Raw genomic sequence first — 288,358 nt, 5'->3', positions numbered from 1 at the left:
TGGGGTTAAACCATGGCACCCATTCATATTAGTGAGATACTTAGATATTGATGGTGGAGACATGAAGTATCCCTCTGGCCAGCAGGTATGGACACTTGCAAGAGTAACCTGAGAAAGTAATAATTTGTCTCAAATACACCCTATTACTGCCCCTAACCTGCCAATATCCAATCTGTTTCAGTGCATCCACTAACAACAGTGAGATCTTCTCCTGCAGCTCCTTCTGCAGCTCCTCGTGCCCTCTCCACTCCATGGATCACCCTTTGGCAGATTCTTTCCAAGGTGTCTGGCATCTCACCTCTGGCTTTCTCACCTACACAGTGTGAGGGAAGAAATCAAATACAAGATAAAAACACACCCTGTGAGGCAGCCTGGCTTAAGCATGCTGTCACCAGGTCCTGTCTATTTATTCTCTGTCAGCTCCTTCTGCTCGCTCCATCTTTCCTCCCATATTTCAAATCTGTGTCTAATTCAAGTATTACATCCATTTATTTTCTTAATGCTCTTATTCCCCTGAACCATGTTTTTATGCTGGGTAGCTGTTGCTGCAAGCACCGTGCTGAAATGAGGCACTTATTGGCTGCAGCTCCAGGGATTTTAACCGGATATCTGCCTTTGTTTAAATTAAGTAAATCAGGATGTTTCCCAAACACCATAAGGACAGAAGTTTAGACTTCTACTGAATCAGCTTTTTTGACCTAAAGCCAGCAATCCTTCAGTCAAGGGCATTTCCCAAAAGAGTCCAAGGAGCTGGAAACCCCCTTCCATCAGGTCTGAGGGGCTCTGTGACTCACTCTGTGGGGGACACCAGCCCCAACCCTTTGGAGGGGATGCCTACCCCTGTAAAGTGCCTACCTGTAGCCACTCAAAAATGTGTGAGATAAGTCTCACTCTCCAAATGCACTTTTGGATACAAGGCTGTGGTTTGTGTACTTGGAGCCAGACTGACTCATGCTCCCCAATGAAAACAAACCTGCAGCCAGTGATGGGGTACAGCTTTAGACACTTATACAGACAGGGCTGCAACAGAGCTGATACCTTCAGTTTTTATCAGGTGAGGAGTTTCCAAAGTGCTCAGAGTTGGACAAAACAGTGAACTCAAAGTAAACCAGAGATTTCAGCACTGTTTCTTACACTGATTAACTTTCTGGAAGCCTAGAAGTTAAGTATACAAATTCCACAAGCAACAAATGGCACATGGGTATTTCTTCCAAGCAGATCCACAGCTTCTGAAGAATGGAGAGTCCCAAAAGCCAAGCCTTTAAGGCATCTGTGCATCCTCAGACTTGCATTTTTATTTCCTTCTGAAAAACCAAACCATGGTGGCCTAGATGCAGCACAGAGGGATCCAAATGAACAGGAAAGTATCAGTGTACCAAAGAAAACTGACTGCTGCAAATATTGACTGCTGGGAGAAGCGGGAGGGTGAGTAATTCCTATCAGAAATTGGTTCAATTATTGGAAATGCTGACAAAAGCAAAATGCACAATAAACTGTGGCTGATCCCAGCCAAAGGCTCAAACAGTTTTTCTGTCCTTCAGCCACAGGGCACTGACAACACAGCCCAGAAACTGCTGATGAAATTAATCATTAATTCTCTTAATTAAACAACTGAGAAAAAGCTTTGTAATCAAATATCTACCTTCCTTTTGTCAAGAACAGCTAACACTTTTGCAACACAGGGTTTGGAGAACAATCTCTCAAGGTCAGTTTTAGATTGAACTGATTCCCATTTGAGGCTCTGAGGTGCTTGGCTGGGTTGTGTCCCTGTGAGCTCCACCCATAAACCATTACTGGGGCTTTTCTCCTCCAGCCTCTTTTCCTAAGGTCAGCTGATCTATTTAAGGAAAGAGACACTTCTCTCTAGGAATGATGTTAGTAAAATATGACCAGCAGCCCTGACTGTGGCATGTCTACAGAGGTCATTGGCTTTGAAGGACTTGTTAAATACATTTTATTTGTCTCAAGTAATGCCATTCTGGTGATTCACCCTGTTTCTGTGTGCCAGCAAAACGAAGGAGCACTACTAATGTTTATACCAAGGTGCAGAGTGCATCATTTAATGCCTTCACACAGGCAACTGACATCACACTAGGTTATTTTTCTTCACTTCTCCTCCTTGGCATTGCCCAGGACTTCATCAGGAGAAAAACCACACATAGATGTAACACAGATCTCATGTGGCTCAGCAGCAGTGCCCTACATCACTCAGATTTTACTAGCAGCACAGCTTTTAGATGAGAGCTGTACTCACATATAAACAGAGCTCAAAATGTTGTCCAGATCAGCAAAAAAGGAAGTTAAATAATTTGCTATTTAAAAAAAAGCAACCTTAATGAGAAGCCAGGTAATGCCTAACTCAATGTGATGTTAGAAAGCAAAGGAATCCAAGTGAGGCAATTTACATATCTTGGCAGCAATGTGCAGCTCAGTAGGAATGTCTGGAAGGAAATCACATCCACAGTCAGCACAGCAGTGTTAACCAAGATTTGAGCCTCAAAAATCTACAGCTTAAATTGCCATCACTCAGGCTCCAGTTCATACGTTATTCCCATGTTAACAAATGGGTAGAAAACCAGAAAAAATCCTCTGAAGGTCCAGAGAGGCAGCCAAAGGACTTTGGATGCAATCTCCTTGGGAAGAATGATGTATCTGACTAAAGGAGTTTATTTCAGACTGTGCAGAAGTTGATCAAAGGCTCTGCTGTAGAAGAGATAACTGCAGACGTACCTTGAAGCAACTTCAAACTTATAATTAGCAGCAGTCTAAGCCAGAAGCATAAAGCCAAAAGCTACCCAGACACCTCTTCTTTGGTGGGTTTTGTCACTACTTTTGAACCTGGCTGCTGCTGAATTTACACAGTTTGGGTTAATCTGCTCAATGCTCCAGCCACCACAGTGATGGCAGAAAGGACTCAGAGTCCATCAGAGCTGAGACTCCAGCACAGCCCAGTAAAGGAGAAGCACACAGCAGACACATGCCAAACATGAGAGCAGAACATCTGCAGAGGTTGTTTTGTCACCTGGAAGGCACCTGGAAGGAAACACAGATGGGGATGGCTGCAACACACTCCTCAAAGGAAGAGACATTCAAAGAGCAGCTCAAGCCAGACAGGACTGACTGAGAAACTGCCTCAAGTACCCGATGGTGAGGGAAGCATCCAAATTCAGTTTCTTCAGCCTTGTAAGTGGGTAGCAGAAGCTGAAGACAAAAGGAAATAATTAATTTTAAAGCTTGTTTCCACTACTGTCCTTCAGTGCCCTCAGAGCTAAAGCAAAGTGACTGAAGCACAGCTGGGTAAACACAAACCAGCCCAAAACCCAGCCTGCTTCTCACTGGTAACTAGCTGGAGAGTTTAGAACCTGCTGGCCCCCCAAGGACATGTCTGCACGGAGGCAGTCCTGCTCCCAGCTGCTGGAGCCTCCCTGGTGCTGCTCACATCCCCTGAGGCACAGCCAGCTGCCCAGCTGGAGCAAAGGTCCCCCAGCACTGCTCTGCAGGATGGCCCTTGAGCAAACCAGGGGCTTTTCTTTCACCTCTTTAATCTTATCAGCTGCCTCAGCCTGGTCCAACAGGCCATCCAAGGGGCAAGATTGCCTCGGGGGGGACATGCAAGGCTGCCAAGCATGCAGATGGTTGTTATCTGCTGTGACACAGGCTGAGCAGGGCTCCAGCATCTCCTGGGGAAGAGGAGAGTCCCAAGAGCACAGTGCTCCCATCCTTCAGCCCTTTGAATCCAGCCTCAGCAGAGGCTGCCTTTGATCAGATCATCACCAAACCCTCCCCAGGTTCAATTCCACCAGGGATCCTCAGCTGTGTGAGCCAGCCAGGTTTCCCAGGGTGGATGGAGTGATGTAACCCCTGCCCCAGGGTCCATCCAGCCCTCTGACATCCAGATGGAGCACCAGTGATAAATGCAGCTGGTTTCAGATGCCTTTGTCTGCCTGTTGGAAGAATGCAGATTGTGAAATGGGAATTTGCAATGCTAACAAAATCCCGAGGAAGGGCCTCAGAGAAAAGTAACTGCAAACAAATAAATCCTCTCCTGTTGGAAGATTCACAGCATCCCATGGAGGTCAGAGCAGGGAGTCAGAACTTCCTGAGGCAGATCTGTGGGCAGAGGACTCCTGATACTCACAGGGACTTGCTGGCAATACCCTCAAGAGTCACACACCCATGGTGGAGTTGCACCATAGAGGCTTTGCCTGCCCTGTTTTCTCCTCACATTTGCATTTACTCTGGACACAATCCTTGCATTTCTGCTAAACTCTGGTGTTCCCTTGGCATGCTGCACTGCCAAGGGGAAGCACAGCATTGTTCAGTGGAACAGATCCCTGTGAAGAATATGTAAGCAGAGACCCTCACCCCATCCACCCACCCACTCAGCTTCTCCCCTTTTCTTGCACCTTCTCTCATTCCTGAGAAGCTCAGCTCCTCCATCTGCAAAGTCTTTCATCTGGAATTAAAAGTAGAGTTGTTGTTGGCAATTTCTAGACTCACTGTGAACATGGAGAGGTGAGATGTGAAAACTGACTTTGCACCAATTCTGGCCCAAATTCCCTGGAGCTCACCTCCTGCACTTTCTGCCCCAGTGAAAAGGCCACACTTAGAGCTTTGAGGAAGAGAAGGGTTACCTTTCATTGCCTTTGCACAGCACTGCAGTCCTCAGGCCTTCCCTTTAAGGTTTAACATCCTTGGGAAGTAAAAATTTCAATAAAGACCAAGGAGGGAAGCACAGAAAAGTGCAAGTACCACCAGGTGTACCAGAGCAAAAGTGACACATCTGACTTGAGCAGGGCATGATCTCTCCTGCTGCTTCTGGATCTGCAGAACTCAGCAGGAATCCTCCCCAGCTCTTTCCCCAGATCCCCAGAACAGTCCTCAAGACACCCCTGAGCTCCTCACTGCCATGGGACAGGCAGTGCCCTCTAGCACTTTTTCCCCACAAAAACTTCTAACTTGAATTTGCCAGTGGTGACCTGGGGTGTCAGAGCACAGCCAGGTCCCAAAACACAGAAGCTTTGTATAAATAAAGATTAGTCTGCAGGTGTGAAAATGGCACAATATTTTTATTCCCTTTCATGTGGGTCATTGCAAACACACAAGTGAGGCTGAAGCATTTCAGTTGAAGGCAGAGAAAAAGACTGAGTGCATCAGAATGAAAGAAGCCAGTATAAAGACAAAGGAAAAATAACATTTTTCAGTCTTTCTCTCTCCAGTACCTTTGACAAGGAAGAAGCCACAGTCCAAATCTTTCTCTTTTTTTTCCCCCCCAAACAAGCATCGCAGTGTTTTGGCAAAATTAATTTCATCCTGAAAATTTCACTGACACCAGCTAAATTCAAGATATCTAGTTTTCCAACATCATCCACCAAAAAAAAAAAAAAATAAAAAAAATAAAAAAAGACCCAAACACTTTTTATGCTAAAAGTGCTGCAAGAGACTGTTTGATTTGGAGAATTTTCCTTGCTCACTCTCAGGCCTGAGCATATTGTTGGCATTTCAGCATCCATTTCTAAAGGCTAAACACCCACAGCTCCCTCAGCTGCTCCTCATAAATTTGTGCTGCAGACCCTTCCCCAGTCCCATTGTCCTTCTCTGGACCCCTCTGGAGTCCAGGTGTGCCCCCACCAGTGCCCAGCACATGGGACAATCACTGCCCTGGTCCTGCTGGACACACTGCTGTTGATACAAGGATGCCACTGGCCTTCCTGGCCAGCTGGGAACAAGCATCCTCAGGAGAAACTCCTTTTCCCTAAGGTATATCCTGGGTTTCCACTTGCAGGTAGGTTTTTCTTTGGCTTTCAGCTGGGAGATTAACTCTGACAATCCACAATACCTTGTTTTAAATTGTTTTTATTACCAGTTTGATACATTACACTAATATTTATTTTCAAATCTTTCCATGAAATACCTTACTGATACAATTATGGATATTAACTTAATGTATATTAACTTAATGTTTGGTCTTCTTGGGACCAATATTCACCTGGTTTCTTAAATCTGTCCAAGCCTGCTTACAAAAGGAATATTTTTTTAAAGCTGAAGTGAGGTAGAAGCAAATACAGTATAATTCACACATAGTAACAGACCAAGAGAAATTCAAGTTAGCATATGAGTCCATTTCCTGCCACCAAACTCCCAAATGCTCTTTTAATTTCTCTGAACACAATATTCCTCCTACAAAACCATCCATAGCCAGCTGTTTATCAGACTTCAGACCTTCCAGTAATGCTTACAATTTCCTGAAAAGTCAACATTTATTTTTCAAGTGGCTGAGTCAGGCCTCAAGTAATTTATTGGCTGAAATAAAAACATGAAGTGAGGCATTTTGAAAGCTAATGTATAACTCTGGATGATATCCATTGTGCCATAATGTGTTTGAGATACCAGCAGTGATGACCACAGTTGTAATCTTTTGCTGTGTTTATGTTTCATACACTCCTGCATAGTTGAAATAGGGGCTTTAATTTTGAATCATCTCACTGCAAAAAAAGTGTGAAATGAAAGCAGCAAACTTCAGTCATCTAGCATGTCTCTCCATCATCCTTATCTTTCTTATCTTTAAGGAAAACTATAATTGGATAATCTTTACTTAATGTAAACTTCTAAAAGCTGGAAGCCATTTCAAGATTACACAGATTAACTGTGGCTACCTGTGAGAACATGCTTCAACATTTTGATGAATTCAGGGTGGATAAAATCAAGCATCTCCAGTATTTACAAAACTATTTTGGCAAAGAAGTGACTGTGATTTTTTCACATAGCCTTCAAGAAAAAATGATAACTTTTTTCTAGTGTCCTTGTCTTTCTTATTACTCCATGAGCCAGTCATATGGCTGGAAGCAAATAATGGTTTTAATTTTCTTTGCAGACAGAGTTCTCTCTGGCTCCCGGGTAAACTTTAGCACTGTCAGCTACAGAAAGGAATATATTTTCAAAGTTCAGATAATTTGATTTTGGTATCCTTTTTACATGTGCAGATATCCCTTGTTATGAGCTGCACAGCTGTCTGCACAGAAATCAGCCTGACAGTGATTATCCCCTTTCCACTCTGTAGTAAGATACAAACTATTACAAATATTTTTATATTTCTATGGTTTGAGGCATCAACAGCCACAGAGAAAATATGCCCTTTTAAACCAAATTCCTGCTTGTGTCCTCAATTGAAAGAGCAGCAAATATATTCCTGGCAATACACAAAGCTTTTGTCCTACCATGGCAAATGATTAATACTATGCCTAAAATTTGGAGAAGGACACAAATTTGCTGTCACAATCAAATGGCTTGTGTGAGACAGAGTGGATGCTGCAGCCACCTCCTCGTTGTTGCTTCCAAAGTGCCCAGCTTTGTGCATTTTTCACACAGAAATAAGGATTTCTCTCCAGCATTAGGCTACAGGGATTCCCAGGATCTGTGCTGTTTCTCCCATGAGCCCACCATGAGCAACTAAGAAACAATTTCTGGGTTAAGTACATTAAGCCTTTTGGCAATTATTGCTATTATTCTGATTAGTTTAGAGTCTTTTTTTCCCCTCATTGCCACAAGTTCAGAAACTGGTGATTAAGAGGAGTAACTTGATTTTGTCCATTAATAATAGTTCCCAGTTACAGCTGTTGTTCCACTCCACATAGGGACATCACTAAATAACTGAAAAATATCTGAATAATATTTGCCTTCAGCCTTGGAGAAAATGTCTGTTCCACCTAACCATAAAGCCCAAAGATCCCAGACACTATAGAGACTGAAGCTGACAGTTCACATAGATATATGGCAAAACCCATCCTATTTGGGTACAGAAGAATAAGTAGATAGCATTTTTCAATCTGTTTCACTGCAGTTGGTAAGTCTTTGGGGTGCACTGATTTCTGAATGGTCTACAAAATTAAGCCTATTGTCAGTAGGCTTCAGTTTAACTGTATGAGGGGCTGAAGCTCTGCTGTCAAAAAAAAAAAAGGTAAATGTCTGCAAATGAAAAAGATTGAAAACCACTGACTGAAAACCACTGGCTACTCTGGATATTTGTTTTTTTTTTTTAAAGGAAGACTGAAGTTATGCTGTAAAAATGTTTTCAGAAGGATCTATTTACCTTTCCCTATTACTGAAAACATATTTGAGTGAGGTTTGCAATGAAATTGTGATCTTTGGATTTAATGATGGTGCACAAATGAGAAATGGTGCTCTGTGAAATGAAGGCCACATATCCTGACCTCCAGCAAGGCTCTAGTTTGGAGAAGTGAAGCCTTAAGGGACAATGGGATTCCTGCCTTGGACCCACCTGTGGCACTTCCAGCCAGAAGAAATTTCAAAAAAGTTCAAAAAGTCAGGTTTTGGAGGCACATTGTTCTTATAGACCATAGCTCAGATCCATCACTTTCCTAATTCAGGTGTTTGCTAACTTCACCTGAAATCATGTGAGTTTTTCAGCCTCCATGGGCAACAGAGTGTCACAGAGAGAGGAGATGCTCAGAGAGGGTGGGGAGTTTCTAGTCACACAGTTAATGGCAAATCTGGGGGTAAGCCTTGGGTCTTCTCCATAAATAAAAACCTTTGACCTGCCAGTGAATCTTTTACAAGGTGCTCAGGATCAGCAGTACCTGGCACCCAGGGTTTCCAAATGTTTATTAATGATTCATCTGATCCATTGACCTAAAGCAAAATTAGCTGTGAAAAGCATGGCAGGGCTGCTACACTTGTTCCCCAGTTATTTTCTGGTCACATTTTGAAAGAGTCAGGGCTTCCTTTCAGAACAGATAGAGCCAATGTGTTAAAAGTATACACAAAATAACTGGGACAAAGTGCAATAGAGGACAGAGCCATCACCATGTTTTGGAAAAATGTATAGTGAGTAATTCTTTTCATATAAAAGGATAGTAAGGAAGAGAATTTCTATCACAGGAAAAGCTCCCAGCATTGAGTTCACTTCTCTTCTAAGAAGCCTACAGGATATTTGTCCAGCATAGGAACAAAGTGCTCTCATTTATTAAAACCATTAATTTTCCCATCTCCCTCAGTAGCACCAAGGCACCACCTGCCCCTGCCACAGCAGCATCCCAGCTCCTCTGGAAAGGCTGTTTGAACATTGCAAACTGCACTGCAACTCAATCAATTCCCTCCCTAGGAAAGAGGCTGCTAGAGCATCACAGTGTTCCTGGAATGTTTGGAAATACTTGTCAAAACACGACTCTGGTTTCATTGTTAGCTCTATTAACATTCAAACATTTCCCTTGTTGATTAAAAGCACTGGCTCAGTGAAATGTCTTAAAGACAATGCCTACCTGCCTCCTCTCCAATTTCCTATGCAACTGCTGCTTTCCACACCACAAATGTTTTTCCCTTAATGGTGAATGAAATTATTTATGCCACAATTACTACTCAGAGGCCTTTTGAGGCTGATGGAGGCCAAACCTCCCTGACCACAGGTTGCATTCTTCATCGTGTTTGATCTGGACACGCAGCACGCTGCATGAGGAGGATCACATTCCTGCAGGAGCACAAGATCCCTGAGGTAGTTATCACTTCATTGTGACAGAGTTGGACATGGTCCCACAAGACAAGCTGCAGACCAGGAATTGATATTTGGGAAGGCAAAATGCCTTCCTGGGCTTTGGAATGACTGAGTATATCACAGGGATAATAACACTTAACTATCCCCTACAGGATTATCTCTCTTTGTAAAGACCCTCAACTGCTTTTCCTCTGCAGAGCTGCTGGACATGCATTTTGAATCTGGAATACATATGTCTGTTGCTTCTTATTTCAAAGGCCAGTAAAAGCTGTAGAGTTACCAAATTCTGTAATATGTCCTGTATGTTTAATATGCTGATACATGTCTGATCCATCTATCCTATCCTGCAGCAGAATACACCCAGAGCAGAGCTTACACTGTGTCCTTTGGAAAAATAAAACTACCAGGGGAATTGTAAGAAGACAGCCACACAAATCATTTTCTAGATGTGGCAGGGCTGGTGTAAGACACAACACTGTGTCAGCACTGGCTTGAGGGAGTGTGCAGTCTGTATTAAAGCAGAATTGAGCATGACTGTATTGTCCCATATTTGAGATTTTCCCAGGTAAGTCAATCTTCCACTGAAAAAGAGCTTCCCTGATAGTCATTGGAATAATGACTAATACTGACCACAATTCTGCTGTCCCTAACAGATGGATGACCTGAACATGTATTTTAGGATGTGGCTGCTTGCTCTGAAAGCTCCCATGCCACTCACTACTCATCCCTTTCCCTACCTTGGAGTGGGGCAGAACAGGGGAAAGCCCCTGGAGAAAGGAGAGACACCACAAAACACAGCAGGGCCAGGACCAGGGGAAGAGTCCAATGTGAGTGAGCCCTAAAGGCTGCAGAAAAGGGAAGTTTCTGTAACCCCTGCTGCAGGTGAGCAGCCAGGGTGGATGGGCAGCAGCAGCTGGTGCCCTTTGTGGTCCTGGCCACATCCAGGAGAGAGGACAAGGGCAGTGTTGGACTCCCAGCAGCCCATCTTGTGATCTCTCCTTGCAGGCATCAGTCTGCACAGGCTGCTAAGGGATCAAACAGTCTGTGGCTTCATTTCAAATGCCTCTCAAAGTGAGGTGCCCTGCTACAGCCCCAAGAGCAGCCCTGCTGCACACACATTTGCCTGAAATATCCCATGTGGCCACGGCATGAAGAGGTCTGGCAGGCAGCAGTGAGCTCTGTCTTGTCCTCTCCAGGCTTCAGCACGTTCCCTTGCTTTACTCCAAGGACAGGCAACACCCAGCCCCTGCAGCTGGCCAGTGACACCTCTGAGAGCCACTTGTGACCCTGTGCAGTGCCCTGGCTGCACACACACAGCTGCTGTGCTGAGTCAGCATTATTTCAAGGTCTGATTTTAAATCCTTGCTTCTCACACCCTCCACAGGCTTGCTCCAGATTTTTGTTTATTTATTGTTGTTTTGGTGGTTTTTTTTTTTTTCATCTCCCAGCTTTCTCCAATTGCCTGCTTTGCTTTCCAGGCTGACAAATTATTTTACCTCTGCCAGCACCTCCCCATATGGAGCTCTTGCAGAAGAGATCCAATGTGCCTCTACAGTTCACTTGTTCCTCCTTATTTCACTTCAAATAAAACAACCCACTCACTCCTTGCAGAGCCCTCTATTCCTTGTCTGTTCCATGCTGTTCAGTGGGAAACAAATCCAACAGGATAAGATTGTGCTGCAACCAGCTCACAGAGGATGCAGGCAGAGAGATCCTTCTCAAGCTGCTTGACTGCTCACAGTGTTTACCCTGACAATCATTTGGATCCTTAATCTTAGCAACCATGACTTTTGAGCTTGAAATTCAATAAACCAGCCTGGAATTGCAGTTCTAAGGGCTGGCTAGCTAATAAAAAGCGGTTTAGCCATTCCAATGCACCTTATTGATATAAATGGTAGTGACATGAGCTCTGGAAAATGTACCCCAGTGCTGACATCCACTGATGCTGTTTAACCCTTGAATGCTAAGGGTGAGCAGCTTGGGCTTCTACTCATGCACAGTGATACTGATCTCTGAACCAGTATTTCCATTCAGTTTCATGTGAGCTTGTAGCATTTTACTGGGCTGAAGGAACAGCCTGTTAGAGCATGGTGAGGCCACAACACTCAGTCTGGCTCACAAGTCAGCTAACAAGACCCAGTTTTGATAAGAAATATTTGGCAATATTTATTGTGTGTACCTAACCTGTTATGATTCAGCAGCTCATGTGACTGAGTCTCTGATCAAACTTGCCAGCATAATTTGAATTAAAGTTTCACCTACTTCAATGCTCTGGTCCAACTCAGTATTGTTTCAGGAACTGAATTGGATGTACAAGGGCACCAGTCCCCAGTGTATTTTTACAAGGTCCTTGTGGAGCCCAGCACTGGTGCCTGAGCCTTCTGCCTGCCATGCTACACCTGACAGCTCAGATGTGCAGGGGAGAGCTCTGCACAGGGCACGAGGGGGATTGCAGGGGAAGGGAAGTGATGGCACACCTTCTGACAGCAATGTCACCAAGGGTGACATTGGCATGAATAAAGCCTCTTTCTCTTCATGCCTCTCCAGAGCCTCAGTCCCAAGGGCTTTGGGACAAGCATCTGACAGCCTGTCCAGTCCCCATCTCCTGGACAGAGGCAGAAGGGACTGCTTGATGTGATGCATTCACACCTGGAGCCAATTTTGCTCCAGTTTTTTTGACAGCAGCCTTCATTAAACTTAATTTGAGACTATCAACAGGTTGCACTTTCATACAGAGGGATTAGCAGCCTCCCTCTAAGGAAGGGCTTTGGGGAGGCACAAAGGGAAGGAGGGGGTTTAGCCATGTAAATGCCCCCAGGGCCTGCAAGGCTCCTCAAAACCTGTCCCAGTGGCTGAGCCCCCAGTGGGGTCTGGCAGATGGAGGTGTGGGACAGTGACAGGCTTGGAGCCACTCACACAGAAAAGGGAAACCACTCACCATCCCCGAGCTGCTGCAAGGGGATTGATTTTCATCACAGACAGCTTTGGATATTAAGGGCATAAACAAATATAAAGTTTTGGAATGGGAATTCTTATAAAGGGTAAAAGGGGAACAAACATGTTGGCAGAGAGAGTATCTTTGCAAGGAAGGGGGTGCATGCTCCTAGCCTGAGGGGGAAAACAATTTGGGGCTAATATATGGCTCATGGCATAGCAGTGCTGAAATAAATGCAACTGTGTTGTGCAGGCTTTACTAGCCTGTGTACATGGATTTTTTTTTTTTTTTTTTTTTTTTTTTAATAGTAAGAAAGTGGCTGAGACACAGTCCAGAGCTGCAGATTTTGCTGCACAGCACTGCATCCTGGGCTCTCTTATGGTGGCCACCACAGTGACAAAGCAGCATCAAAAAATCTGTACTTAATCGGGTCTGTGCTCCCCAACTCCACATGAGTGTTCTGCATGGTTAATATATGGGAAACCTAAAAATATCCTGCTGTAGGGAAAACTGCAAACCTTGAAGTCCTTCTTACAGGACTATCTCAATACCCATTTGATTTCCTGTTGTAAAGGGCTTCCAAATGTTATAAGCTCTTGTTTTTTTTTCCAAATGAAAACCAGTTCAAAACCATTAAAGGGCTGAGCTAACTTGATCCACGGTGCAGACCTTTTCGTCTCCCAGCAACCTTAAAACTCTCTGGGTTCAGGTCTGCTGTTTCCATTCTGTTACCCCAGGAGAGTGTTTGTCCTCACCTGACAGAAAGGAACAATCGCTGTGGCACTTTTAAAACTCAGCCTCAGTGTGAAAAACTACTCTGAATTCTCATGAACGTTCTTACTTTATCTGCTGACTTAGGAAAGCTCCTGGTTCTCCTCTGCGGCTCTTCTTTTGGAAAACTGGGGTAGTAATAGTAACAATACTAAAACTTAGTTGCAATAGGAATAATAATGTTACAACAACAGCCTTACCCTTGTTACTTTACTTGAGAGCAGAATTTGGCTCTGCTTTTGCCATTTTGTCTTCAAAATAATGACGCCAACAATTCCTTGCGCAGTGTTATAATTATGCTGCTGTTGTTTTAATTTTTAGTGATTTTTCTGGCACCTCCAGCACAGCAGTTACGAGAGCAAACATCGTGCAGCTTGACATGCTGCCAAGCCTTCTCTGTGACGGCGAAACAAGCACATTTTATTTATACGTCTGCTTTTCCCTCCATTGTTTTCATTTCAAACCGACGGTGTCACCAGCGAGAGTCTCCGCTGACATGTAGGATTTCCTCGCCGCAGCCCCGTCTCAATGCGTCCCCACACAATGCCCCAGTATTGAGATGTCACAGTCTCTGTGCCTGATAAAGGTGTCAAGACAGATCCCGGTTGCAGCGACAGCAGGGCGAGCTCCGAGCCCTGCACGGCGGCCAGGAGCGATCCCCGCTGTTCGCCCTCGCTGCACGCCAATCTCCGCACTGCCCGGCTTTCCTCTGACCCAAAAATCCTCCCCTGCACTCTCATGCAGGTCGGGTTTTTTGGCCCCTTCTGCAGAGCGTTTTCAGCTCTGATAATATTTGTGTCTATTTTCAGCGAATGAGCTGCTGTGTCAAGTGGGATTAAAGCAGAGCTGTGACTTCTCTGTATGAGGCAGCTCAGCTCGCTGTCAGCAGTAAGTGATGCGTGTCACTTCAGCAGCTCGGCGTGCCGGGGGTCTTGAGATGACCACAATAACCCGAACCACAACTGTGACAGTGACTAGATCATTGTACTGGTAACTGCATTTGTGACTAGATCCATTTAGTGAGACTTTATTAAAGCACCTAGCCCAGCTAGCAGAGGAGAACACGCAGAGCGCAGTGGAGTCTATGACTATTCCCATCGCTGTACCACAGCGATTATGCGTGCGGGGGAGTGAAGTCAGGGCGCTGGAAGCGGGTGGCTTCACTTCGGGGTGCAGAGTGACAGCCATGCAGGGGAAATGCGTGCGTGGGCCATTTGCTGCTCAAGCGCCAGGCTGAGCCGAAGTGCTGCACGCACAGAGCTGTCCCCAACCCACGGATCCCCCTTCCCGCCGCCTGTTTCCAGAAAACTGTCCCAGGGCCAGGAGAAAGGGACACGCGGGTGCCACTCGGGATCCACGCTGGGAGCGCTGCGCCAACTCCAGTTTCAGGTCTGCGGGAAGCGGGTGCCGGCGGGCACAGAACCGCGTGGGGCTGGGAGCGGAGCGGGGCAGAGCAGAGTGGAGCGGGGCGCGGAGCGGGGCAGAGCGGCGCGGAGTGGGGAGGTGCGCGGAGCGGGTCAGGCTCGGAGCGGGACAGAGCGGGGCAGGGCAGGAGCGGAGCGCAGTGCGGAGCGGAGCGCGGTGCGGAGAGGGGCAGAGAGAGGCGGGCGCGAAGTGGAGCGGGGCAGACGCGGAGTGGGGCAGAGCAGAACTGGGCGCGGAGCGGTGCAGTGCAGGAGCGGAGCGGGGCAGAGCGGGACGGGCACGGAGTGGAGCGGGGCAGAGCAGAGCGGAGCGGGGCGCGGAGCGGGTCAGGCTCGGAGCGGGACAGAGCGGGGCAGCGCAGTGCAGGAGCGGTGCAGTGCAGGAGCGGAGCAGTGCAGGAGCGGAGCAGTGCCGGAGCGGAGCGGGGCGGGGCGGGCAGGCGCGGCCCCCCGCGGCGGCGGTGGCGGCGGGGCGGGGCGGGGCGGGGCGGGCGGTCCGGCCCGGCGGGCGGGGACATCGCGGCCGCCCCGCTCCGCGCCCGCTGCGCGCTGAGCAGACGCAGGAGCGCCGCGGCGGCGGGCGGGCGGCAGCGGCGGCTCCTGCGGGCGCTCGCTCGCTCCCTCCTCGCTCCGTCCCTCGATGCGCGGTGCGCGGCCGGCCGCGGGGCTTGCGCAGGTAGGCGCCCCGCCGCCGCTCGGCGCACGGCTTCGCGCGGGCCCTCGCACTTTTTTTATTGCTCTCACCACTTTTTTCCGCCTTTTTTTTTTTTCACTATTATTTTTCCTGTTTCCTCCTCCGCGCGGGCCGGGGCGGGGGCATTTCTCGCCCTCCTGCCCGCGCTGAGCGCCTCTCTCCTGTCCCGGCAGCGCGGCGGAGCGCAGCGGTGAGCGGCGGCAGCATGCGGCGGCCGGGGGATGTCTGAGGCGGGCGGTGCGGCGGCGGCCGCGCTGCCCCGGCGCCGCTCCGGAGGCATGCGGGCGGCCTGGGGCTCCGTCTGGTGCCTGTGCCTGGCGGCGGCCGTCGGCGGGATGCCGGCGGCGAGGCGGCAGGGCGGCGGCAAGGCGGCGGCGAGGAGCGGCGGGCAGCCGGCAGGTAAGGGCTGCGCGGCCGCGCACACACGTGCTCTGCGGGCACGGCTCCGGGTCGGCGCTGGAGCCGCCGTCCCTGGGCGAGCGGAGTGCGGAGGATGGATGGATGGATGGAGACCGCGGGAGTTACGAATGCGAAGCCGGGGCGGTTCCGCCTCGCCGTGGCTCGGGGTAGTGCCGGAGGCGCTCAGGAGGGACAGAGTGCTTTAAAGAGGATCCCTGTCTGCCAGGAGCCCTCTCCCAGCGAGGCGGTGCGTGGGGCAGTGGGTAACAGCTGGAGGATGCTTGCGTGCGTGTGTAGCGGCGCATCTTCGGCACACATCGGAAATGCTCTGACTGCGTGTGTTCGGGTGGGAAAAGTGAGAAAAGGTCGTTTATATCCGCATGCTGGGAGTAAAAGTGGAGTTGCCTCAGCTCCGGGTAGGCACAAGCTGGGTTGCAGCTGAATAAGCGGCTGTCTAAGGGAAGTGCGTTTCGGGGGAGCCGGTGCCGATCTCCCCTGGAGAGGCAGCACTGCAGTTGCAAGTGAAAAAAAAGTTAACACGTCGGACAAAAGCTGGGTTTTTCTTTTTTTTTTCCTTCTTCTTTCCAAGTAATATACGGCGGGTTTGAAACATCGTGTCTCTCTGATCCGCCTCAGCTGCTACCTGAGTCCCTGTTTATTTTTCAAAGCTCTTTAATGGAAGGGAGCCCCCTCGCAGCCCCCCGTCCTCCGGTTTGCATGTACCCGGCAGAAAGTTTCCATTGTTCAGGAAAGGGTTTGAAGCCTGTTTGCCAAAAAAGTGACAGGGGAATAAATGGACTTCGTGGAGGCTGGGGGGTGAGGGGCATTACTTTCATACCCCTTTTGGTTAAAGCTATAAATCACACCGGGGGTTGGGTTTGTTTTCAAGAAAGTCCTAATAAAACACCAGATTCTTAGTGTAACTCGTTTGGCTCATTTTTCACAGCCAAAAGAATTGATTTATGGGGCAGCATCGCAGGGAGTTGGTCAGAGCAGATGAGATCGGTGTGCGGAGGGCAGCGGGCAGCCTGTGCTGGCCGCAGGGTGCGAGTGACAGACGCGGAGTGTCCCCAGTTCTCTCTGGATTGGCCTGAACCGCATATTGGTGCTGTCACTTAGGCACAGCCGATCCCATGAGGGCGAGGAGCAATCTCGGTGGTCCCTGCGCTTTCACCCTCACCTTCAGTCCATAGCGGGGGTTGATAATGTGTTAAAGTGGTGCTAAACCCCTCCCGTGCTCCAAGATGCTTTTGCAGGTTAAAGCTTTGGGACGCTGTTGCAATTGTAGCGAGTGGCATACTTGAGGTCACACGGAGGGAAACATCCCTCTGGTGATGACTGCGAAGTGAGTGATGGGTTGGGATTTCCAGGGGCTCCCGTGGAAATCCTCGGGACAGGCTCTTACCTTTGTGTCAGCTTTCCCCAGAGCAGAGGTGGCACTGTCATGTCCCTGGAAGTGGGACTCCTCCCCGAACCAGGAGGGCTCCCTTCAACCCCAACACCTAGCAAAGTCTTCTAGAGTTGCCCCATCACTGGGAGGTGTCGAAAGCTCCGATAGACATGGATTATGAGGGGATAGAGAGCTTTTCAGTCCCACCGTGTCCCACGTGCGTGGGGAAGCTGCAGCCACCCCAGCTCCGTGCCAAAGCCACCGAGGGGACACCCGCTGCCTGTCCGACCTGGGGGGGAAAAGGTTGTGCAAAAGAAACTGTAAAGAATATAAACCTTCAGAGCCGAGTAAAAACACATTTTGCTTTTTCAGTCTTTTTGAATTGAATGGGAAAAAGCAAATTCTTTCTCCTAGTCAAATGGGCCATGGGGTATTGGCTCATTACTGAGGGTTGTTGTTCGCTGGGCTTTGCATTTACAGTCTAAGGCCTTATTTTCCATAAAGGGGCTTGGAAGGATTTTTCCCCAGTGATCTAATTCTCCACACGGGGCTGTGAAGTCTATAACAGCTACTGCTTTGTGCCTATACTCAGCTACATAAAACACACATTGAAGGGAGGCATTCTCGAGGTATGTGTATGTTTGCTAATATGAATACTGGCTATTAGTGGAGGTGGAGGGGGTGCAGGTTTTAACATCTCCGCAGGGAGGTGTTCGGCTGTTGGCAGGAAGGAGGCAGATGGCGGGGCTGTTGCTGAATAGAAGCTAAACTAAAAACACCAGGGGCCTCATCTGGGCTGAGTTTCTCTTCTCTCCCGTTCTCGGGACTGCTGCAGGAAGAACAATGTCAAATTTCCCCCTCCCTCTTTTTTTTTTTTTTTTTTTCTTTTTTTATGAATGAAAGTAAGAGAGGCGAGGCAGGATTGAATGTGTATGTCATTCAGGGGCTATGACAGAGATGATTAGGGAGGTCAGTGAACTCCTTTGCAGCCTTGAGCATGCGGTCACTCTATTCAGCAGCCACAGAATAGACATCAATATAAAAAAGCCCGTCCAATTTGCATTAGTATTCAGATAAAGATATTACTTCGTACGATTTGTGAATGTCAAGTAATGCTGGCTGTTTTCTTAGAGAGCAGCCCAACTGAAACGGCAGCATTTAACTTTTAAGAAATTCTGATAACCATCCTGTCTCCTGGAGCTGGCTTGTGTATGTGTGTCTGCACACGGTGTATGTGAAAAAGGCAATTTCTGGGCTCTTTGGGGCTTGTGTTGCACTAGTTAGCTGCTGAGGCTGTCTGAGTGCATTGAAAGAGTTGTATAGAGAGCTGCTAATGTTTGATCAGGTTTGTGCAGGAAGGGGAGGGGAGAGCTCTCCCAGTCTGTCAGGAGCAAGAACCGAAGTCTCCTTGTGCAAGGAGTGGAATTGTCACCCAGGGTTAATACTACACAGGCAGTGTTTTTGCCAGAAGAACAGAACAAGGACCATTTTGGGATTTTGCTTCAGTTTAATGGGAGGGCATGTAGCAATTGCTGTGACTTCTTTGTGTAGAAGGAAGTGGTGATGTCCTGGCTGCATTTTTCAGCAGCTGATGGCAACTGGGCTCTTGCAGCATGAGCTCAGCAAGGGCTCCAAGGTGTAGGGTACACTGATCTGTGGCACTGCTTTGTGTATCTGAGCGTTTCAAAGTTCATCCTGAAGTTATAGGGGTATTGAAGAGAGTGCCAAATGGCACTGGCTGTTCCTGGAGCTGGCCTTGGTGTTTCTATGTTCAAACTCTCTGCAAAGAGTTTCTCATATGTTGATGGTGCTGCTTGCTTCATGCCCTACACCAGAAATGTTTTAGATTCAGTGGGCAGTTGTGAGGGATAGTTTTGAGATTAAAAGTTGATCCATTTGTTCTTATGAACAGCAGCAGCTAAAAAGCTAATTAAGTCTTTAATATTGAGACGAACATATTTTATGATATGTAATAAAATAAGAGGACACAAGTAAATGATGATGAAACATTGTTGCTTTAAAAAAAATAAATCTATTTCTTACCTAGTGAAACAGAAAGTCTGTTCCAGTGCAGGGATGGCCTCAGTGCATTCAATAGTAGCTGTATAACATGATGTCTTCTACACATACTGACAAGGGTCACTCCAATTAAATCTGAGGATTTTTTTCTTTTAATTAAGACTTTATTAGCAACCACTGAGTAGGAAACGTGATGAAAGTAGATCTGAAAATTGTGTAGCAAAGTGTTGATCTGCTAATTAAATCAGGCAATTAAAGTAAGCCACTCTGACTGGTATGTTAACTTTTACAACTTCTTCAAAAAAATCTTAAATGCTGTTTGGGAAGGTGAACCTGTCCCAAAGCCTGATGGAACAAGGGTTTTGAAATTAGGTGAACACTAAAGAAGTCTTGATTTATGGCATTCCCACTCTATCCAGACCATTTCCATACAGTGGGACCCAGTCTGCTGGTTGCACAAAGCTGAAATTTTTCAAAAAGCTGGAACAGGGTCCCCCTCACTTTTGTAAAGCTGAGAAACAAATTTTTTCCTTTTAAAATATGGTTAATAACAGTGAACTTTGATATCCACCTAAATGCTTAGAAAGCTGTTCTTTCTGAATATGTTCCATGTACATCTGCTATTCACTTAGGGATTCTAAAGGGTAGGGAATCAGCCTGCTTTCTGAGCAATTAATAAAATTTTCAGTTTATAAAAGCATTGTATCAAAGTGTTTCTGGCAGTGATCTCTTGTTGGCATGCAGAGCTGTGACTGAAGGCATTTGCTGCACCTTAATTTTAGCCAAGGTTAGGGTATGGCCTGCTGGTGGCTTTTTCTGACTGGTCACTGAAGTGTGTAGGATTCAGTGCAGGAGCCTGAGCATGAGCCATTAGGTTTCTTGGAGAAGTGTCTGTGTTGTCATCATGGTTTAGCTTTTAGCAATTTTTATTATCTGTAAGGTAGACCCATCAGGCTTATAACAAATTCAGATGATACTGAAATATAGTAATTATAATAATATAATATATATGACTTTCTGTTTATACTGAAAACAGAGTCAAAATTCCCTCCTTGGTTTTCCCATCTCAGCTGAACCTGATACACAGATAAAAAATGAATCTGGCTATTTTTCTTATGTTTCCCTGTTGGAGTAGATTTCTGTCTTGTCCCTCAAGGGCTACATGCTCGTAACTTTTCATGTGTCCTAGGAGTTTGTCTGACTCTGCATACCTGTTTCTTCCTTTCTTCCTGACTCTTAAAAAACACTCTAACCTTGAAATTGCCTGCTGACTCCAAGCCATTCAATAGAGTGGTTTAATGTAGCTGTTTCAGTGTTTGCCATTTCATCTCTTTTAACAGCGATTAGTGATAAACTTGATTCTACATGCACCAGACTGTATGCCAGAGAGGATGGTGCCTGGTAAAAGTTTGCCTTACACTGGGTTTTTTTTCACTGGGACTCTGGTTTAGCACAGCCACTGGTGATATGTGGCAGCAGGTAGCCCAGACTGCAGGAGGAGTAAATCTGAAAGCACCTTTTTGCAAGTGCTGGGTTAAAACCATGTCTGAAGGTGCATACAAAGCCAAAAGCACATTAAAGTAGCTTGTTACAGCCTGATTTTTTTTTTTTTTTTTTTTTTTTTGGCCTCCTACATTGCTTATCAGTTTAGCAGTTTCCCCTCTTATGGCTGTTTATCTGGTGGTCTTGTCAAGAAAACCTTTTTTCTCTGAAGTAAAGCTGACTCCCCCAGTGCCCCCTTTCTCATACACTCAGAGCTCAGGTTGCCAAGTGTCACAGATGTGATTTAAAGCTCTGTATGTGTGAAGAAGGGCTTTCATTCCTGCAGTGAATGCTGTATTCCTGGTGTGCTTACCCCTAAAGTATCTGCTCCTTGGCTTGAATGACCAGGAAGTTTCTTCAGTATCAAAAGCAAACAAGAACTGAGAGATATGGGCTGAGTAAAACCTTTAGTAAACTTACTAGTTAAAATGTGAAAGGTAATCAGATGTAAACCTGCCCTATTATTCTGATAGGCTATCAGAGCTTTTGCATTCAGGTGTGTAGGAACTAGCCAGGAGGTAGTTAAATCAATTTTATTTTTTTTTGTGCAGTGACACTCAGGTTACTCATTGTAGCAAAGCTGTTTTTGAAGAATAGCACCACAGTCAAGTAAGAAAACGTTTCTCCAGTACTGCTTCAGTTTCAGATGTATTAATCTAAGAAAGGGGTGGTATTTATTGCAGAGGTGGAGGTAGGTTGGCTGGCCTTGCTTTCTCAAATCCAGAGAGCAAGGCAAGATAACGAGTTGGTAAAATAAAAGGGTTATATTAAAACTTGGACGTAGATCTCCTTATCACTCAGAGCTGTATGCAAAACAATTGCCGTGTGCTTACACGTTTAGCATCTGTGAGATTCTGGGGCTGTGCCATTTCTGCAGGTTGTGAGGGGTTAAAAGAGTTAATAACTCAAGTGAGAAGGGTTCCAAGTTTTCGGGTGAGGACAGGATGGCTCTCTGCTCCAGGCACTGCTGCACAGGCTGCTGAGCCGAGGGCTCTTCCCTGGGAGCATCACAGCCCCAGGACCCACTGCTGTTTGCTCCAGGGCAGCCAGGGCTGTACTCTGACCCACTGAACTACCTGCAAATGTCATGCTGACTCTTGGCAGTGTGTTGCTTTGGATTTTTTTCCCCTCATTTCCCTCTCACCCAAGGAGCCAAGCCATCAGTTAAGTTCCTTGAGTATGAGGCTTTTAGGGAAAGGCAGTAACAGGCAATGACAGTGCACCATGGTGTGCCAGAAACCTCCAGAGATGGCTTCCCAGTTTTTTTCGTAACTGATGAAAGTGTTTGTGAGTTTGTCTGCATGTAAAACTTTTGCCCTGGAAAGTGAAGTGTTTTATAGTTGTGCCTTGATTTCACTGAGCTACCTTGTGCTGTTCACAAGGAATCTCACTAAATTATTTCAGCTGACTTAGTTAAATCAGTAAAGCTTTGGAGACCAATCCTGGGTTATAAGGATTTGACTAGTATCAGAAATAATGGATTTTAAGCATTTTAGAGTTGACCTGGCTGGAGTTGGGTGTAGGGGGGACAGCAAAGTAGCTGGGTATTGCCTAGGGGCCAAACCTTGTGGAGATGGGGTGCGTGGGTGGGCTCTCCCTGATGCCAGGAGGGAGGAGTGCTGTAAAGTAACAGGCAAGAAGGGGTGGACTTCCCTGTCAGAGAGCTCCAGGGAGGGTGCTGGGGGTGAGAGCATCTCCAGTGCTCCTCTCACAGGAGGCAGGCAGCCCCTGGCTCTGTAAAAACAGGATGCAGGCATGGTGCTTGTAGCAGGACCGTGTCCCAGGAGCTGTCTGAGCCCTGTGCTGCTGCTGGTGCCTCTGCAGAGGGGATTTACGGGGGTCTCACTGTGGTGGGTGCCAGAGGAGGTCGTGTGAAGCCCTGGAGCTGTTTCTGCTCCCGGGGTGCTGCAGGGTGACTGGCATCACCCTGCCCTGACAGCTCATCCCCTCCTGCTCTCTCCCCCTGGGGAAGGTGAAATACTCATCTCTGAAGGCTTTTCTTTGGAGTAAAAAGGAGCTACGGGAGATGTCTCTGGATCCAAATGATGGGGCCAGCCTTTCTCAACCTTCCGCTTTCCCTGTCAGAAAACTGAAAAGATCCCAAGAATTAGATTTTTAATTTTATTTTGATGCTTGACAGAGCTTGTAAAGATCCTTCATAGCACATTTGGCTCCCAGTTCGGAGGGTCATTGCTTTCTTTAGGGATTTTGCCATTCTCTGCTTCTTGTAGTCCTGTAAAAATAATAATGAGGTCTTGATCTTGTGCCTATTGAATCCTAGGCAAGAAAAGCCCCCATTGATTTCCAAGAGAGCAGGCTGAAGCCCTTCACAGATCGTGGTGGGAGCAGCTATTTAGCATAAGCAGGGATTGTTTGGGAAGTTTTCTAATGACCCAAACATTTTAACAAGCAGAGGAAACTCCGGCGAGTAAAAGGGCTCCCAGTTTGGGGGTGGAGATCCCTGGAACTGGCTTTCAGTGACCTCCCATTGCTCTCTAACCAGCTGCAGCACAGACAGACCTTCACTTCCCATCTTGCTCTCTGTAACTCCAGCTTCACTGGGAGCCTGTGGCAGCATCACAGCCCAAACACAAGCACCAGAGCTTCCCTGTGCCTCTGTTCTGGTCCTCTGTGGAGCTGAGCTCCATGCTGGCCACTGTCCCTCCTGCCCCATCCTCACTGCCATTTTATCAGTGCCACCAGCATCAGCCCCAGCACCGTGAGCTGTGAGCAGCACAATGCACTGGGAAAGTGTTAATGATAATGATCATTAATTATAATCATTATTATCATCATCATCCCTCCAGGGTGAGCCTGAGCCCTGGGACCCTGCACCACACAGGAGCCTGTGGAGAAGCTTTCCTGGCATTTCCCGGGCAGGCAGAGCACAAGAAAAAGTTTTCCCATAGGATTATTCTTTTTTTTTTTTTTTAATAAACCTGCTTTCATGGGTGAGCCTCAAGTACAAGCAATTGCCTCCCAGCAAAATACTTCAGCAGCTTGTGTAGAGAATGTAGGGCCTGAACAAACTGGTGATTTCATTTTTGTTAAACATTTTTTAAACTTCTCTCTCTATAGATTCCCCCAGGAATGCATTCTGTTTCTAGCCAGTAGCAGAATCTGTGTAAGATGAGCCAAGATGTGCCTTGGGAGATGGGAGTATCACAGCTAAAAGTGAAGAGGAGAAACCAATTGCAGTGAGAAGGTTAAGGAGTTCTGAGTGTGCCCTGACAATTAGCATGTTCAAGTGAAGATAAATCCTCAATGAGCCTTTCTTTAATTAAAAGAATGATTGGAATTAGGCATAGTACCATCTCTTCTGATCAGTATCATGAGTGTCTGTACGAATAAAGCATTTCTGAGCAGGGAGAAAAACACCAGATTTTAATCTCCCTTTGGTAGCCAATATGTCTGCCTTTTGCAAGGGCATATTTCTCCCTGTCGTGGAGTACCCAGGCTTGTTGACAGTAAACAACTGTCACTTGGCAGTTTATAAAAGAAGAATGTTTAAGAAAACATGTCCAGTTTAAATAGTTATGTTAATAGGCTGGGGATTCATGCAGAAGTGAGGGGATCTGGTAAATGGAGGTACATAAATTAGCTGGGATTTAGAACTATAGGATCATGGTTTGGATTGGACAGGACCTTAAATATCACCTTGTTCCAGTATTCACTGTGCAAAAAAAGAGCAGAATGTAGTGGGGGGAGAAAAATTAAAAATACTTTTGATTTTTACAGTCAGTGTGTTATGCATGAATTCATAGCTTTCTGTGAAAGCATAGATTTTTTTTTTTTTTTCCCAAAGAAAATTCCAAAAGCTTTTTTCTTCCAGCACGTGGTGGGTTGGGTCCAGCTGCAGGGCTGGGAGCCCAGTGCTCCCACTGAGTGGCCCAAATGCTGCAGTGTGTGGACCTTGCAGCTGCCCTGCTGCATCCTCAGCCTTTGCCTCACAGGGGTGATAGAAGAGGAGGCTGCAAGAAAACTTTGCCTCCTGATTTCTAAATTGATTAATTACAGAAAGGAAGGGGTGGGGTGAGGAGTGGGGGGAAAGTAAGGAACAGCAGATGGTGTCCTCTCTGCATCCCTGCCCAGAGTTGCTACAAATCCATCACCCAACCTTCCTTCTTTTGAGTTAAACTCTGGTGGATGTAGTGAGAGGTGAGCAAAGCGTTTGTTCCAGCTCAGCCCAAAGTCATCAGTGTCAAAATAAAATCAGTGGGGGCCTGGTGTCAGGCACTTGAAATCTGTAATCAAGCATAAAAAAATGTTTCAGGCTTTCCAGGCTCCTGGTTCATCCAGCTTGGGGTGAACAGGGGATACCAGCATTAGCCTTGAAGATAGTGGGTAAAACCACTCTCCTGCACTCCTGGGATATAATATAAATACAGTAAGTACTGTGGAGTTTAAATACAGAGTACTGTGGTACAGATATTTTCCTTCATCCTGGAGTATCTCAGAGAGGGGCATCTTGATAGCAGCTCTTGTTCCAGTTAGGGCAGAGAGCTGGAGGAGCAAATGGGAACCCCCAGAGTTTTGACAAAAGGGTCACATTCAAGTTTTCTTCTGCCCAGGTTCAGTTAGTATTGCCATTATTTGAACTAGGAGGCAAAGGAAACCCAAACATGAAATGCTGGGCTCAGTTTTTATCATTATATCTTCCACCTGGCAGAGAGAAGTGGCTGTTTTCTTTCTCCTTTGGCTTGCCTGCTGCACTGACCATCTTTGACATCACAGCAGCATCCATCTGATTCTTAGAGGCTCATTTGCACAGGGAAGAATTTATAAGTGTGAAAGGAAAGGGGAAGGGAAAGGAAAGGCTGAGAAAATCAGAGTCAGAAGGATGGGGAATGTATCCCAAAGTGCCTGTGGAAGGTCCCTGGTTCATGCAAGTAGGACCAGTCACGTCCTCTTGCAGGAAGGTGGAAAAAGCCCTCTGCAGAGGGTCTGCATTTCCTTACAGCAGGAGGAAAATATCCTTAAAATATCTTTGCATAGAGGTATCTGCCCTGCTTCTGGAATTTCTGGATGCTAACGTAGTGCGGGTTGTAGATGATTATTTGGGAGCACTAAAACTGCTTGAAGGCAGTGGGAACCAAGACATGCATGACTTCCTTGAACTCTCTCTTAATTTGTAAAGTGGACTCCAAACCCTGCTGTAATAGATAGGGTTACAGGAGACCATTAAAAGGTCCCTCCTGGTGAACCTGATGCCCTGGTGCTGCTGCTGGAAGTGATAAACCTCTGCATTCAGGTTGGATGGTATGTGGTGCCCTGTGTGTATGCTGTATGCATGGAAGGCAGTGAGTCTTGCTAATTTAGGGGTTGTTTTCCAAGTCTGTTTTCTATAAGCCTGGAGACTCAGTACAAATAAAGAACTGACTAAGTTTCCTGAGAGAAGCGCAGGACAAACGCTGAGCGTGGGATTTGAATGCAGAAGGGTGAAAACACAAATGTATACTGAAACAGCAAGTCAAACAAGCTGAAAAAATATTGTAAGGTTGATTTAACAGAGCAGTGAACTCAAAGCTGTCTAATCCCTTTAGCACCCCTCTTTAAAGAGGAGAAATAAAAGAATTTTTGACATTACTTTGCCATCTCTCACAACTCTTGCTAATAATGCTGAAGGATAAGACTTGAGTTTAGCACAAGGACAAAGTGTTGCAGCTTTGGGGGTGTTTTCTAAATAACAAAATCTTAATTTGTCATTTGCAACATTAAAGTGGATCAGACTCCCTGAAAGGAGATTACTGTTAAATTTTTCCAACTGGGGTACCTGGCACCTAAATCTCGCTTGAGACTCTGAAATAACAAGCTTGGTTTTGAAAGATGCTGAGCCAGGTCAGGCCCTGCATTTAAATCACTTAAGCACCCTCAAAATCTGGCTATTCATTTTGATGCATAGATATGGATTTCTGGATCTAATCACTGACCTTTGCATTTCAAATGTTTGACCTTTGTTTTCTTTACTAACTATGCAGACAGAGCAGCCCCCAAATTATTATTATTTTTCCCTTTTACATAGCTGAAAACGACCAGCAGAGAAGACTTGAAGTTCTGCATCTTATTACTGAGAAACAGGGATCTTTGAAAAATAGCATTTTGTGTTATTCAAGGGAAACTTACAAAAAGGGGAATATTTTCTTATTTTCATTCACGTGAACATGATCCTTCATGTATCTAAAACCCACAATCAGTTGGGAAGAAACCCACCCAAACTACCCTAAACCTTTGCCCTCTCTTAATCCCTGTACAAGAGGGTGTTTTTTTTTTTTAAGATGTGCTTTTCTCCCCCCTGAAATAAAGGCAATTGATAGGCTCATAAACAAATACCAAACATTAAGTCCTAATCTCCATATAGAGGAGCCTGACCCTTTTTATGGAGAGAGAGGCTAGAGGGAGGAAACGGGGCCAGGAGTTTCAGGTTTAATGCTTATTAAAGTTTTAGTGGGTGGGAAAATGCAATCAATAAATTTTGTTTAATGCCTCAAAACTGGTGTTGGTTTTCACCAGCTACACCGGAGAGTAGTTTTCATTTTGAAACTAGGACACTCGTAGTTGGAATGACAATTAATGTGGAGTGAATATGGTCCCAGTTGGAAGCCGATTTTTTGAATAGCAAGAGAACTCCCCCCAGCTCCCTGCCTTGGCTCCAAAGTGGGGGAGCTTCCGTTTTTAATTAGCAAACCCAGCAAAATTTAGCTCATTGTGTCTTTCTGATCCTTTGGCCCAGTGGATGGCTTGGATTTCTCCATCTTGCTGTCTTGAGGCTGTTCTTTTTATTTTTTTTTCCTTCAGTTTTGATGCTGGAAGGAAAGGGGGGGCTTCAGGATACTTAGGATTAAAGTCATTGTTTGGGGGTATTTGCAGCCAGCTGCCTGCATTAAATGAAGATTAGAGGAGTGCACATTAAAAGTGCAAGGGAAATGCAGAGGACCTGGGATTTGGGAGCTGCATAGCTGTGAACCCAAGGGGAAAGTTTGGGGCTTTATGGCAGATTTTTTCTGATGCCATGTGATCTTAAAGCCCACTTCAGAAAGCATCACAAACAGCTTCCAGGGCAAAACTGGCTTGGGAATTGCAAAGGGAACAGGAGCATTTGCATCCCTTAACAAGTTCCTCTGAGGTAAACCTAAACTTTTGAGCCTGGAGAACTTATGTATTTCTTAAAAGTTCATCTGCAAGAGCACTTGAGAGGTGGTGAAATTTTGATAGAAGTGACCATGTAGCTGAAAGCCCTCCCTGGAGGTGAAAACTCCAGCAGTAATGAATTTTTGAAAGATTTTAAGAAGGAAGGTATTAAAAAAAAACAAAACCAAAAAACAAAAAAAAAAAAAAAACAAAAAAAAAACAAAAACAAAAAAACAGAAGAATCATTCAGTAACATAATAAGATAAAAATATTTCCAAAGATACAGCTGCTGTTTTTTCCCTGTGCTTTGTGGAGCAGTGGTTTGTGCAAGCTGTGTCCTTGTGACAAACTCTAATTGCTTGGGGAGTGTCATCTACAGACCCCTCCTCCTGGTCCAGAGAAGCAGGAGGGATGCTGTGATGCACTGATGCTGAAGAGCTCAGGTTTAGCAGCCAAGTGCTGCTCTGGTGGAGTCTGGGGCAAGCTTTGCCCATCCATTGGGACACTGAAATCTCCTTCTGTGCCTCAGTTTACATAGCTGCTGCCACTGGCTTTGAAAAGGCTCGTGGTAGTTGCTTGCTGCAATGATGAGAGTTTTTTGGACTTCCTCAGGCATGTAGAGCAGAAATGTAAAACATCAGCTGCTTTGTGGTGGGATCTGTCTGTCAGCATCAAGCTGGGATGCCCCTGCTGTGCTGAGCAAAAGCTGAGGCCAAGTTGGCCACTGCTCTTCAGAGGCAGAGACACCAAAAGGATGAGAGCACAGTCTCTGGTGCTCCCCAAGGATCAGCCCAGTGGTGTCCCATCCCTCTGAGCACAGTGGGGTGGGCTGGCCACGTTTGGCCACCGTGCTTGGGTGAGGTGGTCAGTGTGCCCTGTGGGCCAGCAGCTGCCAGGGTGTGCTGGTCATCCTGCCAGGCTGGGCTGGTGTCACCCAGGCTGTGAGAGCTGCTGCAGCTGATTGCTGAAAGCACAGGGATGTGGGAGAGCTGGGGCTCTCATGGCCAGGGCAGCTCAGCCTGCCCCTGCTGCCCCCCACACTGCTCCTGCTTTGGGGACCATTGATGGAGACACTTCACATCAGTTCTTTAACTAAGGTAAAAAATGCTCAATGCAGAGCTGGGATAACTAGATGTTACAAGTGGTGTTCACTTCCCTGTTCTGAATGGGGAGCCAAGTGTTTGGTTGTACAGTCTGGCTAGATTTTAAAGGAAGCTCCCCATCACTGCTTGTTCCTTTAAAGCAGCAATCTCCAGCTGAAGACTGTCCCTGGGACTAGTTCTGGGCTCTCAGCAGCAACCTTGTGCCTCTTGGAGGGGTTTGCATTCCCATCTTTTTAGGGATTTGCTCTCTGGTGGGGTTTGTTTTGTCCTCCTCAGGACTTCCAAGTGTCAGAGGGAAATCCTCCTGGCCAAAGTGTTTTTGTAACTGTTTTAGCTTCGTGACAATTTATTTCTTTAAACTCTCTGTGCCTGAGTTGGGTGATCTAAGAAAACAGTCCATTAAAAGGAGGCTACTGTAGAGTCCTGATGAATCCTGTTTTCTACTTGGCCGATGGAACAGAAAGCTAATTGCCAGTAGTAAATCCATTCAAAGGAGAGCTGGAGGGAGGGAGAAAAGCTAATATTCCTCCTTGAATGCCATTTAATCTCTGAAACCTTTCATGCAGATGTAAATTAGGATTTGCACAACAGAGTCAACAGTTGCTCTGTAGATAAGGCAGATTTGCAACATCTGCTTTTTCCATTTTGGAAGCTCTTCCAAAGTCACTGTTGGGGATAGCCAAGCTAAACAGCAGAGATTTTTTTATTCCTTTCCATAATCTCTTGTTTATAAAGAAAGCTGCATATGACAGAACTAAACCTGGTTATTGTTCTGCTAATTCTCTAGGAAAAAGATTTGCTTTTCTCCTAAAACAGATCTAAGAAAACCCCCACGGGGTGGTAACACAGTGCAGTTACTTGTTAATGTCTTTGAAAGAAATGTCTGCTAAGAATTGCATAGGCCACTGCAGTGCAAATACAGTATAAACAGTCTACTTTGCATTATTATAATTATAATAATAATAATAATTATTATTATTATTAGGATTATTAAAGCTGTCTTAAGCTTTTCCAGGAGAACTGCCTCCTCCCAGGCAAACACTTGCAATATAGGAAAGCTAAAGCAGTACCTTTGAGTGACCTGGGGGAAGGTATCCTTGCTCAAGGCAGGGGTGTTGGGATAAAATATTTAAGATCCCTTCCAATACAAACCATTCTGTGGTTCTATGATACTGTGAAATAATGGAGGCAAACCTTTTTCAGATATGATTATCTAAAGATGTATTTTTATACCAGAGTTTAAAGATATAGATATTTTACTTTTGCAATATTTTATTTCTGGGTGTGAGCCCCAGCAAAACACCACTTTGGGAGGTGATACTGCTTCAGCAAAGCACCCTGTGCTGCTGTGATTGCCAGAGTAAGCCCCTTCTCCCCAGGATAGCTGCAGCCTGACACTGGGAAGTGTGGTGCAAGAGGGGTCTTGACCTCAGAAGGGGAGGGGAGGTGGGGAAGAGAGAAAACAGAATGTTTTATATAATCCTTTTTACTTTATAAATAAAATATAATAGAAAATATACACACAAAGTACTTTATATAAGTGTCACACATATATTTGATATATTTGCTGTGCCAGGTTTGGAGGTTTTCAATATTCCCCCAGGTCTGCCTCTCTGGGAGGAGACAGAAGGAATAGGGATGTGGGTTCTGTGCATGGCATGGTTCCTGTGAGGAGGTGACACTGAGGCCACTTGGCACTTTTCCTGGCTACTTTTTAGATTTAGACGGGTCTTAAAGGAACAATATTTGGCAAGAAAAGTGTTTTATTTCCCTTCTGAGAAGTTTGCTCTTCCCAGTGCAGAGGTCCTAAGGTGGGTGGGGAAGTGACTCCATCCCAAGAACAGCCACACATTCTTATTGTGAAAAACACCTGACTGTTATTCACTGGGTGAATAATACTCTGTTAACACAGGTAGAACACTCATTTAAAATAAACCAGATAGTGTACATGCTCTTTGCCACTGTGTTCATCCCCTAATGCTGGAAGTTTTCACACACCTCCAGCAATTATTCACCAGCTTGCTGGCTGGATCCATGATCCCCCTGGGAATGGGATAACAAACTCAACAGGAGAAAGCTCTGGCATGGCTGTTGCCCTGTGATCCTGTAATGTATCCTGTCACGGTGGATTTGGTGCAATAAAATCCATAGAACAAGAAACTATTTCAAATTAACCTGAGCAGAGAAGTGCTTGGAGCACTGCTGTCCCTGTGCTTGTTAACATGCCAAATGCAGCTTGTCCAGCTTGAAATGGGAAAAATATGATCCCCTTTGATTGAGCCTTAGTCCTTCCAGCACTGGGCTGTGAAGCAGTCCTGGAAAGCCTGTAGGGAATTGCCAGGGTTCAGGTGGGTGGTGGTACTGAAAGGCATGGTGGATGTTCCCTGCTGCAGGATGCCCACTGAAGGAAAAGGATGATGATGGTGGGGGATGCACATATCCCACCAGAGCAGTTCCTCAGGAGACTCCTGAATGCTTTGGTGTTTGAAAAAGTTTTTCTGGGGGAAAAATCAAAGGTGAAGAGAGAGACTTTTTCTGGAGCCAGAACCCAGCACCCTGTGAGGTGACATGGGACCCTGGGGCTCCCTCCCTGCCAGTCTTTGCTGCCCAGGAGCAGTCCCCAGCAGCATGGAAATAGTCCCTGACACCCAGGAGGGAATCAGGAAGGCTCTAGGTTGGCCTGGAGTTTTGAGGGGCCATAAGCTGCCTGGGAATAGCCCACCACCCTCCATCTCCTTAGCAGGGACACCCTACACCCTCCACCTCTTCCTCATCCTTTTGTGCCTGTATAATAAATAGTTTGAGAACTGTATGCATTAAGACCAAAATAAAACATTTCCAGGCTCAGCCAGAAACAAGTATTGATGTCTGAGAGGAGCAGACAGCTGATGGAAATACCGACACACTTAAGTGCTTGGAGCTGTGAACCACACAGAAAGTGAATTATTGCTGGGATGAGCCAAGCAGCTACAGAGATGAAGTGTCTTATCCTTATAAGTGAATACATACAAAAGCATTTCAGCATTGCTGGGCCAACTGCTCCTCATTGTGGAAGGTGTTTCCTTTTTGCTTCTCTGAACAGCTTAAAAATGGTCTCTCTGTAGTGTGCTTGCTACAGCAGTGATGATGCTGCAAGTGCTGATCTCCATCAGATGCATCTCTGTTCTCAAGTCATTACTGCTTTGGCTAAACAAATTCACCACTTCCCCAGGCAGGTGTTCAGCCATCCCCAGGACAGCCAGGCTCCCTCAGTGACTGAGAAAGACAAATGCCACCACTCCAAACAATCCCCCTTCCTCCTTCTTGCCCCAGTTTTATTGCTGAGCATGCTGTCCTAGGTCTGGAGTATCCCTTGGGTCAGCTGGGCTCAGCTGTCCTGGCTGTGTCCCCTCCCATGGCCTCAGAGGGAGCAGATTCATCTCTCCTTCATCTCTCAGTGTCTCAGGTTGAAAAGGTGCTGGAAACACCAGGCACTGGAGCTGGGAGGAGGTGCTGGACTCTGGCCACCCTGTGGGAGATATGAGCTTTGGTTCCCTGCTTTTGCTCATGGAAATGAGGCTGTCTCTGCTTTCAGATTTATATTTGTGCTTGAAAGCTAAATAAGGAATGAGAGTAAAAATTGGTTCTCCAAGGTCACAGTTGGCAAAGTGCTTAAAAGCATTTGAGTGCCCATTTTAATACTTCGTGGAGATCTCCAGTTTGGGCCTGTTTATTTTTTAAGCCAAAAGTATATAAACAAAAGTTTGAAAAACAGTTAAGAGAAGTGAGATTAAGACCATTAGTAACATTCTTCTTTTAATTCACCACTACATCTTTCCTGAGATTATGCCCAATCAGTAGGAATAAAGTCACTAGAACCAAACTTTGCATCACAGTGCCTGCTGGAGACCCCCTGGGGGGATTGAGGGTGGAGATGCCAAAATGAAGTTGTCAGAAACAAGAGATGCTTCTTCATTCCACAGAAGCTTGAGACCCCAGTCCATCTGCTGAGTCTTACTTTCCTCTTCATTCCAGCATTCCCTGTATACATTTTATAAAAATTCTTTGTTGCTTTGTCATTAGCCCAGGTTCATTATGGTTTTCAAAAAAAGAGTTGTTTCCTGTTAAATGGCTAACCAGTACAGTTTGGCCTGTGCTTAGTCTGGGCTTGTTCCTGTTCAGTAGGTTTATAATACAAAAGCCAAAATATACAAGTCTGGATCATTTGGCAAACAGCTTTGGTAAAACTGATTTGTGTGGAGGGGTTGTACAGTTGTGTGGGGTTTGTTTTCCTGCAGATTAAATTAGCAAGGGATTCCATCAGAGTTAGACCAGAACTCAGTCTTACAAGTGCAAAGCTGTCCACAGGGCTTTTTAATTTGAAGCCAAAGTTGGTTCCAATAAAAAAGTCCTCATAGTCTAGAAGAAGGAAGAAAAAACTTGAACAGTTAAACCAGAATACTTCTTGACCATATTTTCACCAGAGATAAATCCCAGTTGGGAAGAGACTGTGGGTGAACACTCAAATGCAGCAATGGGGGCTGGTCTGATAGCAAGGACATTCTGCATGGAGTTCGCTCTTCTTCTTTGACTTACTAAAAGTATATGCTTTCCAGGAAAAAGTCTATTAAAAGGGAAAAAAACCCAACACCTTCAACCTTTGACTGCATGAACATCACAACATTCTGGCCAAACCATATTTGAGTTGGAATTGCTGCCATGATATGAGGAAAGGTTTTTTGTAATCCCAATGAGTGTGGGCTTTGCCTCCTGCAGGACAATGACACACCACCTTTTCAGGTCTCCTGAATCCTTTCTTTCTACCTTGCAAGGCTATTGACTGCAACATTTTTATATTTTAAATCTTTATGTTTATATAAGAATAAAAACATTTTTCTCCTATAGCTTGCTCCAGCTCTTTCACCTCAAGGCAGAAGAGCAGCCTGAGGCCAGTGCTACATCCTCAGGCATTTGGAGCTGCTGTACCTGCATTGGTTTCACAGTGAAGTCATAATCTATGAATATCTTTGATTCTGCACTTCTGTTGCACACAGAATAACTTCAGCAGGAGCCTAGTGATGGTTTCATTTATTTTAGCTATTCCAGCCTGTGTCTTCTGTCCAGCCTTCCACCTGTTTTCTTCAGCCCACAGATGTTGCCTTTTGGTCACTCAGAGTCACATAAGAAATTTGGTTTATCCCTGGTTGTGTTTCTTGTGTCCTGTCCTTGCTGGATCTCGTAGGGTTTGTGCACAGACTCAGGAATAAACAAAAGGAGGTCCAGAGGCTGAGCTTGCCAGCACACACTTATTTCTGCCAGATCACCCCTCACCTCAGCACTGGGTGTTGCTATGACCCTTCTAGAGGTCTGTGCTGTTTCTAGTGATGCACCTGGTGGGGTGGATGTGTTTTGGTTGCTACAGGGTCAAAGCCACCCTGGTAGAGCAGCTGCAGACCTGGCTGTGGCAGGCAAGGGGAAGGTCTGGGCACATGGAAGCATCAGTGGAGCAAATACAAGATATGTTTCTTTTTTAAACACCCTTTCTTACAAGATATGTTTCTTTTTTAAATGCCCTTTCTGTCTCTGACACCTGCTCTTATTTATTCATCTCCATTTCTTTCTCCCTTTGCAGAGTACTTGAGGAGCGAGACCGCCTTTCTGGAAGAGTTGGTGTTTGGAAATGGAGATACCATTGAACTTTCCTGTAACACCCAGGGCTCTTCTGTCTCTGTTTTCTGGTTTAAAGATGGTATTGGAATTGCACCTACCAACAGAACTCATATTGGACAAAAACTGTTGAAGATAATCAATGTGTCATATGATGACTCGGGGCTGTACAGTTGCAAGCCAAGGCATTCCAACGAGGTCCTGGGAAACTTTACAGTCAGAGTTACAGGTATGTACAGAAATACAGCTGTTTCACTGATTTTCTATTTTTTTTCTTCTTTTTTTAAAATTTTGCCCTTCCATATGTTCAACACAACTGGGCTGGTGGTTTTGTTTGTCCTTGGAGGATCTGTGATTAGACTGGCAGAACAAACCAATAGAAGAATGATTGTTGTTAATACTGAGAGAGACTTAGAAAGGGTGCTGGTCAGATTAAACCTCAAATCCCCCTTAACACTCAAATAGATGCAGTGCTACATGTGCCTTTGAACTCATTTGAACTGTGGCTCACGAGGCTTAAATGTTTTCCATGTTATGTGAGAAATCAGTGGCAAAATTGCACATAAAAGCTGGAAATTCCTGAAAACTGTTTCTCTGCTGTAGCTGGTAAATCTCTGCCCTCCATCACAGTTCTCACAAATTGCTGGCTTGTTTTGGAGGTAGCTTATCTGTAAACTGTGTATATCCAAAATATGTGCTTCATCAAAGTTACTTACTGGGATTCATACATTGCAAACAAGTGCTGTGTTAGCAAAGCACATGCTGTCATTTGCTTGGCCATATTTTTTGTGATGAGTGCAATAGAACAGTACAACTATAAGCTGTCCAAGCCTGGATCACTAAACACAGAGTGCCAAAAAAATCTGTAGTTTCCAGATAGCTAACCACCAACACAAAGGTCATTTTCATTATTTCAGGCTGATGCATTGGTAGATGGATACTCATCACTGTGAGCAGATAAAAAACCTCCTGATCACAGGTTAAAAACTTGAATTTTCAGGTGAATTAGCCTTTTGTGGATATCAGTGTTCGAAAACTTTCATTTTCCCTTGTACTGTTGGAGCTTTTTCAAAAATCCTTGAATAGCAGGTTCTTTCTCCAGAAGCTGAGTTCCCTCAAAAGTTAGTCTCTGTCTGAAAATCAGAGATGTTTGTGACTGTGAATCACATCCCCTCCATAAAGAGCTTTCTCATGCAGTAGGATTTTGTGTGAGAGAAAACCATCGTGAGAATAAAAGCTCATTTCACCAAGCCTTTAGCCACATCTGCTTTTTATTGAGCATTACTGGAGATTGCTATGAATGCTTCAAGATCATATCAATTAAATGGTTAAAGAAGTATTTGGCCCTTGAAAGGCTTTCCTGAGCTAGGTATGATTATGGGGCTATCCAGTGAGCTGCAGGTTGTTAGAAATGTTACTCTCTCTTTTTTCCTAAGTGACATGAAAATGCTTTTGAGTTCAAGGGGCAGCAGGGAGGCAAGAGAGGGCAGCTGGTTACATGTTCAAATGAAACAGCTGCCAGCCCCAAAAGTTTGTAAAGTGAGAAATTGTTTTTAATAGTGGAAGGACTGATAATCCTCTGCTTTTAAAAAGTTTAAGCCTCTGTATTTTTCCTCTTCACTAATAATAGCTAATAACAGCTTAAGAACTAGTGAGTAACCTGAACCTGCTTTCTGACAACATTATGAGTCTTTGATTCTATTAGCCCACTGTCATTACCACCAAAGTGCTGGTAATGTAGGAACCTACTTTTTAGCTGTCAGCAGCACTTGTGTTAAACTTTGAAGCCCTGCTTTATGTGGCAATAATGGCACCTCTCATATACTCAGGTATTTCTTCATAATTAGTATTGATTGCTCAGCCTGGCACTGCAGAGATGAGACTGTGATCAGAGATTTGTGGTTTGTGTCCCCTATTCTTAAAGGTAATGCCAGCAATTAGCTCAGGTATCTGGTCAGGTGTTCATGGGGGTATCTGATGTTTGGGGCTGGAGTCATTCTCTGTGTTAAACAGGTTTAAAACTGTCCTAACAAACTGGAATTGCTCTGATGTGTGTTCTTGAGTGCAAAACTAGACTAGGTGTGTTTGGAATAGCTGATCCACATGCAAGTTCCATTTTGAGAGATGCTTCCAGATCCTCAGGGCATATCAGGATTTTCCTACACAGAGCCATGAGATTTGAGCCTGCAACAAGCTGTCCTGCTCTGACTCTGACTGTGCACAGGGGGATGGATGGAACTGGCATTCAAGGGCCAAGAACCAGGCTGATTAATAGCAGGATTTGATCTCTTTAAAATCCCTCCCTTGACAGACAAGGGGCTTGAGTGTTTTGCTGGTTTACAAAAAGAAACATCCTGTCCCCTTAAAACCTGAGCTCTTGGAAAGGATCACGTAGAGGCTGTGTGCCCAAACTGATATCCAGCCCTGTTGGCAGAAGCTCCATTTCTGTAACCATTTCATGCACAAGCAGCCTTTGGATTTAGTGCTGAGCAGCATCCCTGTGATGAGCATGGACTGTGCAGGCTGGTACCAGCAAACAGAGCTTTCAAAATACCCAAGGCCACAAAACAGGTGACTGAACAAAATTAAGTCCCTTTACATTCATAATTAAAGCCCTTTTGAGCAGTGAGAGTACTCAACAACTTCTGCAGAAGATTGCTGTTTAAGTAAATAATGAACAAATAGCTTATAATTTTTAGTTACCCTTTGAAAAAGGTGATGTTTTAGTAATGTGAATAGATCAGTTGCTATGAATACAGGGTATTTGGTTTTAAAATCTAAGCTGCACATCTCATCTTTAAAAATGAGCAAAGTCAAAGATTTCCCTCAACCTTGTGAAAATGTTTTTGAATAAGTTTAAAAACTGATTCTACTCCTCTGGTCATGATGGATTCATTGGAAAGCAAAAGTAAACTATAATCATGTGTTAATATATGGGTAACCAAATCTGAGAGCAGAGCTGAAAAGGTGCTGATTCCTCTGTCGATGCTGGTGGGGATTTGGCTCAGTTTCTGCCTTTGCCAGGACTTGAGCAAACCTGCTGGATCAGCCAAAACACCTAAACATCCACTTCACTTTCAGCAAGCCCCGTGGCATTTCCCTAGTTCTGCTGCCAGCAGGACCTGAGCTGTGGATCTGCAGTTAGATTCATGTTCAAAGTTGTCCTTGAGGCTGTGCCAAGGAGAGGCAGAGCAGATGAGCCCCTGCAGTCTAAGGCAGGGAGATGTTTCATGTGCTGCTTCTCTGGATGGTGAAAATGCCTGGAAGGCCCTTCCAGATTTTGCAGGGAAGACCTATTTGTTGTCACCTTTCCTTCTTTTCTTTTTTCTATTTTTACCTCCACTGTGGTGGTCAGAAAACAGTGTAAAACTCAAGTGTAATGAAGGATGTTCTGCCTGGCTTGATCTTAAGCAACACTTTACATTTCTGGCCACATGTTGAACATTCATGTTTTCTAGTGTATAAGTTCTTTTACCACTGTCTCAGAACATAAAAGCTGCTGGGTTGATAGCATTTTGCCTTTATTTAAAAGAAAAATCCTGGAGATTATGTAACCAGTAACTAGAGTTAAAAATTAGAATTAAAAAGAGTTAACTGTAATCAATGATGCTAAATCTTCTAGACTCTGAACTGTACTAAACTAAACTGTGTAAACTAAATCAAACCCTAAGCTGCTCTTTGATAATGGCATTTACATTTACAGTAGTCTCTTGATGGGGAAAGAGGGACTTGAGCGGGACTTTAGACTTCATTGTGGACAGCTTGGAGAAGGTGAAATGTTAGACCACATTAAAAGAAACAGTTCAGGATGTTTTGGAGAGATACAGATGGAAAATTCCCACCTGTTTACCTGTATTGAGGTACAGCCTTGAGGTGCCTCTGTGGGAGGAGTATAACTAAAGGGAACTGGTTCATGGAATAGCCATCAAAACCATGGAGAGAGGCTTGATTGCAAGAAGTTCAAAAGTTTTGTTCTTAGTGTTTGAACAAGGAGTTAATGAAGGCAGACATGACTGGAGGATATTGAGTTAAAAGAAAACTGCAGGGAAAGTGAATTAGAAATGCTGACCTGTAGTTTTGAGACATGGCAAAATAAAGCCTTCAGAATGACTGCTACAGGCAAGGAAAAAAAAAAGCAGTCAGAGAGTTTGTTCTGCAAAAAGAAATTTTCCAGTTTAGAATTTTTTTGTATTTATGAGGAAGAGAGCATTTCACACAGGGAGAAGTATTTGACATTGGACCACATTTCAGAGCACTGGCAGACTCGTGACACCTGGCCCAGCAGCATCAGGGGCTGTGGAGCTGGGAGGGAGGGTGAGCCATCACTTGGATGTCCTCCCTTGCTGGAGCCTCATCCAGCAGGCTGTCCCTACATCCCATCCTCTTTCTGCTTCACTTCTCTCCTGTCTCTTTCCAGATTCCCCTTCGTCAGGTGATGATGAGGATGACGATGATGAGTCAGAAGATACAGGTAATTTGTTTTTCTGGGGTACAGAGGACTGTTCTTTAAAGAAGCTTTGGCTCCAAACAGTGCAGCTCATCTGGGTGTTCATGTAATTGCACAGCAGCTCTCTCTTTGTGTCGAAATCAGTGATCTTAGGATGGAACCATAAGGAAATTTACCTAAAAATTTAGAAACAGCTGCCAGAGAGGTATTGCTGCTGTGGAATCCTACAGCAGTGCTGTATTTTGAAGACTTAATGCTGAGAATCTGAATAGATGAGTAGTTTTCAAATTCCCCTTGCATCCAGACAAGCCCACTTTCTCTCTCTGTACATTTATATATATATATAATTTGTTCTACTACAGTGATGTTACACCAGTTTTCTACCCTTTCAAACCTTGACTCTTTTAACTGTTCTGAATCTGGTCCTTGCCAGCATCTTGACAGGATCAGAGTATGTTTGTACTCAAAGGGCCACATTTACTGATGCCATAAGTGGGAGCTTATCTTTGGCTTTACTGGCTTTTTCTTTCATTCCTGTGAGGAAGAGTCCCAGGACAGTGCTTGGTGCTTTCACAGTGAATCCCTTTCAATCCAAGGCTGCTTTCTTTAAGTGCAATAGCATTAATCAGGATCATTACAGGCTTCAGAGGTGTTAGTGTTGTGTTTTATCCTGCTCTTTATCCTTCTGCAGAGTGAGTTGCCCATGTGTATGTGTTTTTAATAAATAAATGTCTTGCATTTGAACTCCCAGTCTGCTGTGTACATTGGCAGAAGTTCAACATGACTGGGAAATCTCTCCTGCCCATAGCATTGGACATGCAGGACTCTTTCAAACAGGTCTGCTGCTGCAGTAAGTTAACACTGCTGTGTGTGCAGTGTGTGGACAGTAATGGTGAGTTACACTGCCAGGAGACCCAGCAGCAGCAGTTAGTGGTTTTCTGATAGCTTCTAATTAGGGGACAGATCCTGGCAGGTGACAGGCACCTTTGCAGAGGTGCTCAGGGCTCCTGGTTCCTGCTGAAGAATGGTGCAGACATAAGGAAGGTCTGGTTTGGTCAGGATTTTTTCCCACTGCAGTGTGGCTTCTGATGTGCACAACTGATCATTCTGTGCATTTTTTATGTGGTTTATAAAGAACTCAATCTCTTAGCAACAGGTATCACAAAACATCAGCTGGCTTATGGTACAGAAAGAAGTTTTTCTTCACTGAAAAGGAAAACACACATTTTGCCACATGTATTTATAGCCTGTTTTCTGGGTCTTCTTGACTTTAAGACTGTCTCTGTTTTTAGACCTGAAGGTAATGGCTGGCTTTGCTTAAAGGTCTCATTATAAAAAGTTGGATTCTCTTCTGGTTTAAAAATGGTTGATTAACTTAACGTGTCAGTGTGGTGAAACTTCACAGCATTTCGTGACATGGGTGTATTTTATGTTGCTTTCTTTGATGTCAGATCCTCCCCTTAACCCTCAGAGGTCTCCTGAGTTTGGGGAGCTGTGTTGTTAGCCCTGGTACAACCACTGTCAGGACATCCCACCAGGAGCTGGTGAATGACCAGGCAGACATGGTTTAAGCAGTGCCGTGTTCTGTGGGCAGCCCAAAGACCCAGGTCCTCTATCTCCTGTGCCAAAAATGTGGGGGTGTACTACTAATGAGCCCCTGCTCTGGCATCAGCTGTGGTCTGTAGTTGGAGGAGGAAAGGCAATAAATGCTTTCATGCAAAAGAAAAATGCCACAGACTCAGGATGGTTAGAGTTGGAAGAGACCTTTAAGGTATCTAGTCAGTATAACTGATAGTGTTTCATATTTAGGGGGTGGCAATCCATCCTGGACTGGCTCACTGAGTGTTGCCTCACTGCATATCACTGAGTAAAACCTTTTGTCCTGGCCCCTTGTGATAAATTACTTTTCTGGCTTGATTGTGGAATTCAACAGAATTTCTCATCCTCATATAGTGGAGACTTTGGAATGCTGATTCCAATAGCATCATGAGTTTGAAGCCAATCTTGTTAATTTTAAGGGTTGGAAATACCAAATTCCATGTGGAGTGCCCTGCTCTGCTCACTCTGCTTCCTCTCTGAAGGGCAGTACAGGAACAGGGCATCCCTCAGGGATGGGCAGCAGAAAAGCAGGAGGAGGAACTCCAGCAGCTTCAGATCAGCTCATTTCTGCAGCCTTGTCACAAACTGTGATCTGCCTTTGCAGAAAGAGCCTTTCTGATAGCCCTGTTCTCTACAGCTGTTTCTCCTGGCCCCCAAACAAAACCAAAACTCCCTTTTCACACACTGTGCTTCTGCCCCAGTGCTCCCTACCCTGTTGTATCTGTTTGTTTGGAGCCCCCACTGTGCAGCCCCAGCACCTTCAAAGAGCCCCCATAATCTCCAATTAAATCTGGCTCTGTCCTCGGAGGCGTCAGCTGGGGAAATTACACAATTAGGGTTGATTCTGTCTGCCACAGAATTTGGTGGCAGCTCCTAATTGCTAAATGAGTGCTTGGCTGTATTAATTATTCCAAGTATTGCTCTCAGGTTTTTTTTAATTGGTCATTCCAGTTGGATGGGTGGCCGGTGTCTTTGAGGAACAAAACGGACCGTCAGGCTTAGTGTTTGATGATGGGAAAGGGCTGGTGGTAATGTTGGGTTTTTTTCACACCTGCACATGCAAAACCATTGCTGGTAATTAATTTAGAGAGAACTAGTCTAGAAAGTTTTCCTGTCTTTCATCCTTCCTCTTTTCCCGCTCCCAAAACTCTCTGGAGCTTTGCAAGCTTTGCTTGAAAAGAAGAGTTAGCAACATTTTCAGCCCCTTAAAAAGTGGTAATGAAAGGACTGGGAGGGCAGAGCAAAGCAAAAGCAGGGATGTTTTGTTCACTGCTCCTGCAAGTGAGAACAAAGGCACTGTTTTCAATGTGTAGACGCTTTCTTCCAGTTCCAGTTTGACTTGAGAGCAATGCCCTGTTTGAGTCTTGGCACAATAATCCAGGGGTGCCCAGCCCTGGCAAGCCCTGGGTCTCACAGAAGAGCACCCAAACAAGGGAAAGCACTCAGGGAAGAAGTCTAATTGCAGCAGGCAGGAGCAAATCCTGCCTTTGCTCCATATGGAGAATATCCCCAGCTGGAACCTTTCCTGGGCTCCATCTTGCTCCTCTCTGATGTCTGATAGCAAAATCTCACTTGGCTTCAGTGACAGCATTTGCAGCCAGTGGGTTGATGGATCTCCTATGAGATTCAAACTCATCTTTTGAGTGAAAAAATGTGATAAAGCATCATCCTGCAGCACATGCAGATGTTGTGTAAAAGGGAAGAGCCCCAAAAAGCAAAAGGAGGAACCTAGTCCTGCCCAGGTGATATAATTAGACTTCAGTGCCTAGATGATTGTCACCAACAGCATAAAATGGGATTTATTGTGGGCAGATATGATAATCAAACAACAAACTGTGGGTAATTTGGCTGCTCTCCATGGCAAAAGAGGACTTTTCCACCCATGCCTGGACTTTGCCATACCTCTCCCTGTAGCCCTGTTAACGTCTTGTACTTCCTCAGAAAATCAAGATGCGTTGCCAAAAGGAAGCATTTGGCCAGAAAATGGCCCAGGCTTCAGAAACCAAGGACCAGATATCTCCCAGCATGGTTTTGGAGCCCTTTCCTCTCCAGCCTTCCCAACACCACCCCAAGTGTTCTCTGCATTCCATCCCCTGCTGCTGCCTGGGGATCTGCCCAGTCTTTGCTTGGTTTCTTCCCTTCCTTCTTGCTATCACAGCATCATCCTTTTACCATCAAGACCTGTTCTTCCTTTAGCAGTTGCACCCACTCTTCTGGAGTTTTTTTGAATATTCCCCATTTTTGTGCAGCTCTAGCATTTGGAATGGTAGCTGGCTGCATGATGTCCATTTTAGCTCACTTTATTATGTAGTATTTCAGGCCACCTGGATGTGCCGTGTGTTCACAGCAAAGTTTGTGGCTGGGATTTTCCCAGGACCATGGGAATTGCAGGGATTCCTCCTTTTGCTGTTGTTTGTGCCAGCCATGCTCCTGCTGGATCTGGTGCCATCCTGGCAGGAAAAGGGCCTTGAGCAGTTTTGTGATTTGGGAAACGAGGTGTGCGCGGGATGGGTGAGCACAGATCCCTGATACGTGGGGCTGACTCTGATAGGCATCACACTGTTGTGCAAGGCAGGCTGAGGGCAGATGGAAACCCTCAGTGCTGGGTTTCCCTCCCTGGGATGGCCTTACTGAGGCACCTACATCCAGCCATCCCACTGCAGAGGTGGGGAAGCTGATGGGACATGAGGTGTGCCCAGCAGGGCTGTCTGTAGCACAGGGAGAGGGATTCTGGATGGAGCTCCTGACATCCAGTTCCACATGGACTTTGCAAGGAGGGGGAAACATCAGGAGGTGCTAAAAATCAGTGGGTGCATGGATTGCCTTGGCTGGGCTGTGTGAGCTCTCCTGCAATATCCTTGGAGCTGCATGCAGCAGGGAGCCTGCATGGGGGACACTGGGGACTTACACCAAGGGGTGAGTCACTGCCTTACCTGGAGTTGCAGTGGGATGGGTATCATGCAGCCAAATGCATCAGGGTTAAGGAGTGCTGGAGAAAGGGACCAGCTGCCATGCATCTATCTCAAAGGGATATGTAACAAGAGGGAAAACAGTACCCCCTTGTCATTAAGGGGAGGGGGATCACAGGGGCTTCAGAGTAGCACTGGGATGGGGCTGTGATGCTGGGTGGTGTTTCTGAGCACTGTCACCACTGCAGGAGAGGCCAGCAGCAAGGCTTTCCCAGCAGCTTTGGTGGCCACTGTGCTCTCCAAGGCAGTTCTTGGAGGGCCAGTGCCTTTGGTTTGTCTTGGCCAGAAGCACACATACCACTGCAACTGGTGCTCCATGCCTGTGAGTTTTTCCTACCCAACTGGAGGGGATGCCATTTACACCCCTTGCCCTCCTTCCTTGCTGTTTTCCAGCTCAGACACTGCCTGCTCCATCTGCCTTTGGCTTTGGTTGGAGCACAGATCTGGGGAGCTGGATGTGGCCCTGGTGTGGCAGGGGAAACACAGCATGTACAGCTCTGCAGTGTTTCCTTAAGCAGAAATGAAAGCTTGGGAGGCTTTTTTGAAAAACTTTTTCTTTCTTCCCTGTATAATGAGTTTGCCGCTGCTGCTGCCTTAATTTGGAGTTAATATGTAATGTTTGTAACCCAGCCAAGGAACGTAGCTGTACTTGAGGCAGATTATAAAAAGTATCTCATGCTAACACTGGTGTTTTAAAATGTATCCCTGTTCAAAGGTAACATGAATCTTTAAAACTAAAATCACTGGTACTTACAGAACATAAACATGATAAACCAGTTTGGCACTGGGGCAGTTTTTTTTTTCCTTGCCTTAAGGAGGCTACACTACATTTGTACTCACTGAGGAGGAACATTTTCCAGTGCACTCAGCTCATACTTTTTCTCTGCTCCCTTGCTGGCCCATCAACATTCTTTTACAGTTCTAACATCTTTCTGCTGTTTATGCTTCTTGGCTACTAATGTCCCAAAGGTACATCTGTATCTTTTTACACACTGAGGCCAGATTCTCATCCTGATCTGGGAAAACTCCACTTGTTGATTTAAAAGCAGCCACTTTAGATTTATACTGGCATTACCAAGACAAGAACCTGGTCATGAACCTTTCATCACAGAACTGAAATGCTAACACCCTCTGTGTGTCTATGGGAGTCATTTAGCTGGGAAGCATTTCTGTGTCATTTATCTTAGCTGCAGCAGGTAGCAATTTAACTGTCAATCTGCACATGCCAAAGACTCCTCAAATGCATCTGCTCACCAGCTGATATTCTCTGTGGCAGAAAGGGGCCTGCTCAGCTTGGTTTTTCCTTTCCCAGGTGTCCCCTTCTGGACCCGGCCAGATAAGATGGAGAAGAAGCTGCTGGCAGTTCCCGCCGCCAACACCGTTCGCTTCCGATGCCCGGCGGGGGGGAACCCCACTCCCTCCATCTACTGGCTGAAAAATGGCAAGGAGTTCAAAGGGGAGCACAGGATTGGGGGCATTAAGGTAAGGCCTTGGTTTGGATCTCAGTTTTTCATTATTTCTACCAACTAGAAAATTGTATTGCACAGTGATTAACAAGGAGAGTTTTAAGAGCACTGTCCTGACTGTGTAGAATGAAGGTGGTTCTTGCACTCTTATGAATTGCTTGGCACCAAAGTGTTAAAAAGAACTGCTGTCCTTTGAGATCAAAGGCTAATTCTCTAAGTTTGTCTATAGTGGTCATTCATGGAGTAGGTAAAAACAGGGCTGGGTTTATGCTTGCATTGTGAACAGGGATGAAAAAGGAGGAGCAGAAACTTTTATCGTAATTTCTGGAGATGAGCCCAGTGCATTGAGATGTGTTGGACCAAGCCATAGCTACTCCCAGCTCTCAAAGAAAACCTATTCAGTGTCCTTTGAAGGTATAGGGAAGACCTCACCAAAGAGCTGGATCCTCATGCTGGTAGTCATTAACATTCTTGTGGTATAAATCACTGACCCTTGGTCAAGTGTTGGATTCCCTTGTAGCCAGAGTAATAGCATCTGCTCCTTGGCTGCTTTCTTCTCCCTGCTTCCTTTCTACCATGAGGTGTTCTGGAAAATGCTCTGGCTCATGTTTACAGATAGAGCTCAGGGACACAAAACTCCACTGCAGTAAAATTATTTAATTAGCCACAAGTCCCTGTGCTACTTTATGTGATGAATTATGGCAGGATTTTAAAAGGAAAATCAGCTTTTCTCAGATTTTGCTGCTGTTGTTATTACTTTGTCCCCTTGAGGTCACAGTCAGATGCTTTTTTTCTGGTTATATTTGGGACAATAAAAGTGGTGCAGCTGATTATAACAAAATCATCATAGCAGGAAGGACTCCTGAACAGCAGCTTTTCCCTGTGCTCTGCCAGCCCTGGCATATCCCTGGACTCTGCTGCTGAGGAGAGAAGGTGCCTTGCAGGAAGCTGTGTGCTAATGCCTGCCACATCCATAGTGTTTTGAAAAGGGACCGGGCATGCAAAGCATACCATGCTCCAGAAACCAGAGAAGGATTCAAAAAAAGTCCTCCCTCCCCACGGTTTTGGACTGTTTCTTTCCTGTTAGCTCAGACCTGTTCCTGAAAGAGCCTTTTGTGATGGCTTCAGTGAAGCTTTTAAAGCTCCTTCCTCAGTTCTGTCCCTGCTCCAGCCTGGATGAGGCTGAGAACACGCTCAGGTTTGGATCTTCTGAAAAGGATGGAGGGTAAAGAAGTGGGGAGGAAACTCCTGTGGGTACACTGCTCTTCAGCAGATGACATTCACAAAGCACAAGCATCTTTTACTAATTGCAGGCTGTGAGGATCATCCTGAAGTGTTTTCAGGCTTGCGTGCTCCATTCCAACAGCTTCTTACTAAACTGTGTCACATCAGCTGCACTAAATTATGCCTGCAGAAAAAAAATTCCAAGGCTGAAAGCAATTCTCCTACCCACTTTCCAGTAGTTTTAATCTACTTTGAGTTTAAATTGACACGTTTCATCCTCTGAAACATGGCAGTGAGTCTTTGGCATCGCTGTGCTTTGTTTCTCTGGGGGAACCTTCCAGCAGCAAGGCAATGCTTAAAAGAGCTATTGAAGGCAATGTCAGGGCAATTACAGGAAGATTGGTTTAAGCTCTCTATCTGTCTAGGTGTAGTTCTTTGTCCCATTCTTGATATAAAGACATCTTTATCTGTAATTTTCCTTTCTTTATTTGCTTGCTTTTGGTCACGAGCCACAGTTAGATACAAGTGATCTAGTGTAAATCTCATCCAATATAAATACACTGATAGATATTGGCTGAGATTTGAACCAGAAAAGGAGATTGAAAGCCTGCTTGGTATCTCATGTATTTAAGATTTAAATTCCCTGTTACAACTTAACTTCATAACAGGATTAGGCAGCTTGAAAAGAATGGGCAAGATCCAGATCTGGCAGAGTTTGGTTGGCTTGCTTCATCTCGAGATCTGGTCTTAACCCAGAAATCCTTGAGCCGGGAATGTTCTCATTTGTTCTCAGTGTGTGAAAGATGTTTAAATGTTGATTGTGAGAAGGCTGTTGTCAGCAGATGAAAGCTGACCACTCTTCCACATCTGCACCTTGCACATGGCATTTAGACTCATGAGACTGTCCAATATAAAGCCTGCAAGAGAGAAGGGAGAGTGTTGAAAACATGATGGGCAGGCTAGCCTTGTTTTGTTACAGTTCATCCTTAACTGGTAAAGAAAAGAAATTCATATGACTTATCATATGAAATTTCCCAAAGGGCATTAATGGTTAAATCCGTGCTGGAATCTCTAATATTGTAAGCCTGTGTGTGTTAAATGACCCTAGAAGGGAAGATTGAGGGGGAGGGGAGATGGAGGATTATCCCTTCCCCAGACCATTGCACTGACTTGCATACCAGTCTGGCAAACACAAGCTTCCAAGTGTGTCTGCAAATGTTTGTTTCACAAGGAGCCAAGAATGACAACACCAAATAAACCAGAGGGATTTCCAGTATCTCACCCACTTGATTAATGCCTGCACTAAGTCACTTAATGTTTTGAGTGTTTTATCGAGTGCAGTGTCTATCCCAACACGAGAATTATTATCTTTTGCCAAAGGTTTTCAAAATTAAAATGTCTTCCTAAGTTTCCAAACAAGTTGTGCCCCATGAGTCTGTGCCTCTAGGTTCTTCTCTATTCAGAGTCCAAAGTTCCCATCACAAACCTGATGAAGAGAAGTTCTTTGAAAGTGTCATAAAAGGATTTTTGAAAGTGCATCCTTAGTAAAACACCTAATTTGGGCCTGGTTTTAGAACATAGGTCAGACCAGCACTAGCAAGGGGGATGTTGCTTTACAAAATGTGGGATGTTGGTTCTGCTCCTTCATTGAGCTCTTCCATTTGTGCTGCCCTGGGTGGGCAGAGGTGCAGTCAGAGCTGCCACAGCTGAGATGTCTGTACAAAGTGTTTGGTCACAGCCTCCTGTTACCCATACTCTGAAATGAAAAGAAATGCTATATTCAGCATTCCCTGAAAAATTAGGTGCTCAGCAGTGCTGTTTTCAGGGCTGCAGAGGTCTACAAATTGTTAAAATTACATTTGCTTGCTTATCTTGCAACTAAGCTGTCTAGTCCTATGGTTTTAAACCTGCTCTTTGCAAAGTTCTGGCTTTGATTGCAACTTGGCCCTTTTACAGAAAGCATGTGGATGCAATTTATGTGTAGCAAAAGAGGTTAAATGACTTCATATTTGAGTTCACCTGCTGTAGCAAGAAATCTCCAGGAGCAATTACACCCTTGTTTTTTCCATCAGCCCTTGACATTCCATAGTGCAGCATTATTGTAAATCTCCTGCTTCTGTGTCCTTGGGGTCACCTTCAAAATGTTTAATAAAGTTAAATGTTCTGCTTTGGGCGGTAGAAGGCATCAAATTAATATCCAGAGATTTGGAGATCTTGCATATGTTATGCACCCTGAAGTCATCTTTGTTACTGTTGGTTGCTTTCTGTATTAATTCAAGATTTGCTTTCCATATCCATTATTTCCTTTATAATCATTAGAAACAATCATTCTAGCTGAGATCACAGGGCAGCAGGTCAGGGTTGTGCTTTCCCTTCTGCTACTGAACCAGCATCAGCTCTGGACATGAGCCACATCCAGAAAACCAACTAGTATAAAACTCTGTGCCAAAATAGAAGAGCTGGCCAGGCATCCTTGGGACCAGATTTGAGGCTGGATATGTTTGCTCCTGTTTTTTAGAAGGAATTTAGGAGACTCTATTGGAGAAATCTGTTTCTGTGCAGACAGATGCCATAACCTGTTGCCTCCATAGGGCACACACACATAAAATATGGATCAGAATATTAAAATATATAATATACATAAAATATAGATCCTCTGTGATGCCTACTGAAGTAGTTATTCTAATGACAGGTGCCAAATTTAGTTGTCAGCTGGCTTTGTAATTGTGATTATTGTGGAAACATAGCAGTTCCCATTGAAATCTCAGTGTGTTTCATCATTTTTGCAGTGGTCTTAAAGCCTTTCCTCATTATTTAATGATCCTTGTAAACAGATCCTTGTGACGTTCAGGCTTCCTCTGGGGGTCCAAGTGTGTGGAAGCTCAGTGATTTGAAGGGTCTGGTGATGATGGTGCTTGACCATGAGTGTGATGGTTTGATTTCTTCTCCCAGCTGCGGCACCAGCAGTGGAGCCTGGTGATGGAGAGCGTTGTGCCGTCGGATCGGGGCAATTACACCTGTGTCGTGGAGAACAAATATGGCAACATCAGGCACACCTACCAGCTTGATGTGTTAGGTGAGCTTTCACTGTTTTCACTCACAGCTGACCTGTGGTGCTGTTGGATAGCTGCATGGTGGGGTATGGGAAGCAGGAGTTGGGTTTCTTTCCCAAAGTGTTGGATCGTGTTTCTTCTAAAACCAACGATTTGGGCTCATATCTGTGATCAGTAAATTACTCAGTGGGTCTGCAGAGGGCTCAGAGGAGGAATGGCAGTGCTGAAATGCCTCCTCCCTTCCCAAGTGGTTCTTCCCTGTCTGGCTTGAGAAGCCCTGGGTACAGCAGTGATCAGCACACCTGTGGGGGACAAACCTGGTTTGTACCCTTTCCCCTGAAAAGCCAGAAGATGAATGTTTCAGAGAATACTTGCTGGAGAAAAATAAGTAAATTAGGGTTTCTCCTCTTTTCTGTTTTTCAGAAAGGTCACCCCACCGACCAATCCTGCAGGCTGGGCTCCCTGCCAACCAGACTGTGGTGGTAGGGAGCAATGTGGAGTTCCACTGCAAGGTGTACAGCGATGCCCAGCCTCACATCCAGTGGCTGAAACACGTGGAAGTCAATGGCAGCAAATATGGACCCGATGGGACCCCATATGTGACAGTGCTGAAGGTTGGTACATGCTCCTTGTCACCCTCAGGCAGTCCTTCTGTAAGCCTGCCCAGTGCACTGCTCTGCTGTTTGGAGGGGATACAGCAAAAATGTCCTGAAATCAATGTTCCAAACTCTTCTGTCTGCCAGAGATAACACTACTACTGTCGTGGCACAGATAAGCAAAGTTGTAAGAGCTGAGGCAATTGTGAGAAATGCAGCATAATGAAAGAGCTGTCAGATTGCATTTGACCTAAAATTGTAAAAATGCCTTTTTTTTACAGCTTCAATGGAGGTATTTTCAGGGTTTATTAAAATAAAAGTCTCCCAACTAAAACACATTCTTCCTTTTCCAAGTAAGCACATTGTAGCGTGCACATACCAAATAATGCTGAGCTACCAGCACCTGAGAGCCAACATACTCTTGTTCCAGCCACTAAATTTGTGCACATTGCTATTACCAATGCTCAGAGAAGCCTTTTTTTTAAATTGAGCAAAAAGTAGATAGTAAGACTTTACTTTGCTAAAATGCTTTCTGAAAAAGCAACTTTCAGATTATGGCTATAACAGCGCCAGAGGATTTGGTTCCCCTCAACCAATGTAAATATAAAAGTAGGGAATAGGCAGTGAGGAGCACACTGAACTTCTAAAATACTTCAAAAATTAGTTAAAGGCATCATGTGGTGGTGTTTATTAAAATATATAGGGCCAAATGGAGTTTTTGTGGCTCTGCAGTTGGTGCTGAAAGCAGATTTTGTCTCTGCAGCCTCAAGCTGAGGCTGTCCTGTGTGCGGACATTCCCTGTGCACATCCTGCTGCACACATCCTCCTTCTCTTCGTATGAAGTTTTAAAAAAAAACAAGCCCCAGTTATCAGACGGTATCTACAGAACTATAATGCAGCCAGATACATTCTAATAAAAGCCAGAGACCCTGGAAATAATTACACAGATTGAAATAACAGATTGGTTGGAAGAAATGGTTGGAGACGGTTTTTTGGGACTGGCAGCGTGTGCTTCTCGCGAGTTTAGAGAACTTTTTATTTCTCGCCACCTCTCCCAATGTGTTTGAGTTATGCATATTTGAATTTCCCCCTGGTTTCACAGCCCAGCACCACGCTCTGAATAGCTGGTTGTGTCACATGCCATCTCATGGAGCCCCTGAGCTCCGTGTGTGGTCCCCATGGGATAAAGTGCTACCTTCTGGGGGTTTGCAGGGCGGCTGCGAACAGTGCCTTGTGTCACAGCACAAGCCCCCATTTTGCTGTGGCAGAGAACATATAAATAGTCTGTATAAATAGTGTGCTAAGATGAAGCTGGGGTGGGTAGGTAATTAGAATTGCCAAATACCTTCTCTTGTGGACGGCAAAGGCTCTGCATTCCTCGAAGGGGAGCACAGGCCGGCGTTTGAAAGCACGAGTTTTGTTTGGTTTTATGGTTTTTTGCTGAATAGGAGCAGCACACGTCTATTTACTACTTCTGGTTAATCAGGAATGCTTTGAATTGTGTTAATGCCGGCATCAGCGCTGGGGCACGGAGCATTTCCATTTTGGGATGCATCTTTTGTGCTGGGCCTCCACAGAGCTGTGTCAGGCCCAGCTTGGCAGGGATTTTTTTTTTCTATTCCTTTTTAAATGTGGTGTGCTTGGTTTTTTGTGAGTAAAGATCTGATAAAATGATCTTGCTGTCATCTCAGGGTTGGCCTGTTGGCTCTGTGGATTTGTTTCCCTCGTGCCAGGCAGTGCTGCTGCCCTGCCCCAGCATCCTGGCAGGAGCAGGGTGCTGCTCACAGCCCCCTGCCCCATGCTGTGCTGCATGCAGGGAGATAAGGCTGGTTTTTTTATCAGCCTGCCCTTCCCTTCTGCTTTCAGGAGATTTTGTGGGGTGTAGGAGTTGCTATGGGGAATATCCCCATCTCCATCACAGCAAGGGAGACTGAGAGGTGCCCAGCATGTGAAATTCCCCCCCACATCTAAAAGGGAAAGGGGGTGTCAAACCCCACCCAAGTCCAGATGGATAAGTTGAATGCTGTACTTTCAAACCATTTTTTAAACAGCTTGACAAAACCAAGCCATCACCTGCATCAATTCCTGAAAGCCTGGGCTAATTTGTGATCAAAGAAAACTCCTTTTTCTTTGCAGAAGAGCACTAAATGCATTCCAGTTACAGAGGGGGGCTGGCAACACTGTGCCCAAGCTTTGTCAAAGGCTAAATTGTACATTCTGCATTGAAACATGCCGGGTTTAATTATAAACAAGGCAGCAGCAGCAGGCAGGCACGTTTCCCCACTAGTCAGGGCAACCAGACTCGCACATAAGCCTGAGAGATGAGCTCAGGTCAGAACTGGTGTTGTCCAGACATGGACAGTGGGGCTCCTCTCTGGAGGAGCTGGTTCAGTTCCTAATAACCTATCAGAGCTGGCTGCCCCAGTGGTTTTAATGAGCTGCAAGTCATACTGGCAGGATCAGGCTTGGAAATGGAAGGCATCAAGACTGGGCTGGAGAGTGTAAGACACAAACAGAAGAAAATTGCTTTATTTTCATTTCCAGAACTGAAGCTTCTTCTGAGGCCACTTAAAACAGTTATGCATTTTCAGCCAAAATAAAAACAACTGTTTAGTGTTTAGGGAAAAAGCTGATGTGCTGTTGTGGCAGCATGGAAGAAGAGAAGTAAACCCATTGCTTAAAAGTCTGAAGTTTGTTTGATTTATATACACCACTTTATTTAGTAAAGAAGAGGCTCCTATAAGCAGTGGAAAAAATTACAGCTAATTTCTGAAAGGCAAAGTCAGCAGCGAGTTTCAGACCGCCACTGCTTATATTTTGTTTCCAAATTCTATTTTGGAATCTGATAATTGAAACAGTATTTGCTGAGCCGGGTTGCAAACACAAATCTCTGCTGAAGCCCTTTCTCTGGTGCTCCTGTCTGGGGAGTTATTAAGGAACCATAGAGCCTTTGACTGCTGTCAGATGGAGAAGGGGCAAACTGGTGTGTTCTAAAAAACGAAATTGCATGTGTGAAGGGAAGGGAGCTCACCTGCACGTGGTTTGGGGGCCGAAGGCAGCTTCTCTTCAGCAGGCAGTGCTGGGGTCGGTGTGCCAGCCCAGGGTGAGCTGGGGTGTCCCCAGAGCCCTGCACAGTCAGTCCTAGCTGATGTAGGTGCCATGCAGCTGTTGTTTGGTTTACTGAAGTTCAGGTTTCTGTCTATTCCTGCAGTCTTGGATCAGTAAAAACGCTGAAGCCGATGCTAACCTAAATCTGTTCAATGTGACAGAACAAGATGAAGGAGAATATCTGTGTAGAGCCAACAATTTCGTAGGCATAGCCGAAAAGCCATTTTGGCTCCACATTCGCAAACCAAAACCAGGTAAACCACAGACTCTGTCCCAAGGCCCTGGCAACTGCAAGAATGAGCTATAACATTTTTAAGAATCTAGTGATTAAAATTACTATTCATTTTGTATTATACCCTGTCAACTGACGCTGAATGGCTTTATCTTATTTTCTTGCTAATTTTTTTTTTAACAAGTAATGCCTATACAGCAATTGCCATGGAAAAATTCCCACAATAAAATGACTGTCACATTTTGCTATCAACTCTTCATACTTTTATTCCTTTCCTTTCCTTTCCTTACAATTGAGTGCTGATAACAGAATTGCATGTTAATGACCTGTGATGTTCCAAGCTCTGGAAAAACAAACTGTTTTGAGTTTTTCGCCTACAAAACTGAATTAATCAGTTCTGTCCCTTGGAGAAGTAATGGAGAAATAAATATCAACATTGGCTCATGCAAGGAAACATTAACCAGAGAGGAGAACCAATCTCGTGGGCTCTGGGGTTTGACTCCAGCCTGGAGGATTTTTCTGCTCTGTCATTCGGTGCCACTGCAGGAAAGTTCCTTACAGGCAGCCTCTGATTGTCAGCCAGATTTCTGCTGCAATGTTGGGGTCTGATAATCATATATGGCTTTGAGATGCCCACTGAAGAAATTCTCAAAAATTCTAGAATTCTGTATTTTTCAATGAACTCATAAACCATAATGTTTGTATATTCCTCTGATCAGCACTTGAATCTTTCCCCACTACATCTCCCCACCCTTCTCTTCTCTTTCTGTCTTTCTTCATTTCCCATCTCTTTCCCCACCCCTGTACTCACCTCACTAACCCAAAGTCAGTCATATTGTGGGGGCAATTTTTCATTTGGATGCTTTTGCTTGCATGCTTCTTTAGTGGGACAGAGTAAGAACCTGGTGAAGGGAACCTTTTTTTTTTTTTGCTTTTGACTACAGGTTGCAGAGGGGAATGAATAAATAAATGTGGAAGATGGGCCATTGGAAAATAAAAAAAAAACAAACACCTTAATCTGCTTTTGAAATTTGCCTGTGGTGTCCTCACACTTGCTGGGAATGTGGCTTATTCTCTGTTTTCCCTCTTTCTGTGTGTGTTTTTTTCCCTGTAGACGGCAGGTGTTAACACAACGGATAAGGAACTAGAGATTCTGTACTTGCGAAATGTTACTTTTGAGGATGCTGGGGAGTATACTTGTCTCGCAGGGAATTCTATTGGGTTCTCACATCACTCTGCTTGGCTGACGGTGCTACCAGGTATTTCCTCCTGTGCTGGCCTCTCCTTCCCTCTCCAGGGTGCCTCCATGTTTTGCTTTAGAAATGCCAAGTTCCCAGAGACCTCCCCTTGCTTGGAGCCAGGTGTGTTTTCCAGGGATTTTCTCTGGGATTTGCTGCAGACCCCTGTTGCATACTTGCAGCTGACTCTTTTTGCACTGCATCTCAGAATTTAAATGATTGCAGAAATGATACAGTAAAATACACAGAATCTTTTTTTTTTGTCTAATACTGGGAGGTATTCACAGCCTCTTTGTTAGGACTGTTAAGTGCCAGGAGCTTTGTCTTCTTACACTGACAGTGGGAGAGGAAAACCTCCCCATCAGATGATCCAGGGCACCTAAATTGGACATGAACTGTGGATCATCTTGTGAAGGATCCTTTCTGTCTGACCTCATATCTTACCCTAAAATTAGATGCATAAGTGTCTGGTGTGAGTACACCCTTTCCTGCCTGTGGCATTATTTCCACTTCATGGATGAGCAGGCCAAGATAGTGATCTCAAACAGAAGGTCAAGGAGAGTCATCTGTAGGCAGAGCACAGGAGCCCTGGCTCCCAGGGGCATTGCATGCTGCCTGCTCCAGCTGGGATCGATGAAAGCTGCAGTGGGCTTGAAACCCGAGGCCAGAGTGACCTCAATTTTGTGGCCCTTTCATGTGCAAAGCTCTTATTGACAATGAAGCCAGCACAGAATGTGCCACAGAGAGATCTGTTCTGCAAAAGGGGGAAGGAGGCTGTGCTGCCCCTTCACCTGCTGAATCTGCCTCTGGCTGCAGGGCAGGCTTGAGCATGGTCCAGACAAGTACCAGCAATATTCAGATTGGATCTCATGTGTGCTGTGCCTTGCAGACAGTGCAAAAGCAAACCTCAAGTATGTTCAATACACCCTTGCTGAAAAGGCACCCAAAATCCTAAAGAGCCCACTTTGATTCACCCAGTCATAGACCACATTTGGTCCATCTCACAGTACATCCATCTCAGGATGTGTTTAGGCACTGGAAACTTTGGCATTTCTAATCTTGACTTCATCTGTGCAGGTGATTTGGATGTAATCACTTTTACTGAGGCTTAAGAAGGTCTCCACACCCAACCCTGCTGCCAGTGGGATCTGCTGATCTTTCCTGTTTATTTGCCACTCTGTAATAGCTGATCTGATCCTGTTTCTGTTTCTGACATCCCCTGGATGAGAAAACATTTCCTTTGGCTAGAAGACTAATGTCTCTATTATTTTCAGAATATCACAATATTGTCTCATCTGACTCATATGCTGCTTTTACAGTTTATGAATTTACACCTCTTATTTAAGCAAAAAATAAGCAGGAGTAAAGTGACCAAAAATCAAAAAGTAGCACTTTATTTTGAAGTCAGATGCAGTGAAGGACAGCCATCTGTGCAGCAGCAGGCTCCCATGAGAGGGGACAGCCCATCTTGGGAACCTCAGCTTGAAATGCTCTGTCCATGCTACAGCAGGAGAGACAGGGAGCAGAGGGCAAGGCAGCGTGAGCCAAGGCAGCAGAGCTGCAGCACCTGGTCCAGGAGATCTGGTCCTACTGTCTTGTGGCCACTGGCAGGACCAGGCCCCTCACAGCTGGCACACAGGCTGGAGCAGCCCCTAATGTCACCAACAGCCCTTTCTCCATGTCCTCCTGGGCACTGCCACCAAATACTTGGAACAGAGCCTGCTGCTGCCAGGGAAAGGCTCCTGCTGCTTGCTGAAGGGACTGCTCAGCAATGGACACCATCCATTACTGAGCTAACCACACCAGCATGACTTCATCATAAAGCTTCCCACTGCTGACTGTCCCTCTGATGCCAGCACACCTTTGGGGTCCCACCATGGTCAACATGCCTGTTCTGAAAGGAGCAAGGGGGAGAACACAGCTGACCTTTGCTGCTCTCTAAGATGTCTTGCAAGCTGATGGACTGATGGCTTGTGCCATCACCCTCCTGGCTGTCCCACCTCTCTGGGCCAGACCTTCCAGCCTCTTCCCAGCACAGCTAAGTTTTCATTAAATAATTAAGCAGATTTTTCTCATCAGACTTTTTCTCTGTGTACTGCCTTACTGCTGGGTGCTGTTCAATCCCTTTGTTTCCTCAGGGCAGGCACTGGTCTGGTGGAAATGTTGGCTGGAGAATCTGAATCAGCAAAGTGCAGCAAACCCCAGTCCTGCATATCCAGGGCATCCAGCCACGTTGTGTGGGTGTGTGGAGAGAGCAAGATCTGGGTCAGAGGGACAGCACAGACGTGTGAAGATGCCTGCAGCCTAGAGCAGTGGTTTTCAATCTGTGGGCTGGGGGCTCTTAAAAACCCAAAGTAAAATTACCCCCAAAAGGGCAAACTGACCTGATGTTTTAGCTACAGCTGCAGGTGGAAAACCACTGGCCTGGGAGAGTCCCCTCACTGAAGTCAGTGACATTGATGTAGCTGAACAAGCCCTGCCCAAATTCTCTGTGCTGTATGTGTGTAGCTGTGTGTGGGCAGCTGCCCACCCTGTCCTGACTGCCCTCTCTTGTCACCCTGCAGCTGAAGAGCTCATGGAGATTGATGATTCGGGCTCAGTGTACACTGGCATTCTCAGTTATGGCACTGGCTTTTTCCTCCTTCTCCTGGTGCTGGTCTTGGTGATTGTCTGGAGGATGAAAATGCCAAACAAAAAAGCCATGAACACCCCCACTGTTCAGAAAGTCTCCAAATTCCCACTCAAGAGACAGGTAACAGAAAGTAGATACAAGATTCCTATTCCCCCCTATGGTATCCCTCTTTTTTTTTTGTCCCCCTCCTTCTCTTTGAAACTCTCTCTAGGTGAGAAGCCCCGCCAGAAAAAACATTGCCCAAGAGAGACATAATTTGGCTGCAGCCTAGAAGTGTAACCCCCTATTATTTGTTTCTATGCCCTTGGAGCTTTGGCTGAGGTGGCAGCTGAGCTGACTCCGGCTCATGAGCAGCCCCCACTGCTGTTGGCCTTGCTCAAGAGGTTTTGGCAGTGCAGCTGTGGGTGCCACAGAAAGCACATCTGGCAGGGGAAGTCCAGTCCAGCTCCCTGGAGGAGCAGGGATTTGGGGAGAAGGAGCACTGGTGTGCTAATTTCTGCTTTCACAGATGTCACTGGTGAGCCCAAAGCTGTTTTTGTAGAGGTGACAGAAGATCCTCTGTGAAGTCAGAGATCTTCTGCTGCATGAAATTGCAGAGGGGCAGGAGCAAAAGACACCATGTGAAACCTCCCAGTGAGGGGTACAGATTTCAAGCTTTGGCTGCAAGCTCACAATGGGCATCAACAGTGCCAGGATGGGATCAGTCACTTCATAACCTGTATGGGCTGTGGAGATGCAACAGAGCAACTGAATGGGTTATACTGAATGGAGATAGAACAACTGAATGGGTTATACTTCCTGATGCTGTCCCTCCTTTCCACCTGTTAACACAACCACGAGTGCCTAAACCAGTGGGTTTCTGCAAGGGTGGGGACATTTCCCGGGTAGAAATTCCCAGAAATCTGTTTGTGGGCACAGAGCTCCATCCTCCCCGGTGATGCCTCTGGGGCACTGCCTGCCCTGGAGGTACAGGTGGCAATAACACTTCCTTTGCTGTACCCAAGCAGGTGTCGCTGGAGTCCAACTCGTCCATGAACTCCAACACGCCGCTGGTGCGCATCACGCGCCTCTCCTCCAGCGACGGGCCCGTGCTGGCCAACGTCTCCGAGCTGGAGCTGCCTCCCGACCCCAAGTGGGAATTGACACGTTCTCGGTCAGTCAGAGCCACGGGCTGCCATCCCTGTGCCTGCTGGAGTGTCCCCACACCAGCACCCCTAACAAACCTGTTTGTTCCTCCCTCTCCCTCCAGCCTGACCCTGGGGAAGCCGCTGGGCGAGGGGTGTTTCGGCCAAGTGGTGATGGCAGAAGCAATTGGGATTGATAAGGACAAGCCAAACAAGGCCATCACGGTTGCTGTCAAGATGTTAAAAGGTATGGAGTCCACAGAAGACAGAACAGCATTTTGTGCTGGGATTTCATCTCTTTGCCTCTCTTTTAAGTCTTTTATACCAAGTAGATACAGCAGAAGAAAGCTACAGGAGAGGCACAGCCTCTCCTCCCCTTTACCCACATAGCCTGGGGGAGAGGGCTGTCCTTGGAGAGCAGGCAAAAGTGCAAATCCCATCAGGAAGAGGGGCTGGGAATTAACCCAGTTCTCTGCCAAGGGGTAATAGCATCCCTGGCAAGAAGGGGAATCCCCCTCACTTCTAGCCAGCTCCATGAATCAGCCACTCCTTACTCCTCCTCCTCTAACCAGTGCTGCCTGTTCTACCAAAAGCCTGTGCAGCAATCTCAGTGGAGTCTGCAAAATTTCAGCTGATAAACTCCTTATTGAGGAACTTTTTCATTGAAGAAACTTGTTCCCAGACACCTGAGAGGTTAAAGGGAGAGCAGAAATAGGGGATTCAGTGGGTGCCTCTGGATAAGTCTCCATTTCCCATCCTGCCCCCCAGACATACTAACCACAGAGAGCTGAGGAGTTCACCTGGAGCAAGTGAGGAGCCTGGGCTTGAGGTTACATGGGAGATGTTCTAAAAAAAAAAAGTAATATTTCTTGCCAGAAACAGGTTTGTTTAATTTGCATTTCCTGCAGTCCTTTTTGAAGCTGGTTTTGGAAATAGGAACATTTCCATCTTTCCAAACAAAAAGTTCCTTTGGGGAGGCTTTCCCTAATTTTCTACTTTTGTAGATAGGTTTTTGTTGTTTTGCAGAGAAATTGCAACTTTTCATCTAAAAAATACATTCCCTGACCTTCCACCATCATTACTCTTGGCCCCTAGAGATGAGGGACAGAAACTATAAGAAAAACAGGTACTAGGTACCAAAATCTGAATTTTTTTTTCTGTAATACTTGTGAGGTTGAAACAGAAGATGAAAGGCATTATTGATTTCCATATGAACATTTACCTCCACTTATTTGTTCTTTTGCCTTATTTTTGTTGCCATGCTGGTAGGTTTTGTTTTTATTTTCATTCTTCTTCCCAAAGTAGAATAAAACCAAATACAGCCATATTCTAAGTATTGTTTCCCTGTCAAAGCCCCACATGGCTGCACAGCAGTTGTATCTATACCCCTAAACACTTCTTTTCTTCCTGACATTTTTTTGCTTTCCTCCTCTGCTTTCTCCAGATGATGCCACAGACAAAGACCTCTCTGACCTGGTGTCTGAGATGGAAATGATGAAGATGATTGGGAAGCACAAAAACATCATTAACCTCCTCGGAGCCTGCACGCAGGACGGTGTGTGGCAGAGCAGCCCGGTGCTGACAGGGTCATGGGAGGCTCAGATGTGGCTGTCCCTTTGTGATTACTGACTGGCTGCCCAGAATGGCCCAGATGGGGTTTGGGTGGGCAGCTCTGCTCTGCTGGGTGCTGACGTGCTCTACCTTGCAGGACCGCTCTATGTGCTGGTGGAATACGCGTCGAAGGGGAACTTGCGGGAATACCTCAGGGCACGTCGCCCCCCTGGCATGGACTATTCCTTTGACACCTGCAAGCTGCCCGAGGAGCAGCTGACCTTCAAGGACCTGGTTTCCTGTGCCTACCAGGTGGCACGGGGCATGGAGTACTTGGCATCTCAGAAAGTGAGTTGAGAACCCTCCTTTGGCAGAACCTCGGTCAGAGCCATGTGCTCAAAGGCAGGGAATGCTCTGTGTGTGGGCAAAACATTGCAGGCTTCTCCCTTCAGAGGCCAGATTTTGCTGGATGAAGTATCTTGGGGTTTTGAAGCTGGAGGACTCCATCCATATGCAAAGTCCCTGTGTGCTGGCTGCATTCCTGAGCCATGCAGCTGCACAGCTGTCACCTGCAGAACCATTAGCACCCACAAAATCCCTATAAAAGCACAAGCAACCCAGACCATTCTGTGAGTCTATGTATTCTGGATCTATTTAGGATACCTTAATTTGAAGATCTTTTTCCCCTCAAACATCCTGCACTCCTCTTCCTGGGGGAAGCAGCACAGAAAAGCAGCTGCACCTCCCAGTAAAGAGCCCACAGAGGAGGGCAGTTTGTTTTCTCATGTGTGCATCCTGCCTGGAGAGAAAAGCGTGGCTGTGTGGGCTCCAAGGCCACTGATTAGGTGTTGCTAAGAGGTGGTTCCTCTGAGCAGGCACAGTGGGGTGGTGACACACACACAGAGCCAGGAGCTGAGCAGTGCCCACAGCTTTACAAGCCTGGAGTGCATGAAGCAGCAGCTCATAAACCACACGGTGCCTAACGAGCCCTCCTGTATTGGCTTGCTCACCTTTCACAGTGCATTCACCGAGACCTGGCAGCCAGGAACGTGCTGGTCACCGAAGATAACGTGATGAAAATTGCTGATTTTGGCCTTGCTAGAGACGTTCACAACATTGACTATTACAAGAAAACCACCAATGTAAGTATGGAGCTGCCAAGCACACACAGTTCTCCTCCTGGCAGGGAACGTGGCATCCCTGCAGCAAGCTGTGCTTGTCCTGCATCTCCCTTTCTAGAGGGAAAAATCTGACAGGGTCTTCACCTGGTGAGGGGCTGTAGATAGGCTGGTCCCAGGAGTCTATCCACCATCTGTTTTTTCCTGACAGATCCTGATCCTGCTAGCAGCTGGTTGTGAGGTCTCAGCACTTCAGACTAAGAGAAACTACAGTTTCTCTCAAACAAGCATGGAGTCCTTTCCAGTCTGCTCCACTGCTGTTCACAAAGGCCCCAAGGAGCCAACTTCTGTCTCACCAGAGCCCTCCACAGAGAAATGTCACTTCTTGTGTACCTGGATCTACCTGTCTTTCATGCATTTCTCTCTTTTTCACATCTGAGCTCCTTGACTCCACTGCCAGGAGTGAGAAGATGGTCCCAGACAAGGGCTGAGGCCTGGAGTTGTTTATGTTGTCTGTAGAGATGAATTTACAAATGAGGGGCTGAGAGAGGCCCTCTGTCTTGGTTCAGAGCCTGCAGCAGATGTTGAGCCCTGAGGAAAAACCCTAACTAGGGCAGAGTGAGGAGATAGCAGTGGAAGACTGAGGGCAGAACCTGCAGGTCTTGGGATTGCAAGGGGTTTAAATGTCCAAGCAGTCCTTTGAAGCCCACCGCATCCAAACTGATCCACTTCAATATCATATCAGAAATATTTCTTAATTGCCAGGATTTCTTAATCATAAATTAAAAAAATTCTTTGGTATTTTAATCACAGATCAGATGGATTTTTCCCTATTTGAGCTGTGTGGGACAACTGAGAGCATAATCCCATTTGTATATATCCTGCCTGTATCCCATCTCTAGTTGTCTCCCTCAGTGAGGCAGTGGGTGAGAAGAGGACAAAGTTCCCCCATTTCCAAATTATGGCTCAAACACAAAACAGCACTTTCTTTTTCCCTCCAGGGGCCAAACAAAGCCCCAGAGAATTATGATTAATCTAGTTTTTCTCATCTTGTATTTCTCACATGACAGTCTGTGTTTATGATGCTGATGTAGAATGGGATCAGACCTCCTTTAGCCTCCAGCAGGATCAGGATTTGTTTCTTAGAGGACCTGGCCCTTGCCTTCAGTCTTTGGAAGTTTCTCTTCAAGCTGAGCCTAAACTGGTTTGGACTTGGTCAACTGTACTTTCCCCCAAAGAAATGGAAAGTGTTGTCCCATGCTCTGCCACAGAGTTCCCATGCAAAGATTTAGATGCACTGATACATTAAACCTGCCTTGGCAGTGAAATACAGTCCTCCACAGAGAGCATTTACTGCAAAGATTGTCAGTGAAGATCCAGGGATCAAATGCTCTAATCTGTTTATATGTGGCCACTGCTGCTTTGCCCAGTGACCGGGAAGGCAGATGTGGTTGTTAATGAAAATGTTTCAAACTGGATTAGAAAAGAAGATTCAGATGGTGCCGTGGTGGCTGGGGGAATATGCTGATGGGATGTTCCCATTGTCTTCCTAATTACAGGGTCGGCTGCCTGTGAAATGGATGGCTCCAGAAGCCTTGTTTGACCGGGTCTATACTCACCAGAGCGATGTGTAAGCAAACCCACACTTGTAAAAAAAATAATACAGCAGGGAAATCAACACCTATAGTATATTACAGACTAAGCATGACCAGGGCTCGTTCCCTGCTGAAGTGCCTGGGGATGCAAAAGTCCAGGAATTGATTCCAAGCTGCATCTTCACACACGTGGTTTTATTTTGCTGTTATCTGGTTGCTTTCATCTGAGGATCTCTAGGGAGCTGCTGAAAAATTACTGGGAAGCAGGCAGGTATTTCTTGTGCACTTTATAGATGAGGTGATTCATCCAGCAGTTGAATAATATTGTGCTAAAAAAACCTCACAAAAAAAAAAATTACCCTTGGTGTCCTCCATGCTTTGCCCCAGACAGTTACACTTCAGTCAAGGATGTGGAATGAGCCTGAAATATTCTGTCTGCTGTTAGAATTGTTCAAAGAATATTCAGCAAATACAGTCTCAGATTAATTTTGCCATTTCATTTATTTACTTTATTTTTCCTAATCCTGTCTCATCTGTTTCAGTGCCTCTGCACAGTAAGCAAGCAGCAGAGCACTCCTTACATGTAAATCAGTAACACATCTGAATTTTGCGAGGGCTAAAGCAGCTCCACATGTACACTAGCTTTTTATTGTAATATTTGATCAATAATGGCATTTTTATAGCCAGCCTGCCTTCTCCCCAGAGCTCACCACTTGCAATTGGACAAATGAATCTTTTCTATTTCTGTATTTTTCAGTTATTTTGGGTTTTATTAATCTCAAATCATAGTTTCCATGCTTAGGTAATGCTGCAGAGGGCATGACAGATAAATCAAAGCTAGAGAAGGGGAGAGTGAGTGTGCATGAAAGCAAAACAGAGACAGATAATCCCTGTTTTTAGAAAGAAAATGAAGAAGGCAAGAGATATTTTTGAAAAAAAGGACTTTTAACCAGAGCACAGCTGCAGGACTGAAGTGTGTAACATTAGTGCTCTGCTGATTTTTGTTGGGCTATTTTTCTCCCGGCTTGGCCAGTGAAATGAGTGTTGTAACAAGCAAGTTTTGGTATCAGCTTGCACAATTAGTGGCCTGTGGTTCCAAGCCTGCAATTCAGTGAAGCCGTGCATGAATAATTTGATTTGTTCCATTCAGTGGAGCTGGTGGAAGACCTAACAAAGAGCTGGCGGTGATAGATGGGCTGTCACCTATCTGATTAAATGCTCATTTCAATTTCAGACTTGGTGCCTGGGATTTCTTTGCTATTGAGTTGGATCAGCAGAGATCTCCAAGTAACTAGTAAAAATGGCCTAGGCAATTAGTCATGCTATTGATGACTTTGTTAGCTATGCATGGCTGCACAGAAATAAAGCCAAGCAAGGGGGATGGGATATGGGGGGGCTTGGAAAAAAAAAAAAACCTCATTGAATTTTAAAGATCTTTCTTTGGTTTCCAGCTGGTCTTTTGGAGTGCTACTATGGGAGATCTTCACTTTGGGAGGGTCTCCATACCCAGGAATTCCCGTTGAGGAGCTCTTCAAGCTCTTGAAGGAAGGCCATCGGATGGACAAACCTGCAAACTGCACCCATGATCTGTGAGTGTGTGGTGGGGACTGACCTTGCTCCACTCCCCATTGCTTCTGAGGCCAAATACACCCCCTGGACCTTCGGGACATCCCAACAGGGAATTGGGAATCCCCACTGGGAAATTGCACGGCCATCTCCAGGTAGACTTTCCTCAGCCCCTGGCTGCTGAGTGACACACAGCACATCCCCTCGCTGGGCAGGTGGCACTTGGGGGTGTAGCTCTGGTGTGTCACCTTCAGGACAGGTCCTCCTGCCCTGAGGACATGGTCATGCCTCAGATATCAGTAATAAGGACCTTGGCTCCACAAAACCCTCCTCTTTCCCCCAGCTGGCCGTGGCTGAAGTTGTGTTGGCTACAGCTGTCCCTTCAGGTGATTTGGAGATGGGTGGGCAGGTGTCACTTGGCCTGAGCACATGTGACTGTGTCCCCACGTGCAGGTACATGATCAGTGACTGTCCCCATGTGCAGGTACATGATCAGTGACTGTCCCATGTCCCTGTGTGCAGGTACATGATCAGTGACTGTCCCCTGTACAGGTACATGATCAGTGACTGTCCCATGTGCAGGTACATGATCGCTGACTGTCCCCACGTGCAGGTACATGATCAGTGACTGTCCCATGTGCAGGTACATGATCACTGACTGTCCCTGTGTGCAGGTACATGATCAGTGACTGTCCCCTGTACAGGTACATGATCGCTGACTGTCCCCACGTGCAGGTACATGATCAGTGACTGTCCCATGTGCAGGTACATGATCACTGACTGTCCCTGTGTGCAGGTACATGATCAGTGACTGTCCCCATGTGCAGGTACATGATCACTGACTGTCCCCTGTCCCCAGGTACATGATCGGTGACTCTCCCTGTGTGCAGGTACATGATCACTCACTGTCCCCTGTCCCCATGTGCAGGTACATGATCAGTGACTGTCCCCATCTGCAGGTACATGATCAGTGACTGTCCCCATGTGCAGGTACATGATCACTGACTGTCCCCTGTCCCCATGTGCAGGTACATGATCAGTGACTGTCCCCATCTGCAGGTACATGATCAGTGACTGTCCCCATGTGCAGGTACATGATCACTGACTGTCCCCTGCCCCCAGGTACATGATCGGTGACTCTCCCTGTGTGCAGGTACATGATCACTCACTGTCCCCTGTCCCCATGTGCAGGTACATGATCAGTGACTGTCCCATGTGCAGGTACATGATCACTGACTGTCCCCTGTCCCCAGGTACATGATCAGTGACTCTCCCTGTGTGCAGGTACATGATCACTCACTGTCCCCTGTCCCCATGTGCAGGTACATGATCAGTGACTGTCCCCACGTGCAGGTACATGATTAGTGACTGTCCCCTGTCCAGGTACATGATCAGTGACTCTCCCTGTGTGCAGGTACATGATCACTGACTGTCCCCTGTCCCCATGTGCAGGTACATGATCAGTGACTGTCCCCATGTGCAGGTACATGATCACTCACTGTCCCCTGTCCCCAGGTACACGATCATGCGGGATTGCTGGCACGCCGTCCCCTCGCAGCGCCCCACCTTCAAGCAGCTGGTGGAAGACCTGGACAGGGTCCTGACCATGACATCCACGGATGTGAGTGAGGTGGGATGGGCTGGGAGGGGTCACTGTCCCAGCACGGGGACAGCGGCGCTGATGGCTCTGTCGCCCCGGCAGGAGTACCTGGACCTGTCGGTGCCCTTCGAGCAGTACTCGCCGGCCGGCCAGGACACGCACAGCACCTGCTCCTCAGGGGATGACTCGGTCTTTGCACATGACCTGCTGCCCGACGAGCCCTGCCTGCCCAAGCACCCGCCCTGCAACGGCGTCATCCGGACGTGAGGAGCCGGGCGTGCACGGACGGACGGACGGACAGACGGGCGGTATGCCCGTGGAGGCGCGAGCGTGGGCGCCGAGCGCGAAACCCCAGTGAAGGATCTTCCAGTGGAACTCTCTGATGGTGCCTGGAGATTTGTGTTGTTGACAAGCTGTTCAGGGTAAAAACAAACAAAAAAAAAATTAACTTTTTTTTTAATATAATTATTTTTTTTTAAGTTTTTTTTTTTCCCTATTGCTGTATGAAAAGTCAAGAAGCACTGTTTGGCCTGAAGGAACTAATCTCTTGCCAAGATGATCTATCCTAGATGATTTTTTGTTTGGTTGTTTTTTTTTTTCTTTTTTTGTTTACTTTTCATTTTGTTAGGGATTTTTCTTTACCACGCAGAATGTTGAACTGGGGGGCTCTGACTTCCCAGACTCCGCTAGTGTTCCCAGTGCCAGAGAAACCGTTCTGTGCCTGCAATACGAAGAAAAGAGAAAAAGAAATCTTCCTTTAAAAAGAAAAAAAAAAAAGAAACACATGCAAAAAAAAAAAAAAGGTGTAAAGAATGTGGAAATTCTTCGCTTATGCAATCTGTACATGAACCTTTTTGGTGGAGCTGAAAAGCCACGTTGCCTGCAGGGATTCATATATTTATAAAAATATCTATATTTTTGTTGTCGTCGTTTTTATAGCTTCATGATCGTACTACCCAGCTACATAGAAGGAATCCTTTTTGGAAGAAGAGAAAAACAGAGCTAAGTAAAACACATATTGTCATGGAGAAATGAAAGTAAAAATAGTGAAAGGAGATGGTCAAGTCATCTGAAGTGTCAGCGCCTTGGCCCTTGCACGGGGCTGGGGGCTGTGCCAAGGCAGCAGCAGAGCCCAGGCATGGGCAGAGACCCTGTGGGGTCCCTGGGAGCAGAGCATCACCCACCTGAGAGCAGAGGGTGCCCTGAGCCCTGGCTCCTGGGTGCCCACACGGCATCTCAAGTCACATCCTGACCTTTGAGAGCAGCCAGCTGGAGGGATAAAAGGAATAAATCTCATTTTTGGGGTTTTGCCTGTTCTTGCTTGCCAAGGGTGAGTGGGGGAGCAGCTCCTCCATGCACCCCTCAATGCCAGAGGTTTGGCTCCATCCACGTGCAGTGACTCGGAGAAAGAAGTTACGGGTACCTGTAGGCAAGAGCCTTTAACTTATATCAAAAAGGTTTATTCCAGAGAATCTGTGTATATATCTATAAATATATCGTGTATATATATAAATAAATATATTAAAAGAAAAGAATGTATAATACTAATGCAACATAAAGCAGTACTGAGAGAGAGAGTCTCAAAATACGAGCATTGCAATCTAGGATATACTGATCTGGGCAAAAAAAAAAAAAAAATGTTTTTGATTGTTTGTTTTATATCTTCACAGTTTTGTTTTAAAAATTGTACCTTAACATGTATATTTGTAAAGTTATTTATAGACATTAACATATCTGTTCATTGGTTTAAATAGCATAGCATTACTGTAAACTTTAAATTTCACCAAACTTAAGGGTGTTTTTTTTAACTTATTAAAAATGGAGAAAAAATATATTAATCAAGTTTTTCCTTTGTGTTTATGGGAAATATTGAAAGAATGTATAGATGTACAGTCCTTTAACAAATTACATTTAATGTTATAAATATATATATGTATTCATTAAAAAATATTAGTTTATCCTGGATTGCAGTGAGCAAAGGTAAGTTTATTTTTCAATACATCACCAGTGGTTAAAACCAAACAAATAGCAGCAGAGAGATGATTTTTACACATTTCAGAAAAACAGGGCCAAGAATTCTTCCATCAGTTTAACCACTGTGCATTAAGGGGGTGTGGGTGTTTATTTTTCTATTTTCAAATGAAGGTATTCTTTGTGGTCGATTTAATAACAAGTATGCAGCAAAGTGAAATGTTGACTTTGGATGGTGCAGGGTAGGTTTTTTTCTCTCCCCTTTGCCAGTACTGTTGTATTTTGGGCTTCAGAAATGCCATGTGAGCAAAATAGTGACACTGTTTGCAGGAGAGCTGCTACAGCTGCATATTTCTTTTGCATCTAACACATTGGACAGTGCCAGTGATGCCTGATTTTTGGTGTTTAGAATGCTGTGCTGTTTTGTTCCTCAATGCCAGATAGCTGTGGAAAAGCACAGGAGTGAACTAAAGCAAGTTAGCATAGATCAGGCTGACAGTGGGGGAGGTTTGGGCTGAGGATTTTTGTGGGTGGGGTTCTTTTTTTTTTGTCCAGAAGACATCTTTATGTACCAGAAAGTACTTCATTATGTACTACAGAAAGAGGCAAAGCAAACTGCATCCTGAATTCCTTCTTTTCATTTTTCTCTGGTGCATATTGCATATCAATGTTGCAGAAAACAGGATGACAGCATCTCATTTAAAGATTTTTTTTTCTTCTTAGAGCCACAGAATCCTTATCCTAAAATAAATAATTTATAGTTTGAGGTTACTTCAATGGAAGTTTGAGAAGGTAGATTTCTATAGATTTTTGTTTTGTTGGGATTAAAAAAAAAAAGAATTTTTTGGTATTTTCTTACAAATGTCTGCTAATTGTGTACATTCCAAGTACTCGAAGCAAAGTTTTCCTGTACTGAAAAAAGAAAATGTACAAAACTGTGCATGGTTTTAAATGTTACTAGATATTATAAATATATATATAATTTATTGAGTTTTTACAAGATGTATCTGTTGTAGACTTGTTGACTTTAACATTTCTTATTCAATGCTTATATAGTTTTATAGCCTGGACTATTATCTTTAAAAGCTTAAAAAAAATTAAAAGTTCCAATTTTGTTACATTTTATACTGTTGATGTTACAATCCACAGGTTTGCATAGTGTGATTTTTGCAATGAGCAACTCTGTTCAGTTTATTTTAATACTGTACTTCTGTGCCTGACAGCTGCAGCTGTCCAAGGTGTGAGATGAACACTAAATAAAACTATTCTGCTTTTGTTAACATGGGAAACTTACTTCTACCAAAAGAAAAAAAAAATAATCAACTTGATACATTTTGGGGTTTATTCCCAGTTGTGAGGGTCCTTTGCGAAACCAAGTGTTCCAGGCAGTGGGATTTGTAGTGCCAGGAAGGTTTCATTTTTATAGTGCTGCTTTGAGAGTCCTGGCCAGCTCAGGTTTTGTATTCATAATAAATTTTTAGCAACTTTGGTAGAAGGGCAGTATTCTATATTTGTTAGTGGGTATATTTATAGCCACACACACCATTGTGTGCCCAGAGATGTCAGCCCTGGCTTTGACTTTGAGGACTGAGCAAGAGAACTCAGTAAAACCTGGTTTAAAACGATGCAGGGATGTTGCAGCTTGGGGAAAATCTGTGCCAACCCTTCCAGCATTTTGATATAATACTGGTTCCTACAAGAGATCCTTTTGAACTGTATCCCAGACACCTGGATTTGGCATGCAGGTTTGCCAGCCTGCCTGCAGTAGCAAACCTTGGTGTTTAAGTAGCTGGGCATGGAATGGCATGCATCCAGTGTCTGTGGCACTGGGACTGGCACCAGCAATGTTCCATCCTAGATTTAAAAAAAAAATAAAATAAAATTACCTGGGTTTCAGGTAATTTCCTTGCCATTGTAAGAAAAGACACCATTCTTTTAGCACCACAGTGTTGTGAGAGGAGTCTTGCTACCTAAAATGAGTTGCTTCCATGCTTTAAGGACACACTTGGTGGCCAGCCCTGAGCCCTGCCCTGCAGCAGCAGCATGGACAGAGGACAAGCCCTGGCCATGCAGGGCTGCAGGCAGAGCTTGGCTAAATGGCCTTTGCTGGCTCAGGAACTTGCTTCATCAGGGCAGGCCAGTGGGGATGGTGTGCTCCATGTGCCACCACCAGGACTGGAAAAGCAGGAGAGAACCTGATCCTTCTGCAGTGAGCTGTGGTGTATAGCACACCCATTCATGAAAGCTTTCCCAATAGAAATCCACTGGCAAACAGCTCAGAAGTGGAAGTGACAAAGAGGAAAAGTGTGTCCTGGTGCAGTACTGACCTGCACATGGTGCTGCCTTGGTGTTTGCTTTCCCTCTTGGGTTTCATGATGTCACTCTTCCTCTGCTGGCCTTCACCCTCAGCCGTGTTTGCTTGTGGCCTGGGAGGAGAGGGTAGTATTTTACTTTAATTGCCCTACAATGCATCCAGTTCTAAGCCTGGGATGAATGTTTGGCTGCAGCATGTGATGTGCATTGAGCAACATACAAAACAACCTCAAGGAAAATCTGCAGATTTACTTGGTTGGGCTGTGTGACTGAGTGAGCACACCACTGCAGCTCATCTCCCCTTCAGTGGCTGCAGCCTTCCACCCAAACCCAAAATGCCCTTTACACATGAAAGAGTTATTTTTCAAAGCATAACAGACATCTTCTTTCCTCTGTGGGTGACTACACAAATAGAGCCTCTCACTGGCCGCCGTGACCTGTTCCATAGCAACATTCAAATAAATTCCTAAAATTGTGATTTATTTCCATTGGTCATGGCTGCATGGTGAGACAGGGAGGATTTGGCAAAAGGAAGAAAAGTCTGAAGCCCTTCAAGTGTCAGTAGGAGAAGGCAGCTAGAATCATAACAGGAGTTTCCTGGTGGTTTGGTGCCATTTCAAACTCTCACAGGAGGTGTTTCCTGCTGGTGACTCTTCTGAGCAAGTTCATCCCTTCCAGGGGCTATGTAACTTCAGAAAAGGGAATATGGAGGCATGTGTTATGGGTGTTATATGCTTATATGAAAAAGGAGAATAGAGGGTGAATGATGGCTCTGCTCAACACAGCAGAGCTACCAACAGGAGAGAATGGCCAGAGAAGATGCCAGGAGCTGAGAGCTTTCTTGGGCTTTGTGGCCCAGGAGCATGGGCTCACCAGAGACAGGAAAAGGATTTATCATTCTTGTTTATACCCTCTTTTTCCTTCACTTTCTCAGGCATGCTAGCTTTCATTTAGCTTCTCTGTTTCATAACCATCATGTTTTTCGCAAACAGCATCTCAGGTGTCGGTAACATGTCAAGCTGAAAAACCTTTGCGCCCTGCCCCAACAAGATTATTATCTAAAACCAAGACAGAAATCATTGTTGTAGTGTGAAGTGTTGCAATCAGAGCCTCGTGGGGACATTCTGCCCCCACACACCTCTAGGTGACCACTTTTGATGGTGCCCATTGAAGACCAGCCCTGTCCCAGAACTTTTGTTTTATCTTGGCTGGTGGTGTTTGGCATGGGGATGGGAAAGCATGCAAGCAAAAGGAAGATATCAAATGTGCAAGTGGGATTGGCACAGGAATGATTCTGCTAAAGGCCAAAGTCTGCATCACACTCACCATCCATGGTTTGCTCCAGGTTCCTCAGCAGTGCAGGAAAAACTGGCATTTCCATCAAGGAGGAAGGAATCCAGCTGGGAGAAGAGAGCAGAAATAAGAGACCAAGTCAAGTGCATCTTCCAACCCAGTGCTACATTCATACAGGCATTGGGCACAAAATTTAAGCAGTAAAAGCAAGAGGAAATGTGGATCAGGAGATTATCAGGTACCTCCCCATTTCTAGGACACCAGGGTGCACTCCCTACACACCTGGTCAGAAAATCAGGCAGTACAAAGTGATACTGGGCAGAACAAGATGGATAATCATGGATAATCAGCACATATCCTCTCTAGTGATAACACCCCCTGCCTAGCCCTTGTTGTTGGCATTTTAAGTGCCATGCACCCTCACCTCTGGGGTGCCTGGCCACCCTCTGTGCTCACTGAGATGGGTGGGAGGTGTTACCACTGCCTTACACGCCAGGTGGGCACTGGGTCAGGCTTCAGCCAGCCCTGAGCCAAAGGCAACATGGATGTTGGTGTGATGAGAGACTTACAGATGTTACAAACTGTATTAAGAGCAGGTTACAAGCAGGAGTGTTGAAACTTTTGACTCATACCAGAAAAACGTCGTAATAGGAGATGAGCCGAACCTGATGTATGGACAGCAGAAAATCAAGGCTGAGAAAGGCAATATAAAACATAGCACATCCCCTGAGGGCTCTGCCAGACTGGTAGAACTGGAGAAAAAACCCAAATGAATTCTTACAAGTTCTCAGTGAAGCTGCCTCAAGGAGCTACATGCTTTGATGAATAACTTAATGTTCACACCATGCACAGACACAGAGCTCCTTGAAGGAGGGCTGTCATACACTCCTGGCATGTTCCTGCTCAGCCAAAACAGCTGCCTGGACAACCAGGATCCAGCCAGCAGCTTGCCACTTTCCCAGGAGCCAGCATGTTACTCTGTGTGGTAGCTCAGAGTCTGCCAAAACTGCCCAAACCCAACACAAGAGAAATCATTCCTTGTTATCTTTTCCCCCAACAGAGAAAATAGCTTAGTAAAGAAATTAGTCTTTCTGCTCACCTTCCATCAGACACTTGCTCAGTCTGCTCAGCAAGGCAGAAAACACATTTATTGGTTTCAGCCAATTTTTCCACTTTCACACCAGTAATATAGAGGAGGCAGAAAAAGCCAATTTTCTCCCAAACAACAAATGAGTTTGGCTTTGCAGAAGTTTTCAAGCAGACCCTGATATTAAACCTGCTTAGTAGTGCTGACAGGGAGTCTCTTGACATTGCAGGAGACAGAGATTTGTTTCATCCCTCTGTGCCTCCCAGCAGCGTTTGTCTGTCCCACATCCATGTCTGTCCCATGGGAATGGCAGGCCCAGGGGTGATGGTGCCTGAGGCCATTCTGGAGGAACAAACTAAAAGAGCTTTGACAGGTGCACACTGCACATTACAGGGCTTCAGAACAACCTTACCTTCCTGTCCTGGAGTGGCACACACACCTCTTCCATAGGAGAAGAACATGTGCTTAAATACTGACATTACATGGATGATGCCCATGTATTTTCAGTCACATATTTCATTCTTGCCTTCATGTACCTCCATGAGGGCTGAGCAGCAGGACAGGATCAGCTCTTGGATGTGTGTAATTGATTCAGTTTGGCCAGTAGATTCAGAGGATATCCAGTGCCAGTCCTAGGGTTTTGCCTTATATCATCTTCCAGGGGTGTCTTCTCCCATTTGATGGCAGTTTCTTGCTTCACTCTCCACCACACCATTCCTGGCCCAGCCAAAGGAATCCCAGCAGGGTGATAACTACAGGACCATGGACCTTAAACCCTTAGGTTTAAGGAAACTGCTGAGCAGGCAGTGATGAGCATGTCAGCATAAATGGAAATGTTCAGTGGTAAAGGCAACATGGAAACAAGAAAGAGCAGAAATGGGCACAGGGATGGCAAAAGCTGAGTCATCTTCATTAAAGGAGGGAAAGTTCCAAGCTGTTAGATGGTTTCCTGAGAAAGATGCAATATTTTTCCAGTTAGTTATGAGTTCACTGGAAATGTGCTGCTGTCAGAAAGGGCCACTCATTTACATTTGAGAATTTCAAAGTTGTGGTAGTCTAAAGTCATCTCAGAGCTCTTATTACATATGTAATGCAAATATCTGGTGATATTCTTTCTTGGACAGAAACCATGCAGCCAATTCTAAGCTACACAAGAGATGAAGGAGGTAAATTTTAGGCCTCCTTGATCTGGCATTGTAAAATGCTTTTGTGGAAATGCTCTCGTCAGCATCTGCATTCCTATGGAATGCTTCTGTTGGAGGTTTATGGCTTACACATGCAAAACCTCTACAATTACCTCCCAAAGGCATTTATGGTCAAACTCTGGGAGAACACCTGGACCCTCTTGATGAGACTGTGTAGAATCTCCCTTTTCAAAAAAACCAGAGCAAGAACACTCAGAACAATCCTTATTGTCTCAGCCTGGGGTGTACAAACACCAAAGTAACAAAAAAAGAAAAATCATCTACCAAAAAGCTCTTCACAAGCTACCCAAGGAAATATTAATATGACAAAAAACACATGAAAATTAGGTAATGCTCCTGGATAGCACAGTGGCTATTAGACACAGGAAAAAAAGAAAAAAAAAAAGAAAAAAAAAAAAAGAAAAAAAAAAAAAAAAAAAAAAAAAAAAAACCCCAAAAAAACCCAAGGCAGATAAATGCAACACATTTTTGAGTCTGATGCTGAACCAACACTGAGATCCAAAAAGAGCTGCTGGCTCCAGGCTGTGAGGGAGGAAGGCAAAGGAGCTCCCATCTCCTCTTGTACAGGCTGAGCAAAGGGGTTATGATGGATGAGTGGAGCTGGACCTCCTGCAGCCCATAACAGCAGAAAATTGGTGTTTCTGCTCAGATCCATGTCTGGGCAGAAGACAGGAGGGTATACCTGGAGCTCTGCCAGGTGGGCATCACTCTTCTCTGCAATGTTTTTTCCCTGCTGCTAACAAATACATTGCAATTAACATATAGTGACATCTATATGTTTGCTAGGTACAATTTCAGCCTGGGAACAGTTCTGTTGTTAGGTAAAAATTCTGGGAAAATGGATGTTTTTAGTATTGCTTACCAGTTTTATTGATGTTTACCACTAAGACTAATTCTGCCTTAAGCTGGAAAAAGTCTCAGATGGGCTGAAACTTTCTGGATGCACTTCTTTCCACCTCTACTTGTTTCCCCTAATTGTTGATTACTTGTGATGAGATTTTTCATCAAAAGTGTCTCAGACCATAAGAGATACATGCACACATGTTTTTATCCCAAATTATTATTTATTTGTGATGATCACTTTTTTTTTTTTTTGTTTTAAAAAGGAGTTAAGGAGCCAGTGAGAGCTTTCAGCTACCAGGTTCATTTCATGCAAAACCCCACTATCAGTTTTCACTCTTTGAGAATGATTTTAATGACATTTTCAGGAACTGAGTTTGCAAAAGCAAGGCTGTTACTGGGTATTCAGAAAACAGAAAGGTAAGTGCTCTACAACATTGCAGATTGCTGTTGGCATGACTTTTCCAAGTCTTGTACTCAAAAGCAGAATTCAAGAAATTTTTACAAGGCAGAGAAAGGGCATGAAATTACTGGCAAAAGGTTACAGAATCCAAAATAATTTTGGTTGCCTGATCAACAGCTAATTAATTTTTCTGAATGCATCACAATCCTCATGTCAGGGGTACAAACTCGTATTTGCCTTGCCAGATCAGTCTCATGGATTTTATGAACAGAGAAGAATGTACAAACTGTATGAGCCCAGGGAGAATGGGCAGCTCTCCAAAAGGGAGACACATACTCATTATTACAGCCAACCTCAAGGAACCCTGTAAAACACCATCATTTCAGGTGTTAGGCAAAATTATTCCAGCAAAGCCAATAGAGGTTTGCTTGTGTGGGAGGGACTGGAGAAGCAAGGTCTCTGTGCATGTGTGAGCACGCAGAACAGGGCAGAAAAATTGTTGTTTATGCAACATTAAAGTTGAGAAATGAAGCAGTCAAGCAATGCAGCGTTAGGGGTGAATGCTCAGGTGCAATGTTGCCTCCTGGTATTTAAATGTTGGTCATCACAGAATCACTGAGAATGGAAAAGAGCTTTAAGATCCTTGGGGCCACCAGTTAGCCCAGTATCACTGTGCCCACCACTACACCATGTTCCCAAGTGCCTTTTAAACACCTCCAGGGAGGTTTTGCACCTCACTGTGACTCCATGCAATAACCAAGACCTGTGAAATACGCTATAGCTGGGGTTGTTCAGTGACAAGTCAACTTGAGATTATCCTGCAAAGGGAAAAAATTTTAAAAAGGCAGCACTTTAATTTGGGACCTCATTCTTCACTCAGGAATTGGCTGTTCTGTGGTTCTGATTCGGGATGCTCCTCACTGGCTGGCTCATATCAAGGCAGAAGCCCCTTTCTAAAAGCACAGGACCACCTGAAAATGTTCCTGCAATTACTCCTATGCAAAATCCACATAATCCCTCAGGATTCAGCTACACAAGACAGACAGGGCAAGCACAGTCCCATGGCTTTTAACACAGTTTTCTTATCCCCCTTAGAAATGAGAATCTGTGGCTACCAAGGGACAAGCTTCCACATCTCTTTGCCCTTCAAAGTTTCCAGCTTATTTTGCATATAATTCCAAATGATCAAATCTAATTCAGATCTGATCTGTGTTTATTTTTCTTTCCACGGTATCTGTGATATGTTTGGCTCAGAAAAGGGATTTAACTATCATTTCAAGCAACTGCTAATTACAGTGACTGAAACCTGACACTTCATTCCAGCCTCAAAGGTGTGAATGGTTCACATTAAATATCAGATGAGGTGCAAAATCTCAATTTAGTCCAGCTCAACATTTGCCAGATTTCTGTGCAGAATGCAGGCATGAGCAAGGCACAAACAAGCCAGAGGAAACCAGATCTCACCAAGCTCTCAGTAACACCCCAGGAGCACAGCTCACACCATTCATCTCAGCTGCCTTGAAGTTCAGGCACCAATGCTGCAGATTTTGGATGGGGCATCTAATGTGCAGAGAGTGAGAATTTCAGCAGAAAATAAATTATTATCAGAGAAACATTCAGGTTAATCATTAAGTTCTCTATTTTCTATCTTACAGGTGCTGGAAAAAAAATACTTTGGTAGATCTAATAGGGTATTTAGTAGGGCAGTGCAAGCTCAAGGAATGGGTTGAGCTGGTGATGCATCTCCCAGGAACACAGACGTAGGCAGGGTGAAAAGGGGGGCACTGGAGGGGCTTTTCCTTTCTCTGAGAAATCTTTTAGGATGGTGCCAAAGATGTCAGACTTGAAAGATGAGTTTCTACAGCTAATTACCATAGTTTACAGACACTGAAGGTAAGGCACATATTTTCAGAAGGGCTGAGAGATTCAATATGCTCCAAATTAAAGCAATAGCTTTGTTAACTATCTGATCACACTGCAGCAGCACCCCTAAAAACTGGGGCATGGGGACCACACTGGAATGGAGTGGAGGGTTAGATAGATCAGATTCTGGGCTTCTGGACCTTGCTTGGGTGAGGTGAAAAAGATATTTCATAATTTTTGACCACTCAAAAACATAAAGTAATTACAAGCCAAAAAGATGGCATTCCACTATTTCCAAATAACATGGATTTAGATTGCCCATCTTCAATTGCTCAGGTTTGAAACTTCTTACAGGCATTCTTCTGCCTGACATTAAACTCACATTAGTTAGTTTGCTTCAGAAAGCCAAACACTGTCGATTGAGGGTGCCTGTGAGCCAGACAGATTATCCCAGTAAATCCATACCCAACCATCCCAATAATCTCCCTCAGCAGGAAATGCCCCGATGCAGAATTTCAAGGGTTCAGTCACATCCCAGCAGTCATTTTTCCTGCAGTCCTGCTGCATCTGTGGCTCTTACACTGGAGCACATCTAACACATCCAGCTGCCCTGGAGCCAGGGCTTTACCTCTGCTCATTCACCATAAAACCCTCTTGTTCTGTGGGAACATCTGCTCATTTGTGCTCCACCCAAACACCCCACACATTCTTCAGAAATTCTTCTTTCTACAAGCCTGCTTGCTTTTTGCCAGCAGCAATGTACACGCTTGACATGCTAAGAAAAAGTATTTAACAGGAGGGAAAACATGTTCCACATAAATTATTCTCACTGCAGGATGAAGAGGAGCAAACTAATGATGTTGTACTTTGGGAAAGAGTTTGCAAAAGGAAAGGAGCTTAATTCAGTTAAAGTGAAATATCTGCCATCCCCTCCCCATAATATGCTTCAAAGAGCATTTATTGTAATTAACCCAGGCCAGTGCTGGACTGAATGACCATGTGGATATACAGCATCCTGGAACTGCATTTCCCCATGTGAATCCATGCTCAGGGAGAGCCCAGGGGATGGATTTCCAGCTGGGCTTCCACCTTGGCTTTTGTGAAATGGGCTGCTGGCCAGCTAGGACAGCTCTCCCTACTTCTCTGGTGGTGATCCCTCCCTAAATTCACCAAAGACTGGATTTCCATGGAAGATGAGGAGTCCTGCTTCAATGGGCATAGCAGAAGACACCACTGTGCCAAAGAAATGCAGGGTATGGGGTTTATAGCAATTTTCTATCTTAACAGACCCACACATTCACTATTCCAGCCCAAAGAAGCAGGACTTTTAATTCTGATTACTTTTCAGTCTAAGTCACCAGTTGGAGACCTTTTTTTTTGAATTATCATTGTTTAATTTGGAGAGTACTTCCCAAGAGATGTTGACAATTTTTCTTCACCTAAGCACCATGTAGTGCCACAGTCCTAGTACCTAAGGTCTCAAAGAAAGGAAGCAAAGGTGACAGTTAACAACTCTGCTCTTCACTCACATTTAAGATAATGTAAAAGTATTAAGACAATCTTCAGACATGAAAATATCTGTAAGTTTTGCAAAACTAGGTAATGGTTCAGTTCTGAATGCACTTCCCCCTCTTTCCTTCTCTCTGGCAATTATGTTGCTTTAAGTAGAACAGTTTTTTAGATTTGTGGTGATGATGGCCACTAAAACCTCAGTGGTGCCATTTCAGTCACTTCTGTGCTTCACACTCAATCTTCAGCCATATGAAAGCAACTAATATTTTAATACTCAATGTCTTTTTTTGCTTAAACTTCTCTTAAATTACCTTGTGCTCTTGCATAGGAACAGGCTGCCCAGTGAAGCAGTGCAAACACCATTCCTGGGGGTATTTAAATACCTGGAGGTACTTAAAAGATGTGCAGACATGGCCCTTAGGGACATGGTTTAGTGGTGGCCTAGGCAGGGCTGCATAAGGGTTGGACTTGATGATTTAAATGTCTTTTTCAACACAAATGATTCTATGATTTGGTGGTTGTTCTTCAGAGCTTCATTTTGAGATTGGAGATTCTGTGTGTTCTCATCAGGCTGCAAACAGTCTCTGAGCAGACATGGGCAAAAAGCCTTTCTTGGAGTTCTTGGGTTTTTGTCTCACTATTTTATTTGAGCACTACTTTGTTTAAGCACATGGCACCCAACCCCAGACCTCTAAATGGCTGCTGTGGCACAGGTGAGATCAAAACTCAGGCTGGAGACAGCACCAAAGAAAGGAAATGAACACAAGCTCTCCAGGATTCAGCTCTGACCTCCACACCCCTCTACTTAAATCTCTGCAAACCCTTTTGCTTATTCCTCTGCAGAGCTACCCACCTGGTCCCAGAGTAAAGCTAAAGGGGTCATTTCTTCTCAGCTGGTTACTCACGAGTTGGCTCTGGTGGGATGCTCAGTGTCAGGGAGGTTTGGCAGACAGAGTTTCTGTAATATCTACTCAAGCTGCAGCCCTGTGCTTCTTCCCTTCACTCCTGCATTAAATCCAGCTTGATTTAATCTCTCATAATTGTGCAGTATGTTTTTATTTAAATTTGCCTCCAGTCTCCTACCAATTAGTGCATCCAGGCATAAGTGATGGCAGTACCTCAGATCTTGCTGGGCTGCCTCCTTCAGCTCCTGAAATGCCCCAGATCACTGCCTGAAGCTGAGTGAATGTATTCCTCCCTCAGACTCCAGACTGTCCCATGCAAAGTCCTTTGTGGTCCCAAGGACTGCCCTGGACAGCTCAGTGTGCAGGGAAGCCCTGCAATCACCCTCAGAGACACACATCTTGTCAGGCACACTCCCCTGTGACTCTTAGAAGTGATGTGTGACTTTGGCTTGCAGGAGAAAGTTAAGAGTGAACAACTTACTGAGCAGTTTGAATCCAGTTCAAGTTCCACCTCTGTCATGCTTAATAAAATTCTTGATATCTCTGTAAGATTGAATGGGATCTCTCTGGCCTCCCTAGTGCCAGAGTGGTAATCACAGAGTCCCAGAACAGTTTGGGTTGGACGTTCCAAACCCTCTGCCATGGCCAGGGATGCCTCTCATGAGATTGGGTTGCCCACAGCCACATCCTACCTGACTGTGAACACTTCCAGGGATGGGGCAGCACAACTTCTCCATCCTGGGGAATGCTAATATTTCAGCCATGAGCTGGGTTGACCAAGTGATAACTGCTCCCATACTCCAGATAAAGTAGTGGCTCTTGAGCATGTCTTGGCCTCAGAGTCTGGTGAAACAATTTTCAAAATCCACTTTCCTGGCTCAGGATAGAAGATTTACTAAATTCCTTAGAAGTGTATGCATTGCACAGGGTCAGGCCAGCAAAAACCAGCAATGAAAGGGCAAGAGCACACTTCTCAGCTCCTTACTTTGTGCCTACAGTGACTTTCACCTGCCCTGATGTTGGAAAAGAAATTGAGGGAGCACTAAGTTTTTCTGCAAGTTTCCCCACCTTCCCCACCAGCTGTGCTGTTGAGGTAAATGGGCCAATTCTCCCCTCTCCAACAAACATCTCTGTAAAAGCAGCTGGTAGTTACAACCACAATGAGCACAGACACCAGCTAGAGATGAATCATTTATGTACTCTTTAACTTGTCTGGAACTACAGATGATGTCTATGGTGGAAAAGTTCATCTTAGCAAATATATTCGTTAGCATGATTAGATCAGCACCACCACAATATTCAGTTTTACTTTGCCTTTGGCAGCAGCAAGGACAGCTGGGCAAAGCAGTGTTTAACGTGGTGCTAGCAAAGGCATGTCAGATAATATCCTTTCCAACACAAAGCAGTCTCCCACAACAGACAAGCCATAGCAAAGGAACCAGTTTTGGTGGCCACTGAGTAAATGAAAATCTTTCTGGGGTTATAAATGTGTGGGCTGGGTCAACATCAGTAGGAGCCTCTCAAAGCAAGGACAGTTCTGTCAATGGCACCAGTACTAACAGGAGTTCTGCATAGTCCCAGGACAATTCCAGAGAATTGGCCATTGCTGGGAGCTCCAGACTGTCTTGGGAATTCCTGGAGGCTGTTTTCCAGGTAAATTAGCAATGCACACTCCCTACAAAGGGCTTATTGGACAGCAGAGCAGGCTGTGCCTGTGTGTGCCACAGCCATGCTCATAGACACAACTCTCCTCCCTGTGCACATCCCCACACCTGGGGGTAACTGTATGCACCCCAGCCCGCACCAAACTGCTTCCCCAAAGCTGATGCTGTAAAGCTTTCAGCTGCAAATGCTGTCTCCTGTTACTCACAAAGCACACACTCCCTCTCCAGTATTTACAGGAACTCTACCTGTGCAAGCAGGTGAGAGATGAGGTGCAAATGATGCAGTTGAATATGCTGCACACTCAGGAATAGTTGCTTGGTCAGAAGGAGCTAACAAACCTTGCTGTGCCTGTAAGATATTTCCCCAAGCTGCTCCTTATTCCCTTTCACACACCCAGTGAAAAGCACCAGGTAGGTCTAAATTACACACCCCCACTGTGTAACCCACCTGGGAAATGGAAAAGCTACAAGAAGGGAAAGGGAAAGGGAAAGGGAAAGGGAAAGGGAAAGGGAAAGGGAAAGGGAAAGGGAAAGGGAAAGGGAAAGGGAAAGGGAAAGGGAAAGGAATTATTCTTCGGCCACAGCAGGAGTCAGCAGAGGTCAGTCAGCACAGCAGCATCAGAGCAGCACTGGAGGTCCACTGTGAGCATCAAATCCATTTGGCTTCACTTGGTGAGCTACAGACTCAGTCAAGGCCAACTCAGTCAATACACAATCACCATCAAAGGTGTGTGAGGCTTCCCTCATCCTCTGAACTCCACCTACACCAGTTCACCTGTCACACATCAGGATAAAGGCACTACTGGCTCTTTATCCATCTGCAATCCAGTCCATGTGCTGGCAGAGAGAATTGTCTGTCTCTGCCCCACCAGAGGATTCCCCACCCCGTGGAAGCTCTTCCCCCAGCAGTTTAGCCAGTTTTTCTGGTTTGCTTTGCATTGACATGATGGTATGGAGTAGCTGGTGTGGCTCCTCTGGCTCACTGACTCTTACTCAGCTGCCTAGGAAAACTCTACAATGGAAGAAAATATGGAAATCAAAAGATCAGATTCAGAAAGATTTGCCCTGGCTCGAGAAAAGCCAGAGAGATGGTGCTGCAAAGAACTTGGGCTAACAGCCTGAAAATCCATGTGGCAGAAGTTACCTTCTCCTCACAGGAGAAATTTCTAAACACCATTTCAACTTTTGTTTTATCTGCCAGCCCAGGTGCTTTCATGGATTTCCTAAGCAGGAGATCTGTACACTGCAAAGATATACCTGGGTCAATGCTTTCCCTTGCCTTAATTCCAGAGGTGGTAATTGAAACACAGGCAAGACTTAATGAAGGACCAGACTGAAAGGGCCTGCAGCAGAGTGGAGATGGCAGCCCAGCTGAGCACCTGAAATCCATTTGTCCTCCAGAGCTGAGTGCCTGAGCACAATGCTAAATACCTACACACGGCATCCAGTCTGTGGACCCAAATAAGAAGGAGTTATCTCCATTCTTTCTGCTTGTAAACATAATCAAACCCTGCATTCCTTGCCATTAGAAGAGAGGAGCTGGTGAGTTACTGCATGAATACAGCCCCTGCAGCAACCATCTCCCTTTGCTCTCTGAGATTAACTCTTGTTCACACCTGCAAATCTTTTCCCCCCTGACAGGTATCAAATGTTACCAAGAGGTCTTCAGAGCTCTCAAGAGACCAGAGTTCCCAGCCTGCAATGCCAGAAGACAAAACCAATTTAACTCATGATCTTTGGAACCCTGGGGGTTCACAAAGCCCCTTATCCCATCTCCTAGCCACACACAGGCTATTCCATGATCCTGTTCAATGCACTTGACCAGCAGAAGACTAACCTACCTGTCAAAGAGCCTGCTGGGCTAGCAGTGAACAGCTCAGAGAGAGGGCTGGCAAACCCCAGAGCTCAGGAAGGGCCAGGAGACCACATAGCCTAGGGCAGAGGTGGGAGGAAAGAGAAGGGTAAGCTGGGGATTTGTCCTACATGAGCTCTTGGGTTCTCCTTGGGATCCTGGGCTGTGCTGGGAGAGGCTCTCCTCTCCCTCCAGCTGCTCTCCATACTCATGGACAGGCCAGGTTTATCAAACTGTGCCACTATTGTCATGCCAGGGGCAGGGATTTTCCCTCTCTAGCTGGGAACAGAATGAGAGGCAAGAAGCCACAGCTTCAGGAGGAGCTTGCAGCCTGATTCTGATATGCAAAGTGTCCCCAAGAGACATCAGAAAGTGTCCCCCAGCAACAGAAACAGCACTCCCACAAGAGAAAAGTCTTTCCAGGCTTAAGTTTAAAAATGATTTCTATCTGCATTGCAATGAATTTGGCACTGGCAGGGGTTGAAACTCAGGAGTTAATGTAGTGCAGGTTTATGGTGAATGAATGCTTCTGGAGCCATAATTCACATTAATTGACAGGAGCTGTCTGCACAGCTATGAAATATGCACGTCCTAGCTGCAAGACAGGAATCCCTGTGAGCATCACAAAACAAACAGTGCATTTTGCTTCCAAGCACCGTGACTGCTGCTCTTTCTCACATCAAACAAAAACTTGTAGTTACATCCAGATCTGAAATGATGTGTGAATAGTCCAAGATGCAATTGCAACAAACCAAGGGAGCACAGGAACCATGAGAGGAATGTACGTGAGGAACAGCAGAGCATTCCCTTCCACGCCTCACTTTGATCACAAAACACACAGAGCAACCAGTGAGCTCAGGGCAATGAAAATCATCAGGCAATTATCATTTGTGTCACCCATTTTCATCACTTCATTTTAAAACAGGGGCCTATGGGGACAAACTGGCTTAGCTCCATTGACTTGAGCACAACCATCGCCCTAAAGATTAATCTGTTTGAAAAATGCATCTGTTCTGTGAATAGATCTGCTTTTAATGGCTAAAGTGGACTTACAGCCTTACATACATATTTAGGAGAAGAAGTTCAGTTTCTTAATGAGAGAATTAGTCAGGGAATATACCCAAGGATCTTTACTGGGATTGCTGAGCCATGGATAATTTTTTAGAAATAGAGCTTTGGGATGTGAGGTTTCAAATGTTGTATACAGAGGATTCAAGCAGTGAGGGAAACACTCTGAAAAGCTTCAGTTTCTCAAAATGTGTCACCACATCAAAGCACAGCCATCCTCTGAAGACATTTAGGTTTGGGGGAGATTTTCTGGAAGCTGGAGGAATCTTTATCTTAGAGGAATGTAATGTTATGGTGTAGATTTCTTTTAATGAACTTCTTGACGCAAACCCAGTAATGTTTAAAAAATCCATTTTAGGACACCACTCTAAAACAGTTCTATCCTGCTCCTATGCAAAATGAAAACTCTCTTTGAAGCTATGAAAGCTGAAACAAACAGTTATCTGCTTACATCAGTAGCTGTAGGGGACAATGTTAGGAAACCAATGAACCCAGCCAATGCCAGTCAATTCTCACTGCAGTTGTAATTAGAGAGGATTTTTTCCCTCATTCCTTTCCCTGTTTATACTATTGAACACTAATATCTTCAAGGAAACATATTGAGAGGCAAATGCCTTTTTTCTAGATTATACACAGGGAATGTTTTTTATCCCACCACTGAACACATGGATACAAAGCATGGCCTTAAGGAAGGAGTGCTCACCAGGTTTCCTGTCCTCTGGCAGTGATATCTAGTGACATCTAACCCCACCTGGGCCCACCCATCTATCCATCACCTTCCCTGAGACTGTGAAACCCACATTCCTGGAAGGGTTCAAGGTCAGACTGGATGGGGCATGGGGCACTGGTCCAGTGAAAGTGTCCCTGCCTGTGCAGTGGGTTAGAACAGACAAGCTTTAAGTTCCTTCCAGCCCAAGCCATTCCAAGATTCTGTGGCTCTATGACTTGACTGTGTTCCCTTCCCAGCACAGGCTTCTATCTTCAGCAGAGCTCCCCAAACAAGGTTCTGTGGAGCTCCAGGATGGCTTGGGGAGATTGGGCTGGGGCATGGCATGGAAGGAGACAAGGTAAGAGTTGGTGCTGCTAAATCTGAGAGGCTGCACAAGGTTCTACCAGATTTTTCCCTGAAATAAATATTAACATAGCCCTGACTAAATTTTTGAACCCAGGGTCCAGGATCATATTTTATATTCCTTATGCAAGGAGCAGTGGAGGCCTTGTTATTCATTTCCTAAACCAGTGGCAGGACTCTGCCAATCTCCTCCACACTGGGCTGTTCCTTATTCCCAAGAAGGGACATAAAACATGCTCACCTGAGGTGCTGCCAGTGAGCTCAGTTCAGGGGGATTCAGCCCAGACAGGACATCATTACTGAGCCTTAACTCATCCCTTTTGTCAGCAGAGTCATTCTGCTGGTTGGCTCCTGTGTGAGCAGTGAAGAAAACAGTGAACAGTGAATCTTCCCCAAAAGGCTGATAGTCCTGAGCCCAGCCCTGCAATCATCACTCCCACAGCTCTTCCTTTACTTACACAAGCACTTCCACGTGTGGATGGGGTTGGAGGATTTTTGGGATGAGACCTCAGGTAATCCTGACCTGACCTGACTCACAAAGCAGGAGGAAGGAGCTCAGTCCAATTGGCTTGGGAGGCAGAGCACCTTGCCAGAGATACCTGATGCCAGTTCCTTTGAAAATAAAGAAATAATCATATTTCTGATTAAGTTTAGATACTCTTAGATGGGCAAGGAGAAATGAGTCAAAGCTGAAGACACCATCCTAAAGGAGTAGAAGAGGAAGATAGATGTCAGGACAAATTGTTTTCATGTGGAAGCTCAGCTGAAAGAGGTGTTAAATTGCAGGAGGTCAGTGCTTGCAGCTAAGGGCTTCCCCAGCCCGGATGCTAAGTGAAAGGAAACAGGGTTTTTTTCTCTTTTTGAACCTGATCCTGCACTATTCAAAGCAGCCAGGCTCTGTTGTGATTCCCAGGTGGGGAGGGAGCACAGCCCCAGCACACTGCCTAGTCTGATGGCAGCAAAAAGAGCATTTCTGAAATGTGGCAGCTAAAATATTTGAACAAGCAGGTTTTCAAATCCCAGTGTGGACAGAAGGAACTGCTTTTTAGCAGGTGTTAGCAGGAAAAGATAAAGCTGCTCAGTGGAAAATATGTCATCTTTCATTTGGAAATATGTCAGTAGAAGTGTGTTAGCACCTTTGTGCCAAGTCTGGACAAGCCCTGGAGGAGGAGAATGGCTGAACTAACAAGGAGAGGGAGGTGGAACATCTCAAGTGCTGCAGTACTCTGGGTAGGAGAGAGAAAACAACTATCCTCTAATGGGGGCATTTTTAAAACCAAGGGATTTAGGAATTCACAGCTGCCAACATTTTTACACTTTCCCCAAGGGAAGTCTGAGGATCCTGTTTGAGGCAGGGCACATGGAGATCTTTCTGCATCAGGATTCCTGAGGCTGATGCTACTGTGGATCCCACTGGGTTCTGCAGCAGTGGAAACATATTCCACTACAGGAAATAGTACAGGAGCCAGACCCAGAAACAGAAAGCAAAGGGGTCACCCCTCAAGAGTCCAAACTGGTATCTGCAGATCCTGCTGCTGTAGCTCCTTTGGCATCCAAGCTGGCATTTTGGATCCTACACAATCACAGCAAAACCCAGCCCAGGCATCTTCATGGCCCCCATCAGTATCCCAGCAGAACTTCCAGCACAGGGTTAGCTGGGCTGGATTTTCTCTGTGCATAGCCCCACTCACTTGGAACTTGCCCAAGCAGCTGCTGATACAGCCCCGAAGAGACACAATAAAAAGGCAGGGGAAATGTACAAATCCTACTTAATATGGAACAAGGGATCAGTTAATCTGATCCCTGAGGAACTCAAATATATTTACTTTCATGACAGTGTTCCAAGAAAACAGCTCTGCTATCTTGGGTCCACAGTGCCTCTGTGCAGACTTGCCCAAATACCCAAGCCAGCTCTCAACCTGCTGTTTGCAACCAGATTTTGTATATTTTGAGCTATCTCTCTCTGTGGCACAAAAAGATGGGTATAAACCCAAGGCACAGAGACATCTAACAGCAGCAAAGACAATGTGAGTTGGGATGCTCTGATTTCTGTTCTGTTTCCCATGGTTCCACTCCCATCACAACAAATCCAGTGCAACATCAAACAGAGGATAATTAAACAATCTTGAAGCCTGAATGGAGTTACAAAGTCAATGCCCCAGTATCCAGCACAGATTTCTAGAGCTATATCCCAACCCACAAAAACAGGAAGAAATACTTCACTCAAATACAGACTGAGCAGACTATGAGAATATTAGTCCTGATGGTCCTCTGATTATTAGCACAGCACTAATTACTGTCATGGCAGCTTCCAGCTCAGCTTCTCCCTCTAGGTCTACATTTTATCTCACAGTTTCCCTAGCCAAAGCATTGCAATCTTCCCTGCTTTTCTGCACTTCCAGGTTTCCTAACCCTCCTCTCCATCCCCAATGCCAGGAGTATCCGGATCCTGCTGTGCCAGCCCCACACTGGGGCAGCTGTAATTGTGTTGCCACAACATTGGATCAACAACAGGGTGACTCTGAAGGTACAACTTGTTTTTAATTTCCTACTTGATGAAAAAAACATTTGCTGAAATCAATTACATTTTCATCGTATTTAAGAGGGTGATCAAAGTTCTGTTACTGTGCATGCCCAGAGCTGCCTCCTCCTTGGATAAAACAGGAAAAAACAATTTCCTGCACAAATCCACTTGGAATACACAAGTTCATTGAACAGGGAATTCTAACAGCATGAAATGTCAGGGCCAATTGAATGTGGTGTGCTACCATGATGCACAGCAGCCACTGGCACCTTCACCAAAAACACATCCCAAGGGAAGCTCTCAACACCATGGCAGTCACGGCACCATGCCAAGAAATAAAAAACTGGGATTCAGCTGCTTCCTCAGGGTGAGGGAACTCAAAGACACTGCTTCCATGATCCACTACCCTGAGGAAAAGCCTAAAGGAGAAACTCCAGCACAGGAGTCAAGACCTCTTTGCAGCCAAGAAGTTCCAAGTGACCATTAGAAAAGAGAGCATGAAAAGAAGAGCTGCCTGCAGCCTCCTGACCACAGCACTCAGCCCTGGAGAAAGGGGAAATCAAAATAGTTTTTAAAATCAGCCCTTTAGGGAACATACCCTCAATTCTTTACTATGGTGGTTTTAATGGAATGACCCAGACAGACACCAAAATCTCCTGAGATATTTTGGAAAGGCAATGAATGGAACAGTTTTCAAAGAATAGGCAGTGAGTATACTGGGTGCTTAACCCTTTTCAGCAGGTCTGATTTCCATTGTTTTTAGGAGTAAAACGTAGTTTTCAGAAGCAAATGAAGCCACTTCCAATGAAACCCCTTTTTCCTGGGACTGTGGAGAGAGTTCAAAGAGCTGCAATGGCAGCAGTGTCACTGTAGGGGCACAGCAGGGTGAACATGGGAACCAGCAGAGCACGGCCAGGCTGGACATGCTGGCTTTCCTCTGCCCACAGCTGGCATCCCATCTCTGGGACCCCCTGAGAGTCTGGACAGGCCATTGGTGACACTGAGAAGGAGAGGAGAAAAAACTCTGCGCTTACCCCTGAGCCAAATGGCTTTTTCTCCACATAGGAAAGGTTCTCAGGAGTTTTGGAGGAATGGTATAGGAGGATCATGCCATCAGCTTGAGCCCAGATTGAAGAACTCAGCAGTGCAAGCTCAGCCATGGATCCAGGGCAGCATGCAGAACCCTACTGAACAGGGAGATCTGAGTCTGAGCCAGGTACAAACCTATCAATGCATTCATGATGACCAAAGTCCCACCCCACCTCCCTCCCAAGCACCACGAGGCACTCTGACCTCCTGCATTGGTTCATTGAGTCCAGGCGGCCTCAGACACACTGAATATACTCTCAGCAGAAGAGAGGCCCTGTTTCCAAGCTTTTAGCTTAAATGCACCATACAAAGGGTGAGCTTCACACCACAATCCATGGTGGGAGGTTAAGTTACTCAGCCCAAACACCAGCTTCACACAGGAGGTCACACTGGTCCTCCAGAAGTCCAGTGACTCAAGCAGACAACAGGAACTCCTTCCCCTGGGACAAGCAGTTCTTCTGAGCCATGCAGGGGCAGATTTAAATACGTGGAGAGGGCAAGACAAAGCCAGTGTGTCATGTCTGTGGCTCTGTGGCAAAGCAGCTTGTCCACCACTTTGGGACATGAGAAGGGGCAAACTCTGTTACCACAGCAAGCTACCTCAGGTGCAGGATGAGCCTCATAGGGCATAACTGAGCAAGCTGTACCTGCCAGAGTAAAACTGAACAAGCCCTTCAGATACTGTGGCCTTTGTGTGGCTCAGTCCTTTCCAGTGCCTACGTGGTGGAAAGAAAGCAGGCAGATTGAGATTCTCATTTCTGACAAGGCAAAGGAAACTTACAGGGGCTGAATGAGAAAAATGATGCAGCATGAGCTGTTTAAAGGATCATCTTTATCCTTTGCTGTGCAGGGGGGCTGCAGCTCCTCTGAGGGATTATAATTCCATAATTCTGTTACAGTACAGGGGACCACTGTTCCTGACTGGTGAATATAAGCACTCATGCAATAAAATGAGAGTCATAACAACCAGTATGGCCATTTTAAGGAAACAGAATGAAATATAACTCATTTAGTCTGAATATCAGCTGCTGTTTCCACAGTTTCCTTAATAATGGAATAATTTGTCAGAGGAAATTAAAGAAGTCACATTTCAGAAGGTTTTATGGACACTGGATGAAAGAAGACAAAATATATATTAAATAAATTGTCATATTAATAGAAGGGAATGGGGGGCTTATTTCTTCTTGCATCCCCACTTTCTGTGCATGCTCAGCCTTTTACCCATGTTAACATTAAAACTGCATACCTCTCTGAAAGATACAATTCAGTGAAACACAAAGTATTGAGCTTAATACAAAAGTAAAGGGATGAAGTTCTGTGCCCTCTGTATTTTATAGGGGATGAGACTGGATGATCTCATGGGCCCTCCTGGTCCTACTGGCTATAACTCCATCAGTGAATGACCTTTTAGAAAGGATTTTTATTTTTAGATCCTCTGCAATTCATTTTGCATCTTTCTTAGGAGATATGAGATTTAGGGAGACCAAGCTGAATTAAAGATCCATATAACAATAAATAAACAAACATGCAGTGTTTTTGCTGACAAATTGAGGGTATCATGGATCAGCAGTCTTATTATAGTCTCAGAGAGAAAAGATCAAAAGACAGATCAATGCATCAGCTTTTAGTTGGTTTTAGATGGCATGCTAAGGGATTAAGAACTCAAAGGATTTCCCTTCAAACACAGAGAGTTTCCAGAACATGTAACAGTTTTAGGTCAAATTATAATAATTAACTTGAGATAGTGTGTTGACTGAGAGGAACTTTGCCAGAAACAATTTTGCACATCACTAAATACTGACGTTTGAATTCAGAAGGGAAACTTGCTTTAGCTCTCCCACAAGTTTATACAGGTTCAACCATTAAAAGAGAGATTGGTCTTTGCAAAAAACAAGAGCTGAAAGTTGTAACGTTTCCCAAGTCTGATGGGGAGTCATCCCAAGAGGATGATGTATAATGTAGCAGAAAGAATGTTTAAAAATACATGGGATCATGCTGCTATATGGATATCCATGGCCTCTTAAAAGTCTGATAATTAATTAGCAGCAGGATAGCTAATCAGCACTTCTGTGTCCTTTACAAGATCTTCAGGAAACTGGGAAACATAAATGCCAGGGCTTATTTTTAGTAGGCAACTCATCTTTGATAATGAATAGCTGGACATCTGGCAGGAAAAGAAAATACTATCTCAGCCCAAAGTTGAAATTCTACATTCTTATTAAAGACTTGATGTATCTCAGCCAGGTGGAATGGCCTGGCCACAGGAGTCCCTGGGTGATACCAGACAACCTGCATTAGATAGAGAAATAGGTTGGATGAAGAGGAGAACAATTTTAAGGTCAAATGCTGGTGTTTTTTTAAAGAGAAAATATCCTTTTCCTGTTGCTACATACCCTAACGAGCAAGCTCAGATATCTGCATTGGCCAGACCTGACTTGATTCAATTTTATTTCAACCCACATTCCTCAAACATCCAGCTGTCAATACCTCCTATCACCCCTGCAGGCTGCTTCACCCTTTAGAGGAGATGAGGCAGCTGAAGAAAGTAATTTAATTAAAAAAAAGAAAAGCACAATAAAACACACAAGAAACCAAAAAGCAGGCATCCAGCTCCAGCTTGAAGAATCAGACAGTCCAACAATCGCTGGGTCAATTCGCATTAGGGCGAACAAAGAGTGGGACGGCAGCAAGAGGATGAGCAAATGGCTGGGTGGCTGCTGCCTGTCCCTCGCTCTCTGACTGTCCCCAGCTCCCTGTCAGGGGGTGCTGCAGCATTTGACCCCCGTTTCCAGGCTGGGGACACGCGGCCCTGCCATGGGTGACCGCCCTCCCCTCAGCCCTTCGGCGATTTACGGCCTCCTCTCCATCACCCCCCGAAGAAACTGGCTCACAGATGTTGGCATTGTGGCTCATTCAGTGTCACCGTGGGGTTCTCCTGCATTGTGTCCCCGCACAAAGGGGTGCCATTCAGGGCTGTGGGGGCAGTCAGGGCTGGGCTGGGCCGGGCTCTTTGTTGGGGCTCCTCAGCCCAGGGTATCGCCTGCCCTTGCACTCCCCTGCGCTGGAGGCAAGGCCCGCGGAGGAGCTGGCAGGAAGGAAGGATTTTCTGCCTTTTGTGGGCTCTTTCTGTGCTATTTTTGTTCTCCAGGACAGCTTTTGTTGCCCAAGGTAATGATCCTTGGCCCTTATTCATATCTCTGCTTTTGTCCGGGGGCCTTTGTAGGGGATGCGCTGGGGGTGAAACCCTCCAGACAGCACCAGGGCCAGCCCCTGCTCTGTATAGAGCTATAAATAACTAGCTGGGAGCTATCTGCTACAAAATCATCCTTGTCACAGCATTGGCAGCAGGTTGTGCAAAAGGTTTCACCAAGGACCAGCTCAGGAAAGCACCCCCAAAACACAGCCCAGTGACCCCAGAGGTGACCCCGGGGTGATGAGCAGCATCCCAGAGGCTGGTCAGGACAAGGCTGTAGCTCAGCCCTGGGCTCCTTTGAGTGCAGGCACACTCCCATCTGTAGGGAGTGAAAAAGGAATGATATAAACCAAAGCAAAATGCTCCCCCCGAATTTCCATCAATCCCCCCAGGATGATGTTCTCACCCCCTCTGAGTGCTCCTCCCCTGGTGCCTGCAAAGGGATGAGATGGCAAAAAACATGCACACAGTGGTCTTTAGGCACATTCACGTGTAAATATATAAAATAAATATAAAAAGTGAAAACAGCTTCAGTCTTTAAAAGAAGAGGAGCTCCAAGGCCACATCTTCCCCCTGTCAGTGCCAGCACCAGTTTCAGGGGACAGCCTGCTCCTCACTGGAGCTGCCCAGGGCCAGTGCTGCTCTGGATCCCTGCACAGTTCTCAGAGCTCCCCCGGGCTCCAGACCTGTGAACAGTGACACAAGTTCTCACATGCACACTGTTAAGCATATTTGTTTTTATTTTTTCAAGTTCAAGGCCTCGGAGTGTAAGCTCCGGAGGGTAGGGAGGCTCTGCTCTTCAGACATCTAAGCCACCACACCCACCTGTGAGGAGGAGGGATTTTTTTTTTTTTTTTTTTTTTTTTTTTTTTGATTTTTTTTTTTTTTAATCTCCCATCCATCAGCTCAACAGCAAAAATGGTGCCAAATGAAGTCTTTCCACTCATGCAATTTTTGTGGGCTAGAATTCACCACGTGTTTAACCACGACTCCTTGGCCAGTCCCTGCAGCACCCAGGTTCCCAGGTGGTCCCCCCATCCCAGCACCAGCCAAGCCTGCAACTGTTTAGTTTCTAAGCTCAGGGCAGTCAGGCCAGAGTGGATACAGGCCAAATATAATATAGACACACAGAGGCCCATATTATATAAAATACATACACACACACACATATATTTTATGTATATGCATATACATATGTATATAAAAATATATAAACTCACACACAATGTGTGTGTTTAAAATAGAAACCCCCAACCAGAAAATAAAATATTTTATTGCAAAGTGAATATATATATTTTTTTAATGCTTAGAAAAATGTGTTAAAATATAACTAAAACATTAATGAATCTCTGTTCAAATGAAATACAGGGTTTCTTACTGACTGCACAAAAAATTTTTACTGTTTATTTATATCACTTCTAATAAGAAAATATCATTTGGAGTGAAATATTATATTTGCTACAGAATGGGCCTAAGTCTTCATGGCCCACCAAGCTGTTGTCAGCAGCAAACCCATGGCACAGAGGGTCTGGAAAACTCAAAACTGAACTGGAGCACACGAAGTTCACCCTCTTTCTGTCCTCATGAAACTGTGGAGCCAGGCAGTTTCCTCTGAGCCTGGTCTGGGGAAAAGCTCTCCTCCAGACCAGCCCCTTTTTTCAAGTTTTCCCTTTAAGCAGGTGCCATCCCCTAAGGAGAGCTACCTGGTGTGCCCACAGGGAAGGTGACCTGCTGGAGTAAAGTCCTTCTCTGGGGGTCCCAAGCTGCTGCCCATGATGCTTTTATTGGAAAGGAGACCCCTGTTTGAAGAGCAGAGCCTGGTGTGGGGTGGGAGCCCAGCCAGGAAAGGATTCTTGACACAGGGAGGCTTTGAGATCTCAGACCTTCAAACAAAAGCCACAGGTTGTGTGGGCAGGTTTCCTGAATCACTGCACCCTGTTATTAGGGCTTTCAGCTGGGAAGGGGAGAGACCTGCACTGTTCCACTGGCAGTTTAATTATTTTATACAAATGGGAACATCTTTAAAAGTTTCAGAGTCTGGGAGAGGCTTTGAGAACTTTGTTTGGACATTTCTTTGGGAAAAGCAAGTTCAAGTCCCATCAAGCAGAGGAAAATCATTCATGGGAGTCTCCCAGATCCCACATGGATACTTTATAGGCCTGGGCATGGGGAGGAGTGAGGAAAGCACAGCATTACTGCTTTCTCCAGCTCTTCAATGGACAGAAATTATTAACTCATCTCGTGCATCAGACCAAGTCCAATCTTTGAGCCTCCAGCCGTAACAGACTCCTCTAGTGCTCACAGAAATAACTTCCAAAGGCAATGGCAGGAGCTTGTCTGCAGCAGTGAGTGTGATATGGGCTCAGTTAAACTTCCCCTGGGGTCAGTCACCAGAGATGGGCTTCTCCAGAACACAAGTACAACCACTGAAGGGGCAGATTTCCCTCCAGAGGGGTCTGTCTCTTCTTACTGAAGGAAGAGGAACCCCTGGCCACCAGAATACAAGGAACTGAGTGCAAGGAACATTCTCTGGTGCTGACAAAAGCAAGATTAATCAAACGGTTTTGGTTGGAAGTCAGCAATCTGGGCACCAAATCTCAGTGTTTCCTCTGGCCTTCATCTCATGAAATTCTTTAATATGACCCTGTACAAATCCCAGTGCAGTGTGTGGATGTTTGGTTTTCCTGCACAAAGATTATTCACACACTGACCCATAACTGGTCAGAGGAGAGCATTAACATATGTAAAGGATTGAGCCAAGCCCTTGGAAGCTTATAGGAAAGAAAACAAACTAATGTGCTGACATAGCACTTTAATAAGGAGTAATCAAGAAAAAGAGCAATGTTGACATGGCTTGAACAATACATGAATTATGTGAAATGCCTGGAAAATGGGAGGAATCCCTTTTCCTCAGAGTTCAGAAGATGGTGCCCTGGTCTAGCTGGGAAGGGCAGCACAGCAGAATCTCTCCAAGTCTGATGAGTAATTGGTTTTCACCACTTTAACAAAGAAAGCTTTCAGCATGTAGGTACAAGGATGGCACAACCTGAGGAGATAAAAAAGAGAAAGCCAGCATGAGCAGCCAAAACAGGCCAGTCTGAGTCAGTTTGTTATGGCAGATGTACCTGAGATCAACCAAAGGGGATTTGGAGATTTCTTAGGTAATCTCATGCAGCAAACCTAGATAATGGCTGTGCTCTGGTTTTGTGCAAGCAGAAATTAATAATCACAGCTGCATTGGGAGGAAAAATACATTAAAAATCATTTTGCTTTGTTCAGCTTAGTCTAGAACAACAATGTGAGGTTTCCTCAGGGGAGAAGTTTTTTTAGCAAATTTACTGAGCACAGCTCACATCGGTTGGGTTTCCCTACATCCCCAAGAGATCCAGGATCAGTAAATCAGGCTTTTGACCAGCAGTTCTTGCCAGGGACCAAGCTGAGACCAAGGGTGCAAGGAGAGCAAAGGCATCTCAGCCCTCAGTGACTGGGTGACAGTCCCTCCATCAGCAACCAGAGCAAACCCACTGAGTGCTGGAAAGAATCTCACTCCAGTGGTCTTTGGATCCCATCCCAAAGGGAAAAGCAATTTCCATCACAGAAATATGCCTGCCACCGAGCTTTTTATTGCTCCTTTTTTAAATGTGCTGCAAAGGCTCACATAATAAAGTTACAGAAATCATCCAGTATCAACAGGTTTCAGCTGGAGTGATTAACCAAAGCACAGGAACTTGGAGAGCAAGTGTATTAATGTCTCCTGGCCACTAAATCTTTCTTGCCAAGAAATAAAAGAGCCAAAAAAAGATAAATAATTAGGAAGTTAGAACAATGACTTCAAATCCCAGAAGGGGTTCACTAAATGTTTGCAGAAGATAGACTGCAATGAAGGGATGATTAGAAATATGTCAGCTGCAGGACTTTGATAGCAGCAAATCTGTCTTGGCAAGGGGAGGAATAGAGGAACAGCAACAGCAGTCAAACAGGCAGTGGGCAAAATCCACAGTCTCAGGGATTTTGCAGTCCTGCAAACATCTACTATATGGGTCTAAATGTAAGATGGCATTGGACATATGCTTGAAATTTTGCATAATGAGAAACCAATTGGAAAGAGTTGGGCACATCGTGGAGCCATGGTGCTGCCTTTCAGCCAGCTGGGACCATCCATCCAGTGATGAAGCAGAGACTCTCCTTGGGAGCAGCACTGCTCACAGCTGCTGCTGGAGCAAATGCTGGGCACCAGGGACCAGGGCAGCTTGTGCCAGTGCAGCCCTGGGAAATGAAAGCAGATTCTGGACCTTGCTGGGCTCTTCCATATTGAAGGGCAGGGGACAAGCAGAACACCTGGAGTGCTTTGATCGGTGACACCTGTGTCTAAACAGTAAAGTCAATTTTTACAATCATTTTCACACATTTGGGCCAGTGCAATATATCCAGGGCTGTGATGCTCCCCAGTCCCTTCTCTTGCCTGGCTGCAGCCCACTGGTCTATTACTGTATGTTACTGTATAGAGCTTTGCAGACCATTGCAAACAAAGCACAGGAAAAGCTTTCAGAAGTGGCTGGAGGATGCAGGGCCACTTTACCTATCCAGAAAGTCAAGGCCAGCAGCAGTCTTGTCACCTGTGTTCCTCTGCCTCTTGCATCTCCCCACCCCAGCTGTGCCAGGCACCACGTACAGAAGCTCAAGGCATCTATCAGAAGCACAGCCAAGCAAACACACACACAAACATCCCTGTGCCAAGAGGCTGATAATGCTTTTTTCTCTCTCTTCCATGGCTTCCAGATCCAATTGGCTCTGTTTCTATGAGACTTTATTTTACTGATTTTCAACCCTGCCTGAAGCCTGTTAAACTATTTCCATACATGCCAGGGCTCAAGTGCTGGTCACAGCAGTAAAGTGTGGGCTCTCAAGGGAGAAAGAAGATGGTGAGGAGTTGTATTAAATTCTAACTGGGTGCTTCAAGGAGTCCTCTGGGCATGGATCCACGCCTATTGCACCCCAGCCTGACCAACCCTGCTGGTGTGCCCCACCAGGACCCCAGACCAAGCAGCCCCAGGCTCCCCAGTTAAACTGGCCAGACAGGGCATTTTGCTCTGTTGTAGCCCCTTCAGCCACACACAGCTCATAGCTGGTGCTGGGAATTTCTGCCAGGGACTTCAAAGAGGGCAGGATCCAACTCATCGTTTGAAGCCCAGCCCATTCCCTGTCCTTAGGCAAGCAGAGGAGCCATGAGAACAGCTCAGAAACCTCAGCTGCTTCAAAGCACATCTGCCTACCTTGGGAATGGAGAAGTGCCCTACAAACACATCTGCCCCCTGCACCTGCAGAGCAGTGGAGACCCTGGGAGCTCGTGCTGCCTGAGATGAGCTGAGTGCCTGTGCCCTGTTTGACAGCTGCACATCCTGAGCTGTCTGAGTCCCTCTTATTCCACATCCCATCCCAGCCCTTCCCACTGCATACTGCCACAAAAGCTGTGCCAGTCAGGCTTTGCCTGAATAAAGGCATAATCCTGTCCAGGATGAGTGGCCTGATAGCTCAGCTTCCCTGAAAGCAGTGGTGGAAAAACAGCACAGAAATATTTCAGTGTGGCAATCTCCTTTCAATTAATAGTTTATTGCAGCAATTTGGCCTGGTTTGCTGCTTGCAGGTCGTCAGTATGAAGTCACTCTCCCCCAAAGGGGCTCGTAATTCAATGTTTTCCCTCCATGCAGTGTTCCTTCCCACATCCTGTCCCACCCAAGCGTGAGGTCAAGCAGCGTCCTCATTTCCCTGGGAAGTCCATGGGAGCATTTTACAAGTGAAGTGATATGATGCCTAAAAATCCAAATAAAACAGGACAAGGGGCTGTCTCCCATGCCTGAGCACGCAGGAGAGGCTGGACAAGTGAATGTTCTCCTCGTCCCAAGACGAGGAGTTTTGGGGACACCTCTGTGCTCGTGTGTGCCCCAGATGGTGCCAGGACAGCACTCAGCAAGAGTGACAAAATCTGTGCCCACACTGAAGCTGTGAAATGGTCACAGACCAGGGCAAAGACCCTGTACTAGCTGTTCATGTCCACCAGTGGCCATGGAGCAGTGGGACCTGCTCATGCTGACCTCATGCTGCCAGGTCAGTCCGTGACCTGTTAGAGTTTAGAAAAGCAAAGACACCACATTTTCTGTATGGAAAAGGCCCAAAGGGAAGTTCTGAAGGAAACTTGAGACACTTCATGACTCCTTGGAGGAGCTGGTCCAGGATGCCACTGCATGAGGCAGCAGGGAGCCTTGGGGAAATCTCCCTTTTGTCTCTGGGACTTTGTTCCCCATCTGCCCAATGGGAAAAACCAGCACAGTCCCTTCTCACAGGGGTTGTTGGAGCTGCACATCAAAGAACATGAGGTGTCCAGGCACTGTGGGGATGGGAACCACATGAGCACCCAACCTGAGGTGGAAACACACAATAAGGAATTTTCAAGCAGAAATAATCCCAGTCATTTTTGTCATCTCCAACTTCAAAGATACAAGCTCCAATATTTTGTCTGCTTGGGAAGTGGAAAAACATTCTTCTTGTCCAATACAGACCCATGCCAACAGCAGGCAAAATTTTGGCCTGTTGAATTAATTAACATAGTTTTTTAATTAAGACTCCAAATTTCACCCAGTCTGGTTTAGGGCATGTCTACACAGATGGGAGCAGACACACACAGGCTCCTCTGTCTGCCTTCCAAACCAGCTTGACTGAGCTGGCTTCAGCATCACACTGAGCTTGCATGAGCTCTGGCTATTTGAGGGGAGTAAAACAGGCTCCTAACAGGTTGGGTGGAATATCTAAGCCCAGCACTGCATGAACATGGCTTCATGATGAAGCTGGCTTGTGCCCATTTGTCTTGCAGAGCAAGAGAGTTCACATCTGTCTGCATCCATCCATACAGGCATGTCCTTGTATGCCTCTTTTCAAGCTTACTAAATGTCTTTTTATTTGGCCACCCACTGGTGGAAGTATTTCCATGACAGCTTTTAGGAATTGCAGTTTTCTATTTTACTGTTTCCTTGTACTGTACAAAGCCAAATTATTGTGGTGTTCACAATAATCAGCAAAAAATCAGGAATAGAAACATATATTATTATAACAGCATTAAATAGCAACAAATAAATTACATTTTATAAATGTTTTTGTTGCTGATAATCACAGGTGTTATTTACAACACAGATTTTATTTCATATGGGGGTGTATGCAGTGATCTATTATTTTGTCAAATTCTTCTAAAAATAGCACATTAATCAGTACACACTTCAATAAAATACTCAACCAGGGTCAAACCTACAAGACATGGAAGTATCCATGGAATGGATGCAGTCACAGGAAAACAAACCATTCCCATTTAATCTGTTTTAATGTTCAGCCAAGTTCTGGATAAACACACACATGAAACACAGCTGAAACAATCTCAGCATTTACTATGATGGTTTTCAGGCCATGGATTTGTTCAGAATCAACCCAGTCACCAGGAAGGAATCCTCTGGACATGGAATAAGAGGAAATACACAAAATGTACAGAGGAAAAACTTTTTCAGAGGAACACAATTCAAAATTTACAGAGACATAATTTTCAATGAATGAAGTAATTTACTCAGAGAAGGAGGAAACTTGCAATAATTCATTTGAAGTGGCTTTCTTTGCAAAAACACTGTCCAAGATTAGGCTTATCAGAGGCATTCTTGTAGCTTGTGTGTGCAATTGAAGCAGTCTGTGGAGTATAAGCTGGCAGTTATTCTGACAGAAAACATGCAAGAAAATTAAATAGATTTAACCATTTGCTGCCCACTGCTGGAGTAATGCCAGTGCTCCTTGTGACTCTCAACCAAAGTTTTTGCTAATGACATTGGTATTTTGATAATATTGCCAAGAAAAGGCAAAATTATTGCTACTAATATCACTGTCACCAAAGAGAGAAACCATAAGGAGAAGCTGCTGAAAAAAAAAAAAAACAAAAAAAACAAAAAAACACACAAAAAAAAAAAACCCCTAGAACCAAAAAACATGCATAGTAGCACCATGGCTTTCTTCTCAACAGTAACATTTGCAGTCCTTTATTCAAGGCAGCCTCATAAATCCAAGCACACTGTCATTCCCAGAGTACAGCAGCTTTCAGAGCTGTTTTGTGAGCAGGAGATTGGGTAGATTTGCCAGTAAAACTGGAATATTTTGCTGCTGGTGTCAGTGCCAGGGAGCAACAACCTGCACAGCCATCAGGAGAGACATCACCATCAACCTTCAGCCCTTTCAGCAACACAAAAAGGAATTGCAGTAGTGGATCAAAGCAACATCCAGCCTGTCACTACTGTTGAAACAAAACAGATGTTTCATAGAATGATAAACAACAAGCCCACCAAAACTCTCCTGTGTTATGTTCCTCTCAGAGCCTATTTCTCTGCTGTGTGCTGTATTATTCAGCCTACCAAGACCCTCCAAAATCAGCAAGAACCCTGCAGAGCTGACCCTGTTGGAGATGTCCCTCCACCCTCATACACTGTGTGGACAGGAGGTAGGAAAGGTTAATTGCTTGAGCAGCTGTGCAGGGCAGGAGGTGTTTCTGCCCCACCAAACCCTGACACAGCCCCCAGGCTCAGAAACACAGGGAAAATGAGATTTGCTCTTCTCTCATGATTGCTATGGTTCACTTCTTGGAGCTTAATCCAAGCTCTTCAGAGCTCACAAAGAAATAAATGAACAAGGCTGGACACTGCAGCTGCCAAAACAAAAGTTTATTCCACAGTCATGAGAATTAAAATTACTCATGGGCTCAGCCAAAATCTTCTCTAAGCAGACACATTTTCTGATCATCTGTAGAGGAAAAAACCCCAGTTATAGAGAGGACTGTAACTAAACAGTTATTCAGGTTTGGCTGAAAGGATTTGGCCTGCAGAGAGAATTGATTCTTGTTTGGAGTTGATGTGCCTTACAAGACTGAGGGTTTGAAGGGCTGGGGGGGAAGGTGAGCAAGAGGACTTGAGACAATTAAACCAACAAGATGATCAGGGAAACTGCTCTACACATGACCAAAGCTTAAAGTAAAGCCATGCCTCCTACTGGGATATCTGGATATCCAGTAGGTTTGATGAATTTCAGCTTTTGGCCTGGGACACAGAATAGTGGGTGCAAGGGAATGAAGAGACAGTTCCTTAAACCAGCTTTTCCTCTGAGGAACCAACCCCACGGGTGTCTTCTGGGAACACTAGGTATCAGTGGAATCTGTATTTTCATTAGCTTAAGTGTACCTTCAGTCATGTCCTATATCTATATTTCAGCTGGATATCCCATGCAGGCTGAAGCCCACACAAGCCCAAGGTCAGTTAAGTCTGTCTTAACTGCACAGACTCCAGCTCACAATCAGGTTCAAGACAAGTTTTGGGGAGCAAAGATTCCAGAGTGTAATCACTCTCAGCAGAGGCAGCATGTCCAGTGTGCTGTCCAATCCACACCTTTTATTCCTCCATCAAGGTAAATCAGTCTCAAGGGCCTCAACAGCACCTGCCACTGTGTTGACTAGAAAATATAAATTAATCTGTTACAGAGCAGTAGGACACATGTTTGCAGACATTCAGGTCTTGTAGCTGTCATGTAGAGGTGCAAACCCAGATGAAGAAATAATCTGGGCTTTGCTCATAATTTGTTCCCTGCAGCAAAGGATGGTCTGGCCTGTCCTGCCTGCTCAAGGGACACAGGATATCTATCTATATATCTATGTGTCTATATGTCTATATATCTATATATTTATATATCTATGGGATATCTGCAGGGCTGCCAGGTGCTTCCTGCCACATCATCTTTGTTCCTGTAGCCCAAGCAGTGGGGGCTGATCCAGGCACACTCTCAACTCCTTTGCCACATAAAGGGCCATGAAAAGAGAACTGCAGACAATGTTGTTTCCACAGCACTCCCACAAGCTTTTGCAAGGACTTGCTGTAAATGACTGTTAGTTTGGATTTGTTCATCAAAAGACCTTTGTGAGATGCTCATTTTTTGCACATCAATAAAGAGTGGCAAGAGGTGGATTATTTTGATGCTGTATTTCTTTTTGAGTTTGAAGTTTGTCCCCCATGAGCATGTTAAGTATGATGGGAGCTGCAGGTTCTGCAGGTTTTCCTACCTTATAGGTAGGTGAGTAGGTATTTGTTGTCAATTATCAACAACCCAACCCACAACTGCCTTTTCTTGCTGCCTCTCAGAAAACCACATCTGTGCCTTGTCTCCCTACAGTGCCTTGCAGTGATATCTCTGATATACTGCAGTAATCACACTACAGAAACAATTCTGTCCTTCCTGGTTCCACAATGTGGTTCCACATCCACTGTCAAGCTCTACACAAATCTTCCTCCAGGATAAATTCCACTAGAAAATACCTGTTGGCAATTTTCTGTCAAGGTAGAAACCTTTTCCATGGCTTTGTCAGGAAAGTCTTGTCCTTCCATCCATGCACTCCATCCATTTGCAACAACCCTGCCCTATCCCATCCAGGCAGTCCTCTCCAGATCAGCAAAGATATATAATACTCACAACTGGAACACCCGGGGGTTTTTTTCATATCCACAGTTGCCAAAATAAACTCTCCATGAGATAGAGTAAAAAAAATGACTAGCAGAGTGAGTTATGCTCTGATTGCTGCATTCCTCTCAGCTTTCCCTGGGGCTTGCTTGCTGCACAGCCCTTCGAGGAAAGGCTCTGAGTGCTGAGTTTGTTTGTGTACCCTTTTCAGGATTTAACTCTAGCAACACCTGAAGGCAGCTCATGAATGAATGGGTGGATTAACAAATACAAAATGTGAGCAAACACAGTGTGCTCAGCACAGCTCCTGATTTGCTTTATCCCAACTTGTTGGGCCATGCTGAGGGGCAGGGGGATGTAGTTGTGACCCACCAGGCTCATGCTGCATGAAAGCTTTAACCTTCCTCTGGGGTTTGAATTGCCCACTGAATTTTTCCTTACTTCTCTTTGCCTGCACTGAAAGGAAAACCAAAAGCTCTCTCATGAGCATGATGTCCCCTTTTCTTCATCTTCCTGCCAGGGTGATCCCCTCAGCCCCTCTCCAAGGTGTGGCCAGCACCCTGAGTTTTGGGCTATATGAGGCCATGCTACTCATCCCACTCACATCTTCTGCCTTTAATCTCCACCTCATTCTCCTCCCTCACCTCTATTTGTTTTCCCAACTGATGAAACACATGGAGCAAAGCTTTTCCTCACCTACAACTCTTTCCTGGTTAAAGCAGTCACTGAAAACACTTTACATGACCTGCATTAACCAGAGCTTCTCACGTCATCATATTCAGCCTTTTCATTCCTGTGGCTTTAGTCACTTTTTCAATAGTTGCTTCACCTCTTTACCTGTATAGAGACCTGGCTGACTGGTTCCTTCATTCCCCAACCATCTTACTGGGGTTTTTTATGCTGTAATGCAGTCTGGGCCACGCTTTGCCTCTCTGGGGTGATATGGTGAAGGACCCACACTGTTCTCACTGCTGTTGGCATCTCACTCTCAGCTCCCCTGGGAACCTCCAGCCATACAGGGGCTTTTTGGACAATAAATTGTATTTTAGTGGCTTGAAAGGCCATCTGTGGAGAGATGTCCTAGGTGTTTCTCTCTTCCACAGGCCTAATGTCTTGTGCTGGACCAATCTTATGACCCTATATTCAATATATTCTATGGACACCTCCTACTAAACTCATCATTCAAAGCCTAAGGACTGAGGACATACAACCATCACTGTCCCTTCAGGAGGTTCAATTCAGGGCAAATTTATAAGGGCAATGCTCTAGCATCAAGCAAATATTAAAACCTACTTTGTGCTGGGCAAGAATAGACTGTTACCACATGGATGTGACAGCCACTCCCTTGTCATGGCAAGGTGACCTCCTCAGCACTCTAATGCACCTAAATATGACACCATTCTTCCACAAACAACTCAAGGAGCCAACTGGAAAAGACTCTGCCTCCTGCTGCCCTTCTGCTTTGCTGCCACAGCTCCATGCTGTGCCCAGGCTGCAGGCACAAGGTGCAGCTGGGGTGAGTGCTGAAATAGAACCTGGAAACTGGGACTCTCTGGGACAGATCCCTTGGGAATGCTCATGTCAGGCACTTCTCAGAACTTCTGTCTACAGGAAGTGACTTTTGGTGTGTTTCACAACACAAACTTGCATCTCTCCATCAGCTGACCACATCCTCTACCTCCCATTTTTGCTTCCTACTTTTTATTTGCCCCAAAAAAACTTCCATGGCTGGTAGGGGAAAGGTGGGGCAGCTGTGAAAAGCAAATCTCCCATGGCACACTGAGAGGGCACAGAGCTGTTAGCACTGCCAGGAGATCCTAGACTGAGCACACTCCCTGCCCAGAGTCTGCAGTTTATTAACTAAAAACTGTGTTCTGCAGAAATCATTGGTCCTGCAGCTGGGATAGGGTGCTGGGTCCAGCCCAGGCAAGGGCCCTGCTGCCCCACACAGCCCAAGAGGACACTTGCTGAAGCAGAGAAGTGGATTGCCTGATCCAAGAATAAAATTGCAGCTCACCTGCTCCCAGGGCTGGTTTGGAGGGACAAATCCTCCTTTCCCCTGAATTTGCCTTGAGCAGAGGGTTGCCTGCTTTAATGGGGAAAATGTTTTTTATGGTTCATGAAAACAGTTCATGCCCTTTAAAGTATTAAGGTAGTTGTAACCTCAAAGGATGACATATTAGTTTTCCATTAAACACCTTTATGGGTTATTTTTAGGAATGGACAGTACAACCTAAATAAAAACTTTAGCTGCACGAACATCAACTTTCAGAGTGGAAAGAGGACAAGTTTCTCAGCACACCACAAGCCAGAAAAGCACTCTCAAATTAAATGGAAAGACACTGGATTTTGCAAGCCCTTGGGAATATCCTGAGTATCCAGTCACCACAGGGTAAATATGAATTGGAACCAAGATAAGTTTTACCTAATCTATAAAGATCAATCAAATGAACTCCTGAAATAATTCTGAGCTTTGAACATGAGATAATGAGAACCAAAGCAAGCCTTTTATTCCTCAAAGCTCATTTCCTTCAGCCAACAGATCTTCTAAGCCCAGGAGCAAAGTTGCACCTGTAGCATCAGTGGATTTGTTAATAGCAGTTGGGTTAAGAATCCATTTCTTGAGAAAACAGCAAAAAAATTTGAGCTAATAAAAAATTTCTGCTTATGAAAAAAAGTACCTTCAGCAAAAGAAGCTCTGAAGATCAAAATAGTGGTTTAGGAGCATGATCTGTGCTGAAACAACTCTTTGAGTTGTCTGAGAATTGTAAGACTTGCAAAGCTGAATTAATTGAGGTATGTGACAGCACAGAGAGGCAAATCACTGTCACTCCAATGGCACAGGGGGGTTACCTGAGGTGTTGAAACTGTCAGAGGACAGAATACAGTTTATAACCCTGCACTTTTAGCCATTAAATATTAAATATTAGCCATTAAATAGAGCAGTCACATTACTACCCTGGCTCTCTCTGGTATGATAATTAGACTGTGATATTTGCTGGTGGGCCTGACTTCAAGAGAGAAAACACATCCCAAGTTTCCAGTTGTAGCTATTTGCAATCTGGGATCCAAGCAGGTGCCCCTTAGCAAAGCATCTTCCTACAAACAGAGCAAGAATGTTCCCACCAAGTCTGTTTAACCAGTGTGCAGGGACTGTAGAAAAGGAAAATTAGAAACTTAACCAAGGCAAACAAAATGAATGGCAGATAGAAAATAAAAACAAATATGAAGGTCTAATTTTACGTATCACTGGAAAATTCCACCAGCTCAAATGTCAAGATCTGTATATAAACTCAGTGTAAGCAACAAGGGGCTGATTTTCAAGCCTGCTCTCACTGTTTTTACCATCTCCATTTAGCATCTTTTATTAGGTTTAAAGCAATGCCACTGGGAATACAATAAACCCATGAAATTAATTCTGACTGGATTTGATATACTAGAAAATATACCTGGTGCAAATATAAATCTGTTTTATTACAGCAGAATGACATTAATTTTATTTTAATGCCCACACATACCAGTGCCATGCTGAGCCTCAGAGCAGGAGGTGAATTAATACCAGTTCTGATGTACCCAGGGACACAGGCTATTCTTTAACTTTTTATACCATGTGAACCAAATTCACAAGTCACAGAAATAGTTGGTTTGGAAGGGGCCTTTAAAGATCATCTCCAACCCCAGCAATCAAACTCAGTTCTGTGTCTTTTCTTCCTTACTGACATACTTACAAAGAAAACTTTTGTGTTGTACTGACAGAAATGAGCTTTACCAGTGCTGCCAGACCTCTTTGGGGCACCACAGACCAGTTCCTGTCTGATTTGCACCCAAAGGAGAACGAGTACAGCACAGGGAAATTGGGTGAGAATTCCCTGGCATTCGTCTTTCTAATATAAATTACAACAACTTAAAAAATCCTGAGCAATTCATGCAATGTTGAAATCAGAGTTTTGGCTCATGGGACTTGCTAGCTTTGCAGACCTGAAAACAAAATAATAAGATAAAACCTTCCAAAACTCACAAAGCCAAAAAGAACAGCAATAGCTCATGAAATCAGGCACATCTGGCCCACACTTCAGTGTGTAAAACCAGCTGTGTCTGCTCTATCAACATTCATTGAAGGAATCATAGCAAGCAATAATGGGAGAAAAGTTTCCTATCTCTCACTAGATGCAGAGATTATTTAATAATGTTAACTTAAACAAGTTTACACACATTTGTGTGCTTTTTTCCCCAGTTTGAAAACAAGCCCAGAAAATTTCATCCCAAAAGCTGAAAATTGTAACAAATTGCTAACCAAGTTAGAATGAAAACCATTATACAACTTTATCTTTGTTGTGTTAATTTACAGCTACTATTCCCTTAGGCCTAACAGAATGCCAGACTTTAGTCTCTTATCAGTCTTTCCTCAGGTTCCTGTGGTCCCTTATATTTAGATATCATGCAAAAGTGGCAATGTGAATTTTGGCTTAATTTTGAAATTCTGTGTCTTCAACTCCTCTTCCTGTAACAAGGTTTAGAAGAGCAAGAGCCACCAGTCTGGCATTGCATAAAAGTTGTCTTTCCCTGAATTCATGAGCCTTGGATGGATGTGTGGCACACCAAGGCATGGATGTGAGGAGCTGCATCCAGAGAGGAAAACTGCACCAGGCAGAAGCATACAGCATGTTATGGATCAACTATATACTTTATATTAACATTTTAACACATAATCTTGTGATACAAATGAGGGGAAAAGGGAGCTGGTTAAATATACCCAAGGTGCCATATTCATGGAGAAAAGCAAATTCTGGTTGAGCACAACCCTGCTGCTGCATTCCCAAAGGCTTACCCACATCACCCTTCCCTAAGAGAATTTTCCCATGCACATCTTCTGGCCTCCTCTCTCCTTGTCCAGCCACTGTCCCTCCCTTCACTGGCAGCAGCAGGAGCATTTGCACCTCCAGGATGAAGGGGATTTGCTCCAGGTGTAACAGGGATGCACAGCCCCCAGCCCTTTGCCCATCACCTGATACCAGCAGAGGCAAAAATGCTCTGGGTTCACCCTCTTGAAGGCATTTCTCCCCCAGAAGCTCCCACCAGGTGTTTCTAATCTTTTTCTTTCCTCACTGTGCACTTTACGTGCACACATTTGTATTCATGAAAAAGAATCAAAGTGTCTGTGCTGAGCAAGGCACGAGGCAGAGGGTGGGAGTGGGGAGAGAAGGGCAGGTGTGGAGCAGACCACAGTGCCTCACCATCCAAGGGGGCAGAGGGTGAGTGGGGACCTGAACATCTGTTATTCAGCACTGTGGCTTCCTCCTGAATCTGCAGTTTACTTGGTGCTGTGTGGGAATTCCCACAGGACACATTTTGGAAGGGTTAGTGAACAAGTGTGAGCAGCTGTACATGCTCACGTTGAAAGATTATCCTTTCCTGTCCAGGACTTTATCCATATTTAGATTTAACTCTATCTCATCATCAACTCTCAGCTATACAGGCATCCCTCTCTGGCTTTAAAATAACCACTAACTTTTACATGAACACTGAATGGATTTTTTGCATGCAATTTAACTCATTTTCTCCCTTTTTTCCTACCTGTTGAACACAAGAGAGTTACCCCCTCTGTGCAGCTTCTCAGCAGGTGCCTGGCCCCATCTGTTTGCAAACCCAGACACAAAATCCAGCTCACATGCACCCAGCATTGCTCCAGCCAACACCTCATGCACTCTCTGTGCTGAGTGCTCCTCCCAGCTGCTCCTCCTTCCCTTAAGCTGAAGCTTTGCCTTTTCCTGCCCTTCACAAGGAGCTCTTAGTGCAAACTGGCTCATCAACCAATTTCTCTTGCCCAATTAGCAGCCAGCTACTGCTCATCCAAAGCACCTCTCTCACAGCCAACAAAGACCTTTAAATGAAGTTTCTCCACCCAGCATTCAATGCCCAATGCCAGATGAAAAGCTGGGTTGTTTAATTTACCTTAATTTCAGTTACCTACCCGGGACCACCAAATGACCTTCAGCTGTCATTATCATTATTGTGGAAATGCCACAATAATGGCAGCATTTGGAGCTCCACACATCTTAAAAGCAAGGAATGAAGACTTATAATTGACCTAATTTTTTTCACACTGCTGTAATCACACATGTATCTATGTGTGTCTGGGACTGAACAACAAAATATCAAAATATCAATAAAATATATTTTGAATAGTGTAGGCTGTTTCAGTTGGAAGGGACCTACAACAGCCATCTAGTTCAAGTGCCTGAACAATTCAGAGCTGATATCTGATTGGGTGCTTCCTTTTTTTCCTTTAAAGCCACTTGAACAAAAATTACAGCACTGTACTCTCTGCTACACTCTCAGCTTGCAAATACTTCACAGCCAAGCCTAAGAACATTGCAATTCTCATTACCATTGAGCCTTTGCTGTGTCCACAGTGGACTGAATTTCATACAATCATAGAATAGTTTGGGTTGGAAGGGACCTTAAAGATCATTTAATTCCAACCCCCAGACATGGGCAGGGACACCTTCCACAAGATGCCCAAGGCTCTATCCAACCTGTCCTTGAACACTTTCAGGGATGAGACAGCCACAGCTTCTCCAGGCAACCCATTCCAGTGCCTCACCAGTAATTTCTTACCAAAATCTAATCTAAACCTGCCCTCTGTCAGTTTAAAGTAATTTCTTCTTGTTCTATCATGCCATGGCCTTGTCAAAAGTCCCTCTCCAGCTCTCCTGGAGACCTTTTAGGTACTGGGAGGGGCTGTAACATCTCCCCAGAGCTTCTCCAGGCTGAACACCCCCAGCTCTCTCAGCCTGTCTCCATAGCAGAGGTGCTCCAGCCCTTGGAGATCTTTGTGACCTCTTCTAGAACTTGCTCCAACAGCTCTGTGTCCTTCTTCTGTTGGGGGATACAGAGCTGGATCCCCCCTGAGATCCAGGTGGGAGCTCAGCTGAGTGGAGCAGAGGGGAAGAGTCGAATGGGGCTGTACATTGTATTTGTGGACTTAAAACCAGCATTTTATAGGAACTGTGGGAGGTGAGAGCCTGGCAGAGGACAAACCCAGACACAGTGTTCCACATTTAATCCAATAGTGGTGTTGGGGGGCACAAAAAGAGATGTTTCACCCCAAATACATCATGGCCCCCAGGAATCCCAGACCTCTGGGGCTCCAGCAGGGCACAGGTTCATGTGCAGCAGGGTGCTGGAACCATCCTGCCCTGAAGCCCAGGATGTAACAGAGATAAAGATCACACAATCACAGTAATCCTGGGAATTCACCCCAGTTTACTCACATGGAGTGACTGGGCTGCACCTGCTGCAATTCCCCATTACACTGGAGGATTTGCTGCACACCAGGGCTTGGGCTCTCAATGAAGGAGTGACCCCAAGGCCAGCCTGGGGACAGCATGATCTGCTGGTCTTTAATTTGTCCAAGGAAGGAGAGTGGATCTGCCCTGCTGAGAAATAATCACATGAATATTCTCAAATTTTAAACCAAATCCTAAACAGGGTCATCCTGTCTCACTCACACACATCTACCATTCCATATAATTCTTACAATTTTTTCTTCTGCAAAATATACATTCAGGCAAAAACGTTATAGAAAGAGGATTTTTTAAAAAGTCAAAGCTGTGTCATTTCCTAGATTGCATTCTTTTTTCTCCCTCCTATTTCAGAGAAAGCCACTTTCTTATCCCTGCTGCTGCCAACTTCCTACTTACAAGAGAATGAATCCAAAATAAACTCATTAATTCCAATGAAGATACATTGGAATTGTTTCAATATAACTCCAAGTATAAATTTTCCCTGATACTCCTTAACCACTCCTTAACAGGATTCCTGTTATGTGCTCAGATTTCAGTTTCAGCCTGTGTCCAGCACTCTTAGTAGTCCAATTAATGTCAAGAAAGCTCAGTTATACCAAATTTAAAGAAGAAACAAAGGCATTGTAACACCTTTTCTCATTTATAGTTGGTATTTACCTGAAAGAAAGTGTAAGGATTTTCTTTCCTTCCATTTTTTAATTTAAAAAGAGATATTAATGAATTCATTAAAAAACCCAAACCAAACCAAAAAAACAAACTGAAAAATAAAAACAAACAAGCAAACAAAAAGAAATCCTAAACCACCAAACCAAAACAAACCAAGAAATGAGATTCTCTATAAGAGCCTTAGATTTTAGCTTTATTTCCTGGCCCATGGCAGGGTGATGTGGGGAGATGCAGGCAACTGGACCAGGCTCATGTGAGGATAGTGGAAGAAATTTTTAAGATATGTGTTCTACATTTTTGTATCCTCACTTTAAAAACATAGCTATAAAATGGAAACATTTCCTTAATAGTCATATTCCCAATAAAAGGATGTTAATTACTGGCTTTAATTTGTTGGTTTTAACCTTTATAATGAAAAAATATTTTTTAAAAATCCAAGGTAATCATCCACATGACCACTCAATCTCATATATTCCATTTATATCATTCTGAAATTTCCTGTAAGGATACTCAGACATGTTGTTCATTCCCATGTTGGCAGAGCCCTCGTTTTGCTCTCTTGTGTAAAAGATTAGGTACTGAAATTTGTCCTACTTTTTATTTATGAGCACAATGCACTGCAAAGCACACAGGATACCAGCAGCAACTGCATTTCAGCCACATGTGTTCCCTGTGGAAATTGGGATTGCTGGGAGGACGTGTACCAACACACAAAGAGGATTTTTTCTCCCTAATTACCCGCCCGCATGCGGGAAGGCAGGGCGTGTATATCAGTAAATCTCTGAAGTTTGGAGGAGAGGTAATACCCAGGATTAAAACTGTTACAGACACGTTATTTCTTGCCATACAAGGTGGAAATATCAAAGTTCACACCCTGTTTTTTTGGAAGATCAAACCAAGTGGATGGCAGACCTGCCTGGTTAAAAAGAGCTGGTTTGGGATTCATGATCACTCACACGCTCACTAAGCTGGAGAGCTGGAACTGCTTTTTTTCCACCAATTATTAATTCTTCCAAATTATGTCTGTGATCTAAAAAAACCAGCAATTGCAAGGACACTGCACCATGGTGTGGATGAGGAAAGTGGAAACATCCCTCTGAGCAAGTCACCACAGTGAGGATGAGGAAGATGGAAACATCCCTCTGAATGAGTGGTGGGTGTTCTGGGACATGTCCTCACAGCTGATGCTCCACTGCCAGCCCTGCTCCTCCCAAAGCCCACTCAAAGCCTGGGGACATCTGAGCATCCATCACACACGGCATTTCTGCATTACACTGTGCAACCTTTCCCCAGTCTCACAGAGTTTTATTTCCTCTTCTTCCCCCAGCTCAGGACAGAAGAGCAGGGAGCAAGAGCATGTGATCAATGGCCTCTTGCCTCAAAATCTCTAAGCTGATGTCATTGAGGCCTTGGTGCATAAAAAGATCTTTCCCAAAAGACTGTGGAGCCTGACTGACCAGTACAGTGTGTCCCCAGAGCCACTGTTAGTCCTCTTGCTCTGCATTCATTGTGGTGGCAACAGCTCAATGCTCAGCTTTGCCTGCTTCATCTGTCACCTATATCCATTCTCCACACTTTCCCTGAGAGCTTGAGGGGAAGGGGAGCTTTAGTCCATAACAAATGGCTGTGCAGAGAAATCCACATCCGTGGAAGTGCTGGGTGTGGTGGTGCAAACTCTCTGGAGCTCTCCTGAAGCACAGTCTCACCTCGTCGTGACATGTCTCTCAAATATCTAAGAGCTTAGTTTGAGTGGGATGTCCAAATGTGAACACTAGTGCTGATCCCTGTTTGGAACCATATTCCTGTCCCAGCCTGCTCTCACAGTCTTGCCAGCTTTGCAGGAACACTGTGTCATGAACCAGAATTCTAAGGAAGGTCCCCAGTGGTGTTTGGGGTGAGCCTATGGGATGGAGTTGCTCTGATGTGTCAAATCCTCCCAGGAAATGAAGACACAGCTTTATTATTTCTTTTAGGGTATCTGTAGGGCTCTCTTGTCATCCTCTTTCCCTTCCCAACCCACTGAACCTTCACTGGCAGGAGAGGTGTTGCTGCCACATCCCTTTTTTCTTCTGGTGCTTCTGCATCTCCTGCATAGAACTGGATGTCTTTAAGGTGTTGGATAAACTGCTGTGTCTAGGGTGGGAAAGAGGGATGGCAGAGCTCAGGGCAGGGATGGGAACAGGAGTCACAGGGAGGCTTCTTGGCTCTTTCAGATGTCACCAACAAACAGAGCAGCAGAACAAGGCACTTGCCTTGCTGGATCTGCACCTTTTGTGGGTGAGTCTGAGTCAGGGCAAGGGTGAATAAAACCAGTGCTGGTCATGGCTTGATCTGCATGCCCTGCCTCATCCTGCCTGGCTCCCACTCCTTCTGCCAGGCAAGAACCCTGCCCTACCTCCTCCTCAGAGACAGGCTTGCCTGGTGTGCCCTGCCCCTTCCCCACGCCTGAGAGTGAAAAGGAAGGGGCTCTTGGGTCTTTGGGCTCTCTTCTTCCTGGGGGCAGTGGAGACTCATCACTGCTCCTGCTTCTGGCTTGGCTTTGCCATGTTCAGCCATCTGTGGCTGGTAAATACCAACACACTCCACTCTGCTTGCTTGTTGGTGGACTGGAAAAGGTTGTGGATTCTTGACAGTCCACAGCTTCCCTATTTCCTTGGAAGTCCTGTTCTGGATGTCAGCCCAGTGAGCCTCCTGGAAGGAGAGAGCACAGGAAGCATGGGGACGTGCCCTGGCAAAGGTGATGCTTCAGCCCCAGAGACCCTGCTTGGAGACCCTAACTTCCACACTCCAGTCTGGCCTGCCATGCTTCCTTCTCCAGCCCCATGGAGAGGGATGAAATTTGGAATCTCCTCCAATTCCAGAGGATGTTACTGGACTCTGCTGTGACCCCGTGGCTGAAGGATGAGCCATCAGCCAGTCTTGACAGAGCCAGGCTTGGAGATCTTCCCCTGCCCACCCCACAATTCCTTACCTATGTCACTTTGAGCCTGGTCAAAATGGAGTTAGAGCTGCACCAGCTCATTTTTTGTACTGAAGCATCTCAGCTTCCTTCTCTGCTTTGTACTGCTCCAGGAACACCTTGTCTTGCCCAGTCAGTTGCTTGTGCCCTGTTGTGACTGCAGAAGGTCCTTCTGTGTCCTCACCAGCTTGTGCCATGAAGTGACTCCTGAGATGTCCCCAAACTGCAGCACAGGGCTCCTGGTGTTAGTGACTCTCTGCCCTCCCCTCACCAGCTGCAGGGCTCGTGTCATTGAGCTGCCAGCCCTTACCACTTTTGCCTATCAAACCCTTGCAAGCAACCAGCAAGGTGAAAAGGCTTTGAAGAGCCATGGAACATGACTGAGCTGTGGTCATGGAGGCCACTGGAATGGCATGTCCCATGCCACCTCTGGCTTTGCAAGCTTCCCTAAACCATCAGCCTGTAAGTTTGCTGGTCCCATCTGTCTCACAGGTATTAGATTCATACTCTTCCCCCTGAGCTAAAGAAACCTTCAAAGGACACTTTCCAATTTAAGAAAAAAAATTAAAAGCAAGCAAGCAGCATCCCACAGGGCACTCAGAGAACCTCAGCCTTTCTATTTGATTACCTTCCTAACAATTTTGTCTGCTCTGGATAAATAAAAGCTCTCCTGACAAGTGGAAAGGTGCCTAGATGGACAGAGCAGGTTGTTCCAAGGACCAGCTGGTCCCACAAGTCCTGGTTCCCTCTCCCAGTCCCTCCAGCCTGTCACTGAGAAACTTCCCCAGCTGGGACACAGTCTGCCCTGCCAGGGGCTGCAGGACAAGCTGCTCACTCACAGGTGGAGTGACATCAGGAAAACTGCCAGGCAAGGCACAGAGCAGTGAACAACAAGCAAACAAAGTGCAGAATGCCCAGCACTGCAGGGGCAGTGTCAGAGCCAGCTAATATCCTACATCTGCTGTGTCCCAGTAACCCCAGCTCCTCCTCTGCTCTCCTCTGCCCACACCTTGCACTCCATGGGGCTGGGATTTGGAAATCTGAGAGGCAGGAGTTTTGTCTTGGTTTGCTCTGGTGTGCAATCACAATATCTCCTGGGAATATTTGGCCCCAAACAATGACCAGTTGCCCTTGCCCTGACCCTGGCAGGCAGCAGGACAGCACATCACCTGGAGCAGTTCTCACCATCACAGCCTCTTCCTGTAGCCACAATCTCAGCACTGGCAGAGATAACAGATGGAAATCAAGCTTACACATTCCAGACACGAGGTCAGCCAGCCTGTGGCACCACACCATGGAGAAACAGGCATGGGGACTGGCTGAGTGGCCACAACTCTGCTTTGCCCACGAGCCCATCCTCGTGCTGTGACCTCCAAGGAGCCCCAGTCTGAAATGGGACAATCCACTCTTCAGTTTGAGCTCTGCTAAAGAACACATTGAGCCAGATTCAGCTGTCTCTGCTGTTTCTCCTCCACACATTTTTTGGGAGGCACATGGACACTCCCAGGGCAGAGAGGAGGTAGACACTGTTGACCCTGCTCGGAGCTGGAAGAAAGAATAAAAAACTCCAGAGATCCCTTCCAGCAGGTCCCATAAATTATCCTGCATTCTGATTATTCCCCATTAGTCCTCATCCCATCCTGCCACTGTTGTCAGGAAAAGCCCACCCAGGGGAGGACAGGGGCACTTGGCAGCCCTTTCCCCACAGTCTGGGCACAAAGCAGAGCTTTCATCTCAACCCCTGGTGCTTCTAGAGTCTCATGAATTTTTATCAAACACTAATAGTTTAATTCCTTCTCACATATGTAGAAACCTTGCCATGAGTCTGAGCTTTTTTGGGGGGGTTGTTTTGTTTCTTTTTAGCTTTACAATAATTTTAATTTTACAAGTTAATAAATCAACTCTTCTTCCTTGCTCTGCACCACACCTCCTGTCTGGGTGTGGCTCTAAGCAAATGAGACCCTTGAATGAAAATTAACTTTTTTCTTTTTTCTTTTTTTTCTTCAAGAATTGCTCATGTCTCCTCAGCCTCAAATATTTCATGCAGGTTGTGCCATGTATTTCACAAGCTAAGCCAAGCAAAACACCGCCTTCCATATACACTGCAAAAAATGTTTTTCAGGCTCAAAGCATTTCTGTCTTTGGCAGAATCTTTTCTCAAAGCATACCAAAGAAAAAGTATGGAAATGAAATACAAAGAGTGGTTAAAATAATATTTTGGGTAGAGATGAGCCCAAACCAAGCTCCAGATTAGAAAGCCAGATACCCCCTAGATACCATGCCTAAAATGAGGAGGTTTGTTGTGATACTTGGAGAACAACTGGAAAGCCTTGCAGGTCTCCCACCGAGTTTAATTTCCTAATTGAACTTATAAAGGACTTAACCCCTACCAGTCCTGACAGCTGACTCAGATCCTTTTGTATTTATATCATAGATTGTATTTACCCAGGCTCTGTGTGGAGCAGATGGAGGTGGGGAGGGCAGAAGGGGTCTGGCATGGCAGAGAGGATCCACAAGGCAAAGGGGCTCTGCTGAAGCCAGGCAGGGCACCCAAAGCTTCCCTGGATCCCAGTGTGGTTGTTCCTGCTGTTTGCATCCAGCCCAGCACTGACGTGGGCACAAACTCTGCTGTAATTTGGGGTTTCAGACCCAGCACTTAGGACTGAATCCAAAACTCCAGTGGAAGAAATTTGGGAAAGAGGCTTTTAAGAGTTTAATTTGAAACAGAAAACCCATGAAACTATTTTTGCCCTGGTCTTTAATTGAACTTTTTTTTTTTAATCCCCTAGTATGCCTGGGCTCTTCAGGCATCCAGCAGCAATGTCTCAGTATTAAATAGGAACTTTGTGCTGTAGGAGTGATGAATGACTGACAAACTCGGCTCCCTGTGAACCTGCTGCTCTGGAGAGGTGAACAAACAGCTTGTTACAGCTCCATGTGTGCACTCAGCACCAGCCATAAGAAAAGCTGACTTTAAGGAAAGCCTATCTTAGCAGCAGACTTCAAGAGGATAATTGCACCTACTAATTTATAAATATTCACAGAATCTGATAATGCAAGTCTTAGAGGCGTCTTTATTTTCTGTGTCCCAATAGAGAGTCCATGTATGTGACTGTAAATAGGACAGTTTTATAAAGTGTATTTTACTCTCTAGTTTAATATTTTTATAGATCTTAAAATAACCTTGAAAATATTTGTCCTAGTACTTGACAGGATTTGGGCTTGTTTTTCTATCAATTTAGTGGTTGTAACACAGGTCTTAAAATAGAGGGGGAGGGAGAGTGTTGTTTAGCTGCAGAAGCTGAGAGTGTCCCCAGCACTCATTGCACAGAGCTCCTGCCACCATGAGCCAAAACCATCCCAGATGAGGAAGGACATGCCCTGGGCTCTGGCCACTGCTCTGTTCCATCCTGCACTGTGCCAGGGCTGCTCCTGCCTGCTACCCACAGCACAGGAACGTGCCCAGCCAAACCCTCCCTCATCCTCAATGGAGCAGCCACACCTCTGCTCCTCCACCCTGAAACAGGGACAGGACTTGGCTGAAATGCTGAATATTCAGTGAAGCACCTGCTGCTAGGCAAAAGGAAACCTCTTGGGCAGGGAGGAGGCCAAGCCACCCAGGGGAGTGTGGGGTCCTTTCTGACCCCCAGTGCTCTAAGGCACCAACTCAGGAGCTCTGTAGGCTCCTGCTTCATTGGGTTATCTTCTAAATAAGCAAAGCAGCTAATAGTTAAAAACGTTATTTACTACAAAGCACATCTTATTACAAAGCACACCAGTCTCAAAAGGCAATAGCAAAAGCAATGGCAAAAGCAGCAGCAACAATCAAATGGCTAGAAGCCAGAATGGCTAAAAGCAACAATAGCTAAAAGCAACAACTCTCCCAATACATACTGTTATATAGGATTTTTCCAACAAGCTAAGATGCAAACTCAGACCACCACTCTTTAACCTATTAGAATTCTAGTTTCTTAGCACACCAGATTATGTATAACACTATGCATACACTCTATCGTGTTCTATCTAAGAAATGTAAGGAATATTCTTACTATAACTCTATTATATCTAAGTCCTGTCTACAGCTGTGGTCCTGGAGCCTCTACTGAAGATATCAGTGTGTTTCAACCTCCACTAGAACACTCACTGCAACTGTGGCATTTGAAACCTTTTACTCACTAAAAGCATTAGAACTCATCTCCCTGCTCCCCTCACCACATTCTTGCTGCCACTGATGCACAGGGACAAATTCCTGTTCCTCTCAGACCTTCCCAAGCGCTTTGGGAACTGCATCCAGGATCAAAAGCAAACTCTGGGAGGTAGTTCTGTAGCAGAGAATGTTCCTGGACTCCATCAGCAGCATCTTCAGACTCAGTCACCTTTCAAAAAGACAAACTCCATGAACACTGCTCTCATATACATACATGCAAACACAAAAACTGTTATTAGCTTAATAGGGTGAGTATCAAAATGCAACAATAAATTATCTGACATCTTTATTGCTTAGAATGACAGATTCAAACAAAGCTAACCCTTTAATTATGTTTATATAATGTAATTTGGCAGAAGTCATAAAGCACCCTTTTGGCAATGCCAGATTAAATATTTTACGTTTGCTTGGGCAGCACATTACAAGGCTGGAAGCAGTATTTTTGCCTGGTGATGTGGAGCAGTGACTGCAGTAGTATGGATAAGAACAAGGGCATAGAGGTTCTGCCCTGAAGGAATTGTCCTGAGATCAGGGGACCCCAACCCCATATCTCACTTTGTAGAGCTCCCCTTTCCTCCCTTGCTTTCAGGAGAATGGAGCCACTGCTGTTTGCCAAGTCCAAAACAAAAGGCCTTGCTGATGCCAAGGGCACCAGTGGTGCCTCTGTAATTGCTGGTGGGGTTTCCTGGGCTGCTCACCTTCCTGCCCATGGCAGCTTCTCTCAGTCCTCCTTCTGTGCACAGCAGGACAGTTAGTGGCACTTCATGCCACTAACATTTTGGCTAGTGGTCCTTGAGAAAGTTCCTACCTGGGATTCCAGAGAGAGGATGAAGCTCCATGTGCTGTTGTGCAACAAGGCAGGGGACAGAGAGAAGTCACAAAGTCCAGATTCCCAGAGCCCATTTTCCCATCACTCCTAAGTATCCTCCCAAGAAAAATGAGTTCCCACACTAGGCTTGGTGTCTGGGTTTCTCTGTAGGAAATTCCCCAAAGATCCCACATTTCCAGCTCCATGGCTCTGTTCTTCACTGTTGAACTAGAAATGCTGGTTGCCTGTTTCAAAAGGATGCAAATAAAACGGCCCTGACTCCCAGAACAAGTCCCTGAAGCTGCCCCTCCACTGCAGCACAGCAGGAACACAGATGGAGATGAAGTCAGGACAAAGCCCCTCGAGATCCAGGGCAGCACTTTGCTGGCAGCAGACTGGTTGCCCTTCCCAAGGGATTCTCCATGAGTCACCAGCACTGTGCTGGGAATCTCAGTTTGCTCTCAGCCCTCTGAAATCCACATGCCTCCTCTGACCATGACCACCCACTCCAACATATCTGAATTCTGCCCTGCCAAGGACCACCCCAAACTCGTGGGTCCTCCAGAGAGGTTTCCCTGATTTGGATCTGCTGCTACAGTGGCAGCACAAAATTGAAATTCATAAGCAAATAAAGCACAGTAGAATCCAGTGCAGGGAGAAGGTGGTTGTATTTTTCTGTAGCCAGTGGGATGGAAAGCTGCACTCACAGTCTGCTGGAGCAGCCAACATAAACTTACTGTAGCCCTATTACTTTCCTTCAGTTCAGACTATCTCACACACATACTTTACCCAGCACATCCTTTCTACAATGTGAAGCAGGTATCAGTTTCAATTGCTCACTATGAACATCAATTTGGGTGCTGCAAGAGGAACCTAAACCTCTCTTCACTGTTATAATTGAGTGATGTTTGTGAAGATATCACTAATGAAAGGACAGACAACAGGAACTTGAACTTTTGAACTTCTTCAGTAACATGTGGAGCCAAATTATATAGACTTAGATTCAAAATCAATTAAAAAACTAAAAAAAAAACTAAAAAAAAAACAACTACCTAAAAATAATTCAAGTGGTCCACCAAACAATACATAATATATAATTCAGAGCAGAACTTTGACTAATGTAAAGAGGCAAGACCTTTGGAGTACTAAGCAGAGCAGTTTACAATTTCTGGAGCATGTCCTGTTTGCATCAAAGTATTTTAATTACAGAATGAATAAATCTATCCAGACAAAATTTCTTTGGGTTCTTCAAAGACAGCTTGACTGTTTTGCCAAAGCACTTTCTCTTTTTTTGCCTTCATATAAATTACGGTGTGCAAAAAAATAAGTCAATTAAGAGAGAATAGGCATTATGAAATTCTTCCCTTTGCATAAGCACACAGGCTTGCACATCTCATTGAAATTCTGTCGAGTTGCATTGCCCACACAACTTGCAATCTTAGCAAAAGCCACACAAAAGGCTTCCCTCCCCATTGTTTACAGGAGCATTTTGGGAACAGGGCATATACTCTATGCAGGAAAGGAAACAGAGACAGGAGTGAAATGCAGTTTGTTGAGCTAATAAAACAGCAAGCCCTCCATTTGTTTCCTTAGTCCTATAGAGCCAGTCCTGTTTCAGACTTGCACACTCCACTGTTCACAGAGCTGGTGACAAACACTTTCACTGCTGGCTGTTAAAGCTGGTGGGCTGGTCATGGTTTAACTGTGAGGATGTTTCCCAGCCATTATTGATGACTTAATTCATGATTTAAGAGGTTGATATATTACAACAAAAAGATAGAAAGCCCTAAACAGACTTGCTGTACCTAACTAGCTAAACTCCTCTAGAGTTCACAGCAACCCCAGAAAAATATGAAATTCATGTAAATTCAGGGGATTCTGAAGTTTGCAAGGCGTTTGGCCAAAAGCAACCTAAATATTTTCATATTCCTTTACATAAAGTTACTAGTACTGCCTAATTACATGAGCAATAAGAGACAACAAAGTCTCCTTCTCACACATTCAGAACACTCTTTCATGCAGCAAGGAACAGTTTATATAAAATAATTAAGACGGACATCAATGAAAGCAAGAAGGGGCATGAGCCTGGAAAATCTGCCAAACCATTGGGGCTTCTGGCAGAACACCCTGAAAGTCTGAGATCTACTTGTTCAAATGTGGGCAGCAAACTTGTGCAGGGAGACAGCCCATGCAGGTCAGCAGTCACCCAGAGCACAGGATAGCAGCTGCCTCCTGCTGCCCCACAGCTGAACTTCCCACTTCAGCCCCAAGGCAGCAATGGCAGAGAAACTGAGCACAGATGAGACAAATTCTGTGACAAATAGCTTGGGGAGAAGGTATCAGAGATTCCCATGCTCATGTGCCAGGAACTGGGGTTGCTCCAGCTCCATCCTGCCATTTCATTTACAGACTATTTCTGAAGACTTCCCTGTCTTTCTGAAGACAGATGGGAAGAAAAGCTCAGGTGTGCAGGAGTTCATTGTTTCCCCCTCCCCTAAAGATTCAGGTGAAGTGAGTGAGGAAAAATCTAACTTCACTTGGTCAGTGACCTCAGACCATCACGGCTGCAGCTGTTTAACACTGCTCCATCTATTTCCAATGCCAATTCTCTGAAACCCATGGAAGGCAAAGGATACCTTCTGCTCAGCAGAAAGGGCTGAGTGTCAGCTCCAAACTGCTTTTTTTGCCTCTTGGAAATCCTAGTTTTGTTCTTCACTGTTTTCAGTTTACTCCCTCACTTTTCTCCTGTTGAGAAGGAAAGAGGAAAGTGATAGAGTTCAATCTAGATCTTCAGCTGATTTCAATAGGACAGTGATAATTTACAAGAGGGGATAATGCCACCAACAGGTGAACTCAAGATTTCCTGATTTACACCAAGGTGAAATTCACCATCAGCAGGTGGCCTCCTCAATAACCAGGTGACTTCAGTGTGCTTTATTTCTGAACCTCACATTTACACCAGAGTGACAGGAGAAGGTGTCCTCTTGTGTGAAACCTCATCTTTATGTGATTGTGTACCTGGGGATGGGTTGAAGTTTCCTGAAGGTTTTCAGGAGAAGAACTAAGAAAATAAGTTCTCCTTTGCACAAGAAGAAAGATCCTTTCCACAGCAGGAAGGTTTTCAACACAGCCCCACATAGGAGGAGGATGTGCTGAACTCTGCAGCTGAGCTGGTGGAGGTCACAGGAGGAAACTGTGCCACTTTTCTGGGCTATGCAGTCCCTTCCCAATGCACTCACACACCACCCTGGTCTCCAATAGAGCTCAGCAGAGAGATCTCCCATGCAGCAGCACTCAGAGCTCAGTGTCTGAACAAACTTATCTTTTCTTTGTTCAGTCCTCAACTCATCCAAACCTTCCCTCCCCTTCTTTTTCTGCACTGACCCTGTGTGCCAGCTGGTGTGGCTGAGGGCAGCCTCAGGTGGCTGCTCACCCCCTGGCCGAGGCAGAGCTTTGCTCCTTGCCTGCAGCCATGCCCAGCCCCAGCAGCTCTCTGACCATCAGCAAATTTGCAAAGCAGATGAATTGTAGGACCTCTCCAGGGAAAGCACTTCTGGCACACCCACACACTCTTTACGCAGCTGGAATTAAAACCAGGTTTTATTTCCCTCTCTGGGTCAAGCAGAGTAAATCATCATTCCCTGGTAAGCACAGAGAGAGGCTGGGCCAGCACTGCCCAGCAATGAGCCCCAGTGACAGGGATAAGTACCACAGCAGTGAAAGATCTCCTTTCACCCACAGTGTGTTTTAGCCTGGCCCTTCTTCCCCCACCCCTGCATGTTTTCTGCTCACAACAATTAATTGCTTCATTGCTGGAGGGACTGTTTAATCCTGCAAGCATAAATTCTCACCTACAGCGATGGGATCAGTGAGGCTTGTGGGATTAAGTCCTTGGGTCCACCAAAAATTTTCACAGGAGTGTAATTATAATCAGACATGCAGCTACATGAGTGTTTCAAGAGAAGCACATGTGCAATTGCTTGTGATTTGTTGCAGTTTTTAAAATCAGAAAAATTGTTCAGGATCAAGTTGACTTGCCTGGGCAGACATGCACAGAATAAAACTGTTTAGAGAAAACACTTTTTAGGGATTTTCCTGTTGGTTCTTTTCCTAGGGCCCCTTCAGACCCCAACTCCTTTCTGCCTTTCCTCCACCAGGTTTTGCTTTATTGCTTTCCTGACCTGAGCCCCTCCTGCCACCTTCTGCAGTAGTCCCCAACTTGAAGTTTCAGCCAAAGACACTAAAATGTTTATCTGCACATCTTGCTGTTTTTCCTTGCAGCTCAAAGGGCAAATAAGCACAAACATGAAGTTAAAGCTGTGTTAATGGCACGTGTGTTCAACTGAGACAACCCATCAAGCCTAAAATTGGGAAGCAAAGATCTCCATGCTCTCTCTGAGATGACCTGCCTGGGACAGTAGCTCAAGGAACAGCTCCTTGTTCCTCTCCTTAGGGCAAATACCTCCCACACTTTGTTCAGATACCTTCTGAACCCTCTGCAGCTCTGAGGTACCCCAGCCTGAGGCAGCTAACTGCACACTACAGCCCAAACAAAAGGCAGTCATGGCAGGAGGGATTGCACAGGAGGAATTCCCACCAACGAGCTAGAGCTTTTCCTACCAAGACCATTGAAGAAACCACTCATGAAAGATGTGTTCCTCAAAGCAGGCCCTTTTGCAGAACCTCTTCAGCCACTCACTGTCCCTTGTTGCCCTCTGCATCCCCAGCTCCTGACCCCCTACCCAGCTCTGCCACCAAAAACCTTCACAGTGAACTTCCCACATCACTGTCACCACTCCTGCACGTGCAAGAACCTGGCAGTGCCAGCCCACACTGTGCCTGGCCAGGTCCCTAATGCTCAAGCAACCTCCCAAATGCTTCTGATCCACTTTTGCAGCTGCTTTAGAGCACTTCCCTGTAACTGCCCTGACACCCCTGGGCTTTGGAGCGTTCTCCTGGTGAGCCCAGTGGTAATTACTGGATGGATGAGACATTTCAGCTGGGTACTCCCCCACTGTCCCTGCTGCTGAGAGCTGCAGCTCTGGTGACCTCTTCCTGAGACCTCTGGCTATTGCTCTGGGCTTTTCTTCAGCTTCACAGCAGGAATCAGATCCTTGGGGTCACCCTTTCCCCCTAACCCTGGCATTGGAGCATCAGTTGTAAGCCATGGGCTATGCAATCTGTGTTCTGGTTCCCTTGATGAGGCCTCAAAACTAATCAGCTGCACCAAGTTATGCCAAAATCTCACTAACTGATGAGCTACTGCAGGTGGTGGCTGCCAGGTAAGACAGTCCTGAAAGGAGGGTGTAGTGAGATGGGGGTTGGTCTCTTCCCCAGGTAACAAGTGACAGGATGAGAGAAAATGGCCTCAGGTTGTGCCAGGGGAGATTTAGATCAGCTATTAGGAAAAATTTCTTCATGGAAAGACTTGCCAAACATTGGAACAGGCAGTCCAGGGAGTGTGGAATCACTGTCCCTGGAAGTGTTCAAAAAGCCCTTGATGTGGTCCCTGGGATCCTGCACAGCCAGCTGCTGGTGGACTGAAGCTGTAATGGGTGCAAGAGAAACCTCCCTCCATCACAGGTCTTGCCCCCTGATGATGGCACCAGCCTGCTCCATGGGCTATGGGTAAAATCTTTAAATCAGACTAGCAGCCAACTAAATTTGATTTAGTAGCAAGCAATTTGCTTAATGAAACTGTGCAAAGCAGGAAATATTCACTCCTCTTACTAGAAACACAATACTAATTAAAACAAGGGTAATGAAAGAGGAAAACATATATTTAATGTTTCTCCATCAGGCTGAAAATCACTTTTATTGTTTAGATGCTTTTAGAAATATTTGTTCCCTTCAGTCCACACTGGGTTTTGAATGAAAATGGATGAGATGGTCAGTATTTAAACCTCTACATAGAAGGCTCATTCCAAAAAACATATAAATATCACCTCTACAGTTATGCACTGCATAAAAATTTTGCTTTCTTAAAAATGGAATTATTTATTTCTGTACTGAGTGGCAGCTGCTTGCACAGTTGATTCTGATGAGAATTTATGCCTGGTCCAGGCAGAGGAAAGGAGCCTGGAATTAACCTCTTGCTCTCTGCTACTGGTAATTGCCTTTGCCACAGAGTAGAGACACCAGGAGCAGAGAATCCAGGCAGGGCCCTGCCATCAGCAGCAATGAAATGAATCAAGATGTGACAGCATGAAGGGACAAATAAATCACCAGGGGAGAGGTGATGTGGGGAAGGACAAGAGCTATAAACAATACAAGCAGGAGTTCATGGCCACTGCCAGCTGTGCAGGAGCTGCTCTGGTTGGCATCATTTGAACATCTGGAGCTGGGCTGGGCTTGAGGTACAACCTGTGCTTTCAGGACAGGAAAAATGAGACACAGAGAAATAAGTTTGAGTTCTCAAGACTGGGTTGCAGGTTTCTCCAGCAGGGAGGACACCAGCACAAAGCTGGGATATTTCAGCAGGAAGGGCAGCTGAGTAGTTAGGGGAATCTCTTTTTTGCTGGAAAAAGTGAAGATGCACAAATGGGCTTGCTCAGCTCCTCTGCCCTTATCCCACCAAGGCAATAACTGGCTTGTTTTTACAACACCAAGATGTTCATTTCTGGTTTGGTTTCTTGTCAAGCACTTGAAGACCAGGACACAGTTACATGTGGTGAATAACAAATACCAATGATCATTGCAAGGATAGAAGCCACATAAAAAGAGGGAAGAAGTAAAGAAGTAACATGACAATGACTGAGTGAAGAAAAACCATTAAACACCTGGAGGACAACAGGGTCAGGATCCATTAAGAGGCCAACATAATGTAAAATATATATATAAAAAAAAAATAAAAATAACACACAAAAAAAAGAAAACACACACACACACACACAAAAAAAGCAAAACAAAAACAAACCCAAAAAAAACCACCACCAAACATAGAGCATTTTGTGCTAGATTATCACTTTGGCTTGTGTTGCACACAACTATTGCTTTTAAAATCCCAAACAGGATCCAGTGATTTTGTCAGTATTAGGTCTCAGGAAGATTTTGTTAATGAGGAATGGGAGGAGAAGGTGTTTTAAATTATTATTAATTTTTTCTTGTAACTACTTCAAAGAACCCATCTCTGAGGAACAGAAGTCCCCCTGGAAGCTGGCATGAGCTAAGAACTTTGGAGCCAAATTCACAAGATGCTTCAGAAAACTTTCCATGAGGAACACACACACTTCCACAGTGGAGAATACACCAACCATTAATTATGGATAAAAGAGCATGCAGAGGTAAAGAAATCCACCCCACTGACCTGCTGCCCTGCTCCAGGAAAATATTTCTTACACTCCCTCCAGCTTGCATTTTGATTTTGTGGAATCAAAATCCTTCCAGACTCCAGCTTTCTGTGCACTTCCCCCTGGTTCTTTTGGACAGAATTACAAAATGATGGGGTTAATAGAGTGCAGAGCAGCTGCAATTTATTTGGATTTCACTGAAGGACTCGATACTGTCTCCTGAAATCTTATGTTCCAAATTAATTCAAGTTGGCTGGGGCAGGAAAACACTGTCATGCTGACCAAAAGCTGCCTGAGACAACTGTAAACACGGGGCAGTGACAGGCAGAGATGCTCTCACTGCAGCACCAAGGGGCTGAGAGCTGCCTGCTGCACCTCAGCCTCATCAGACACCCAGCAAAAGAAAAGGGACTCCAAGGAGGGCTGACAGAAAGCCCCAGATGCAGTTAAAACAAAAGGGGGCTGCATCCAATTGAGCAGAGGTCAAGGGAGTTAGGAAACAATGGAAAAACAAGCCAACTTTTCCATGGGAAGGGAAGGGGGGGAGGGCTGCATACCTGTGCTGGGATAGAAGAGTTCATGGGTGTAACAGAGGGGAAAATCCAGCAGGCAGCAGTGTTAATATCATTGCAGCCAGCCAGCTGCCTGACTTCCACAGTCACAGTCATCTGAGGGTGGAATAATTACTGTGAAATAATTGCTCTGGAACACACTCCCTCAGTAGGGTTCAGAGGAGCAGCAGCCTCAGAGCAGCTCTCACAAAACTGAATATTCTGGGCAGTTTTGCTTGGTAGATAAGACCCAAAATTCAAATACTTTTGATCCATAGGCAGAAAATCCATGTGAGAACAAGGAAAAGGAGTTTTGTAGCTGATGCAATCAGTAGTCTGCTCTTCTTGCTGGTACCAAAATCTACTGACCCGTTCCACTGCTCCTGAAATTTAGGGAATTTTGCTGCTTTGATAGGAGAGGATTAGATTATTAGATTAGATTGTTATTATTATTAGATTGTTAGATTATGGCCAGTTGCATGGTTTTCAAGGCAAAAAAAGGCTTTTAATATGTTCTTTTATGTTTTTTATGTGTTCTTCACACATAGTTTCCAAATTCTGCAGCAGAAAATAAAACTACAAGAACTTCCCAGGCATGTCCTGCCCACTGTTTTCCAGGCCATGCACAACAATCTCAGCTTTGGACTTCGTGGTATTTCAGTTTTACAGTATCCCATGTGAAGTACTTCATCCTCCTCTTCCCTGTCTTTTAGGAGCAAACCACTGCTGCTCTGGAGGAGCTGGTGACTTTTTCTGGTTTGAAATGTTCACACAATGCAGTGACAGGCACTTCCCAAAGCACCCAGGTGGCTGAGGAAGTCCATTGTTCAAATGGCTTTAAAAATGGTTTGGTCTATCAATTGGTGTTCTTCCAATAAGCTGTTGGTGTTTGCATCCAAAGCTCACAAAAACAAATTCTCAGCTCCATCACCTCCCTGGACTGAGCTGTGTGTCCTGGGAGGAGTTTGGGACTCCTGGTACAGGAGACTTCTCCCATCACTACTTCAAAGACTGAGCTCCTGATTGAATTCACTGCAGGAGTAATTCCAGTTTCTCCTTCCATGCCCAGAAGCCTCCTCCCCATTCCCTTGGGTACCAAGGTGAGGAATTTGGATGAGGCAGAGTTGGGATGCAGGGCAGGGTGGATCACCCCTCACACAGCAGAACAGGGGTTTTCACAGCTGAGCTCCCTGTGCTGTGTGATGCCCTGTCTCATCACTGGTGCTCAGCACTCAGCCCTCACCACAGACATCTCCAAGGTGGGAAAAAGCAACCTTGAAAAGGGCCTGATTTCAAGTTTAATGCCAACTCCATAACCAGCCAGCCACTGGGGATCTGAGACTCAGCCTTCATCTCTCCCTGACTAATATGAAACAGATGTCTTCTGTTAATGAGCATTTGCTAATTAGTAACCACTTCATTTTCCTTCCATCAGTTTTCTCTAGTTCAGACACAGAGAGGGCAGGCTGTGTAAATAAGGCAGTTCCCATAGAAATGTGCTGCATGTGGAGCAGTTCAAAGGCACTGAGGTGGGAAGTGAGCAGGACAGTGCCTCTCAGAAGATGGGACACTTGGCAGGGATGTGGGGCATGTCATTTGCCCCTTTGCATGTCTTTTGACTCACCAAGCTGCTTTAGCCTCTGTGTTTGGAACTCAAATTCTTGCTCATGCCTGTTCACATCATAAATACCAAAAAAGGGGCATGTCTCCAATTTCAGTATGTAGCAGAAACTGATATTTTCTACCACCAGTGAGATTGTAATAGGGCAAAGCTTTACAGCAGTGAGTTTACAGCCTTGTGATTCTGGGTATAGATGGTAAAACTCAGGCTCCAGAGACGAAAAATTATTCACAGAAACCATCCCTTTTTCCCTGTGAGGGTTGCAGTACATCTGGGACATCCCTCAGAATGAAGGCTGCAGCCCCTGCTCTGTTCTGGCACAGGATTCTCATCCCTTTACTCCCAGGATGCTCAAGTGGGAGTGGGGAGCACCCAGCAGCTGGGACACAGCACCCAGGACCCCTGAACTTGGCATCTCTGAATTCTAGTCCAGAATGTTCAATCAAGAGTGATTATTTTCCTCTGGGCTCTGCATTAAAAATTACAATGATGCATATTCATTATTTACAGGAAAGGGATGACATTTAAATTCTGTCTGGGTCCCAGCCATCACATTGCATCTTTCTACTCGTTTCCCAATAGAAACAGATTTCTGTTCTGGCTGCCTGACTCTCCATTCCCCTTTCCCCTTCATACTAAGGGGTCTTAAAAGCTTAGAAAGCTATAGCCATGCTAATTTTGTAATACACTGGAACTCTCCTTTTGCATCATCCTAAGGGGGACTCACTCTAATGTAGTTCTTGGAAATAACTTCTCCCCTCATAAAACTTACCCCAAGTTGTAAACCTTCCAATGAACTCCTTACATTAAGGCATTTGAAACTTTTCTTTTAGTAATCATCAAAATAAACAACTCCAGTTTTACAGAGCTTTTCATCCCCAAGGATCCCAAAGCAGGAATGGTGCATGTCCTCCAATCCTGCAGCATGAAATGGAACCAGAGTCCAGTAGCTGGTTACTAGGAAAAAAAGCTATTAATTGAGTTGTAATAAGCAACAGCTAACAGTACTGACTACCCCAAGATAGGAGAGAGAAAATGGACACAAGTTACAATGTGGGAAGTTATAATTAAATTTAATTTTTTTTAAGTCTCTGTAAAGACAGTTAAATGAGTTGTCCAGAGGGTTTGTGGCATCTTTATTCTGGAACTGAGTCCTTGAATTCAGCTGGATGAAGCCTTGAGCAACCTGGTCTTGCTGGAACCTGCTTTGTGCAGGGCACTGCATGGAGAGGTCCCCTGGCCTTATCCCAAATTCTCTGCAGTGTAGTCTGGCACAATAACTTAAAGCATGAGTGGTGTTGGTTTAATTTAACACATCAACTGCTGAGTTGCAGCAGCTGTCACAGCTGTGAGCTACAGCCCCAGCAACCTCCAGCCAGCACCAGAACCTGCAACTGCAAGTTGTGCTGGTGAGAGTCTGTGGAAGCCCCACTGCTCTGGGAATTTCACTGAAAATTGAGCTGATTGCTCTTGTCTCAACCCAGCAGTTGTTGAGGAGAATGGAGCACCGGGCCCCATGCAGCAAACATTTCCAAATGTGGGTGTTCCCTGCCTCCAGTGCCATATTTCCCAGATTAAAGCCATTTAGTGCTGTCAACTCTTCCTGGCAGCAGCTTGTGATCCTCTTTAACCTGGACCCACCCCAGGTCACTGGGTCTGGGGGTGAGGAGCAATGCCCAAACCTGGCTCCCACACCCTGTACTTGGACCCCATGGACACCCAGTGTAGCCACCTCCCTTGTCTCCCATCCAGCTTTCCCAGGAAGTTGACCCCAAAGCTTTTTTGGGGCAGACAGACAGAGTCACATTATCCCACTTGGATTAGAGTCTCCCACAGCTTCCAGATGTTTCTCCATCACACTGCAGCCTCACCAGCTGCTGCCTCCTCCAGGAATTTGTGTACTGCACCATACCTTCCTGCTCACACCTTGCTGATGGCACACTTGTGGTTAACTCCTGGCAAGTGGCATTTCCTCCCCAGGGAGATGTGCACCCATGCAAGGAATGACAGACCTCAGGTGGAAGACAGAAAGGCAGGGAGACTCCACCTCTGCCTGGGGGGGCTCCTTCAATAGTGAACTTCCAGCTAACCATGTTTTCAATTCATTCTCCACTTTTATTTTCTGTCCTACTTGACACCCAGTAAGTTACAGCATGATGTAAAGACTTGGTAGCTCGACAGCAGCTATAGGAAAAATCATTGCATGAACTGAATCTTCCAGGGCTGGGAGCCAGGGAGTGTGGGACTCAATATGGAAGAGATCACTGTATTTTTGTTGATATCATTATGGTTTATATTCTGTTTCATTACACTCTGAAAATACTTTTTAACCCACTGCTCTCACTGCGATCTGCAGTCACCCAATTGCTTTGTGATTCTCATCACAAAGAAATCCTCACTAGGATCCACACTTGTGTTGGACAGTTCAAGGGTTTAGTAATTTTTTTTATAACCTTTAGTTATCACTAAGAAGCAAACAACCCAACAGTTCCTATAGCTGTGAGCCCTTTTTAGCAAACTGCAGCTCTGAACTATTTAGGCAGCATTTAAATCTCTTCTGTAGGGCAGGTAAACCTGAAGCCAACAGTGTAAATATCTATAGATCCAACAAAAACCTGGAACCCATTGATTTTGGACAAAGGTCTGGCAAGTTCCAGCTCTCCCACACAGCATTTTCTAAACTGAAGTTACCAGCCCTGTTAAACAAACAGAAAAATCTCTGCAGTATACAGTCTAGATGTATAGTACACATCTAGAAAACAAGTAGGACAGAAAACAAAAGTGGAGAATGAATTGAAGAGCAACTCTTTTTTTAAAGTTTCACTCCATGTAGTATAAATAGGGAACAGGTCATGTTTAATTTGTCATATCAGTATGTACAAAAATCACATAAAGTTTTAAACTTAAAGTATTTCATAATGATAGGAATGTCATTGCTGTTATCATCATAGCAACTGAACACACACTACTGCTTTACAGAAGTGGGAGGAGGGAAAAGAAATTTCCCACCAGAAAGTAATGAAAAGAAAGTTAATACAGGACTTCCAAAAAACAGTTTTTGGACTTCAGCCAGAAAGCTTTTTGCTTGGACCTGGTTAAGTCTTCCTAAGGGAAGCATTATTTTTTTGATGCAGAGGCTCAAGTCTCTATTTTTAGAGCACATCATAGTCGATGAGTTTAGCACTTTCACATTTGAACCAACAGTTTATTAATATTTTTTCAGACCTTCTGTAACACCACATGGCAGTTTATTCACTTAATAATAATTTCGTAAATTGTCATGCCTGTCATTAAATGGGGTTCACCCCAAATAACCTGTTGGATTTGGCAAGTGAGACTCAGTTGTTTCACATTGTGCATTAACTGTGTGACCTCCTTGTTTCCTTTCAACCCTTGCTCAGTGGAGTGTTCAGCACTGTGATCAGAGCAGTCCTTGTGTGGGAGGGGAGGGAGAGTTGTGTGCAGAGGAGCTTGACAGGCTGGAGAAGTGGCTAATGGGAACATCAGGAGGTGCCACAGAGGTGAATGCAAAGCCCATCAGATGGGAGGAATAACCCCATGCACACATGATGGTTGTTGAGCAGCTGGGCAGAATCTCTGCAGAAAGGGGCTGGTGGAGGTGGCTGTGAGCTGGCAGGGAGCTCTGGCAGCAAGGAGGGACAGCAGCTGCCCCAGGAGGGACACTGCCCACTAGGGGATGGTCCTTGGTGTGGTAAGGCACACCTGCAGTGCTGAGCCCAGTCCTGGGCTCCTCAGCACCAGCCAGATGTGAACACACCCAGCAGAGACACCAGGATGGCTGGAGCACAGAGCCTGGAGAGAGGCTGAGCTGGATGGGCTGCCAGCCTGGAGAGGGGAGGGATCCAGGGGAACAGCCTGGAGAGGGAAGGGAAGGCTTCAGGGGCATCCTGCTGCAATCTGCAAGAGAAGTTGTGGAAAAGATGGAGCCAAACTCTTCCTTGGGTTGCACAGAAATAGGACAAGAAGCAGCAGACCTATGGTACAACATAGGACACACCCACCAAATTTAGGACAAAAGGTCCATCTGAAGGTGGTCAGACACAGTGTCCAGGAATCTGTGTAATTGTCATCCCTAGAGACAGGCAAACATGACTGGAAAAGGCAATAGAAACCTGATCTAAAGTTGGTCCTGCTCTGAGCAGTAAGTTAGATGACCCCAGGGATCCCTCCCATCCTGAATTATTCTGATTCTCTGATTCACACCCCTTCACCAAGCTATGGTTTTTAATAGCATACCCAACTCACTTGAAGCATCACATCCAAGCCCCTCAGTCACATCTAGGTAACCTCTAACCTGACCTATCATTTGTTCCTGAAAGCACCTAGTAGCAAAGAAATGAGTGTGAACTTTCAGTTTTTGTTAACTAAGTGTTTATAGTATTCCACTTGTTAAGAAAAGAGCTGAATCTGCCTTTGCACAGCAACAGGAAGGTGCTGGGCTCTGTGGGGAGATGCAAACCCAGATTTACACTTTCATCCAACACAAATGGGATGGATATCTTCCTGGGGGTTTAGATGTCACCTCTCAATGTGGAGTCACATCAACTGCTCTGCAGTCAGGGCAGACAAAACCCCACCAGGTACAGCTGAACTCCTTGCTCTACTTCTGAAGAGTTAATAAGCAAATGCCACGCACCACCAGCACAGAGGGCAGGACACAGGTCACTGATGACAGAGTCAGGCAACTTTTGGAAGAGCTGAGCAGCTCTGGAGTTACCCACAGTAATGCAGCCCATAGCAGCCCCACAAAGAAAACATTGTCAGGGGCTTTTCCACCAGCCAGCTGAAACCAATTGAATAGAAACCAGCGCTGGACAAATTCACCAGAGACAGTTTGGCTTTTTGTTATTTGATTTTCCAAGGGTGGGCAGTTATTTTTTCTATTTTTAAAGACTTTTTCCCCTCTGCTAGAAAACCTCCACAAACCACAGAGTGATAGCAATAGTAATAAACAAGCACAAGAGCTCACCAAAGGTTTGTGGTGAATTTCCTTTCACTGTCAATTTTTAAACTGAGATTGGAGAATTTATAACTGACGCTGTGTTTTAAAGAGGGATTAATTCTGGGAAGTCCAGTGTCTGATTATATCAGGTCATTTGACCAGATAGCAAAGATTTCTTCTGGTTCACAAGAGAAGGTTATCTTGTTGACAGAGAGATGAAACATGGGAAGAGGGAGTGTGGGGGCACCAAGCACTGAGGCAGAAACAGCCACACATGCCCTTGAGAAAACAGAATCCTCAGGGGGAGGAATGAAAGATTTGAGAAACAAGACCCAGCCATGTGCATTTACAGCCCAGAAATCCTATAATGTGCTGGGCTGCATCAAAAGCAGCGTGGCCAGCAGAGCAAGGGAGGTGGCTCTGCCCCTCTGCTCCACTCTCATGAGCCCCCACCTGCAGAGCTGTGCCCAGCTCCAGGGTCCCCAGCACAGGAAAGACACAGAGCTGTTGGAGTGGGTCCACAGCAGGCCACAGAGATGCTCCAAGGGCTGGAGCACCTCTCCTGTGGAGACAGACAGGAGAGCTGGGGGTGTTCAGCCTAGAAAAGAGAAGGCTCCAGGGAGATCTTGGAGCACCCTCCAGTACCCAAATGATGGTTATAAAAAAGACTGGGACAGACTTTTCAGCAGGGCCTGCAGTGATGAGAGAAGGTGTAATCATTCTCGATTAAAAGAGTAGATTTCAATTAGGCATAAAGTTGGTTTTTAGCACTTAGTGCTATGGTCTTGTTGAGAAGGTGATGACTGGTTAAAGGTTGGACTTGATCCTGTAAGGCTTTTCCTACATAAATAGGATAGCAGGAGTGTGGTGAGGCACTGGAACAGGTTATCCAGGATGCCCCATCCCTGGAAAGCATTCCAGGCCAGGCTGGATGGCTCAGCCTGTCCGTGGTAGGGGGATTGGAATGAGGAGGAATCTTCCAACCAAACCATCCTGAGAGGGTGTGAAGCAGAGCCCATGAGTGTCAGACAAGCTCCTGGGGATGAAGGCAATGAGGGAGGGAAGAGGGTGGGATGTGCCGGGGGGATCAGATGGATTCAGGGCAGGGATCAGGGCGGGAGCCAGGTGGGACCAGATGGGATCGGGTCAGGGATCCAGATGGGATGTGGGCAGGATCCAGGTTGGATCAAATGGGATCCAGGACAGATCTGTGTGGGATCAGATGGGATCAGGGAACGGATCTGAGCAGGATGTGGGTGGGACGAGGGCAGGATCTGAGTGGGATCAGACAGAATCAGGGCCGGGACCCGGGCTGGATCCTGGTGGGATGCGGGCAGGGATCTGGGTGGATCAGATGGGGTCAGGGCAGGGATCAGGGCAGGGATCTGGGTTAAATCAGGGCAGAGATGTGGGCAGGGATCCCGGTTGGGTCCTGGCAGGATGCAGGCAGAAATCAGAGCAGGGATCGCGGCTGGATCCCGGTTGGATGTGGGCAGGGATCCCGGTCGGATACCAGTCGGATCTCTGTTGGATCCTGGTCGGATCCCGGTTAAATTCTGGCTGGATCCCGGTGAGATCCCCTCTGGATCCAAGTCAGATCCCTGTCGGATCCCGGCTGGATCCCGATTGGATCTCTGTTGTATCCCTGTCGGATCCCGGTTGGATCCCGGCTGGATCCCAGCTCAATCCCGGTTGGATCTCTGTTGGATCCCGGCTGGATCTCTGTTCTATCCCTGTCGGATCCCGGCTGGATCCTGGTTGGATCCCGGTCGGATCCTGGCTGGATCCCGGCTGGATCCCGGTTGGATCTCTGTTGTATCCCTGTCGGATCCCTGCTGGATCCTGGTTAGATCCCTGTCGAATCCCGGCTGGATCCCGGTTGGATCCCTGTCGGATCCCGGCTGGATCCCGGTTGGATCTCTGTTGTATCCCTGTCGGATCCCGGCTGGATCCTGGTTAGATTCCGGTCGGATCCCGGCTGGATCCCGGTTGGATCCCTGTCGGATCCCGGCTGGATCCCGGTTGGATCTCTGTTGTATCCCTGTCGGATCCCGGTTGGATCCCTGTCGAATCCCGGCTGGATCCTGGTTGGATCCCGGCTGGGTCCCAGTTGTATCCCTGTCGAATCCCGGCTGGATCCCGGCTGGATCCTGGTTGGATCCCGGCTTGGTCCCGGTTGTATCCCTGTCGAATCCCGGCTGGATCCCGGCTGGATCCCGGCGGAACGCTCGGGCTCTCCCCGCGGTTGGCGGGCTCCCCCCAGCGGCCGCGGCGCTCCCGGCGCTCCCGGTGCGCGGCCGGATCCCGGCGGGATGCTGCTCCCGGGGCTGGGACACGCGAATTTACTCTGCCCCTGCTCTCCTGAAAAACCCAGCGGTCGTGTCTGCTTCACCCGCCACCGTGGCATCCCGTATTCAAAGCCGAAAGGAGGTTTCAAACCTTTCCCTCGCTTTCTCAAGCGTCCAGGTTCCAGCAAATACTTCAGGAAGAGTATCACACCTGGTGGTACATATATAAATACATCTATGATTTTCTATTTCTCTAAATCCTATATTTCTATATATTTCTCTAAAATGCTACTAATCAGCTCCCCCTGCCTATTTCCATTCACTGTAACACATCCTTCTTGAGCTTGGCTTGGCGAGCTATTTTAAAAATCAGATTTCTCTCGAGCACAAAGCTACAAATTATGTACCAAAAGGCACACAAAAGATACAAATAAGGGGTTTTCTCTTAGTGCCTTCTCCCCTGTCATTTATTTGAAAAGGGCTTTTGGGTTGACACCAGTCAATTCTTGAAAATTCTTGAAAACCCAAAACCTAGATAGCCAAAAGGGTCTCATTTCCAGAATACAAAGGATTTTCTGGGAAAAATATCCCAAGTGGCTTAGGTAAAATTCAAATTAAATCACACTGAGTCACTTAGGGATGGCAGTGACAGAATTTGGTGGTTGCAGAAGGTAGGTCTAAAAACAAGCATGTACATGGCTTCCTCTCAGTGCAACTCTTGATTTTGAAGACTCATCCTAGGAACATATTTTCCACTGAAATGCTGTGGCTTACAGAGCTCCTGATGATAAGAGCACACAGGATTCGAAGGGAAGGATAAAAGCATCCTGCTTTTAGGAGCAGAGAGTGCAGAGGGCTCACAGAGGAGCTGGAGATGGCTGAGGAAGGTGAGAGCAGAGCCTGATGAAGGCTGCTGATAACTGGAGTTTGCACAGACCAAGCACAGAACACCATCCAGTGAGGAGGTGCTCTTGGAAACATTAATATTTCAACTCCACTTCCACAAAAGCAAGGTTCTGAGGAACTGGCATGCAAAATATATTTTCTTATATCTTTCCTAATTGGTCCTGTATAGTAAGTAAAGGATAGAGAAAAGGGAAAGGTTGGGGATGGGAGGGATGGAGAATAAACACCTGCTGATTTTTTCACTACTTTGGAGCTACATCTGTGGAAGAAAACACTTCTACAAGTCTAGAGCAGGCTGCTAAGATCCCCAGGTTTTCTGCACAACAGGTTGTTACTTCCCATCTTAATTTAGTAAGACTATTAAGATTTCTGTCTCTGTCTTTTTTTTGTTTTTGTTTTTGTTTTGTTTTTTTTTTTTGTTTTGTTTTGGTTTTTTTTTTGTTTTTTGTTTTTTGTTTTTTTTTTTTTTTGGTTGTTCATCACCCTTCTGCTCCTTGCTGCAGCTCTCCTTACAACCGGAAATCTTGCTTAATCAAGCACCTGAAAATCTAGTTAGAAAACACTATGAAAAAGCTTGGATGGTTTTTGGGCTGGAGCTAAGACAAAAGGAGGGACAGAGAATCCAGCGTGCATGGGAGACCTGACATTTCAAATTGCTGGCTGCAGCATTCCCTGAGACATAAATCAGGCCATTCATGAAGGGGTTGCTCTGCCAATATACATAGAGAGGAATGCTAGAAGGAAAGCAGCAAATCTGCATTAGATCCATCTATAGCACAGCAGAAATCCTTTACACCAGTTAGATGAGAGAAACTGATGTTTGCAAACCACAGAAGGTTTGGCAAGGGTAAAATTCTACATGCTAATGAGCCCCCAAAGAATTTTGACCTGTGAAGGATATTTAACTACTGAGAAAGATTTATATCCAATAATACACAAAAGTGGAAGTGAACACAGGGTATGGGGAACTAGAAACATGCTGCAAACATCCTCCTGCTCACATCAGTATTGAGAAATAATTCAAGAAAATACCAAATATACAAGCAGTAAGAAAAGTGAGAATCCTTAGCCAGAGAAATTCCTTGGTATGATCTGTCTCTGTCTGCACTTGGTATTTAAAAGCCTTATTGCTACAAACTGCTGTACTAAGTCCTTGCACAGACTCTTCTGTGGAGATCTTGTGGTCTGCCCAATCACTATCAGGGAGGTTTTTTGTTACAGTGGCACAAGAGCCCAGCAATGTATTATTGATAGACTGGGCATTAACTGAACACAGATTTCTCAAGCCTCAGGTCGATGGAACAACCACAGGGCCATCAATCTCTCACCACCACTAAGCAGATGTGTTCACCCTCTAAATGACATTTTACCAAAATGGTTTCCAATAAAACTTCCATATTAATCCTTTTCAGACTGAGGTCTCATGAAGTCAGAGGTTTTCCCAGCCAGTTTTCTGCCTGCCTGCAACACCAGCCTGATGCAAAAGAAGGTTCCATCCAGTGAAGTCACAGCAATGATCTGCTATTAGAGCAGGCAGTTGCCATTCCCTCTCTGCAGACAATGCACAAACCCACGTCTGTAATTGCATTGGGTCTGGCTGAGCTGGAGTTCATTGTGTTCATTGTTTTTTGCCCTGGGAGCTGGAAAGGTGTTGATAACATACCCGTGTTTTGGCTGCTGCTGAGCAGGGCAGGCATCAGTGCTGTCTCAACATTCCCCCATCAACGGGCTGTGAGTGGGAAAGATCTGGGAGGGGACACAACCTGATACCAAAGGTGTATCCTAGGCCATATGATGTCAGCTCAGATATAAAGCCAAGGAAAGGAGGAGGGAGGAAGGACATTTGTTATTTACAATGTTTGCCTTCCAGAGTAACCTCCACACCTGCTGAAGCCCTGCTTCCCAGAAGTGGCTGAATATCATTTGATGATGGGGAGAATAAATCTTACTTTTCTCCTCTTTGCTTGTGCATGCACAAACTTTTGCTGCTGCCTTAGCAAACTGCCTTATCTCAATCTACAAGCTGCCTCCATTTTTCCCTTAGATTTTAAGTTACACACAATTGTTGTAAACAGGTGATAAAGATTAAAGAGTGTAACAACCAATATATCTCAGCAAAGGGAACAGTGGATCCAGAAGTCAGTCCCTTTCTTGATAATTTGATCAGTATAATCATTTGCCAATGCCCACATTTAATTCACAAACTCAAACCCCAATTCCTCTGCTAGTCAGTTTGACCACTGCTGAATACCACTCCTATTCACCCTATTTAAAGGGTCATTAAAGGAAATTCTTAAAGCAAAAGTATAAAAGGAACAAGTTCTGCCACTTTTAAAGGTTTTTATTTGGTATTTGGCTTTAAGAAGGAAAAATTTGCAACCCAACCTTGCTTATTTATTATTTTAAAAGCATGTCAAGGCAGGAGGTTGCCATTAGCCACCTGTTGAAACCCTTCACACTAGAGAGCAGATTCAGCATTTGCATATTCCCAAATCCTGTTTTAAAGCAGACAGATTACTTTCATGGACACAGCTCATCAGCATCCAGCCCTATGTCTGGGATCTCATCTGAAGAGCAATAAATTAACACTAAATAATCAAAAACAACAGAAAAATAATGGAGAGATTAGGTTTCAAAATGATATTTTTATTGTAACTAAACAAAGGACACAAGCTCCAATTAACATAAAAATTTTATACTGAGTTATGGCAAACACAGGACCAGTATGCTCAGAGCACAGACAAATGATTTTCAACTGAAATTTATAACACAGGCTGAAATTCATCAACTGAAAAGCAAAACTTGGAATACATATGAAGAACAGAATATGGGATTATTCTTTTAATTAAGTATACCCAATTATTTGGTATTAACAATTTAAAAGATTTTAAATACATGCTGAAGTAGCTAAAGTTAAAATTATTAGCAAGGTATGCAGATATAAAGTTACAAGAAGTATTTTGGAGTTGTATAAAAGATGTAGCTTTTTCACCCTCACAAAGCCTATGCAAATAGATTTACATAGAGATTATTCTCTGCCTGCATGCAGTCCTGCTGACAAACTGACTGAACCAGCTTTCAGGCACTTAACCTGCAGGAAGATTGACTCTCACAGCATGTAGTCAGTGATGAAAAATCTCTGTGAAAACCATCTTTTGGGCTAAGATGAAACAGAAACAAGTTTTTCAATATAATAGGTCCTATAACACACTTGTTTTGAAGGGGGAAAAGAAATCACATCCTACTCCTATTCCCTGTTGCTAAATGGATTTTAAAAAATGCTTTTTGTGTGTTTTACATTTTCCCTCTGAAGAGTTTATAGTCAAAATCTTATTTGAATCTGCACCAATCCCATCAATGATCTTACCAATCACCTAAGTCTGAGCTCAGAGGCTTTGCCTGTGTAAGTCACAAAGTCATCGGAATCTCACACATCTTTTAAATTAATTAAAGAAATATTTACATCTCCTGATTAAATATTCACTCAGGAATAAGTTCTGATCAGTTAATGTACACTTAGAAGTCATTCTTTCTCTGAAAGTACCACAGCTTCTGTTTTTTTGGTCAACACCAAAGGCAACTGAGCACGCTAACTGGAGCTATTCCACTCTGCTGCAGTTGCCTGTATCACCAGGACAGAGCTGCTTGGGAGGTTCAAAGTTGGGTAAAAGTGGATCACCGAGGGCATCCTAATCTTTTAAAGCTTGCAGAACATGTGTTGTTCAAGTCTGGCTGCCATGGGTTTGCCTGCTTTCAACAGAAGGAAGGTATTCCCCATGCAAGTCCTTTCTCTGGTTGGTGTGCACGCCCTGTGATCACTTTCGGTCACAGCAGAAAGCTGGCATTTGTGACTGGCATTTAAATGAATTTTATGTAACCTGTAGAGATTTCACAATATGCCAAACTTCATGCTAGCCCAAATGTATCACAATTACTTTAATCAGAATATTCTTCATAAAATAAAAAAAAAAAACCAGCTATTTTTGGCTCCCTTCTTATTTAATCCACAGAAAATTTAAGTGACCAGTAAACACAGAACAGCAGCAAAGTGTTTAAAACTCCCAAATACTGCAATCAGCCAATTTACTTTCAGGACAGTTAAAGCTCTATAAAACTTTAATCAATAAATATTTGAAAACCTCTTTTTCTGCTACTTCCCTGGTTTAAATCTGCACACATTCAAGGGAATACAATTCTTAGGCTTTTGATATTCCATGAAAGGTAGCAGGCAATTTTCGAATATCTTTACCACGTTTCAGGAATGTCAAGTAATAGTCTTATACATTGTTTTAAAATTGCAAATATGCCACTGTAAAAATTTAGCATACTTTAAAGTCCATAAATTCTAGCTGTAAATTATAAAGTGAAAAATTAGTTTCTAAGATTGTATTTTTGTGAAATCAGTTTTATTCTTGAATTTTCATCTAACATAAGCATTGGCCTAAAAAAAAAAAAAAAAAAAGCACCTAGTGAAGTCAGATCTTCAAAAATCTACAAAGGACTTCCATGCTGAAAACTCCAAGGTAATCTCAATTTATGAGGAAGAGAACAGACCCCTTGTTTTGGGATTCATGAACTATAAAGATTGTACAGATTTGAAATATCAGTTTCACGACAGCAATTTCACACTTCAGAGACAATTACAGTAATTCTCAGGAGGATCTTGCTGTAAGCAGCTTTCTTTGCCAACTGTACAGAATACAAACTCAATAGTTGAACTAGACACTGACTTTTTCTAGAACTGTACATCTCACTGTACATATTGCTTTGGAAACAACTAAATACAATGGTCCATATCATGCAAGCCATGAGACTGTCAAAACTTCTTTTGTTCCACTAACTTCAAATAAGTTTGTACAAATAATTTAGCCAATCTAGATAAATACTGCACATGGAATTATGCTGAAATATGCTTGGGAGTTGATATTTTCTACAAAAATATGCTACTATGACTAAAAGCATTAAGTACTAACTGCCCACCTCAATATCATCATGTACAGTGCCATTGTCAGATGTGCTCTCCATTATGTACACAAAATCAAGAATGGTTTATAATACTGGGCGCAAAATAAAAACAGAATAAAAACCCCAAACCACAACCCTGCTGGTTCAAGCTGCACTACATGTATTTCATAACAGATTTTAAGAAGTGTAAAATTTAGGCTACTGTGAATTATGGAACATCCCAGAGTTAGTATTTTAGTTTTAAAACGTTAAAATTTACTACTAAGAAGAAATATTAATGAGAAAACCTTGACCAGTATGTAGTCACACATTTAAAGGCAGTGACTATAAGCAATTAGAAAAACAATAATGGAATCCAAGCACTGGCAATACCAGAAATGACTTGCTGACTGCACAGTAAGCAAAGCCATGAGATGAACATATTTATGTACTCTGACTATACTTGGTTAATGACTTTGTACCTGAGATGAAAATTGAGAGGTAAGAGAACTAGATATGATGTAAATAATTATCAGATGAAAAACAAGCACAAAGATAGCTACATTATTAAAAATATATGCATAAAGATCACAACTGACATTTCTCCCTTTTGATTATTTTCATCCTGCTATCCAGACAAACACTTTAACTCACTTTACCATGTGACAGATTGTGTTCTGAAACTATTTTAAAGGCTCCTGTGATTCCAATGTTTTAATAATACATGGAGCTTTGAGTAGAAGCAACATACTCTACTCTCTAGTCCTATGAAATTTAAGGCACCCATAAGTAGCAAAACTTCATGCCAAGTTTCCATTCTAGGGAAAAATAAATCTGATTTTTCCCTTCAACAGAAAATAATAATAACCATGAATTCATAAAAGTGATCAGAATGCCACATTCTCTGTCAGTGAGGCAACAGCTTAGTGATATTTAACTTAAAAACCCCTAAATCTACAGAGCTACTACTGAAGCCACAGAATCTTCACTAGCAGATTAGAAAATGTGTAATATTGGGATGGAACAGAAAGCTTGTATTAAATTCTGAAAAAGCTAAAAGGTAGAAGCAGAGCAAGGTTGGGCCCCACGTAATGATGGAAGAAAGTAAATAGGAAACATTTCTCCATGATAGATACACTTAATTTATACAGCAAACCTCCAAGTTTAATGGATCACTGTACCACAACAATGAGTGCAAATACATCTTTTTGTGGGCAGGAGCACTGCTAAAGAAGCATATTCTGTTTTCATCAGTATGGAACAATACTAAATCACTTCTTTGATGAACGGAAATTTCATTCCATATGTCAGAAAACATATCTACAATTTATTACCAGAATCAGCTCAAAACACTTCCCATAATCACAAAGCTCAAGTAATATGTAGCCATTAGACACAGAAAGATATACAATATTTTGGTTACAACTGCAATTGGCTTCAGATTCTGAAGCTTAATTCTTTGCTTCTGCAGCTTCCTTATCATGCTTTTCCTTTGCTTTCTCTTTTTCCTCCAGTTTTTCTTCTTTTTGAAGCAGTGACATAATCTCAGCAACCTGGCTGGTGCCAATATCAATATCTTCTTTATCAATCAATTCTACAACCTACATGAACATAAAATGAAATTCAGAGTGCATTTAGTTTTTACATGATGGAGACCTTTTCCTATAATAAATTTTGTTAAGACAACATAAATATTCAGTTCTCATGTTCCAGAAAAAAAGCAATTCTTTTTTTACATGGAAGACAAACTCAAACCAGAACCAGTACCTCAAAAACATCCAGAGTACAGAAAAAAAAAGCTAAAATGCAAACTAAAAGACTTAGAACTTACGACCTTTGTGGGTGCAGCACACAAAGACATTTTTAAGCATAAGTAAAAGAGACCCATTTATTTTATCTGTTTCAATGGAAAGTTGAGATTCAGTACCTGCTGAAAAAGTATTTAAGACTTCATAGTAATTCATAGGCTTAGTTTTATTTTAATTTGATTTAACAAGACTTACTGTACTAGATAGGCACAAATTTAGAAAAAAGTAAAAGTAGAGGGGGTGGGCCTTTCAGAAAGCAAATGAAAAAAATAATCAGTAAATGATTCCAAATTCCTTTAAATAGCTTTTTGTACAAATGTATTCTTGGCGTATCTCCTCAAGTTCCTAGAACTATTCTGCAATATATGCAGAATTTACAAGCACATTTTATCTGTGTTGCTAAATATGCAACGGCTGTTTAGAGCAACAGAGAAGATAATCACCACTGGGGCAGTAGAAAGGAAAAATGTGTTCCAAAAGGCTGATACTGTATTTTCTAACTGGCCATAGTTTAAATGCTATTTCTGTACCAAGTAGCAGAATAACTTGTTTCAGGGCAAATCTAAATTTACCAAGTAAAAAAGAAACAAAAAAATGAAGGTGAAAGGCAGAGAAAACCTGAGAATGTTCAGCAAAATGAGAGAACAGGACAAATCAGGCAACAAACACAAGTCATTTACAGTGGACTTAAAGGACAGCTGGGGGTCTGTTGTCTTTCAAGCACAAGAATACAGATCTCAATTAAACATCTAAAGTATACAAGTAGGCAAGAGAAGTTACTGATTGGTATGAAATACATCTATAGGTGTTATGTCAAGACCTGCTAACAGTTGTAGTTCTACTCCCTGCCATTTCTAAGTAATAACAAAATTACCATATTTTACAGAACTTGACAGAGACACACAGGAAAACCTACAGCTTTAAAGATAATGTGGCAATGGACATAGATTTTTCCCCCCCAAAACTCGATATAGATTATGGTTAACCATACAGCCATATAGATTCTCAAGATGCTGTTATATAAGATCTATTTGTAATACATATCAAAAACCTCACTGGCATTAAGTAAAGACTCTTGCAAAAGACTACACTATGAATTTATGCCCAAAGAGGTTCAATGTTTGAAGGATGGTTAGCCTTATTTTCTTTAAGAAGTTCACAAACTCACCTTAACAACATTATCTATATCAATTTGGCCATCCTTGTTCTCATCCAGTGCCTCTGCAATCCTTGTTAGCTTCTCCTCTGGAATCTTCTGAATTTGTTTCATTGCATTAATTAGTTCAGCAATGCTGATGAGATTCTTCCTGAAGAGAAAGAATGACAAGCAGTTACTCCAAAGGAATAAGGTTGACAAAAGACAGTACTGGAAGCTACTACACTGCAGGATGCTTGTAAAAATATTAGTTAATTATTTATAATCCTGAACAGAATGCAAAAAAGCAAAAAGGGAGTTACTGATCAGCAAGCAGATTTTTATCTTACCATTGAATCTCATGCTATTAGTTTCCACATGTTTTATTGAACAAATACAAGTGTCCAGAAGCATTTGAAATAAAATTTTCTGTGCTTCCCAGACTGTGTATCTAATGCCCTTTGTCCCCTGACTCCCTATTTACCAAAGATACAGCACCATGTTTCTGGCATCCTTTTCCATATAGAGGCTGGCTGACAGAAAATCAATGAGTCACAGGAAAACAAAAGCTGAGAACCCAACACTTGAAAAATTGAGCTGTTTTGTTAAATCAGCTTCATTTGCTCCTGTCAAGGACCTGACTCTGAGGAAGGAAGGACTAGCAGGTTTCAGATGGAATTCTCTGCTCACTAATTTCATGACATTCAAATTGTCTGCCACAACCTAAAGCGCTTGCTTGCCTATGTACTGTGCTGGTTTGAAGAAACATCCTCCAGCACAGATCCAGCTGAAATGCAGGAGACAGTGAAGCCAATAAATACTAAACTGAGGGGCTTTATCAGTGTAGTCCCAGCTCTTCTGGGCACAATCAGACTTTTATGCAAGGAGCATTTCTCAAGCAGCCACTAAATGTCCTGAACATGGCTTGATAATGACTGCACCATCCTGAAGGTTGTTAAAAGATGAGTCTTTTATAACTAAGCAATATTTAAACTAATAATTTTCAATCATCCACAATCACCTACAAAATTATCCAGAAAACCCTCCATTACAAAGTATAATTACATTCAGTACAAGCAGATTCTGCATTGTATTGTTAGTTTACAAATTCAGATGGTTTTGATCAACAACTTCTCTGTAGCACCATTCCTATGGCTGCCTTAATGCCATTACACAAAATCTGTAACAAATGACCGTTTGCCCTGGGGACTGGAAAACACAGAGCTCAGAAGCAACAAAAGCAGAATCCCTATTTCTGTTTAGTTATGCTCCTTGGGAGCTGGGATACTCACACAAAATGGTGCAAGCATAAACTAAATTAATATACCATTCATGACCACAAACCATGGCAGTTTGTGTCACAGATTTCAGGTATTTCAGTGTGTATAACAAGCATTATATGACCACTTAACATAGAACTACCTGAAAGACTGTCCAACAATAGTAAAACCTGGGTAAGTGTTGATAAATGAATTTTGTAATGAAACTATGAGGAAAGATCCTTCATTGAAAATTTGTGTGTTAAAAAATTGAAATGAAGTAAATATTTTTGGAAAAGGAGTGCATAAAATGACCTCCTCACTTCCATTAGACACACTTCCTCACTTGTCTCCAAATACCATAGACCTTTGCAATTTTTTTTTCCTTTTATAACTAAATAACAACAGATATGGATATGCTCACACACTGTTGTGCACTCTTTCAGTCAATGACACAGAGCAAAATTACTGTGTGAGGGGCATGACTAAGGAGATGATTTCATCTGTAATCCTGTTAGTAGCAAAGGCATAGGCAAGATGGTAAGATTCTAATCAACACTGACTTTCAGAGCACCCTCAGGACCTGGGGAACTATACATCCTTTTTTCCTTCATCAGTTCTACCATATTTAGCCTTAGAAGAGAGAAAATCTGCAACACAATTTTGTTAATTTTATTTTTTAGAATAAATTATCTCAATATTCTGAACAACAAGTTATTCACCAATTCTTTTCTAACCACACACCAGACAAAAGCAAGAGTGAAGGTGAACAGCCAGACACATCCAGTGCTCCCAGGTCACTTACCCAGCAGGAGTATCCTCACCATCCAGCTTTGCATCTGCTGTCTTTTGACTTGTTTCTAATTCCACAATAATTTTGTCTATCTGACCGATCATTCGGTTCACTCTCTTTGTCAGTCGCTTGCTTGCCTTTGACTCTTCCACTGCCTCTTCCTCACCAGTTTTAGAAAGCTCCTTTATCTCTTGCAAATCCTAAAAGAAATGGTCAAGAGCAAGAAAAGATTTTGCTGGTGTGAATTCACAGCAGATATTTGCAACAGACACTACTGACTTCAACCAGCATTTCAAGACTGGAGCCATTTGTGATGAAATACAAGTGTAGAGACCTACTAAGCCAGATGGAATTAGAACAATAAATTCTAACACTGCTGCCTTTTTCATGCACCCCTTAAACGTTATTTTCCACACTTTTCCTAAGACTGGATAAGGTTCATTTTACTTATCTTGGAAGTTTCTGCAATACTGACATCTACACTTGCTAAGAAAGAACTGCAGCATGCAACAGTCAGTCAGCTCCTGTTACCCCAGTCACTCTGGGAACAAGAGCAGGAGCAGGATTCTCAATTGCTGGGAACTACTCTAGTGATAACAATTAGGCTTTGAACATGTTACATAAATGAGGCTCTGCATTGTCACATACAAAGTTCATTCAGTCATCTTCTACCTTCAGACTAATCGACAACCAAGAAAGACAATTTTTAAATTTGTGGATCATTTCTGCTAAAACTGAACACAAACAGAAAAAGAACTTCCATGCCCCACTCTTTACCTCATTATACTCCTGGATATCATCCTTCAATTCCTCAAGCTCCTCCTTTTCCTTTGTTAGTGACTTTTTCTGTTCCTGCAGCTTGGTGCAAGCATCACTCAGCACATCAATCTCCTCCTTGGTGATTTCCTCACCCTGTACAGAAAACATACACAAATTAGTAAATGCATATTTGTGATCTTCCTGCAAGATTTTCATTCTTTTAGAAGAAAAGAGAAATTCAAGATTCTTTTTCCATGTTTGGAATCACTACTATCATGTAGTCATTTTGAGGCTAATGCAAAGATTTTAAATGGCAAGGCAGTTAATTTGCTATGGTACATAATTTTTTGAGGTGTATCAGTAATAAGTTCAGTTAATGTGATTGTTATGTGAGTTTTGGCCATTTGAAATTCCATACCTAAACATCTTGTTTAAGAATGCTTTGCTTCATCCATTCCTGGGTTAAGCAATTAAAACAACTGAGAAACAATTCACCATGTATGGGAAAAGACAAATTACACCAAAAAATGGTAACGTTTGGAAAACTGAGCTGTAGAAAAGTTATCTTCAATAACCTCTGTGAGAAGAGGATGAACACTCACAGTTTGTGAAGTACTTTTCTCTTGAAAAGCTGAGAAAAAATACACACAGGCCCATTCCATCTATAGATAGTGCAAATGCTCCCCAAAATAGGTATATTAATTTCAATAATGCAGACAGATGAAAGAGATGCTCTGAGATGTTTTGTGCTTATTTCATCTTCTGCATTGATGAATTTTCAATTCACTAAGTAGTTACTTTAAACTGACAGAATATGGTGAGAGGGTTAAAAGTGAAGGGCAGACAAGCAATTTATCATGGTTCTCACATGAATGCTATGAATCTTTACATTCAGAAGTATGAAAACGTGTGGTTATCCAGATTACCTTAATGCCTTCCAGCACTGGTGCTGTATCTATCAGTGCCTCTGAGTGCACTGCTGCACCTGCCCGTGCCAGTTCTGGTTCAGTATCCATCACTATCTGGCTTTTTTTAGCTTGCAGAACAGTTGCTTCAAGATCTGATGCTGGTTCCACCACTTTCTAAATTTAAAACACCTCGTTAGGTTTCATTTAAAAAAAAAAACCCAAAACATTAGCTGTATTTACATCAGTAAAGAACGACTTGTCAAAATAGAAATAGTTGCCAAAGTAGAAACACATACTTTTATGAGAAGAGGTTAAAAAATGCAAAATATTGAGTGGTTTCACATTAACATGCCCACTTGTATGTAAAGAACTTCTTCTGTGAGCTCCTGAGGCTTAATTCACTAATAAAGCAGGCCAACAGCTTTTATAGTCAAATATATACAACAACATTATCAGGTTAATGACAAATAGGAAGAGACAAAGATAAGAACATTTAAAATATGGGGTGCATAAAATTAAAGAAAAAAACCCAAACACACAAAACTACTACCTTTACTACAGAAAAAGAAGTCTTCTCTTACTGCTTTAATTAAGAAGGAAAAGAAATCAAAGATATGTAAGACTGAGCCAACATTTTATAGTAAACTCTTGCATTGCAGTCAGTTTAAATATTCTCTCACATCTTCCATACATGATTTAAAGTCCAGTTTCTCACAGACAATACCCAGAGCAGAGGCAATAACTCATAACATGCTAATTTTCACATTACTTGACATTTACTCCTCAACAGTTGTGAGCAGAACTTACCATGGCTGCAGCTTCAAGGGTTTCTTTGGCTTTCTCTGCAGCTTCAGACATTTTCTTTTCTTCATTTTCTTTTCTGATGGCTTCCTCTTCCTGAAGTGTTGCTTCCAGCCGCACTTTGTTATCTATTTTTTCACCTTCAACTTCTGCCACTTTCACTTGAGCCTCTTTGGCCTAAAAATAACAAAAGTAGTCAAACAGAAGTGTGTGTATATATACATACAGGTATGGCTGCATAATGTAAATTTAGATATCCTGATTGAGATAGGTAGTACAGATATGCTACAATCTACTCTGATAATTTATCTCCCTACACAACATCATGTATTTTCAAGTACTAATGGTCTTTATATGGCCTGAAGCATTCACTGGTTTGTTTTTTTTTTTAAGTGAAAGGTGTGTTCTAAATCTTCTTATGCTGTTACTGTCTGCTGCCATGTAATCCAATATTGCCCTGTATTTGCTTTATCCTCATACCTCTCCACATACAACACAGTTTCTGCATTTGAAGGTCACTCAAATAAACTTATCTATGATTTAGTTTTTCAAGGAAAAGCAAGGAACTGAGAAGAACATCTACTTGTCTAGATGGATTTTCAGTTATGACACTGAAAGTTAGTTACACACTATGTCCATCAATACTTACAGCACTGTCTGGTAGTGTCTGAAGGGTTGTTTTGAGTTGATCAGCTGGAGAAAGGGTATCTGGAAGATACATGGCTCTGGATAAAATAAGCAATGAAGTAGGAATTTCCTGGTTCAGGTGCAGATCTAACCACTGTAAGTGCAATAAAAAAACAAGTCCTCAATTTGAGCATGTTTTATTCTTTTTACAGATAAAATCAAGCAAAAGTAAATATTTATTTTTTTTGCCACTACTTATCAGTCAATATCCTAGTACAGGAATTACAGACTATAACAGCTAAGAATTACAGCTATTGCAATGAAATATATGAAGATGCATTTTGTTTGAAGAAGTATTTCAAGAAGTACTGAATGAATATCTGAACAAGCAGTTTGTTTCACATGCATCTTAAAATCACAGAACCATTTGGACTGGGTTGAAGATCATCCATCTAGTTCCAATCCCCTTCCATAGGCAGGGACATCTTCCACTAAACTGTTACTCAGAGCTCCATTCAACCTGGCCTTCAACACCCCCAGGGATGGGCAGTCCACATCTCTAGGCAACCTGTGCCAATGCCTCACTATCCTCACAGACAAGAATTTCTTCCTAATAACTGATCTAAACCTTCCCTCCTCCAGCTTAAGGCCATTCCCCTTGTTCTATCACTACATGTCCTTGTGAAAAGTCCCTCTCCAGGTTTCCTGTAAGCCCCCTTCAGGCACTGAAGGTGCTGTAAGGTTTCCTGGAGCTCTCTCTTCTCCAGGCTGAACAACCCCAACTCTCTCAGCCCATTTCATAACAGAGGTGCTCCTGTAATCACCTTAGTGGCCTGCTCTAGACATGTTCCAATAGATGTCCCTCTAAACCGGGCAACACCAGGAGACAACTGATCTACTCAGTGAAAATTTCCTTAGAGCAAAATAATAACTGACAAGACAAACTTTCAAACTGCAAACATATTTCAGATATGTTTAAATTTGAGTATCTATCTGCATCAGCAACTACAGCTACTACACACTTACAAAAGCTTATTAAGAAGGACTGTTTTAACGAAGCCTTTACTGAGAACAGGATCAAAATGACTTCTTGGCATCAGGATGAAAATCAGAGCATCAGAGCTAACAACTGGAATTAGGTCTGTGTGTTCAGTCTTGCCAAACCATACCTGTTTAAGCTGCTCCTTGAGACGCTCCTCTGTCACACCAAGAGCTCTCATCCCTCGGGCACGACAAGCTGCCTGCAGTTCTTTAACAGTCAGAGTATCAACTCCCTCTTCAGCAATCATCTGCACAATGGAAAGGAAACTTGACTGTGTTAGAGCTCAAAACAGAGGCATCACCAGCACTGCACAGCCATGAGTTACAACAGCCACTAGAGGCTGCTGCGGTAACACAAAACAGCCTCAGCTGCTCCCACAGCTCCTGCATGGCCAGCCAACCTCTAGGCTGATATTTCTATCAGCTCCCTTACAAATTATAGCCTCATAGAGATGTTTTTCTTTGTGATATAATTATTTTCATTTCAATTAATGGTACATTAAAAAAAAGTCAGTTTTTTCTTAACAAATAAGGACACTTCTGATTTTAAGTTCTTAAGCCTTTTTGTTCAAAGTTCTCAAAAAGAAGACAATTAAAAGAGAAAAGGAAAATGCCTAGAAAAAAAAAATACATATATCCACACACACTCATTACTGTTATGTGTCAAAATTATTACCCAGTGCCTATTCAGAAAGACTTACCTTGTCATCTGCTTTTATGCTCCTCAACCTCATTGTCAGCTGGAAGCGAAGAAAGTTATTTGTCCCAATTGACTGAAGTTCCAACAATTTACAAAGAGCCACCAGCTGAGGCCTGGTCAGATTGTCCAGTGTCAACTCATCTTCAAACAGTTTAGAGAACCTTAAGATCTCCTCATTACTGGGTCTTTCACCAGTTTCCCTGATCTGTGAGTGAAAAATGAACACACACAAAGCTGTTCAAAGCAAATGTTATGGTTGGGCATTATTTTGAATAAAAACACTCTCCTCATTTGTCAAGCACTTTGCAACAGTTTTGGGATAAGAAGTAGCATATAAGGAAGCAATGAAAGAAGTTTTTAAAAAAACAAACAACTTACTTACTTAGGCAAAAGAATTGATGGTATTGACAGCTTCCAACAACACTGCATAATGTGCATAAGATAAAACTAGCAAAACAAAAATTAGATGCACCTGTACACAAAGGAGGAGGTCTAGCTGAATTGCACTGCCATGAAATACCTCAAGAAACATATATATATATATATATATATATATATATATATATACACACACACCTTTGAGTTAATAAATACTTGCTACAGGAGTTACACTGACAGGTATTTGTTCTGGTACCATACTTACTAAACACAGAAATACATAAGATAAAGATGAGAAGATAAAAAAGAAATTCACCCAATGGCAAAAATTTTGCAACATTGGTGTCCCCATTAAATGCAGACTAGGACACTTAACAACTACTTCTCTCCACAACCACATTTGTTACAATACTCTTTTGCTTTCAATTCCTAGATGTTCTGCAGCACCTCAGTGCAAATGTTTTTGCACTTGAAGTTATTCTAAAGTATAAAGCACTGTTTGGGAAAGGGCTCAGCATCCTTTGTGATGGCAGGTTCTATGCAACTGCCTCTACAAATGCAAAGTTAAGCTTTTCAGTGATGTGTTACCAGTGGCTTCCCAGTCATTAAATCTAATTACTGGAAGCTGAAATAACAGCTCAAAGAAGTAGGAGAAAAATTCCCTAGTCTCACCAGGTCACAGTAAAGCATTATCACCTGTACAGATATTGATTTTTCTATTTTAAGTATGCCACCAAAAGCTTATTAGTGGCATCACTGCATCGAAAATCTACAGAACTTACAATTAAGTACTCCCAGTCACTTAACATTTTTGGTCTAACCATAGAAATATATAAAAAAAACTTTTCCCAATACCCCTACTTTTTTTAAAATCCTGTAAAGAAAGCATAAAACTAGGTGACATCAAGTACAGTTTGAAAGCCTAACATTACCTGTACTGCCTGTTTTATCATGCCTACCTGTTTTACCTGCAAGCTCAAATATTTTAGTGAACAGCTACTGAGTACAGGAAAAGGTAAAAGTCAGGAGACAAGATGGCCTTGAGCCCATCCTTGAGTAACCTCCAGGATACTTTTGTAGCAGAAAAAACATCTTGAAGAAAGAAAGGTCAAAGGCCTTGTTGCTCTACTTCGGCAGTGCCTTCACCACAGGAGCCAAAAATGGCACTTAAAAAACACAGGAAGTATTTTCTCCCTTGTTTAAAGATGAATTTTGACAGAGCCAAGCATGTGTTTCTTGAAAGTACAAACTGAAGCTTTCTAGTACATCACTAGCTATAAAGTAACACAGACAAATTCTGGAATTATGCAGTAGACATTATAAGCCTGTAATCAATGGTTCTTGCAGCATCAAATACTTCACCACAGAAGCTGCTGTAAAAGAACAGCAAAAAGGTGGGAAACATATAAACTTCTTCTTGTTCTGACATTTATTATCTGGTACAGCGAAATGAGATCAATGAAGTTTGTCTCTGTGGCACAAATGAGAAATATAAAGCACACCCACACATATGAAATATAGGGCTTGAAACTTCTTTTTTAGTCATCAGAGGAACTTGGGACTTCCTCCAGCAAATGCGGAGTGAAGCATCATTTATTTCCATGGAAATTAACGGCCAAACGTAAATTCTCAGTAGCAGTTCTTCCAGAAGAAAATGAAATGTTCTGAACATGAAGCATGGCAGTGGCACGTTCCCAGAGCCTGCAGGGGCAGTGCCTCAGCCACTAACTGCTGTAACTAACCACTTACAATGTTCTGCAGATTCAAAAGAACAGAAACAGATGACTGCATAGAGGCTTCAAAGTACACGGATTTACAAGAAGTTACTGACTGACAAAATCTGCCACTATGATTATGTGAGGTGATCTACATGGCACTATCAACATCATCTTATCACCCCACACCTCATTCTTAGCTCTGACATGCAGGAAAATCTTAAGCTATTTGACAGAGCTTGGAAAGTTCATGTCTGAAACCCCTGGGGTTATGTGCCTATTTCTGTGCAAATACACACTCTCTCCAAAGGAGGGGATCACTGCCTTTCTTTCAGCAAAGCACCTGGTGATGTTGGCTCCACCTCTAGTTCAACAGCCCCACAATTAAGAGAAACAAGAGATAAATACTGTCCTGAGAAGACTTAAGAAAGCATTTTTCATCTCTCCAGGGAGTAGCTTACTCTCAACTACAGTTTGGTGAAAGGAAATGCCATGAAATCTAAAGGCATTAATGTAGGATGTAGACATCTGACACTTAAGTCTCTCTGTCAGCAACCAAAATTAAATAGAAATTTGCACCAAGCACAGCAACCACATTCTAGCTAGACCTCAGATTACACCACATTCTAGTCAATATAGCAACTGTGCACTTAAAAACTGTTTTTACAAGCAGAATTAAATTTGACCCAAAAAATTGACTTCTCCCCCCATTAGGTTTCAATCAGTTAATCAGGAAAGAAGTCCTCTCCTGGTTTTCATACTGCATGTTAGAAAAGAAGAGGTCAAAACATAACATGAGTAACCACTGAGCACACCATGTATCACATTAGAGTTAACTTATTAACAAATAAGTGAACAAGAAGCAAATGAGCAGAAATATAGTGGTTCTAGAATTAGAGAGTAAAAGCACCAGCCAGAAAACCAAAGTTAATAACAGGAAAACTTCATCACACTGACAAAAAAAGAAATTTATCCTAAAAAATCTACTACATCTTGTTTCTTCAAGTCCAACAAAATAAAGGGATGCAACAATTACCATAGACCAAAAATACCCCAAAGTTGTTTTTTTTTTTTTTGTAGGAAGAGAAAATACATTTTCCAATTTTTTTACCTTTTGAAAGAATGTTGAAAAATCTTTTGTAACATTTCCCTTGGCTGCTTTATTTTTTAAGGCCATCTCCTCAATGGTGTCTTGAAGGAATTTAGCCAATTCAAGCTTTACTCTCAATTCTTTCTTCAATCTTTCCTCCTGTTAAAAAAAATATTTGTTTTTAAAAGTTCCTGCCAGAAACACATGAACTAAATATCACTTCTGTCCCCAAACAAGTTATGTGGAGTAATTCTGGACTTCTGCTATAATACACACATTCCAAAGGGGCATTCACTCTTCCCAAAGATCCTCAAATCACACAGAACAAGCTGAAGAGCTCACTATGTGCTCTGAAAGTGAAAACTTGTGGGGCTCTTTTGGTGGGTTTTTACAAAGCCTTAACAATTCTGAGAAAATCTAACTAGAAGAAATAAAGTTGAAACAAAAACAAGCATAAGAAGATATTTTATATATTAAGTACACATATGAAAAACTTTGTATCAAGGTTTAAGACTACAAATGTTACAACGTCTCTTTAAATACAACCAGAAAATAAAACAGCTTTATATCTCCTCTGTAAGAGTCATAGAAAATGGAAATGAGGATAGCAGAAAAGACTAGAGAGGCTTTCAACCCTGATAGCTTGACACCTGCACATAAACCAGGATGGCACTGGTTCATTATTTTATGTTAAAAGCAAGATCTTCAAAATAAGATAAGAAAGACAAAAGCATTACTACAAAACTGAAAAAAAAAATCCAATGTTTTTAGACTTTTTCTTATTTCTTTTTCAAGAAATTTCTAATTTTTAAAAATATATCACTGGATTATAAATTCAGACCTGCTTACCTTTTTAGACTTTGTCTCAAATGTAGAGGGAAGCATATTAGGGAACAACTTAAGAGCTACTGGAAGCAAAAATTCCATAAATGGGACAACAAGAAAAACCAAGAAAGGGACCAGGCGAAAAAGATCAGCACATATTCGAAGAAACTGGAAAGGAAAAAAATATTGATAAGCCAAAATTTAAATACTTCTTTTAAAAATAAGTTTTGATCATCTAATTATCACTTAGCCTCACATACATATATTTGCTATGAAGAAATTTTAAAATAACACAATAAAAGGATGTGACAAAGTCAGTTTTTAGTGTTTTTTTTCAAATTGCTATATACTACAGAGTGCTGGAGTTTCACCAGTTTTCAACACTATAGAAAGTATTTCAAAAGCCTCACTGTGTCTCAATAGGATTATTCAACAAGTATCTCATTTAAACCTCTTAAAAGCACCTGAAAACAGGAGGTGGTCATTTGTTGTCATTAAAGCTGCTTAACTTCTTTTATGCATCTTTATTTGTGCTCCACCACTTCTTACATGCATGAGCTACTACAGACTAAGTAATCAAGAATAAAATGAAAGATCCCTCCCCCTCTGCCTTATAACAATTGTAATGTACATTTAAATCCAGGGTAATGAGGCCAGCTTGGTAGATTTTTTTTTGTAAACCACTGCTTTTCCAGAGCAGTAATCCTCTGAAGCAGACAGCATTCGTTACTGAATCTTGAACTGCATGAAATAAATACTGTCCTTGTGATTTCCTTACACTCACAAACATATATATTAGGCTGTACAGTCTATTATCAAATCTTTCAGTAACTGTTGAAAGCTTAATAACTCTGTTTATATTGGGGAGTGAAGATCTTGCTTGACTCTACCTCATTTTACAAAGGAAAAAACTCGTTGTTGGGGATCCCATCAGCTCCTAAATCAGAGGTACACTCTGGTACTCTACTGCCACAGCACTGTCATTCCACATCAAGATTTGATAAACACAGCTCTGAGTGGCAAAAACTGGCAACATAAATGCTATTACAAAAGCAAACCCACACTCCCCACTCCAGCTCCTCCCCACAGTTCATGGCAACCAGGGGGAACAGCAGCAACTACCAGCACAGATCCCATGACCTCAGGAGTGATTTGCTAGAATACAAAACCTATAAAACTTCATTCAGAATTTTTTTACCATATAACCAGCCAAAATCTTAAGCTCTACTGCATGTGGAAAGCACATACTCTACAGTTTCAAAGTTTGGCATTTTTTCTTTGTATATAAAAAAATTTGGTTTCCCAGAAGGGATGCTTTGGTCCATTGTTTACAGGCTCAAGGATTTTTCCATTCATTCCAACAATAGAAGGCAAATGACTACCATGGAGTTTAAAAAAAAAAAAAAAAAAAAAAAAGTAAAGAAAATTTTGAAACTAGAAGAAAAACACATTTTCCTTAAAAAAAAATAAAAAGTCCTCAAAAATTTCTATAGAATTCAGTTCCTATTTTTTCCCAGTCTCTATTCTCAGACAGTGCGTGCAAGTATTTCTACAAAACTCACATCCAAACATCCAAGGAAGCAGTTTTACCGCCGGATTAAGCCAACCTAATGCTAACCTGAGACGAGGTATAAAGAGCCATGAAGGTGCACTGGCAGTCACACCACTGATCCAGCTAAAACTGACCCATAAATACATACACAGACAAGGAAGGGAAAAAGGATCAGTACAAACCAAGTGGGGGTGGGGCAGGAAAACTTGATTTAAGCATCAAGCTTTTCACAGCAGCATCGACCCGGATCAGCTTTCACAAATCATGGAACTGCACCCTCGGCTAACTCAAGGAAAACAGCCTTATGCAGGAACCTAATACAATGGTGTATGATTACACACACCGTATTTGGCAGCACAGCACCAGAACCTTGTGACTACTCAGTATCTGCTGCTACAGCTCGTGTATTCCACTGTTCCCTCCTCTGCAGGGAAGTTTGTAAAGCTGGCAGATTTGCCACAAACTCCATGTGTTGTGTTTGCCACCTTCTGAACCACCCTGCTGCAGGAGCCGGCACCAGAGCAGTTAGCTTTTTAAAAGCCAGTGTCATGTTTTACTTTTTCCTGCCTTCCCTCCTAAGTGTAGATATGTGACCCTGCTAAATCCAAACCCTGTGAGCAATTGTTCAAGCAGAATTTTGGAACTAACTTTTAGTTTACAAAAGCAATAGATCTTTTTGTATTAGCCATGCTGCAATTGCTTGTTCATGTGGTTAGATTACTTGGATATCCTTCCATTATTGCCTCCAAAGAGGAAGGAAAGGGCAGGCAGAAATAACTCATTTGTCAGTCTGCATGAAGATAAGATTTCTCTAGGACTGTTAGCTCATGTGCAGCTTAATACTTTTAAAGCAATATATACTTCAATTTTTATTTTATGTTTTTTGAAGTTCAGGATATAATCCAGCACCAAAACATTAAGACTTCTTTAAATCAGTCAGTATACTATAATTTAAGGTTGAACTGATAAAAAAAATGAGCTGTGTTGAAACAAATTTGAAATAAGGTTTAAAGAAACCCCAAAAGGGTTTTGTTCAGCTGCAGGCTGGTTTGCTTTGCAGTGACCCAAGGTTCTGAGCCTACCATGCCCTAAAACTCCAGAGACAGGATGTCCTCTTCATACAAAGACAGAAAACACAAAACCTAGATTAAGAAACTAACATTACTGTAGTTATTTAAAGTATATTTTCTGTATCTCCTACACTGGATCTGTATGCATATAAACACATGCATACATCATTGGATAAGAGACAGGCTACACCAATGTAAACACTAATTTATATCTGCAAACAAATGTCCATTTAATTTAAAAACATAATTAATACCAAAAGTGAACATTTGCACAAAAAAACAAATCCAGGCAGGCCAAATGCCAGATCACTACTTAAACATAAGGAAGACAGCTCTATCATCACTAGACAACAAAATCAAAAGGTAATCAAATGAATAAATCCATCTATTGATGGAGTATTGCTGCTGTTTCTAAAATTTCTCAGAAGTACGGCTCAGTAAGCATGAAAGAGGCAGGAAAATCAATGGTTCCAATCTTCCCCCTGGAGAATTTCTGATTCTGTTTTTAACCATGAATTCGTTTGTCTTGCTTGGCTTTCCAAGTTCCCCAAAGCTCTCAATAAGCCAGCACAAACCAGAACTGCAACTTCATGTGAAGTCCTGCAGTCCTCACCTTCCCCTGTCCTCAGTTACTCTTTCTGGCACTACATAATCCCCTCTCACGTCAGCACAGGCTGTTTTATTTATTGCTGAGCAACGTCTCAGCTGGATCAGCTGCCAAGCATTCCCCTGTACCAGCCAAGGAAGATGGCAAAACTAAAGGAGCTCGAAGATGCTGAGACCATCAAGCAGCACAGTCTGAGAGGAAACCACACCCTGCCACAAACAGAAACTGCTACACGTGCCTGGAACAACTTTTGCTACTTGTCTAACCTTGTGAATTTAGTAAGAACTTTTCCATACTGCATTTAAGATGTGATGGGGTTTAATTACACATCAAATTGTTCAAATGTGACCAATTTTTAGCAGGAAATGATAAAAACAATGAGCAGATGCTCATATTTTTGATCATTTGCTGGAAATTTTGAGGGCAGAGATGTGAACCCAGCACATTGTGTGTGCAGGTGTAGAAACTGCAGAGAGCCACGCTGTCCACAGGTAGCACTGTGCACTCCTGCCCCACAGCACACACACCTGCTCTCCAGCTTTTCTTCTAAACCACATTTCAGCAACAGCTGAAATACTTTTTTTATAAAGGCAGGAAGACAGACCTGAATTTTTAATATCTATAAACTGTTTAAACAGTCTGTCCTTAAAAACAGTAAAATGAGAACTGTCAAATCAACATAATTGATATTTTGCCAACGAACTAAAGTTGAATATCAATGCATTTTTTACAAAAAAGAAATAAAATTAACTATACTAGCTTAATACATTGCAGTCTTTTCATACATGAATTCACATCTAATGTTTTTTAATATCCACATAACATTCCATTCTATTTAAGTACACCTATTTCATCCAAAACCTGAAATTACTTCTGATATTATTTATTATCCAAATTTGAAAGCACTCCCATTTTGCACTCCAAATTTCATCTCCCTTATCTTTAAAATGATCAGTTGCATTTTTACCATTTCATAAATTTAAGCAACATGCCATAAATAAAGGAAATATATCTGGGCTAAAATTATTTCAGATATATTTATAACTGAGATAGTACATTATCAACCATGCATTTCAGCAGCTTTTAACCTGTTTAAAAGAACCCTGTGATGCAACAAACATGAACAGAACTGGCACAGATACAACCTTTACTAGCAGTATTTTCCCACTATTTCTCCAGCTGAGTGAAAAAGCAGAGAAAATAACAGCATATGACACACGGTTGGGGGCTTGAGAACAAACCACAATTGCAGCCCACGTGACAAAATCAAAGAATCCTCTGCTGTTCCAACAAGAAAATAATAGGGAACACAGGAATGGGCAATACCCAAAAATTTTAGTGTCCACATAGCGAGGAGGAAGGAAACACAGCAAGGAATTTTAAGTCTAGGAACAGAAGACAACAGCAAGAACTCAGTTCTGATAAAACAGAGCAATCACTGAGGACACCCAAGGAAGTTACTCAGTACCTGTCTCCGTTCCCGACGAGACAAAGTGTTCCCGTGCAGGATTCTCCAGAGCATCCTCGCCGCTATCTTTGTGTCAATCCACAGCAACCGAAACCCGTGGTAATAGTGCTTCAGTTCATCCACAATCCTCTGCCCAAGGGACTTTTTTACAACTTCCACTTCTGTTGGACTATATACAGGACCTCCTTCTTCCAGCTTCTTGTTTTTGTCCTTTAAGGACTTCAGTGACTTTTCGACTATGGAGTCATCCTGAAGGGGACGTGAAGAATGCCACCACCTAACTGGAAGATACTGGGGACCTAAAACACCCACGGTTGCTAGTGGCGTCCATGAGCCAGAAGAGCTCGTAAGAGTGAAGTGTATTTGCTCAGATCCTTTAGTCCAACAACAATAGTGAGTTTTTTTGGAGTAGGCGTAAACAGGAGGGACACTAGTGCAATATTTAAAGTGTACAGTCCTTCAAAAGAAAAAAGCATTCAAGGATTAGCAACATATCATCAGCTAATTATATATATATTTGCACAGATGTATACATTTGTGTATTTATAAAACATGAGATTTGAGAAATATCTACTGCATATTGAGAAATATCTACTGTTCAAGGGAAAAAATATTTTTTTACTCTTAAAACCAATATCCATACATGAAAAGAATACTTGGCTTTACTTCATGGAAAAAAAAAATAACTTGCAGGGAATTTTCCATTGTACAACTTTGAAAAGGTAGTTTATTTCACTCCAATTAAATAAACAGCAACTACCACATGTGCTTTCCATTTAGAAAGCTACATTTAAAAACTAATATAATAATACTAATTTGAAAACTAATATGTAAATTCATAAGTAACAGAAAGTCCCTTCTATTACTTTTTTGTGCAAAACACTTGAGACAAAAAAGATAGAAGTTGTACACTTGGGATAGGTGCTGAGTCATAGAATTAGTACCAGAGGAATCTGATTTCATTCCATTTCCTCTCTTACTATGTCCATACATCCAGTTTTCCTTATTCAGCAGAACCTTTTGTAAAAAATTCCATCACGGTACTGAGCTGGGTCAGAGAGAACCAACATTCTACTTGCTCAGAACTCTTGTTCTTTAATTAAATGTAGCCTGAAGTTAGCAGAGAAACACTGCTCAAACACCACTAACATTCATATACACAGAAGAACCACTCATTATATGCAAGTAGGATTGTACGCACTTTAAATAAAAAAATGGGACAAAAATAAAATAGTAGATAAAGTATTTCATATAAATGAGTTCCATTAGTGTCCCTCAAACTGAAATGCCAGCATTGAGACACCAACAGGGCAGAAACTGGGGTTTTCTTCATGGAGCCCTTATATGACCAAACAAAATTAGAATGTATTTTTGTCTTTAGTCAAAAAAATAGGTCCAAGTGACTTTAGAGGTCCTAGTAACATTTTAATGAAAAAAAAAAAAAGGTTTATCATACACTTAAAAGTGCTAGCCTTACTCACTTAATTTTCAGACAGAAACACTTAACAAATTTAATTATTACATGCTCAAATGAGTTTTAATTTACTTTAATGATCCCATCTACCCAAGGCCATTCAAACAGAGCCTTGTGAAAAAAAAATTTAAAAAAAGAGACTAAGTTTTTACTTTTTAAAGACACACTATTTTCTAGTTTAAACTGAAGTTTTAGCATCTGACCATTCAGTGGTCAGATAACTGCTGGAACATAGGCAGTTACCCAACACAGTCTCTTGGCTAGCTAGAAAACTACACATTTGCACAGATATTAGCTAATAAGAATTCCAGTTTAATTGCTTTAAGAAAATAAACTACATATTTAAAACCAGACTAAAAGACTTGCATAAATCAATCCACCCTGACTCTAAGGCATTTCCCAAAAGCAGAGCTCAAGGCATACAAGCCAAGTTCCACCTACATACATTGACACTCTTCTGCATGCAGAGAGGAAGAAAGCTCTGACAGCAGAACTGGTTCTGAGTCTGCAGGGAATAAAAATTTTGCAAGAAATGTGCCTCTCTGAACACACTTTCACAAGAAGGATGTCAGACACACAATTTCTATCCCACCTGTCCTCAGTACTTATGACCAGAGTCCCCTGGGTCATGTGGGGCGTCAGCATTAGTTTGTTTTATTTTAAGCAGCAACATTACATTAATAGCAGGTTTGGTTAGAGGGGAAAAAAATGCCAAAACAAAATACCCAAACCACAACAAACAGAAAAACCCCACCTCAAGCCTCCTCAATAGAATAAGATTTTCTGTCCCAGTATTTTGCTGCTCATTTCATCATGGAATCATAGAATAGTTTGGGTTGGAAGGGAACTAAAGACACACAGTTCCAAGCCCCCTGCCACAAGCAGGGACACCTTCCACTATCCCAAGTTAATGAGAGCCCCATCCAGCTTGGCCTTGAACACTTACAGGGATGGAGCACCCACAAATTCTCTGGGCAGCCTGTGCCAGGGCCTCACCAGCACAGAGCAAAGAATTTCTTCCTTATATCTAATTTAAATCTACTTTCATTCATTTTAAAGCTATTCCCCCCTTGCCTGGACACTCCATTCCATTGACAAAAGTCCCTCTCCAGCTGCCTTGTAACTCCTTTAGGTACTGGAAGGTGCTCTAAGGCTTCTGTGCAACCTTCTCTTCTACACAGTGAAGAACTCCAACTTTCTCAGCCTGTCTTCATAGGAGAGGTGCTCCAGCCTAACAGGTTTAAAACCGTAATTTTCCAGCTTCCCAAGACATGTCTTATATACTAACATACTGAAAAGATGTATTTGAAAATGTTTTGTGTATTTAAAAAAAATAATCACAATTAATTCTAGAGCAAATGATATAGAACTAACATGTCTAAATAAGAATTGGTTTGTTTTGTATTAGAGGGTTATGTCTAGAGATACATCCTTATGTTAAAATGAAAACTCAGGAAATCAAAGAACAGGCCCTGTATCCTGAGCAGTTAGTTTGTAAATGAACTACAGAACCTGTATTTAAACATTCCAAAGAAAGGCATTAGGAAATTCTTATTCACAAGTATGCCTTGTGAGCCAAGTCAGAAACAGAGAATGGCTTCTGTCAACATTCAACTCCTTCAGTTCCACGGGGGCACACAACAGTTGCATTTGTTTTCAGAAGAGGACACCATCACCCAAGGCTGCAACATACAATAAACTCCTTTCTTTGGTTTAGCAGGGATCCCACTCAGATGCTCTACACTCTTATCTGTCAATTTTCAACTAGCTGAATGTTTACTCTATGGAACTCCATGGACAAAGCATGCAAGAAGCTTATCAGATCCCCTTACAACACCTGGAAACACCCAACATAAATATTCTGCTGCTGTCACATCAGAAGTGAAACAAAAAGGGAGGAAGTTGGGAAAAAGGGGAAGATTTCACTTTCTTTCTCCCACACACAACCAACCAGGTGAAGCGAGTAATATCAGACTTCCTTCCTTAATCTGTCATTAACATAAACTGAAGCTAATATTTTATAATTTCAACTAGATTTAAACCAACATTCTAAGACAGTATACTAACTGATACTTCAGAAAAATGGTCATATTTACTCACATTTTTTTTGCCAGCCTCAGGGATGTACAGCTAAGACATGCCCGATCTCCCAAGTTACCTAGAAAAATACCAATAATTAGCACCAATTCTGAAATTCAGGAGGACATTTATTCTGTGTAGTGAACTGCACACAAGTACATGAGTGAGAACATTGATCTTTACATAGATAGGGTTACTACTGAAAGCACAAAAAGATGTTGCTTAACACAAAGAGTTGAACTCTGTGGATGTGTAAGGTTGGTTTGTTCTTGTTCAACTGTCTGAAGACAGGTTTCCAAATCCCTCAGGCAAGAAACTATATTGCAGAGGAACTTCACTGAAAGCAAATGTAATTTTTTAACAGCTCTATGACAACATAGCATCAGATGATACAAAAGGAGCCCTTGCCAAGTGTTTGGGATTTAAATAGCTTTTTGTTTTGTTTTAAGCAAAACAAATAAAGCACAGGCAGGAACCTAAAGACACTTCACTAGAGAGGTGGAACCACAACACCATTTCAATACATTGCTGTCCATTCTGATTAGCACCTGGTAAAAATAGCTCTACCCCATGATCTCTCTGCAAAGGATACAAATTGTCTTGAAGGGAGGGGTGAGAGTCCGACCCAAAGCACACGAAAAGTTGATTTTCCAGAAAACACTGTATCTATCCCTCAACATAAATTTAATTTGAAACGCTATCTCCGAATCAGTCCTAATAGTAGCTAATAATATCCAAAAGGGCTGACACCTATATACAACCACCTTCTATCCAGGGACACACACAAACAGCATCTGGAAATAAATTGAGAATATCATCAAATCATAAATCATCTAAGGCACGTGCTTCAATGAAGAGCCACGTTTGAAAGCCTTCCGATTATGGAAGAAGCATAAACAACATAAAATGCTACCTAGTGACTGCACACAGCCTACAATCACAGAAAGTCATCCCTGACCCCACTAGAAAGGAAGTCATGTTCCTAAAGTAACTTTAAAGAAGCAAATCTTGTATCAACATCTTGCTACAGAAACTCCATGGGTAGCTACTACCAAGAGCAAAAAGACTTCCGGACAAATAATAAAAAAAAACCCCACAAGCAAGACGTCAAACGTGTTGACTCTTTTTGGCCAATTTTCAGAATTCACTGTAACCAAAATAAAATTGTAAGGCTGGATAGAGTAGGCATACTGTGGTTTGTTTCTCCTATCTGGAACCTACCATTTCTGGTCAATCCTAAGAGACAGAAGAATACAAAAGGTTATTTGAAAGGTCTGTGGTACCCCTTCCCATCATCAAAGGCAAGGTACAGCCTATGACAAAACCTAAAGTAGACACCTGTATCTGAGAAAACACAGCACCCAGTGCTGATGACTAAAAGCCTTCCCCAACAAAATACCCTAATTATTAGGGGAAAAGAGATGCTGCCAAAATCAGGTGGGACAATCAGAAGGAATAGAAATTAACTTATCTGAGGAAAATCTTGATAATCAAAGGATGTCCCCATGCTAAGTGGGCTCTGAAGTAATTACAGCAAAAGCTGTGGCATTATCAAGTCAAAGGATTTACCCATGTCAAGTTGTATCAAACTCTAACACTCACTGCCACCGCAAATAGAGCCAGGGAAAAACTGTCTCTTTCTGGCTCAAAAAGCAAGCCCTGAGAATCTGTGAAGGCATTGTGATTCTTTCCAATATTTACAGAAAGAACAGTAGCTAAATTACTTAACCCAAGAGGCCAACCCAGAAGGACATCCCTGACCTCAAGGAGCAGCTGAGCAAAGCAGAGAAGTACTCAGTGTCTGGAGGGAGGGATAAGTCACAGCACAGTAATCTGTCTCACCAGAGTGCCAGGAAGCCCACAAAGCCTTATGTGCCTAAAGCAAGAGTCCTACTAGGAGAGGCCACTGCCTGCTATGGATAGGTGTCCCTAGAACTAAAAGGGATGATCTGGAGCTCAAAATTGGCTTGGAATTTCTTAAATAAAACTCCACAGTTTTCACTTCATAGTTCACTTCACTTACCTTCCTTTGAACCAGGCTCACTAAATCTTAAGGAATGGGTCAAAGAACAAAATTCCAAGGTTACCATAAAAAACCATGCTGACTAAGCTTCTTGTACAACATGTTCAGAGTGTGAACAGCCTCACAGAAAATGTTAATTCCAACTTTGCCAGTTCTGACAAGAGCTCTATAGGTTTTGCAGTGTCCCTTATAAACACATACCTAGGAGTAAACCAGGTCTGAAATAAAAGATACACTTCCTTCAGAAAGGAGCAAAGTCTATAATGCTTGTTTCTGAAATAATAGCAACATCCAAAATTATCTGAACAACGTGAATGGTGCTTAACCACACTCAACACTGTTCATTTGAGAAACCTGCATTGGCTTAGTAAGAAAGAAGGGAAGTAGTGCCAGAGAAGCTATATGTTAACAAGTTCCTCATGGAAAAGTAGTCATAGGAAACTTCATACTTGAATTCAATGAAGCACCAAACCCAAAGTTAATGTAGAATAGCCATACTGTTACTATGTTTAGAATTTTTAAAAATAAAATGCTATCATGAAGTAAGTCCCTAGAGAAGTGTAAGCTTGCAGCACTTAACAGTCTGATCTTCACAGGAATAACATATAGGATTCTTAGAAGCACTTAGCTTTAACTTAATCTTAGACTACTTACAAGTAAAGCAAAGAAGATGAGCTAAGTAAAGCAAAACACTACAGAAAAAGACATACACCATATAAGAATGTGTTAATAATAGATTAACACCCCAAGTAAAAGTATTGGTTGTATCATAACCACAGTGCACCACAGCACATTAATTATTTGATTCTATCACAGCATTTCAGCTTAGATTGTCTAAGATTTATAACAACCAAAATTGCAGCGATCATTAGCACTACTTTTTATGCTATGCCACAAGAATAATCAAAGCTCCCATCTAATTTGCTTTTCCCCCATTTTAAATAAATGGGATGGTTAGGATACTGCAGGATTTTGTTCAGGACACAGTCCAGGCTTAAACTATATAAATGACTTTACAACAGCAGCTCACAAAATCAGTTAGAGGAAGATACCACACTTGAGTGACTATTGGTAACCAAGAGGACAGCTGTTCTTTGCAATGAACAAGCATCCCTAAAGCTCATCAGGTCTGCCTGGATGTGAGCGTGCAGCTGCCCTGCTCTCAGTGACAGCACTCCCACGACAAGTCAGGGCTCTGTATAAGGGACAGGCAATTCCTCCCTCACCCTGCCATTCCAGCTCAGAGCTCTGTGTCTGGGACAGGCAATTCCTCCCTCACCCTGCTAGTCCAGCTCAGAGCTCTGTATCTGGGACAGACAATCCCTCACTCATCCCTGCCATTCCAGCTCAGGGCTCTGTCTCTGGGACAGGCAATTCCTCACTCAGGGCTCTGTATAAGGGACAGGCAATTCCTCACTCATCCCTGCCATTCCAGCTCAGGGCTCTGTATAAGGGACAGGCAATTCCTCACTCACCCCCTGCCATTCCAGCTCAGGGCATAAAGAGCAGCCACAGGCCTCTCGCACGTCACAAGTTATCAGCTGTTTCACGCCACTAAGCTTCACCAACCAGAGATATTTAAACGGCCAAATTATCTTCATTATTAATCAATATCACACGATGCACTTCCTTCTTATTTTCCTAAGTTTTCAAGGCCACTTGGAAAAAGGCAAATTCATGTTTCGTCCCTAACACAGACTAAGGAAACACCCCCTTGTGCTTTCTTGAAAAGAAGCGCATGACTAGTGACAACCCCACTTGACACCCAAGCCACGCCGAGAGCAAGGCAGGCAGAACCGAGTGGTAGTAACGCGTTCCTGCACTTTAACAAAAAGCACGTGTTTTTTCCCCTCCCCAACCAGCCGGCATTTACCAGACTCGCGTGTCCCACTGCCCCTAGGGTAAATCATCCCCTCCAAGCACGCTGCTGCGGAAGCACATGCGGAGAGGCCGCAGCAGCCGCCGAGCGTGGGCCGGGCCGGGAGCAGCGCCAGCCTCGGCGGACAGAGCGCCGGGGACCCGGCCGCGGCCCTTCCCTCCCGCAGCGGCCTCTCCGCCCCCGCCCGGAGCCCCCAGCCGCCTCCGGCCGCTCTCCCTCCCCGCGCCCTCCCGGCCGGGCCCGGCGGGCCGGAGCGGCGGGGAGCCTCACCGGGCTGTGGCGGGCGGCGCAGCGCCCGGGGCAGGCGGCAGGCGCGCCGCCCGCAGCTCTGCAGCAGCATGGACGCCATGGCGGCGCTCGCTGGGCGGGCGGCTCCGGCCCCGCTGCTGTCCCACCGCCCGGGCCGCGGCGATCCCCGCACGCCCAGCAGCGCCCGGGAGCCGCGTTCAGCCGGCACCGCCCCGCGGCGCCGGGCACGCCGGGAGCCGTAGTCCGGGAGCGCACGGTGAGAGCGGCGGTGGCGGCGGGGATGGCGTCACCGAGGGGCGGGCGGGGCCGCGGCTCTTCCCCACTGCCGCCCGAGGGAGCGGCGGGACGGGCGGTGGGCACCGGGGCTTGTCCCGGTACCGGGGCTTTTTTCTCGCTCGCACCCCGGTCCCCCCACACCGGGAAGGCCACAGGCCGTGCCCGCTGTGAAGGGCGGGTGCCGCCTCCTCACGGGGCCGCCCAGGGCGCCGTGGCCGCACATAATCCCAGAGCAAAGTACGGCGCTCCTGCAGCGCACGGTGCTTTCCTCTGTGGCGGGGGTTGCCTGGGGTGATGCCCACAGGTCCCTTCCAGCCCTGACCCCCGCGATCTGCGCTGTGTGCGGCCGTGTTCCCGCGCCTGCGGCCCAAGGCTGGCAGCGGCCGTTCCCCTGCACACACGCGTGTTGCTTGTGGATCTCGGAATGTGGCAGAAAAAATGGCTTTCTGGTGGAGCTGTGATAGTTTTGGTAGGAAATAACACATAAATCCGTCAGTTGACAGATGTGCCGCACTAGTACTGGTTAATAGTTGGACTACAAATAGCATGTTGTTCTTCAGATACGAGTCAAGTCTTGACCAGCAGTAGGATCTATTATCAAATATTTCCGTACTCAGTTAATGCAGTATTATGTAGTACTTTCTTTATTTTTAAACTGTATTGGCGATGCAGCGAATAAAAAGAATCAAGCTGCAGAAATTACAATTTAATCCGAGAACAGTGACATTTTACAAACTGTGTATATGAGGTTTGGGTGTTAATGCCTTCCTTGTTCCAGAAAAAATGGGGGGAAAGCTGCTGGGACTGTGTGTGGACAAGATGGCTGCCAGCCCTGCCAACAAGATGGCTGCCCAAGGACAGGGCTCCAGGGGACAAGGGAGCCGTGGGATCAGCCCTCTCCTGCCTCACAGGTAACTCACAACTACTCTACACCTGCCTCAACCCCAAAGAAAATGCGTGTTACTTAACCTTATACTTAAGGAGTAGCAGAAGCGTTCAGGTTTTACCCAAAATGTGACACAAAACAGCGTCCTGGAACAATAAAAAACAAGTGAGTTTGCAGTTTATCTGCTCATGCTTAGGACTAGGCAAATGCAGGAAATTAGCTGGTAATTTTATAGAGTTCTTTTATGTATTTAAAGAAAATGCTTGGGGGTTCTCCAAAGTACAAAAAAATGTAGATGAAATTTATATTATTTGCATTTTAATTCAAAAGTATTAGTGAAGATGGAATATGCAATTGTCTGAATATTAAAAAAAGTCATGGCACTTTTCTCACTATGGCTATAGAACATCTAGTGTTTTTTATGGTTAGTGATAATTAACAAACTAATGGGTATTATTATACATGTACTTATTCGAGCTACTTTTTAAATGTTAGGCTCCTAAATGCATTGCAAGATTTTTAGCCAGCTATGTTTGCTTTACAAGTACTTAAATATGTCCTGCATTTAAATGGTTAAAATTATTTAAAATGTGCAACTTGACAATAGTGCTTTATGTTAATGGCAGCCTTGAAAAAAAAAACCAAACAAACAACATCTTCCCAATCTACACATCTCTCACTAGACTGCGTTTGTATCTTTCTCTTGTTATTCATTTTTTCTTTCTGGTTGGCTGATAACAAAACCAAATGAAATGGGGCAACTAATGGCAGTTCCTCTAACAAAGCTGCTTAATTATGTAGAAACATTATATGAAGCCTATACAAGAAGAATAATATGCTCTGAAGTCATTAAACTATTGACAAGAGATTTCAGACAGCAAACAGATGATTACAGAGGTCTCAATACATTTATGCAGACAAGTAACCAGCCTTTCAATAGTTTCATTAAATTCATTAGTATTCAGGGTGGCAGACAATGTAGATGCATGGGCCTTTTCAGAGCTGAATTCGTTATGTTTTTGTACAGTCTTTTGTTCCAGATTTGTTTATACCTGGAAGTTACAGGGTTTGCTACTATATAAGAAAAGGATTGAGAATACATCTCTGTGAAAATTTCCCAAAGAGATACAGTTTAAAAATACTAATTGATTGTGTTAATTTACCAAGCATTGAGAAGTAGTAATTAAGAAAAGACTAAGAATTAAAAATTTTTAAGTATTTGTACAAATAGCTCCTCCATGAAAAGGACTAGTGACTGTAGGTGACACATGGGCCTTCCATAGGAGTCAGTTTGTGTTTTAAAGAAAAACATCATGTACTCTAGCCAGAGCAACAGCCCATGAGCTCACAGAGAAAACACTTACGCCCAGAATAAAGCACAATACCACATAGTTACTAGGGTTTGGGGTTTTGTAAGAAAATAAAAAAAATTCAACTGCTACACAGCCATTTTAGGCCTGGTTCTTAAAGCAACCATGTTGTCTGGAAAAGGTGTCAGCCATCTTGCTGAAACATTTTTCCAGCAGGAATAGGATGAGAGGGACTAAAAGGAAGAAATACAAAGCCTTCTTTCTAGATGGCTGTAATAAGGATCTGAGAATCATTAAAATAAATGTAATATTTGAACAAAACTAAGATTACTATTTTCTGTTAAATATATTTTCCCCCCTGGATATTAACTAGAAGCAAAAGCAAGGTAGGAGTTGTCTAAACCAATTCAAAACAACCTCCAAATAAAATGGAAATTTTGATGGTTGTTATAGACTGTGTGAATACTGAAATATGTATTTTATTGCTGTATGAGCAGAGCCCAGTGATATCACAAAGGCAGGACTGTTCAACTTGTCTGAAAGGGGTATGGTGCATAAAACCTATAAAAGCACAGAACAAGCCTAGGGCTGTGCATTACTTGCATAGACATGGCAAAGGAGCAGATGAATCTCATAATTCTTATTGAGGAAGTTTAGAAATCTATCTAGAAATTGGGGGGCAAATGTTTATATGAACAGGGAGGAGAACTGTAAGTTTGTCACCCCTTCCCTGAAGACATGGCCCAGGAAGCACTCCTAGATCCTGCTGATGTTTTTGAGGCTCGATAGCAGCTCCCTCAGTCCCAGCTCGAGGTGCCCTGTAGCTGTGTCTGTGTGACTGTCAAATCTGTGACACTCCTGCCAGAGACACAGGCGCAGCCTCGGTTCCCCAGTATGCCCTGATGAGAAAAGGCAGGAAAGGCCGGGGAGATGGGATTCAGGGCGTGGGGGGGAGGAGGTGCAGTGTTTGATGCTCTGGGCTGTAAATGGGAGGAGGTGGGGGATAATTAGCATCTGATGAGTTGGGAGGCACCTTTGCCATTTCACTGCTGCAACATCGTGTTTGTGTACACAGTGTGACTCAGTAAGCTGTGTATCAGTACAGGTCCTAGACAGTCCTTAAAAGTAGAATTATGCTTTTAGGCTGTAGAATCTGTTTCCATGGCAACCCTCAGGTTGTCTCCTTGAATAGGTTTAACAATACGGGATTAACCTCATCTTTATTCACCAGTGTTCAGCGTAAATGTAAAGAAAGGGGAGGGGGGAAAAAGGCTTTGCTGTGTAGCAAGTTGCATTAAGTTTCTACTCCAGGGAGAAAGGCAACAGATTATTAGTATTTTTTTAAAAAATACTTCCATTCATTATCGGGGATTTTTAGGAGAGATTCATGGGATACTGAAGCCTGTTGCTCTGTCAATGTTACACCCAAAGGTAAAAGTTCAAGTGGTGGCTGGATTACAGATTTGCTGTATGTACATCCAGGTCACGAGTTCACTCCTGTCTGTAAACCTGCTAAAAACAAGCAGCACTGGCTGCACATTAGCACAGAAACAGGCTTGCAGAGAGTGCCTTGATGGCAAAATGTGCTGCAAACAGTCATTCCTCAACCAAGGATAATTAACTACCTGCTCAAATTCAAGTCAAAAAGTGATATTTTAAAAGATTGCTTAGACTTGACCCAAATTAGCAACACACAATACCATACAAATAGCATATTAGGTTGTCATTAGTTAAATTTGGCATGCAGGCAGGCATGAGCACAGCTGGGGGAGCAGAAACAGGTAATTTTGAAAATCTTTGCAAATTGAGGGAAAAGCATTTGCAGTTTAGAACCACCGAGGTTCTCCCTTTTCCCAGCAGATGGAGCTTATGTGAAACAGTCAGGTGGAGAAGCTGTGGAATCACCACACAAAACAAGATTGGGGCACTGGAGGAACACATGGGAGAAAGCCACAAGGCTCTGGCCAAGGCAGGATTAAGGGAGGGCAGGCAGTGTTCAGGCTGTGTGCACAACAAAAAAAGGTGAATGTAGCTATAAAAAACAAATTGATTTAGACTTTGAGAAATACAGAGGGAGGGGAAAAAAAAAATGAGTCTTTAGTGTTACAAACACCCCTGTTAGCTCCAGCTGATACGAGAGACTTGAGATTTTGCTACAAAATCATCACTGGTGTATTTAAGTAACCTATTGTGCCTCCAAATGAATCAGTTTCATTTTATGAATGACAGGCTTTAAAACTGTGCTTTTGGAGTTATTCTTTGCTTCCAGGATTTTTTAGGCTGTATGGTGTGCAGGTTCCTGTCTGTAATTGGAAACATAGAAAGCCAACAATCTTATGCCATTATCTGCCTCTCAGAGTTAGGTCTTTAAGAAAACACCAAATGTTGTGTTACTGTCAATAAAAGCCCTAAATCTGCCACTGCTGCTTTTATGCACCTATCAAGAAGCAGGGCAGGAAATGCAAGTGACTGAGGAGGCTCTCCTCCACCCCATCCCAGATTTTGTAGACCCATTCCTGCACTTCTTGTGTATCACAAAATTCCTGGTGAAGTCAGGCAGTGTTATAGGAGTACTGGAAAGACAGGAGTTCCCTGCAAAACAGAGATACCTTTCAAATTGTGTCCATTAAAGAAAAAGCAGAAGGTTAGCACACCATTTTAGCAGAATTTTTACCTTTATATTCTAAGAAGTAGAAAAATGTGCTACTTCCAAAGGCCATTTTAAACTCAACAGTGCAACTTTCTTTAGCAATTTTGCTAGGCTGAGGCTGCTTGTGGTAAGTACTGTTTTGGAGGGGAGCAGGTTAGAGCCAGCACATACAGCTGTGTATGACCTGGTGTAGGCAAAATGCAACATTGTCCCCCAGGCATATTCCAGCTTTCTCTGCTTCAGAGAAGGTGAGCAGAGCTAAGCATTTCTGTTAAAAGAACAAGTGAAAAATACTGAAGATGGATATGTTCATTTGTTGAAGCCTGGTGCTTAAAATCCCAAGTAGAATTTAGCCCTCTTGGGCCTCTGCTGTCGTTACCTCTTTCTTCCTGGTTTTGCTGATGATCTTATCAGTCCTGGCTCATATTTTTCCCTTACAGTCAGCCTGAATAACCCTACAGGAATGTGTCTTTCCAACCTTTGAATTCACTCTCTTATTTACCTTTCAGCTTTAAACCTTCTACCTTTCATAATCCAGACCAAGCCTGTAACACAGATCTCACACTTTTTCATCCTGTTCTCCTTGACCTGACTAACACTCCCATCTTCCACGCTGCTGTACAATGACCTCCCCTTTCCAGCATGCAAGCCCACAGCCCCTCCTTTATTCAAGTCAAAGAGCTGCTTTTCTCAAGAGGCCTCCCCACAGAGATAATGAAAAGCAGATTAAGAGATTTTAAAAAGGAGTTGGTTCCTTTGGAATGGTCAGTGCACTTTCCCTTTCTACAACCATCCTCTATACTGTAAATTTTCCAAATCAGTGTTTGTCTGGAAGTCTGTGCCTTGACCTCAGCAGGACCTAAGCTGTTGGGCCCCAATCCTACACATGCATATGCATGCCATGTCCCTTTGCTATCAGAGAAATTCACACAGAGATCAGTGCAGTTATGTATTTGTAAAATCAAATCCTGTTGCTTGCCATATAGTATCATAAAAGACTTGGACAGAGATAAAAATTAACATTTTAACCTTTGTTTTTGTGAGACAGAAAGAATGGTAATCTCCAAGGCAAGTGAAGTGACAGCTCTGTTGACAGCACTTGATTTGTAGATATATGAGAATCTTGAGGGGAAATACCTGTTAAAATGTGATGTGAAGCTATGGAAAAACAACAAAGAGCCATCAGCACAAGTACATCCCAGTGGTGCTTTGCCAGTATCCTGCCTTTTTCTTGTGTGACTGAATTTCAGGCACCAGAAACAGAAGACGCTTTGTCTGGGCTTTCCCATGTAATCAGCAACCTCTCTCCTGCCTGTCTTAGGCCTCTATTCACTTTATTACTATTATAGTATCCCCTAGAGACAGACTTCGGAGGCATTCACCCCCAAACATCCTGTTACCTCCAAGCAATTAGGTATTTTCTCAGTAACACATTATATGCCTTAATCCTGGTTGCACATGTGTAAAAAGTGTGGCTAGCAAGTCGTGTATGTAAGAAAACACAAAGTTGATGTAAAAGAGCTTTACCATTGGATTTGATCACTATCCAGGGGAATCCCCCAAAGCAGGCACTCTCCTCTGAAAGCAATTTCAAGAGGGAATTTTGTATACAAACTGAAGGCTTAGCTGGGGTCTGCAAACATCTAGCAGTTTGTCAGCTGGATAGAGCGAGAGGAGCTCATTGGGACTAATCTGTGCAGCAGGTAAAAGTGAGCCATCCAGCCTGCTCATAGTCAGGGAGGCAAGCCCCACACTCATTCCAATATGACACATATCAATCCTTTTCTAATCACTAATCCAACAGCTGAAAAAGGAAATATGCCCAACAGATATGAACAAAAAGCTGGCTCAGCAGCAGTGCTTCCCTGTTGTGCCAAGGGAACAGCCTCCTCCCCTGTGTGAGGCCTCTCCTCCCAAGGAACAGACATCTAACTCTCCCTGAGTGGGAGCCTCTTCAGCGTGCCAGCTGGGAATCAGGGCCCTGGGCACAATCCCAGCACCTGTGCCTAGTTTTCTTACAGAGCACAGCCAGCTGCTCTGCTAGGTCTGCAAATGTCCTGTATACCCTATTTCTTTTCTCTGGATTGCTTTGGATAAGCAATGTGAATGTGCTGCTTATATTTGGATTTTTGCAAATTCATTGTTTTACATTTACCTTAAACTGATTTGTTTAAGAAACATATCAGGCCACTGATAAATGAAGTCATGCCATGTTTTTAATAATTATTAAACCAGTAGTGCCCAGAACCCCATTTAGTATTTTTGAGGGAATTTGAAGGTAGGCAGGATGTAACCACAGGCCGCTTTGGAAACTATGACATGGAGATTGTGAGGAAGAAGTGTTTTTGATGGCTGGTGTTTGTCAGCAAACTTTTCTGGCATTGCACATGGTAGCAGAGAGTATATTTGACCCTGAGGGTTCACAGGCATTAGATAATTGTTTTGGCTCTGACTTAGTTCATGGCATGTTAGACTAGTCATTTCTATCTTTGACACCAAACTATCAACTGCAAACTTCCTGTGTGGAAATAATTATGCATCTTTTCCAAGTTTGCTTTATGTTCTTCTCTATCCAATAGTTCTTGTGCAGAAAGGCAAGGTTAGAGTTAAGACCATTTTCACTGCTAATAGCTTGACTCTGAAAAGCCTTCATATTATTCAAAAATCTTAGTATAAGTGGAGCCAGAGTGGGATTAGAATTCTGTACTGCAACAGGAAGGGAACATACAGAGGTCTGGAAAATAATGAAGGTGGGAGGAAAGTGAATAAAAAATGGTTATTACTGCTGCTCATAATGCCATATTAATTAAACCAGTTTATCTGAGAGCAGGGTTTAAAAAAGAACAGAAGGAAATATATTTTCATGTAAACTCATTGCCACAGGATGTTTTAAAACACCAAAATATAAATAAATAGGCTCAACAAGAAAACAGGACACGCTCAAGGGAGCTAGGCTTAATGAAGTCCCTGACACATGCTTGTCTAGCTGCAATGTCCTCTTTGGAAATTAGGAAATCCCTGAACTACTGATCTTCAGAAACAGGAATGACTCAAATTGGTAGGAGTTACTTTTCCTATAATCTGTTTCCAATTCTAAGTATCCATTACTACTTCCTTTCTTGGTTTCCCTTGAGGAAAGGACATGCCTAAGCCTGCTTTGAATGTTAAAAGCTTCCTCCATTCTGCACAAATAGAGGTGAGAGTAAGAGACCATAAATGATTACCCATGGGCAGCTAATAAAAGCTGTGAGATGCAAGTCCTAACCTGGAACCAAAGAGGTGTTTGAGGTGGACCAAAGGGTCACTGTCAGGGTGTCTCCAGGCACTTGACTGAGTTGTGCATGGCTCACCCCATGCTGGGGGCCTGTGGCAGTTTGGTTAGTGCTAGACAAGCACTACACTGTTTCTGCCACCCTTAAACTACATGTGTTCCTCTCATCAACAGAACAAACTGGTACATAAAGGTGGGGATTTTTTGTGTAGAAATATAATGAAAGCCAGGTCAGAAAGGGAAGAGATCTCAGTCCTCTTGGTAACTTACACAGAACGAAACTCTACCAAGGAAAGCAACTTGCATCTTCTCTTGCTTTCTCACCACAGTGTTTCCTCTTCACACGTTACAAAGTCCAACTTCTGCTATAATCCACCTGGCAACAAGTTACAGTCGATCTCCCTCTAGTGGGTAATTAATTAGCCATAAAACCCACAGCAAGTCTGAGATGTGTTAAAAATCTGCCTGGCATGTGCTTTCCTTCATCTCCTTTCTTCAGCTGGCTTTCTGCTTCTTTCATCTGTGATCTTTCTCAGACATGCATTACGTGTTTTCTTCATACCCTCCCTGAACTTCATATCTGCTCCTTCTCCATTCTTGTGAGGAGATGGGCTGTTTGAGGGATTTCTGTTTGACTTTGATGTAAGTGGAAATGAAAGTAAAAAAGCGCCAAAGAATGAATTTAAAATGAAATATTCTAGAGATTAGTGGTGTTTGCACAGAGGCATGTGTGCAACCCCCAATATGCTGAAGGCTTAGAAACCTGGCAGAAAGAAAACCATAAGGCCTACCTGATGTTTGTAATTTTTTTTTTTTTAATCAGGAGTCAGTCAAAGGAAATTTACATTTGGGTTTTCTTATCCTTAAAGTTGATTTATTTGGGTTGAAAATCTTCTGCATTCTGCTAAGTAGTTTGTTCCCCTTGCATTTGTTGTTCCATTACCAAAACTATTAACAGCAAAATACATAAGCCAGCTGTGCCTGAAGTTAGCTCTCTAACAGCAACAGTTAACTACCAAAGAGTATTCCCAGAGCAGAGCTGACATTAATTGAGAAGGATAGTGCTCTGAAATATGTGGAGACAAGATGCTACAGAAATTGATTTAACCAGACTATGCCTTTTGTGTATGGAACTGCATTTCTCTCCTTGCAGAGCATATAGGCTGGATACTATGGCTGTTACTCCATGTAGATTAATGGAAATATATTAGAGATGATTCTCAAAGGTATCTCCTTTCTCTGACTATTCTGGGGTTTCTTGTGTGTATGTGTGTACGTGGTAAAGCATATTTCAAACAGAGAGATGAACAAGTCAATATTGTCCAAATGAAAAATGACAGATCTGGTTAAAAGAAATTTTTAGGACAGGCTTGATAATATATTCCTCCAGTGATAGTAGATATCATATTAATCGTTATATGTTACCTTTCTGTTTAATACTTTGAATTATCTAAATAAACCAACATGAAAGACATTGTGCTCCAATGCAAGTATTGTCCAGGTTCCTGAAGGCACTGATTTTTGTCTCAAATCACTGTGGTAAATGGTGTTCCACAAAAGTCACTAATTAGAACCTCAAGAGTCTTTATTATAGCAAACATAGGTATCACAAAGCAGATGAATAAAATGAAGGTAAACTGGAATTTTACTGAAGCAAAGGTAAGGTCACAAAAGTAAGGTCACAGATTATTTATTGTGAGCAAATTCTGTGCCTAGAAACTCCTATGCAATCCATATATTTACATTATTTTGTAAATAACAGCATCAAACAAAAATAATTTTTCTATACAACATATCAGGATTATCAAGTTATTTTACTAACATGGGTATAAAAAATACTGTAGCTTTTGCTCCCTTCATAACTGAGTTGTCAATATAACTAATTTCATTTCACTGTAATAAAGATGAAATGAATTCCAATCCTGCTCCTATATCAGTTACAATATAATTTTATTCACCTGAGACATTTCATAAACCTGCTGAAGGTAAGAATTGCAGACAGTGCTGAGGCAGGATGGGGAGGCAGGGAAGAGGTACTGCAGAAATTTACAGATTTTGTCTCCACAGCTTTTCTTGCATTGATGAACAGAACAAAAATAATTCAGTGACTATCAGCTTTCAAGACCAGCTTGTAGAGCTGACAGTAAGAGAATGTTCTTTTGCATCCAAATTGAGTACATTTGTTCTAGAATTTATTAAGACACTGTAAACAAAGAAACCTACAGTGCCACATCCTGTTCTTTCTTTAGGTTGGATGAAGGCTTCATTTGGCATCATGAAAACTAGAATGACTACACTGGGCTAAACCAAAGGCCTGTGAGTCCCTTTATCCAATCTCATAGTCAGAAATGAGTGCTTAAGGAAGGAGAATGAGAAATTGGGTGAGCGTAGAGCATTGCTGCCTGCAGCAGTGACTTGTATTTCATCACTGCTGATAAACACACACAGAACAGAGTCTGCTGGTCTGAGCACAGAGCTGGGAGCTATGAATCCACTGTTTCAGTGCTGCCTCTGTCACCAAGGTTACTTGTACATCACTGTGTCCCAGCTCATGTGTGCTGGTGACAAACCTGCCTTCAAGCCTCTGCACTGCAGAGGCACACACAACCCTTGCACATGTAGCCACACTCACATTCAGGCTTGTTTTGATCAAGTCTGGTATGGTGGAAGGATTTGTTCTTCCCTAATGAGCTGCTTAACATCTGTGATTGTTTCCTGAAGAGCTGTATAATATCCCAGTGCACTTCTTATTGTGCCCCTTTAATCTCTTCCCCATTCCCTCTGGCTCCTCCCTATTTCACATGGTTATCATCACTGGCCATTGTGGTCCTTGTGCTTTGTCCTAAGCTTGTCATCCCTCAGCTCCTACACTCAGGAACAGCAGGCTTGATGCAAGGTAAAAACTGTGCAAATATGTTCCCAGTATAGCCCAAGTAGCATGGAGAGGCTGACTTTTTCAAATGTCCCTGCTGAAGCTGCCAATAAAAAGGTGATGCTGTTAGATTTGCAGTAAAACCAGAAAGATAATGCTGAATACACCTCCTTAAAAATTCCTATTAAAATGTTGCTTAAAATGAAGCTATGTTTCACATTGCTTCAGGGCTACCTGTAATTCCCAGCATGATGAGATTGCTCCTGAATGGATCCTCAGAAACTGAATCCATCAGCTGCAGGCCCACTTCTGGTGAGCTCACAGTTTCATCATTGCTTCTGGAAGTCTGTCACCTCCTCCTCCACAACCGTCGTTCCCACCTCCACTGGTCTGCCATCCCTTCAGAAGCACCAAGTGGAGGAGGACTGCAAGCTCCACACTCAGGGCACTACTCAGAACATTACAATGCAGGCAGGTAAATAAGGAGTTGTCAGAATTCCCTTTTCCATTTTTAACCTTGCAATGCAGAGTCTTTACCAGCATGATACCATTGGGGATTTCTACAAGGTGACTCAAGCTGGCTGGATTGAAGGCCAGATTTGAGGAACTTCTGCCCAGATCCTTGCACCTCAGGTTGAGCAGAACCCTGGAGAGCTCCTCCTCCTCCCTGCAGCCTCCAGCTGCGCTTCTTCACAGGGCAGGGGTGCACAGGAACTGGGGGAAGCCACATGCAAATCAGGGCTGAGTGCTAACCAAATATGTCTAACCCAGGAGGAAGCTGATGGGAGTGCAGAGCTAGTCAAAGGGAAGGGAGCAAATAGACTGGAACATACAGGCCCTGGAATACTGGCATGACAGTGGGGGGCTGCGTAAAGTAAATAAATAAGATATGCATGTTTTAGCAATTTCCCCAGGGTAAAGTGAGTAGGAGTGTGTTCAAAGAGTAGTATTTGCTTTATACTGTCCTGTGAGCACAGGTTCAGTATATACATTAGGAAGTACATATAGGGTGTATGTTTGATCAAGGAATTTAGACAATAACCTAAGTAATTGGCAGAATACACCAAATCCCATCAGTCTGATCCCTACGCCAAGTTCCTTCTCAGTATTACAATTTTGCAAGCAATTAAAATGGCTACTTAGCTACATTATGTTCTTGCAAACAACATCACTTGTCAAGTATTTTAAGTAGGAAAAATGATGCTAGTTGTTGTGCATTGCTACCCAGGTAAAAATCACACCCCTGTGTTAAGCATGCACAACAATACACTATTAACCTGTTTAACATGATAACCTGAAAGAGTGTTTTTCTTTTACATTTCTACTACAAGTCCTCTTTTATTACTTTGCACATTAAAATTTTTTTCTGCTATAAAGAGGATTCAATGATTTTGCAAGCCAGCCTCATCCCTAGAATGCTATAATTTGATAATTTGAAGGCTTTTCAACTCAGATCCTTGCATTTATGTCATATATCGCATTGCAGATTTCATCCAATAGTTGAAAATGTACTCTCAATGCAGTATCATCTTATCAGTATTCTAGCACCATAAGCTTTCTCACTGGAAGCAGGGGACTGTTCATTACAATGAAACTGAAAATGGAATAACTGAAGGATTGATTTATATGACCTTCACTCAGGAATGTTCTAATTCTGACATAATCTCTCTGACTGAAATCCTGAACACTGTATAATTTTGATTTATTACCCTTAAAAGAAGGAGCCTGGATCTATATAGATCAACAGAATACCTGGCATGAAAAAGAATGGTGAAAAAGCTCAGGAAGACTGCAAGAAAATGCAGATTGATCATGTGACTTTACTCCAAACATTGTCTCAGCCAGCAAATCCATGAATGGAGCTGAAAGCAAGTGGAAAAACATTATGCGGATGTTTTCACAAATCCACTCTGTCACTCGGAAATCTCTCATGATTACATACATTTTATAGCAAAGATAAGAGCATGTTAGTAAGTTCAAGCATGCAACAGTCTGTTTACTAAAGGCTGCAGGAAATGTTTATTAAACCAACTAATTTAGGGCCAGAACTCGACATACTCCACAAAAGGCTGCTTTACCAGGCAGCTGTTTCCCTCCCACACTGACAGTGTAATGCTCTCTGTGCTATTCTGGCCTCACATCTGCTGCCATGGGAGCCAGGAGAAGGCTTGTAAGGGTGTGAGGGGAGGCTGGACCTGACTGCTCACAGGTGAAAGCTAGAGCAGCCCTGCAGTGTGCTGCTTAAAATTAATAGCTGGTACCTTTAAAGCAAAGCAGCTGGATCTAAATCAAGTAGAATCTTCTTACATTGAAAGGTGAATCAGGCTGGTTGTCACTTCTTGGATTTTTTTGGTAAGGCAAAGAGAATAGTTAGAAGAAAGAGCAGATAGAAACTATTCACAAGCTGGTTGACAAATATACAATTTATATTAAATGTCCACTGAACACAATCTTAATGCCCTGCAGGAACTGAAATCAACAGGTCACTTTAAAGCAGACTAACAAAAAGAAGTCTGCCCTCCACTCGTGCCTTTCTTCTGTTCTTAATATTTGTGAAATAAATGCTTGCCTCCTTTCCTCCCACACACTCAGCTCACAGTTCCCACTTAGCCATTTCCCAGTCCTATTTTAGACAAATCTTTATCTTATCATGCTTCTCCTGCAAATCCTTCTCCTCTAGTACACTTAATGTCCTCTTCTTTCATAAAACCACCTTTTACAAGTGGTACCTAATCAATCTTACCTTATCCTAACCAGGAAATGGAGGGGTTTATTTTAGAAAAAAAAATTATTCAATTAATTTTGTGGCTGGTATGAATTGTTTTATTCTAGCAGATAGTAGTCTCCTCTATGCAGGAACATTTGTCTGCTTCATTGCACAATCCATATTATTCTTACCTATGAATGGGCCTGTTCCTTATTACTTCCAAAGATCAAACATTACACAATTCCTCCAGTATGGAGCTACAGTCTGAGCTACAGCTACTGCAGCCACTGTAAAAGCACTACAGCCTCAGAAAGATTATTCCTTCCTTCCTGAATACATTAGAGTGGATATACCAGGAACTAAATTTGTGCTTAGGGATAGCAGGAAGTGCCTGATTCTTTTTATGTACTTGCAGAAAGGGAGGGGAAAAAAAAAAAAAAAAAGGGAAAAGGAGGAGATAAAGAGAAGAGAAAATGGTAAAAATAAAAAAGAGAGACTTGGGTGGAATCATATTTAGGATGTTTATTCCCTGAACTATATATGGACAATTTTCAAAGTAAGAAAAGAAAGTATTTATATCAAAAACTGTGTTCTACTAAAACGACATAAAGGCTTGTAAGCAACAGACAAAAGAGAAAAAAAACACTAATATTATTTCTGTAATCAATTACCTTACCAACATATAGGAATACAATACAGATAATATTTGATTCTTTGGACTAGAAAACTTAGCATAAAGCCCAGTTCTGCAAACCAATCCTGGCATACTTGATTTTCAGCATGAGCTGTTTATTGAATTCTCAAATGAATGTATTTATCATTAGGAAAATCAAAACAGCAGAGGAAGTAATATAGTCTTAGATTTCCCAATGGTGAATTAATTAGCAGAGTCAATTCTGGCCTCAGCCTGGTATCTCATCCACCAGACAACACTCACTTCCCACTGTAAAGACATGGATTGTAAAAGCTTAACAGTGTTTTGCCACTGCTGATAAAGCTGATAGGGATGGGAGTGAAGGGCAGCTTGGTATCTTCTTCAACCAATGGCAAACTCTTCAGTATGAGAGGTTAAGAATTTACTTTATTAGGATGATTATCATTACCCTCAACAGCAACTATAAAAAGCTCTAAGTGAAATGGTTCTGACTCACTTGTAAGGGTAATACCATGTGTGGAGGAAATTCTGGGTATGGGCTGTCACCAGTGCCTAATCCCTCTGGAACAGGTGCACAGCAGTTTGCCAGTCCCACATCACAGCAGGGCTGGGAGCCAGGGCATCCAGCTCACAAAAGAGATGCCTGCTGGGAGGGAGGTTGAACAAAAGAAGAAAGGGCCTGTCTTCATGTTTCTCCCAAGTGGCTTCCACTTGTAAAGTTTTGGTGACTAGAAAAATTTGGAAGCCATTCTTCACTCAGTGTGCATCAGCAGTAATACCCTATTTGTCTTTCCTCAATAGTGAGTTCTCCTGGGCCACTGCAGCAGCTCTAGGGTGAAATACTCTTGCAGACAGTATGTCTGCAATTGTAAATTCAACAGATTCTCTATAACTGGTGACTGTTAATATAAAATGTTTTAAAACAAAATGCCTAAATACAGATCAGTCCAATCTAAGATCAAAAAACATTTGTTGAGTCCATTCAGGACACAAGGCAGAAAATATTCCAAAACCATCTTTCAAATGAATGAACATACAGAATGAAGGCATACAGACTCAAAATCTCAACTCTGGCAGACACTGAACTCAGTGTCATTTGATCTGCAGAAGCACTTGGGTGTCTGAGTAGGCCTGCTGAAACAGAAGGAAAACTTTCCCAAAAAGATTGTTCAGCTAGTCCAAACTGATAGCTTCTGAGTAAAAGAAAAACATTTTCTTACATTATAAGGAATATAAATAAAATAGCAGTCTTTTCATGAAATAAGATACACCTATTAAAAATTACATGCTGCAGAGTTAGAAAGGGATCTATAATTAGACCTTCACTAGATAGATGAAAAGACTTCTTAAAAGGATTTTTTTCAATCTGTAATACAATACATCTTTCAATATAATATTTCTGTCCAATTAAAATTATTCTGTTGATGGAGAGTCTATCATAGTTTTATTATGATTACAATTGATTGTAAACTTATTGTATTCATTATTAACCTGAGCTGTAAAAAATGTAAATACTAGCAATTATTAAACTTGAACACAATGCAAAAAAAGGGAAAAAAAGATAGCAAAAAAAAAAAGAGAGAAATGAAGCTGATTAAATGTCTGGTTCCCATTGATTGCCAATAGCTGTTAGTGTTAAATTAAGAGGTGATTTTATTGTCCCCTACAGCCAAGCTCAGCCATGCTCCATTCAATAACCAATAATTCATGTCTTTGAGTTAATAATAATTACAATAAAAATATTCCCCATTTTCTGGCATGCTGTGTTTATTTTAGGATATTAACACAGCAATCCAAATACAACACTTAAAACTCCCTCAGGGTTTTCTGTCTCACATCCCAGACCTTCTGTTTCTTTATAAGCTTTAACAGCCACAGTTAGAAGAGATATAAATAGTCTGAAGCACAAGAGAATCTCTCTTCCCTGACAGAATCTTTATTTACAAGCTCTACAGACCCAAGCAGGTCAAACAGTCCCTTGCTGGCAGGTTAATAAGGCCCACCTGCCAAATAAACCCACCAGTGAACTCCACAGGGCCTACATAAATCCAAAGTACTTGGAACAAGCTTTTCTCCCTGGGAATCATACTGAGAAGGATGGTTATAGTTCAAAAGGGGGTCATCTTTCAAACCCAGAGTGCTTGTCTGCCTGGCACACATACATGAATGTGCAAAAGGTTTACAAAAACCACAGCTCTTACCTTCAGAAGACACCATTTAACAATTATATTTCAATGTTGCTTACAGGACATACACATGCTGAGGGCTCCTCTGCTGGTTCCATATGAACATGTAAGGCTTGTAAGCCCTTTGAACTTTTTAAAGGGCAAGTACACTTGGGTCATAAATGAAATCTTAAAAATGTAATTAATTAATTTAATTTTAAAAATAATTTAAATTAATACTCAAGACTTAATATACAATTAATTTGCCAACAGTTCTAAGAAAAGGAAATTAAAGAATATGATCATATTTAAACCAACCTAGAAATTAATTCTCAGAAGCCAAAGCAAGTTTTTAATTAATATGGACAATTATCAAAGTAAAATTTCATTCTGAGACCTAAACATTTTGAACACAACTCTTGGATAAATGTTTCCTATTGAATCAATGACTTCTTTATATTCTTTCCTGAATCAGCTAAGCCAAGCAACTATCCCAGTGTGGGCATATCCACAGACTTCTGAAGAGACCCACTCACTGTGTTTATATTGCATTGTAAAAAGCATCTCCAAAGCATCGTTCAGATTTCTGTTTGCTGTTCATACAGTCAGCAAAGTGGTAAATTCTGAGCACATGCCTCATAATTTATTAGGATGGCACCAGACAGATGAAGGCAGACAGTAGCTGGATTGTAGCTGGGCAGCAGGAGCTGGTAAACAGGTAAATATCCCAGCCTTAAGAGGTGGCAGAGGTAATGAGGAAGGGTAACATGCAGCAGGAGAGGCAGCCTGAGTGTAATGGGCAGGGATCTAATGAACCAGTGAACATCTGATGAGGTTCTTTACTGTGAGGACTATATTCATGTCAGGCCTACAGGCTGCCTACCTATAAGGATCCTTGAGGACAGGCTACAGGCAAATCAGGGAGCACATATAAAAATCTTGCAGCTCTTTGTTCCTGCAGATCTACAGTGGGCTAGACCAGGGTCCCCCCCAGGCACTGGGCATTACAGCTGTATTGGAGCATACATGACTGGGGCTGCAGAGACTACTTATTGATAAGTACATCTATTGGCCAGAGTCATTCCAAATACAGGCAAATATAACAGTTTTTTTATAACAGTGAAATAAGGAGCACATGTAGAACATGCATTTAAGATGGTATGTTGAGGCAAAGCACTTGGTTGCACTTTGAAGGCCTTGAATGCGTTCCTTTGAAGGCTTTGAATGTCAGATTACCAGAGAGAATGCTCAGTTTCAGGATCCTGGTACTGCAGCTCTTGGTGATGTTATCAGTGGCATACTTATACTAAGAGGCAAAAGTACCTTTTCTGGGCCCTATGAAGCACTTCTGCGGTGAGACAGAAGTTGGGGCTTTAAATCACAGACTCCTTGATTCTGAATGTCATTTAAGTGCCTATCATGTCCTGTGGAACCAGTGCCAACAGCTTTGAAGAACGAGCTCAGGCCCAGAAGATGCACATAACATCAGCCCTTCAGCAAACACTACACACCCAGTTGCTGTAGCAATTGCAAAAGTGGGAATGATGCTATTCTTAGCACAGTGGTACTACAACCATGCCCAGCTTCAGCGTGAGACAGAGTGGCTGAATCTTCACAGGCAGGCAGTGTCCTACACCCTGGCCAAGCCCAGCACCTTTCTCTGCTGGGTACATACTTCATTTGAACCAGTTTAATTCAGTGCTGCGTGTAGGGCCGAGCTGCTGCCAGGGGAGCTCAGTGTGACCCTGCAGGCAGCCCAGCAGCTCAGGGCTGCTCACCAAGCTGCAGCCTCAGTGCTGCACCGCTGGCACCGCGCACGCTCGGGCTCATCAACAGCAACTGAAGCCAGCAAACAGCTTACAGCAGTGAGCATACCCAGCTCGAGTGTAACAACACTGCACAATGCTCAAGAAACACATCCCACTCCTTTCAGTTCTCACAGCAGTGACAGCACAGGTGATAATTTAGCAGATAGGCCTGCATTTGCAATCCTGCTCATCCTGCGCCTCACATCCAGTTGTTTCAGCCCTCATTTGTCAAGTACATTTGCACATACTCAACACCAATGTAAAACAAGTGTTTAGCATCTTATATAAAGTCTCCAAACAATTCTTGAAATTAGTGGCAATTTCTGAAAATGCCTGTCAGTGAGCATCTTTCTCAAGGCATATACACTGAGTAAATAGGATATGATCACAACTACAATTTCTCAGTACAGGAAATTGCCAGTCACCAATATAATTAGAAACAGTTCATGTGATCAAATTAATCATTCAAAAAAAAAAAGCAATTACTGTTAACAGAATAATGGCATGCCTTAAAAAAGAATGAAATTAACCTTTAGGACCGACATAGTTACCCTCACCACTCTGTACTGAGGCAGCAAAGATTAATACATGTGCAAAATAAAACACTGCATTAGCATCTGCTGAAAACAGTAGTAGCATTATCTATCTGGCCTATTCAACCCTTAACAAACTTTATTCTTCAGCCCCAGCAGAGAGTGGAAATATCAATAGTCACTTCTCTGCCAAACTGAAAAAAAAAACACTCTTCAAGACTTCCTTTGCTATATAACTTACCACATTGTGATTATCGCTGACCAATAGTTATGTGAAGATTAAACATAAGTCAGCAATTTGAAATGCAGAAGAATTTAACATTCAAACCTACATTACAGTTCCTTAAAAGCTAAGACTTGGCTAGTTAAGGCTAAAGCTTAACTCTGTAAGATCTAAAAACGCATACTAAATATATTGCAAAAAACAATATTTTTGCTCTGTTGTGCTAAACATTAATTCTGATTATAAATGTATTTTGAAATTTATACTTCTAAGTGAGATTTTGTTTAGAAACACAGTAACACTATGCTATCAATAGATAGTAGAGTTAATATGTTTTGAATCCTCAAGCTGTGTGTTTCTACATAGATTAGATTTATTCTGAATGTCAGCAATGTTTAAATTAAGTCATACTGGTGGGGAAGATAATTAGAGACATACAACTTCTAGATAGATAAATTTATTGATTCACTGAAGTTACTTATACCAAGCTGAAGCACGTTAGCTGCTAAGAACTGGTACACAGCTGGTTTTTATCATCCCAACACTGGAAAACAGCAGGGACATGCTCCTCAATTTTCCTTTCTCGTGGCCTCTGTCTTGCCCTGAAGATGTATCCCACTCCCTCACATGTTCAACTTTCCTCTTCCTTTTGCTCCCTCAATTACACTTCCCTTCCTTCTGCTCAACACAAATGATGCAAACACAAATAGGTATTTACAACAAAAGTGATATTTAACTCTATTCTTTTCCTATCTAAAAACATACCTGGTAAACAGGCTGCTGTAACTCGTAGTATGAAGAAGATACACATTTAACTGTGTTTTTTCATCAGGTAATCATATTTTACTCTCATCAGTATTTAAGCCATAAACTGTGGCTGCATTTAAGAAATCCCTCATTTGGACAGAGACTAATTCTATTTAAAATTCTCAAAGTGGATTATAGTCTTTTTCCCAAGGAATCAACTTTCTATTAAAAAAACCCATTACTCCATTTTTAAATGGAGTTACACAAAGTCTGAAAAGCCTGTACCTTCTTATTTTTCAAGATAATTAAAAAGTGATTCTAATACACGTCAAATTTTTCAAGGAACCATTTTCAACAAATTTTCATTCAAATTAATTAGCAAACATATGCCCAAGTTCTCTACAACACATTTATTACTATCATTTTGAGATGAATGTGCTACAATTGATGTAAAATATTTTGAAACACTAATTTTAAATTTCATATTTTGTTGTTTCTTAATTCTAGATCAGCAGCTTCCTGTGTCCTTATTAAACAGCATGCAGTATGGTCAAAGACTAACACAAAGATTTTTCTTAACAGTTGTAATGATACATAATGATACATGGACTGTCAGGCTGAAGATCAGTGTCCATGTTAGGCTATACTTGGCTAAGGATAAGTTCAGACAGGTTGAAAACAACAATTATTCCAAAGAAAAACATGGACTGTTGGCCAAAGGCAGTGCACAGGTGATGGGCTGCCAGCAAGAAAGTGTCGTGGTGATAGCAGGGATAACACTGAGCAGGTACCTCTGCATCAGTGCTCCATCAAAACAGGACAGTGGGCAGCATTAACTTTACCAGTGTGCTCATGGTTTGAACCGTAACGTCTTCAGTGTTCATCCCCAATATGTGGAAAAGTCTGCGAAATAAAAAAACTACAATCTGTAGATTCTATGTGGCCTAATACAGTACTTATTCTACCTAAATACAATAAACACTGCAAACATGCTGTGCTGCTCTACTAATATAGCAATACCTGATTAATGCATGGACTACACTCATGTAATTTCAGTCTAGCAATACTTAGAGTTAGCATTGCCACCAAGATAGCCTGCATGCAGTAAAACACATAATAGACAGACTACTATATAAAATCCTGAAACAAAAATCAAAATGGGTACAAGAAAGGAATTTAGAAAGCAATCAATCCTTAACATCCATACAGGAGAGAAATGCAGACACAAGCTTCCTGCCACAGATTTACAATGAGATTAAACTGCTGGTGAACTGCACTGTCTTTGCTGTTTGCCAGGGGAATGGCAAAGTTCAGCACAGGGACTACTGGTCCCCATCACTTCTAAAGGCAACAATTACCCTAAAATGTGCCCCATCCCCTCCTCAACAGCACTGAGAAGGGAGCTGTGCACTGTTGCACAGAGCAATGCCACACACACTGCTTGTTCCCAAGCTCTGTCTAACACAGTGGAACTACAGCAACTGCAGCACAAGGCCTTGGATTCTCCGGCACTCACCGTCCCTGTGGTGGCAGCAAAACAAAACTTCTTCAGAATTCCAGCACATGCCTGAAGCCAGGGCACTGACTTCAGTTATTGCTGAATAAGTGACCTTGAAAAAGTGCTTGAATTGCAAATTACCTTTCGGCCTAGTAACTAATTGATAATCTCCAAAATATTTAAATAGTTCTAGGACAGCAGGCTACCACTACATTTGTTTAAATGCCTTTGAGTTGAAAGAGGGATATTAATTGTGATACTGTTTAACACAATATATCCAGAAAAGTTGAAAGTCAGTAGCAATGAAATTTTAATTTTACACACCAAATAAAACAGGAGTCACTGATAAATGAATACTTTTATTTGCTCTAGTTGTGCTATTTCTTGGATAGGCCATTGAAACCAAAACTGCTAAAATATATTGGCTAATTTAAAATCACAAGGAAATATAATGAAAGAACAAAATCTCCCAGAGATTCAGTCTGGGAAATTGTGACTACTAGAAACTGATTAGAGGACATTTCCTTCAACTCTTTCAAAGCTATCACTCAAGTGTAATGCAGCATGCCTGTGATTTGTCAGCACAAGCTTCTTCTGCACTGCATATGCATTTCCACCTTGAGAAGTTAAAGCTTTTTTGAACTCACTTTTCAGAAGTGTCACATAACTATACCCTTTGCAAAGGACCAGCCTCTTTCTGTACTGCAGCAGAAAAATGAGGTATCTTTATTACCACAATAAGAGCTCAAGGAAATGGCAAATCATTTTGAAAATTAAAAAACCTGCAAGCACAATTTTTATTTAAAGGGTCAAGACATTGGACAAGTTTGCACCAATGCCTATCTACAGTATAAACTGGTAGTATTCCAGCTAAAAGTGTTAACTCCCAGCATAAGCTTTCCTGGAAATCTGCATGGTGAGTTTATCAGGAAGTAATTACAAGGTTGCAACTCTTGGTCTCACAGACAAGGCCAGTGATCTACAGGAATTTAAGGACTAAGGAAGATTTGTCACCTTGGCCATGATAACAGAATCCTTCCACTTACACAGAAGGCAAATATAGGAACTGTTATCTGTAGGATATTATGCATTAGTGATAAGTACAAATTGAAAATCTGTTTCTCTTTTGTAAGTCATGCATAAAGATGATTTTATATCATCAGGCCTGCAGAAAGAATTTATTTCCAAGAGAACATGGATAAAGCATTTGTATGACACAAATTATTGATAATTAATGTTTCTTATGGAAGTTAGGGGATTTTTTTGAGGGGGGGGAGGGGAACAGAAAACACCCATGCTATGTACTTTCAGTGTGTTAGATTTATTGTTCAGCTATGAAGAAAAGCAAGCCTGTATATTCTCTTACATAAACAACAGGATTCACATACTTGTACTTCTATTTATTTGTATTGATACTGGTGTCTCTATTTTTAATTAGAAAGGATCTTTAGTTTTTCTGTGACTGAATTTAACTGAACTTTAGAAAGGAAGCTGGATAAAGCTGTCACAGCTTCTAATCCAAATTAGCTATTTTAAAATGTAATGGCACTTTATCTTTCTCTTTAGTGCTGTAAACACTGACATTGGGAAACTAAATCTTGTTTGTCTAACACCTTAAAGATAGTATTTTTTTTTTCCACAGAAAGGCTGTAAAACAAGTTAAGGTACCTTTATCACTGCAGACAGATCTCCTCCAGCCACCTTCAGCTTAAAGTTTTAATCAGCTAATGATTAAGATTTTCATTACCAAGTACTTAGCACTAAATTTGCACTGTTCAACTGCTAACTGCCATGCAGCCACCATTAAACACTCACCTAAAAACATCAACAAACTTGAACATATGAAAGCAAATTAAGGATCGTGTAAAAAATAAACAGAGCCTTTCTGCAACAGATGGCCTAATTTCACCATTATCCATGAAGTATGATGCTGATGTGTTTCCCCTCCCACAATTATCATCTGTTTACCTTCGGCAGGAGTTGTGACAGGCCCTTAGCTACCAGGTTAATGCAGTATCCATAGCACCGAGGAGCCTGTTCTCCACCTTGCTCACACACACAGGTACTCAGTGCTCCATAAATCCTTTATTAAACCACTGAAAGCTTGAAAAACCTGGCCATTACCTGCTTTACTTTATCTGGTGCAACGGTTCATGAGAATATTTGTTCCTATTGTAACATGACGGCTGTTTAACGATTTGACCTAAAAAAAAAAAAAAAAAAGCGCTGTGTTTTCAATTGGCAAATTACAAGCACATGTACTTATTTTGATGCAAGCTTTAAAAAAATAAATAAATAAATAAATAACCCAAGCCATACTTCCAGAAGAGACAGCCCAGATAATTCGCAGCTAGGCACACATCGGTTCTTACAACTATTCGACAGCCTCCAAATTGTCTGCAGTTGCACGGAAAGTCAAAACATTTGGCTTAAATCAGCATTCTCAGAAAGCGCACGTGTATGGTGGCTGGGCCAGCGGTGAGAGCACTTTTCAGCCGTCCAGGAGGAGAAAAATTATAATATAAAGATATTTAAAACTAAAGGTTTTTCGCCGACCTCTGTATATTCCCTTTCGGGGAGAGAGGGGAGGTGGGTTTAATACATTCTTGCGCACCTGGGGACGGCTCACGGCCAGCATCCCCGTACCCCAGGGGACGTAAATAATAACAACATAAAGATGTTTTTACAAAAGCGCTTCCCACCGGGGTGGGCGGGCCTGGACGCGCTCTCGCCCACCTGGGGGCGGCGAGCCCGGTTCCCCCGAGCGGGTCTGGCCCCACCTCGCTCTGTGGCCTCCGCTCTCTGCCGGGCTGCCCCGCTTGCCGCTGCCACAGCTCCGCCGCCCGGTCCGGCCCCGCTGCCGCCGTCCCCGCTGCCCGCTCCCGGCCCTACTGCCCGTCCCGTCCCCACTGCCCGCCGCCCGCTCCCCGGCCCCGCTGCCGCCGGCCCCGCTCCCCGTCCCGGCCCCGCTCCCCGGCCCCGCTGCCGGCGGGCGGCGCTCCCGGCGGCCGCGCGTGCGGGCGGCTCCGCGCGGGGGGATTTGAAACGGCCGCTCCGGGGGCCGCGCGGCGGCGGCGGCCAATCAGCGCCGCCGATTTTTCGCGCTGGTTCTGGCCGGAGGAGGGGGCGGGGCCGCCGCGCAGGACCCGCCGGAGCCGCCGCCGCCGCTGTTGCCGCTGTGTCGCCTCGGCTCCCGCCGCTCCCCGGCACCGAGATACCGCCGCCGCCTCGCCCGGCTCCCCGGGGAGAAGGATGCGCTAGGGCACAGGTCGGTAGGCCGGGAGCGCGGCTGGCTCTCCCCCGCGGGAAGGGGGGAGGCACCCGGGGCACGTTCCCGCAGGCCCCGGGCGGGAGGCGGGAGCGGCGGGAGGCGGCGGCGGCGAGGCTCGCCCGCCCGCGGGGATGCTGCCGCCCGGGTCCGCGCCTCGCCGCGGGCACCGGGAGCCTCCTCCCGGGCCGGGACCGCGGGCCCTGCCCCGCGGGAGCGCAGCGGAGCCGGCGTGGGGGACGGGGGGTTCCGCGGCGGGGCATCCGCGCCCCCCTCCCGCCGCGACGCTTCCCTCGGGGACTCGCCTCCGCCGAGGCTTCGCTCCCCTCAAACTTACCGTCTCCATCTGCCCGGGCAGCCCGCGGCTCCCGCTCCCCCGTTCTCCGGAGGAGGGCTTTTTTGTTCGCTCCCCCCTCCTCCCCCCGTACCTGGCCCTCGCTGCGGGGCCGCGGGTCCCCCGCCTGCCCCCCGTCCCCCCCGGAGGCTGCCGCAGCATTTGTGCCGCTGGCTGGGCCTGACTCTCGGGTGGCGGAGGAGCGGAAAGGAGCGATGCCGAGCCGGAGTCCCGGCTGTTGCAGCTTCATCCTTTCCCCCCTGACCGCCTCCTTCTCCTCCTCGGCGCTGCGGGAGGTCGGGGGCAGCATAAAGGGGTGAAGGAGAGGTGCCCACCCGTCCCACCTCCCTCCGCGGGGAGCGGGGGATCAATCAGTGCACATCAGAAAGAAAACCGGAGCGGGGGGACACCACCGATGGGAAGGGGGGAAAAATCCCTCCCTAGGGTTTAAGCCGCCCCATTAAGGGGTAGTGAGGCTGCAGATGTCCCCCCGTGGCCGTGAGGCCGTGGGGGGTGGGGGCTGCCCCTGCCCCTTCCCGCTGGGTAGCACTGAGATTGTACGGCAGCAGGAGGGAATGTAACTCTGGAAATGTATGGAGGGGGAAGCCATGTTTGATTTATTCCTCCTCCAAACACTGGTGTGATGATCTTTCTACTTACACCCTTCTGCAGTCCATCCTGGACCGGTATGGGAGCACAGCCTTGTTAGGAAAATGGAAAGAAAACATTCCTGCGAAGGCGTGCGGGCTCGTTGGCTCAATATTCATTAAGTACAAGAGGACAGGGCTCTTGTAACTTGAATTGATATTTGTGTGGGAACTTGTATTCCCAAGGCCATAGTTACAGCTCATCTGCTGTGGCTTTACCGCTCTGGGGGTGGAGAAGGGAATTTGCCATACTTCTTGAACGTATTTATACTTGCTTTTTGGTTTTGGCTTTTTTTAAAATATGTCGGCTGAAAGGAGGAGTAAACACTAGTAGAAGTACAGAGATGGTAAATACCATATTTAAACAGATTTCAGAGAAAATGGGCTTCTTGCAAACAGACATAAGGCGAGCAAGAGGCTAGTATCAGTCACTGCCCATGTATTTTGTGTGAATGAATATTTTCTTATTGGTGTTTGCATTAAAATTGCTTTATGATGATGGTTAAATTTAGGAGCTAGTGCACCCCGCACTGAGTAAGCTAAATAGGCCTGCTTTAAAAAAAAAAAAGAAAAAAAGGAAAAGGAAGATATGTTTGGCTTTTAGCCTTTGCATGCATCCAAGGAAGGTAAACACTAGGGTGGCAGTGAAGTTTGTAATAGATTTTGCAAAGAGTCCTTGCTGGTGCCTTAAGCGAACAGATATATATATATATATATATATATATGTATGTATAAGGTTACTAAAATTCCTTACACATGGAAAGTGTGGCTTCAGCTGCAAGAATAAATTGATTCTTTACCAAAATGTTCCTGTGTTAGTAGAATATCTGTAAACTTATTGCTGAAGCTATTACTTGCTTGTTTGCAGTGGGAATTTTGCTTGAGAAATGCAGCATATCAATGTTAATAAACTCCTCAGTTTCACAGTGTGGTGAATTTGACTGTGGGTTATTTGACTGTTGGATGAAATAATTAAATTAAACCAGTGTTTTGCAGGGCTACTCAGGGCTCAGTACTTGGAGTATATGCAATTTTTGGTTGCTTCAGTAACTATATCCCATATATTAAATCATACATGGATTTTTGTCTAGTATGCAACCATCAGAAAATCTGACAGGTTGTTTCATTATGTGAATATAAATGCTCTAAATATTACTGGAGACTGTATGACTAGCTCTTGTGAAGATTATAGGACTATCCACCCTCATACATGCTTGGAAAAATCCAGGTATTAAAAGTATAGTAAAACCTACTACTTTATCAAATATTATTTGAAAATGTCAGAAGAAACTAGGTCATTATACTTTAAGGGTCCAGGTTTAAAGTAGCTTTGAAGATGGAAAATAAAAATAAAATATATTTCTTTTTAGCTCAATATGAATCCAACAAATGTCTAGTAAGAATTAAAAGAAAAAGTATTTTAGTGTCTGTAGGGCTATATGCCCTTTCTGAAGCCATTGGTAATTTTGCAGGTAGTGAGACTGCATTTCAATTGCTGCCTACATGCAATAGACTGGATATTACAGCAAAACCAACCGTGCTTGAGCTTAGACTGGAAGCAAAAGTGGCTGTTGATGGGTGGCTTTCTAGTGTTTGGATAATGAATATATACATACATGTGAGTGTGTGTCCAAAAAAAACACTGTGCTAATAAAATAGCAAAGGGATGGCAAGAGGAGATTGTTTTTCAGTGTCCCCTTCTCCGTGGCCCTTTCACCTCTCACTTTTGCACTGAGCCTGCTTTTTGTTCCACCAGTGTCAGTTCATTTCCCAAGTGAGGTCTCATTTCTCCAGCCTGATAAATGTGTGTGTTTCCTTGTGGTCAGTCAAAGCCTATTATTGGGGCTCCATGTGCATAAATGCTCACCTGCTCTGCTCAGATTCCTGTATCAAGGATCTGGTTGTGATGAGTAGAAGATACAAACAGAATTCTTACAGCAATTTGGTCACTGCTGGTTGTTCCTGCTTATATAACTACACAACATTTCTTAGGTTTTAAGCATAGAGGGTGGTTTAATGCATGAAAATTGCACGTATTTCCTGTATAGAGCAAGGTAAAGGGCCAGGCCTTTTCTGGGAAAAAAAATTGAAGCTCTCCTCAAGAGCAATGTCCTGCACAGTGAGGGGTATCCACTAAGTGGTATTGCTGAAAACAACAGATTCCCTAACAGTCAGTAATCAGGCATGAATAAAGAACTGCCTGGGTGGGACTAATAATAATGCCATAGATGATGACTGCACGTTTTAGTACTGTGTTTGTGGCTACACTATTTGAGCTCTTTCATTACTTTCCTGCAGAGAGAATTGAAGTGACCTTATGGTTGCGTAGATGTGATAGATTTGATACAATTCTCAAATCTAGCCTTGGGATGAAGGAATAATGGAGATCATAGAATTAGAGAATGGTTTGGGTTGGAAAGGACCTTAGAGATCATCTGGTTCCACCCCCCTGCCATGGACAGGGACACCCTGCACTAGACCAGGTTGCTCAGAAGATCTAAGTGGATCAAGAAGTCCCATGTTTCTAGGGAACATCATTTTCCAGTTAGGCTGTAGCTTTGAGAAATGTCTTCACCAAGGATGGAATCTTGGTGGTGTAAATGAGAGGTGGAGAAGGAACAGGGCACCAGGATAAGTGCTCAGGTGGTGAAGTAAACAGGGAAAATAATTTCTCATCAGAGCTTGACAGGTGAGTCCAAATTTCCTTTGGTGCATGGTTGCAGAGAACTTTGGAAAAGGGGGCTGGTAAGGGCAGCCTTGTTTGATGTGCCAATAGTCACCCTGCTGGTTGTAAAGTCATGTAGGTGCTTGAATGGGTCAGTCAGCTATTTTATACAGTTAATGGTTATTTGGAAGGTTTTGATTTAGAGAACATTTTTGAAGGAAAAGAGAGAAACTACCTAAATTTTCTCCCTTCATTGCACCTTCAAATTAGCTTCTCTATGACCTGCAGTCATTGAAGTTGCTGTATAAATGTATTTGCCTTTTCCCTGTCGTTTTACACTGATAGAAATGACTGAAATTATACATCAGGTGTTATTTTTAATGTTTTTATCAAGTTTGGCAACCTCTCTAATAGTTAATTTATATTTTCTAGCATCAGCAGGAAGAGAAGTTTTTGGAATACGTAGAAGGAAAATGTAGACCATACTCTGTATTCTGCTGCCCTTTTGGTTGACTAGCAAGCTACAAAAATACTCAAAGTTCATGGTCAACACAAATATATGCTAATACATATTAATACCTTGTGATGATAAGTAGTGCATGATGGACTATGCATTAACCTTCCCGACAAGCAACTCTAAACTTTAGCACCAGATAATCTACTGACTCTCTGGTGCATTCATTAAGCAACTTCTGTCCAAAGCATACAGTAGATTATAACATAAACTGAATTTCTTTTTTAAATGCATGTTGTGTGCAATAAACAAATACCTGTGAATCATGGTTGAACCAAAAGCAAGGTTTGTGCTATCCTTGCTAATGTTAAGAATAATACCATTGCATGGAAGTTGTTCTTATGGTACCGTGGTGTGATGAGCTATGTGTGGAAAGTAGGTGTTTGAAAGTATATTTGAATGTTTCACAGTAATCAAATTGCACTTAGTGAGTATGGAAAAGTGAAGTAATAACCTAATGTACTTCAGAGTTTTCATATGTTGGGCAAAATGACTTTGCCCTGGGGCACCACTGGTGCAGGTTCTCGTATATGACTTACTGTGAAACTAGTAAAGTGTATAAGAGACTTAAAGCATGTTTTAAATTGCAAAGATTGCTCAACAGGTGATAGCTCTGTTTCTAGTTTTGTCCCCATCCTTTTAACTTGTCCTATTTTTGTCATGGTGCAAGATAGCAATTTGATCTTCTTTTGAACTTTGGTATTTGGCTCCCCAGCACAAATTGGAACTATTTTATATTCTTATTTGGGGTAAGGATACATAGGTGGCAAATTACTGGAAAACTGCTGCATGATGTGCTATTGAACTTGATTTCCATAGAAGTTTTACCATTTTTCCTCTGCTGTCTCTAGGATACTGTTGGTTTTCTGTGTCTCGTTGGAGAAGCACAAGGATGTCTTGTTCTGTTGGCTGACAGAGATGACCATTTAACTTTTTTTGTGAAATTTCTTTGATTTGTGCCTTATACAGAAAACTAAAATATTAGCCTCTCACATGCTAAAATACACATTAAAAATGTGTTTTATAGAGAATCACAGAATATTCTGAGTTGGAAGGGACTCCCAAGGACCCTTCAGTCCAACAGTGAAGTGAATGACCTGTACAGGGACTGAACCCACGATGTTTGGATTATTTAGCACCATGCTCCAGCTGAGCCAAACTTAGGCTGTACAAATCATCTTCAAACATATTTGGCCTTGAGGGCTAAGATGAGAATTCCATGTTTTCTTTGCCAAAGTCAAAGAACGTAACAGGAGTGAATCCTATTCTGTTCTCTGAGTTCTGCCATAGTAAACAAGAGATATGCAAAGGAACAGAAGATGAGATATTCTGTGACAAAAATATTTTTAAGAGAAAAGGCTGAGGTTAGGGAAGATCTCATGTGGTTTAAATGTAATTTTAAATATTTTGAAAAGCCACTGATTAAAAAATAAAAGAAACATTAGAAAGAATAAGCATGTAGCCTTCTGTCATGGTGTTTGGGACCCGTTTCACATAGATATTCATTCTAATAAGCAGAAGTGTAAGTATTCCTGCTGTGGCATGGGTTAGTCTGGAGCTAAGGTTCCCAAGATCATGTATCAGATAAATCAATTGTGGATCTTGCCAGCCTTGGTGGGCTGCCATCAGAGTAAAGATCCTGACTGCACTGGCACTCAGAAACATCTAAATTGGGGAGTTATCTCTGTAGTAAAGAATGCCTAGATTCTAGTCTGATAATAAAACCAGAGGGATTTAAGCCAAAGTGTGAACCTTGTGGAACAGTGTAGGGTGAAAGATGTGAATATGGATCATTTCCCTATATGGAGTGGTTGCCAACAGCTTTCAATCAAATACTTGAGAATGAAATGAATGTTGTGATTTTTCTGTGAGTGCAAAATGCAGACTATCAGAAGCTGGTTTATAGTAGCACTCCTGAACTAACTAGAAACAAATGCTGGGATTAAATGTGGAATGTGACTGAAATTCAGCTGAAGTGCAAAAAACAAGTTCCAGTCATAAAATGTGTAGCTGAAAGTGCATGTACAATATCTATTCATCAGGTGAAAGCCTAGCTCAAAATGGTAGTGATAGCTGAGCCTTCAGAAACTCTGCAAGTAAGGAGAGCAACTGCAATTGCTTAACACTACTTATTTCTACAGTCAGAACTAGATTTTCCCATGAGAAGTATGTACAACAGAATTTGTCCAAAGGACTAAATTTGATAAGACAGTGAAGTAATGCACAAAGCTAGTACTGTGCTGAAAGGAAAGCAAAAAATTGTAAGAGATATCCACTGCAAACCTCTCTACACAGAAGTTTTGGAAAGTGGGCAGGAAGGAATTGGTTTGTTAGACAGGGAAGTGTTTTATCTTTCTGTCTTTAAGTGGAATGGGTAAGGTACACTATATCTACAGAAACTTAAAACTCAAATTCCAGACCTTTTACCTCTAACAGTTACACTAATCACTTTCTGAGAGATTTTTTTATGAAGATGTAGCAAAAGAAATAAAAAAGAAATTAAGAACCCTGAGAATTATGGTAATGCATTTTGGCAGGAGCATGGTAAAGCTCCAGCACAGGGAAATACTTCAAGTAATGTCCAAACCAGAAAGGCCACTTCATAGCAAGTAGTTAGATTTGTTTAAAAAGTACCTAATGTTTGAAATCTCAGGTCTTGTTTGAGTGTTCCTGGCATACATCTGCCAGGTGTGTGTGTGTGTGTGTGTGTGTGTGTGTGTGTGTGTGTGTTTTGCCTCAGGGTAATACATTGATAGAATTATTAATGCAGTTGCATGTAAATGGTTATGGTCTGTGTGAAGTGGGTCAGAATTAGCACACTGTGGCCAGGATCACATCATAGTCAGTTATGTTCAGATGTGGATACGTGCAGTTTTGGTGAATGGTGCATATCTGTAAGTAAAATTCTGTAGTGCCATGGAGTCAGAATTAATTATTGTGAACTTTACCCTCCAGATCTTTACGTAATGCTAGGAGATGTGAAGCTGAATGTCCTGGGTGAAAGAAATCAGGTATTTGTACATACTACCTGTCCACATTGGAGAGGTGCATTGTGAGTGCAATGTGTTGCTGCTTCTGTAAACAGCAGGAGATGTGGCCAAATACTGCTCTAGGATTATTATGCTCTCTCTGTACATACAGCTGGGCCTTCCTAGTGTTGGCAAAGCCTCACATATCACCAGTGTCACTGCCACTTCCTAGAATGATTCCAGTGCACCAAGCATGCTTCTGGCATTTAAATGCACCCACTTGGATGAGCAGGCTTTAATGCTGTGATAGACAGAGAGCAGACTTGTCAGGGTCTGGGCAAAATGATTGTAGCCTCTGGATTAGAGTTAGCTGCTGTCTGGTCAGATCTGGGAAACACTGATTTCTGTAGCAGTGTAGCAGATAACATTTTGTTAACACTGCAGTTTGATTCATTACCTGTAACATTTTGTGGTGTCATCCCAGGTTTGATTTTCCCTTCCTTCAATTCCCTCAGTGTTTGCACGATCAGAAATTTTCATGATTCTCTTGGTGAAGCTTTAGGCAATTGTTACCCTGTCACAACTACATATGGGAATAAGGGCAGAATCGTTGGCCACAGTGAAGAGGAAACAGATTACAGTGTGTTTATCTGCAGCACTGAATATTATGTAAGCCAGATGATCCAGATCCTGAAAGTGTGGTGCAAGGAGTAGGGGTGGGATGCTGACAAAAAAAGGCAGTATGGGAAATGAAAGTAGTGTTAGACCAGGTGAAAAAGCAATATAAATAAAGAACTCTGCACCAAAGTGCTGCTGTCTGTGATTGTGTGATTGTGTTTGGTTCTTTGTTCCCAAGCTATGTAGATGCCAGGTGCACAACTCTGGCCCACCTGAAAGATAAAATTAATCATTTCATTGGTGAGCAGAGACCTAAACTGAGGGAGGTATTGAATTGTCGAGTCCTATTTTGCTAGACAGGGACTATTCCCTTTGGAGCTCTCCAGGACACAGAAGAGTCTCAGGTTTAGGGGCTGCCTTTTTGTATTTATTAAATATTGGTGGTATATTCACTAGTTCCTACCATATTAGGCACCAGTGTTCCTCCCTGCTTATGTGCAGAGGAGAAGCCATTCTTTTCTGTATCATTTGGGGTCCCACCATAGTGGTATGTGTAGGATCTCTTCAGACAGAATTACAACATCTTAGAAGAATTTGATTTTACTCAAATGTATCTCATTGCTTCACGCACCTCCAGCAGCAGGAGTGGAACTGACAACATTGCATTTCTGCAGCAGTGGAAAAAAAATATTTCTGTGATTTTAAGAAAAGGAACCTGTGGAGAGGAATCCTCTTACAGAATCTTCTAGCCTTGTCCACAAAAAAGGATTGGTTGCAAAAGCTTTTCCCAAGGAAGAAGGAGAAAGCAAGTCCATCCATTTTGTAAGCTTGCTTTCTGCAGTAGCAAGTGGCACTTAAAGGGAAGAAATTGCTTTCCATTTACAGTTCTTAAATGTACAAGTTGGTATTACCTATTGTCTTGATAAGAAGGCAGTAAATAGTTGTTTTGGTTCATGAAAATAGCCTGTGACATTAAAGTTCAGGAAATTTATCCATCAGGAAAAAAAAGAGCAAATTAAAATAAAGTTAGAGATGGATACTTCCCCCCCCCAGATACTTGGTGGCAGGTAATATTGCGTAGTAAGTGCAACTGTAAGTACACTAACATTTTTCACCAAGTTTTTAAAATGTGCTTTATCTTGTTATATCTACTGAATGATTAGTGAAGTTTTTACTTCAGGTGCTCGTAATTTTTTAGAAAGGTTTGTTGTATTTAAAATTCTGTCTCAACTACTACAGTAATGCTTTTCCTCGTGAGAGATGATGCTTTTGATTTTTCTGGCTAAAACTGGATTGTGACTACTTTTGGCCAAACTTGCAGTGCAATTTTTAGTTGTGTTTTCTTCTAAAATAAAATTCTGTTTGGATCCTGTAGTAATTTTCATTATTTTAATCTAGTGAAGAACGGTTACAGCGTACTACACAATAGTAAATACTTATCTGTTTCTATTTGATATTTTAGGGGTTCTATACAAGATAGTATGAGTAAGCATACTCAAGTTTTCAAATGTATTAGCAAAAAAGTGTTGTAATCTTCTTAATCTCGTTAAGTATTTTCTCTCATTCTGATTTAAAAATAGGAATAACTTTTTGTCTTAAAATTGATGAGACAATGGAGAACACTTATCAGAAAGCAATCAACACAAAAAAAGCAGCAGCCATCTATTAGCTTTTTAGTGCCAGCTGAAAGCCTGATTTGTAAGTAATAAAAATAGCTTTTGTGGATAAAGTTCTCTTACTGTGAATTTTTTTTGAGATGTGTCATCCTCCCCTTCTTTCTTCACCCCTCTGTGTCCATCCCGAGTAGTTCACCGGAGTAAGAAAAACCTTAGACAAAATAAAAGTGGTATTTAATAGAGATGCTTGTTGGTGGTTACTTACTCAGTTCCCTCCCTTTGGCAGAATTGAAAGGAATGGAGTACTCCATTATTTCTGACACACCAGAAAAGCATCTCTGAAATTACAGCAGATGTGGAAGAAAGACTAATAAATATCACATAAATTATAGTGGCCTGGACAGTGAAGGAGGAATCTGACATGCACAGTAACTGTATTTGGCTCATGACTCCTGTCAGATGATGAACTTTCAAGTAATTAATACATGATTTAAAATGTCTGCAAGATAGTTTGCCTTATATAGAACCTGTTTTCTTAGTATGAAAATGTGTACATAGCCACTGCAAGGCTGTCCAGTTGTCATTGATTAAAAATCCTGGAGACCTTCATCTGATAAGAAATCTTCCTTTGCATATTGAATGCTATTTGTTCACATGCCAAAATATCATGTTTATTCAGCAGACTCCTGGTTATACTGTTTTTTCCCCCTTTGTTAGTGAAAATGGTACTTGTTGGGTCACCAGACATTCAGTATGGGACGATACTGGCTTAAGCTCATTAGCTGCTACTAGCGTGTGGTGCTTTTGTCCCCCTTCCTTTCCCTGCCCTCCCCCCACTTTCCTTTTCAATAGATACAGAGTCATCTAGAAAAAGATAAGGGGTTGCTTTTGCTTCTGTGTGATACCCTGGTCCAGCATGAGTGCACTAGATTTTAGCTACCAAATCTAATTGTATGCTCAGCTGCTTCAAGACCATACTTTTACAACTTGAATTAACCGGATCTTGTCTGTGATTTATCTTATTTCATTCTTTAATGTCTTGGCTTCTGGATCTCCTTGCATTAATTCCAAAGTCACAGCAGCACTGCTTGTTTGGTGGTTATTTTCTCCCTGCCCCTTTTCTGCTCTGTGTCCTCTTCTCACAAAGGGCCTGGTCTTTTTCTTCTTCCTTACAGTATTACTGTGAAATTTTGTAGAGTAAAGGTGGTGAAAATGTACCTGGCTTCAATTTTGATCTTCTTTCCTGAAACCCTTTGTTATTCCCATGTGTAGATTTTCTAACTTGTTTCTTTTACCAAGATCCCATAATGTAGCTTATTTTTTACAAGGACTGAGATGTGTATCACTAATTTTCATCCCCCTGGTTGTCCTAGAGATGGTGACTAACCTGCAAATTGCTGTCTCCATGTCTCATCTCCCCATGGGATTATATTTTCTGTTAGGTACTCACATTTGTTATTTTAGCCCATTATTCTGCCTCTTACTTTGAGCCTCTACTCATTTGACTCAATTAAATCTTTGTACAAAAGTGGTCTCTTTTCCATGTTTTCTGTGTTTTATAATCTGTATCTCCTGGTTCTGGTATTTTACAGTTTCAAATTACTGCCTTTGTCTTCATTTTCCCATTTACTATTGTTGTGGGTACATTATTTCCTTTTACCAGTATTTACCTGGATTTGTTGTGTCTAGGCTCCAGTGATTAGAGGAGCCTTTTCCAATGTTTTCAGCTGTTTTCAGTGACCTATATTAGTGAGAATCATTAAGTGAACCTTCATCCCTGAAGTTCTGGAAATTGTGTATCTTCAGATGGATCAGGCAAATTCAAGTAACTGCTAAAAATTCAGGGTCTTTCGCTGAATGGTCTTATTTGTCCTTTTTGGGGGGTTTATTTCATTTTGTTGGGGTTTTTTTGTTTTGTTTTGTTTTGTTTTTGTGATATGGGATGCATACTGTTAGGTTTATTAGCTAGAAAGAGAATAACTTGTTTTTTTTAAGCCATAGTTTTTAACTTGGTTATCTAAGGGTCATTGTTCAGACAAGGCCTTGAGAAGTTTGATCAGGCTTAAGCAAGGAGTTGCAATAGAGGATCTGAGGAAATCCCTTCCAGCCTAAATTATTCTGTGGCTATGGCGATTTTTATATTTTGACATTCTTAAGATACCTGTTTTAATTTATCCAGTGTCCTGAGATCGAGTGCAGAGGTAACACAGTCTAACTGGATTATTTAGTGGTTTTTTTTTTGGAGGTGTGCCTCAGGGTTGATGGCTTTGTAGCTTCAAGATGTATATGAGTAAGAGTTATTATTTGGTTAAGCAGCACAGAACAAATTGTGGATTAGAAACTGCAGATGGCCCGACCCCAAAATCCATCCCCTGATAATGGAGCCTAAAAACTGCTCCTCAGCCGGGATGAGCCCGGCACCACTGGAGGGCGCTGCGGCCGCGCGGAGCCGCTCGGCTGCCTCCGAGGGAATTCCGAACCTCCATCCCAAAAAACTGCTTCCCTCCTTCACAATCCCTGGGAAGGAGCTACAGATGCACCAATAGTCCAGAATTCCGAACCTCCATCCCAAATCAAACTGCTTCACTCCTTCACAATCCCTGGGAATGGAGCTACAGATGCAGCAACAGTCTGGAATTCTGAACCTCCATCCCAAATCAAACTGCTTCCCTCCTTCACAATCCCTGGGAAAGAGCTACAGATGCACCAATAGTCCAGAATTCCGAACCTCCATCCCAAATCAAACTGCTTCCCTCCTTCACAATCCCTGGGAAGGAGCTACAGATGCACCAATAGTCCAGAATTCCGAACCTCCATCCCAAATCAAACTGCATCACTCCTTCACAATCCCTGGGAAGGAACTACCAATTCAGCAACAGTTCGGTGTCTTGGTTATTTTATTCTTGGTTTTGGCAGTTTCTTTAAGGAATTCTGCACTCCATAACTGTGTGACATGCTTCCCAGCAGGTCTGCCTTTTGCCCTGAGATTTATAGATTTTGTCATTAGTTGTTTCTTAAGAGAAATAAGGTTTTGGTAAAATCTGCTGAATCACAGGTTGAAAAACTGTCATGTTACTAATTGGGTTGAGAGTTTGTCTCGTGGCCGTGTTTTCAGAGAAGATGTTGTGATGAATTCTCTTTTGGTTTAGTCACTTATGCTGTTCTGGTTGAGTTTTGAGTTTCCTTTTATCTCCTGATTCCTCTTAAGAAGAGTTAATATAGTTGGCTGCTGTCTACTCATTTTATCAGAGATTTTGTTGGTAATGCAGACTTCATCTGACTAAAGAAAGATTAGAACTTTTTCTCTTGCAGATTCACTTGGAGTTCAGGTACACTTGCTGTTCTTGCCTTGTTTATGCCAGATTTTCAGACTGCTGTTTGTGCCTGGAGAAGGAAGGATTTTCATCTCTCAAATGAGTCTATATAGCTTGTGTGGCAAGATACCTTTTTTTCTTGTAGATATTTTAGAGCAGCATGTTAGGTAGATAGGAGCATTTGCTAAGGAGTGATGGAGTTATGATTTTTAACTTTTTTCTGCATCTTTGTAAATGAAAAGGTTTCATGTTCATCAGCTGCTTTGAATTCAGGCTGACATCCTTAAGAAGCTTTGCCAGGCTACAGCAATGCTCAGTTATGAACATGTTTACACTGCTACTCCTGATGTAGAGCTATCAAAAATGCAAGTTGGAGGAATATGCCAGTTGTAAGCATTATAACTGTGTGCATTAATCAACAAGGTGAGATTCAGAAGTGATTTCTTCCATAGCAACTGACAATTCAATAGTTATTCATCATGGCTTTTTACTGCACTTTTTTGGAAGCACACGAGTCTAGATGTGATGAATTTTTGATTCGATATGACAGTCCTTGGATTTAATCATATATGAAATTGGTTACCTTGAGCATGCATATGATGATTATTCTGCTGAGCTTTCATAATATTCATGATGGTTTATTTTTTTATATCATGTATATACTGGACCTGGTAATACAAAAACCTGTACATGTAAATTTTAAAAATTGAAACCGTCTTCTTGCCTGGTTTAGGAGCACAAAGGAGTCATTCTGCTAGATTGATTTGTTTGCTACAATGGCATAATGTTGAAAAGGGCAGGGTTAGCTTTTAAAACCCTTGGAGAACCTGTTTAGGGCAGAAAATAGTGCAGTTTTAGCTTGTTGCATGTTTGCAAATTTCTGTATGAAAAGTGGGTGTTGGATGATATTGTTGCCATGAAGAATCTGAAATTCTAGCAGTTGCTTTGATCATTTAAATTTCACCCAGTGTGGTCACTGGCCTGAATGAAGGACTATCCATTTCCAGGTGGGCTGGTGTTCCTGGCCCCAAAGGCTCACCCTTTATTCATTCTTATGGCCAGAATGCTTTGGGAAGTGTCTGGAGACTGAGCTGTAGTGTTTCTGCAGGGGGTGAGCTTTGATGGAAGATTGAAGAGCTGTTTGTAGAGTGAGGAAGGGAAGCTTGTGATGCTGCTGTCCATAGTGTAGGTGCTACAGGAACACAGCCTGTGGGGTTTCTGTGCTGCCACAACCTCTTGGAGATAAACTCATCTGGTTTATGTTGTTACTAATGATATTATCTTAGTTCTAACCTCTTACTTGTTTTATATACTGCAGTACCTTTGTGTAATTATTATAGGCAAGACTCATGCTGTAGATGGTTAACAAATGGTTAAAATGAAAGCTGTGATTTTGCTTTCCACTTCAGATTTAATAAAATTGATGATTCATAAATCTGTTTTTCTTGGACTTTTTTGTAATGCATATTAACAGATATTAAGGCATTTTGCCTCTGAAGATTGTAAACAAAGCTTTTTTTAGTAAAACTAATGCAGTACATTGAGTTTTATATTAGTGCTGATGTCTATCTGAATACTTGATAGCTTTTGACATTTCTTATTAAAAATATTTTCTGTCTTTTTGTCTTAATATAGCAGTGTAAGACTGGAAACATCTGGGCTGAATGGACTTTAGCATCAAAAGAAGTTCTCAACTGTTAACTCAAAAAATTAACTACATCAAAATGAAGCAGGTACCAGAAATCCTTGGAAATACCAATGGGAAACCTCAGAATTGTGAAGTGAATCGTGAATGTTCTGTCTACTTGGGCAAAGCACAACTTTCTGCCACTCTACAGGAAGGTGTCATGCAAAAATACAATGGCCATGAGACTCTTCCATTTATTCCAGCTGATAAATTGAAAGATCTGACCTCTCGGGTGTTTAATGGCGAGTCCGGGGCCCAGGATGCCAAGCTGCGCTTTGAACCTCAGGAAATAAAGGGAGTTGGAACACCCCCCAACACTACTCCTATCAAGAATGGCTCTCCAGAAATAAAGCTGAAAATCACTAAAACCTACATGAATGGGAAGCCTCTTTTTGAGTCCTCCATTTGTGGAGACAATGGTGCAGATGTGTCTCAGTCGGAGGAAAATGAACAAAAGCCAGCAAACAAGGAGAGGAGAAGCAGAAAAAGAAGCATAAAATATGACTCCTTACTTGAGGAGGGTCTTGTAGAAACAGCTTTAGTAACAAAGACTTCAAGCACCACTGAAAAGAAGGTAGTACTTTTGAAATGTTTTCTGTGTTTTGTGATGTTTGTTAATCATGCAGGAATTTCAGTGTTTGTATGGTCATTCATGCTTCCTACAAACTGGGAGTCATTTTTTATGCCTATCTTTGTCTTAACAAATGACAAATGCACTCTAGTTCTGGTATCTGGTTCTTCCCCAGGATAGGGATACCCTGTAAATTCTGTTTCCAGATCAGTAAAGTAAGTGTCCAGAGCAAATCAGGATGTGTGGGTGATTTGGATGTATGAAAGAGAAACTTCCTCTCAGTGTGTAGCCAAGACCTAGTCAGGATGTGCACCTGAGCAAGGGAGCTGAGGAGGCCTCTACAATTAGAGATGGTCTTTAACTCCTGGAGAGTGAGGTATTCTGGCTTCTAAGTAAGCAGATGTTTGAGAAAAATAGCTGCCTTTTTCTCTGTTTCTGGTTCTGAATTAAAAGGAAAATCAGCAGTTAATTGGCTGATTAGCCAGTTTCTTTGCCATCAGATTTTGGCAATTGGAATGTAGTCCCTATGCCTATTTGTCATCTGAGAAGAGCTGGTTTTGCTTGCAATAACCCAGTAATTTGTTTTAATTTAAAATATCTAGATCTTGTACTTGGTGTCATTAATTTTGTGGTCAAGCTCCTTAGTTTTTTGCTTCTTTTAAACATTGGCAGAAATGGATGTTTTACTTTTTTAAATTTGCCTTACCAAGTGGTAAGTAAGAGTGTTGCTGGGAACCCCTTTCCCCCTTTATTTAGGTTTTGTTGCTAGACTCCATTTAAAGGAATGTGGTTTGCAATAATTTTATCCCAGAGGAAAAACCCTACATAGCAGGGATACTTCTATGTATATTAAGTTTCTCAGTGAATAATTCAGAATGGTGTTGTATAACAATGGTAAATGTTAATGAATGCTTTGGATTGTTAAAAGCTCCTGGTTTTGCACACCTTAAACACAGAATGTGAATTACAGTTTTCTGTCAGCTGCAGTTAATCATGGAATTGAGGCTTGAAAAATACCTCTAAGACCATCCAGTCCTACCATTAACACAGCCTTGTTGAGTTTTACTTTCTTCTAAGGTTGCACATAGAGAAAAGAAACACAGCTGCTGTATTGCTGATTTTATTTACAGTTCTTTTCAATAAAACTAAATAATAAATGAGTTCACAGAGCAGTGAAAATGTGTTTCTAGGTATCAGAAATATTTATAATTTATTTATGGTTTGAATGTATAATTTATCCTAAAATTATTAATGTTTATGTTTTCAGGAATGTTGTTAAGGATTTTGTTTTCCTGAATTTTGTTAAGGAGAATGTTTTAACACTGACTGGTTCAGACTTTCCTGAATCATTACTCAAAGGTAAAAGGTATGGGCAGAGTCAGTATTTCGAGTAATTCTTTGTCCAGTTCATTGTTAATGAGGATAAATTGGACTAAAAGGTGGCATGTTTAATAGCATTGATAACTGGAGCATATTTGTGTGGATTTGTTAGTTTGTTTTTTTCATAAAGAGGAGGTGATTTTAATTATGTCCACCTATGCAGTTTGTTCTGAAGCCTTTTGCATTGATTGTCCATTAAGAGTGGCATTTTAATTTTTCCTGGTGCACAGTTCATTTCAAATGAAAAGAAAGGTTTGTCTGGCTTCTTTGAGTTGTCTTTTGGGCAGAAATGGTCAGGAGAAAACCACATCAGTGCTGTTTCCCAGAGTGGCTGGGACTTGGTAGCTGGTGAGTAATGGGGTTATTTGCTCCTATGCTAAACCCCTGAATCAAGGCAACCACCTGCTTGATCTCAGACCTTGCAATATTGCAACCCTGCTCTTTTCACAGAGTTTGAAACAGGGGGTCATGCTTCTGGCTTCTTTTCCTAGCACTGTTCACTTTAAAGCACAAAGGTCAAAAGGAGAAGCATTTAAAGGTCGCAAGATGTTTTTTTTTTTTATTATACAATTCCTTGATTGAAAAAACCTGGGGCTTTTCTTTGTCTCATAGGGAGGGTTTGCAAGTGTGTGGGTTTAAAGTAAGGAGAAACAACATGAGGAAACATGTGAAGGAGATTTTTCAAATGCTTTTCCACATGTACTTGTCAGGCTTGTGACATAAATGTGTTTTCTGTGTTGATAACTGTAATATCTTAGTATCAGTGTTCTTTGGTTTCAGGCTCTAGCTGTTAATTCATGGCCAGCATCCAAAGCCTTAATGTTAGTGCATCATACTGTGGTTTTATATAGCTGATTGTGGCAAAGTGGCAAATTGGAAATTAGGTAAATATCCTTAGAGTAAAAGTTGATTAATTTTGCAATAAACAGATACCTGTTTATTGATGGTTACAAGTTAATGCAGAACCTGTTTGTCTAGTTTTATTTTTCAGCTGGTTTTTTATTGTCCAGCCTCTAACTCTTTTGATTTAGCAAAAATGACCGTGATTCAAATGCTGCCTTTTGTGTAGGGTAATTATATCTCTTGTCTGATGGACACAGCAGATTTCTATTGCACTGAGGTGAGACATATCATGTAACAAATGTTCCAGTGCTCTGCTGCTGGGTGTTCTTGTTGTTTGGGCATTTTTTGTTAACAAAAATGAAGGCTATTTAAAACTTTGTCTGTGAGTTGGTTTTCAGCTGGGAATAAATGTGATCTGCCCAGCTCTGATGTGAGTTAGATTTCTGTTGATAACCACCAGCTTTTCCAGGCCTCTGAGAAACAGCTGTAATGCTTTCATTTTCCCAGGGTAAAGGAGATAAAGTGGAACAACCTGTGGCTCTGTCCTCATCCCCTCCCTCTTTTCACCCTTCTTCCCTCTACCCCAGTATCTCCACCTGGGAAGTTGACTTTAAAATCCAGGCCTCTCATGATAAGGCTTGGTTTAGCAACTTTAATGCCAGGGCACTGCACCCCTGAGTGTTCTGTGTTATGGGTGGTGGGTGTCATGTTAGAGGTTTGAATCAATGCCAGACTCGTGGGCTCCAGTAGCTGCTCATGTGCCAGGGTGCCCTGGGACTGGGTTTTGTCCTCTTTCTGCTACAAGTGAAGAATGAGATTTTCTTCCTCGTTGCTTGTGTTAGAAGTGAAGCAATCCTGTTTGGAGGAGAATGGCAGAGGTTTGTTTCATATATTAATATGATGTAATCCGAGTACAATCCCTAGAGCAATCCAGAGTCTCTGTACAGGAAACAGAGAGTGTGTGTGTGTGTGTATATATATATGTATGTGTGTGTGTGCAGCTCTCCTGCTGTGGGTCCCAGGATAGGTCTGTGCTCTCTGACTGGGAGCAGCCCAGTATGTGATCCTGGCACAGCTGAGCTCGTTCTGCAGAAGCTGGGATGGGCCTACAAGTGGCAATTTGCCCTTTTGGCTGGGCTTCCTGGCCTGGCTTCCCAGCACGGGTGCAGTAGCTCACAAAAGCAGCAACTGTGTCCAGAACAAACCTGGAAGTCCACACTCTGCTCTACTTGCTAGTTTAAGGTTTCCAGCTGTGTAATATATGTACATGATCCAACAACTCTACCTTCCACATAGCTTCCTATCCACTTTCCTTGTAGTTCTCTTCTAGTATTAGACCAGAAACTTGGCAGGTTTTTACTCTCTCTCTGCAGGATATGGCCTATAAATGACCTTGCAGTAGCTACATGGTGGGCAGTTGCAAATTGCTGGAGGAATTCCAGTGGTCCTTGTCATATGTTTATGTTGCTGTTTCATCTTCACAGAGGAAAACTTTCTGCTTAGCTCAATTATATCCAATATCTACATACTGGCAAAAATTTAAAAACCCAGTAAGGGTAGAACTGAAACAGTCTGAAGATGATCTTCTAATTGTGTCTGTGGTAACTAAATACAGGAGGCTGGGGACCACTGAAGGTGATGATGTTTCTCTGATGTTTGCATCTAATCAGTAGAGGCTAGCACAAAGCAACAAGTTCCCTTTGTAATATTGGAAAATGGAGTTCATCAAATGTTTTATTATCCCATTGCAGATGATACAGACAGATCCTGAGATTGCTCATTTTGTCTTCTTAATTGTCTTCTTAATTTCAAAAATAAAAAGAAAAATGAGTAAAATAAGTATGTGTTTTCAGGGAAAGGACTTAATTGTTTCTTATCACCAGTTGTTAGGAATTCCTGGTAAAGTACAGCTACTGTAATTGTCACAAAATGTGCAGCTAAGTTACCACAGGAGTCAGGATCTGTAGCTGTAGGATAAAATGAACTCAGTTATATTTTCCTTTTTAGTAGACTATCTTGAGGTATCAGATCCTGTCCTCAGGTGAGTGATAACACAGGCTGTGTGGCTGATATCACCAGGTTGCCAAAGGAGAAGGAGTAATCCTAAAAGTCTCTCTTGGGTGATCCCTTCAGAAACAAGAGAAGTAATTTCTTATCCTTTTTGGAAGAGTTTCTGAACTACTGTTTTGCATTAGCCCTTAGTAAAGGATTAAGTTTAGCTAAGCCTTGAGAACTTTTTAGTGCTAAGCAGCTCATGATGTGCAGCAGTAATTGTTACTTCAGAACTTTAATTTTTTTTTTCTTAATGCCTCATTGGAAAAGTATCTTAAAGAACCACTTGTTCTTTAAGAAACACCAAAAAGCATACAGCATTATACTGGTCTGAGGGGAAATTAGAAGCTGTGAGTATTCTCAGAGTGGCTACAAAATTAATTGCAGAAAGCCTGAGTATTTGTTTAGGCTTTCCATACCAGACTTCCTGTTCTTGTATGTAAAAGTGGCTGAATAAAGTACACTTTTTACGTAAAACTGTTGTTTCAGTAAGTATTACCTAAATACATTTTTTGTCCTCTCCATAAGCACATTGGTGGGAGAATGCAAATCGAGTATGAAATAATATCTTGAAGTGTTGACTAAAATATTATCTAAGAATGGCAACACCAAGTTGGATCAAGGAGCCATTTGATTCAGCACCTCAGCTCAGGGTAGGGTTCAGTGGGGGAGGCATAATGGAGAGTACAGATAACTCAAATCATGGAGTGATGCTCCTTTTGAATATATTCAGCCTCCAGCAGTTTGTGACTCAGAGGTTCCTGGAGCTGGTGACTTTGTATGTAATGGCTGTAGATGGCTGAATTCATGGGAGGAGACCTCAGGTTCTTTTTGAGCCAGTGTGAGCTTTTTCAATCCATTGCATTAAGTAACAGGGCAATAGAGCAGCTCTTTCACCTTTTCAATTGCTACCTACTCGTTTTGCTAGATCCTCCCATAATAATAGAGACAGGGATCATGGACTTCTCTGATTGTTGCATAGATTTCTCACAAACCTGTTCTTTGAAATTTTAATTTCACCTTGGCCAGTCCTAGTGTGTTGTTTCACATATTACAGAAGCAATTCCAGAATGCTGCTTTGTATTACCCTGTGTCTGAACTGTGCTGCCATTTGGGTTCTGCTGTCTTGTGGTTTTTTTTAGAATAAGGAACTAGAATGATAGAGTACATTCAAAATACAAATGTCTTGTGAATGCATACAGTGGCATGTTAATGATTTACTATATTGTTCTGAATTTCATTATTTTTCATTATAAGTAATACTTAGCATATGATTGATTATTGACTACTTCTGAACACTGAATGAGGTTGCTGTATAAAACAACTGACCAGATGTAGCTAAGTCAAATTCAAAAAATGTCAGCATCTCTTGTATTTTTTCATATTCAATTTATCATTGATTTGTGCATTCCAAAGCTTTTTCTATTTTATTTTGTTCATTTGGGTATTGTGGTGGACATGACAGATGAAGTAAAGTGGCAAGTAAGCCATCTTACTTAGAAATAACTTCCCTTTACATGTCAGCAGCAGATGGTGTTGAGAGATTAATGGCAGTTTCTGGTTTTATAAGCTGACCAGATTTATTCTCAGTCATTGCACAGGTAATGTCATGATTTTTCCTTTTCCTCCTCCTCTTCTGACTATTATAGGTTGATTTGGCAAGGAATTTGCTGCTTGTTTCACTGGGGCTCTTTCTGTCCAAGATAAGGCAAAGCCTTTCTGTTGCTCTGCTCAGTCTTCTGTTTAACCAAAATAATGCATGTCTGAGTCTCACATGTAGCAAGGAGTTAGATCTGCAGTTCAGGGTTGTGTTACTTGGATGGATTTACAGGCAGATATTTGGGAAACATTAGTGATCTGTACCAGATGTAATTTCTGGCCCTTATAGCCCCCTTCTGTCAAGAAAGAAAGATATTTTGTAGTAACCCTTAGGCAAAGTAGCAAAAGCAAAATATTTTGATCTGTCTTGGAGCAGTGGGTTCAGCCTCCTTTACAAGTTTCCTTGTTTTAGGGTGGATTTCATGTAGGGCAGATGAACTTTACGTTCTCCAATAGAGGTTTTTGTCCACAGACACTAATTTTACGTTTGTCTATTACCATCTTTTATCTTTCTATTAGAAGTAAAGAGATCCAACTGGGCTAACTTTTATAGTTTTCCTTTCTGCAAATACCTGAAGTACCTACAGGAGTTGTGCTCTCATGCATGATAAAACAACAGTAACTAAAGCTGTAGGTTGTCAATAATCAGAAATTAATCCCCTTCTCAGAAGGACCATTTTTAAAAAGTACTATTTTGGAAGCTGACTGGAAGAGGGAAAACTGAATCTTGCTCATATCTTTGTTAAACAAGCTCTGCTGTGCTCATGTGAGGAAGGGAATTTATGACCTCATAGCAGCAATTATTGCTAGAAAAGCTTGATTTTGTTTATATTTTGCTGCTTTGTTTGTTTGGTAAATAAATGTCAACTTGAGTGTGTGTTGTGTATGCTTGTGATGAAGTGAAACAATTTGGGATCTTAGTTCTGGTGGAATTGACAGCACTTTGGTTCTGTACATCACGATTTTGCACTGCAAAGATTGTCCTGTTTAAATATTCACATGGGGCTGGGGTTTCCCAGGTTTTCTGTAATTTGTGTTGCTGGAAATAAGGGATGTTTCAGAAATAGGCTTCAGCTTTGCCAAGTTATAGTAATGTCTATCTGTTCAGGATTTTTTTGGTTGTCTTCCCACTGTCTCAGGCCTATTAACCACTGATTTGGCATTTCATCTGTAGAAGAGGAGACCTGCTAGGTATATGTAACAGCACAACCTGTGAAACTTCTCAGGTATGGGAATTCATTTTAAAGGTCTGGTCTCTAAAGCAAGGTAATACTTGGACTATGTCAAAATATTGGTTAAATAACAGAGCCCTTTTATGCCAAATCAGCATTTGTTCTGTTTAAGCTTAGTCAGCTGCCTTCAGAAGTGTTCTTGTTATTTAAAAAAATAAGTAAAGATAAGTCTCTGCCTTCCCCAGAAAAGTGTCCTGTATATATAGTGGCCTTTTGGCAGTGCTGTCTGTACTTGAGTTTTTCAGTTTTCTAACAATATTAGGATTCAGAACATGCACCCATGCTGTCCTGGATGTTTGTGAGCTGCCAAGAGGAGATTACCTGTTCAGAAAGTGTCTTGGGAAGACTCTGTAAGGGTGTAGAAAAGTGCTAAAGATAAGATCCTCTTACAGATTCTGATCTTGCAGAATGTGAAATCATGGTACATGCAGATAACCAGCTACATATGGATATGGCATTCTGAAAATCTGTAGGTGTGCTGAGATGATTTAGCTTTCATTCTGTTATCCTGTGTGAAGTTCATATGGAAATGGTTCAGAAGTAATCATCTCTCATGCCAGAGTTCTTCATAGCTCTAAGTTATGTTTTTACAGACTTCTGTAGCATCTTGTATCCACACTGTCTGACATACCCAGATACCACATCAAAAGTTTAAACCTTTCAGGGTGGGTGAAGGTTAGATACATGGGATATAGGCAGAAATCTTTTTCTAATACTCACTGTAAAAGGTGGGTTTATTCATTCTGATCAAACATTATCTTGTTTAAATTTCTGAAACGTGGAACCTTTCATTAATAAGCTAGTAACTTAAAATTTAGGAGGTCATCTAAATAAAAATGCAGAAATTCAGTAAAACAGCTGAAAAAAACTAATCTCCACGTTTTTAAGAAAGATTGAGGATTGGGAAGTGCTCCAGAACTCACATTTTACTCAATCTGTGAGTGATTTAATCTGTTGCTCTTCAACTCTACTCTGAAAAAAGAGTTGTGTCCTAGTTACTAAAATATCATGTTAAGTTTATGTCTGAAATACTTGCTTACACAGTGTTTGGGTAAAGGAGGACTGCTGGTTTGAGTAGACAGATTTGCTTTTAAGTGAAGTTTTCTCATCTGCTAAAGACTTGCTAATGAGGGAACCAAAGCCAGAAAAAAAAAAAAAGAATTTAAATTAAACCAGGAATTTACTGCTTAATTTCAAAGACAAATTTGAGCTTCTGTCTTGTTTTAAAATCCACAACCTACATTCTGAATCCCTGTCTAAACTTAAATGAATGTTACTGTCTTTTGTTTGCTTTCCCTCCTGGAGAGAAGGGTCTTGCATGGTGAACTCAGCCTGCTGTTGAAACAGAAGAAACAAACCCATTGTCATAAAACTTAATATGTGGTTTCAAACAGCCTCAGCCAGCAAAGAAGAGTTTTCAGATGTGCAGTGATTTTTCTTCTGCATTTTTGACACTATTTTATAGCTTTACTATCTAAGCACCTTGAGGGGAAAAAGAAATTTGGGTTGTGGCAGGAAGATGAAAATATATTGTCTTCTGCAAACATAATTTTCATACTATTAGATTTGATCACATTTTAGTGATAGAAGAAACTGAGTAAGTGGTTAGTGATAGAAGAAAATGAAAGAGAACTTGATGAAATACATTTAATGCAATTGCTCTCAAAATTGAATTTGGAAGATTTTAGTTAAATCTCTAGTTCAGTATAAAACAATTACAAATCTGAAAAACTTAACAAGCCAATTCAGAATAGGGTTTGTTTGCTTTTCTCTTTTGAAGGAGACATTTCATGTCCTCTTCCCCCTCAGTAGTCTTTACCTCACTGTATATTTTATGAGGTTGTTGCAGATTTAATTGTGCAGATATGGATGCAATGGCCTTTTGGGAGGTGCAGTCTTTTGAATGCTCTGTTGAAGTGTCCTCTTCTGTTTTATTGAAGATGGAACATAAAACTTTGCCAGTTCACTGCTTCTTTCTTTATTTCTCAACTTTGTAGTAGTAATTCCACATTTTCCTTAATCTTGTGAGGTTCTGTTTACTCCTTCCTCTTCTGCCTGAAACATTCTCTCTGTAGGCAGTGGCTTGCCAAGTATGTAATTGCACAGAACTCTTCCATTACTTAGTGAACAGAATATAACAAGTGAAAAAAACTTTAGTTTTATTCTTAATGCATTTACTGTCTAAGAAGGTGGGAGCTATTTGGATAAACATAGGCCTCTCAGGCCCTCTGGGTGTAAACAGATTTGTTACAATGTGTGAATTAAAATTAAAAAAAAAAAAATAAAAACCACTTAGGCAATAAGAGCTGTGAGGATACTGTATTTTTATAGACAGAGTCACTTAGAATGAGCACTGGCCATTTCTTAACAGACTTTTTTTATTTGAAGCAATAGTACATATTCAGGAGCTTGCTTTGCTTTTGATCAGCTGTAGTTGTAGTTTTGGGGTTTGAAGTGATTTGAGTTAATGAGGTTTTTGTCATCAGTCACAGAGTGAGAAGCAGCCATTTCTCTGTGTGAAATGACAGGCAGCACTCTGGGGACAGCAGCTGCATCCCTGGGTTCCTTGGGCTGAAGACTCGATGTTGATTCGTCTTTTGTCATAAGAAATTCCTGAATTTTCGTGAAACAAGAGCTTTTCTCAGAACATAATTGTTATGGTGGTTTTCTGAGGAAGGAAAGCATGGGATTGTTGTCCTTTTACTTTAGTTTTTTTTTGGGTTTTAACTTATAATGTCATGGGGAATTCAAGTGGCAAAATATTACAAAAAATAATCTTTTCTCTTCTGTTGCTCCCTTCTCCAAACACACCAACCACCTCTCCTGAAAGGAATGAAGTTTTTTTTCTACAACCATTTCCTTAATTCTCTGTCTGTGCTGATAGACAGGCAAGACAAGATAAAATATTTTCACTTTTATTTTCATTTCACAGGTCCATGAGAGACAATAGGAGTTTTAGTTGACGAAGCACAACACAAGTAGATAGCAGGAAAAGAAAAATAACGTGTGTTTGGTCAGCAACCAATCTTAGCATTTTTCATGGGAAAGAAATAGGTTTGACTAAGTTTGTGTGTTCTAACTTCAATTCAAAATACATTTTAATTCTATATATTCTGTTTAGGGGCCTTGATTATTTTGGTTTAGTTTCTTTGTAATGTGAGAAGCTTTGTTTTTGTCCTGGCCTGCAACTGGATCTCCAGCAGTCTGTGTTTGTGGCAGGGTCTTCTATTCTAGTGAAAGTGGAAGTTCTTTGGTACAGAGTGAAACTGAATTGGAAATGTAAAGGGAAATACCAGATGTCTGCAGTTTAAGCTCTTCAATATGTACTTCCTAGTTACATTAAACAGAAAAGAGCATTTAGTGTCTTCACTTGTCTGAATGGTTCATACTTTTTTGTCCAATATTAAATTCCTGTGATGTTCTCTTCCCCATTTCTCAACATTGTTCTTTGTATAATCCCTTTATGACAATTAGCAGGGAAAGATTTTTTTTTCTGATTTCTATAGCTTTTCAAGCTAGTGAAGTAGTAGTTCTTCAATGCTCAAGGTAATTTGCAATAATTTTGAAGGGTTGTAATTCCTTGTATATATGTGCACATGAGCATATATACACAAAACAGCTGGAATACATACAAAACACCACTGATTTCTTTTGAAAGGGATAAAGTCATCTCAATCTGACATCACCTAATAAGCCTTCCAGGTGTTTTTAAAAAAATTACCTTTCTCCCTTGTTTACTAAATACTCATCATAGTGTTTCTGTGGCAGTCTACCAGCAAACTTAAAGCTCTCAATACAGTAAAGAAGATGCTGTCCTTAAATGAGTTGGTTTTGGTCATTTTAAGATACTTTTAAGCTTAGAAATTACCTATTATTCATGGTGTGTTCTTGTCTCATCATTTTTGTTAGCAGATCAGAAGTAAATGGAAGGTGATTGGTTTCTTTTGAGCAAGTGTAGCCAAAGTTAATTAAATTCTTGTGTTTTCTATGGCTAAGCCTCTTCTTTGGGCTGGTAGAATGTTGACAGCAGTGTTGTAAATTTTTTTCAATCTGCCTGTCACTCACTGCCTGTGAAAGTGCTGAGGGAATGACAAATAAATCTGTCATATGCTAAGGAAAGAAGAAAGGCATGTTAAATTTTGGTTTATTTTTCAGTCCTTCTCAGCCTGTTGCAGCTGCTGGCCCAGATGAGTTTTTGAGGGTGCTGCTTCTCTTCCAGTCACAATTTCTCAAAGGAAAACTCAGTTGCTATAAAGTAATTACTCGATTTTCACACTCCACATCCTCCTGGACAAAATAAACTTGAAATCCATCGAGCTGCCTTTCCAAGCAATTGTTTCATTACTCCAGTCAGGAATTTCTGTGTCTGCCACACTGAGTAGTGCAAAGCCTGTGGAATGGCAGTGTTAGGATTAGTCTGTGTGGGAGTCATCACCTCTTCACCTCGGTGTTCCCCATGTAGGTAAATCCTCTGCAGTCTCATGTTCAAACAGGAGCAAAATCCTCAAATTCCTTAAAGTAGAAAAGTAATCTGATCTCAAGCTGTTTATTTCTGATGTTTAGAATAACTGGTTTAGAGTTTGGGGCTAAGATGATGACTAGGGTGGCTGAGGTGAGAGTTCCTCAGGCTGCAGTGCTTGCCTGTAATTAAGGAAGGAGAGGTGGAAGAAATTCTGCAATTAAATGGTTTTAATTCTGGCAAAACTGCAGTAAAATGTAATGGGATGGAACATATGCAGGGCAGTCCAGACTTACTTAGCAGTGACAGAGCTAGAGAGTTTTCTGTGCTCCTCTGCAGCACAGGAAGCCTGTTGACATTAATGGGTAGAAGATCTAATTACAAGTAAGAACAATTTCAAGAAATAAAAAGTCATAAAAAAGACACAAAGGAGTCAAAATTTGAGGGGGAGGTATTTTAAAATAGGTAAGATCACATGAAATCAAACTTTCTTCACAGTTGGGTTCTAAACCAGGAGTCTCCTATCTAAATTTGTTTGCTGAAGTATCATCACAGGAAGAATTGGTCATGCCTTGCAGGAGGTGCTCCCAGCTCACAGGACTGTGCTCCTAGCCCTGCCTCTCCATCTTCCATGGCTGCAGTCACATGCCCTGTGCTGTCTGACCACATATTGTTACGAGTTCAGACTTCCCTAAACAACAATTTCAGTTTCCTTTGGAAGAAAAAAGAAACTGCAAGCCAAATTACCTTTTTTCCTGTACCACTTTGTAACTTGGCAGTGATCTCCTATTCTTTAAAAATGCATCTCATAAAGATGCTTCAGTCCTCCGTGTATGAGAAGAGAGATACCTGAGGAAGTTGGGTGGCAAATTTGTTTAGAAGTAATTTCTTTCTCCCTTGTATTAATAATTAAAATAATCCTACCTGGATACTGAAGTAAGATCTATACCTATGACTGCATGTATATTGCAGGTATTTTACAATTATGGTTTGCAAAAGTGTTTCTGAGAGGAGGTATTGAAGAAACTGTTGATGTCCTACAGCTGCATGTCCAAAGTGGGTTCCAGGAATTGCACCTCATTGTTTACTGCTGAGATACCAATTGAATACATCAGAGCAATTCCCAAAAATGAGAAAATCAAACTATACCAGAACGGTGTGGGAAAGTAAGATGGAAGTGAGAAAGTGGTGACATTTTCTATAGACTTTTAAAAAATCTCATATGAGAGCTCCATTGATATAGAATGCTGTGCTGTATTTTGCCATTCTTTTAAAATATGAATGTTTTATCAATAGAAAAAAACATAAGTACACCAAACCTGCCATAGATAAACCTTGCAGGTTTTGTCAGAGCCTGTCATTTTCACGTTTTTTATCATGATCTAGTACATTAAAATAATTCTAGGCATTTCTAAAATTTTTTGAAGTGCTTGTAGACACATTGGAATGCAATATTTACCCCTGTACTGCCAACCCTTTTATATTATGCTGCAGTTAGAAGCACTGCTAGAGCCTTTTCATTATTCCAGCCAGCTCCCTCTCAGACTAGAGTCATAAATCTTTGTAGCTTAGTTGCACTTTCTGAATAATACAGGGAGTCATAAATTAAAAATGAGTTTCAGACTCCTGAGTAACTTTTGCATTTCTGAAAAGTTGACTCATTGAAAAAAAAATTTCATCCTACCTCTTCTGTTGGAATGCTGAAGTTGGTTTGTGTGTGTTAGGATTGTTTTTCCAGACCTGCCCCTGACATATGGGCTTCTTAATTTTTAGCTTTTAAGCATAACTTTTCACATCATGTTTAACTGCTAGAAAGAGCATTTGATTTTTCACATCTGCCTGGAATCTTTTAGGTCTGTTGAAAGTGCTGGACTTGAGGCAAGCTCGCAGGAGAGATTTTCTGACAGTCTTAGAGAATCCTCAGAGAGCCAAAAACCTTGAGACATGGGAACATAGCTCTAGCTGGAGTCACATGAGCAAAGTCTGAATTCATCAGAAAAGCTGAATCACTGGATGAGTAATTGTCCCTAGCAATCAGAGGACATGGCTTCATGTGTGTTTACCAAGCAGAGCTTTAAAGGCTTTGAGAAATTGATTTCTGAATAGGTTGAATTTTAGGGGTTTTAGTTGTTTGTGTCTGGAGAATAATGTATAATTATTTATGGGATTATTTTCTGGATTTGAAAACCTGTACAAGGTGAAGGGACCTACTCTGGTTCAGCATAATGCTCCCAAAGTACTTGTTTCTAAATTCTAGATTTCTGCTTTCTTGACCATCTTCTTTCTTTCCTCTTGCCACTTTTAATTGAATTTTAACTGCCTTCTGAATGATGAGCTGGTACTATACAAGTTGGTACTATATAAGCTGGTACTATATAAGTTTAGTACTAGAAAATTAAAGAGAAGATTCAAAATACGTGATTTTATAAAATATGTGATAATGCCTGTAATGAGCCACCTTCTGTGCTTTTTTACAGTTAGTGCTTACCTAGATAAAGGTGCACTCTTTTAACATCAAATAGAACTGGTAAAGCCAAAAAGACAACATGCAGCTAGCTCTGTGAAAGGGTTTTAGTTGGTGAATAGATGTCTGTGGTGCCGAGCTTTGTTATGATGTAGTAAAAATGTATCTGTCATAGGGGAACATGAAACACCCTTGTAGCTAAATCTATCCCTTGAAGTGGAAATAGTTCTGTCATTGTATTCCAATAGCTAAAATAGCTTTAGAGCATCAACAGAACACTCACAAACTTTTACTGCTAGAACTGGAGCAGAAAAAAATCTCACAAAAGTATGTGGGAAATGGTTCATGTTATCAGTTCTCAGTAGGTAAACAAACAGCTTCTTGGGGTTTTAAAGCAGGTAATTTATGTAGTTTCTACTCAGACATAAAGACAGTATTTCAGCCTGTTCTAGCCTGGGATTTTCTAGCCTGGGATTTTTGTTTGGTTTTTTTTTTAGTTTTGTTTGGTTTTTTTTTTTTTTTGTTTTTTTTGTTTTTGTTTTTGTTTTTGGTTTTTTTTTTTTTTTTTTTAAATCTAATAGTACATTTGTGTGTGTAGCACTTAACTTGTTTAATAATATTCAATACAGAGGGAGGTTGATTCTTCCACATCTACATCCAGTGCTCAGGTAATGGATTTGAAATCAAAGTAATCATTCCTGATGGTCTCTTAGCAGTTATGTGAAAAGATAAAGGCAAGCAACAGCTTACTTGCCAATATTTCTAATTTATAACAAAACTGTAACTGGAATGTGGATTTTTTTCACTGTTAGAGAACAAAAGCTATGACTTAAAGTTTTCATTAACGTGAAATGCAATTATTATTTACTAGCAAACATAACAGCACTTTGTTCTTATGAACTATTTCTTATTTTCCTCCTTCTATTACCACTGGTGCATATCTGAAAAAATATGGTAATCAGTTTGGATTTGTTTTTTTATTTCTTTTTATCTTTTAAGGTTCCTTCTAAGAGAGATGCAACTCAAAGTACCATCAAAGAGGAAAAAGTCCATCTGTTGAAGTATAATATAGGAGATCTAGTGTGGTCAAAAGTGTCTGGTTTCCCATGGTGGCCATGTATGGTTTCTGCAGATCCTGTTCTCCATGCCTACACTAAACTAAAAGGTATGTAATTCAGATTTCCTCAGGTCTACCAAATGATTGCTTTGGAAAAATTCTGTTCTTCATCCATGCAGTTGATCAGCAACTTGTTGTCAACAGGGATGTTAAAATCATGTAAATGCTATTCTTGAGCATATAGCAGTGTGTCTTCTAACTCAGGTGTTCTCTGAAAGGTACCAAAATTGTGATCTGTCAACTATGTGGAGTCTTGTTAAAAACAGAAAAAAAACCAAACCTGATGGTGTTTTTCATTGTTTTTGTGGAGATGCCTGGTGAATTGATACAGGCTAAAAAATTTTATTAAAGCTGATGGGAATTAAATATTCCTGATGATTATGGTTTTCTAAAAGCAATCCATAATTCAGACAGCTACATTTTCTCTGGTGCATAGAGTCAGTACTGATATCTACAGGCAATATTGGTTGATTTTAAATGCAGGTGCTACCAAGTGTTAATGAAATTTTTAGGTATTAATCTGTACAATTTCTTAATATCATTTGTATCTTTGTTCCCTATTCTGATATCTGAAACTTTTGAGGCTTAGTAGCAATAAATATTTAGACTACACAGAGTTGGAATGGTTGAAGGCAGTAAGGCATTGAGGTGGATTGCCAAACCTCATTCATAGGAGGTTTTAAACAATGGATGAATGAATATTCTAGGATTATAGCTAGATTCAAAATTGGTAGTAAACTAAATAGATTCTTGAGAACCTTTTCAAGGATCCATAATGCAGTTATGTAATGGTTATTATAGACTCTTCAGACAAATTTTCCTTGTAGCAGTCTTTCAGAATTTGGATCAGGCAGACCCTGTCATTTTTAGTCTTTGGATTATTAGGTGTATTATGACATAAAGAGATGGATTTTGAGAGCAGTAGATATTTATTTGTTCCTATCAATTACTCTGTTCCTTGAAAGGAGTGAGGTTTATGTTCATTACCAGAAATCTTTGTGGTATATTTTTATCAGAAACAATAGAAACAGACCCAGCAATACCCAGTACCAAATATCTGAATGCAGCTGTGGAACACAAGCAGAAAGAAGGGCCCACGTACTCTGTAATGTTGATTTCCCTCTCTTTGAAATAATGGGAATGATGGTGATTTCTCATATTGCTCTGGAATTGGTTTGGGCTTGCCTTTTCCTTGAGGAGTTTGTTTAGTCAGGGTCTGGGCAGCCATCCTGACTACTAAATGCATTCTAATGTGTGTATTTCCACAAGTAGGTATTTCCAGTCTTACCTTCCACCTACTCTTTATTATTTAGGCACTATCAAAAGTCTCTTCTTGCAAAAAGAAAAGATCTTTTATCAGGGAGTTGTAGAAATACTGAGCTACATCTCTTTATTTCTCATTTCTGTGCTTAGGATCAAGTGTTTGTAAGCAGTCTGAGTTTCTGGATGTTGATACTTGATTTAATCATTCCAGCTGATTAGGCTTGATAAAAATTAATAACTCTCAACTTGTGGGAAGTACATTTTTATGTAAGAAAGTCTGTACTGAGTCTGGTAAAGCTCCATCTCATTAAATATCCTGTCTCTGGCTGTGGTCAGCCACAGATGCTCAGATACAGAGAAACAGCAGGGAAGTGGTGGGTTCCCAGAACACTCTCCCAAACTGCCAACAACTAGTTGTGTCAGGATTTTGTGGGCCAAAAATTAAGTTTCCCTATGTAACAACCATTAGTGAATGCCATGATTTTATCCAGGAGCATCGGTACAAGTTCAACTCTCAGAGGATACCTGAAGATTTACCACTAGGTTCAGTGACTCTAGTAGTAGGCACTGTTATTTAGTCACCTTAATTAGGCAATTGCAGCTGTCCAGCATTACAATGCAAAAAAACCACAGTGTCTGCCTGCTTGGCAGATGGGCTTTGGCAGATCTTTACAGGTGGTTGGAAACATCCTGTGGCATCTCTGTATCCAGCCAGAGCATCTTGGTAAAATAGGGAGATTAAGTCATAAGAGCTCTGTAGTCACTACTTAAACATTTTTTTTGATGAGCACAAATTACTGTGCAAGAGAATTGTTCCTGACTATGCAACACTGGAACATAATGTTAGACTGCTGATTGAATGTGTGATGTGTACAATCCCAAGACTTTCCCTATGCCCTTCCTCTAGATTTTCATGTTGATCTCACATGAGTCATCATTTTTCTTGTAGTTCTCATAGATGTTTTTATAAGTAGTGTAAGTTTGTAATTGTTATAAAACATTAAATGTATATATTAAAATTTTTGCTCATACCATTAATTAGGTTGATTTCGTTTTACCCTTCCAGATACCACATTTTACAAGTTTAATCAAATAACTGTTGGCTGAATCACCATGAAAAGAAAGTTCTTTCTAACTCTAGAAACCCCAAAAATAGTGTATGAAGCAATCAACTAGATCTATTTGGTGACTAAGCCTGAAGACATGCAGTGGAATCTAGACCTAGTTGGAAGTCACCTGTAACAGAGACCTGTGGGTGTTACTTGTATCTGCTGGGTCCATCCTTACCTGAGTTCCTCTGAGTCTGTGTGTTGGACAAACTGGTGTGGTGGCACTGGAGGAATCACAGACACTGCAGGGAGCTTAATTAATCTAGCAGGATTGAATTTGGAAACACACAAGTGCAGGTTAAAACCATTTCTGTTTTTAAACAAGACCATTATTTGAAAACTTAGCAAATCTACAAGTTCTAATGAGCAAGGTGCTAGAGGACATCTTAAGTATGGTCTCTTACCTCTGCCATTTAAAAATTAATTGTTAACTATGAACCCTTTGATGAATTTTGAAGGTGGTTTCTTTCCCTTCTCTGTAGAATTGTTGAGACCTTTGGAAGGGGAAGGTTGTATGCCTGTATCATACCACAGTGAAACAAAATTCCTCTTGTTTTTCTAGGAGATAAAAGGGAATACTTTTAGTTTTAGAAGAAAAAATGTTTCTTATTTAGGTTTTAAAACTCTCCCTTCAGCCAGCCAAATTCTTTACTTATTTCTTTGATTCTTGAAAAATCTTTATTATTATGGAGTTTTGATTGCAAGAGTTAAAACCAGATTAAGTATGTGTCTCTGTTTAAGAATATTAAAAGATAAAGTTTAGGAGACTCAGAGAAGAGGCTGAGTGCTAAAGCTCTCCAAGCTGTGGAACTTTCTCAGTGTTCATTGAGAAATGAATGCTAAATTCATTTTCAGCAACACCCAGACCTACATGTAAAGTTAATATACATGGAAAACTGACAGATGATTGTAACCTGGAGTTAATTCAGCCAAGCATGTTCTTGCTGGGAGTTAAACTATTGAGCTTTTGGGTCAGACTTACTCATACATTATATCTCAGAGACTTTCAGGCTAGTTTAAGTGGGTTTTTGAAAGGTTATCGAGTTTTATTGTGCTTTTGTTATGGCAACTGTAGCAGCTTACAGTCTTGAAGTCTGAAAATGCAGAGCCTTACCAATGTCTATATCTTAAATACACATTTTTTTAAAAATTTTCAGGACAGAAAAAGAGTTTTCGTCAATATCACGTTCAGTTTTTTGGAGATGCCCCAGAGCGAGCCTGGATATTTGAGAAGAGCCTGGTGCCCTTCAAAGAAAAAGACCAGTTTGAACAATTATGCCAAGAGAGTGCAAGACAAGCCCTCACTAAAGCAGAGAAAATAAAGGTAAGAGGTTACCAAATCAGGCAAGATTTGGAGCTTTTTATTTTAGCATTACAGGTATGTACAGATATAAATAGGTATTATAAAAAGCTTAAAGACAGCTTGTTTTACAGGATCTTGCAGTTTTACATTTCATTTATAGATGGAAAGGATGGGGTGGTGATTCACCACTGTTTGTTACTCAGTAAAAATTAGTACTCTGCTTTGTCATGGATTCATGTGTGGTATCAGTACTATCAAATACAGCTCCATTGGAGCTCTGAATTACAGATCTGCATGACAGTCAGTCCCTTGGGGTTGCTTTCTGTTCTTGTCAGCATTTTGAAAACACAGGTGGGCAGGCTCCTCACAGGCTGTCTCCTCTTGCAGATGCTGAAGCCCGTGTCGGGGAAGCTGCGGCCGCAGTGGGAGATGGGAGTGAAGCAAGCCAGCGAAGCCGTGGCCATGCCAGTGGAGGAGCGCAGGGCCAAGTACACCTTCCTCTATGTCAGGGACAGGCCTCATCTCAACCCTCGAGTGGCCAAGGAGGTTGGCATTGCTGCAGAGCCCTTGGAGGAGATGGATGAGTCATCCTGCTCAAATGAAGAAACCACTCCAGATCTGAAATCGATGAAGGAGTCTGGCATTCCTAGCAAGAGGAGGAGAAGGACATCAAAACTGTCTGCTGATGATGATGCACAAGAGAGCAGTCAGTTGGAGGATAACAATACTACTCCTCAAAAGTCATCTGAACAGGCAGATTCCAAAAGAGGGATAGGTTCCCCTCTCAATAGAAAGAAAACTCCATCATCTACCCCACGAAGCAGAAAGGGCGATGCAGTATCTCAGTTTTTGGTCTTTTGTCAGAAGTACAGAGATGAGGTTAGTGTCCTTTTAGCTGTTATTATTGTTGATTGCCTCTTCTCATTTCTGTACTTGAAGAAACTTCTTCAGTAAACAAAAATTATTTATTACTACACAATCCATAATATTCTGGGTTTGACAAGGTAGGCCCACATCAAATCTTATTCTAGACAGAAATAGAGAAAGAAGGGAATGTAAGTGAACAATATAAACAAGATAGTGGTAACTGCCTTTGTGTTTCAAGCAAAAATTGTATTAATATCTTCCCACATAAACTAATAGTCCTTTGTATTAACCATATTTTGTCTTTAATGTATGTACAATATAACACATATGCATGCATATATGCTCAGGCAAATATAACAAAGATGATGCTGTTTATGGCAATCTGCTTGTAGATAGCTTTTACATTGTTTCTGAGGACATGGCTCAGTTGCTTCTTTGTGTTCCCTTATCTTTGAGCACCTTAAAACCTCTTTATTTACCCAGAACCTTTTGCTGGGCTTCCAAAGAAGCTGCTTACCAAAGCTTGTAAAAAATCACTGTCAGTGTGTGCAATCTTCTGGGACATAAACTAGGTCCTCTTGAAGCACTTATTCTCCATTATAAGGTAGAATAAATAAATACCTTGTTATCAACATTTTTTAGGAAGACTGTTAAAAATGTAAAAACACTACTGCTGGTGTAGCTCATTACTTTAAAATCAGGACTATCATTTTTCTTCTTACAGCCTTTTGCTCCATTTGCAGTACTGTTCCATGATCTAAAGCTAGTGTGATATCTTACATTTTCCTGTGTTTGTACTCTTACATGTTGTTCACAGAAGGATCAGGAAGTTAGTGGTGACTTTGTCATACTCTAGCTACTGAAAGGTTGACTTCATTATAGCATATTTGTTTTAGAAAAGAATTAATAGATGTAAACTTCATAAAGAAATATTGGAAAGCAGATTCTGTTGTACAAAAAAGTAGTTGTGGTTCAACTTGGGATCTTATTAGATCATTGAAACTTAAGCTAATATTGAGAATGAAAATGAGCACAATGTTACATAAAGCTTTTAGTGGTTTGGTTAAATTGAGAAAAGCGTTGGCATTGCAGTTTGCTGGCTCTGGACAGGAAATGGTTCTGTAGCCAGACCATTAAATACAGATTTTGACATATTAATTATGAAAAGCTGTATGGGTAAATCATCTGTCTCATGTTGGAGACACATGAATTCTATTCACAGTTCTTCTGTAAGTGACATTGCAAGAGGGAATTCATTGGCCTTCAGTGTATGTAGCAAGAAGTCTTTTGCAGTTGTGAGGGACATAAAATTGCTTCTCTGGAAGAAATGAGATTATGATGGCTGGTTTTATGGACTCTTAGCCCAACATGCCTTGCAGAGAAGAGATGTGCTGAGTCTCTGATATTTCTGTTTCCTTTGCCAGTTATCAGGCATTGTTCCCTACTGTGGTTATACTGTAGTTCTCAAATTAATAGATGGAAAATATGAAGACTATTAGAATATATGAAATTGAGGAAATGCTTTGTCTTCAGTGTCATTTCAGGAAATTTAAAGACTTTCTTAAACTTGAAATTTTCACTGATGGTAGTGGCTAATGTTGCACAAAGTTTAAGTAGAAGGAAGTAAGTTTAAAAATATTACATATTTTTAGAGAAGGCATCCTACTGTTTCTGCTTAGAATACCTTTTAATAAGATCTGTCATGAAAACCCAAATCTGCCTGAATGTGTGATCCATTCTAGCAGGTACAGAAACACTTCTGTGGGTAGAACAGAACTAGGTTGTGAAAGCTGCAGATACCTCTAACTGATTGTCAAAAGAACCTGTCTTCTCATTGTCTTGATTGGAATTTGACTGGCAAAGTGAGGAAACACCAATTTAGATCATTATGCTTTTTGCCTTTCATGTTGCTTTTTAAATGGCAGGTTCATGCCATTGGTGGAAGGTGGAGGTTGTGTCAAATCTACTATTTGGAGTGTCCCCTTCTGTTAGGCTTATCTGGTTCAACTTGCATGACTTTCACCAAGAGTTTGTTGTGTTGTAGATGTTCTGGTGCTTTGGAAAGAGTGATAATGTTGGCTGAAAAACAAACCTGGTTTTGAGCTAATTTTATTGGTGGCATTGGGGAATTCAGTGTATGCTTTTCATAGTATTTGCATATAGAAACTTAGAAAAAAGGAATATCACAGACCTGAGGAGGCTCTCTGTCCCCAATCTTGGGAAGGGACAGAAATCAAAGGGATGACTGAAGACTACTCTTGCAGGGCTTTTAGTAATATCAAGGTCTCTTAAAAGTAGAGCCATTTCTACTGTGTCTTGCTTGGGAGTCTGGCTTTGTGTGGTAGTGAGATTCATGTATCAGTTTGATTTTATTATTATTTAACTGCTGGAGAACATTTTTAATGATTTAAGAGACACATTTCCCACATCCCTGAGGGAGGTGCTGAAAGCTTGGAGCACTTCTGTGGTTGTAGTGATGCATTAAGTGTTTTGTGCAGTTACCAAAGGAGTAAAAATGTATTTTGTGCTGTTGAATTATGTGCTTCCCCTGTGAAAAATATAAACCTAGTAAGCATTGGAAGGATCTGACTAGAGATAAAGGTATAATTCAAGTAGGAGGCAGACAGCTACACTGTTTACATGAATTGAATTGGCCTTGAGTCTGTTGTGAGGAAAATTAAGGAATAATTTCACTAACAGAGAGACTTTGGAGAAGACTACTGAGCATTTTCCTTGGAGGCCTTATTTGCAAGGGTCCCTTCACCATTAAGAATTCTGAGTGTCTTTTCCTTGTCATTTCACAGTACTGCTAGTTAGCTGAAAGTAATTTTTATTCTTACTCTGTTGAGACAGGAGGTAATGTTAATGTGTGTCTCATTTGTCTGAATAAATCTAGTTATTTCTTGGAGAATTAAATGGCTCTGTGCCTTCATTGAGCACAATGGCCTGTACATTTGTGACAACAGCCAAAATTGGTGCTAATTTCGTGTCCTGAAGTGAGATTTGTGGAAGGGTGTATCTTGTGCGTTTATATTCCTCCCTTCCAGTAATGTGAATCCAGTTGTTGGATTTTAATCAGACTTTGAGTAGAGGCTTTCAAAGGTATTTGTACTCCTCAAGCTTTATGCAGATGGATTATGCCAGATAGAAACAGGACAATTCTGACTATTCTACTAGCAGAAAAAGCATCAATTTCCATACTTAGATACTGACCAATGGAAGGAAAGTACTGCAACTATTTTAACACCTTGAAAAGCAGCAGTCACATTTGCATCCTGTTTGATAACAGGAAATATAGTTTTAAGACCATAAATTCGAAGAAATTAGGTTTAGTCATTTCATCTTATCAGAAAAATTGTATTTCTGTTCTGTTGAATGGTGTTACTCTTTGAATGATTTGTTTTCTTGACCTAGTTTTTAATATGCTCTGTGTTTTTGAGGTTATCAGTTGCATCACCCAGGATTTTTGGGAATGCTGGGTAATGAGATGAGGATTGCTTTAAAACGTACTGTTTCATTTCTGTACAAGCATAGAGTTTTTTTGACTTATATGATTAATCAAATCTGATTTTCCTTAAGTAGAAGTAGGAGTGTACTGAAGGAGTTTGGGAGGATTTTTTCTTTCTTTTTAATACTGTTTTGTTTTTTTGTTTTTGTTTTTTTTTTTTTGGTGTTGAATACGCTTCTAGAAACTCTACTAACCTTTATGTTGATGGATATTATATGTCCTGCCTATAACATAAAAAAAGATGCACAGCTCGTGAGTTCCTAGTATTCATATGCCTAATACAAAAGTAATGAATCAATACAGGAAAATGTTGCATCAGATGCTAATTTGTGTAAATCTCTCTGCTGAGTTTGGTGTACTGAGTTCTATGACTAATGAGTTTTGCTGTGAATTGATGGATTTCTTTCTAGACAAGCGTATATTCCAGTATTGCTTGCCTGTCATTTGTGGATATATATTTAAACTTCACTGACAAACAATGACCACAGCACAAGATTTATACTTGCTCCACGTCCTACATTTTTTGAATGGCAAAAGGCAAATACATAGTTCCAAGATTAGTCTTAATATTTCTGAATAAGCAAGCTGATTTTCTTTTTTTAGAGACAGAGAGGTTATTCAAAGCAAAACTGGATACAGTAGGTTTTATTCTAGTTCTGTCTGCAGCAGAAATGTTAGATAACTTGTTTGTATCCAGTTTTCCAAAGTGATGGAAGTGTGTACACCATTTTTTCCAATGGTCGCCCTTTTTTTAATTCAACCCTATTTCTGCATGTATAGGTGGTTGCTGAACATCCAGATGCTTCAAGTGAGGAGATTGAAGAGCTGCTCGAGTCGCAGTGGAACATGCTTAGTGAAAAACAGAAAGCTCGCTATAACACAAAGTTTGCCATAGTGACCTCTCCCAAATCTGAAGAAGACTCTGGTAAACGTAAAACTGTGCTAGTGTACTCTAACTAAATTTGATATACATAGTGGCGTTAAACTAAGCACATATTTGAGACCCTGTAGGGAAAACAGCTTTCGCTGTTTTCCAGTTTTAATTCTTGGTGTTTGTGCCAATAGCAAAGGAATGCCAATGGTTACAATAAACGCAACCCATGAAGTCTACATTTCTTGCTCATTGTTCTGAAAAGTTGTTCTATGTAAACCTTCTGCTGTTTAGACATTGCTGATTTCTCATTCTTCTTCTGCCCATAAGCAGCTGCCATTGCATCCACTGCTTGTTACAAGTGGATGGTGGGAAGGGAAGATGAAGTGTTACTGCTAGTAAAATTTGAGATGTTGTTTTTATAGAACAGTTAGAAACGGTTTAAAAAATTTTATCCTTGCTACACCTTTTCTTCATGTATACCTGAAGTGTATTACTTCACATCATTATCAACTCAGGAAGAGCTATTCCAAACTTTATTCTGAACCCTTCACCCATTTGGCATTTTATTGTGCTACTCAAAGTTTTTAGGACTTTGTGCAATTTTGCAAGTACTTTAGTTTTCTTTCCTTTTATTTTTTGTTGCTGTTTTCTGGTGTTTGTTTTTGATGAACGGTCTCGATTGTTTTCTAAAATATTTAAGGAGGTTTAGAGTCACTTATATGAGAAAGGACGAGGAAGAAGATAGTTTGCCATTTCCATGAACTCTACCAAATTTAACTAGCTATCATTTTTCAAATTTAAATAGCTTTACAGCATTGTAAGAAGGCTTACTATAAAAGTATTAGAAGCCAACAGGTGCTGCTTTGGGCAATGACAAGAATGAGAGGGAGTGTTTGAAAGTTTGTGAGACTTGGAAAAACTTGTATAAAAATGGCAGTCAGTTTTGTTAACTATCTGTGTGTGTGTGTGAAATAACATAATTTTGTGGAAAATTTGAAAAGTTTTTAACTTTAAATTTTAAGTGTTAAATATTTGGATATCAGTTTAAAAAAAAAACACATTCTGTATCTCTCAAGGTTCATCATTGAAGAATATTGGAGAGGCCAAACGTAAAGTGTTTCAAGACTCACCTAAAAGGAGATCAAGATCCAGAAGTAATTGAAATTTGTGTTGTGTGCAAATAGCTCATCATTATAAGTAGCTATTGAGTGTATTTTTTTATGTAATCACCCACGTATCATAATCTCTTTATTTTATCTCAGATGTTGTCTTCCTTGACGTTAGAACTTTAATGGATCCCAAATTAAATATCTTAACACTGTAGTGCTGAATTTTGTTCACCTTCCTCAGTGTCATATTGCAAGAAATGTAATTGAAATTGTACCTGTACCAGGTGTTTCTAGTACATATATTGTGTACATTTATAGTTATCTACAGATGAAAATATGTCAGTTCACTTGTTCCCCATCTCAAATCCTCTTATCTTAAACTTGGAAGAATGTTGTGGGATTTCTTTTGCTGGCTTTTTGTAAGTAGCAGGTTCTCCTGGAGCCATTTCAGTCTGCTTTGTGGATTTAGTTTGATCATAGACTATATCCTACCTAGATTGTTTAGATAAGAACATTAATTTGAAAATTACCCGTATTTTCAAGTTGCTATATTTTTAATATTTGCAGATACTTCTTCCCACTGGAATAGAATTCTTGTAGCTGTAGGGCCATTTTCAGTTAACATATTTGTGCCCCTGGAGCTTGCAATTTTCATACTAATAATACTCTAGCTTCATGAACTAGGGAGTACTGGAGAGTATAGTTATGTTATCATTTCATCTTGATGAAACAGACCACTTCCCAAACCCTTATCTGTCTCTTTGAGGTGCAGACAATAGTGGAACCTGTGGCAGGGGTATGTAGATTACTCACTGACCTTTTGTATTTAGCAGCTGCTTGAACTTTACCATGTAAATACACTAATAACTTTGTGGTCTAAAATGGCCATTGTGGTTCTGTTCATAGGATTCTGGTTCATAAAGGCAAGGGATCTTATGGTCTCGTGTAAAATACCATCAGCTTGTTAGAGTCTGGAATTGCCATACCAGAAAGAGAATTAATCTGTGCAGTTGGTGATAGCTTGTCTTTTTCAGAGGCCCCTTAGTAGATGTCACCACTTAAAGTAGACTTAAGGAGGAGACTTGAAAAGCAATTTTAGTGGTAAGACACAAAGTGCCAGGAGAGTTAAAAGCTGCATAGATTAGTCACGTGCAGTCTGATGATACCAAACAAATGTTGGGCAGTAACATTCTGATCTTAAATTAGTTTTTGTATAGGTAGACTCATCTTTGTAAAATAACTTGAATATGAAGCAGTTGGTTTGGATTTGCTCTAGAGTTAGTCTTCAGCACCAGAAACCAGATCCTAAGCAGGGTCATCAAACTGTATTAATGTTTAGCCATGTTTTAAAAATAATGACTGAAAGAAAAGTACCTTAAATAACTAGATCACTTCAAATAATTTCAAAGTGGGTTTTAGATTATTTTTCATGTGAGTTTCCCCATCCCCCATCCCAAGGTAATTTACATGGAAATAAAAGAAACCAAAAAAAGAGGACAAAGGAGCCTACAGAAGATTTTGAAGTTCAGGAAGCACCTAGGAAAAGACTCAGGATGGATAAACAGAATAATCGGAAGGTAATTATGTCATTGGTTTGTTGGGGTTCATTTATAGCAGCACCAGTCACATTGCTGTAGTTAAGTTTGTCAGCATTTCCATTTTCAGGATTAAAAAAGAAATGTCTATATATCATACCAAACTGTTGTCAATATTCAGAGGTACTTGTGAGCTTACCACTGTGGGGTTTTTTCCTTTGGTTTTTTGAGGATGGAAGTATGACAAGTTGCACTTGCTACTTAAGCTGTTTCCCAGAAGAATGTGCAGAGGGAGCCATGACCTCTCTGTGTTGCTATGCTCTATCTGTAGTTCTTTTTTTTTCCTCCTGATTTGGAGTTAGTTTTACTGGAATATAAAAGAAATACCTTTAGTCGAGTTACTTTAGACAAAAGTCAGAAGAAAGCAGGTAAAGCAAAACAGAAAAACTACATTTCACAAACTAGAAGGCTGTAGGACATTTTAGAGCAGCAACCCTTTTCTTGGGTTAGGAGACTGCAGTAAATTTATATTTATCACACAAACCACAGGCGCCTTTTCTGGTTAGCTTGCTTGTGAGAATGAGAATTTTCCTTACATAGGTCACTATGTGTATGGACAGAGCACAAATCTTGGGGAGACTCAGGCACAGGTTTATTTAGTAGTGCATGTAGGGCAGTGCATGTCAGGGGTTTTACTTGTGTGGAAAGCTTAGCTCACACATGTGTTGAGGTGAGTTACTGCAGTATCATACTGTAGTGTGAGTACCATAGAGCTGAGCTCAGAACTTCAGCAATCATATGAAAACTCTCATAGAAGGAAAGGTGGTAGATTTATTTTTTAAATTAATTGCAAAGGTCTTATTTGTAGATGTCAGTTTGTTTGGTGGGTTGATTATTTTACTACTTCTGTTGATATTGTAGATATTAAGACAATTTGTTGTCTTAGAGTTTAATATATTAAAAAAAATAGAATTTCAGATAGGTTTAATGAGCTGATTAAATCAGCAAGGGACAGAGATAATTGTTAATGTTGTTACTTTTGCAGAAAGAAGGGCCAAAAGTGGTTTTTGTACTTCTTGCTGGAATGGACTAGTTGTTGCATATTCATGTGACTTTCTAGGAGCAGTTTTTCAGACATTTTTAAACTTGTCTAATTGATTTGAATGCACTATAATACACTAGATACATGGAGTACTGGAGTTTACTTATTATAATTAATTCCTCCTATAAAGTCTGTGTTTTGACTGTTCTGAAGGTACTTTCCAGTCCCACCAGCATTTGTACACTACAATTAACCTACATTCTCAGAAGTAGGATGAAAGGTGGTTGCAGTGTAGTTCATGCATAGGAGGTTCTGGTATCTTTGGTGCTGTGACACACTTGTGAATATACCAGCAGGAAAATAAATAACTGAGGTGAATGGTTCTCATAATATTTATAGCACTAATGGTGCTGACTTTGTAATGTACATTTTACAAATGTTGTTTTCTCCTGGTCAGTTTATCAGAACTGTTTACAGGGGGTTTGATGTTTGTAAATATTAGGGAGTTTGGAAACTAAATGCATATAGCAGGGTTTGTGTTCCACAAGAATGGTCAGATATGGTTTGCAGTTTGTTTTAGGAATTCTCTCTTAGTCTTTTTCCTGCCTTCACAGTCCCAAGGCAGTTGCAGGTGTATGTGCTGCTGCTTAGTAGAATATTCAGTGAGTGACAGTGACAATATCTATGTAATGATGCAAAAATGCAAACATTAACCATACACCTTCTTCCTGCTATTCCCAGTTTACCTGCAGGCTTTAGTTACAATCATTTTGGATAGGAGGAGCTTTAATTTCATGACATTTTACTTCTTGCACAAGAGTTGTGGGTTATACTCTCCCTTTGTCCTTAATTCTTAATTTGCAAAATCAGAATGTTTTCACATAAAGTAACTAAGCCATATGGAAGTTTTGAAAAACTAATTTGTTCATTGTTCCTTAAATGTTGTATATGAAATGCACATTAACAAAATGGGGGTTCTGTAAAATGTACTTTAAACTTAGGAATGAACCATCCTGTACATTATCACAGAAACCTTAGGATTGGAAGGGGCCTCTGGAAATCATCCAGTCCAATCCCCCTGCCAAGACAGGGTCATGTAGAGCAGGTTACACAGGAATGTGTCCAGGTGGGTTTGGAATGTCTCCAGATATGGACACTCCATGACCTCTGTGGGCAACTGTTCCAATGCTCTGCCACCCCAAAGTAATTTTCCTCATGCTGAGGTGGAGCTTCATGTGTTTTAGTTTATGGTCATTACTCCTTGTCTTGTCACTGGGCACCACAGAAGAGAGTCTGGCACCATCCTCCTGACACCCTTTTCTTTCATCTTTGCCCAGAAGTGTAAGAGTAATCTTAGAAAACTGATACTGGGAGCATCTGGTGGCATTGGTGGTAGGGCAGCTTAGTCTGCTTAGAGCTCAGTAACAGCACAGTGTGGCACATCTGTCTCCATTTGTGTTTATTTTTACAAAGGAAATCAGTTCTCTGGCCTTTGGGGTGTTCACCTGCACATTTTTGGTAAAACTGAGTGTCAGATGATGACTGTGAAAAAGCATGTAAAGCATTGGAAATATGTGTAAAGCTCTCTGTTTAATAGAGTTGTGCTTGTTAATCAGGTGAGCCTGTGTCAGGGTTAAGTATTCTAGGCTAATGTTTTAGTAATTTGAATGAATTTGTAACATAAGAAATGGAAAATAATAGTGGCATGTGTAAGGAATAATGTCTTAATTTTGACAAAGATTTGACAAAAACTTCCCCAGTTTTTGGCTTAAACTTTTAACCATGAATTCTCGATCTGGAGCAAATTTAGGTGCTGTTTATTCTCCCTTGAAAGTAGTGGTTTTATTTTGGAAATGCTGAAACAATCTTAACCATAGTAATTTTAGAAATGGCACTGCTATAAGTTGTGGAGTTGGAAGCAAGCCTCTCTGAGACTTAGAGTTCTGCACAGGGTTTACTCTCAAATTTCTATACTAATTCTGCAGTTTACCTTCAATAATTAAAGGTTTTAATTTGATCAGATTGTACAAAGAGTAGTAAGGATAATTTACAAGTTTTGTGTTCATTTAGCGCTCCTCCTTTTGATATGCTGAATTTGGGATGGATAAGTGGGATGCTGAAGTACTGTGTTCTTTAATATTTCTCATTTGTTTATGGGTTTGTTCCCTGTGCTGTAAATGAGTTTTAAAATTCACTTAAGTGGGGCTACTTTAACTACACTACCATTCAGATATTTGTAAAGACACTTTCTTTTTAATAACATAAATCCAGAACTAATTGCCAGTTGTATCCAACCACTCATAAATTAGGAGTTTTTTTATTTTTTTCATATTTTTTTTTGTGACAGAGGGAGACAAGCAATGACAAAACAGCAAAAACAAACTCTTCTAAAGTCACAGAAACCTCCTCTTCACAAAAGAACCAGTCAGGTAATGTGGTCAGAATAAGTTTTAATGTAACTTTTTCAATTAAATAATTTTAAAATGCCCAGGTTGTCTGAGGCAGCTGGCTAAATTCTGCTGACTCAGCGAGCAGTTGCAGGCACTGTGCCATAGCTGGGGGGGAGCCCTGTTCCTTCACTGTCCTCCTGCAGCTGGATCCTGCTCTGAAATTGTGCACTGCTGACTGAGAGCAGCAGTTCACAAGTTCCCCGTGTGATGGCACCAGATTAAAGCTGGTTCCTCGAGGTGTTGGTGAGCAGGGAGCAAACCCTGCTGCTCCCCTGTGCCCTCTGCACTGGCCCTGTAAAACAAGTGCAGTGACCATCAGTGTCATCAGGTAATCTGGGGTTTTAGTCCTTCAAAATGGTGCTGGATGGGAGGCAGTGTGGAGCATGAGAGGGAATTCTATAGAACCTTGGATCCAAACACCAAAGTCACACTTGCTAATGATGCTCAAGTTTAAGGTAACTCCTATCACAGCATCTCTTCAGGTGTTACAGTGATTTGCCAAAGACAGGTGAGCTTCAGCAAGTCCTGCACAGTGCAGAAGTGATGTGCCATAGCTAATGTGTGGTACTTTGCTCCTGTATATAAATTTTCTCTTAACAAAGTGTTAGTAGTACTCAGATTGTGATGAGCTCTTAGGCCCTCTCATATCTGTTACCTCTGCTTTAAAGAGGTCTTAAGTCACAAGATTCTTTGGTTTTAATAGAAATGAGACAAGAAAAAATTGGGAAAACATTTCTTAGCACATATTTGATTAATGGAAACCTTTATTTTTAAAATAAAGCCAACATACAGGGCTTCAGAAACTTCATGTTCACTCAGTCCTAATTAGGTGCCCAGAAGATGTACCTAAATAATTCCTTTTTGTATCTGAAGGACTATTTTAAATGGCTTCAGGGAGATAACATTTTAAAGTTCCAAACTTCACTTTGTAAACCAAAATTATTTTACAGCAACGAAAAATCTGTCTGATGCATGTAAACCTCTGAAGAAGCGAAATCGGGCTTCAGCAGCAGAATCTACAACTCTTGCTTTTAGCAAGAGTTCATCTCCTTCAGCTTCCTTAACTGAGAATGAGGTAAAAAAAAAGTGGTGTTTGCACACAGCCATATAATTACAGAAATTATCAGGTGTGAATCTTGTTTTTTAAAAAAAAAAAAAAAAAGGCAGAAATCCAAGGCGAATTCTCTAACGTTGGTGCTCTAGACAAGTTCCAGTTTTGGCCTCTGTGAAACCTGTTAACGTGTGCATTGCAAATCATTTATTGTAACAGGAGCGTCTGATTTGGGGACGTCGAGATATTATTGTGGTTTTTAATGTATTTACCAACAAGGTTTTAGAATTGTAACCTTCTATTAGAGGCAAAGTAAAATGCCAGTGTGTTCTGTATTTTCTTCTACAGACTTTTATGTAAGTGTACTACGTTAGTTACATTATGTAACTCAATATTGTCATGTTGCCATAGCTTTTATATCAAAGCAAATTTCTTAATCCTCTGTTTGATCTAGAACTGGACAGTCTTCTGAGCAGAGCCCCTTTTAAACTCAGATTAGTTTTCAGGCTGTTTTAGTGCTATTTCTCTGTGATGCAAATAGCTCCAACTCCAGTAGAGTTAAACAGGCAGTGAAGGATGTATCTTTTTGATACTTGCTAATCATAGTCTTAGCTCTGCACCTTTGGAACTGTAGTTCTTCTCAGTTGACATACAATAAATGAAATGTATGTACCAGAAGTGTATTCATACAATCCATTAAACCATTCCCCAAGTCATCTACACTGTTAAAACCAGTCAGCCAAAGAGTGGCAGCATGGGGGTGAAGTATGCATGCTGTTTTGCAGGTGGGTTTGGATCTGTAGTTGGTAGGATTTAGTAAAATATCCATAGACAAACAGCTTCACCCACTTTGTGTTACAAAAACTGTAGAGAAAATACTTGCCTGCTAACAAGGGAATAGGGCTTCCAGCTCTCCTAGAGACTTTCATCTTCCTTAACAAATGCATGAGGTGCTGTAATGAATGCAGTTAAAATATCTAGGCAATGTTCAGTAAACAGTTTACCTTTGGGTAGGGAAAAAAGATTGCATGTTAATGGCTGTATATCTTAACTGTAAATGGAAAAACATTTTAACTAGAAGAACCTCAATAAATACTCCCTCCTGTACCCCAATAAAACAAGCAAAGGAGGTCCCACAAGAAGTAATGTCCATAGCAGCTGCCAAGCACAGTAATACTTACTTTGCTTTCTCAATTGAGAGACTCCCATCTTTTGACTTAACAGCTTCTGCTGGATTGGCTGTGCTGATGGGATTGCTGTGTAATGGCTATTTTGGGACCCTCTGTTCAACCAGACTAGTTTAGGGAAAAATCTGGAGGGGTTTTGGCTCAAAATATGCATGTCTAAATATTGTGCACTCACGAGGAAGATTCTTCTCTTTCTCAAGATTATGATTATATAATGAATGAATTATCCAGAAGTCCTTCTTAACAAAAGACTCTTTTTTCTAGGATTTTGGATTGTAACATAATGGTTCACATGTAAGAAAGGATGTAGCTATATCTTACATATGGCTGAGATGGAAATTCTAAAACTTAGCACTAATTTACTCAGCTACTGCTAAACAGTAAAAGATCTGAGAAAAATCAACTTCATACCCTGCTCACAGAACACAGATACACAAACTAGAAAGTGAATTAATTGTTTTCAAGGGGTTAAGATATCAAAATAAAGTCCCAAACAGGATAACAGAAAACACACCTTGTTAAATAATTTTGAGGGACTGGGTGCAGGGGGAAGTAGATGAATGGGCTAAATCTTTGGATTGGTTAAAGCTACACTGACCTGAACCTGGGCCAGCCAAAGTTTGGGCCCAGTTTGTTTCCTATATTACATATATTTTTGCCTTTCAATAAAACAAAAATATCAGGCATGTGTTTCAGAAATTAATATTGACCTGCTCTACAAAACAAGGAAAGACAGAAATTCTGGATTGTGTGGGCGGCTCTTAAAAACTTTTTGCCTTTGTGTATTTTTATTTAGCACTTGTCCAAATGGCTAAATATCTGTGTGTCCTGAGAGCAATCATCTGGAGAGAAACTTTCCCAGTATTAAGGGAAAGCTTTTTAAAAATAGGCAGAGTCAGGTAATGATGAAAGCCTTGCACAGCTAATTGAGTAGGATGTAATTCTTTTGAACTTTAAATAGATTTAATGATTAACTTTCACATTTCTGTGTTCACTATAATACTTTTAAATGTTGGTTTAGGTGCTCTCTTATCAAGTATAAGAAAAATTCTCTGTATTGTACAAGCACATACATCTCCACAAGGTTTATATATGAGGATTCTGGGGTTTTTTTCCCTCCTTCCTTCTCCTTTCTTTTTCCCTCATACTCTTTGTGAACAGCTTGTTCCAGAATGGAACCTGGATGTGACTGTTATTTGTCAAGAACTGTTGTTAGCCACACACCCCTTAAATGTCTGTCCTTTACAACCAGGTTCTAGGAAAGATGTGATCAGTTCTTTCTTGTTTGAAAGATGCATCTTATTTGACATTTAAAAAAAAATATTTTGAATGCTTTCTGTTATTATTGGGGATATTTTTTAAGTGGAGTTTATTTGAAATGCTAAAAAATTAGACAAGGCCAAATTTTTAATTGATAAATTACTTTGGGAGGGAGATAAGAGTGGTGGGAGTGTGGACTTGTTCAAACGGATTTATAGATGTGACTTATTAAAGGTTTACTCCCTTCAAAAAATTGGGCTTTAAAGTTGTTTTAAGATGGGTGGACAGAAGCAGCGAAGTGTTTACACAGGAATAAATGAATTGCATACCTGCATTTAATTTTGAAACAAAATAATTTTACCTCTAGGCACTTGACACAAGTCACTTATGTGAAATATGATTTTGTTGAAATATAATTCTTAATGAGCAACTGGTAGGCCAGATGTGAAAAAGATATTCAACACTTTGAAGTCTGCAAAAGCTTGGAATAGTTTTTTACTGGCTATGTAAGACTTCGTGTAAGCATCTGAAAGCACATATTTGTGAGATGAGATGCAGGTGGTGTATTTTAATTTCTTCTTTTACCTTGGCCCTCCACCCTCCAATAATGTAGTAGGTGCCAGTAAGAGTGTAATCAGTATTTTTTTAATAAATAAAAAAGACTTTAAATTATCATTACTGCTGGATTATTGGCACACTTGGTGTGTTTGCATGAAACATATCTGCTTTAGCTTTTCAATCAATTTTTGTGATTATTGTCTGGCTTCATTAAACTGAATGAATTTGTTGACAGCAGATAAGTGTCAAAGTATTGTGCAGTAGGTACTACTTACAAATTTTGTCAAAGAAACTGTAATCTTTTCCTAAGAGAGGACAAAATAAAGCATATGTAATACTCTCTGAGTTAGCCAGCCTGTCGTTCATCACACCCTCAAGTCTGAGCTGACCAGCAGATGGCAGCTTAAAGAAGCCTGAGAAAGATTTGAAGAGGTGCTTTTATTTTAATTTCATCACATCTTCCTTAGAGGAATTCTTTCTTCCTTCTGTAACACCCAGTGTCAAAACAAGCTTGGTTCCTGGTTATAGCTACAAGTTCTTGTGTTTCCAAGGCCTAACAATGCAAATTATAATAATGCAAGCCTTAATGCTCTTTGTCTGCATATTGAACAGTGGCTTTTTCCCCATTACTGATTTGAGACAGATTTCATGCATGTGCATTTTTAATGGGCATTAGCATGTATACACAAAGGAGAAAACACATGCAGCTCTTAAAAGGTAAGGTGTTTGCTTGAGGAGGCAGTGGTGAGACGTGCACAGCTTGCAACTCAAAAAGTACATCAGCTCCATTTATCAGCCCTGGAGTCTAGTTGTCCTAGAGTATGCAACTAAAAACTTACTGAAGGTGAAAATAACTGACTTTTTGATCCTAAGAACAGGAAGGAAGAAGGGAATTTGTGTTATTTTAAACAAACTACTGACCTAAAGAAAAAGCAGTTGCAGTTGACCTTGCAGGTTGTTAAACAAAATCACTGTGCTTCTAGTAGTTCATTCAAGCTTCCTGCAAATGTAATTCTTTCTTCTAAGCATTGCTTAAGGATCAGTTAATGTATAGTGCCACCTTACATCCTGTGACTTAGCAGACAGTTGTTTCCTGTGTTTGTTTCTCTATGCCTGTGAATTTATTTTTTTTCCCATTTGAAAGCACCAGTAGGCAATCATGGGTACATTTCTATGGAACACTGCAAGTAGTTGGACTTGTTCCTTGCTAAGCCTGTGCTAAAGTCTCTAACATTTTACATGACCTGCATCACCCACCAGATCATACGGTTTTGTTACAATGGTTGTATTTTCATGTGGAAAAAAAGTTCTAAACTTCACTTTTGTTCTTTGACAGCACATTCTGTGTAGAAAACTAAGTTTTTAATGTACTTTTTATCCTCTTGTGTGTTACTTAGGCTTCAGAGTGCAGAGATCTGTTAACTGAATGTTTACATGATGTAGGTTTTTATTCCGCATCCCCTACCAAAGTATCATGAGTATCTGTAGGCAATTTTATACTGTTTTAAAATGTTCTCATAGTTTTAATTAACTTTCCAGGCAAATTCAGAAATGCATAATATCCTTATCTGAAACGTCTAACTTCTGCTAATAATAAAAATGAAACTTGTCCCAGGCTGTCTTTTTTTTGCTATTATAGTACTGTGTACACTTGTGGCACCGCATACTTAAAGAATTTATCTAGTCTAGCAGTATGGGCCAAAATATCACTCTTCATTCAGTTCAGGAATTCTTATATGAAATAAAGGAAATGTTAACTGTAACTCAATTGGCTCTGTCAGTTTTTCTGTCTCTGTGTGGGTGCACGGTAGATGGTCTTTTGAGTACAGCCTGACTTGTTTGTATGTTGCTTATTGACTTACTCTTACATAAGTTGTTCTTAGAGTAAAAAAAAAAAACAAAAAAAACCAAAACCTCTATCTTGTTCAGATTTTGTTAATAAGAAAAAAATATGCATTTGGGCTTTATGTGTTGGAAAGATGGAAGAGTTTATTTATCAGAACATGCATACTCCCAAGCTTTATAGAGAGAGCTGTTGGCCAGCCCACCCCACTACCAGGAAGTCTGAGATTGTAGCAGTGTCCTGAGTGTTAAGGAAAGTGAAACTTAGTGGGGCAACAGCATTCAGAACTCCTGAAGACGTGCCTCTCCAATTGCCTGTGAAAAGATGCTGTGTATCTTTTGTATATGATATATTCATATCATATGATCATAGTATATATGATGGTAGGTGACCTGAGAGAGGATGTTGCTTCAGACATCCCTGTAAAAGTGCAGGTCACTCTTTGTGGGCCCTTTCTTTTATGGATCCTTCTGCTCCTGCAGTGAAGGAGACTTGCCTGCCAAGCAGGAGGAAATAATCTCCTGCCATGCTTTTTTTTCTTTTTATATCCCCCTAGCTTTAAGATAGTGTACATAGTGGGGTGTGTTTCCTTTTGATGTCCTACAGCCTGCATTATAGAGCAAGTGATGCTCAAGTAAACCAATGGGAAGTGGGAGGGGTTGCTTTCTTTGGCTCTCAAAAACTCTGCCCTTCAGTTGTTTTTGTTACTGCTTAAACAGAATGTGACAGAAGAACATTGTTATCTTGAATGACTAAGACCAAAGCTTGTATTCTTAAGGCTTAAGAAGGCTATTACACAAGCATATGTGAGTAATACAAGAAGTGCTTTTATTAGACTGAATGGATTGATAAAGTGAGTTTTCTGAAAAAGGAATTTTTTGAACAAAAATTGAGTTTTGCTAGCTGGAAAAGTCTAAAGAGGTGTGTGAATGGTGGAGTAGCAACTGTTGGAGCCTGTTCCAGTGTGGGCACCATAGATGCTCAATTGTCAATAGCTGCTTCAATCTAATTTCCAAATTTGTTTTGAGCATTCAACCATGGCAGGAAACCTTGTCTGAATTGGATCTAGGAGAGGGGAAGTCCCAAGGGAAGCTGATGAGCACAGAAGTGTTGATGTGCAGTCTGCAATTGCCAACACATGGTGAATAGTATTTGGGACTTGATTCTGCTCCATGGGACAGAAGTTTTTGCCTTAACAAATACTGATGCTGGTCCTTTAGGACAGCCTTTAGCCAGGAAGTTCTTCAAGGGAATTAAAAAACATGCACCATACCCCCTCCCCACCTCCTAGGATATCACAGAGGCAGCAAGGATGCTTTCTTAGATCAGCTGTTTAAAATGAAGACTTAATTCTAAATGAAATTCTGAAATGAAAGGCACATTTAATAGCCGGGTCACCAGCTGATCAAGCAGAATGTTTGCATTTCTTTATTCTTACTGTTGTCACTTCTTAAAATTCCCAGGCTCTGGATTTCATGAGTACAGACACTTTATTTTCAGACCTAGAATTTCTGAACCCTTTTTTCATTGAAATTACAGAGCAGTGATTTTGCTGGCTCTGGTTTTGGAGCCAGGAAGGAGACAATTTTAAGTGGAGAAAAAATTTTTTTTTTTTCTTCGAGGGTGGAGCAAATGTCTACATCAGTATTGACTTAATCTGCTTCTTTGAACCACAGCATGATTAGAATTTTTAAATTCCAGACTGTCCTTTCATACATTCACAGCTTATATCATGTATCAGTATGATTGGATGCCAACTGAGAATATGTCACTACTTTTTTATGGTTTTTTTACGTAAGTGACATTTCAGCCGCCCAGATGTGGAAGGAACAATACCATTTGCAAAGTTCACCCACGTGGTTCTAGAAATATGCAAGCTGAGTGTACATACCAGCTTGCATTTAACTCTTTTGTAAAAAGCCAGAGGGAATGAAGAATTTCCTTGCATTTCTGCCGAGGTGAGACTGGAAACAGGTACCTGGTTGTAAAAAATGCTTTAGAAATTGTAGTAGACCTGGATTCTGTATTTAGATGTACTGTGAGAAATGCTGCCCTGTGTTAGTGCTTATCCTTTCACCTCTAATTGTTGGTGCAGTGAGCTGTGCAGTTAACTCAGACTCAGTGTTGCAGCTGCAGGACTCGTGTTGCAGCTGAAGGAAGTCTTGCATGAGGAAAACATGGAGAATGATTTTGTACACAAAATCTGTGTGCAGAGTCTTCTGTCAATTTGACTTCCTGCCCACCCCCTTTTAATCATTTGAGTGCTTCAGGCAAAAGACAAAAATTAAGAACATAAATAGAAAATGCACATTGCTGACTCATTTTAATTCCTTTCAATGCTCTAGTGTGTTTTCTTATTGTAACTATTGTACAAAGTTGCACACATTTCTTCCTCTGAAGCTATTCAGCAACCTCTGTGAATACCAAACACTGATTTACTCAATATAATCACGCCAAGGAAACTCCATTATACCACCAAGAGTCCTTGCATCCCTGTGCACACGTAGGTCCCTTTTGCACATAACAGGTAAAAGTAGTCCAGGAAGCAGGGAAAAAAAGTCAATCTCATCCTTATATTTAACAATTAAACAATTACCCAGTGTTCAGCAATGCTTGCTGATGTAATCTGGCTTTGTATATCCAGTATTGCAGTATGCAAAGCATGTTCATTCAGTTATGAATTAGTGCTGAAGATGGCTTTTACAAGCATTGTCTTTCTAAAAATAGGTCAGTGTCTGAAAGAATCCCTTAAGCACTTCTTTTGGTTATTGTGAACAGGGAATTTTAGCATATAGTTCAAAAGAAAATTAAAAATACTTTGGGGGATTTGAAGTCTTTATATGCTGATCCCTGTACTGATGTGGGCCTGAGTAGCTGTTCCAAAAATAAAGTAGTAGTACAAAATGTATGCTCAAAATATCTTGAGATGAGTAAACCAAATTGTTTAATGACCCGTTGCTACAATTTCTGTCTTTTCAGGGGTAAAAATACAATGCTAAACAAAGAATTTAGAGAGATGCCAAAATTTTTTCCCAGTTTGACTCAGTAGTGAAGTATTTTTTTAATAATAAGGCTATGGGGAACTCAGAAAAATGCAGTAATGTGTCCTTACATGTTCCCTTTTGAGTCTTACATGTTTAAGTAGTGAATAATGACTGAGACACGTGGGAAAGGAAGGATTGGCTTGGGAGCCTGATGGGAAATTGGTCATTTCTGTGAGTGGTAATGGTATTCAGAACCTTACTAACCCCTGAAGTAAGTTCTGCCCCATTCCACATGAAAAGCATGAATTGCTTTTTAGCTGTTTTCCTTCCTTTTTCTCACTTGTGTATGCAGGTGCACAGTTTCCAGTAGAAAGAGCTGCATTTGGTTTCTGAAATGCCACCCTTGCTCAGTGTTCAGGCAGTGAAGTGTGAAAGGCTCTACAGGCGAGTCCTCACAAAGTAATGTTGGCATGCAGTGACTGAAGGAAGTGGGCAGGAAATCCTGGCTGGTGTGTGCAGTATGTGAAGGCTGATGGTGCTTGCAGTGATCCTCACTTCAGCACAGGAAGGGTGTCTTCCATGCCACAGCAGCAGTAACTGCTAAAGAGAAGTGGAGATAATGATAGAGTTCAGGTACAATTTCAGTGCAGAAAGTTGGCACTTGATAAAAATCTGAAGTGAACAGCCTTGGCTTTTTTTCCCCTAAATTTGTACTCTAAAACAGTACTTTGCCTTTATGAGATAAGAAATTATTTCAATTCTAAAGCAGAATAAAATAGCTACAAATTGACAACATGTTTTGCCACTAATATAAATGTTGATTACTTTGAACCTCGACCTGAATTTCAGAAAAGTTAATTATATACAATTTTCTTTGCTAGGAGGATTATATTACAAAAATAAGGACAAGACAAGCTCTGGTATGATTACGAGGGAAAGATTCGTATTTGTAAAATAACGAGTCCCCAAAACCTGTCCAGATTTGTATTGAAGGCTGTGTTTTGGGCTCTGGTATGTGAATTGTTAAAAACTCCCAAAGAAGTGTTATTTTTCATTGCAGAGGTGGCTGTGTCACATCAGCATGAGCTGATTTCTAGCAATCTTGTAAATCATCTTTACTTAGTGACTGTTTCAATCTACACATATTTTAATTGCCAAACTCAGTGTCCCCCAGATGAATTGGAACCTGTTAGGACTGCTACAGCTTTCTGGGAGTGCAAATACAGTTTTCCCAACCACCTCATGTTGTACCAGAGTTAGGTTCTAAGTTGTCTCTGAGAGATATTGGATGAAGGGTGGTCTCAGCTTCTCCACAGGCCTCAAGAAACAGATGCTCTTTTACTTCCCTGATATTTCCATTGGCTATTCTGGGATAACTTCAAGAGCTGAGATGTTGAATTCCAGTTGTATTCATAGAGGGAGTTTTCCTCAGAGATGTCTGGTAGACAGTCTTTCAACTTCTGCAATATGCAAATAAGGGTCCAATTAAATTATCCTAAAGAAATGCATCCCTTTCTTACGACAGGGAATCTGCCAGCCTTCCCCTTTGTTAGTGCCCTGAACTATGAAATCTGGTAATGAAGTGTGTGTGAGCTGTTGGAGAGGATGGTTAAACCTTTGGTCATGGTGGCAGGGATGAAGGAGCTGTGTCAGGAGTGTGTCACTGAGCTGTTTGTGGATGTAGTGACTCCTAGGAGTTGAGACAGCCATGAGCAGCTATCTGGTCTTGTCTGTAACACAGAACTGGTGCTTAATAGAGCATTTGATTTGTAAAGTGTGTGAGACTGCTGACAGATGTAAAGGAGAGATTTTGAAATATACTCTCAGCCTGGTGGCCATTCATTTGATGAACTGAGGGTATTTTGTTCATGCTGTGTGTTGGTATTTGTGCTTGAAACCTGGCAATAATCTAGAGGTGGATGGAAATTGCCAAGTTTTCTCTTGAAATGGGCTGATAGAATTTGGCTTTTGTGGTTGCATTTGTGATGTCAGATTTGATTCCTGCCAGCACTGCTCCTTTTTCTGGCTCAGTATTCACTTAATTTAAATAAAGGGCTGGTGCATTAATTCTGAGTCAGTAAAATCTCCATTCTGTAGGAGAATTGATGTCAGCCTGAGGTTCACAAATGGCTGGGGTTTTGTCACCCATGTCTAGGGGGATTCTGAAAAATTGCCTTCTGCCAGTAGGGTTCCCTTTTCATAAAGAAGTTTACATTTTTCTGTTTGAACAGAATGTATAAACCAAGGAAAATCTTGGAAAACATTGCTTTGACTCATTCTCTTAACTGAATATATTTATCAGTGGGTGTGTTCTGTGTCTCTGCTCTGTTTTCAAAAGCAGTCAGCTGGGGGAAGAGGAGCACCTTTCTCCAAGGCAAGGCTCTATGGCTTTTGCTGCTGGCTAGACTGCTTTAACTCAAGGGGTGCTGCACAAATGGGTTTTCTCTGGGTTTAGGTGTTTTTCTGGTGTGGGGAAAAGGTGGAAAGCCTAGTGTCAAGTTACATCAAGACTGCTTGTTTTGCTTTGCTTTGTTTTGTTCTGTTTTTAAGTGGAGAAGAAATGCGGATCTAAGACATTCCAGCCTATTTTTCCTTTTTTATTTTCTAACCATGACTAATTCTGGCCAGTTCAAACAAGAACGTAATGAGGTTCTAAAAATGTTAGAGCAGGGCACTGCTTACACTAATTAATGTTTCTGTGGGAATAGTTTAAACAGAAATGAGCATGTGTGTAAGTTTATTTAAACCATAAGAGAAAGTGGGTTTGTGTTTTTGCCATGCTCCCACGCTGCCTTCCTTTATCTGCCCCTTCCCAGCAAGAACTTTGCAGTTCACTATTTCACAGCTCCTTCCAGGGGACAGAGGTTTCCTGGTGCCTGAACAAAGCAGTGATTTTACCTGCAGTTTCTTTTAACCACTTATGAAATGGTCAGGCAGAATTTCCAAATCATTCCAGTTGTAGAAATTTTCATAGGTGAAGTGGAGGTATGAGTTTGCACACAGGAAATAAATTTATACCCTTGCAAGTAATGTTGGGGGGGGGGAACCACCAACCAACAACTGTCAGTCTGATCCAATTCATAAAATATTTTTAGACATGATCAAGGAAAGCAAATGTTAAATGGAGGAGTGCAAGTTAGCTGGCAGCAGCAGTGAGAATTAATCACTCAAAACCAGTGTTTCTAAAGGAATTTTATAAAGATTAAATCTAGGCCTGTTTTGGTCTTACATTTTTCTTACTGATTTCAAAATAAATAATCTCTAATAAATTTCCACATTATATGGATTGGTTGATAGGGAGTTTGCATGTAGCTGTCTCCATGGCCCGTGGTGCTGGGCCATTTTTAGCAAAAAGTGGTTTACTGTAGATAAATATGAGATTCTGTGTCTGAAAAGAGTAAATTCTTCATATAAAGTGGTGTGTCTGTGTCCTGAGAAGTGGCTATGGGCAAAAATTATCTCTGAAATAGCACAGCAATTTAGAGGGACTTTCAGTGCTGTATTGGGGAGATTCTTGCACAGCAGAACAGAAGGGGAGAAGAGTGGTATCATGTTGGCTTGCTTTGGATATGGTACTTACAAGACTTGTAATGGGTTATTACCTCCAGTTCTTATGCTTGATTTTTCAATAACCTCTTTTAAGCACACTAAAGAAACCCAACTAAATGCTCTAGATGCTGGGAAAAGTCCCCTAGGGAGAAAATTAGAGGGCGGAACAAAAAGGATTGAAACGGGCTTAATTGCAGCATGCTGAAAATGTGCTTCCAAGGGACTGTTAATACAGCTGAAATGCCTGGAGAAGGCATCACCAGCTGTGAGTGCAGTTAGACATCCCAGAAGGGACAGGAGGCAGTACTTGTGATGGTATGTGTGAATAATAACCATTAGAACGAGCTCAGAGAGAAATGAAGGCTTCCTTCTGCAATTCCAAATTGTGATGCTCTCCTTGAAAATGTACTTAGAGAAGCACAACTCACTGAGTATCATCTGGGGGCAACAGCATGAAATTCTGCATCTTCTGGTGTATTGTGAAATGAGACAAATGACTTTATTGTCCATTGACCTCCATAAATTCTATTGAACTGAAAACCACCCTGTATTTTCTTTTAAATATGTTACCTAGGATTTTTTTTTTTTTAAGTAAATTACAACTAGTTTTAAAAACACCCCATATTTATTACATCTAGATCTGTTACATAAGTTTTATCCATAACAGGGCTCTCTTCTGTAGTATTTTGAGGTTATTGTTGACTGTAATGTTCCTTAAACACATTGAGAGCTGCTTGTTCTTTTCTTCCTCTCTTCTATATGCTGTTCACACTTTCTCGGAAAATATTTGGGTCAGAGACTTTTATATACAGCTTGGAGTTTACAAAGTAAATAAAAATTGACTGTTGCTGTCTCATAAATCACATGCTCAGACTTGAATTGAGGGACTTGAAGATATCCCTGTGTTATGGCTAGGCACTTCTTGTTAACTGTATTATAGAACTGAGTATAAATAAAATGCCATATTACAAAGTTTTGGTGTTCTGTTTTGGCTGCTGTTAAGTTGCTGGTGAGGGGGATTGTTGTATAACCCTTTTGATGAGACCTCCACAAATGCATATTCTGTTTTCAGTCAAGGTGTTTTTTTGAAGATGGAGGGAAACAAAACCAGAAGAGCGTGCCTAAATCTGCTAGTCTGAGTTGCAGTGTGTTTGCTTCCATCAGTTCTGATGCTGTGCAAAACTGACCATCTGTGCTGCTTCTCTAACACCTGTGTTTGATCTTCAGATCTCTGATGGCCAAGGAGATGAGCGCTCAGAGTCCCCCTATGAGAGTGCTGATGAGACTCAGACTGAAGTGTCTATATCATCCAAAAAATCTGAGCGAGGAGCAGGAGCAAAAAAAGAATATGTGTGTCAGGTGAGAGACATTAGCTGGGCTGTGCTTCCCGAGCTTTCCTAGAAAACATCTTTTTAAATATGAAAATGACAATATTAGGCCAGAAACAGGTTTATTATGTGTGTCTGAGATGTCTGTTGCTGATGAGGTTGCCATGGAAGTAAATGGGATTCTTAATACCTAATTATTTTTTTTTTTTGACCTCCAGTAAATGACTTAGCTTTTCTGCTTGAGTTTCCAGGTCTGTAAGATAAGCATAATTAGTAGCTCAGAAGAAGCACATGAGTGTTGCCAGGTGACTGGTCAGATGATGCAGCAGAGCTGCTGCTTTCTCTGTTAGTGCAGAGGAGGAAGCTCAGCCCAGTGGGGTTTGTGCTCTGCCTGCAGCAGGGATGCAGCACTGCCCTGCAACTGAAAGCAAAAACCTTTCCTCAAACTGTTCTAGAAGGGCTCTTAGGCTATGAAATGATAGCACAATCCAAGTGGACAGATCTAATTTGTTTCTGTGAGACTGGCAAGCAGTTACATTTCTATTTTTTTTATATAGTGGGGATGAGGTTTGTGTCTGTCTGTAGATGTTGGGTAATCCTTAAATTCTGCCAGCACTGTGTTCAGTTCATTTTTTGTTGTGCACATGTTACTCCTGACCACTCAGACATAGAAGTATCATTGTGCCAGCTGGGCTGATTTCCTTTTGCCAAGGAAAAGGAAAGGAAGAATGCTTTTTAACCCTACTCAGATGCATCAGTGTGCTAGGGAATATTTCTTACAGCTTTTTTTTCTATCCTTTTTTTCTGTCAGATTGTATTTACTCCTGAACCATAGTCTGAGATGGGTATTTCTAGTGGTTTAATGATTCTGTTACCTGTTTTAACTTGAAGCCAGGGCATGTGACAGTGCTTGTAAAATTATCTTTTACTTGTTAAATTGATTTCAACAATGGCAAAATACATTGTTAGGAGAAATATATGAAAAGGAATAAAGAAAACAGTTTTTTTTCCACATATGAGCTTTTCTTTAACATTCAATGCCTTTGTGTTGTAAAAGCTGTGTGAAAAAACAGGTGATCTCCTGCTGTGTGAAGGACTTTGCTATCGAGCTTTTCATCTAAGCTGCCTTGGGCTCTCTGGAAGACCAGCAGGAAAATTCATTTGTAGTGAATGTACATCAGGCAAGTTTGTCCCTTTCTGTTAATTTTGGAAAAAAAAAAAAAGTTATAATTTTCCTGTATATTGTTCTAGGACATCCTCCTGGACAGAGTACATATCCTCAGAGAACCCTTTTTTATCCTTTGGGACCTGACAGGGTGGGAGTTCATGGAGTACCATAAGTGTGCCATGTTTTACAAAGTTTGCCCTGTTTTCAGTGGGAACTCTTTTACAACGTGGCTAATTTAATCAGAATTCCATTTCCTTAATAACTGCACATTATTTGCTTTCTGAGTACATTTACAGATGAGTTTAAAGTCTGTCACAAAGACTTACAAAATCCTAGAAAAAGGAGCGGTGAAGTGAAACGTTTTAAGTTCATTTTTCAGTCCTTTATGTGTCTGTATCAGTCTTTTGCTGTTCCTGTTAAAAGACTACCTTATTGCTATTAATTTCATTTGCTTTTAATCCTGTAATAACTGCTTGGAAGTTCTTAATCTCAAAATTTGACATAAGATTTGCGTTCTTGGTCATAAGCTCATTTCAGTACATGCAGTAAACCTTGTTGGAACTGCTGCTTCAAAATAAAGCTGTTCCAACTAGTCCAGAAAAAAAATTAGAGGGCACTTGTCTTTGGTTTGTGGTCCTGCTTCAAAATTCAGAGGACCACAGACAAGCCATCATCCTATTTCATTGGTTTAAAAAAAATTGAAAACTGAAAATTCATACTTGTCCTGGTGTACTGAGGTTTATAAATAAGAACATAAAATCAGATTGGTGAGGCTTTGGCTGTTGTTGTGTACACTTCAACTGCAAATGGGTTTGCTTTGTAGCTTTATTTTATTTATATCTGAGCAGATCAGTATTTAATACTGAAGAGATAAGTAAATAGATTGCTGCATCAAGTCACACAAATTTATTTGTTGAAAAAAACCTCCTCCATACCCCAAAAGCAATTCTTTCATGTGTAACATAAAGGCATGAGTGAAGTGTTTTAAATTCATGTGTGTGGATATTACATTCTGTTTATTATTTTGCCACTAGGTGTGCACACCTGTTTCGTGTGTAAGGAGAGAAAAGCAGATGTGAAACGCTGTGTTGTGTCTCACTGTGGAAAATTCTACCACGAAGCTTGTGTGAAAAAATTTCATCTCACTGTGTTTGAGAACAGGGGGTTTCGATGTCCTCTCCACAGCTGCCTCAGTTGTCATGTCAGTAACCCCTCACATCCACGGATTTCAAAAGGTAGTTTCATTTTACGTTTTTATGACTAATTAATTAATTTTATTTATGGTAAATAAGGTAAAGGTAAGGAATGTGTCCATTTGAGAGGTGCTGACTGCAGTTTAGTTAGGCATAAATGGACTATCAATCGATAGAGAATTTTTTAAAAAGTAGTATTAGATTTAGTCAGCTTTAGTATTTACCTTGTTTGTGCCTTTTTTTTAACAAGCTTTCAGTTAACCATAGTTAAATATTTTCTTCTTAAGAGAGATGAAATCTAGAATGTATAAATGAGGAGAGAGGCAAAGCAGTGAGGGCAGGACCCAAAAATGTACAAACACTGCAGCAAGGCTCAATGAACGCGGAGACATTTTGGTTTTTAGCTTTGGGCAACATTTGCAGACACAATTAAATGGCTCAGGAAGAGCTGGTCTACCCTGATAATTAGAGTGCTTTAAATTGGGTGTAGGGTTCTCTAAAAACCTTTATCCATTCAGTATAGTTGCAAATATGCAAGCATTGAAAGCGTGGTGGCTTGGGGTTTGTGTGGGTGTATGAGGTGTCTCAGCACTACCATCTCCTGCTGAAATAACGAGTCAGTTTTGTGCCAAGGCAGCTCAGCAGTGCTATGCTTGGCCCAGGTCAGCTGTGTGCCCATGCAGCTCACAGGGCTGTGCTTGGCCCAGGTCAGTTTTGTGCCAAGGCAGCTCAGCAGTGCTGTGCTTGGCCCAGGTCAGCTGTGTGCCCATGCAGCTCACAGTGCTGTGCTTGGCCCAGGTCAGCTGTGTGCCCATGCAGCTCACAGTGCTGTGCTTGGCCCAGGTCAGCTGTGTGCCCAAGCAGCTCACAGGGCTGTGCTTGCCCCGGGTCAGCTGTGTGCCCATGCAGCTCACAGTGCTGTGCTTGCCCCGGGTCAGCTGTGTGCCCATGCAGCTCAGCAGGGCTGTGCTTGGCCCAGGTCAGCTTTGTGCCAAGGCAGCTCACCAGTGCTGTGCTTGGCCCAGGTCAGCTGTGTGCCCAAGCAGCTCACAGGGCTGTGCTTGGCCCAGGTCAGCTGTGTGCCCAAGCAGCTCACAGGGCTGTGCTTGCCCCAGGTCAGCTGTGTGCCCAAGCAGCTCACAGGTGCTGTGCTTGGCCCAGGTCAGCTGTGTGCCCATGCAGCTCACAGGGCTGTGCTTGGCCCAGGTCAGCTTTGGCAGTAAGGTGTGCTGCTGTGCTTTGCAGGGAAGATGATGCGCTGCGTGCGCTGCCCGGTCGCGTACCACGCCGGGGACGTCTGCATCGCCGCGGGCTGCGCCGTCATCGCCTCCAACAGCATCGTCTGCACCAACCACTTCACGGCCACCAAGGGCAAGAGCCACCACGCCCACGTCAATGTCAGCTGGTGCTTTGTGTGCTCCAAAGGTAAAGGGGCTGGCGAGGGAGCTCCTGCAGAAACGCGGTGCAAAGCGTTTTGTTCTCAGCTTTGTGTTGTTTTCTCATCTGTTTTGCAAATCATTCAAAATGTGGCATTTTAAGTTAGGCTTCATTGAGTTTTGCTATGATGTCAAGTTGGCTTATGCTGCTTCTGGGTTTTAAATATCCTTCTTTTTTTTCCAAAAATAATTTATTAAAGAATGTTTTTACTTGGGTTTTTTCCAGCAACCAGAAGCCTGATTTAATTCCTTACAAGAGACACCTAATGAGTATTTTTCTGTTCTTTCCCCTGTGTTCAATGTACTAAAGCTTTTTGTGTTTCTTTATTGCTAATATGTAATATTACACCATAAATATTTTAAGAGTTGCTTTTAGTTTAGCAGCAGACTGCAAATTGAATCAGTATTAGTTGTTGCTGGGTTTGCCACTAATTAAGGGTGTTTTGTTTTATCTTGTACAATAAATCTGTTCCTTATTGAGAACCACAAAATGCGTAATGCTGATTAAACTTGTAGCAGTGAAACTTTACCTGATTTGTTAACAAATTAACATGCAGCATAGCAGCTTTTAAGCTGCAGCCAACTTTCCACTTGATAATTTGTAGAACAAACCAATGGCCTTCTGCCCCCCAAGGGGGGGAAAAAACCCCAAAATCATAACAGAAATCAGTTGTGGTTACAATTTCTCTTAGGTAGAAATGTTAATCGATATTAAAACTATGCTAAACATATTGCAGTCATTAAAGTACAGCAAAGTAATTATAATTTGTGCATTATTCTGGCATTTTTATCATCAGCTTGCTTGTTATTTTGCATGTGTTAGCAACCTGAGTCTGCCAGGTGTTCAGATTAGTCAGGACCCTTTGGCTGCTGTACCCAGCTAAGTGAGGGTCAGCATGTTTTAACCATTTATTTTCTAATTTAACCTACCACAAGTGTAGAAGTGTATCACTTCTAACCTGTGTGGAATGCAAAACTTACGCTTTGGTCTTGATGTTTTCCACCCTCTTTTCCTTTTTCTGTCTCTGCAGGTGGAAGTTTGCTGTGCTGTGAGTCCTGCCCAGCAGCCTTTCACCCTGACTGCTTGAACATTGAAATGCCAGATGGGAGCTGGTACTGCAATGACTGCAGGGCGGGCAAGAAGCTCCATTTCCAGGATATTATTTGGGTTAAGCTGGGAAATTACAGGTCTGATGAAGGAATTTGTGTTGTTTTACAGTACTGGCATGTTTAACTAAGGATCATACCACTGGTTGATCCTGTAGGCCAGCCTTGCTGCACTCTGATTTCTGACTCCTCTCTGAACTAGGGACCTCACCTCCTTGCAAGCTTCAGGTTCAAAGACTTGCAGCTTTGCTGTTGCTCTTGGCCAAGGCATTACCCATACAGGACTGCTTGAGTCTTCTGATTTCTGCCTCCAGTGTATGTTTGTGTCAGAGATCTCTGCCAATAAATTGGTGTATCTGGTAATTGGCTAAATTGCTCCCTTGCAGGCTGGGACATCACTCACTCAGGTTGTTGGTGTTTCACACTTGGATGAGATTTGAATGAGATAGAGGTAGCTGGGGGTTATCCTTGGAACATTAATAGGTGTTACCAACCTTCTCTTGATCTTTGACAGTTACAGTATTTGCAGGTCTTGTAAAGATGATGGTTTTGCTACCCAGACACAGTGTATGTGCTTACCTTGCAGGCAGGTGAAGTCCCACAGATTTGATTGTCAGGCATTCCTTTTCTAGTCTTCTCTGACTCTCTGCTAAGAGAGAGGAAGAAAGGATTTTAAATCCTCTTGGATCTTGGAAATAATAATCAGTTACTGCTGTTTCAAGTGATTTTGTTAAACTGTCTCTTGCAGAAAGAGCTTGACTAAAATGCTGTATTTTTTTATTTGTACTTCTGTGCTAGATGGTGGCCTGCAGAAGTTTGCCATCCGAAAAACGTTCCCCCAAATATCCAGAAAATGAAGCATGAAATCGGAGAATTTCCTGTGTTTTTCTTTGGTTCTAAGGATTACTATTGGACGCACCAAGCACGGGTGTTCCCTTACATGGAGGGAGACAGAGGGAGTAGATACCAAGGGATCAAAGGAATTGGAAAAGTCTTCAAAAATGGTACATAGCTAAAAGTAAACAAAAATAGGATATGCATGCTTTTATTTCTTCACACATAGCCTTGGGTTTTGAACATTTGTTTGACAATATTGAATTAAAGAAATTTGTGGTGTCCTGAGCAGCAGTCACTTTTACTGTCTTTGAATGAAAAAACATATTTTAATGTCTTGGGAAGGACTGGCATCTGACTGAAATTATATCTGATGATTTTTACTTTCTAGAAAGCTTAAAAAAAGACTAAGAGAGTAGACTCTTTCAGAGTCTCTCAGACTGGGAGACTGAAAGAGTAGAATTTATATATCTGTTAAGAACATTTATGCATCTGTTAAGAACACTCCAGAAGCATTGTTTGCAAGAAAATTGAATAATGGGACTAGGAAGTAGACAGTGATTTGTTTTAACACACATAGCAATGAGCAGGTCAGTTTGGGGGGCAGTAATTATCTTTCTGGCATTTCTGTTGATGCTGCAATCTTTTTCAGCTTTGCAAGAAGCTGAAACTCGATTTCGAGAAATAAAACTACAGCGAGAAGCCAAAGAAACCCAGGAGAGTGAACGTAAACCTCCACCATACAAACACATTAAGGTAATGTTTGAGGAGATGGGTGCTCAGAGGCTTGAGCTGAGCAGTGAGATGGGCTCAGGTTGTAATGATGGTAACTGTGCTTTTGCAGTTATGAGATGGTAACATTTTGCTTTTCTTGGAGCATCTGGGGGTGCAAAACCAAATTAGCAACCACTGTGTAACTCTTGCAATAAAATTAACTGTTCTAAAGCCATATTTGCTCTATTTGAATGTATTTTCCAGGTGAATAAACCTTGTGGTAAAGTGCAGATCTACACTGCTGACATATCTGAGATTCCCAAGTGCAACTGCAAGCCCACGGATGAGAACCCGTGCGGCTTTGACTCGGAGTGCCTGAACCGGATGCTGATGTACGAGTGCCACCCCCAGGTGTGCCCGGCAGGAGAGCGCTGCCAGAACCAGTGCTTCACCAAGCGCCAGTACCCCGAGACAAAGATCATCAAAACTGATGGCAAGGGCTGGGGGCTGGTGGCCAAAAGGGACATCAAAAAGGTAGGAATTGTTCCTCCCCGGCCTGGAGGCGGTGAGCTGCGTGCTCTCTGTGGGTTTGGGATATACTGCACTAGTGATGCTCGGTGTCTTTCAGGGGGAGTTTGTGAATGAGTACGTGGGAGAGCTGATTGATGAAGAGGAGTGTATGGCAAGGATCAAATATGCACATGAAAATGACATCACCCACTTCTACATGCTTACTATTGATAAGGTAGTGTATTTGATGTTTTTTGCTGTTATTTATTTACAATCTTATTTTGATCTCTTCTGTTCACCACCTTGGCAGGGCACTCTGCTACCTTTGACATTCTACAGTTTCACTTATTCACAGCACTGCTTCTTCTGTGCCTGCTCTCTCCATTCTATTTGAACATAATGAATCTCCTTAATTCCATGTTACATAATAAATTACATATTAAGGTCTATAGGTTGTGCTTTGTTGCTTAAAATGAACAGTACAGTTCTTACAGAACAGTACTTACCTGTACCTGTAAGTACAAAATACTTACCTGCCCTGCCTTAAAATGAAGTATGAAGTTTAGGGAAATAGTAGTGATACAGTGAAAGGAATTGCTGTTAGCAATCCTTTTACTAAAATTTCAACAACAGAAAATAAAATTCTCACTTGAGAGAATGCGGAATAGAATTGTGAGATTGTCCTATATAGGGCATTTAATCTTTTTTGAGCCATCTGTGCCTTGCATTGTTTATGGCAAAACTAGGCTTGTGCTTTTGTAGAAACTCCTTTGTGAAAGCACTCTCTGTTAGTAGCCAGCCAGCCCTCCACAAATTAAGTCACAGCAAATTATTGCAGCAGATTAATTAACACACCAAAATAATTCAGCACCTGTGCTTCTGTGCACACCACTGAGTATTTTCTTCCTCAGGAGAAGGAGAAAGTGAGGAACCTGGACAGTGGGAGTTATAGATTATCTGTATTATATTGCTTCAGTCCCCAGACAGCTAGTTAGGAGAAAAACAAGAGCTGGCTGCCAGTCCTGCATTTTTTTCAGTCCCAACCACTGTTCTTTTTCCCAAGGCTGTTGCTCTGCATTTCCACAGCTACTGTTTTCATTAGTCCTGTAACAAAGGAGTTCCTGCAGAGGAGTTACCACCACAGAATGATGAAACCACATTTCTCTGAGCACTGAAAGTTTGTCACTCCTCTACTAGATTGGCATATAACATCAGTGTATTAAATATCTGAACTGAACATGTGTTTGACTCCTACTGTAATTAACAAATGCTCATTGTGGGTCTAACTTGCTAAGACTGCCAGTGCTATTACCAGAGCTGTCCATGCAGTGAAGTGTGTGCACATAGGCATTATAAAAATCAGCTAGAAGGAAACTATAGTGCTACTTCATAAATAAGCAAAGCCTTCTCAAGCAGCTCTGCAAGGAAGCACAGCTTTATTTTCAAGCTTTATTTTATTTTGTTTATGTCTGGTATATTTGGTGGAGATAGAAATTTAAGAGCAATTGTTTGTAGGAATGGGATATTTTTAGCTTACCAAGAGCTTGTTTTTGTTTAAACTAGGCTGATTTGGAGAAACAAATCTGGTGAGAAACTGGTAATCTCTGGAGGTAATCATGCAGTGATTTGGTAAATGCCATAAAGCACAGTACTTGTAAATGCCTCACAGCTTCATGAATGCAAAGTGAATGGTAAAGGACTGAGTCTGAGTTTTGAAGCTTCCTGGGGAAGGGGGTTCCTTACCATGCCCACCATAATGCTCACAAGAGCACTTATCCTGCCACGTGGCTGTGATGGGTGCTGGGAAAACGTGAGCTAGAGCACGAGTATTGCTTTGGGAGTGTCACATTCCAGGCCACATGGGACACTACAGTTTCCAATACAACATGTACCAGCAGTTGGCTTGTGTGCTCTGCATAGCAACACCATGCCAGCTCTGAATGCAACCATTGAAATCACTTATGGAGGATTTTTATATTTTTTGTGGGAGGGGAGAGAGAAAACCTTCATCTTGTTGCTGGTTTGTTCTCCAGGACCGAATCATTGATGCTGGCCCCAAAGGAAACTATTCTCGGTTTATGAATCACAGCTGCCAACCAAATTGTGAAACTCTCAAGTGGACAGTGAATGGAGACACTCGTGTGGGGCTCTTTGCTGTGTGTGACATTCCTGCAGGTACCTCAGCTCGGCTGGCTTTGGTTTCATTCTCTAAGTTAAACCTCTTCTGCATTTATTGGTGGGATAGTCGTGGTTTAACTGATTCAGTGCAAATATTTTTGTAGAGAACTCAGCACACAGAGGAGATTCTTTGTGATCTGTCTTTTACTTTAGTGTTCTTAATTGTGAGTCCCACAGCTGCTTGTTGTTGCTTGCTTCTAGGCCAAGTATCCTTAGTAAGTTTTTGTTTTGGAGCTCTCAAATGCATCTTCCCCAAGAACATAATAAGCTTAAGGAGTGGATGTAGGAGGCTGTTTAAAAGAATCTGTTTTCTGTGTACACACATGCTCACACACATACCCATCTATCTGCAGCTATATCTAGCTGGATAGATGGATGGATATAATATGTGTGAAGGCCAGACACAGCACAGTTTTATTAAGTCAAACAAATTTATTTTAAAATGTAATTGCATAAGACATCATGATATATGAGCATCTAGTTAATTATTGTCAGTGCTTTTAAGCAGTAAAAAGAGGGAAAATCCTATGACAATACATCAACAAGCAAGTCCCAAACCAGCAGGCAGATAGCAGCAGCTGCATTTATTTGCAGTAATTTTAATAGAATTTGTTACCTTGTCCTTTTCACACTCAGGGACGGAGCTGACTTTTAATTACAACCTTGACTGTCTGGGCAATGAAAAAACAGTCTGCAAATGTGGTGCCCCAAACTGCAGTGGATTTCTTGGGGACAGACCAAAGGCAAGTAATACATCAAGTAATATATCAAGAGATTTTGACAGTCTTGTCAGGGGCAGGGTTGTAGAAGCTTCAAACTAACTAAGAATGTGCCTAACTGTGGTCAGTGAGATTATTCTGACTTTATATTTCCCCATTTAAACCTAACAGTATGATTATTTTGCTAAGATTCATTTTTAAAAAATTGTGTTGAACTGAAGAATAAAAAAATTTGAATCTTGAATGTGGGGAAAAAAGTTACCAAAGTGTATCAAGAAATTATCTGTACGATTCCTGTCCAGGTTAGTTTGAAACCTGTGATCCATTAGAAGTTGATGGAGCTTCTTGCAGGGCTGGCATAGGAGTGGAGTGTGAGGGAAGGCACAAGCACCACCTGTGGATGCTGAAAAGCTGCACTTCCCTGTGGTCCTTCACACTGCTCAGTACCAGCCACTTCAGAGGGTGGACTGAGAATCTTCAGAACCCACACAGCTGGTTTTTGTTAAGAGATGGACTTAAATGAGGTTTCACATAAGCCTGTGAACATTTACACAGACAACCATGAAGAAATTAAACGTTACAGTTTAGTTTTATGGAGCTGTCTGCATTGGTAGATAGAATGGGCTAATTTTAAAGAAAGTAGGTAGTGATTACTGGGGTGAGAGGGAGGGAGGGAATGATGGTAGGGATGTTGAAAAATCATCCAAAATTTTATATAATGTGGTGAAGGAGAGTTAAAGTGCAAGCAGAAGAATTGAAATAAGGATAGGATTTGGTATATACTTTCTGTCATTAACTACAGTTCCTGAAGTTCTGCTGTCTATTCCTCAAAGAAAAATGGGGGCAGGTTTTAGTAATTCCAGCATGAGTATTCACTGGAAGAGAAAAATGGATATTGCAGTGATGGGTGGTGCAAGTACATAATGAGGGTAAATTAGCCACAAGTAGATTAGACTGGAAGTTGGAAGATCTTTTGTCAGTGACAAGAAAATGAAGGGGTTTTTTCAGTAGGAAGGTTGTGTGGGGAGAAGATCTGGTTTCAGGATGACTTTTCACAAGGGTCAGTGAAGGTTTTTTGTCAACACAGATCAGTACAGTGGAGCACTGGGCAGGTCTGCCCCACGTCAAGTGTTTGGCTGTGTGTGTTCCAACAGCCTGGCTAGGTTGTGTGTTGTTTCTCCTTTGCAAAACTGGCATTTACAGATTTATATCTTACTCTTTTAGAATTCTTCCACTAATGCCTCAGAAGAAAAAGGCAAAAAGACCAAAAAAAGAACACGGAAACGCAGAACGAAAAATGAAGGGAAGAAAGAATCTGAAGATGATTGTTTCCGGTGTGGTGATGGAGGCCAGCTGGTGTTGTGTGACAGGAAATCTTGTACTAAAGCTTATCATCTCTCCTGCCTTGGCTTGGTGAAACGTCCTTTTGGTGAGTCAGCCCATTCCTTACACTTGTATAAATAACTTGTGCAGGTTCCTCAGTTATTGCACTGAAACCTTGTCAGGGGTGTCATCCTGAAAACACTGGATTTGTACTCCAGGAATTTCATTTGTGCATCATGTGAGAGCAGCTCCTCTTGGATTTGAAGACAAAATGGTGGCCTCCTGCTGCCTCTCTGGCAAAATGAGGCATTTGTTTTATAAATGTAGGTAATTGAGCACATCACCTGGTAGGAGCACAGTGGCCCTGCCACAGGAAAGTTGATTCTGTCTAAGAAATGCGTGAAGCCCTTTGAGTTCAAGCCAGAAGAACAGCAGCAGCTTCTGAAAAGGCACATTGGGAAATTAAATAAGAGGAGCAGACATCAGGTTGCAGTTCCAGATATCACAGGAGTTACCTGGCTCCAGTGAGCCATGGGTGGGATGTGAAGAAGGGAAGCAGGCAAAGCCTGTTACCCCAGAAACAAGTAAAACAAGGACAGGTGACGTGTGCTGGGGTAGAGGAGCAGCTGTAAGTGAAGCACACCAGTCATTCCTGGGCAAGACTGGCAGCAGGCAGTGCTGCTGTAAGAGTAGGCAGCAGCTGACCGGATGTTTGGATGCTCTGCCAGCCTGTGAGTTCTGTAAAGTGATTTGGAGTGAAGCCTGACTCATTTCTTCTAGCTGGAGCTGACTGCTGTATTTAAATGAGAATATGTCAAGTCTGCTGCTTGCAGCTGCCAGCTGAGCTTTAGAAGTATGTAGCATTTTAAGTGTTGAGACCATCCCCCGTAGTTGCTGTCATTTGCTTTGTCAGAAAAGTTGTGCCTTGTTCAGCTGCTGCAACACAAAACTTCCTTAAGCAGTGATGCTGTTTTACTCCCCACTAATGGGCTCTTTGGTTTTGATTGCAGGGAAGTGGGAGTGTCCTTGGCACCACTGTGATGTTTGTGGCAAGCCTTCTGTTTCTTTCTGCCACTTCTGCCCAAACTCTTTCTGCAAGGAGCACCAGGATAGGACAGTACTCAACTCCATGTTGAATGGACAGTTATGCTGCTCTGAACACGTTCTCGGGGTGGATTCTGTTGAAACTCAGAAGACTGAGAAACCCCGCAAAAAACTGAACAAGTTCAAGCCCAGGAGAAAGAGGAACAGATGGATGAGAGCTGAATGCAAATAGTCATGGACTGCAGTTTCTACTGCTAACACTATCTTGTAGATAAGTTGTGAATATGACCAGGGAAGGACACAATTTTACGTATATTCTGTAAAGGTTACAATGGGGGGGATGATTTTTGTTTTGTTTTGTTTTTATAAATCCACTGAGCCAACCACAGCAGTTTTCTGCTGCTTCTGCACTGATAACGAACTGCATAGTTCAGCAAACTTCAGGACAAACCAAACTTATTACTCAGCATTACAGTTACACTTGAATTGTTACGAATGTAAAATGTTCCCTCCAGAATGCTTGCAGGTTGGAGGTAGCTTAAAATCAAACCAGGTAGGCGTAAACATAGTTTTTTGAGATAGTATTTGTCAACCAACAGATGTTTAAAATAGTTTATCCTTGAAAGAAGTTGTTAGTTCTCAAGTCCTTTTGAGTAAGAAATGGCTTGGTCTGTGGTCCCAAGGAAATTTGCTTGCCTTGTGTGTTTTTGAGCAAGTGCTTGAATGCCAGTCGTGACCCAGGTGCGTCTCTCGCTGCAACCACACACAGCAACTGGTTTGTGCTCTTCAAAAATGATTCTTAAGCAATCATGATCATAAATATCCTTCCACCAAGAAGTGTGGTGCGTGGTGGGAAAGGCACCAGAGAGGAGGAATCTTACAAGTAAGAGATTTTTTTCTATACTGTTTTTTCCTCCCAGGAAAATAGGATTTACTTGGTCTTGCAGAGCTGTACAGGTCTGGACTTAAAGGGATATTGTCTTGCAATCTAGGCCAAATACTCTAGGATTTTTGTGTCTTAATAAATCTTTCAAAAGATGCTATTATTTGGAAAAAATTGATTGATTTTTGTTTTTCTCAATGGCAGGTAAAATGCAGAGGAATTTTCTTTGGAATGCTTGGAGTCCAAGCATTTCAGCTTTGTGATAATGCAAGAAATGCCCAGCAAGGAGCAAAACCACCCCCATGATTGAAACAAAGTGAAACTTGACTGAAGTGCAAAAACTAATTTCAAAACAATTAAGTAAAAGGGAAATAGATTTTTGAAGAAGCATGTAAGAATTTGATGTGAAATTAGCCTTACTCTTTTAAAGTTTGTATAAAACTGACTACTTGAAAATTTTTGTTACATTTTTAGGAGCTCTGCTCTTGACTCCTGTCACCACTGTGTTGTGTCAGCAAAGGTGTTTTGAATTTTGAATTCCTCTCTCCCATCAGCAGTAGGTCCTCACTTACCCACAGTGAGATGAATATACAAGACATAGTGTTGGTGGAAATAATCCTAGAACTTGGAAAAAGCAGTAAAGAAAAACATCTTTGCCAGTTGCTGGCGTGGCTGGGGCAGCATTCCAAGCACGTTTTGAGTTGTGCCATTGTGACCCAGCCTCCATCAGCACCTCCATGTCCATTGAGCCATTTGTGTATGTTCTAGCTTAGTTTGCCCCTAATAGTGCAGGAACTCTCTGTAGCCCTTTTGAAAATGAAGCCTTGCTATATCATGGAAATGTATGGATTTTTTTTCCAAGGTATTTCTTCAGGATTTGATTTAGTTCTTGGAATTGCCAAAACTCCCATTTATAAAAACTTTGGTTTTATTAGAAGATATTAATTGAAAGAGGTTATAAATATTGCATTGCCCTATGCTGAACACTTTAGTTTCTCTTTTGTGACCAAAATGCTTTGTTTTTTAAAATCAGTTTTTATAAACACTGTTGGAAGGTTATTTTTTTTTTTTTTCAAATAATTTTGAAGAAATAGCACAGTTCAAAATCAGAGGAAGTGTTACATGTTTGCATTTTTTATAATGATATGCCAAGCCTTGCACTCAAATAAAATTGAAGATTCTTTAATTGATTTTGAGGGAAAATTTTTTCTCTGCCATGGGGCTGAAGAACAGTCCTGTGCATAAAATCAAATACCAAACAATTCTATTATGGATGTTTCTTTAATATTGGGTTTCAACAGAAGGAAAATGAGGTCAGGTAGTAAAGCAGAAATATTTTCCTCATTGCTTTAAAATAAAATGAAGGAATTTGATGTCATTGGGACCATTCTTTGAATATTATACCATGTAAGGAAGGCTTTGTAAGAATACTTTTAAATAAGTTATTATAAATTTTTTCCTTTACATTCCATTGCTTTCATAATTTGTTAATTTTTTTTTAGTTGTTTTGTTCCTTTTTCCTCTTCATGTGTAGGTGTAACATCCCTGTCACTCTGGAACAGAGGCAGATCCCCACCTGCAGAAGCCCCTGCTGTTACTGGCAGTGCTGCAGGAGCAGCAGCCCTGGGTTTGGGCATGGAACCACAGCCTCTCGGGGGGCTCACGAGCACATCCAGCCCAGCAGGATGCAGGAGAGCATCCTTGTGTCTGTCTGTGGGGACAGAGACTCTGTTCACACACACAGACCTGAGCCAGGGGCTCTTTCACCTTCTGCTTCCTTCTACCTCTCCCTGCTCTTTCCTGCTCGACCCTCTGGAGTTCCTGGGAATTCATTCCTGCTGCTGCAGACTGATAATCAGAGGAGGAATGTGGAGCATGTTGTCCTTTCATGTAACCTGTGAGCTCAGCTCAGGCACTCAGGTGGTGATCTGGGAGAATTTTGGTGTCTGTACCAGGGCAGGGGGTTTAGGTGCATTGTAATGAAGGCTTCTGTACCTTGCTCTGCAGCCTGGGAACACAGGCTGGAGTTTTGTTTTAAAAAGAAGACAAAAGAAAAGTGACATTGTTTTCTTTCTCCCACTGTTCAAATACAAGGTAAAACAATCCTTAAGACTTGAGCTTTCACCTGATGCAATTCAATACTTTTCAGCATTCAGCAACTTGAAGGATTTTCTGTTATAAATTAATCTAAACAACATTAACTGTGGCATATTATGTGGCCTTAAATGATGTTCTTTGTGTCTTGCCCATCGAAGTAGCAAAATGTCTTTCCTTTTCTAGCAAAAAGCTGACACATGACAGCCAATTTCAGAATTTGTTGTTCTTTTTTCACATGAGCAAGCATGGAAACAATTTTCAGTTGAGTATGTTAGAAAAATTTTCATACAACCTAGGAAAAATAATCAGAGTAAATGTCTGTTTTATTCAATAGCTTTGTGTTCATGGTCAGGTTTTAGGAGGTTTTTTTATTTGAATTACTTGGAAAAGCAAAATATCTTGAAAGACGTATTAATGGGATTTTTCCACATTGTTGAGTCTCATTATTCCATGTCTGACTGCTTGAGAAACTTCAATGTCTTATTAAATGTTGACTTTCATTCCTAGTTATTTAAGAAGTTGCTAAGTCTCTTTTGTAAAACAGCTCTATAGACTTACTTTGACACTTTTTTTTTTTTTTCTTTAAAGAAAAAAGTGGAATTGATACATAGTAAGCAAGCATGGTTTGGCAGTGAGGGAACAGGGCTTTGTTCTCTCATAGGGAAAACTTACACTCCAGTCTTCCTAAGAGACCCCTGGAAATGCTGTTTTATGCTTCCACAGAGGTGATAATGATTGTGCTGGGGTTTGTGTTCACACTGTTGCTTATCACAGAAATGCTGGCATTTCTTGCAGCCCAGTTTTTCCAGTGTTTTCTCTCTGTTCATAATTTTACAGACTTTTGTGATGCTGATCTGGAGCTACCCAGCCTAGCCAGCACCACTCTCTCAGGGTCCTTTTGCTGTCACAAGTGCTAGTCCTGCTTGGTCAGGTCTGAATTTGACTATTTGGCTTTTTCAGAGGTTTTTTTTGGGGTCTGGTTTGGCTTCATGTGTGGAGTCTCCCACATGTGACAGCAGCTACATTTTTTTTAAAAAGCATTTCAGAGATCTGCTTTGATGCTGGTGGCTGATAGTTCTGAGGTCACCTGGTGCTGTGCATCAGGATTGTGTCACTGCTGCTCTGGGGAAAACCACAGCCTTGGGCCAGAGAGAAACTCCACATCTCTCCTGGATCAGCACTGGGAGACTGCAGTGAGCTGTGCCCGTGCTGGGCACTGGGGGGGTGGAGGTGCCATCCCTGTTGCTGCTGATCCAGATTAGAATCACACAAGGGATGGAAGGGATCTTAAAGACCATCCACTTCCAACCCCCTCCATGGACAGGGGCACCTTTCCCCAGACCAGGCTGCTCCAAGCCCCATCCAGCCTCCCTTGGTACTCCAGGGATGAGGCAGGCACAGCTGCTCTGTCTGCCCACAATGGCTGATGTACCACTCTTCCACCCAGTCACCCACCTGACAGAGCTGAGAGAGATCACAGAGCTGAAATATTTCATAAATTCTTTTAAACACTTTAAACACCTTCCCTGGGGAGAGGAGAATGAGCAGCTGAAGGCAGGGACCACTTAACCCCCCTCAGCTGGGCTCCTTCAGCCATCTCAAGATTAAGTGAGAAGAACACCTGCTACCACCTCTGTGCAGAGCCATTTAAAATCATGGATCTTTTGAGAGAGATACTGTTTTTTCTGGCCATCAAGAGCTGGTAAAACACAGCACTGACACAAAGGGTCACAGCAGGCTGGGCTGGGTTTACACAGCACCTGTGTGGGAATGTCACTGTGGGAGGAAAAGGAAAAGCAGGTGGGAGGGTTAAGAGGCCACAGGTACTGAGTTCATGGAACTGGTGACACTGGCTGCAGTACAGTGATGGGCATTTCTGAGTGCCAGGGATGCTGGCTAAGCATTGTCCAGAGAAAAACGTCATAGGGGACATAGAGCAAACAAGAGTCAAACAAACAGAAATAATCTCTGGAAAATACATATCACATCAGTTTAACCAGGTGGTTAATCTGGGCTGGATGCACAGAACAAGGCTTGGAGTGCCACAGCAAACAGGTACAAACCACTCATGCTGCTGTCCTGGATGGGGGTGAATGGAGTGTCCAGGATCAGGGATAGGACTTTGCCCAGGTATTTAGGCAGTGGGTCTCTACAGACCCCTCTCAGCATGCAGAAAGGTGCAAGGCACCATTGTAGCTCCACACAAGCACCGCCTGACAGCAGGAAACAAAAGGAACATACTTGTCCAGGAATCAACCATTACTTTAGTTGCACATGTTTGCCCACAGCTGAAAGGAAGGGGAGAGCTTTAGGATCCCTTCCCTTGACTTGTGCTGGTGCTAAAATTAAAAATTGCATATTACTAACAGGAGGCATATTCATGTTAGTTTGTGCTTGGGTGAAGTGAGTGTTGTATCAAAAGGACATCAATAACTGGAGCAGTCAGTCCTCACTCTGTTGAGCTGACTATTAAAATGGAGAAACAGATAGGATTGATTGCAGTTTGGGTTTTTTTTTCCCCTGAAGAAAGGAGAAAAGTATTTACTTGTGAACAAAGCCAGGAATTGGAAGATTTTTCCCATCAGCCCAGTGCAGCTGGGTTGGTTTGCACAAAGAGCCACAACTCCAAAACTGAGTTTTATTTCCCAGCACTGATTTTAGCCATACAGAAACAGGTTGCTCGTGGTTAAACACCTTGCCCAGAAGCACACCTGGGGTTGGATCACCCCATGGTCAGGTGGCTGCTGGCCCTGGCTGTGCTACCAGCCAGCATAGACTGGCTCTGTGTGCTCTGTGCCCCCGTATGTGCTGTGTCCTCCTGAGCCCCCTGGCAGCAACAGTGACTTCAGGGACTGCTTGCCATGCTCTTGCTTCCTTCTCAGAATTAACAGAAACAAAACAAGGATTCCACCTGGAAAGAAAGGAATGGGAGTTATTCACAGATGGGAAGGTAAAGTGTCAGGTGTTTGCTCCAAGGCTTCTCAACTCAACTATTCTCTTCTGGTAAAACAGGGTTTTTTTCTCCTATGTACTCTGTCAAAAAAGAGGGGAAAAAAACGTTCCACTAGCAATAATAACAGCTTCAGCTGTTCAGCTTAACCCTGGAAACTGCAAGGAAAAATGGCAAGTTTTAATGAAATAATTCAGTAACTTGCTTTCCTACTCTCATTTACTCTCTGCTCTCTGCAACTGTTTTCCACTTGGCATCTTGCTCACTGCAGACCCCACCAAAAGGATCTTGTTGAAAGATTAATTTGCTCTGTGCAGCAGTCACACTGAAGCACAGGAAGTAACTAACCTAGATTAACTCTGAGTCTAGACTGAGATCAGGGCTGTCAGGAAAAATTACTTTTGGACTGGGCATAGACATGGAAGTAATTGGCAAATCTCAAGTACTGCGACATTCTGTTCGTTTGTTTCTGGCAGAAGCATCATCAGAGAAAATTGATCTGAACAGAAGAGCACAAATCTGTTGCTGTGATGCAATATGGCCAGACAAAGTCACCCAAATTTCAGTTGTGTGAGCAGACAGCCCCATGGTAAACACTTGATCTGTGAGAGCAGCCGTGAAACACTCGTGGGTTCCTGCGTGGGCTCCTTCCTTTCCCCTTGCAGCAAGCTCTGCAGAGGCAGGAATGCTGCTCCCTGATCCTTGTTTATCACAAATGCTGCTTAATGGGCCTTTGTCCCTGTCTGGGCAGTCTTTTCATAAACTTCAGTTTAATCTACTTTTTCACATTAATCCTCGCTTCAGATGGCATCTGCTCTGGCAGATTTTTGGACAACAGCCTGGCAAGAGGGGATGGGGTCAGTGAGGCTTTCTCATGGCTCCAAGCCACAGCTTGTGAGAACAGCCCTCATCTGCTCCCAGCCCCATGGAGACAGCATCAGAGGGTGCTGCTGGAGCTCCTGCAGACCCTGCTGGCCTTGTCTCCTCCCTAGCACCTTGGAGTCCCTCAGCTGCCAAGAGAGGGGTGTGATGAGGATGCTGCTTTCTTGGAGAGGCAGCTTTGCTCTGTGTCCTGCTCACCTGGGGACTAACACAAGTATTTAATCTCTCCTCTCTCTCCTTTTAACAACAGCCAACCAGGTGGAGAATGGGTCTTCAGGAAGTACATAAAATACACTTGAAACACAGAAACTGTGAATATGAGGCTTGTTGGATACTCTTTATCCTCTGATGGCTTACTCATCTCTATAACTTGACTCTCCTGACACAAGGTTTTCACCTCTGGTAGTGTAAGTGGCACTTAAGGATTTCTCTTCTGGGCACAGGAGACAAATTCCTCCTCCCACCTTCCTCATCTGCCCTTTTTGCAATCCACAGCACTAATAGTTGCTCACTTTCATCATAATTCTCTGATTAAACCTCCCCCAAAACAGGAGAACTCTATTTTTTCCCTTTCCTAAGACTAGAAATGCATATTTATTGTTTTGGAATGATTATTCATTGAGCAGCTTCCCAGTTAAAAAGCTCACCCACTCATTAGGTTGCCCATGTGAGCTAATTTACAGCAGGTGGCATGTGGAGGGATGCTCCCCACACTCAGCAGGTCCTGACTTTGGATACAAGGGACATTTGGCATCAATACAACCAACCCTGTTTGAGCCAGCAGCTCCCTATCCTGCTGGGTGCTGTGGCATGACTTAAGGCAGTAATGCTTTCAGGAAACCAAGTCTCATACCAAAAGGAAATTGTCCTTTTTCCTACTCTTGTGCAGCCAAGGAACCCCTGTGTGAGGGTCCATACACACCCCTGCTTCCCAGGGACAAGAAACAAGCATCCAGCACTGTGCCACCTTCCTTCAGGGCAAGGCAAAGGACTGGCACTGGCACTGGAGGCAGCCAGAAGGACTTTCATTAGAAATCCAGCTTTCCAGAAACACACAGTGCTTGTGAGGACATTGTGAGAAACACACAGTGCTTGTGAGAACCCCCCCAGAGTGCTTGGTTTAGCACACAGCTGCAGGGAGGTGCCTGGAGAGGACAGAGAGGAGCCAGACTCACCTGCTGAGAAGGTGGCCAGGACAATGATGGTGGCAGGAGTCAGCTGGCAGGAGTCCCCTGCCTTGTACAGGAACAGCTCCATGCAGTAGGAGGGCTCCACACTGCCCCTGGGGCAGAAGGCATCAGGAGGGCACCTGACTGGGCTCACACCTGGGCTCTGCCCGAGAGAAGAAGCAACTCAGCACCAGCAAACTGCAGGAGGCAACCAGGGCAAAGGGAGGTAACATCTTAGCATTAGTGAGGGGAAAAAGAAATAAAGGAATGAGCCTGCCATCATTAAATTCAGCTTTGCAGTGTTAGAGTATGGGGAAGAGCAGAAGGTGTCCTTACAAGCAAGCCCATCCATGAAACCCCTCATTAATGCACACACCATCCCTCATGGCCCAGCCAGAGCAGGCAGCTCCAGGCACAAAGCCACACTCCTGTAATCATCTCCCTGCATCAGAGCCCTGTCTATGCTTAAGAGAAAGGAAGCTCAGATTACAAAAAAAGAAAAAGTGTTAATTGAATGCATTTAGCTCTGGCTACCACAGGCTGTCCCCAGCTGATGGCACTCACAGGGCAGTAGTGGCTCTCTGGGCACAGGTCACAGCTCTCCTTGCCCTGCTGTAATTGGTATTCTCCTGTCCTGCAGGCCTTGCATCTGCTGTCATTGGGACCCTTGAATGTACCTAAATACCAAATAAGCACAATATTAAGGTCTGAGACTGAACCCCAGGACCTTTGCAATTGCTTATGGATGAATCAGCTTTCAAAGCCACGGGGAGAAAGAGCATTAAGTGCTCACAAAAGCTGAGCCTGGACTTTGGTCCTGGTTCGGTGGCAAAGGGCCAGAACAGAACAGAGACAGAGGGACTAAAGAACATTTGGGGTCAGACCTTGGCAAACAGAGTAGAGTGAGCAGGAGTAAGTGGGAGAGGGGTTTAGTAGTGAGCTCTGGCTTCAGTGTAAAGGGAAGATGGGAGCTGGAGGTCAGCACTGTTTCATCCTCTCCAATTCTGGATTCAAACACCTTTTCCAGCTATTTGAAACTTGCTGAGCAGACTTCAAAGCACAGCTCAGTTTCCCAAGCTTTGAGAGACAGGTCACAGAAGTTCCAAGTCTCAAAGTGGTAAAATGCTTTCCTGCATGTTTAAAATGCAACCTGGCTGTGAGACACCCCTGGTGCTGTGTCCAGACTGGAGCTGCCCACTGCCATGGGGGTGGCCAGAGAGCAGTGCCTGAGCTCTGGCTCACCTGCTGCAGCCTGGTGCTGTTTCAGACAGCACAGGGAGGAGCAGGGCAGTGTCCCTCACATCCCCTCCTGTGTCCCTTAGATCCCCTCCCCATGTCCCTCACATCCCCTCCCTGTGTCCCTCTGCCCCAGGCTGCCCCTGCAGAGCATCCATCTCTGGCAGCAAGGCTGTGCCTTCCTCAGCAGAGCCACCACCACCAGGAATGATGCTTTTTGCTGGAGCTGTCACCCAGCTGTGGGTTTGGGCTCCCTAGCATGGCAGGGACCAGGATACAGGAACCAGCCTGGCAGGAGGGTCTGGCACAGGCAAAGCCTCCACTAGGGCACAGCTCTGCTCTGCAGGGACCTGCAGCCCTGTGGGCTGAGCTGGGGCTGCAGTGGGCCCTGGCAGGAGCTGCAGTGGGGCCTGGCAGGAGCTGCAGTGGGCCATGGCAGGAGCTGGAGCTGCAGTGGGGCCTGGCAGGAGCTGGAGCTGCAGTGGGCCATGGCAGGAGCTGGAGCTGCAGTGGGGCCTGGCAGGAGCTGCAGTGGGGCCTGGCAGGAGCTGCAGTGGGGCCTGGCAGGAGCTGGGCTGAGCTGGGGCTGCAATGGGCCCTGGCAGGAGCTGGAGCTGCAGTGGGGCCTGGCAGGAGCTGCAGTGGGCCCTGGCAGGAGCTGCAGTGGGCCCTGGCAGGAGCTGGAGCTGCAATGGGCCCTGGCAGGAGCTGCAGTGGGGCCTGGCAGGAGCTGCAGTGTCCCTGGCAGGAGCTGCAGTGGGGCCTGGCAGGAGCTGGAGCTGCAATGGGCCCTGGCAGGAGCTGCAGTGTCCCTGGCAGGAGCTGCAATGGGCCCTGGCAGGAGCTGCAGTGGGCCATGGCAGGAGCTGCAGTGTCCCTGGCAGGAGCTGCAGTGGGGCCTGGCAGGAGCTGCAGTGTCCCTGGCAGGAGCTGCAGTGGGGCCTGGCAGGAGCTGCAGTGGGCCCTGGCAGGAGCTGCAGTGTCCCTGGCAGGAGCTGGAGCTGCAATGGGCCCTGGCAGGAGCTGCAGTGTCCCTGGCAGGAGCTGGGCTGAGCTGGGCTGGCAGGAGCTGGAGCTGCAGTGGGCCCTGGCAGGAGCTGCAGTGTCCCTGGCAGGAGCTGGGCTGAGCTGGGGCTGCAATGGGCCCTGGCAGGAGCTGCAGTGTCCCTGGCAGGAGCTGGAGCTGCAATGGGCCCTGGCAGGAGCTGGAGCTGCAGTGTCCCTGGCAGGAGCTGCAGTGTCCCTGGCAGGAGCTGGGCTGAGCTGGGGCTGCAATGGGCCCTGGCAGGAGCTGCAGTGGGGCCTGGCAGGAGCTGGGGCTGCAATGGGCCCTGGCAGGAGCTGCAGTGTCCCTGGCAGGAGCTGCAGTGTCCCTGGCAGGAGCTGGAGCTGCAGTGGGCCCTGGCAGGAGCTGCAGTGTCCCTGGCAGGAGCTGCAGTGTCCCTGGCAGGAGCTGGGCTGAGCTGGGGCTGCAATGGGCCCTGGCAGGAGCTGCAGTGTCCCTGGCAGGAGCTGGAGCTGCAATGGGCCCTGGCAGGAGCTGCAGTGTCCCTGGCAGGAGCTGCAGTGTCCCTGGCAGGAGCTGCAGTGTCCCTGGCAGGAGCTGGGCTGAGCTGGGCTGGCACAGCCTCCTCCCCCGGCCGTGCTGGTTACCTGGCGGGCAGGACTCGCACCCCTCCGACGCCGCCCCCGGAGCCTCCTGCCCGCCGGGACAGGACTCACAGGCCGAGCAGCTGCTGGTGCTGGGAGGGGACAGGAGGGGACACGCTGTGGGATGAGCACTTCCAACACCAGCCCAGCCCACCAAAGCCAGCCCTTACACACTGGAGTCCCCAGGGTCAGCCACACCAGCCTTTGCTGTTCTGTCACAGAACGGTCTGGGCTGGAAGGGACCTCACAGATCATCTCATTCCAAGCCCATTCCATGCCATGGTCAGGGACACCTGTGGTGTCCTGGTGACTTGTCTTTGGGCACTACACTGGTGGTTCCAGCTCAGTGGCTAAAGAAACCCTCCCTCCCTGTCCACCTGAGATCCTGCACCCCACGAGGTTCCTTACTTGCAAAATGATCCTGGCTGGCAAGGCAGACAAAAAGCTGCATTTTGCTTGGAGCTAAAATAGCCTGAAAAAGAAAAGAGCAAGGATTCAGGATCCTGCCTCCACATCTCTGCCCCACATTGTTGTGTATTTGCTCGTGTCCATTTTGCAAGCAACCAAACAACTCCCCACAACACGCTTCAGGTGGCATTTCAGGGGTTAATTCAGGATATTTGGGGTTATATTTGTCAGAAGCTCTGAAAGAGCAATGGAAGTTCCCTGCTGCCCTCTGCCATGTTGAGGGATGCACGGAGGGCTCTGCCTGATTCCCCTGGTGTCACATCTCACATCACTCAAAAGCACCCCAAGGAGGCAAGGAAACCTGCCACCATTCCCAGCACCACAGGCTGAACTGGAATGAAGCTGGAATAGGTGATCCCAGTGCCAGCTCCCAGGTTATTCATCTGGAGCAGGTTTCTGGCAGGGAAAACCTCTCTGGTCCCACCAGCCCTTCCAGACTTTCCCCAGCCCAGGGTGCATCTTCTTCCCTGCAAAAGGAAGGACAAAGTCCCACCAGCCAAGATGGCTCTGCTGGTGCAGAGCCCCTCCCTGCACCACGAGGACCAGGATGGGCAGGAGGACATGCACAGGCCCTTCCCAAAGCACAAAGAGGAGTGAAGTGCCCCAAAGTGCCCAGGGGCCAGCAGGACCCAACCTGTGAGTCCCACCACAGCAACAGGAAAGCTGAGAGCAGCACTTGGCATTCAGGTGGGTTTGGACCTGCCTGATGGGCACAACATGGTCACTGCCCACATGGGACAGAGTCAAGGCTCAGAGAGGAGCTGGATGTGGTGGGTAAGATCTGCCTCAAGCCTAGATCTGCACCAGGCAGCAGAGGCTGAGGCAGAGCAGGATGAAACCAAACTCACTTCCTCTCTCCCTGCAAGGAAAAAGGAACTTTTTACATTTATACTTGCAGGATTTAGGGACCACCCCCACAGATTCCCCTGTTGTCTAACACAGTGCTCAGATCTGCTGAGTAAAGGCAGTGACAGACCCTATTGCTGCCACCAGTCAGATTTTGTTCCTCCCAAACTCAGCAAGTGACAGACAAGGTTTAGGTACAGCCCAGCAGCTCGGTGGGTGGATTTTCAAAGGAACAGTTGTGCAAGGACCCCATTTTGGGTGCAGAGGAGCTGCTGCACTGCATGTGTTAATTAGGGGTTTGCATAAGTGAGTGCTGTTCTGTTCTGCACATGCTGTTACCCCATCTGCAAACACATTGTACTAGGCTTGAGGGCATTAGCCAGGTGCAAAGCAGCTCCTTTTTAAAACCCCAGTTTTCATGTGTGGAAAGTAAGGAGAGTATTACACTTAATATTCAGACTGCAGAAGATTGCCTAAATGAAAACAAAGATGGTTTAGACTCATTTTTGCTATCAGAAATAGAGAGTATTTTATTTTCCTGACAACGCTTCCCCCTTGTGCCAAAAGTGAATTTCATAAAACTTTATTCCTGACTTTCATTGCAGAGTTAGCATTAACTTGTTGCAAAAACAAGCATGGCTGAGATAATAACAACAGAACAGGGAAGAGATCTGCAGGGCTATTTTTAGCCTGTTTACCTTTCAGTGCTTTTAAGTTACCTGGTACTTGCATCTGGCCCTGGGAAAAAGCATGGTGTGATGAATGTGATGAAAATGCATTTGTGTTGAACAAGGACCAAAGCCTACCTCGCTCACAGGCTCTGCAGACTGCAGCCCCAGACTCATTAGCAAAATGTCCTGGTGGGCAGGGAAGACACTCGGTGCTCCTTGGGAAGCTGGGAGGGAAGGGAGCAGAGTGGAACACAGTTTAGGTCACCCAAGCCTCTCTCCACTTGGAGAAGAGAGAGCAGAACGTGACACTGGCTAGTCTAGAAATAGAGCAATTATGGAAAAGGAGTTCAGGCAGAAAAGCATCAGTTTGAACTCACTTGAATGTTAAAGGTCCACTAAAAAACTAAAGTTTTGTGTATTATTAACATTAGAAGTGCCCTGTGCCTGTGGGCAATATGTAAAGGGACTATCTGAAAAATATGTTGTGGTCAGGCTTAAAACCCTTGGCTTAAGTCAGACTCTTAAATCCACTCTTGAAAATGGAATAGGGAAGGTGTTTGCTGTTCAGCATCCACCAGAGATTTCAAAAGGAGCTGCTCCACTCTTGGGAATCAGGAGCTGAAAAAAAGGACCTAAACCACAGGCAGTGACACGTGAGAGCCCTGACCTTAAATAGCAGGGACTGTGGGAAAAGGGAGGCAAAATTCTCCAGGAGGAAGGGGAGGAAATGAGGCAAAGGCAGGGAAAGAGGAAGATTTTACATTCATCACTGACAGAGCCAAACCCCCCTCAACAAGTATGGGGTATACGAATTTGGTAACATGCTCAGAGATGCTTTGGAGGAAAACAAGGACATGCTCTGCAATTCCTTCAGAAACTACAGGGCTGCACGAGATTTGCAGAAAACAAAGAAACAAACCCTAAACCCCCAAAACCAACTGGAAACAGCAAATACTTTGCTGTGAACAAACCAATGCAGCACATGTGCCAGCAGAAGCCACTCAAAGCTGCAGGGAGGGGGGAGGCCAAATTCTCCAACAGCAATGTTAAATGTTAAATGTCCCATGGAAGCCCAGGCAGCCACCAGGAGCTGGCCATGCACACACTGCACCCCCAGGTCCCCTCCAGATCCCCCACTCCTGGTCCCTGCTCTGGCACCCACCCAGAGCTGCTGCCTGACCCTCCCTGTCCCTGCCCTCTGCACACCCCAGCAGCAGCAGCTCTGTGTGCCTGCAGACTGCTCCTGGCTGCTTTTAAAGCCATTTGGGAGTACATTCTTAAGGCAGGTCCTCACAGCACAAACAAAACTGGGGGAGCACAGAGGAAGATGCTGCTGGCACCTCGAGCTCAGGGGCTGCTGCAAACAAACTGCACAGCCAGGTCACCCTTCCTACAGCCAGAGTTTGGTGCCATTCCCCAGGATTGTTCCAAATGGAGCTGCTCTGCAGTGGAAACAGCCCTGGGAGGCTCTTGCCACCACACAAAGAACACAGCTCAGTGCTTGCAGACATGGATACAGCAAGAGAAAATCCCATGGAAATGGAGAGAGCAGCACATGCAGGTGTCCCCACAGCCAGAGGACACTTGCACAGCATCTCTGGATGAGGCAGCCTGGGGGAGCTGCAAGGCTGGGCTCCTGGCTGGGATGTCTTGTCAGCTTTTCCACTCTCTGTCAGCTGAGGGAATTGCTTGAGATGCCAGTGACTCAAATGTAATGAGATGCCTTAGGGGCAAGAAAATAGGGATTGAGAAAGTAATTGGGCAAAGCAGGGAGATGGAGCCTGTTGGTCAGACATATCCTAGAGAAAAGCTGAGCAGATGAACCCACACCTTACTGCCAAGTGTGTCCCCACCACAAAGCAGCACGTTCCCTCAGTGCACACAAAAGGCATGAGGATAAAAAAGAGGAGCCCACAGAGGGACAGCCCTCAGCACAAGCACATCCACACCAAGGTTTCCTGAGGAGGAGAATCTGAGAAACAGCCCTGGCAGCACTTCCTACAGCCCAAAGGAAGAGATTTTTCCAGCTGGAAGTGTTTTGCACCACGCAGTCCCACGCCCAGGGCTCAGTCACTCACCTGCTGTAGGAGCCCTGTGGGCAGGGCAGGCAGGATGGTTGCCCACTTTGGGGCTGGTAGTGGCCAGCTGGGCAGGGGCTGCAGGCACTGGGGTCACTGCACGAGCCCCCACCGCAGCACCAGCAGCTCACTGTGCCTAAATTGGGACAAAAAGTCAGGATCAGGATTGGCAGACTTGACTGGAACCCCTGTGTCTGCCAGGACAGGTCACTGCCACAAAGGATGGAGCTTTGGGATGCAGTTCCTCTGGCAAGGCATTCATAGAGAATAGAAACTGCAGTGTCCATGCTAATTATGCTGCTAATTATGTCCATTGTTAGCAAGCTGAGAGCAACCAAAAGATGATCTAAGGAGTCAATGCTATCCATGTGGATATCCAGTAATTTAGCTCTGACTGCTTTTCCCTTCTTTAATTTGAAGGGCCAGGAAAATTTTCCTTCTTTTCCCTCCAACACACACAAAAAAAAATCAAAAGGGAAAAAACAAAAATCAAACAGCCAATACACTTTTTTAGATTACTGATAATTTAATCTTGTAGGAAGCAGAACTGAAGAGTAATGCCCCAGAATCAAGGATCTGCCTTAAGCAGCAACAGCTTTTCTTTGAGCACAGGTACCAAGGCATTGCCAGCAGGCAACTTCTGCCCCTCTCTGCTCCACAAAAGCAATCCCAGCCACACAGAGGAACAGGGTGGGATTTACTGCAGCTGCACCAGCAACACAGGTAAGAGGAGAAGGCCCTGTCAAAGAATATCCTGCATAAAATGGAGGTGGGAGATAACTCCTGTCCTCTGCAGATTCACCCTAAAGCATCAGAGCTGCTTTTTTTTTTTTTTTTTTTTTTTTTTTTTTTTTTTTTTTTTTTAAGTGCCCTGCAGTGCAGGGAATAAGCAGAAAGTACAATACTTGTATTTTGGATAACTATTATCTTGAGATTTTTTTTTTTGTGGGATGGGGTGGTGGTGTTTGAAATCAAAACCCAACCACATTACAACAAATAACTCCTGGGAAAGGTTATACTGTGCACTGTATACTGTGCTGACCACAATAGAGGTTGGTCAAGTATTTTCTCAGGCCATGGAAGAAGGCTGCTTCTATAGAAGAGATTCTCTTTCAAACATTTGAGACAATTGGAACATGACCTTGTATTTGGCCCTGGACCCCAAAATGATGTTCTGCCAATAAATCAAATTGTACTTGTGTTACAATTGTGCCACAATCTGACTACTTTGTCACCCCACTGGGGAAGCCTCAGGAGGACCAGAACATAGCACAAGGCCAGCAAAGTCTTTGATTTCAGAAGGGTGAAATGAATCAAATCCCTCTCGTGCTGCCTGTCCAAGCTTCCAGCACAAGAACAAGAGCTGGCTTCACATCCCCTGACAAATCCCTCTTCCCTGGAGGCAGGAGCTGGGAGCAGGGACCCTTACCTTGGGTGGGGACTGTCCCTGGGGGGCAGAGGGCACAGGCTGTCACATTCACTGTGCTGCAGTTGGAGGGCTGGGGGGTGCTGGGGGGTGCTGATGGCAGCCCAGGGGACGTGGTCACTCCTGGAGGGGACGCTGGGGCACTGCTGGAGCTGCCTGTCAGTGCTGGAGAGGTGGGGACAGTCCCCGTGGTGCTGGGCAGAGTCTGGGCAGGGGTTTTTGTGCTTGGATCAGCAGATGGAGCTCCTGTGGATGCAGCAAGGGTTGCAGTGGCTGGTGTCAGTCCAGCTGAGAGTGTTGCAGGAGCAGCTGGGGGAGCAGAGGCTGCAGCAGTGGTTGCACTGGGAGGTGCTGGGGTTGATGCAACTGGGACCTCAGTGCTGGTTGTACTTGAAGATGCTGGAGCTGATGAAATGGGAACCTCAGTGCTGGTTGTAATTGAAGATGTTGGGGTTGATGCAATGGGAACCTCAGTGCTGGTTGCACTGGGAGGTGCTGGGGTTGATGAAATGGGGACATCAGTGCTGGTTGTCTGGCCTACAGCAATACCTAAGAGAAGAAAATACATAATTAGAGGCTGAATTATTGTTCTCCCTTTAATGATAGCTTCTCATTTAGCTCTTTATCAACTTCTTAAACCATGTATCATTGTTTGATGTTCATAAACTCCCCTCTGCTGTGTTACACTAGAGAGCAAGATGTGAGGCAGCACCTGAGCATGTCTGCACATGGAAGACTTACCAAGGAAATAAATTAGTGGGTCCATGAGGTCACAAATAAGTAGATGCCAATGTCCAGGAGGTCTGACTCATGGGTGTGAGAATTGCCTGAAACAGCCAGTTTTGTTAGCTCCTTGAGACTGATTATGCTGAGATCTCATGACAATCTGATTTAAGATGTTTGTCAAGCAGCTGACTGCTTTATCCCATCTCCCTTAGACAGATCAGCCAAGAAAAGACATGGGCTCAGGTTTTTTTAAGCTGCTTTGGTGATACATCCAGTAACCAGAAGGGAACCAAGGCCAAGACTTGCTTTAATTCTGAAATCCCTCCTCAGAGTGAGGATTGCTGAAATCTGTAGAGAAAGGAGGAATTACTGCAGCTCACGTTGTTTTGCTGTGATACCTCGTGGACTGGAACATCATCTGGTGATGGAAGACATCCCTTGGCACAGCCATGGGTAATGCCCTAAGTTTCTAACAGAGGAGAGACCCAAGAAACTGAGCATGGAAAGCAGTGGGTTGTTGTTAATTTAGCAGTGTGGTTCTAAGAAAAGGAAAACCAAAACAGTCAGCTCCTGCCACAGCAGCTGTGCCCACCAGCTGGGTTCAGGAACTCAGGGCAGGAATTTACTCAATACTCACAGTAACTTCTGAAAACACCCAACCTTACACAGCACCAGTAGGAACTGGAGCTGCTACTGTGGGGTGTAAATGCTCTTCCAAGCAGCACACACCTGCTAAGCCCCCCTGGCAATCCATGCCCAGTGCCATGGAAAACACAGGTACTCCTAAGGAATTGGTTTATGGTTTCCAAGGAGGTCAAAGAGTGCAGCTGACCAACAGTGGGATGTAGGTGAGGAAGGACACAGGCAGGGTGACAAGATGGGTGACAGCACAAGCTGTCAGGTGTCAGACCCACATCCCTGCAGGCTTTTCCCCAGCCCTGATTCATTCCCAGCCCTTCATTTCTCTCTCAATTTTGTACCCACCATGCAAGGCCAGACACTGTGGGCACCAGAACATCCACATGCACACCAAGCTGATGGCAGTTAAAGTTCTGCTGCAGGATCAGGACAGTGGTTAAAAGAGTCTTTATAAGGTTGTGATCACGTGGAGACAGTTTGCTGAGAGTGCTCCCTCCTGTTGTTGACTGCCTGCTTTGTGCCAAAACCCATCTTGGAGTAGCTAGTGAGTAAAGGAGATGAGCACCCAGACATCTGGGCCACTGCCCAGGTTTTAAAGAATTAACAGAATGGTCTGAGCTATAAGAGACCCAGGGGAACATGGACTCCAGCTCTTAAGTGAATGGCCCATATGTGGATCAAACCCACAACATTGGCATTATTAGCACTGTGCCAATAATATTCAGCACCAACTGAACTAAATCTCATTTTCTTGCTGTAGCCCTAAAACAGAGACACCAAATCTAACAGTGATCATTTTGTAACACACTGGTTTGCCCCAGGCTCAAGGGGACACAGGTGCCAGCACTGGTCTGAGGCAGGGAGAGCAGCTCCACAGTGCCCACACTGGACACTGCTGCTGTCGACAAGGCTCCACCCAAAACAAAAATGCACAATTCCCCTCACCTGAATCCCCTGCCTTAGGGGTTGAAGACAGTCTGCTTGCTTTTTCCTCACTTCTAGCAACAAACTGAGTCAGCCCTGAGATCCACTAAACTGATCCTAATTAAGCACTCGCACTAAGTTAAGGGTACTGTCAAATTCCCAGGGAAAACCTCTCAGAAGGACCTCTGAGATCAAAGTCTGATCTCCCAGAGCTCCCTCCTGTCCCCAAGGCACAAACCCTGCAGAAGTTTCAACAACTTGGACTGCCCAGAGCTGGATGAATTTTGTTGTTGTTGCTGGGGTTTTTTAATTGAATATGTTTCATGGGTTAGTTTGTTTTAATGTAAAATGGTGATACTCTTAAGAAGAATTTTTTAAAATGGAAAGTAGTTTTCCACAACACGTTACTAAAAGTAGTAGAGTTGCTTACAAAACTTCAGTAGCCATCAATAATCTTTGGTAGCCAGTACTTCTTAATGATTTACACAACTTCTGGAGAAAAAGTAAGTCAGCAGGCTGAAAAAAATAGTTTTGAGCACCAATAAAATGTTTGTGTATTTTACCAGTTATAGTCTGTCACAGGTGTGAAAAACCAGTACTCAAACAACCTCAGCTTCATCAGGCAAACCATTTTCTCTCCTGCACTTACAGTCTATGTCATGGAACAGCAATTTTGCTTCCTAGAGCCTCTTTTATTTTTTTTTTTTTTTTTAAAGGAGCACTGTAAATCACCTGAAATATGTCCAGGGAACATGAAGGATGTGACATTTTGTGAGTGACACCTTGGTACGAACAAGAGTCTTGAGGATGTCAGGGAGGAATAGAGAGCTGATCTTTGCCAACCTTCCAACAGGCATCCTGCTCCTTGGGGTTTTAAAAAATCCTCAATATGCAGAGTAATACAGCTCTATTTCTCCTTCTTTTTCCTTTTCTTCTTGCAAAAGCAAATTTTTGTATTTACCACATGCATCCCACTTCTAGCATTGCCTGTGTTTCAACACTCATTTCCTTCCCTGCCTTCCCCCAGCCCTGCCCACGGCTGCAGCCCACGCTGGTGAAGCCGAGGGCTCCCACAGCCCCATTATGGCTTCACCCTGTGCTCAGCCAACAAAGAGAAACCCCGTGTCAGGAGGACTCACCTGTGAAACACACCACGGTTAAGCTCCACAGCAGAAGACAGGGCCAGGCACTCATTTTTCCCTGAGGAGTAGCACAGCCTGTCAAGAGGCAAGATCAGCAGCTATTGCCCTCAGCCAGCTGCTCATTCTGCTCCGCTTTTGTGCCCAATTTTGTCACCTGACTGATCATGCGGCTCAGTCAAGTCAACCTCTGCCCAACAAAGGGGGGTTTATATTCGGAGACTGCACCAGGTCTGGAGAGGATATGGCCTGCTGAGAGCAGAGCACACAGCAGCACCCAGAGCAGCAGAGATCCCCTCAGAACTGCAGAAATCCAGGAGTGCTCTGGAGGAGGTGATGGGCTCCTGGGAGGAATGGCAGAGCAGCATGGGAACCCAGCCTGGCTGCGGGCCAGCCCCCGTGACCTCGTCAAGTGAGAGGATTTCATTTCTTAGACACACGGGGTTTCCTGAGAGAAGAGAAACAAGAAAAACACCCCCAGACGAGTTCCCATTTTAACTGGGGCCAGCCATGCTGTAACCAGAACACAGCCTCTGGCGAGCACAGAGCTCTCCCAAGCAGCATTTCACTGCCCCTCCCTCCCCAGCTGCCCCCATGGTGTCAGCTTGGTGCAGCAAGTTGTCATCAGGATCAGGCTCACAGATCCTGGTGATGATGAGGAGTTTGCGGAGAGAGCATTAAGTTTAATGAGGCCCCACCTCATTTTCCACGTGTTCCAGTGTCTGTACTGCCTGCTGGGTCACCTGAGGACACTGTCCCCATGTTTTCCTTACCTTGCAGCCCTGCTTTGGAAGATCCCCCCTTTCCCTCTGCCCCCACTGTTCAGCAATCAGCATTGCCAAGGATTTCCTTCAGCATTCAGCTGAATGCCACAGGGTTACTCATACAGTGTAATATATATTATAATGTAAGTCGTGTAAAGTTGTAAATTAATGCAAAATAAGCAATGTCTGTATGAGTAAAGTAATAAAAAACTTAAAAACCAAAAGCTGCAAACGGAGGAACAGGGATTGCTTAATTGCAACACTGTAACTGCCAACCAAAGCTGAAGAGCTGGGTTAGCAAGACAATAGACGTAGCCGGGGTGGAGATGGCTCTGTCCAAGGAACATCCAAAAGATAAGAGCCCGATAAGCACCCACACTTAGGCAATCAGAGCCATCAAGAAAAATACATCTGAATGCCCGTTTCCAGTAAACCAAAATCATCAAGTTACATCTCAATTCCATCTTCCTGTAAACCTGAACTTGCCTTCATCAAAATTCATCATCTCCCAGGATATGGTTTTGTCCAGCTCAACGCGGTGAAAGAAAACTACATTAATATGCTGAACGACAAGAGAAGACAAAGACGTCCGCTCCGGACAAAGAAAAACTGTATTAAAAACTGGACTAACCAAAGCTGCTTGGCGAACATTTGGGGATTTGGAGCGATAGAGTTCGAATCATTGTGTGTTCACCCGATGCCGACCCCGGGCTCGGCGCTGTTCTGTTTGACTGTGGCTATCGAGGACCGTGTTTCGGTCGCAAAACAAATATCGCTTATTTTAATCGTATTTAATTTGGCTTGATCTCGTTTTTATCTGTAACATACAGGATTGTGGATGTTCCACATGCAGCCCCCACAGCAGCACATTCAGTGAAATCAGGCACTGTCATGCACTGCTCGTGTCCCTTGTGCTCCAGGATCCTCAATAGGACCAAACATGATGAGCCAAAACTTGCCTGCTCTAACACAAACCCTCAGGCTTTCCTCACAGTGGCCCAAATGGGGTTGGCTTGGGGCCAGGGACACTTTCTTGTCCTCCTGTCTCTGGCAGTGACAGTCTGCCTAACTGTCCTTCTCCATGGTAGCTGCAGAGACAGGACAGCCTCCTCCACTCTGGTGTCACCAGTTTGGGTGGGTGCAGGTCAGACTGTGACCAGCTGGCTTCCAACACTGTCAGATAAACCTTAACCTGAAGTGATGACTGCCAAAGTGATCACAAGCAAGACTTGAGGCTCAAGGACTCGGCCCTGGCAGCACAGAGATGCTGCCCAGAGGCTCTGGACAAGGCAGGGGTGGGTAGGGGGCTGCCCCTCCCCTGCAGGGAGACCTCTCAAGCAAGCATTGCTCTGCTCGGCTTTACAGGTTTTACAAGTCTCTGCACAGGATGTTTGATCTCAGTCTGTGTGAAGAACCTGTTCTGGGCCATCCACTCTCCAGTGGGCTGAGGCTCTGCAGGGAGGGACAACTTCTGCAGGAGCAGCACTTGAAGGATGGAGCAGCTCCGTGCACTGGTAAAACACTGCCAGCAATTACCCAGTGAGATTGATCCTGCTAGGGAAGCTGTCAGCAGATCAGTCCCCTCCATCCCACAGCTGCATAGCCCACAGTGGGAGCTTTCCCACACTCCTCAGTCCCAGAACAAGTCACACATTTGCTGAGCAGCTACAGCACCCATGTACACACTGGAAAAGCAGTTCAGAACTGGATGGGGCAGCATTTTCACTGTGAGTTTCAGCCTAACATATGGAAGAGAAAGGGAAAATGGGCATTAAAGCCCTTCCTGTGCCCTCAGAGCCCTCTTTTGGGGTGAGCTACCAGAGCCCAGGTGAGAGATAAGAAAGGCTGCTTTGCTCTCAATTGTTTTAGCAACTAGGCAAGCTGGAAATAAACTTCTGACAAGGAAAATCTAATGCTACTTCAGGGCAAAAAAAATTACAGACAAATTCATAAATTCCTGACCTGCCTGGGCCTGTCTCCATTGATATTAAATGCTTTTGCTAGTTGGTTCACAGAAAATAAAGAGCAGTGTCATGGTTTATCAAAAGCCATGTCCTAGGCTGGCACAGGGCCCTGTTCTTGTCAGTTCTGTTGCTCTTCCATAGTTGGCAGACCTTGTGTCCCCAAACAAACCAGACAGTGCCTTCCACCCTCAGAGCTTACAGGGCAGAGACAGGAGCAATGACACTTCTCCCAGGAACACAGCATCCTGTTCCAGCACTCCAGTTCGTGCCAGCTCCCTGGCCTTGCTCAGCCTGCAAAGGACAGCTCTTGTCCCAGGCTGCCCTGATCCATCCAAGCTGAGCAAGAGAAAGATGTGACATCTGCTGAGGGCAGACTTGGATCTCTGAGCTCCCCAGGCTTTACAAGGTTCTTCTGCAAAGCTGTCCTGTTCCCATGACTCTGGAAAAAATGGTGGTGCTTGGTGTGCTGTATCCAGCTATTTGACAGGACTGTGGTCCTTTGGAAGTGCTGCTGACCCTCACCCTGGTGCTGAGCTAGAAACTGGGGATGGGCTGAGCTGCTGCTGTTGATGAGAAAGAGCAACATATTCAGGCAAACTGCAAGCTGGATTCTGACAGGGGCTTTTTCTTGGAAAAGACTTTTCTTCAAGAAATATAGGTTGTGATTCCTGGCTGTGTGCAGAAGAGGTACCAGCTGCAGGTATCCCTTGCTCCTCTGCAGACAAAAAAGCAGAAGCACTCCTGATTTCCCCTGGAATGCAGCACCCCATGGGCTGTGTTGGGAAGCAACAGCAAATCCAGACCCTTCCTGGATGCAAGGTCATTCCCAGGTATATCCACAGACTCCCATAAAAAAGGACAGGGTCCAGGCATTAGGGATGCCGCTTTAACTAGCAGTCAACAGCTTTGTGCCCAGGAGGGGGCCAGGACACTCCTACAGAGGTGAGAAAAAAACAAACTAAAAGCACCACCACTGTTCCCAGAGAACACAGGGCTTTGTGCTCTGGACGGCGAAACCTCTCGGTGAGCGAACGGCCACGCGATGGCACCACAGCGCTGGGCAGGGGACACAGGGACAGCGCCCCGCCCGGGCCGCACCAAAGCACCGCCCCAAAAACTGCCCTGCGAGCTGCTCCGCCCGAACTGCGCCCGAGAAACCTCCGGCAGCGGTGGCTGCTGGGGACGTGCAATAACGAGACCCACAAAAGGGAGCTGGAGGAATTGAAATAAAAAATAGAAGTTAAAAGTTACTATAGTCACTTTGAAACGAAAATGTCACGCCTCTTTTTTTTTTTTTTTTTTAAAGTATTTCTTTTGTGCCTGTGTTTAGAAGGAATAATAAAAAAAGAGCAGAGCTAGCCAAAGGAAAGGTATTGTACTGCAGCAGGGATCTGATGGTTTAGCCAATCAATCATATACAGAAGCTAGAAGTTTATTTTCTCACAAGCAGCACAGAACATTTAATTCTTATTTAGTCCCCCATCAATTAAAAATGTGGTCTTAAATGGACCAGTGTGTCTTGAGTGTTAGTCAGTTCTAAAGACAGAGGTCAAACCCAGCTGGTGTTTTAGGCGGAACAAGTGCAGGGGGTGCTGCCTGTGCTGTTCATGCCTGCAGCATTTGGAGGAGGGAAAGAGGAAACACCTTCCATTGAGGCACAGCTTGGGTCCCCCTGGCCAACAGCTCTGGATCAATGATCAGATGATCACAAAATTTTAGCACATGATCAGCTTCTCTTGCCAACTCCTATGTCAGGAAACATATTAAAAAATTTTTAAAAATATAATTTAAAGATTAAAAGGGAAAAAAGAGAGATTATGGACTTCAGTGACACCAGATGATGAGGTAGGCACTAGAGCCAAGTTTACATGTTAGTGAGAAGTTCAATCAATCATTCAGAGAAGCTAATTACTTTCTGTTTTCATTAAACTTCTACCAAGAAAGAATAAGTATATTATAAAACCAAATGCTACACAGGAACCACATTCTGAGAGCCAAATAAGGAAATCTCCCCAAGTTCCCCAAGAAAAGGTCACAGAATCCCAGAATGTTTTCAGTTGGAAGGGACATTAAAGATCACTCAGTTCCAATCCCCCAGCCATGGGCAGGGACACCTTCCACTAGACCAGGTTGCTCCAACCTCCATCCAACCTGGCCTTGAGCAATTCCAGGGATAGTACAATGCAAGTGTCTTGAAACAGCAGGTTCTGGAAACAGTCACCTCATTTACTTTAGAACAGTCAGGTTTTGCTCCTTGCCTAATTTTCTCCTTCCTGCTCTCAGGAGAGCCTGTACACACACACACATACCCATGTGGCAGGAGAGGTCCAAGAGGTTCAAGCTCTCTCTAAAGGCACTCAGAATTACAGGACAGCATCTGGCACAGCTTTGCCCAGGTCTGGAAGAAGACAGTGTTTGGTCCATCATCAGTCTTAAGGGTTAGACCTAGAGCAACATCCTAAACATTACATCCCCTACAGTCTCGTACCAGCTAAGCCTCTGCAGAGTGTCCAGTGGTAGAGGGACTGCTAAAACCAGCTGGGTCTGATTCTGCCCAGGCCAGCCTCAGCAGGCAGGTGAATTGGCACATCCCTGTCCATGAGGACTGTATCAGGGTCTGGGCACCAGGAAATCTCAGAGAGCAAGTCTCCTATGAAATAACAAATGAAGTGTTCATCTCAACCTCTCCCAAAGCTTTCATCCCAAGCATTCTACCAGAGCAGCTGACTTGGAACAGAATTCCTTTCCTGGCTATTTGATAAGGTCAACTTGACACAGAAAAGAAAAACTTCTAAGTTTGGCATCACCCCAGCACAAGCAAGTGGAATAGACCCATTTCACACAGCTGCACATAGGGAAATTGGGATAAGGCCAACCACACATCTCCACATAACACTGTAAGACAAACCTTCATGCTTATCACAGAACCGACCCTAGAACAGTATATGAGTATGAAAACAGTTTCTAAAAACCCACAACAAACCCCACCCTAAAAACCACTTATCCCAAAACACACCCATCTTCTGCAGCACTCAAAACTGAGAGAAGC

General features: G+C 42.9%; 4 protein-coding genes, 1 long non-coding RNA gene and 1 other non-coding gene across 14 annotated transcripts; 3 read left to right on the top strand and 3 right to left on the bottom strand.

The window, feature by feature from the left end:
• The first annotated feature begins 15,203 nt into the window (after window positions 1-15,203).
• Window positions 15,204-68,928, top strand: FGFR3 (fibroblast growth factor receptor 3). 4 transcript variants are annotated; one of them, XM_056489947.1, is made up of 18 exons: window positions 15,204-15,314; window positions 15,506-15,731; window positions 34,525-34,788; window positions 38,977-39,030; window positions 44,887-45,056; window positions 49,217-49,340; window positions 49,741-49,931; window positions 54,368-54,512; window positions 57,056-57,243; window positions 58,131-58,276; window positions 58,373-58,494; window positions 59,692-59,802; window positions 59,956-60,146; window positions 60,818-60,940; window positions 62,476-62,546; window positions 63,963-64,100; window positions 65,593-65,698; window positions 65,780-68,928. In XM_056489947.1, exons 2-18 carry the CDS (start codon window positions 15,554-15,556, stop codon window positions 65,942-65,944), a joined length of 2,487 nt encoding a protein of 828 aa, XP_056345922.1. In that variant the 5' UTR covers window positions 15,204-15,314; window positions 15,506-15,553; the 3' UTR covers window positions 65,945-68,928. The 4 variants fall into 4 exon arrangements, with proteins under 4 accessions (XP_056345922.1, XP_056345920.1, XP_056345919.1 ...); XM_056489945.1 differs by having other exon boundaries at window positions 58,128-58,276; XM_056489944.1 differs by lacking the exon at window positions 54,368-54,512 and adding an exon at window positions 53,125-53,275.
• Window positions 68,929-138,242: 69,314 nt separating this feature from the next.
• LETM1 (leucine zipper and EF-hand containing transmembrane protein 1) lies at window positions 138,243-167,007 on the bottom strand. Its single transcript, XM_056490963.1, has 14 exons — window positions 166,823-167,007; window positions 162,672-162,729; window positions 159,098-159,554; window positions 154,425-154,568; window positions 153,597-153,734; window positions 150,394-150,597; window positions 149,821-149,940; window positions 148,674-148,805; window positions 148,031-148,201; window positions 147,242-147,397; window positions 146,334-146,468; window positions 145,569-145,756; window positions 143,538-143,676; window positions 138,243-142,162 (listed from the first exon to the last, which is right to left on the bottom strand). The coding sequence occupies exons 1-14, from the start codon at window positions 166,899-166,901 to the stop codon at window positions 142,013-142,015; spliced, it is 2,271 nt and encodes a 756-aa protein (XP_056346938.1). The 5' UTR covers window positions 166,902-167,007; the 3' UTR covers window positions 138,243-142,012.
• NSD2 (nuclear receptor binding SET domain protein 2) lies at window positions 166,969-265,151 on the top strand. 5 transcript variants are annotated; one of them, XM_056490958.1, is made up of 24 exons: window positions 166,969-167,057; window positions 167,856-167,988; window positions 205,983-206,608; window positions 221,634-221,799; window positions 225,281-225,447; window positions 225,814-226,305; window positions 230,582-230,726; window positions 231,752-231,829; window positions 233,243-233,361; window positions 236,709-236,790; window positions 237,762-237,886; window positions 250,471-250,602; window positions 251,629-251,752; window positions 252,774-252,974; window positions 254,178-254,357; window positions 255,400-255,556; window positions 256,274-256,479; window positions 256,962-257,065; window positions 257,288-257,557; window positions 257,652-257,768; window positions 259,567-259,708; window positions 260,348-260,454; window positions 261,655-261,859; window positions 262,764-265,151. In XM_056490958.1, the coding sequence occupies exons 3-24, from the start codon at window positions 206,012-206,014 to the stop codon at window positions 263,027-263,029; spliced, it is 4,182 nt and encodes a 1,393-aa protein (XP_056346933.1). In that variant the 5' UTR covers window positions 166,969-167,057; window positions 167,856-167,988; window positions 205,983-206,011; the 3' UTR covers window positions 263,030-265,151. The 5 variants fall into 5 exon arrangements, with proteins under 5 accessions (XP_056346933.1, XP_056346934.1, XP_056346935.1 ...); XM_056490959.1 differs by lacking the exons at window positions 166,969-167,057; window positions 167,856-167,988 and adding an exon at window positions 191,516-191,670; XM_056490960.1 differs by lacking the exons at window positions 166,969-167,057; window positions 167,856-167,988 and adding an exon at window positions 191,528-191,670 and having other exon boundaries at window positions 205,986-206,608.
• On the bottom strand, window positions 189,674-190,906 carry LOC130252897 (uncharacterized). The gene is made up of 2 exons (XR_008840461.1): window positions 190,722-190,906; window positions 189,674-190,605 (listed from the first exon to the last, which is right to left on the bottom strand). It is a non-coding gene; the product is annotated as an uncharacterized LOC130252897 (long non-coding RNA).
• On the top strand, window positions 259,290-259,420 carry LOC130252919 (small Cajal body-specific RNA 23). Its single transcript, XR_008840469.1, has one exon. It is a non-coding gene; the product is annotated as a small Cajal body-specific RNA 23 (non-coding RNA).
• A 3,250-nt stretch (window positions 265,152-268,401) lies between the features above and the next one.
• On the bottom strand, window positions 268,402-282,932 carry LOC130252218 (multiple epidermal growth factor-like domains protein 9). Of its 2 annotated transcripts, none has more exons than XM_056489580.1 (9): window positions 282,582-282,932; window positions 279,157-279,702; window positions 277,728-277,863; window positions 275,785-275,873; window positions 274,073-274,136; window positions 273,668-273,756; window positions 271,343-271,455; window positions 270,785-270,941; window positions 268,402-268,688 (listed from the first exon to the last, which is right to left on the bottom strand). In XM_056489580.1, the coding sequence occupies exons 1-9, from the start codon at window positions 282,634-282,636 to the stop codon at window positions 268,537-268,539; spliced, it is 1,401 nt and encodes a 466-aa protein (XP_056345555.1). In that variant the 5' UTR covers window positions 282,637-282,932; the 3' UTR covers window positions 268,402-268,536. The 2 variants fall into 2 exon arrangements, with proteins under 2 accessions (XP_056345555.1, XP_056345556.1); XM_056489581.1 differs by lacking the exon at window positions 282,582-282,932 and adding an exon at window positions 279,895-279,981.
• Between the last annotated feature and the right edge of the window lie 5,426 nt (window positions 282,933-288,358).

Source organism: Oenanthe melanoleuca, chromosome 4 (genome assembly GCF_029582105.1).
Source record: "Oenanthe melanoleuca isolate GR-GAL-2019-014 chromosome 4, OMel1.0, whole genome shotgun sequence".
Taxonomy (NCBI): domain Eukaryota; kingdom Metazoa; phylum Chordata; class Aves; order Passeriformes; family Muscicapidae; genus Oenanthe; species Oenanthe melanoleuca.
The sequence above is the reverse complement of the archived record's forward strand: the minus strand, read 5'-3'. Positions and strand labels throughout refer to the sequence as shown.

Coding starts and splice junctions, on each gene's coding strand:
- FGFR3 (XM_056489943.1), top strand. CDS start 15,554: ATGTCTGAGGCGGGCGGTGCGGCGGCGGCCGCGCTGCCCCGGCGCCGC. Junction 53,276..57,055: donor CATTCGCAAACCAAAACCAG/GTAAACCACAGA, acceptor GTCACCCTGCAG/CTGAAGAGCTCATGGAGATT. Junction 60,941..62,475: donor ATTACAAGAAAACCACCAAT/GTAAGTATGGAG, acceptor TCCTAATTACAG/GGTCGGCTGCCTGTGAAATG.
- LETM1 (XM_056490963.1), bottom strand. CDS start 166,901: ATGGCGTCCATGCTGCTGCAGAGCTGCGGGCGGCGCGCCTGCCGCCTG. Junction 162,730..166,822: donor GCGCCGCCCGCCACAGCCCG/GTGAGGCTCCCC, acceptor GTATTTTTCTAG/GTAACTTGGGAGATCGGGCA. Junction 150,598..153,596: donor TTTCAACATTCTTTCAAAAG/GTAAAAAAATTG, acceptor TTTCACTCACAG/ATCAGGGAAACTGGTGAAAG.
- NSD2 (XM_056490958.1), top strand. CDS start 206,012: ATGGACTTTAGCATCAAAAGAAGTTCTCAACTGTTAACTCAAAAAATT. Junction 231,830..233,242: donor AAGGAGATCAAGATCCAGAA/GTAATTGAAATT, acceptor CCCCATCCCAAG/GTAATTTACATGGAAATAAA. Junction 261,860..262,763: donor CTTGGTGAAACGTCCTTTTG/GTGAGTCAGCCC, acceptor TTTTGATTGCAG/GGAAGTGGGAGTGTCCTTGG.
- LOC130252218 (XM_056489580.1), bottom strand. CDS start 282,636: ATGAGTGCCTGGCCCTGTCTTCTGCTGTGGAGCTTAACCGTGGTGTGT. Junction 270,942..271,342: donor CAGAGAGCCACTACTGCCCT/GTGAGTGCCATC, acceptor TCTCTCGGGCAG/AGCCCAGGTGTGAGCCCAGT. Junction 268,689..270,784: donor CCTGGCCACCTTCTCAGCAG/GTGAGTCTGGCT, acceptor CTTTCTTTCCAG/GTGGAATCCTTGTTTTGTTT.